This window comes from Aquila chrysaetos, chromosome 16 (assembly GCF_900496995.4).
Source record: "Aquila chrysaetos chrysaetos chromosome 16, bAquChr1.4, whole genome shotgun sequence".
NCBI lineage: Eukaryota > Metazoa > Chordata > Aves > Accipitriformes > Accipitridae > Aquila > Aquila chrysaetos.
The window spans coordinates 950,705-1,239,062 of NC_044019.1; the positions used below are offsets into that span (position 1 = coordinate 950,705).

The window sequence follows — 288,358 nt, forward strand, 5'->3', positions numbered from 1 at the left end:
CCATTGCAGGATCACCCAACAGGAGAACATGCACAGAGAGATGGCAGAAACTGAAAATTTCTTCCCATGCAGCAGCCATGCCAGGCCTTTTAGATCTATTTTACATGTAATTGGAGGCATCTATATTAACAAATATACCTGGACCTTGCTAGCAAACCACTGCTGTGGACCTTCTCTGCAACATGCCTGTTCACAGTGCAGCTCCAGGAGTGCCATCGCAAGACTGAACAGCTCAGACTCCCACAGCTGTGCCCCAGCTGCTGGGAGGTGGAGTCCTGTAAGGAGCAGAGACTCAATATCCCGCTGCATTACCCACTCGGGTGTGCAGTGAACACTCAGGTGTACCCAGCTAGTGAAGCTGTATGACTTTCTAAGTGCCTTATTAGATTTTATTAATTCTTGTCTAGAAAGTGCTGCCAAAATAGGTGTTGAGCAATTATCTGCCAACATAGGTGCCACCAGGAATAAACATCTGCAAAGAGACCTATTGAAAGAGCCCTCCTCCCTTTGAAAACGTTAAGTCGTGAGAATTTACAGCAAATGAAAGGAAACTAGTGAGAGGACTGCAGCAAGAGGGGCAGACCAGGGCTCTGCACTCAGAGCAAACTGGTATTATTTGGAGAAGGGAGGGTGTTACGTGAAGCCCTCTCCATCAACAGACCCCCCATCTCCAGCAACTGCACCACTGCGCACTGGAGCAGAATAAAAGGTGCTTCACCCCTAAACCTAAAATTACAGTGCTTCACCCCTAAACCTATAAAACCAAACAAATTCCATCTCTTCATACTCTATAGTTGGGGTTTCAACAGGCATTTCTGCAAAACAAGGCTGAGGTGGGATATGGCCCTGGGGCCAGTCATCTGCTAAAGAAAATACTTCACCCTGGCTGCTTTCTACCTGTCAACTCAAATGCTGACTCAGCTTTTCCCCTAATCCAGACGCTGCGAGGTTTTCAGATGGGAGGTGGCAGTTTCTGTATCCAGAAGCATGGAAGATAATTTGGCCGGACTGGCCCCTCAAGACCTGTCGGTGGCCTGGACCCAGGGCAGCAGCACCTGAGCAGGACTCCGGCCCTTCCTCGCTGCAGTTGCACAGCCTGCAGCTCCCTGCCTTTCCGATGTTGGAAATTGCCTCTGACGGCTCATGCACGCTGTAAGAGGCAGGGATGCTCAGGGTACGTGAGCTGGAGAACGTCCTTCTAGGGGCTGCAGCCTTCCCCCAGCCCACAAACCCGAGCCAAGCCCAAGCAGCAGTCTTGCCTTATCCGGGGGGGGGGGGGAATTTCTGTTGTGTGAACCTGAGAAGTAGAACAGCTCTGTCTCGCTGCAACGGGCATTATTCATTTATTGCTTAGCAGAGGTGCTCAAATTCTTCATCCCTAAAATTAATGCCTGGCTCTTTGAATCTTGCTCAAGGTGCCTTACCCCGTCTCCCTTTGCTCCTTGCAGTGTCTCTGCTCTGGAATATACCAGCCGAACATTTTTGCCTTAGGTCTTTAATAAGAGGAGTTTTGCCATAGCTTATTACTGCTAAAATTAAATGTCACCTTGGGTTTTCCTCGCTCACTTCAGCACACTCTGCTGCTGTCTTCTACATCTATAAAAGGAAACTTTATGTCTCTTTGCTCTCTGCTTCTTAAAAATTGCATGCAAAGAAAAAAATATCTCCTTTTCTTTCTTTTCTTTTTTTTTTTTTTTTTTTAAATACACAGAAATATTTCGTGTTGCGTGTTCATTCCACAGTGACCTTCTGGGAAAACTGCACAACTGTTTATGATTGATGCAAACTAGGTTTTACAGTTGCAAGAAAAATATTGGGAGAAATGAAGATTTTTCATCGACTTCTCAGACCTCTGGGGTTTTGCTCCACTACTTCATAAATGAAGGTAGTGTTAACCTATAAAGCACTTCATCCTGACCTGCTTTTACTGCCTTAACCCTGAAATTAAAGACACGTTTGTCTACAGTTAGTGGGGCAGAGGTATCTCAGAGGTACCTGCTTAGGCTTATAAGGATACGGGGATGCTGCTAGACAAGCATTTCGAAATGAGGAAATTCAAGCCCAAGTTCCTTAACTGTTTTCCAGTTAAAAGTGTCTCATCCCACAAGACTGTTGAATTAACCTGCCTGACATTCCTCTTCTCTCTTACTAAGGTACTGCTGGGGAAAGAAAAGCTACTACATAACAGCCCCTGCTCTTGCTTAAATCCAAGGGACACTCCAGGAAGAAAAACAAGCAAACAAAACCCCCAGAATATCGAAGGAATGCAGAGAATCACAGTATCGATAACCTAATACAAAAGTTAATTTTTTTGTTCTACGCATTAACTGTTCTTTCAAACCCAAAGAGAGATGGCTTTGACTGATACAACATGGACTCTCCATAGATACCACCAGGATTTCCCTGTCTCTAATCATTAGTGTCAGTTCCACAACCTTACTTTAAAAAGAAAAAAAAAAAAAAAAAAAAAAAAAATTGAGCTAAATCAGAGTCCTAGCACTCCTATTTGCAATAGTAGCTGAAGTAGATATATGGAGGGAGAGTAGAAGGTGTCATGTACAGAGTGACATTTCCCACTCTCTACCCTTCTAGCTTTGGCAAAGATTCAGGAATTTCCTGGTCGATTGGGTTGTCAATATTATCTGCCACCCATGGACCTATCCCCCATTTGTTTCACCTCTTTCCCTATCTGTTTATACTCCTAGCTCTACAGCATCCAGTAGCAAATATCTCCATACTCTGAAAACAAGTATTTCTCTTCCTTTTACACCAGCCGCCCAGTAACGTCAGTGGATGCCTCCTCGTGGGAGGACCACCGAATCCAAACTCTCTGCGCCAGAAAAGCATTGCATGGGATGCTGCCGCTCGGCTGCCTCCTTCCTAAGGGCAACACTCGGATCTGTGCAAGTTCAGGGGCTACACCCAGCAGTTATTTACAGGCTCTCCAAAACCTACAGTCAGATTTTTACTGATTCATTTCAGGGAGGATCCCTGGGCAGCCTTCCCTTCACCTGGGACCAATGCTGCCTTTAAACTATTCTCAAATGGATCCTTTCATCCTGAGAGGACACAGCTCCTTTCCCCCAGAATAACCAGGATATTTTTGAAGTTGTTTTGCCAGCATGCAGATCAAGCTGGGTTTGTTTTTAATGACAGCCTTATGCTCCTGTTGCACAGCTACAAAGATTGTTTTGATTCTTCAAGAATATTTGACTCGCTAGTCAAAATAAAGTACTATAAATTGAATAAAAACTACCCTTGAATACAGAAATCACTTATTAACATGAACTTGTTCTGTAGGATACGATCTGGACTGACTTCCCAATTAGCCGCGATACTGGAATGTGCTGTTGGAGCCAACCGCACAAGACACAGGGCTATTAATTAAGCTGAAGAAAGCGGCAGCAGTTTTGTCAGCTCCTAAATTGATTTTTCCCTAAGCAACAGGGCCCATGTATAACACAAGAGGCCAGCTGGGGAAAACAGGTAGCACTTCCTCGTCCCAGCACTGAAAGCATCACCACGGTCTTGTGTTCTCACAAAACAGCGCTGGGAATCACCTGCCCGTGGAGCGCCCTTCAGCTCGGGGCTGTTGTGCCATGCTCCATCCTTGTCCCAGTGTTAAGCATAAAGTCTTTCCGAGTTACTTGAAGACAAAGCCTGAGCAGCTGGTTTCAGGCTGATAAATTTTCCAAAAGATTTCATACAAAGTTACTCTGAGAAAGATGCACAGAAGTGCAGCCCTCTGATCCTGCAGATGTGGGGCTGTCACCAGCCTGGTGCATGAGTAAACAGGCACCCAAGAGGTGGAGAACACCCCACTCCTACCGCATCCCTGCACTGCTAAGCCAGCCTGTCTCATGCTATTTTTTATTATTACTATTATTGCTGAAATGCATATGAATTAGTTCTCTGGGGGCTTTACACAATTTTTTATTTTGCTAAGCTGCATTTTCTTTTCCAGAAACCTTATTTTGATGTAAATCTTGTAAACAGGGGACTAGTTCGTTCAAATGCTGAACACAAAAGCTCTTCCAAAGAAGTAGATCAAAAGTCTGCAGTTGGCTTAATGAAAGATAGACTGACAATTAGGTTGGGAAAGTCTGCATGGATTGTGGGGGGAAAAGACAGATTTAAGGGTTTATTAATTGCCTGGGAGTGCATGGAAGGAGAGATGCAAAACAGCAAGAAAGGGTGTGGAGGATGAACCTTTCTTCGTTTTTATTACTATAAATGCCCTCGATGTAAAAAGTCCATTGTTAAAGCTCGTATGAAATGGCTGCATAAATGCTAAGTGCTGAGGCAAATAGAAAATTTAGACCTTTAGAAAAATTGTTCAATATTTAAAGTGTTTTCTTTGCAATCAGGTGTACCCATTTTGATTTCTTTTCAAGTTGTGCGCCATTCCTGAAATGACTACTAGGGGATAATTACAGTACTTTTCACAAATGAAGTATAGACAATACAAGAAAAGCAGCCAAGCTGTCAATATCATGGCAATAACGCACAGACATTGTCTTGCTGTGACACTGAACGCATCGATCCTCCCTCCGCTGCCACCAGCAACATAAAAGAAAACGAGCAGGGAGGATGAGGCTGCACTGGAGCAGCCGCCTCGCTCCGGGAGAGGCTCGGTTTCATGCACAGGCGAGGTGGCAAGAGAATGCTCTTAGCTGAGGTTTGATCATCCCTGAAAGTTGTTTTTGCTTAGTTTTGAACTTTGAGGGGATTGGCCATTTCTTTTTAGGGGAAAACCAAACTAACAGCCACACCTTGTGCTCATTCTGCTGGACGCTGGCATTGCACTTGTACGCTCAAGTAAAACGCAGCTCCTCTTCGCCAAGCCTTGCTGCTGCAGGAGGCTGCCCAGCACACCGAGCCCGGCGGAGCGGTCAGAGGGGACTGCCAAAGGTACAGACTCATTAGACAGACTAATTTATTTGGACAAGATTTCTACCATAGGAATAGGATTAAAAAAAAATTTGCGTAAGACCTGAGTGCAAGTAAAGCCCAGCTAATCGTCACTCGAGAGCACCCTGCAGAAACTCAACAATGAATTATCGCCCCCCTCCACGTTCTCTGCGGTTTATGCTACAGCACGGAGGAGGCTACTGGTGTGGGAATAGACTCACCAGCACCATGAGCACTTTGCAGGAGCTCCTAAAGTAAGAAAGATTGCCACAATATTAGTAATAAAAATAGATTAAGTATGGGAGTATAGGAAAAGTGACACCAAGATCACGTCAGTTTTCTAGAAGCGGTTACTCCCTTTTGAGCCTGCGTAATAACAATCTGCAAACAATTAGAAGCCTGATGTTACAAACGGACTTTTAAAGATGCCTGTCATACTGCAAATAAGCTTTGGTAATGTTTGTGTGGAAGGCTCATTTGCATTAAATGTGAGTAAATAAAAAGTTTCAGGTAAAACCAAGCAAGAACTATGAAGCCAGACTGCCCTTGGTCAGCAGCTCTGTTTCTGAGCCCAGGAATGGGTTGGCACAGGCAGCAGGACCGTGACCACATGCACTGTTTGCCATGTACACGGTTCTGCCAAGGCACCTGCACCATCGCTCCCTTCCCAGCCCCCAGCAGCTGGGCCACCCCAAAAGGCCATGCCCATGATGCTCACACAGCTCTAACCATGAGCAGCACAGTGCAGGAAAAAAAAAAAACCAAACCCCTAAACCCGAAAGTTTTATTTGGAAGTGCAGTCTGAAGGCAAGAGGAGCATTCTGCATGCTTAGCTCTGTGACCTCATCTCTGGATAGAGAAGCAAAATAGTTAAATTTGGAAAGGAAAAATGATCCTGCTTTTGCTTTTATCTAATCTTAGCTGGACACAGCAGATTATGCAGAGTACCAAGGAAAGCAGCATAAGCAAGATCCTTTGGTACTTGAAATTATCCACATTATCTTAAAAATAAATCATGCCTATTGCCCCTTTGAAGTTCTGACACTATTTTTAATCATGGAGCTGGGGCTTGGCTTTTTAGGTGAATTCATCAGTAATTTATGCTAATAGATTTCTGCGCTAAGGCTGTATGCATATCTCCCTATCTGTCTAGATGCCAGTACCATGATAACCACAGGAATATCAGCACATTTACCATAAGCCCCTAAGTCGGCGAGCGGAGCACTGCTGCTCTGCCACGTCTGAGCGGGGCCGCGACGTACCTGCAGCGCGTACCCCGAGTCCTTCCATCCTCACACGTGCTGGCTCAAGTTCACACACATTCTTCCCAGAGCCAAATACACCGCGCAAGCGCTTGCAAAACCTCAAGATTTTTCTTTTCTTCCTGACAGGTCTGCAGGACCATGCCTATCTATACAGAGAGCATGGGGAAGGGAGCCGTCCCCGCGCCAGCTGAGGGACCCTGCTGTTCCTCGCCAAGTCTGCTCTGCCTAAACCTCCGGCAGCCCTGGAGCAGCTGCTGCCACGCTCTCCATCACGCTCACAGCCTTGTGTAACACCAGCACGGCTTTCTTTTTATTGACATACAAGAGAACTCCCTATAAAATGTATTAAAGTTATGGTGCCGAAAGAACACTTTGGCAAAAACCTCTGTGTAAAATAAAATAGTAAGAAAGAGCAAGCCACCAGCCAGCTGTATTTACACAGCTATTGCACAGCACTGCTTCCTGTGCTCTCGGGGGCAAAATGCATCCTCCCCCCTCCGAACCATGCAATTAAAAGACACAATTTAAATCTGAACATTTTGTCTTCTCCAAAAGAAACCCCATTTGAGGCCGAGGTTGCCTATTCCCAATCTAGGGAGTATTCAGACACCCGCACAGGCAGGTAATACACTGACCCACCGTGTGCTGTGTCCCATTCAGGTGATAACAATCACTCAAAGGAGTCACTCCTTCAGGTGAAATAATAGAGTTTCTTCCAATCACCTATAGATACTGTGCTGTGAACATGACTTTTGGGGTAAATCCCACCCGCACACCCATCTCTCTACAGAATGTGACAGACATCCTGAAGAACAAGGATTTCTTTTATCAACCCTGTCTCCTCCTGCTTCCTGGCAGCCATAAAAGCTGCCAGGAGCAGAGCACATCCAAGAGCTGCACTCAGTGCCCATTTCAAGGATGGTGACCAGCAAAGGCACTTTGCTCCCAGCTTTACTGCAGATTTATTCCTGTCCTCCTCTGTTCCAGCAGCCTTAGTTTCCCAGTCACCTCCATTTACTGGGAGGAGGCAATAACTCCACTACCTTTGCTGGTGTTGGGAGGTCTGCATCACCCCTTTATCTGAATCACTCCCTCACCCAAATCAAATCTATCCAAACCCAATATCTATGTATATAGAGGTATTTGACTGTAACACCTGTGACAGGCAATGCCAATGAAATGACATTCATCAAAAATCAACAAAAATGTTATTTATGTATTTTTAAAGGACAAATGAAGAGGCTTCAGGCCCACATCACATGCATCATCATTTATATTAGTCAAGCACAGAAGTACGTGCTTGACCTTAAAGCCTGTAAATGAGTAGCTCTTTACATTTGATATTGGCACATAGGGATCAAAAGCTGATTTGGTTTTGTTTGCATAAGTTGTGATAGGTGAACTTAGCCCTGTAACGGCTCTCGTACATCCATCCCTCCCCAAAGAGGTTCAGAGTCTGTGCCAGCAGACCCCAGCCGTCTGCTAACACTGGGCGAAGGGCAGCTGCAGTAAGAGCTGCTCGGTTGTCTTCTGCTGGCTCCTTAGGTCTGAAGTTAAATCAAAACCACAAGAACTTCTCTCTGCTTTTCTTTCCTTGGCCCATAAGACTCTAACATCTTGAATTTATTATTTTTTTAATATCTATAAAAGCAATACCTCCAGGTGTTTTTCTGCTTTCATTGTCACTTGAACGTCACTGGCAGCAAACATGGATTTTCCCCCCCCCTCTCGTAATCACCCTGGCATGAGGCCGTGTCTTATTCAAGGATCGTCTCATCAGAGGCATAACATGCTAATCTGTTTAGCTCAAATTATTTAGCCATATGATATATGTAAATCTGACCAACTTGCAGCAGCTTCAGGCCTTGATGTGTTTGTAAGTAATTTTGATCCCGCGATTATTTTGCTGTTTTGAATCTTTACTGTTAATTTAACAGGAAGATCTGAATAACAAATCCCTACAAATCAGTGCTTTAAGAGCAGCCTGCTCCTCTGGAGGGCTGAGCTGAAGCACATCTGGTATTTTGAGAAACTAGAAACACACAAGACATTATTCTAGATTTGCGTTAGTACTTGGAATTTGATACCCAAAGCCAGACCCCCTGAGGACTGGCCCTTGGACATGGCACCAGGTTATGGCCATCCTTGCCCCAATGTAAAATCTTTGATAACCAGCACGACGGCAGATGCAATTAGCTCCCCTTAAGTAGGGCCACATCACCCTGCAGGTGATGCCAGGAAAGCAGTTGGAAAAAAAAAAAAAAAAAAAAAAATCTGGTTTCACATCATATTTCTGTTGGCAGCAGATAAGTATTTTATAAGGAAAAATACACACACTTTCAAAGTTAGTCTAAAATAACTGGCACTTGTTTCTCATTTTTGGACCTAGGGCTTGTTTTCGTTTACCTCAAATGCCGTTGCTGTGCACTTCTCTCCAGCCTTATTGAGCATTTGCAGGAGGCTAAAAAAGGAGAAATGGGGAAGGGCCCAGGTTAACTCGTGTCCTGCACTGAGCAAACGCTGCCGAGCCCCAGCCCGGGAGCAGCGGCACGTGCAGGCAGAGCAGGAGCACGGCTGGCATCGCCCGGACCCGCAGCTCCCTCCGCCGCAGGGCAGCGGGTGGACCAGCTCACGCTGCCACAACCTCACCAGCTTCAGTACACGTCACCCGAATTTAGAGAGGGAGCATCAGCTAAAACGCACTAAGTCAGCAGAGTCTCCCCGTTAACAGAAGCAGGCTTCGAAAAGTCTCTGCAAAGCCCCTGTGTCTTTACTCTCCCTTGCTGACCTGCGCTCGAGCCATTTCTCACGCAAAGAGATTATACAAATGACTGGTTAGATCAATTTGCAAAAACTACTATTCATTTTTGTAGAGTTCTCTTCTATTTCCTCAGAGAAATAATTTCGGTACAGATAAAAGTGAGGAATCACTTCCATGGTGCAGGGAATGAGCGCCCCTGTGACAAGCAGGTCTGCAGGTACCCAGAGCAGCCCCACCACAGAGCGGGCAGCAAGCCTTGCCTCGTCCCACCTGCCTTCTCCTCCTTACAGCAGGCACTAAAAACTCACAGTGAACCCATTTAACGTAGAATAATGTGAAATGAATCCCCTCAGAATATCTCACCTGTGAAGGGTGATTACATCTCTTTCCCATGTCAGAAGGACCTTAAATAATATTAGGTCTTACAGGCTTTGCCTGTGGTTTTTGAGGAGGAAGAATAGATGTGTAACCTTCATGGATGAGGTGCTGTATATTTATTATCTAGCAATAGAGAAATGGAAGAGACAATACATCTGTTTAGAAGAAAGCATGGGAAATGAATCACACAAGTGGAAGCAGTAACATCATTATTTGGCACTGGGGAGGCAAAGCCAAGCGCACATGGAAACCCCCCCAGCTCAAACACTTCTCCTGAGTTTGTGCAAAGTACGAGTCTTCCCGGGAGAAACCCCCCCTCTGCCCCACACCCAGAGGGCCAGAGCAAGGACCGCAGGTCACGTGAAGTCCCACCACATTTACATTTCAAGACAGTGCTCAAGTGACACAGAAACGGTGTCCCACAACGTACTACCTGCCCTATTCACCCTAAGGGACTGTTGGGAGCAAGGACCTACTGACAGCACATCACAGCCCTGACACTCTCTCTGCAGCTCCAAGCACCTCCATGTCACACCACAGCGTCATTGGTTTGGGCATCTAGTGATTTTGCCATAAAACAAGACAGCCTTTGCAGGCACAGCATTATTCATTAGCCCGCCAGGCTGCAGAGCTTTAGGATGCTGGTAAAGCAAAACCTAAATATTATTAAACTTCTCACCCCTTTGTTGGGAAAGGGCATCGCCACTTTTCCCAGGACTTGAAAGCAAGCCTGAGAGTTTGTCGTCTTACTAAGGGGGCTGATCCTGAAACCATCCAGCCAGGGCCCAGCACCCCAGGGCCCGGAGCACCCAGAGCTCAGGGGAAGGGTGCCGGGATGCAGGCGGGCTGCGGTCCCAGCCTGTGCAGCCCCAGGTGCCGCGCTCCGCAGAGCCACGGCAGCACAAGTCCTCCTCTTCTCAGCCTGCGCACCTGCGGTCACCGCCGGTGACAAGTGACAGGCTACTGGGGATTTCGTCAGACCGCTGGAGAAGGAGCTGCCCCCGCAAGTTTAACTCTCCTCTGTGCATGATACCAGCAAAGAACGTAGGGACGCCGGCAAAGACGGAGAGCACCGGCACAGACGGGCACCGGTCCGGAGAGCTGCACGCCGCCGTCTTCCCTTGGGCTCCTAGGGAAGGTGTCCCGGTTTGCAGACTACTAAGGACTAACAAATCCCCTTGCTGCCAACACCTACAGAAACACGGTTCTGGTTAAAATAAGGGCATCCTTATGTAAAAGCCTAACGATCATTTGGGAACTATACATCTGAGCTAGGGAGTGCTCTGTTTGCAAATACGGGCCTAATATTTCACAGTTAAAAGGTTTAATGATAGTATCTTCGCCGCAGAGGAAGGACAGTGAGGAGGAATTGGCAATAATCTAAATATTTGGCAGAGGAACAGAAATTAATTGGGAAGCTGGTGGTAGCACACCCTGCATACCTGCCAAAAACCAGTAGTCTCTGGCCTGTAAGATTCATATTGGACTCTGGATTTATTTTTTTTCCCTTCTTTAGAGAATCTGAGAAATACCGGGTTTCAGTGGAGCTTGTGCCCTTTAGCATAACTTTTCCCCTAGTTTTAGTTCAGCTCCCATGCCTCCCAACCTCTCCTATAGTAACAGGGAAGTGGAAGAGAAGGAATAAGCATTAATAAATCCTAAATTAAAATCAAATCTCAATTTCTACTGGAATTTGCTCAAAAGGAAAGAGAATCAATTGCAGCCTGTTCTCAGTTCTTTAAGGCAGCCTTATATTGTTTCTAACGAAACAAAAATCAATAAGAAACGCTTCTTATGGTTCATTTTTTAAAGCTCAATACCAGCTATGCAATTTGGTTGACAATTATGAATGATCTGTTATGTCATCCAGCCCTTTTTCTGCTACCCAGCTTGCTAAAGCCTGCAATCATGTATTATTGCTTGCAGGTACATCTTTAAATATTGGTTTGCTTTCCACTTTTCTGAATGATCATTCAGAAATAAACTCAATTTACCGATCAATTCCATTGACTTGAAAGCAACAGTTATTAATGCCTTCGGTTTGTTGCTGGCTTCTAAACTTTTCTGATCCATTAGTTATGAGCCCCCATTGATTGAAAACACACATCCTCACAGCATCGGTTTTTCAAGGAAAAAACAAAGAGCTTTTTACAGTCACTCTTCCCCAGGAGGCACAGCGTGGTTTTTAAAACCAGCACGAGATGATAATGTAATTTCACCACAATAACTTCCTTTGTGAGTAAAAGTGACAAAGCTGGTTTTGAAGTGCTTCATTAAAGATGACTTCATTTTATTTCCAAATCATGCATTCTTCTCTTTCATCCCCTGCCTGCGTTTTCCTAGATCCATTCGCTCCAATCTTTAGGTGCTTGGCATTTCTCAGCTGTTCTCTGTAAAGCTTCCAGGAAGGCAAGAGGTTTGCCCGCCCCGGGCGTCCCAGCGAGGCTTCCCGGGCGCTGGGCGAGCGCGAGCAGCGGAGCACGCCGCAGGAAAGTGAGCTGGGCTTTATTGGACCCCGCTTTGGGCCGCGTCCCGGCAGCCCCCGGGCTGCGCACCCAAACTGCCCGCTACGCCGCAAGGGCGGGGGTCCCCTCGCCAGCGAGGCAGCACCCGGGTGGGGGGCTCAGCACACCCGCCGGCCCCCGGACGGCGGGTGGGGGGCTCAGCACACCCGCCGGCCCCCGGACGGCAGCCCGGGGAGACGAGCCTTGGAGCGAGCCGGTTTCCTCGCCTCGCACGGGGACCCCAGCTCAGCCACGGCATCTCTGGATCCAGCCCAACCGCAGCGGGAGCCGCTCAGCCCTCGCAGGAACGGCCTCGCCGCGTTCTGTAGTGAGATTTTGTTCTGAAAATGCATCGTGATCACTTTCACCTTCAACCACAGACACAGCTTGGTTTAAAAAGAAATTAGATTTGTTTTCCCCCCCAATCCCAACATCCTCCATCCCCCAATCCATCTCAGACAATCCTTCCACATCAATAGGAAAGAGAGAATATATTAATTTTGGAACAACACATAATCAAATGCTACGTGTCACCACTGGAAATCCTCAATGAGCACAGTCCTGGTTTTGTCCCTGGTCAGAGAGAGTTGTCTGTATCAGATGAGGAGGGTGAGAGAGGAAATTTCCTCCGCCTCATTCAGAAGAGAGCATGAATTAGGTGCCTGTCACTGTTAAAGATGCTTTTCCTGTGAATTTGCCCCAGTTACACAACACTGACTTCCACCCCCCCTCCCTTACAGGAAAATTACATTCAAATGGAAGTGTATGTATTTAGAAAGACACTGTTAATCAGCACAGAGCCACTGGACAGACTCACCCAGTCTCTGCTCTTAAGTAGGTCATAGCAACTGCCACACTATCCCTTCAAACCTGTTTGAAATCCAATAAACCTAAGGAAAAAAAAAACCCACGGAAATATATCTAATTTGAAAATCACATTGGCTGGGTTCAATTCTGCAAATCATTTAAACATGTTCTTAACTTGAAGCTAATGAATCAACTTACTGAAGTCAAAAGATACTTGAAGATCAAACCTAAAGTGCTCAGCAGCTTGCAAGATCAAATCCCACAAGAGGTCACGTTAGTCACACCGGCTCCTACAGACGTTAATGGAAATTACACAAGCATGCCACACAGACAGGATGCACACCCCCACAAGCCGTTTCAACAAACTATCTCAAAGTTTACTGTGGGCTAATTGAAAAATAACAATTTTGAAATCTCCAAATTACAAATTTCACCATTTTCAGTGCAATTTACAAATGCTGAAAGTGATCATTATGTCTCAATCTGTGAAGAAGAAAAAAAATATCACTTCATAATTCTCTGGCAGTTAGATGCCCTAAATATATCTAACCCTGCCAGGGAAACCTTATGCTTAGAGCAAGTCTAATATTAGCTGCTTTTCCTTTCAATTGAAGATATTCCTAAAAACGTCCTATCGATCCTGAGAGAAGAGGATCATTCGTTCTCCCCTGAAGGCTGCACTGAAGCGACCTTGCTGACGAAAGTGGAGAGCGTATGGCATTTGATCAGCACCAAGGAGAAGGTAAACCTGCATCCAGATCTCAGTGCCTGAGCGCCGCGTCCATCCCCGCGGCACCATGCCGAAAGCCAGGGTGATGGTTCCCTTCTGTTCCTGCTGACGTGCAACACAGCACGAGGAGGGACGTGCCACCCATGAGGCTGGGTTTCCTCAGGGCATGCAAAAAGAGACAAGAATTTGGAAAACCGGAGGTGGTGGTAGTTTGGACTGCTGCGAGATAGAGGGGAAACGCTGATTAAACTCTGCTTAAGTGGTTTGTAGTTTCAAATAATTGGCAAAGAGTGCAGAGGTTGTGCCTTGTCCTTCTTGTTTTACCAGGTGGAAAAAAAAAAAATTCTCGATCTGAATAAGGGAGGAAGAACCAAGCCCCTAAAGCTGTCTGCAGGCACACCTTGCACTGCAAGAAATAAAGTCAACAGGAAACACAGCATAAACAAGGAGGAGATTATTTCAAGTTACAGGAAGCATGAAAGATACCTCAAGTGAAGCAGAACACAGAAAATCATGACTCCTAAGAGAGGGAGAGCAGGGATGCTGCATTACAAGGCATTCTGCCAGCTGCCTGGGGACAGACGCTGCACCCGAATCCAGCCAACCCTCCACTTTTCGGTTGCGAGCCAGCCCCAGCACACACTGAGCAGCCTGTCTGTCCATCGTCTGGGGGCCTGCAACCTGTCCTGCCCAGCGCCTTCTCAAACATCAGAGATGATGAACTGTTTAGGAAAGCAAGTCAACCGTTTTTGGCAAAGGGGAGATGGAAACGTCAGTATTTTCCCTTATTAATTAATGGCTTATGATCTAGAGCATGTGATGTGTGCATTTGATGGTGGACTGAAGAAGAGAGAGAAATTCCCTGAAGCAATTTCTGCTTATTCTCCTTCTTGCTTTTGGAGCATCCTTGGGGATTGCCCTTCTCACAGAGGAGTATGGTTTTGAGGAGAAAGAGGGCAACACGTTCTCAAGGAGGTTATTTACAAGTCCTCTTTTCTAGAGATCAATGTGTTGAGTCTGGTGAAGAATGATTTCAATTTTGCCTTTAAAACTTGGATCAAACAATGCTGACAATGCAAACTTCCCTGCCATCCAGAGATTAAACTTGTTCTGCTGTTTTTAATAGGGGCCTGAGTGCATTGCTTGCCAGCGGGCTCTCAGACCTGCCTACGGCTCTTTGTCTTTTAGCAGGTGCCGAGAGCATGCTGCAGAAATAACCAATTTGTGTTTGCATATTGCTCAGGATGCTTCTAGTGCATCAGTGCTGTGTCAGACCTGGGAGCGCCCCGCAGGACAGAACAGAAAAAGCATTCTGAAAACTGGGTGCAAAGACAAAATTACGGTAGTCAAACAAACTGGATTTAATTTTGGATTACTACAGGCTCTTCTTTTGACCTTGAACAATTCACAGTGATTGAGGGCATGATGGCAGTGTGAGGACACAAGTGTCCTGTGCAGCGTTTGAGTTTATAAGAGGTCTATATTCAAACATCCAAAGCAATTTATAGCAAGAGGTACCCTTGGCATACAGCATCTCCTGGGAAATGACTGCCTAGCTGAGGTTGATCACCCTTGACTTCACCTAGAGCCGTTTACTCCCTGAGCCAGCAATTAATCCCACTGTCTCCCCACCCCTAAGACTCAGTTGTTAAAAGCTTACACGCAATAAAAGCAATTGGTTGCTGCTGAAGTGTATGACATCTTTTATCTAGTGGTAGCTGCACCTGGTTCTGTAACATCCATTTTCCCACTAGTGTAATGCAGAACAACGCAACAAACCAGTAAAAATCCCAAGGATCTGATATTTTAGTAATCACAGAACCCACTTCTGCTGGGTTATTTCCAAGGACTCCCCGACAGATATATATATATATATATATCTAGTTCATTGCCCAGGAAAGACCAGATCAAAACTCCAGCCTGTTCTATTAAGCACCTTCTGGCTGCATAGCTGTGGCACATGAACACAAGCCAAGTTCGCCAAAGCCTTTTCTTTTGGAAAAGTAAACGTGCTCCCGCTGTTACCCTGTGCCTGACGGACAGATCATAAGCCTCTGCTAGGATCATATTGTGATATTTTTGTTTCACTGTGAAAGTGATGCAAGCAGTGGGTTATGCTTTGATGTGAGTTAAGGAGCAAGCAGGCAGCATCTATGGACACTTCACTAAACACAGACAAGAACCTTCAGCCTTAGAAGCAGCACAGGCATCGCAGCAGCTTTCTCCCCAACAAATACTTCTCAAAGGCTTTGGTGGCTTATTAGTTACCTTCAACTAGCTAGTAAATTGCAGTAAATAGGATGAGGTGCATTTTGACTTTTTCCAGAAGAGCACAATTCCTGAAATACTTACTTTACTGGTTGCAGTAAAGGGCGAGTCTTTCCCAAGAAACTCCGGGAGCATTTGCTTCCCAAGCTTGTTCCCATTGGAGACCACAGCCAATTTGACATCACACTGTGCTTTTGTCTAGAGAGAGGAATGTCCCTTCATCCCTCTCTTGAAAGCCCAGCACTAAAAGGTAGTCTATGCCTCAAAAGAGTCCTCAGCCTAAGCAAACAAACTAAAGTTACAAAGGAAAATTAGGTATCCATCGTCTTACTCCCTTGCGCGTGGCTATAAGTTCCTCCGGCAGCGTACAGGCTGCTCAAGCACTGGTCTGTGACAGTGCCATAGCGTTACCACTCGTTACTGCAATACAAATAACAAGCAACCACATACAAGCAAAGCTCCAAGATTTACCCTTTAATCCTAGATGCCTACAGCATTTCTCTCCTTCACCCAGGAGGTCTTCAGCCCAAACTCAGTACCTATTTCATGGGGCATTCCCCTCACCGCTCTCCTTCCAGCTGGAAGGACTGAGGGGGAGCAAGCGCAACTGAGCAGAAGTCCCAGGGGTTCGGCCACCTCTCCCACCACCGGCTCTCCCTGCCAAGGCTTGTGCTCCTTTCCATGTCCCTTTTCATTGCCTTTACAGTTACTGGGTGTGCTGCTTTCCTTTTGCTTGCTCTTCATTTAGCCTCTGAATTGTAAAGTGTTATTAAACTTGTCCTTAGCCACTTCAGAGCAGCAGACAAGGCTGCCATGCTTTGCCAGCAGTTGATTTATTAGTCAGTTCTGCAAGACTTTAATCTACTTGGAGGGTTTTTTCTTCTTTTTTTCTAATTCATAAATGGGTATCTTTATATTTAATCTCTAGTCAAACTACTCCTTACTTGATCTTTAAACTGTTAACACAAGGGTATGTAATTGCATCTCTCCAGGGCCATATCCTCCCGCAGCAAGCACGAGCCCAGCGGGCGCTGGGAGGGTAGAGCTGGAATGTTTCGCTTCCGCCCACTTTCAGGCTGTATCTCACTGAAATATGTGAAAGTATTATAAGAGAATTGTGATTGCTTTCTGGGAAAGATATATATTCACTTCCAGTCAAAACATAAAGGCACCTGACTTCCCTGTTCCCTAAAGTATGACGTGCAGACAAGCACTAACTGATCTCTTGTGATTTTGGCCTTCAAAGCAATCACACAGTCCAGCATACAGTCAGCCTCCCACATCTTGGGACAAAGCAGGCATCACCACAGCCAGCAGAGTTTTATATTCACTGAAGTGCCTCAGGGATAAAAAAAAAAGTAGGACTTCAACCAAATAAAAATTGTGGAGAATGCATAATTCTGGCAAGACCTTGCTCTCCCTTCCCCCAGTGAATGCTTATAAAACAAAAATAGTTATGCATTCACTTTTTGCTTTTGTATTTTAAAAAAGCCAACACAAAATACTTCTCTATATACAAACACTTTAAATACCATAAGTTTACTGGACACAGTTCTGGGGTTTCTTTTACATTTGAAAAAAAGCAAATGCCTCCCATAGAAAATTATGGAAATAAACTATAAAGCGAGGTTCATTATTTTTCCTAGGTTTTTTTCACACCAGGTTTCAATACGCAAGTTGTGTTCCCATCGTGAAGTGGAAGGCCACACAGAGCACAGGTACAATCTAGTGAAGATTTTGCGTACACTGTCTAAAATAAAGCCACATCAGCTCTGTTTACTTGTACTAAGACCTGCTTAAAAATATTACTCTTCTGCCTCATCACCAAACAGAAACAATACACAGAAATAGCAGCAATGAAATCTAAACAAGGTCTCTCAGATCCAAATTTAGAACCACAAGAAGAAAATAACTAAGTCCTGTACGAGGCACCTCCTCAGCCGCTGCTGGGCATCGAAGCAAGGGACCAGGTGTCCCCAGCATGAAGTCAACCAAAAATTCACAGGTGGGTTCATAACTTACTTCTTCCCCACCTGCATTTGGGAGCCCTGTTGGCTGAACTGGGGGTAAATACCAAACCAGCAAGTGGTCACCCACAAGATGCCAGAGGCTGCTCCCTCTCTGCTACGCCAAGTAGGATGCACCTGAGAATTACTGGCAAATAAAGGAGATTGATTTTATATTCTTTCTAGATGCAAGAAAGTCTTGGAGATAAAACACTAACAAATTCAGAGAGTCACGCGCTTTGTGTTTGGTTTGTGCTGATGGACTAAATGGAAGAGCAGCCCTCTCCAGCTGGAAGACCACCTGGTTTTGGGTCTCTTGCTGCTTTTGTTCCCAGCCACAACATTTTCATCCCTCCAGCTCTTACAGTACGAACACAACTGAGTTATCTGGAAACCCTGGGTGAATTTTGAGCCCTGCATCTGCTGCATGGCCAAAGAAAGCCTCTAAAAATGGTTTAAAAAACAAAACAAAACAAAACACACTCAGCACAGCCTGAGGTGCATCAGCTTTCAACTTCTCTCCTATGGCAAGGTCAGCAGCTGCTGAAGTTGCTCAATAGCACCAGCCGCTGCTGGAAGGAAAGGTGGTGTCCCTGCAGCATCGGCCAGACACCAGCACAGCCGTCCCTGGCAGTGTGTCTGTCACCACAGTCACTGGGGCAACTTGCAAGAACCAGGAAAACCAGAGAGCAGCTTACAAGTCACATTTCAAAAATCAATTTGTTTTCTATCTTTTGAAATCCATTTTCTCTGTTTTCTTAACACCTTTAAAATACCAAATAAACATCAGATTAAAAAAAAAAAAAGATAATAAAAAGCAGCACTTCTCTCTTCCTGTGAATAGGACTGCAACATACGCAGAAAGCCTCCCACACTCCCCTTTCAATCCACAAATACAACATGCTGCACAACCCCCTTCCAACAGGATAGAACATGAAGCTGTTCATTGCTTGCTAAGCTGAAAAGCGCCAAAATTAACCGTATGCCCAGGCACCAACAGCCACGAATAACAAGTATTTAACCAGCGCAACGGCCTGATTTAGCACCGGTTTTAAAAGGAGTCTCACATCAGCTTAAAACAAGGCCACTGGAAATCCGCGCTACCAAGGCTCGGTGCAGGCAGGTCTCCTCGCACCTCACGCTCCAAGTTCGGAGGGAAGTGCTGGAGGTTTTCCCTCTCCGACTGCCTGTATCCGTGCAGACACGTTTGGAGACAGGCAGCATGGTTTTCACTGGAACACGGTCTGGCCACATGCAGAAGCTTTGAAAAAAACGGGCAGGAATATTTGCGAGCAGTTTCTCACCCACGTCACTGACACCAGCACCGCTGCCCACCCCCAGCCCCAGCCGAGCCCCCCCAGTCCCGCTGCCCTGCCGCAGCAAGGGGCAGGGTACACACAGGACCACGCATGGGCTCACGAATTACTAATTCATTATCCAGGCAGGATAGTGGGAAAAGTGTGTTTTGCAAGTGTTATAAAGCCTGTGGGCTTTAAGCTGAAATTGTAGAAGCGTTTGGGGGGGGGGGGGGCGGCAAGTAACAACGCAGAGTTCAGATGTGCAGGTGCCAGATAAACACACGGATCACCCCAGCCCCCCAGGTCTCCTTGGAGCACGACATGGCACCTCCTCCTTCTCCCCTCCTCTCTGCTCTCGTACACCCCTTCCCAACCGTGAGATCACACAGGAGCTCAGGGCCAGGACATTTTTTTTTCGCCTTTTTGCCTCCGCACATTTAACACACCTCAGCCTTTCACAGCCTCTTGCCTGTGGCCAATGCCCACTGCTATGGAAAAGCTCTTTCCTCCTGGACATTCCATGCCCTTCCCGAGGCAGGAACCTCCTTATCCCCAGTACATCAGGTCTTCCACTGACAAGCAATGCCTAGTCATGCCTTATTTTGTTCTGAATAGGTACGGCCAGATCCAGGCACAGCTTCCCCACCCAACATTTAAACTTTCTCGGTTGTTCCAGCACATTCAGAGAAATTTGCTGTGAATTGGAAACAGGCCAGAGTTTGCAAGGGGACTGGGAAAAAAGACTGGCTGCAGCTGGCCAAATTAATTCCCAGCATAATTCCACTGAAGTCCGATTTTAACAGGCATTTGATATAACGTGCTCTTTTCTTGCCCTTTGCATTTGTAGAGAAAAAAAAAAAAGGTATTAACAACTCATTCCAAATCTTTGCATGGGTAATTAGACATGTGGTTAGTAAAGTGCCCTGTGTACTCACAGGTTGGCAGGTGACCAACCTTCTGCTCAGACAGTTGGTATACTTGTACAGGAGAAAAAAGGAGATACCCTTCCTGGGTTTCATACAATGGACAACACTTTGAAGCTGACAGCTCAAAAATAAATCACATGAGATTTTATCAGAAAGCCAAGGAGCATACCAAATTTTTTTGTAAACTGGTTCCATGTAAAGATAATTGCAAGCAGAGTCTAATTCTGCAGTCTCTAATTTTCTTGTCTGACTAAGCAGGCATAATTTACACCCATCAGTTGCAAATGGCTTCTCCCACCAATCCTAAAGATAGAGGGCTTTTTTTTTTTTTAAAGGGGAAAAAAAAAAAAAAAAAAAAAAGGAAGATTATTTCCTACCTCTGCAGAAAGAGGACAAAAAGATACATGCAAAGGCTGTCTGACACAACTATGCATTTCCACTCAGCCTAGTTCAAAAGATTACATTGCAGCACAGAAAAGGGAGCACTTGACAAAGCTGACTGGCCAAAACAGCTTCTCCTGTCAGGGGATGAACATGTGGTGTGATAAAGATAATAATTTAAACTGGTCTTACTTATTCATTTGTTCCCTGTTGCCCTTTTCAGCCTATACGACATGCTACAATTGTACAAATCCGCCTGCTGCTGTGTAAGGCTGATGAGCAGCCGGGGGCACACACAGCTCCGCTCTGCACACCCAGCGGGATGCTTTCACCCTCCGGGCGCTGAGATCAGCTCGGTCCCTGCTCACCCACTGCCACTGCGTCACATCCAAAAAGGTCGGGCAGCTCTTCACGTTCTCCTAAGTTTCTGCTGCCTCGAGTGACTCTGCCAGCATGGATGCTGGGAAGCGCACAGCCTGGTCTCTCAGAGTACATACCAGCCCACCTCCAGGTTCAAACCTGAGATCCCTTCAAAAGAAGTGGCTGATCAAAGCAGTTCCTGCCAGGGAGGTGCCCAACGAGGGTCCTGCTGCGAGAGCTGGCACGGATGCGGCCACCCCAGCATCAGCACTGGGGCCGGGGTGGCTGAACCACCTCCCACCACCCAACGCCACCTGAGGGTCTCGTGTTTCTGTTGTCCCCTCCTGGGCAAAAGCAGCCAGACCTCCAAGAAGCAGGCATCCCTGTATGATGGCGGTTGGGTGCTGCTGCTGGTGCAAAGACCCAGCTGGGTGCCAGGTGCGTGACACTGCTGTGAGCCAGGAGGGGACCCTCAGACAGGGCAAATTGTGGCATAACCAAATAAAAATAAAAACAAGATTTCCCCCCCTTGTTATGTCCTCATGCGAAGAGTCTCCATTAGCCTTAGTTAAACCAGCTCCAGACAGGAAAGTCTGGCAAACTTCTGTGGTCATCATCGTTTCATTAAGGGCTGCGTGCTGGCTCTCCGAGCACTGTCACAGCCCTCGTCTCACCCCCCAGGTCTGCCCCGGCTGGAAAGGGGGTGGTGGAAGAAATTGGTGATGCAAATACCACCCGGGTGAAGAAAGAGCCAGTTCCCATCTCCTGCCAGGCTGGGGACACTGGGAACAAAACCTCCTACCTGCTCCCGCCAGCTCTGCTGGCAGAGACCAGCTGACAGCAGGGACCTGCCGGGTCCCAGCCCCAGCACTCGGCTCCTGTGCCGGCCGCTCACTGCGAGGAGGGAGTTTGCACAAAGGCAGGCGATGCCAACTGCTTCACAGACAGGAGTGAAGAAGCCTTTGATCTGTTGAGACGCTCAGGCCCTGCACATGGCTCTGATCAGAGTTTTCCCTGTAGCGTTGGCCCCTGCAAACATCCCCGTACAAGAACGCGAGAGCAGCAGTTGGTACCAACTCCCTTCTCATTTTCACAGTTTCTGCGGAGCGTTTCTGCTCTCTGGTTTGACAGGAGCTCGCATTCTCCCAGTGCATTTGCCTGACTTTCACGATAATATATTCAGCAGAACTGGATACATTTCAAACCAGCTATTACACCACAGTATGTTCCAACACAAATATATGCAGTGTAGTGCAGCAACAATTCTTCTAGCAGTATTACTCTGTAACACAGATTGCAGAAAAAAACACGTTTCCCTACCTGCTCCGATGCCCACCCCACCTGCCGCGCTGTGCGAGGACTTAGAGAGCAGAATGCACCACAAAACACCCTTCCCTGGCAAGCTTGCACGAAATTAGAGAGACTAAACCTGATACAAATTTCAGAAGTGGGAAATCTCCAGACATTCAAGTCATCTGTCCGGCAACACGTTGTGCACCATGCGAGCGGTTTCTGGCCTTTCCCTCAGCCCCTCGCGGGGGTGGCAGAACCGCCCGGTGCCTCCATCGCCGCCCCGAGCATCGCTGTGCTGCAGCAAGAGAAACCCCTGCTCGGGCCGCGGGCAAAGCATGGGGAAACACAGCGCTTTTCCCATTACAGATGAAACGCCGAGTGGGAAGTGGAAATTTTTCCTCTTTCCCCCCACAACAAGCAAAATCTAACACAAAATTACAGTAAGTTTGTGGGGGCAAATGTGGTTTCTTGCTTTTGCAAGAGCTCCTAGAGCATGGGTGGCACTGTCACCTCATCCCAGCTGCTCGCAAGGAGTCAATGCCTTTCACAGTAACAAAGCACTGAACAGACCCAAGCTCTTTGGGGCAAAGCCGGCTTCTCCCTGTGGGTGCTGCCGTGCCCAGCCTAATGCAGCCCTCGGCGCTCATCGGTGCAATTACAGCTCCCCAGGTGATTATTTCAGAAGGAATCCCTACTGTATCTAAACTTGCCATTTAAAAAAAAAAAGAAAATCTACTGTGGCATATGCAGAGCTGCAGGAGGAGTCAGAATTAAAACCAGAGTGTTAAAAGCTGGGAAGGGAGAAGAAATGAGCGCACAAGCAGACAGGAGAGGAAGGAAAGGAGGCATTCTTTATAACGGTGAACCCGTGAACCGCAGGCTTAAATTTAATTTAGCAACCCATCAATCAAGCTGCTGGGTGTCAAAGTTAAGGGCTAGCTGGGACTGTTTCAGTAGAGGGCACTCAAGTCCCAGAAATCTGCATTTCCCAGCGCCGATGTATTTACTCTGGTATTTGAGGAGACGACTTCAGCACATGAATCTCGGTAATGTGAGCACTGGGCCTCATAACTCACATTGATTGTAGTTATATTACACCTGATGCATATAAATCTAAACAAAATGCATGTGGATGTAGCTAATTCAAATGAACCAGTTTAGATACCATTAAAAAAAATAAAGAGAAGCCCCTTTTTCTTCATTAGTATGGAAAATTGCCACAGCTATAGAAATGCTTATGTCTCTTTCTGCAAGGTTCATACTTCTGCTGCTGCTCTGAAGCATGAATCTTATTTGAAAAGGTGCTTCGTCAATCAGCATTTTTCCCTAGATACTAATAATTTCAATGTTTTTTCCACTTTTGCAAGCAGTTCCTTTTCATACTTGAAAATAAAGGCTTACATCCATAGTCTTTAGAACATCCATAAATCTACAGCTTTATTTGTAGGTGAAAGAACTGAAATTTTTATGTATATAAAAAAAACTGTGAAATGTACGCAATTATCAGAGACCTACCTGTGTAATAAATGGAGCTCTAAATACCACATGTATTCACTGTAAAAAAGGCAGCACGAAAATCTAACACATCCAAATATCCTCATAACAAACTAGGAATAACCAAATGACTTCTTCTAAATGGTACGCTATGTTCCTAAGTAATAAATACAGCAGAGAGTTTGCACTAATTGATATAAATGAAATGATGAATTCCGGCATTAAAGCTATTTTCACAGCAGTTGTGAACTGGGCAAATATCTTATATTTTTAGCATCACTGTAACAAATCATAGAAGAATGCCAAAGCCCTTCTGCTAACTTTGATTGTCCTTCAGCAAGGCAACAGCCACAGATTCCTGAATAAGGCCCCAACTTCCCCCAGTAGAAATCCCCCTGCCCAGTCTCCCAAGGAAAGGCTGGCTGCCCACGCGCTAAGGCCAAGCACACGCTGGACACGCAGTTCAGGCCAGCATCCCACCAGGAGCAGAGCCAGGCAGCACTTACCCATGGTAGCACTGCAACAGAGCACTGGGCCCATAAGGTGCTCTGTTAGTCTTGCAGATACGTGTGGATTTTTCCCCCCCAGCCATTTTGTCTGTGCTATAATTATGTGCTAATGACCTAGCTCCACCACAGCTGATGGAGAGTTTGGTCTAATGGGTAAAGGTCATTGCTCGCAGGTGTGGACCCCAGTGCAGTGTATCCACAGTTAATATACAGAGTCAAATAGTCTTCCTGGGGAAAAAAGAAAAAAACTAAGGCAACTACGGTGTAACATCTAAGAGTAGTTTCAAAAATACCTTCTTTTTAATCATGACACAGAGCAGCCCTGGGATGCCCTTGGAGGGCAGCAGGAGGCTGCCAGGAGAGAGGAGCGCTGCCAAACCACATGCAAGGGATGGGTATGGGGGACAGTGTGGGAATTCGGGAATAGGAGGGAAGGGAAACCCAGCCATGATCTGCTGTTCTGCTGCACACTACTCGGATTGATTTGGGAAGAAGAGGCCGCACAAGGAGCCCTGCAGCTACAGAGCACATCTCTGCCTGGTGCCCAGGCACATTTGGTTTGGTTTGCTATCTGACTTCTGATAAATGATTGCTCCTGTCCTGCCTTCCTGAGCAGCGCAGACTTCCTTCTCTGACCTACATACACGACCAGGACTATTCATGACCTCCATACACCCACCAGATACTAATCAAATAAGATAAAAAGAAATAAACTATTTGTGCTGGTACTGCAGTAGGATCCAGAGGCTGAAGCAAAGGTTAGAGCCTTATTAGTGCCTGGTGCCAGCAAAAAGCAGCATCTTGACACTAATGAACTAACAGAATAGATCATCCTAGCTACATTTCCATTTAAACAGTCCACAAAATCTGAACCGCTTGTCCCAAGTTACTGAAAATCAAACTTCTCTACGTGCTGGAGTCTGCAAGAGTAAAGAACAGCCACAGCTGAAGCAACCCTCTCTACCCTCTCCCTCCCAATAGGTTTGTGGGGCTTTTTTTATCTCTAGGTGCAAAGATTCACCAGGTTGTGACATTTAACTTTATAACAGGTTCACAGAAACAGCTGTCCTTCATTTAAGCAATAAGTAAAGAAAATTTCTTCCATGGCCTTTTGCTAAATCTTGTCCTTTTTGGTGTCATGAGGGATAAAAATATCCTTCACATGAGACACCCTCTTCTATAACTGTCTTTGACACTGGCAAGAAGACTGCCTGCTGGAAGTTGGAGCCTCAGCCTGCCCACAATAAACAGTAATCTCCTCTGAGACCGAACTTCGGCACAGTGCTTTGAAGATGCTGAGTAGTGCCTTTGCCTCTCTGGCTTGACTCTTAGGTAGGAGTAAGGAAAAGTCTCCTCCACCATGACACAATGCTGAGAATGCAGGTCATGCTCTGGGGTACCTTCCCATCGCCCCAAACGAAGCACGAGTTAGACCAAGGCACCGGGTGCCCCGGGAGGCACCGCTGCAGGCTGTAGGAAGAGTTACGCCAGCATCTCCTGGAAGGGCTGGTCCCGCCATGGGCGTGCAGATCCCCCAGAGACTCTTCCAGCTTTTCCTTAAAATTCTGTGATGATGACAGCTATCAGATACCCTGGCCAATCCCCCACTGCTCCTGCTGTACAGAAACAGCCAGAGATCAGACACTGCGGTGGGCACGCAGGGGATCCCCCCCCCCCGGCGTGTCTGCCCCACTGCGGCAGTCAGTGTGCCCGCTCTCTGCTGTCAGATGCAACACCCAGGAACTTTTCCTTAAGTTTTAGACCCGTAATGATTTGTGTATGTCCCCTCCTCCACTTCATACATGCAGGCTAACGGCAGCTGGCCTGGGATGGGTCGCTCGAGTGCAGGACAGCGATCAGCTTTTCTCACAGCGCAGAGCACGCCGAGCTTGCTGCTGGGGAAGGCGACGGCCAAGGAAAATTAAAAAGATGAACAGATACGGAGTAATAGTATGTTTGTAAGAAAATTAAAGATTTGCTCTTCAGATGTTCCAGGCGATGTAGTTAGCAGACAGCTGGCAAATGGGAGCGATTGGAAGTGATGGAATAGATCAAATTATTTAAATGAGGAAAAATAAATTCGCCCTAGCCTAGCCCGGCAAGTTGACAAAGCAGCCTACTTATCTGCTGCATGTGCAGCCCTTTGTCTCTGTCACCGAGGTCATTAAACTCCGGGCTGCGGAGCCCCGGCTGGCCGCCCGCTCGCCGGTACCGCCACGCCAGCGGCCCCGGCCCCCCGCTACCCGCCCGCCGCCCCCGGGGGCGGCCGGGCCCCGGCCCGAGGGATGCTGCCCCGCCTCGCCCGGCGCCCGGCGGCGGGGCCATCCTAGGGGACGGCGGGACCCCCGGGGGCATCCTAGGGGACGGCGGGACCGCCGGGAGCTCGGAGGACACCGGGCACCCCGGGATCCGCGGGACAGGAGGCCGGCGGGGGCAGAGGGACGCCGGCACCCCCGGGGGCTGCCCCGGGGGCTGCCGGGACCCCCGGTGCCGCCTCCCGCCGCCCCTCCCGCGGTCCCCGCCCGAGGGTCGCCGGCCGCCTCCCGCCCCGCGCCCGCCGACGGGGCTGCCCTCGCCCCGGGGGGAGCGGGCGGGTGCCAGCGTGTCGGTGCCGGTGCGTGTCGGGGGGGGTGTGTGTGTGGGGGTGCGTGTGTCAGCGTGTGTCAGTGTGCGCGTGTGAGTGTGTGCACGCTCCACGCCGGGGCTTTGCGCGAGCCGCGCGCATCAGCGGTAGGAGGGGACAGAGCCGCTCCTGCGGGCGCACCGGCAGCCCCGGCTCCGCAGGTGCCGCCCGACCGGCACCGGCACCGGCACCGGCACCGGCACCGGCACCGACACCGGCTCGGAGCGGAACGGAACGGAACGGCACGGCACGGCACGGCACGGCTGGGCTCGGCGCGGAGCGGCTGCCGCGGGACGGGCCGGCGCGGCCGCACTAAGATGTGCCATGAGCGGTCCGGCCTCGGCGCCGACCGGCCGCTCCTCCGCCTGAGCCCCGGGCAGCAGCCGCCCGCTCCCCCGCTGCCCCTGGGGCCGTAGGGCCGCGCCGGCCCGCGCCCTCCCCAACGATGCCCCATCTCTGGCCGGCTCTCCGCGGCGTGCTCTGGGAATACTGGGCAGCGCTCCTGGTCGGCGGCTTCTGGGGCCAGTGCTCGCACGGGATGCCGCATGTCATCCGGATAGGTAAGGGCCGCCTCTCCCCGCGGGGACGGGCCGGCGGCCGCGGGGCGAAGTTCAGGGCGCGGTGCCGGGGCGGGGGATGCGCCGACCGGTGCCGGGCAGGACGGTGCCGGCGGGCGAGGGGCCGTGTCCCGGCACGGAGGGGTGCCGAGCCGAGCCGAGCCGGGCCGGGCCGGGCCGGGGGGGGGGGCAGCGCGGCCGGTGCGAGCAGCCGCCCTGGGCACGGGGCAGTGGGGGTGCTGGGCACGGTGCAAAGAGGAGACCGGGGGTGCTGAGCCCCCGGAGGGGCGGGGGGGTGCTCTGTCCCTGGAGCGGGGAGGTGCCGAGCCCCCGGAGATGGGGGGTGCCGAGCCTGCTCCGAGGAGGGCTGCGGTGCCCGGTGCGAGGAGAGGTGCTGTGCCGGTGTGAGGAGAGGTGCTGTGCCAGTGCAAGGAGCGTGCCGAGCCTGCCGCAATAGGGGTGCTGTGCAGGGGTGTTTGACCCAGGGCCAGAGGTGTCCGGCACAAGGGACAGGCAGCCCCGGGGCGGGGGGGGCCCGCGGCACCGAGCCCTGCTGCCCGGAGGGTGCCAGCGGCTGGCTACGCCGCAGCTGGTGCCGAGGGCCAGGCGTGTTTCATTAAATTGCTGAGGTTCTGGGGAAAATTAATTTTTAATAATGTTACATAAAGTAATTGCACAGATAACAGCTTGGGAAAGAGCCTACGATCTTTCTTTTTCTAATTAAACGAGATACTTGTTTTAAGCACGTCATGTAAAGAACGGCACTGATTGTCTGTTACATCCCATGTACTTCGCCATCAGTGCACATTCCCAGGGATTTGCTGTCTGCCCAGTAAAAATTATAAGGACAGGTTTACCTGTCTTTTCAGGGACCAAATTCTAAGCCAGAGAAACTAGTGAAAACTGAATAGATCTGTGAATATTTTGAAGTGGAAAAAATAGGTCTTATTTATCCCAGTGCAACTGCACAGCAGCAATGTGAAAGCCAGTAAGAGAAAAATGCTAGTCCTGAGGGACAGCCGCTTTCTGAAGTGAAACACTGTCACCTCCAGCACGGTTTCGAGCAACTGCATGGCCCAGATTGTTTCACGGACAAGGGCTTGATTCCTGCAGGGTGAACATCTGCTCTCCCCTGGACGTCTGTGAAGAAGGCACTCCAGGCAGACGTGGTCCTGCGCATGTTGTAGTGCCAGAAATGTTGGTGGAAAAGGTTAATGGACCTGCCTCTGGGGCCTGGGCCCTGGCGGCTGCTGAACTTTTGCTAGAGCCACGCTGCTTGATATGCTCAGCCACAGCCTGGAACAGCTGGAAATGTTTTGTGCGACAGAAACCCACTCCCAGGAAAGCTCCCGATGCTGCTGACGGGGCACGCCGGGCTTCAGGAGGAGGTGTCCCGCTGTGCGGTGGCAGAGCCCCCCCCTCCCGTCTATCCCCAGCCTGTCCCCACCGAGAGCACCACAGCGCGGCGGCGACGTTTCTCTTCCCAACGGGTCCCAGGGCGCAGATCCCCGTCGGGACCGTAAGCCGTGTGCCCGGGGGGGTTCTGTCGCAGCTGGGGTGCTGGGCTTGCAGCTCGTCCCGCTTTCGCCTTGGCAGCAGTGGGCCTGATTCTTGGTGGCCAGACCCGGCATGCCGCCAGGCTGACGCTCCGGAGGAGGCGTGCAAGGGGCTGCTGCTGCGCAAGAAGATGCTCGCAGGGGAACGGGCTGAAGTCGCTAGGGAGGGCGGGTGCGGAGACCCCTGGGAATGCCAGCGTGGGTCGTGGGAGACGTTCAGGCCCAGGAGCATCCCTGTGGCTCTGTGGAGATGTTTAGTCTCAAGTCCAGGCGCCTCGGTTGTCCTGAAAATGGATTTTCTAGACAGGGCTCAAAAGCAATTGCACAAAAGGATGGAGGAGCTTTCAACCCAGAAACTGCTGCCAGCCTTTCATCGAAATCCCTTGGGTTTTGCCGGAGCTCTGCTCCCCTTCGCCCAGAGCTCCCCGGCCCAGCTCAGAGGCCGCCCCAGGAGCAGGGCGAGGGGGGACACTCGCGCTGGGCTGGTGCAGACGCAGCAAGGCGGCGAGCAGGCAGGCAGGCAGGGCTGCCCGCCGTGGGAGCACTGCTGTGCACCACCTCTGCCACCACCGCCGTGCCTTCCGCAGGAACGGCCTTGCTTTAATTGCTGAGAAATACCCTAACGTTCAGCACCTCGTTTAGCCTTTTTCTTGATCAGTAAAATAAGAAACTTAATGATCAGAAAAAGGCTTTAAATGGGGCTGCGGGGAGATCTCCGCTTACCTTCGCTCTCAGCTAAAACTGGCATAATTTTTACCTCTTTTTCAGCCCACTGGAAAATTGCAGCCTCTTCCCCCTGCATTAATTTGTGCAAAGCTGCCCTGGCTTTCAAGTAATTCTTTTAATTATTAGGTTATGCCAAGAAGTGGAGAACACTTCAATAAGCATTGTTTTAGAATGAAAATCAGACCAGAGAGAAAACTGCTAACTTTTCAAGGCTCTCTTGTTTTCCTGTGAAGCTGACTATTAAAATAAATACAGGGAGAGATATTTAAGAAAGGGAAGGAAAAGCCAAAAGCGCTCTTTCTCTCATGAGTAAAATATAAATATTTAATCTACACATCTAAACATAATCTATACATATACACGTACAAAGAAAATCTGTGCCTCATTGCTGGATTTTTTTTATTAAGTAGGAATTTGTATCTGAAGCCTATTCGACAGCTGTTCAATTATTATGCAATCTGTTAAATATTTGAAAATGCTGTATCAGAAAACACCATCTAGACCTGCTGCATGCTCAAGGTGCTTGATTCAGCTCTGAGTTATTCTGCTATAAAGACAGATAACTGTAACAGCGTGAGTGGAGTTACTCCGTGTTTACACCACTGTGACTGAGAGGTAGTCTGTGATACTGCCAGCCCTGACTGCGGATGAGATCAGTGAGATTATACCTGTTATTAAGTGCTGCACTGAGCAGCTGAGTATTTGCAATATCATGCCCCTCATATAGTAAAAGCAGTAAGTGCAAGATGATTAAGCTACCGTAGATAGCCTATTTATCTAACCTTTCTCTTAGATTAAAAAGCAGTAGTAGCACCCCTTCAAAGTGACAGACGAGAGCTTGATGCCATTTTGTAGAGCCTGGTGGTACCGGCCCTAACAAAGCAATGTGGGATGACTGGAAACAGTGTCACACGTGGAGCCTGAAGGACTGGTGTTTCATAGCAGACTGGTTTCAATTGCCGTGCTTTGCTGAAGCATCATCAGAAATTACTCAGAGTTATTATTTTGATGGATGATGTGTTAGCAAGATATATGTGCAGATCGGATGGATGCCAACGGTTTGAGATTAATAAGTAATTGTAAAAAATAGACCACAGGAGCCGTCAATCCAATTTTAGCACTTGCATTTGTTGATTAGTGGTTTTGTTTGTATTCAAGTGCTGCTGAGGAGGTGACACCAAAACCGCGCGGCCCTGCTGCCGTCGCTTCCCTTGGCCACCCCTGCTCCCACGAGGAGAGCAGCAGAAGAGGCGTCTGCCACCCCCTCTGTCACCCCCTCCGCGGGCGGGTGGTGGCAGGCAGGGTCCCCAGCCTACCCTGCGCTTGGGTCCCCCCCAAACCCCGGCTGCAGGCTCGCCTTGCCCCTCCTCTGCAGGGGAAGTGCGCTGTGCCTGGGAGGGATTTCATTTTGCTTTCTACCTTTTAAAAGGAATCACTTTCACCTCTGGGTTCTTGCTTTGCTTCTGGGTTTTTTTACTAAGGTTCTATTCCCGATGATATTTGTGGCAATAATTAGACCTCAAGCATGTTTGACAGTCCCACTCTTGTGTCACTGAAGTCGCAGTGAACAGGATCGGGCTCCAGCTAAGCTTTTAAACAAACAGTCCTGCATGGAGGAATTTATCGGATTTTACTTCTTGTAGTCTCTTTCTAAGCCGTGTTTGCATAGAGAAGGGGTCAGGGCATTGATTGTTTGTATGATTTGCAAGTAACACAGAAAAGACAATCGAATTGGATTGGAGTCTGTGTGGAAAAAAAAAATCATTGATTATTTTATATAAATACATAGAAAACAAATTCTGTGGATAATTATCCTCCTCTATGCGATTGGCTTTTCTGAGGCTTATTATGCCTGTCTGGAATTTTATTTTGAAATCACCTTCCCACACTCTGCAAACGAAGTTTTATTTTTAAAAATAAAGGCAAAAGCAGGCTTTTCCAGGCTGAAAAAGGCAGTGCCCACAGGGCTGGGAGCTGCAGGGCTATGGGGTACGTGGATGCAGGAGAGGGAACCTGCAGAAAGGCAGCTCGAGTGTTTTTCTGTTCAGCCCGTGTTTGACGACGGGTTTGGCCCGTGTCCTTCGCGGAGGGGTGGCAGGACGGTCCAGCCCGGCTCGCCAGCCGGGGCTCCGGCGTTGGATGGCACCGGGGCCCCACCTGCACCCGCTGATCCCTGGGTGGGGGGTTCTCCCCCAGAACACGGGGCCGAGACTCGCCTTTTTACCCTTTTCCTCTAAACCGATGGCGGTGCGCGTTTGCCCGCTGCCCGACCCCCCCCGGCTGTCCGAGCCCCCCTGTCCTGGGCTGCGCGGGCCGGGCAGTGCCGGCCGGTGAGGGCACGGCGGCAGAGCCTGGCCGGCCCCAGCGCCTGCCCGGGGCCTGGCACCACCGGGTGCGAAGCAGCGAGGAATCTCTCTCCGTGGCTGGTGAGGCGATGAAACGTGGCGGGGTAGGAGCAGGCAGAAATTGAGCGAAGATCAATATGTTTCCCCCTTCCCGAAGCAAATGGCTTCAGAGAAGCAGCTTCACAGCACCTGAGACCAGCCCGCAGGCTCAGAAAACGTTAATTGGGGGAATCTTCCCTGCGGGCAGCCTGACTGCCCACACCCCTGCCGTTTGCTCCCCGCTTTGGAGGATAAGCACGCAGAAAGCAGAGCTGGGTTTCTCCTGGCCAAGAGGCACCTGGCCGAGCACCGGGACCCTGTGTGCTGCGGGTGTGAGTCGGCACCGGCACCCATGGGTCTCACGCGAGTGCCTGAGATGAGGATCTGGCCCCCGAACCTCCTGGGGCCAAGCACGCCGATGGGCTGCTTCAGGATTCTGCTTTCTGCGTGTTCACGGTTGCAACTAAAGCGCTATTTTTTTGTTTTGTTTTTCCTGTCTTTAAATCACTCTATTGCTGCCTTTGTGGCTTCTCCTGCATTTCTGTGTGTACTTCTGTGGCCACGCACCCATTGCTCAAGCCTTTAATGGTTGATGAAGTTATTTCAGGTCACGAGATGCTTTGTGTGTCAGATAACGTATTCTAGTAATTTCAGCAGGATATAAGGGTGGCAGTGTAAATTGTTTGGTGGTAAATTAATTCTGAATACATTTGAATAACAATGTTACCTCTTTATCGCAGAATAGTCTAATTATTTGATCTTGGCATCCTCTTGAGAACTTCATACAGGAAATTAAGATCAAACCACAAACCAGAATAAAATAGGCCCTCATTCATCATAGGGCAGGAGTACCGCCAAAATAAACAGACCTACTTAGTGCTGGGCTGCTTCCTCAGACCGGGCACGTTCCCCCGACCGCGTGCACCAGCACATCGACATCCCCATGGGCTGAAAGGCGGCAGATTTATGCAGAACTTGAGCAGTGAAGGAGCCTTGCGTGGACTTTGTGTGCACGGATGGATGTGGTTGCTCTGCCCTGCGCCTGGCACCTGCCTCTGCCCCGGGGGGGACACACTCGCCTTCGCAAGGAAATCTGCCTGCTCGTGCTGCGTTGCCACTTCTGGTTTTGTCGCCACCTCTTCAAACTTAGTCTCTCCATCTCTGGCTGTTTTTATTGATGCAACTAAACGGAGGTTGATGCTATGAAAAGATTTCTGTAACGCCTTCACGACGCAGTCATGCACAGAACAATATTAAAAGTAATTCAATCTCCAGAAAAGCTGGGTCTCTCTTGTCCTGGTAAATGAAGTGCTTCTTTGGTACAGATCAGCAGTTTCACTAAATTAGCAATCCTAAATGAAATCCAGCTTTTCCTTCCCTCGTCTGCCGTCAGTAGGGTGCCAGAAGTCAGTACAGGGCTGGCAGCTCAGCCTGCGGGCCCAGCATCAGCAGAGGGCACTGTGCCTCACCGCCGCTCACCCTGCCTGGGTGTTTCTGGCCACCTTCCTCCTTCCAGCTCCTGAGCGCTTCTTTCTTGTATTAGCTATCATCCCTAATTTCCAAGCATTTGCATGGAGTAGCTCTGCCAGAATAGTTATGATGCTGGAGTCTCTCGTGGAGACACAATAGCAAATAAAACCCGACACTGCACAGTCTGTTTGTAGCAAGCATTAAGCCTCGTAATCCAATGTATTGCGTTTCTCCACCGGTTATGCTGTGCGATCTCCTTTCCCTCATTTTGGCTACAGGTTTAATGTGATGCCGTCTAGACTTCTTTTTTCCTTTGCATACTTAGAAGACAGGCTGGTGGAAATCTCTGGGTAAGGCAGATAACGAGTTGAAAGCACTAGAACTCCATGGGCGAGGGAGGAGAGAGGCAAACATTGGAGAGGAGCTGAGGGCTGAACGCGAGGATAAAAACTGCACTATGGCGATGTTGCCAAAGGGAATAGATGTGAAACGAGAAGTGCTAGTTGTCTTAAAGCCATGAGAATTGAAGTTGCTGTGACCGCAGATGTTGCCGTTCGCAGTGACTGCATGGGGGATCCTGACACTCCACCAGCGAATACTATGGGCTTCTGTGCCCCTTAGAGACTCAAGCTTGTTTTTTTCAGGCTGGGATTTTCTCAGTTTGGGCTGATGTAGAGGCAACTCAGATGTGATGGGGCTTCACACATTACTAGTGTTGCTCATTAACAGTAAAAACAGGGATAATGTGCTAGTATTTATTACTCATAGTAAAGCCTAAAACCAATGCAGGTCCTTACCACAAGCAAGAGCTCTTAAAGCAGATGGAAGGCTCAGTTCACTGCTTTGTCTTTGCTCCAGCACCACTGCTTTGTCTTTGCTCCAGCACCAGCTTTTCTTTGCGGCTGCCTCTGTTAGCCCCTTTTGCTCTCGCCTCCTGCTGCCCCCCGCCCTTGCTGTGCTGCCCCGCAGGGAACCTTCCTCTGACGTTACAGCTTCATTTCTCAGGTTTGTACTACAAGATGCTCGCCATGGCGAGCGTTACCTGAGTGTTCAGCAGCATCAGTCCTTGTGCTTTAAATCTGCAGCAAGACATTGTGCATACATACGCAAATATGGATGCAACTGCTCCGTTATTCTGGGAGGGAAGATAATCAGGAAAATGCTATTCGGCTGCAAACACTGCTCAGGAGAGCCGTGGAGTAGCCATGCCTCAGAGGCAATCCCCAATGCTGCTCTGAACTTCCCCCTACACATACCAAATTGTTTAGCCTCTGCAGCAGTGTAAATAAGGAGAGGAAAGCAAACACTGGCCATTGGTGACAAAAGGCCACCTTGCTGTATCTGTACTATTTAATATTTTAGCCCAGGGACCTGGTCAGACTTTGGTTTTTGTTGCTGTGCCCCAGCCAACAACCAGCACCCCTCAGTGTGGGGTCAAATGCCTAGAATAAAAATCAGAATTGTGAAGTAGTAAGGGAGCAACCGGCACATTCGATATTACCTCCTTGGGCTTGGGATGTTCATGAAAGCATCGTGACCTGGAAAACAGCCAGAGGGACTGGGCTTCCAAAGACTTGGGCTGTGTGGCTATGGCCCCAGAGTGGTCTTGGCTAGGCACACACCTCTCCATCGCCCAAGGTCTCGGGCTATAGAACGCAGTCAGTGGTACTGCCAGAGCTGCACGATGTCTGAGAGCAGTGCTGCCGTGTGCAGCGTTACTGCAGGTCACCCTTCTCTGGCTGTCATAATACAGATTATTTGCTGCACGCAGTTTGGGGGGTTAGCAAACACCTCAATACCTTCAGTTTTTAAATAGCAAGCTGGGCTGTGCTAATTCACCTAGGAGAGTTTTTCTCCACTGTGTCTGATGTAGAAGACCCACCAGTTCTTTCAGTTTATGAGGCTGTTTTCTGTCACTATGCACTGCTGGTAAATACTCCACCGGCATGGAACCCATCTTGCTGGGGATGCAGGAAAGGAGGAAGGCAGAGCGGTCTCGGGAAGCCGGACAGCCCGAGCAGGGCAGAGCAGCGCGCTGTGTAGCCTCAGGTAATGAGGCACCAGCACAGGAAGAGAGGGTTCTCTTGGTGATCACGGAGTTTAAAATAATGAGATGAAAAGGATGCTGTAGGAGTGGTGGAATAAATGTGCCACAATGCTTAATAGCACAAAAGGAAAAGAGGAGGAAAAAGGAAATACAAGATTTCTGGCTTCTTGATTAGAGGTCCCCTAAAGGGCGAGACCGTGCAGTCTGGCATCAGGAGGAGAGAGACTGCACAGTAACTGCTCCCTTGAAAAGTCACTCTAGTGAGGCACAGGGTGCTGCACGATGGTGATAAACTGTAAAGATCTGGGCACAGGAGATTTTGGGAACAGGGCTCTGGTTTTCAGCTACAATTTGCTCCTTTGGATTTGCAGGTAAAGGCTCTCCCAGGCAGGCCAAAAGATGCTGTAACACATTTTGTCAGCTGCCTGGGCATGAGCATGACTTTGGTATGAGATGGCTCACTTGGGTATCGCACAGCGGGAGCAAATGGAGCCTCCCTGCCAGGCTCCCTGCCAGGCTCCCCAGGCAAGCCCACAGTCCAGGCAGTGGGAAAGTGCTCCTCCGCCTTGCACTGGACACCAGTGCTGCTGGTGAAAGTCTGGAGAGGCACTGGCTGGTGTCTGGCTCAGCCCTGCTGGGAACTGATTCACCAAAGATTCACCCACCTGGAGAAAAAGCCCCTGGGTTGCATTTTCTTCTTTGAAGTACAGCCTGGCCTTTTGCTCAAGTCACACTAAGTCTAAAGAGTACACCAAAATAAAGAGTATTTGCACCTTGGATTAGGAGTTTAGTCTGTGTAGTTACTGAGTCAGAAAAACATCCTTGCTCAAGAAAGTTTTTAAGCAGACAAATAAACCAGCTAATATCAAAGGAATAAAACAAAGACTTAAAAATACATAACTATTCAGATGAATTCTCGAATTTGGGCCTTGCACTTTGCTCATCACTCTGGAAACTGGGCACCCAGGGATCCCCACTAAAGGGTATCCAGATTCCCAGGTACCATAGCACTAAGTGCCTTACAAAGGCTTTTGAGACTGATTGATTTAAATTAGCCTTCCATCCTTGACATCTGCAAACAGTAGCTTCAGGAGCATTCATTAGTGCCACTGCAGCAGTTTGGCTTATAACAGTGGTTCCTATGTCCAATAAGGAGTGGGAAGAGGCCGTTGACTCCTCTTACATAGGCCACTGGATGCTCATTAGCTGGTAATGACATTTGATTGCTACAGCATGTCCTTTGTTCAAATTGGGGACTTAGAGGTGAACAGACCAGCTCTTTGAACTCGCTGGTACCCAGGTGAATAGGAATATAAGCTGTTCTTAAAATAACAGAACTGGTACTACAAAATCCAAATTCAATTAAAGATGTGGAAGTGTATGGTGAGAGAACCAGCGTTAGCTGTGGGCGGCTTTCCCCCACTTTAATGAATAGATGGCTGTCATCTCTTACTTATCTCCCAGGATGAAACAGTAAATAAAATCTGGTATAACCCACAAATTTAGCTGAGTTATGGCTGTCTATTGGGACTGAAGTGTTAGACTTGTTGGTTAGTTTTGCAGTGAATTCAAAGCACTCTGAAGGAAGTCACAGCAGTAATTTTAAATTCCACCCCCTGTGAGACACCGCGCCTGCCTGGGTACACGGGCTAGGGAATTTTTTCCGCGCTGCAGCAGAAGCTGTGTGTTAGAAACAGGGCTGATTTTGTTATGAATGGAGCAAATGGCTACAGCGCACACTTAGCAGAGGACCCGAGAACAGATTTTCACATGAAGGACAGACCCAGGCTTTGCTTTAGGAGCTGCACACACCACCCCTGCACCAACAGTTCTGGTCTCTGGGTACAACGCCGCTCTGCCTGCACGGGTGCTCCTCGGGGCGGCATGGCAAACGTGAAACGGTGTCTGCCAAAAGGGAGCTGCTCTGCTGGAAAGTTGGCCTTTAAGTCATCAGTGAAGAATAATGTGTGTGTCTGTATCGCTATGGTGTCTGGGAGTTTGAAAAAAAGATGGCTGTTTTCACTGCCATATAAATAAAGGTTTTCTTTAAGGCAAACAGGTGCTGCTTGGTCTGAATCTCTCTGATTCATGCCTCAGTGGAGGAGAATTATTAATCTCTCATATTCCGCACAAGGTGGCTGGCGTGTATTTTCTAGTAAAAATTAGAGCAGATCAAGACCGTTTCCAAACAGTTTCTATAACCATTTGCATTTTTATATACACAGAACAAGTTTTGACAGTGTCACAGGACTGCTGCTGTTTGGGTGACACATGACTGCAGCACGGGTAGCGAGAGGGTCTGGATCCTCCGTGTTGGAGAAGGAGAGACAAACTATCCTTGAAGAGCACAGTATTAGCTACTCTCTCATTGCCTTCCTTGGCTTCTACTTTAGAGTGCAGGCAGCAGAGTTTCTCGGGCAAGAAGGTGGTTTCCAGAGAATTCATGTATTAGCCTTCTGGGGCAGTGTCAGACCTGTAGGACACCCGGCAAATAACGTCTTGCAGCAGTTTTCAATCACTGCCAACACACAACTTGGAGCAGTTGCTCTGTTTTCTGTGTTGAGAGTCACAGGAACATTATGGCACCAGGATGTGACCTGGAGATTTGTAGAAATAACTCAGTTCGGCAATATCATAGTCATAACTTGTAGGAATATTTGTATTCTTTCCTCCAGATTCCTGTTACAGGAAGTTTATCACAGACCATTTCAAATGCTTCTCCCCAGAGAAGGCATCCAGCCATTAGGTATTTCCTTTCTAAAGCATGTCTGTTAGCTTAGCTGTTGCTGTTATTTATTAATACTGCTATAAGGCATTTCAATGACATGCTTTGCCTGGGTTTTTTAAAAGCCTCCGACTTCACCTAGTTCCTCCTCCTTTCCTTCGGAAGCAGAAGTAAGCTCACTACCCAGAAAGAAACATGAGACAACCCTGCCAAAGCTGGGCCCAGAAAACCTGCTGGCCAGGTCCCGAGTCCTAGATATTCCATTTTTTATCTCCAGCTTCCTTTGTTCTCTTTTTTTGCTCCGATTCTTGTGATGTTCCTGCTCCCTCTGCCCTGCTCCCACTCCACACCCTGGAGCTGGGCTGTCTGCCGGAGGCTCGTGGTGCACAGGCGGGTTTCTCCCCTCCATACGCCGACGGCGCAGGATGCTCCCCATTCCTGAGCCCAGCTCATGGCAGGCTGTGGTCACGCTTCATTCAGCGGGCTGTGAATCAGAGCCTCCCTGCAGCCTCCTGTCTGCCGCAGCATTTTGGGGCACTTTCTTCCTCTCCGGTGATCTTCTGTGGCTCCCCCAGCTCGGGGGCTGCCGGTGCTGTAGGGCGGCATCGCAGGTCAGGGCGCGGGCGCCGGCCCAGGGGTCTCTGCCGGGTTCCTCTGCCGGTCACCCTGCCCGCTGGCAGCATGCCGCTCTCCGCAGGAACGGCCGGAGCAGCCACGCAAGGAAGGTTCACTTCCTCGAGAGCTTTGGGAAGTAAAACCGGCCGTTTAGCACTGCAGAACTCCAAGGTGTTGTTCTTTCATTGGATGTGCAGCAAAAGGTACATCATGATTAACCTTAAAAGTATAAGCTTTTTCATTGCCTGTGCGAGACAGATTTATAATATTTTCTCTTTCTTTTTTAACACTGGATTCTTAGTGCGGACAGTGATTTATTGAATAATCAATTTCCTTATCTATGTAATACATTAAAGTGATCCATCAATGCCAGATAATCAATCCAGCTTGGGATTTTAAGTGTGTAAGAGTGTATGTATGTGTACTTGTATATATATTTTCCTCCTGTATTGTTGTCAAGCCAAATAATGTCTCCCTTTCTGTGCTCCTTTTTCAGTGACTTTTGTTTATGATGTGTAAAAGAAAACCATGACATTATATTACACCTTGTAAGTTTTACGGTACTTGAGAGGTTTATGCCGTATGAATGTAAAGGGCAATGCAATAATGCAAAGGGCAGTGAGACATTTTTAAGCACAGAAGGATACACACGGAGCTGCAGAGATAAATCTGGGTGGATAATCATCCCACAGTGTCTCTCCTATTTATGAGAGAAAAAGACATTCACTGCAAATCATGCTTCAGGTCACTTTTGCCCTGGTCTCTGGCTCTGCTTCGCATTATAGGCTGCTTAAATTGTTCTTAATCTAATTTGGGATCTCTGCCCTGGTACGCTGCCTGTGCTCTGCTGTGTCCTGTGCCCAGTGGAGGGGGGCTTACCCCTGGTGAAGGACAATGTAATTCCCCATCACTTAAGTGGTACGTTGGTCTTGTGCAGTTCGAGGACTTGAGTAAATGAAGATCCTTTGGCTGTCCTCTGTGAGTTCGGAAAGGGCTGATCTAGAGAATTTAACCATGGGAGGAAGCAAGAGGAATCAAAATTACCAAGCCTGAAGCTTAGAGGTAGTTTAGATGAGGAAGAAGAGCCTGGGTTCAGTCTCCCCACAGTTTGGGTGTTTGCTGCCGGAGTCTGCTCAGTTTGAGCTGGGCAGAAAACTGCCTCTGAGAACAGGTCTGGGAATTTTAGCAAACACCCTCTGTACAAAGAGAGAAACTTCATGGCATCTTGCTGTTGTTTGATTCTTAAACAATCAAGCAATGAGTCCTTCTCAAATGTGATTATTCAGAATGCAGCATTTGTAATTAGCAGTAGAATTGGAGACTTTCTGAGGTCAAGATAAGTTTTATACATAGGTCACTGTTCCATGTGCTTCATTCAAAATCCAATTTGTTTTGTGGGCTTACGATGGCAGAAACACTGATTATTATGCTATCTCCACATGTTCAGTACTTTCTGCTGCAGGAAAAGATTTTGCCTTAATTACTTTCAGTTTTAACTGTCTGGCACAGAGACAGGATTTTCCTGATTTGAACCATCTCATCCAAAGTTGAAAACTTAACTTGAGACTGGAATTCTCGAGAGCTGGCAAAGCCCCATGGAGTTCCCAAGGTGCAGAACCAGGCTGATGGTGGCATCTTGTTTCCCATCCGCAGCAATGGCAGCTCTCCCGCGAGGCGCTTTTAAAGCCTGCACTTGGCAGCTCAAACCACAATTTGCAAACCCAGGGCCAGGCTCCTCTTTTGGCAGGACGTCCCTGGGATGAGAGGAGGGGAGAGGAGAAGCTGCAGGGAAGTCCTCCGAATCCTTGTCCCTCTCCTCTGGACCCCAGTTCTGCAGAGCCAGCAGCTTCACTGGAGCTCGCTGCAGACACCTGCACCTCCTGCGGCTTGAGATGCCATCACGGTTCCTTTTTTTTTTTTTTTTTTTTGCAGTATTGCTATTACCATTTTAAGCTGAAACAGGGACCTGTAAAAAGGGGTTCTTAGTTCAAATTTTTGGTCTATAAAATCTTAAAGATCTGTTCTTCCTTTATAGGGAAAGAAAACCATTTTTTTCCTCATTTTATGTACTTTTCTTCTTACGAATTTTTATTTCTGCAAAATCAGTTTTTGTCATCTTTACTTATAAGAAATTCAAAATGAGTCCTTGGACGTTTAGCTTCAGGGTGATATCTAGACTTGACTCATAATATTTGAATGGAAATAGGATCTTTAGTTTCTTTTCCTATTCATCTACATCATGGGGAAAGGGTTATCCAGAAAGTGTGTTGTAAGATCATAGATGAAGCTGATAACATTTTTTAAAATGTAGAGCTTGTCTTTGCACAGATTATCAACTTCACCTCAGATTAAAGTTACAAATAAAAGTCTCTAATATAAACAGTCCTCTGTTCTTCTAGGAGCTACCTTCAATCCCAGTGGTGTGTTTCAATAGATAAGACTTAACTTTGTACATGTGCCCATCTATTTATAAACTGATCAGTAAAAAGATAGTTATATCCATATTTACTTAATTTGCTTATACATTATTGTGGTGGTGGTTATTTGAGGAAAAACATGAAATATTTTCTTGTCTGCAGTTTAACTTTTTATGTTAAGTGTGGCAATTTCAGTTGCTGGATCCATTTCCTCCAATTAGAGGGAAAGCAATGGCATACTAAAATCTGAAACCCAGCCTGATTTGCATATCCTTATCTTTACATTATGAATTTGCATTTAGTTTTAGTACTTTTTGGAGGCAATTCTAACCTAATTAATGTTCACCCTCTTTCCTTCTCTCTCTTACTCCGAGGAACCCCCCCATACACTTTGAGTGAAGCAACAACTCAACCACACAGATGAGCCACAAGAAAACCCCACGATCCTTGTTCAGGATTTAACCTTGGCAGATGCGACCTGCCACTTAGTCTTGCCTAAATAATAGCCTCAGCCCCCTTGCACGGCAGCTCCCCCCACGCTATCTTCATTTTGGATGCCGAACTCCACTCCTCACCCTCTGGCCTCAAAAGTGGCGGGAAGAAATTAATACAGTTTAAATCTTGAACAAACTGTACTTTCTCCTATTTTAAGAAAAAACTGCATTCACAGGCTTCCTCAGCAGCTGTTTGGGATTTTTGCTTAATGCCAGTGCTTGGAAACAAAACGCTTAATATGTTCCTTGTTTCCTAAAGATCCTGCAAGGTGCCACCAGCCTGGGTGACAGCACTGAGCACATCACTCCGACTGCACCGCAACACACCTGACTCCACTCAGATAAGTTTACCTGGGAGTTTTTCCCCTAACCTGGTGACCGTCTATATTTAGTACTGGCCCAGGAGTCAGATCTGTATTTTTTGACTGCATTATTAAGGTCATTCTATGTGGTTACGTGACTCTCTGTGCTTTGTGAGTGTTTGTGGGGAAACCTATTTCCATATGAATTATGAAAGTTTATGCCAACAGGACTGTAATTCGTAAATTGTTTTGACAGCAGCATTTTGAAAGAACACACAGAGAAACCAGGGTAATAAAACTTGCCATTGAGGGAGTGGACTTGTGAGTCCTGGAAAGAATTCTTGTCCAAGGATTATTTATGATCATTACACACCAAAATGTGTTTTTGCATTTTTATTGCTAGCAAATTACTTGTAAACCCCCTAGGGAGCTAATGATTTTTCCTTTGTGGCCATGCTACTTCGTTTTGGTTTTTTATGTATACATTTTTGTGACCAGTTAAGCCATCACTTTTGATTTATAATAACAATAATTATTTCTAAATAGCCTGGGTGTTAAAGGGTTAACCATCCTTTGATTTCAGCTACCAAAAACTAGGTGACAGCGATGGATTTCAAAGGGAGAATGGCTGGTGGTGCATGGTCAGGTTTTTCTCTGGATTTAGCTTTAATGGTGCTAACTACCTCTAATGGGGAGCACGGATTATTTATGTTCTTCAGTAGCTTCTCATTAATTTTACAGTGCACTTGGTTGAAGATTCCCTACATCTTGGCTTCTTCATTAGCGTTACCTGTTCAACAGTGCAGAGTAATGGAAGTGACTGACTTCAGAAGGGAACATTTGAATTCGGATTCCTTTACAGGAGGAGAAAAGGAGTAGGAAGCTCTGGGCAGCTCCAGTGAGAAGGCGGGAGCAGGGGCAAGATTCCGGAGACTTTTCAGTCTGCCCACCGGCGCCGGCCGGCACGGGTCGGTGGGGACTCGGTGCCCCGAGCAGCGAGCGGTCGGCTCTGCGCGTCCCACCCGCACCGCCTGCTCGCGTGCTCCGGTCGCTCAGCGCCGGTTGCTGGTGCTGAAGCGTCCTGGATGCGACCCCGGCAGTACAGCCGCGACCCCGTCCGGGACGCGTGGTGGCTTGTCCGGCCCAGCGCTAGCGAAGGGTCTCTGGGCACGGAGCCGGGGCTGCTCCTGCTCCCTGCCCGCCGCAGCCGGGCGCTGCTCCGAGGTGTGCCCTCTTTACGTCCTCTCCTCCAAATGCCGAGACGCTCGCTCTGTGCCACGGGTGCCGGTTTACAGAACAGCAGCAGTTTACCCAATTACTCCTCAGGACACGCTGATCATTCATTGTAAGAACACCGTGGCTGCAGAGAGCAGCAGGCAGCTCACGACCAACCTTAATACGAAGGTTAAGTGAGTCCTGAATTATTCACTGCCATGGTTAGGGGGGTGATTACACCTGTTGTTTCTGATGTGCCGTCTTAGAAGGACCCTCCTGGTGCAACATAGGTGAGAGCTGCCTGCCAGGGATCAAAGCTTGGTGGCAGGCCATCTACTGTTGTCCCTCCCGGAGCCCTTTACCCTGATCTGGTATTCCCTGGACACAAGGAGCAAATGGATGGAAACGTTCGTTAGATTTTGGGGACCGTGGGACATTTGTATGTTCATTACCAATGTCAGCGACAAAACCAGCATACGACTAATTGCATTTTTGATCGTAATATAGCAATTTGTTAGAGCCGCATTTCCTTTACAGATTTTCAAAGCCTTATTTTTAGAAAAGTATTTTTTGATCTTTCGTTAGCTCCTGTTCTGCTCTGTTACAGACTCCCCGCATGGCTTTGAACAAATGACTTTGCTCTTCTGTGCCTTAATTCTGTACTTGTAAAATAGGGCTAAGCGCACTCCCTGCTTCTCTGGGCTGTGGTAATGGTGAGGGTTTTAAAGACTGACATGAGGATGTAAATAGCTGAGATTGCCGCACCAAGGCAGGGTCTTTGAGGCAGAGCAAATAGATATGAGCAGGCGCAACCCTATTAAACCAGTGAAATACTGAGATTACAACCCGGGACTCTCTGACTGGAGTCATTCTGAAAAAAAATGACTATCCTAAATATGCTTAACTGCTTATTTAATGTAGATTTAAAAAGTTATTTATTGAAATTTAACAACTGTTTACTCAATATGGGACTGTAAAGTCTTAAAAACATACTCTTAATAATCCCTTGGTATTTAACTAATGTACAATAGTGTGTGCTATTACATCCCAATTAAATCCCTATTTGAGACACTTAATTAAAGAGGAGGCTATAATAAGCTCCCGATCATTTGGCTCCCCAGCCAGATCCATCCGATCAAGGATTCTGCACGTCAGTCGGTGCCAAACGCATCCTGGAGCAGACGTGCCTGCAGCGCAGGGCTGTGCTTCAGCGGGGCGTGCGCAGGGGCTGTCCCGGGGGCTCGAGGAGGCAGGGATGGGGTGCTGCTGCCTGCAAGATGGTGACCGCGCAGTGCTCAGGCCTTGGGAGTAGTCCCTGCCCCGTACACGACGGCTTCAATCCTGGGGTCGACAGAGCCAAGGTGCTGCAGGAGAGAGGTCGGGCTATGGATACTTCACGCTTCTGGACGCCAGAGCTCTCCAGGGACTGGAATGCTCACTGGGGTCCACTCGGGTCGAGGGTGCTCCTCAGAAGCAGCAGCCCATAATGGCAGCTTTGGCTTTATCACTGCCATGGTGAACAGCGTCAGGCCATTCCCCTGCAGGAGGCACCACCAGCTTCGTGGCCCCTTTTGGGCAGAAGTCCTGGTGTGAAGGAGCAATCTTGGAAGGTGCGGCCAAGTCCAAAATATTGCGTGATGTCTGTGGGAACCTTGGAAATCCTGCACTGCTGCCTCCCTGCTGGGTGTCTGAGCAGCACTCTGCCCTGGACTCTATTGCAGTTGGGAATCATAAAACTGGCAAACAGTGACATGCCTGTATCGTTATCCTGTCCTGTGCCAGGCTTTCACAGGCAGGCTGCATTAGAAAGAGCCCTCAGGACATCCGTCTGAAGACAGCTGCTTGCCATCCAGCCAAGTGACTTCTCTCTGCCTCTCTTTAAAAAAAAAAAAAAAATCCAAGCCCCCTATAATTCAAGCATGTTTGAAATAGGAAGTGACAATAGCTTTGTGCTAGCTCCACAGCATGTGATGTTAATTTGTATAAGTGATTTTTTTTGGTTTTAATTATCAGGCTGAGATTCAAAACTGAGGAATATGGGGACCCCACGAGGCATGCTTGACTGTTTCAAGGATGGAGTTTGTTTGTTTATTCAAGTGCTTAAATATAGCTCTTAATTATGTGGCTGATACTACAGTACAGTGTAAAAAAAAAAAAAGGCAGGATAAGAGATTGGCATCCAGGAGCCTCAGGTCAGGTCCCAGCTCTGACAGAGACCCTGTGTAGCCTTAGGCAAAATACTTAAGGAAAATACTGTTCCCATTTTGCATATGGTGGGCAGGATGCGAGAGGGAGTAAATGCTACTGAATTCCATGGAAAACATACTCTGAGTTTGGTGGACCTTGGGTCACCCGCCAATGGTCCCTGTTTCTTCTAAAGCCTGTCCTTTCTTTGCAGCCCCCGGAGGTAAGGGCTGGCTGCGCCTGCCTGCGCACGGTGCCCGGCGGAGGCCCCTGGGCAACACTGTGAGAGCAACGGATGACATGGGAGAAAAAAAGACATTTTCACCTGTATTTTTGCGTAAAGAGCTGCCCTTTGGTGTATAACTACCCTCTCCCCCAGAATCTAAATGCTTCCAGAGACTGGGGGGCTCGCAGGCTTCTATAGCATGTGTGCTGCATCAGCGGGGTCCTCGTCCCATCCTGCACGGCCGCTGACTGCTGCGGTGAGGTTGTGTAACTTCACCGGAGTAAGAGAGGAAAGGTGGGGACAAGCGGGTTCCGAAAGCAGCTCCGCTGGCAGCACCGAGACACCTCTGCTCTTCGGGTCACCGTCCAGGCCCTCGCAGTGTCGCTGGGTGCAGCAGCTCAGGGCTAGTGAACCACAGAGCAAACCAAATGGATTTACAACCGTAGTGTCATTTCTCCTAGAGAGAATTGATGCCCTTGTTTCCTTTTGTAGGCAGATAAAATAAGTACAGAGAGCTCTGTGATGTGGCAGCTCTTTGGACTTTGCTGAGGATTTTGAGGCAAGCCATGGTTTATGAGCAGCCCATTAACACAGTGCACACTGTGTCTCATAAAAAATCCCATTTTCCCCATTTCAGCTCTACAGTTGTATTTCATTTGCAGTCTAAATCTAATAAGAGGATGAGCAGAGGTTTTGGCAGGGAACCGTCTCTGTCCTGGGAGTGGCGACCGAGGCAGCCGCATCCCGGCAGTGCAGGCTTGAGGCTGGATGGATGCAGGAGGGAAACCCAGAACAACCTGCCCTCCTCTCCCAGGGCGGCACAGCTCCGCGGGGCTGGAGAAGTCTGTTCTCTGGGGACCTCTCGTAGGAGAGAAAAGACGCTTCAAAGTGAAAGGGAAACATGAACATCCACTCCTTTTTTTGTTGTTGTTGTTCCAACTCCTTTAAAATAATGTTTAGATTTCATGTATTGCTAATTACATACACTAGTGTTGCGTGGTATTTAATGCCAGCCAGTGATGGATGCTCTATAATCTTATATAAGAGACAGCACATTTGTTTTCTAAGGCTAACTGCACACAATCTGTTATTGTATAATGCTGAATACTTGGAGGGTTGGTGCCTTTCAGTGTTAAGCATAAAAGCCAGGCCACCCCGACAATAACGTTCATTAATCAGGCTTCCCTAGTCTGCAAGGATCGGAGACCACGATGTCTTCTTTGTACGTCAAAGCTTGCTAGGATTACACTTTGAAAAGCCTCCCACCGATCTTCCATTCTTTCATTTTTCTTTATTTAGTTTAAATGGGAAAATATCCTCCCAGTACAGCTACCATCATTTTAGTTGCATCTCCACACATGTCTTTTAAACTAACAGACAGCTTAAAGGAGGGGAGGGAGAAGCAGCTGCAACTTGCTGGGAGAGGAGCGAACTTCACTTAAAGAGGATTCAGCTTCTTTTGTTTTTCACAAGAGCTTTTGAGTGTTTGGAGCTTTAAAAAATACGGCCACTTATTCAGACTCCTGAAACATAGATTTAGGGGAGAGGTGTTTTGAGGGCTTTCAAGAGATTTAGAAGCACGAGTGAAGGTCACACAGAGCTCTGCTGGCTGGCATGCTCTGCAGCATTCTACAAACTCCTGCGGGAACCGCAATTTTGGTGCTTCAGCTCAAGTTTTCATAGCTGTCTGGAGTTTTAGATATAGCCCAAACTCCTTAACTCTCTGAGTGGATGAAAATTACAATACACAGTATCACTCCAAAATGAGCCTGCTTTTATTTAGGTGCCTAAATATGTCCAGGCTTTCAGAGCTGCTTCCCGAGTGGAATCGCCCCTGTGGCAGGGAGGGCAACGGTCTGAGCGAGGGTATCAACTGTCTGCTGAAAGAAATGGGAACGGTGGCTAAGAGGGAGTGTAACCGAGTGCCCGGGGAAGGATGCTTTACTCGCTAGGCTGAGAAACTGGGTTTGAGGAGACCCGGACTGTGTCCCCAGGGATACAGCCTCTGTCGGGGTGGTTCGTCCTTGGTTCTTGGGCAACTTCAGCGGGGACATGCGTGCAGTGCCCAGGCTTTGCAAATGCAGCGCACAGCTAAGCCATTGCTGGTCACCTAGTTTGCTCGTTTTCCTAGGGGTAGGAGAGGCTAACGTTTCATGGTGTTCCTTAGGGAGAAGGACTTGCTACAGTGATTTAAAGCACTTTGGAAAAAAACAAAACAAACAAGAAAAGCCAACCAAACTTGGACTGCAGCTGAACACTTTGGTGTTGAGCACTGTGTAACCTTGACATCATTCAAGCTGTATTTTTCTCCTGGAAGTCAGTCTCAGAGCTCCCTGTCTGTCCTTGAGGGGCAGTTTCTCAATGGAGACAGGACTCTTCCGAGCTGCTAGCCAAAATAAAACTAATTGTTAGATTGTGTCTGAGCAACTCCGAAAGTTGCTAGTAACAGCTATGTCAGGCCATTACAATCAACATAATTTTAGCTTTAATTGCCAAATACTGCTGTAGAAAGAACAGTTGTCTTCCTGCTCTGAGTCTGCACAGTTGCTCTCCCAGGTTTCAAGATGCAGTGAAAGTTTTTGGGTTGGTTTTTTTTTTGCACTGTACGTTTCAAATGCTTCATTGTCAAACTGGTTAAAAGCCCTTATTTATAAAATGTGTGCGTCTCTTTCAGCTTAACTGAAAAGGCATTAAAATAACTGCAGCTGTGGAAAGAATAATTACAGCGAGATTTTGTCAAGGACTCTCTTGTCTCATGTTGCCATCTGTGACATGGTGAATGCAAAGATCATTTTAAACATAGGCAGTTAATGTAGAGAATAATTTGAGAGCTTTAGATATTTATGGTAAATTATTTAACTTTATTGTTTGGTTTTATGGCCTCATTATTCCATGTAGTAAGGATCTCTGCATTTTGTGTTGTTCTGCACTTCGATTTTCACTTTGTGACGGAAAAGTACACTGCAGTAAAAGTAACACTTCACACATTTCAGAAGTGTTTCAAGGAGACATCATATTAATCAGATTATTTTCATGCTCTTCAGTATCATCCTTGATGCCTTTTAAAAAGATTTTAGAGAAAGATCTTATTATTGACCAGGTGTTAATAGTCAGTCCTTCAAGCATGGGCAGTGACAGGGGCTTGTAAACACCGCATTTTCGCATTAATTTTCTCCTGTCTCTTAGAATATTATTTTTGAGACCCCCACTAAGAGGACATTGCTGCATTATTTCCTTCAGCAACCCCCTAACTGCCAAATTAAGAACAGACTGTCGCACTGGAACTGAGTAATTGGCTGCTGGAGACACAGAAAAAGGGGACTTGGCTTTACTGATATTCGCTGCTCTGTAAATGGGGCTTACGGTGGAGCAAAGTTGGCTGTGCTTGTTAATCAAATTAGGGCATGAGCAGCCCATGGGGCTGGCTCCTGCACAGGGTGCTGGGCACTGCCGTGCTCCCGGGGCTCCTCCGTCTCTGTCTCCATCTCCATCTCCTGCTGCTGCGTGTGCGCCCGCTGCCGCCGGCCCGTCCTGCCCTGGTATCAAGATGGGGCAGCAGATGCTGTGCGAGCATTTCCCTCCTGACTGCTCCAGGTTGCAAGTCCTTCACTCGGCTCGCAATGAGGTTTGAGCAACTTTCTCTAAGGAGGTTGTCTCCAGGAGGAAACTGAGGTGGGGGTGAGGGCTCCCTGGGCACGGCGCTTGTGTCCTTGCAGCTGGCTGCATCTGCTCCTCGCTATAGATCCTTACTATAAAACACCCAAACAGCTTTTAACGAGCAATCTGGGGGATGGTTCTGCTTACAGAGGATGAGGTTTTCTCCTCTGGGAAATTTAATGTGGGTCCATCTGAAAAGTGCCTAACAGCTCTTCCCTCGGTGGTGCTGCACAGCACGTCCTTAACCCCACGGTGAAGTGCAGCAAGTGCCTCCACGCCTCCTTCCCTGCTCCTGCAGCGTTTCCACAAGCCCAAGGATACCCAAGACAGCCCAGCACAAGTATTTTGTCGGATGTGAACTTTTCAGTGGAATTGAGATCATCTTTCTGACAGCTGAAGGCCACAGCTCCGTTGCACGGCTGCAGTCCTTGGCAGCCACCTTTGGAGTATGCGAAACAGAAATAGGAAGGGACGAGCAACTGCCCGTTTGTTCTTGCAGAAGAGCCCTTTTCCCACCCAGCCTGCCCTCTGCACCCTGTGGCTGTGCGTGCCCTCTGCAGTGCCTCAACATCTGGATCTCTTTCTGGATCGCTAACAGGCTCTGTCCATGCTAACGAGGCGACCGCGCCGCAGCCCATCCACCCAGAAAGGCACCATGTTCTCCATCGACCACCGGCCTCGGCAGAGTCCCGGGGAAGGGGCACAGCCGCTCTAGCTCGGAGCACTGCCCTGCAGATAAACATTTGTCTCCGAGAGATGAGAGGTGGGCAGATCTGGAAACCATCCGAGAGAGCTGAAATGCTGGAGGAGGTGGGCAGGGGAACGTCAGGAGCACGCGGTGCTCGGACGTGTTGCAGCAAGCGTGCCAGAAACTCAGGCTTAGTGCAGCTAATGGCACAGAGGTGGCAAATCCAGTAGCCATGGACTTACTACAAGGTGAAGTAAATTGGGAACAAATGTGTGGGCTATGGACTAGTAGGGAAGACACCAGCTAACATTAATTTTCCTATCTATACTACAGCCCCAGGGTGATTCCCTGTTTGCCCTCAGCCATCCAGGTGACACAAGAAACCCTCAGGAAGTTCTGCCTGAGCCTCGCTTTCTACCCCAGGCTGTAAAGGAGGCTTTGCCACATTTGGCTCAGTCTTTCACATTTCAGCACCTAAAATTAGATCGCTAGCTCCATCCGTGCACAATTTGAGCACTTAGCTTTAGAGAGGCCAACTTGCAAACGTTTGAGAGCACCTGGAGAAATATTTGAAGAACAGCATTTGCAAACCCCTGGAAGTTAGAAGCTGCCAGGTGTTCCTTTGTTTAAAGGAAAATTGAGTTTGTGTATGCAGGTGTTTTGTACTATTTAGTAAATTTTGGTAATTTGTCTATCACTGGTAACTTGCATTGCAAAACAAAGCAGACTTGGCCAGCCGCTCCTCCCCTTGCAGCAGCGGGTAAATAAGCATGGCTTTAAGTAAGAACTCTCCCTGAGGCAGATCAGTTAGCCGCTCACATCCTAGTATTTTATTTCTTCCTCAGTCATCTGCACCACCCGTGCCGGGTGGGAGGAGGCAGCCGCTTTGCGTGTGTTACACGCGCGATCAGGGTGCTGCTCTCCCCTCTCTGCTCCGCCGGGCAGTTCTGGCAGCACCCAGGAAAGGTGGAGGCACCCAACTTCTTAGCTCTTTTTGGGAACAACTGAAGCAAATGGATTGAAGAGAATTGTGTGCAGCTGATAAAATAAGGGCTGTACTTGTGGACAAAACACTTGTCACCACTAGCAACTCTTTTTTTTCTCTGAGCAGTGATGGTTTCTAAGCAGTAGCATGTAAGACAGTAAGAATCCCATGTACAGCCCAGCCCCAGCTGGATAAAGAACATGGTCCTGCTTCGCTCAAGTCTCACCAGCCTACAGCGCTGACTGTGGAGTAGGAGCAGAAAAACACCAGTGGGGACAGCAAACCGCTGGAGCTCTGAGACAGCCTCAGACGATGAGAGCAGAAGCATCGTCTTTAGGATTCCTGGTTTCTCAAAGACTGACTGTTTTAGTGATGGGAATGTAAAGGCCACAGAAATATCTCTATGCAGTGAAATGTACTCATCACATATGTATTTCTCTTGCTTGGCATCTTTCAGTGCATGCAAGGCCAAAGAATTCACCCTTTGTCAGCAGTTATTTTGATAGATGGACATAGAAGCCGGGAGCCAGCAATAATTCCTCAGTTTGAAAAGCTATTTTCTGCAACCTCATAGTTTATGTGTATAAAGAAAAAAATCTATGCAGTGTTTGCTTTGGCCATGTGGAGGTGGAGCAAGAGGGCCTGATGATTAATGCAGGCATTAGGTAGAGAGCATGGTGAAATGGGTCAAGCTGACTCTGCCTGAGTCCTGTGCGTAGATGACAAGGTCAGAGATTTCTCTACTCCCTCGTTTTTGCATTCTGAATTGAGGTTTGTTTACAGCCACTGTCTCAGCCCGTGAAGATACCATTGGCTCTTTTTGACATGATGCTGTTTAAAGATCTGTCTTATAGGAAAAGCCTTTCTCTAAAGATCACAGAAGCCTGTCCCCATAGGTCTCTGCCAGCAGCATAGGCTCCCTTTGTCCATACGTTTCTCTTCTCTGTACAGAAAGGCACAGATGGCCAATCCCTGGAGGCAGGCATGCAGAGTTTGTGAGGGCATGTGTGTGTCTGGGTGTGCATGTGAATGCACACTTGTTTGAGAAAGAGCCTGAGCGTGCGCAGGGCTCCGAGTGCTGCACTTGCTGCTGCCTCTGCAGCAAGAGTAACAAAAATGCCAGAATTAGTGCTGGTTTTGGTGTTGTCCTAGACAGCAATTTTTCAGCTCGGTACAACTATAGTGCAAAGGTGTGTAAATAGATATTTGTGCCTGTAACAGCCAATACATATCTGACAGTTGCAAAGCTCATTCACCAAGGTCCTTGGACCCAAAGACCAGATACTACAAAAAAGCATTTGCTCTTCTATTTACAGGGGTGCACTGTGGCTGCACTGGGTCTGCCAACAAAGACGCTGAAGATACTTAAGAATTTAAGATACTTTTACCTTCTTTGAATGTGACTTTGTAGCTGGAAACAATGGGAAATGGTGTAGTATGATGGGATCAGACAGCTCTCAGGTACACATTGAAATACCACCTGGCCAAAGTGTAGGCTCTACACTACATCCATCTAAGACTGGACAATGGGAACAGGGAAGTGCGGGAGAACATCTGTACCACCAGTGGGCTCATGCTATGCTCGTGGACATTTACAGTACGAGCGCAAGCCATCAGCAGTGCAGTACTTGCTAATACAATGCTTGGACATCAGACTGTCCAAAGGCCATGCCACCTCTCACCCATCACCACCGTGCCTGCTGCACAGCCTCCATGTACAGACCCAGATTTTGCAGCACTATAGCAAAGTCACAGAATCGACGCCAGCAGAAACTCAGGCTCGCTGGCCCAGTTACTAGCAAAAACAGGCAGGAGAAGACCCTGCGCTTGCTCAGAAGCTGAAAGTCCTCATGCTCTTTGGTTCCCTTTCCTCTAGCTATCATACTTGTTAACTCAAATTAACATTCATAATGCAAAATCTATTGGAACATGCCTTCCAGACTCACAGACATTTCTGTTATGGTCAGGATTAATCACAAGGGATAATTAGAGTATTAAATGAAATAATTATAACATTATGACTCTAATAACCAAATTCATGGATATTAGCTTCTGAGAAGAGACAAATATGGGAACCAGAGAAGTTTTGATGGATGCCTCTAGCAGCATTTATTTTTCTTTGCATTTTCAATTCAAAATTCCCAAACATCTGCCACACTGAGACAACTCACCTTAATTTGAAAAGGCTAGGTAGCTTATGAGCCACGGGGCTGATAGCAAAACAGGCTGCTGCAGAAACACTCCACGACTGCTCATTGCTGCAGTAAGCCATGCGTCTAGGAATGGGCCAGCGATGAAGACCACGCTACACCAAGATTGCCCCTGGACCAAAAAGCCACCTTCACCATCCTGCTGGGCAGATTTCCAGGGAGGAGAGGTTTTGGCAGCCTGACAGCCCCAGGGCTGGGCACCTCGGAGCGGGGAGGCAGGGCTGGCTGTAATGGTGGAGCTGGTGCATTCAGAGAGGGTTTGCCTGTGTGGCAGACACTGTGCTCCTGCTCTGCTCTCCCCGTACACCACCTCCCTGCCAGCTAAGAACCGCTTGGCAGGTCCCGCTCGAGGCCAGGTCCAAGCTCAGCCAGCTCAGCTCCACAGGACGTCAGGCTCTGGCAGCATCTCGTGGCCCCGGGCGTTACCTCCTCTGAGAAAATGGAGATTTCCACTGCCTCTGAGGGCATGATTATCTTATCTGACAGAGCCCTGTGTGCAGCCAGGCTTGGCTTGTCCTACAGGACAGCCAGTGTCCTCCAGGGATCGGCAGCAAAGGGCTGGGGCTCGTAAGCCTGATTGTCAGGGCCCTCCTTGGAGCCGAGAAGTTTTTTGCACCGCTAATGTATGCATAGTCTCTCTCCAATATTCTGCGTCGTGCTACAGAAGAATAAATGAATTCATTAAAGTATTATGCAATTGCAAATGTTTAAAAATACCAAGTATGTACATTTATGTAAGCCTACATAACAGCGTATAGCAAAGTACTGTGAGTTGCCGTTACGTGGATCTGGCACACGTTCTCAGGCAAGGGAATGCAAAGCACTGCTGGGAAAGCAAATGCCGGCGCTGGTCGCTATTCTGCACACACCTCTCGGCACAGGCAGTGCGTTAAAAATGCAATGAAATTTAAAATACACAGACTAAGCAATTTCATCTTTTCTACAAGAGATATTAATTCTAGATAATAAATTGGGGGTTTTATCATAGCATTCCTCAGTGATTTAGAGTATGCCAAATTTATATTACTATTGAATATTTCCTCTATCAGGCAACAAAAGAGAGAGTTCCCTTTGGTACCTGGAAGCAGTTCCTAAGATCTGTGGAAGGAATCCTCTCAGTGTGAACTAGTAATATGCTGTACTCCATATATAACCTAGTACCTCCATTTGCAGTCTGCATATGCTAGTCTAAGTTTTAGTATCACTCAGTTCCAAAAAAGAGATATGACTTATGGAGCAGTTACACATCATAGCATGCATAGATATGTATTGGCTCCTACGGACATACAGTGCTCTTTCTGTGCTGCGTGCCGTAATGTTCATGCACAAGTTGGCTCAGTGCAAACCCATGCAACAGCTATCTACTTTGTATTTGTGTGCCATTCTTGAGTCCACTGCATGGAGAATACATTACACCACTTTAATTCCTGAATTTCTTCATAATATTAAATGATAAGAAATTTCTTGCATAGTTCTGACAAAGCAGTCAAAATCCAGTTGCAAATGCTATGCTGTTTATTGATAGCTCCACAATACAGGCGAGGTAGGTTGCCAGACAGCTGCATTTCCTGGCATTTAAAAAGAATTCACTGTAATGTATTGTAATACATTAGCATAATAATTGGTAAGCATTCGCAGATGAATAGTTTACTGACTGATAGATTTTGTACAGAAACTGTGAAGGTTACGTGGAGGGTGAAAACATTTCACTGTGTCAATGAACATACTTAATTTTTCTGGAAGTGCTATTTAAATTGTGCAGTACTGGGACATTAGCATAACAAAGACATAATGCATTAGTTTGTGCTGTAATGGGGAACACTGCCCTGCAGTTGCTTCTTCAGGTGACCCATAAAAGATGGGGTTCAGAGTCTTCCCATACCTGGCTACTGAAACGTGCAGAGACTCTCTCTCAAGCTGCAGCCGCGGCTCCCTCCTGTCCCTGCACGCTTTCTCCTCCCTCGCCGGCACGGGCCAGCTCCCCTTTTGCCTGCTTTGCTTTACCGGGTGACCGCGTTTGGATCCCTTTGGTCCGCACTGGTACGTGGAGCCAGGCTGGGCAGAGCTCGGAGCTCAGCCGGCAGCCCGCGGTCCCCGTCCCCATCCCCGTCGCTGCAGGCTCTCCCGCAGCGAGTCACTACAGCTCTCCTCTCCGTCCCTTTCTTCTCTAGTCACTTCCATTCTAAATCCTTCAGGGCACGCGCACCGTTTCCTACTGTGCGTTTTCACCACGAGTGACCCCGTGGGGAACTCCAGCCCCTCCTGTAACTCAGTGAGGGCCCTCAGCCGTAGTGGCTCTGTTGGAAGTCGCTGGGGTAAGTGAGCTCCCTCCTGCTCATGGAGCTTAGCTCCCCGCCGGCGGGGACTTTCCCTGGCCCGCATCCCCGGAGCCACCGACACTTTGCTCTCCACAGGCGAGCCACAGAGCCCTGCAGCTGGGGAAGGTGCAGGACTGAGCAGAGAGGGTGAAGGGGGACGGCACCCAAGTGGCTTTGGGCTCAGGGGAAGATGAGTGATGCAGAGAAGCAGCTTTTAAATATACATGAAGTGTCATGTGTGTCTGCGCCGTTTCAGTTAGGGCACGGGTATGAAGACCTGCTAATGGACAAAATGTCATCTCAGATTGGGACATCTTGGCGAGGCTTGAATTTACTCCCAAGTTTTCTCTGGGTCTTCTGAGTTCTTGGGCATGAACAGACGTCACCTGGGTCCCCTCGAGAAATGCATGACATCTCTGAATAATTTACACCCTTTGGCTCCTGCCTCAGTCCTTTCTTTCCCTCGTTTTACAGCAGACTGTCAGAATGACAACTTCGCAATTAACTTAGAGAAAACCTAAAAGCTAATTGAAAGGGACAGAGCTGAATCTTTTGGACAGAAATTTTTTGGAAAGCATTTTAAGTCAGATTTTTGTTTGCCATTATATATGTTAATTCCATTGTCATTTGGAATAAATTAGGGAAAACAGATGTGAGGAGGAATGAAATATTCCAGCATATGAGAAGACAAAGCTTTCATCTCCACTGTCACCAAATGGAAGGAGATCAGACACGCACAGATTTTGCGTGCTGAGGGATCCCAAATCATTTTACCACATGGTTACCATTCATCTCCACATCAGGAATATGTTTTTTAAAAAACAATCAAAGGAGCTTTTTGCCCAGGTGACAAACCAAAAATACATTCTTTCAGCACAACCATTTGACCTGCAGTTTCTACCAGAAACATACAGATTTTAAGTGTTTCAAGATTTCACCTGAAAGCCTTGTGAACAGCAAACTCTGGAGTATAGTTCAATGCATTTCTTCCAGGAATGATGGAAGGATGAATCAAACCTCATTTACAAAGATCTTTTAATCTTGACATTTGTGGCTCTCACTTTTCCTTCTCAGAAAGTTGCTATGGCATAAAGAGGGTAGGTGCAAACAGGATTTGTACTTAACTTCAAAATTTGTCATCAACAAGATGTTTTTCTGTGGATTTTTAAAACCACCCTATAACATGAAACACATGGGCTATAAATTATGGATTAAGAAAATCTTCCCAGAAGTAAGAATATTTAATTGCTGGAAAAGGTTCCCTATTTAAGAACGGGGATATTTAGGACTTTGGGGAAAGCAAGCCACTGATGAGGAGTCTACAGACAGACAAACATCCTGGCGATCTCCATCCCCGACCAGACCCTTCCCACTCACCATGCCTAAGCACCGACCCCTTCCCTCGAGAAAGGCAGAGTAAACAATTAAACAGCTCTTGCTCTTGTTATTTTAACTGTGAAAGCTTGTTCCTGACGAGCTGTATACAAATATGACCTGTTTGACTCTCTTAGTCTAATTGGTAATAAGGAAATCGAAACGCAATTTATAGTAACAGATTTCTTCCTACTTTACAGTTGCAACGTGTTTCATTAACACTTCTGCAGCAATTTGCACTATTAGGGACACATTTGGTTCCAGTAAGAAAAGAGAAAATCTAACAGTATGGAGTTTAATGATGGGGTCAGCACGCCATGGTGCAGTACTACTGCAACACATGGGCTTCCAGCCGGTAACTGGTTGGCTGGTGTGATGCGACGCCTCTTGTAAGAAAAGTTATTACTGGTACTTTTTATTTCTATTACTGTACTCACCAGGAGTCACCAAAAAGGGCAAGAACCCTGTTGAACAAAGGAGTGGGCTTGATGCACCCAGAGCTGGTGTGTAATGGGAGAGGTGATGGCAGGTCCAACAGGCAAACATCTCAGCACAGGTTGATTTTTGAAAATGGGCAACATTTCTAGAAGTGCATCAATAATTACACTGAGGAGGAAACATCATTTTTCTCATTCTTTCTTCCACAAACCCTTTTCTATATCTGTAGTACAGCACTGTCTTCCTTCATATTTCTTAATAATTTCACTACATTTTTTAATGTGAGGGAAGAAGAGAGAACACATTCCCCAAAACACTCTCTAGAGGAGGATCGTCCCGTGTCCCGTCTCTTGCCCCACAGCTCACACGGGACGACTCTGTCGTGCTTTACCAAAGCAGCATGAGAGAAACCTCAGGCTCCTTGTACTAAATAAAGATTTCTGAGGAGTTCAGAGCTGTTCAGACAACAGGAACAGGAACCGCGCCAGGACCTCAACAGTGCCATTCAGCATTACTACCACCTCTGCACCGGCTTTAGCTGCTGCATAAGGCTGTGTGATACAAACAAGTATACTTAATGCTACATGTTGTATTTTAAGAGCATAGTCCTCACCAAGACATCATATTGTGAGATGTTCTGTGAACTAAACGCTGCCGTTACTCCTGAGTGTACCTTCCAGTGAAAGTGTGAAATTAGCTCATAGAAGCAGCGAAACAATCAAGGTAACTGGAGCTCTTCCAGTTTGGGTTTGCTGAGGCTTTGGGAGAGACCAGGGCTTTCTCAAGGGACAGGCTGTCTCAGCATAGCTCTAGGTCTTGCAGTTTGCTTGAGAATAGCTATAAAAAACTGTATTTATTAGCTGAGGACTGGGATTGGAGAAGAGCTTGATGGCTAATGAGAGGGGACAAAAGCACATGGCTGCCAAAGCCAAGGCAGGGGCAGAAGGAGCTGTGAGGAGCCGGTCTGGGAGCAAGCGGTGCTGCTCTCTTCAGAGGTTTGCTGTGTGCTGACGGGGAGGGTGACGCCTGTGGCTTAGGATGCATTAAGGCTACTGCAGCTTCAAAGGGAAACACACACCCCAACACCAAACACTCATTACATTTCACTTCTGCTTCTTTAAAGGAAATCTATTATTTATTTCTGTTCAGATATATTTAATAATTAGCATGAAAGAGAAATCTAGCAGCAGATGGGAACATTCCTGGGGAAAATTTCAGTGCTGAATATTTCATTATGTACAAATGTAACTTTCAGCCCTTTGCTTCAGACAGAATGTGGTTTGCAGACAATGTGGGAGGCTGCAAATTTAAAAAAAAAAATATACTATTTGTTTAACAAATAAATTGTACTTTATTAAAAACACACGTTTTTAAGTAGTCCTGAGGAGTATGTTAACATTCATATTAACATCTTAATGTTTTACTCCAGATGAAAACAGATCACTCCTGCAAATGACAATGATGCTAATCCCTTGACAATGTAGACAAAATCCTGAGTATAGCTGCAGGTGGGTTTGCCCATGACAGCAGTACTTTCTCCTCTCATGAAATATCCCAGGGATTTCAGAAGTCAGCAAGTCTGCTAACTTTAAATACGAAGCTCATAATATTTTGCATTGAGATTAAGACCCCAGGTGGGGGTGTTCTCTGCTCAAGGGCCAATAGCATTGTTCCTTAACAGAAAATACAATTTTAGCAATTTTTATTAGAGGAAGGTAAACCTTGCATGATCGAATCTCAGTGAAGATGCAAGAATGGTCCCCGAACTTATAAAATACCATGATCTTCAGTCCGTTGCGTCAGAGTTACTGGGAAAGGCTTCCTGCGCACTCCCTGGGATGGTTTTTTGGGTTTAACTGAGTCTGGAGTGATGAGGAAATTCCCGGTGATAACTGTGATTTTACAAAGAAGAAAGGGAGATGTCTGCAGTGATGCTCATCCTGCTGCCTTTTCAAGGCCAGTGGGGCATGGGAGCTGTGCCTGGCTTCAGACAGGACCACAGATTACTGCACTTAATTAGTTTCTATCCCAAGGGAAGAAAATAGAAAAGTCTCATTCTTGCTTTTGTTGCTTTGGGTGAATCACTCCCTTGCTCAAATTGTCAACTGTCAGATTGTAATCAGAAAATGATAATGTGCCTGTCTGACAGCAGCTCTGCAGAGCTGTGCGTGGGACAAATGCTGACGACTTCTTGCTCCTGTTGGGACACGGGTTCCCTTTGTCACCGCAGAGCACGAGTGCACCGGACGGCACGGCCAGACCAGGCTGCAACCTGCTACAGACTCGCCCACCCCAGCAGCGCACAAGCACACTGATCCAGGGCCTAAAACATCCACTGAAAATTAGTCAAAGTTTGATCAGTTCTTTAATGTACTTTTTCATGAAAATGCGTGCTTTTGTCCCTCAAAATTTAACAGGCTTCTCTCCCTTGCATTATTAAAAATCCCTGCAAATTTGAATGTTTAAAAGTTAAATTCTATCTTAGTGTTGTTTTGCCAAAACCACTAATGGTCTGTAATTGCAAAGGGTACGAACGCTCCCCGGGCGCCCCGAGCCCTCCCGGGAGGTGCCGGGGCTGGGAGAGGAGAACGGGTCCAGGCTGTTCCCGAGGGCAGCGGCTGGCACTGGGAGCAGCACTAACGGCAGGCCGCGGGCCCCGGCTGCAGACAGACTCTCCGGATGGCACTGTCCCGTTCCCCATCGTGCGGTAACGCCGGCGAGCCTGCCCGGTGCCCGCCACCGCTGTGCTCCTGCCGCTGCCGGCTGGGGATGAATTAGTGCCCTCAGCTCTGAGAACATCCTAGAAATGAACAGCGTGGTGGTATGCTGTAAAGTTGTATCCTGATATTAGATGCTTTGTGTGCGCAACACACTAGGCTGCCCCCATATATATTGGGTAATAAATGCCCCTTTGGTAGGAGGAGACAGTATTTCATTGCAAAAGTAAAAAATAATAACAGGGGAAAGTGCTATCTCAGCTTGCTGCATAAACAGCTAAAATAAGCAATATGCAGGCATATCATTTGGAACACAGATTAATAATTTCTGTTCTGAGTAGTGGTAGCTAGCCTGATTTATTGTGGTGATGGTGTTATGGTCCCAGGCTTTATTGTCCTTTAAATTATACTGCAGTCTATACAGGAGGCAGACAGGGATCTAAATCAAGTATTATTGCCTGTAAATTTGGAAACAAATAGTAGTTTCCCCCCCTTTAAATCACTGAGTTTGTGTGTTTTAGAAGGTGAACGTTACGACTTTTTATGTGACCGAAGTTTTTGTTTCCCTGCTTTGCTTTTTCCAGCCCGCGGAGTCCACCTCCGCTTGCTCCCCCCATCCCCGGTGGTTTTGCAGCCGCTGCAGCTCTGCAACTGCCTCCATTTTCCTGTGTGGTGAGAGGGGCCGAGGAGTTCTGCTCCTTTGGGATTTGTCCATAAAGGAGATGTTTTTTATCTGACTCAATGCCACACAGCTACCTCTGGGTAGCCAGAGTTGGATGTTCACTGTGGCTCCCTTCCTGCACACAGGTGGCAAAGGAGCACCTTTGCATGCCGGTACATTAATACTAGTTTTGCATAAAGCAGCCGCCATCCACACCACCAGGAAAGCCCTTTCTCCGCTGGCAGGATGGGAATCCTGGGCTCCAGGTGCTTGGGGAAGGACACAGCCCCGTGGCACGGGGCACGCAGCCCCGCAGGAGCACCCGCTGGGGCGGGGGGACACGGGCACCATCTCCCTTGTGCAACAGGAGAGCAGTCGATACCGCTGGGGGATTGAATGAGGGCTTAGAAACCTTCTAAGCTGGTCTTTATTCCTCACCTCTTCCGAGGGAGGGGACAGCTGCTGATCCGTCAGCTGCTTTCTATAAGGGGCTGGTGACTTCTCTGCTTTCTGTGAGGTCCACTGTTCAGCAGGTAATTGAAAAGATGATGAGAGGAGCTGTCATTCCCCCTGTCAGCTCTGCTCGCCTGGCTGCTGAATTGCAATTCATTTACAGGCACTAGCGTGCTGTTTATGTTTTTGTCATCTTATACCTGAATGTCTGGATCAGACTCTTTATTTTTGTCTTGCCCTTTGTACTGCTCGGTGTATTTGCAGTCTCCCTGTCTGTTTGCTGCTTTGATTACACCACGCGTGCACCTCGCTCCCGCTGCCGCCTGTGCCGGGAGCATGGAGTAGAGGGAGGGATGGCTCTGAGAGCAGCCGAGATGAAAGAGCGGAGACCACCTGTGGCAGAGCAGTGCTCGGCACGTCTTGCTACAACAGAGATGCTCCCGACTCACAGCGTAGTGCTCCTGCCAGCACGGGGACAGGGACACTGAGGAGGCTCTAACATCAAAAGGGCCCTATCGTGAGAGGAGCTTTACAAACACAGGGCAAAAGGCAGTTGTGGCTGTGAAGAGCTTCTGATGTAAACAGCTGAGAAAAATAAAAGGGAGGGGAAGGAAAGGGAGGGCGGGAGCCTAACAATGCAGATGGAGGAAAGAGGGGCTGGAGCGTGGTTACAGGGAAGACAGCGTATGGCACATTACAAAGTCAGACCTGGAAAATGGGTGCAGGAATCCACCCCTTCTTTCAGACTTCCTAAGCACAGTATTTCAACTGTCAGTTCATCACAGAGGGAACCATGCAGATCCACTCCTTACCGGCCCAGGGACTGAGAAGGGATCACTTTGGTCCTCTGCTCCGTCCTGTGTGGCATAAGCCTTGGACAGCGGGTTACCGAGAACAGGCAGGGCAGTGACGACAGGAGTCCCCAGTCTGGTAGGAGGTACGGACAGAAGGATTCGTAGCATTTTCATACATTAGTTGATGGTTGTGATGCTTTGCAGACGCTGTGATGTATCAGCCTGGCCTCTTCTCAGGCAAGAAGAAAAACGGGGTAGGCGAAATGTTTCTGTATTTGTAGGCTTAGAACAAATTATGTTAAAAGAGCAGCTGTAACCATTAGGGAATCCTGGTAGCCTTAAAGAAGAGCTGCAAAAAGAAGCTTTCCCCTGAGCTCATGTGAAACCTCAGTGGAGATGCTGGGTTTGACCGCACGCTGTCCAGAGCTGGGATGCTGGCTGGGAGAGCTGCAGACCCCGTGGCCGTCCTGCAGAGCCACAGGTGCCCGTATCGCCAAAGCAACTGCCAGGCACCAGCACTTCTGGTACAGGAGATGAAGGGGAGATTCAACAAGCTGAGCAAGAAACGGGGTGGCACAATAGTTTGTTTGCTTACCGTCTGAGCTGGGCCATATTGCAGATCTGATATCTGCTTTCCCAGTCTATCAATACCGTGTTTGCCAAACAGCTCTTGGCAGAGCCGTCAGACACAGCCCTGCCAAACTCCTCCTTGGCACACGGGAGTAATCGCATTGTGGTAGCAAGTGAAGACATCCCTGTGCGGGGAAGGGTAGGAAGGAGGGACAGGACTCCTGTGCTAGATGCCTTGGGCCCGATCCTTCGCTCCCTGCCACTGGCGTGAAGTCGCCCAGGGTTGGGGGCTGCTGGAGGGACCGCAGAGGGAGGAAAATCAATCGCTGTGCATTATGCGCTTCCTTTCCCAGTGCACTGGTTTCAATCTAACAACAAGCTTTCTAGTAATGCTGTCTCCTATTCAACATAGTATAAACCACAGCCTTACATGCAAATAAACACAAGAAAAGACATACTATCACATATGCACATTTTAGTCGAGCAAAGGCCTGAGTTACATGCAGCATGAAATGGCCTTTAACTGCAACAAGTGGGCTAAAATCCTGATGGAGTAACCCTTTCCAGATCTCTTAAGTGCACAGTGCCCTCATAGAGGAGGAACAACTGTGTTACGTTAATACTTAAAGTTCATGAGACCTCCCTCCTAGCATTCATTGCTCCTCCCATGCTTTCAGGCAATTCAGCTTTCAGCAGTTTTCTAGCTTGTGCTGTGCTTTAGCCGAGGGGAAGCCCCACCATAGCCGAGCAGCGTGCAGAGGCAGTACAGGCAGCTGACCTGCTGTTCTGCTGTGCGCTGAAGTAGAGCTCTGTACTCAAGAGATGCAAAAAAGGTATAAGATACCGCCTGTCTGAGGTATAAGTGTCCTACACTGCCCTTGCACAGGTAAAAACGATGATAAGAGGCCCCAGGCCACGGACAACTGACTGTGTTTCGCCTACCCTCTTTTGCCTCTTTGTTCAGGCACTCCGAGTTACGACACAGACACTATCAAGGCTGAACTTCAGATGACTGAGCTGAGTTTTGAGCCCCTGCTTTTTGAGTGGGTTCATAAATTAAGCATCACATGATTTATTTTTTTTTCTTTTGTGATCTATAAAAAGCAGAGTGAACAGTGCTCCAGCAGGGCATCAACACCAGAATGTCACCATTGTGAGAGCAATTTCTCTCTGGCTCCTATTTTTAAACAACCTCCTGGAGTCCCTCCTGCCCATGTTCTGGTGAAAGCACTCCAAAGCTTAACAGGTTTGACATTTTCATTTCTGTTTTCCTTGAAATCCCTAACATCATCTGATTGAGCATTACAGCTTGTTTGCGTCCTATTGCCTGCAAATATGTATCACAAGCCCTAACACTAGAAACACAAGGCAGTGAGGCGGTGACAGAGACATCCTGATTAAGTGAATGATTGCAGATTAGCTGCTGCAGACCCCCCCCATCTTTGAGCTGTGCTCTCCTCACGCTCCTTTCTGTAGATGATTTGCTTTCTGGATAATGGCTTCTGCCATGTAGCGCAAGAGGCATGTTTTTATTTCATGAGCACTGCGGAAGCTGCTGCCCAGACTCCCGTGCTTCATTTTGCCGGTAACACAACTTTGCACTTTCCTTCCGTCAGCTGTTGCTGCAAGTGCATTACAGACTCTGTGCTATCTAGCATTACCCCTCAGTGTCCTGCTCATCTGGTACAAGCAGTTGGGGAGCGAAACGCAGCCTCCTGCAAGTCAGCGTTGCCCTTGACTGTATGACAGTGCTGCTGTGTCAGTAGATGGAGCTCATTCCAACCAGCTTCACTGCTGGGAGCTCTCTAAGTAAAGAGCTGTTGTTGGGAGCACTGTCGTGTTATTAATACCCCATATATCTACATATTCAGACATTAGCAACGTGCTCCTCACAACTCTTCTCAGTTCTTGTCCCACAACTCTGAAACATCATCTTCCATGCACCTGAGGCTCTTGATGTAACAGACCCTCTCTGTGGGGTAAGGGAAAGCGGCAGGGCGAGAGCACGGCTGCTTCGTGCAGCTGCAGCTGGTTCAGCTGGAGATCCACGCCGCAGACGCCGGCTGCAGCACGGCTCCCGTGCCTTCCCGACCCACGCTGCGCCACATTCAACACCTGCCTCCGAAGGGACCCCCAGGAGCAGGGGGAAGAAACAACACCCACGTAGCTTTGCAGCCTTCAGAGCTGCACCTCTTACTCCAGCCCTTATCTCCTCCATAAAGCCTGTTCTGCTTCCCCCTCCGCCCTTGGTTTCAGCAAATCCATCACAGACAAAGCGAGGGCTACAAAGGCCCGGGCAATCTAGAAGCTTTTCCAAGCCCCATCATGTTTTCAAAGGCTAATGCACTGGACATCATAGGAACCTCGTGTCCCTTTCATTGCATAGCAACTAATCCTGCCAAAATTATTATGACAAACGTCGTAATTTCAGCGCTTCAGGGGAGAAATCCACAGCAACAGCATGGCAGAAGAGTGAACAGACTGTAGTATGTCGCCAGGGACGTGTTGGTGTCCCCTTCACAGGACATATGTTCTGTGGGTTAACACATTCGAGGGATTCATTCACCTTTGATCTCTGTTTTTTTAAGCTTCTCATCTTGTGAGCAGAGATTAAAATCTGGGTATTAGGCCAGCCTTTGCCTAGATGACATGCTGTGCTCTCAGCGTAGGAGCTTTATACGTGAGCAGCTCCAGCAGAGATGACACCTATGCGGCTGTACTGACTTTTTCTTTCCTTTACTTGGGTGGCCCAAAGCATCGAAGGGTTCAAAGAACCCCTGGCAATATGGCAGCATGCTATCATCTCTGGGAGCATGATTATAGCTAGTACTGAAAATTGCACAAAATACCTCCCCAATGATGAAGATTGCAGGGAGGCTGGGAAAATTACCTTTTTCATTACGTCTTAAAAATACGGCAATCTCGGCCTGTGCCTGAGATTCTAGGAACCAATGCGTTATTCAGAATAGCACTGCTGGAGTGGGCTTGCAGAGAGCAAAGAAAATGGAGCCTTCTCTTAGCCAGATATATCAGGACCCCCGTGACCGCTGGTTTTAAATCCCAATGCTTTGAATTTACCATGGTTGTTGAAAAGCTTTCTGCAGCTCCCACTAAACAGCAGGAAATGCTGTAGGCATCCTGGAGGAGGTTTAAAAGAGGAGAAATTGGACCCCAACAGATGCTTTTGCGGGATCTCAGAGGGTGCTTCGCAGCCCTCCACTAACCCAGGACCGGGTCTGGAGAGGACCTGGGAAACAGGATCCCACTGGAGCCAGCGCAGGGAAGCATCTTGCTGCAGGCTGTCCTGGCAGCTCCTTGATGGGTGCGTGTCACCTCCTGGGCTGCAGAGCGGTGGGAATCATGCAGCAGTTCAATCGGCAGTGCAGATGAAAGCACTGGTAATTCCCATTAGCAAAAACCGGCTTATGCTAAGTGGCAGGAGGACATACGCTGAGGTGGGAGCGCTGCGGTTGCCAGCCGATGCTCTGCGCACCATCCTTGTTACCGTAAGTCAGGATCTGCCGGCAGCTCTGCCAGCCTCCTCCTCCCCATCCGCAGAGCCCGCGCCGCAGGGCTGCCTGCTCCGTGGGGACGGGGCAAACGTGCTCCGCACACTTCATCCCAGGCACACGCAGAACTTGGAGACAGCCTGGTCAGACAGCCACGGGGGTGGACGTGGGGCTGGCTTGGCTCGATTCCTATCTGACTAAAGGAAAAACCTGTTCAGAAGTGTCTGGACAAGGTGCTTCAGAGCCACAGAAGCAGCTACTTCTCTGTGTCAACCAAGGAGCATCTTTCTACTCCTCTGAGCTGTGTTTGGGCTCTGGAGCAAAGGAGGAGCACACCAGGAAAAGACCTTGCCCAAAAGGAGTTGAAAACCCCCTTCATTGCAGTGCAGTACTCGGGATTCTGCCAATTTAAAATATAGCTGTGTCACAGCTGACACTCTGAGGTGTTTGAGCTGCAACACATCAAGTCATTTAACCTTTCGAAGTAACTTTCTGGTTCTGGGCACCTGCTTACACAGCACTGGCACCAGAGTCCCAGCCAGTGGCTCCTAGGAAGCCCTCACCGACCCTCACACCAGTGGGAAGCGGACCAGGCAGCTTCGGAAAATTTACCAGAATATGGAGTTATATTTTCTTTGGCAAATCAGAGAAGAAGATAGCTTTGGCTAGGAGCCCATCCTGGTTTATTGCTGAACTGAAGCCAGTGATAAAATTAAAAGCCAGAAACAAAGCACAAAAAGTGTAAAGGAAAAATATGAAATTGGTAACAATAAAGATAAATTAGAAGTTATGCTAAGTAGAAAATTTATAAGAAAATCTAAAGACATCCTGGTAAAAAATCCATGGTTAGGAAGGTAGAGGAGAATAGATGAAATCCTACGAAATGCTAATAAATCAATAGGACATGATTAGATGAATATGATGTAATGGTTGTTAACAGTGCAAAAGTAATACACAGAAAGGATTCATACATATTTTCTGATCTTCACATGAAAAGAAAAGTGGTATCTAGTACCACTGAGGGATGCTGAAGTGTATTTCTTCCCATCGGTATTGGAGGGGTTGCCCAGACTGTGGTTGTAAGGAGACACTCAAAACCCAGAAAAGCTTCCCCGGGGCTCCCAGTACTGGCCGAGAGTAGCACTGGGTAATCACGGGCTGATTTTAACAAAATATGTAAGAGCTGGGAAGTTCCAGAAGTTGGGGAGACAGCAGTGTTAAAGAGAGGAAGGCAGGATGAACCAGTTAATGCAAGCTTGCCAGAGCTGACAGGAAAGTCAATTAATGAAGCATTTAGCAGTAGCACTAATGTAATGCCTCTCAACACATTTTCACGGAAAACAGTTATCAAATAAATCTGACTTCATTCTTTGATGAGGTTTGGGATTCGGGTGATACAGCCCTCTCTCTTACTCAGTGTTGGATTTTAGTGTCAGTGTGAATGGGGGTCAGACCTGTGTGGAGCCCAACTGGCAAAAATGAATACAAGAAGCCATTTGGGAGGATGGTGAAAAGGCACAGAAGCTGTGAGGTGCATCTGGAGGGGTGTGCATGACACAGGTCGTGGGTATTAAGGTGGAGTCTGACATTTCTTGCTTTCCTGTCAAATTTTAGGGGAAAAAGTATCTCTGTAAGACTAACTCTGAAGCCTCCCTAGAAAAGACATCACCTTGGAGGGTTACGTGTAATGAGTGGAGAGTTTGCACAATTCTAAGAGCAAGGGATGAAGGTCTCTATTTTGTACAGTGGATATCTGAAAATGTCAACGCCACCATGCTTTTGGACACCAGAATCAGAAATTTGATTGTGGAAGAAAAGGGACTTCAAGGGCTATTTCTTCGTCTTCACTTTATTTGGTTTAATCATCCTCCCCCCAACCCTTCCCATCACTGGGAAGTAACACATCCTACACATTCCTGAACCAAGAACTCTAAACAATGTGCCATCTTTAGCTAACCATGAATAAAACAGAAGCCAGCACATTTTTAAAGCAGTTAGTGCTTCTGCTATAAAAAGAAGTTTATATGAAATCTGCTAGTGTGGCACAGCTGCTCAGATTACTACTGTTGCTCCATACATACTTTCTCTGCCTGGATCAATTTTTTGTGTCATTTTTATCATCCAGTGAATCTTATTTCTTGAAACAGTGTAATAGGAGGGTGCTAAATAATTTCATTAGGGGAGGTGAGAACAGATGCATCTTGTTTTTGAAAACATTATTTCCAATTGAATAAGCCAGGCGAATTCACTCTCAGATAGTCTGTGCTATAGAGACACTTAATAAAGGTTCCTCTTCTTTACTTGCTTTTCTAGGGCACAAATCTAATATATGACTTCCAAACTCTGGTCCCTATTGAATTTGCACTGACTTTTTTCCTGGCTATCAAAAGCAACAAAAGTAGCCCCAGACTCAGGCGATTTGTGGCTGTTTGGAGGAGCCAAAGATTTCCCCCTCTGAGCCAGTTGGTCCCAGACACTCAGAAACCACCAGTTGCGCTCAGAGATAACTGCAGACCTGCACATCATTTAAAGTACTTCAGTTTGGTTTATAGAAGTCAAGCTCTTTCAGACCAAGGGCAGGAAGCAAAGGGGATGTTTGCTACAAGACCTCCTGAGGGATAAGGGTCCCCCTCGGATGCAGGAATGATCAGACAGCAACCGGAGGCTCGAAGGGGCTCTGCAAAGCACCCAGCGGCACTCCTGCGCCGGCAAGGCCATGGCCACAGGCACCACAACCGCTCTGACTGCGGCTGACCGATGCTGGGAGAGCTAATCCCATGCACAGGTAGTGGGAACGCCTGGAACACATTGAGACATGAGCGAGGTTTCCAAAGCACCTCACAGTTTTATCTGTGCAACCCTTTGTTCATCCCCACCTCACCTGCCCTTCCCTCCCCCTTGCTCACAGCATCCCACTCGCATAATGGATTCAAAGCATCTCAGGGCATGACCTTGTCTAACAAGGTGCCCTGCTGAGTGTCTGAAGCACACTTTAAAACAATGAATATAAATGCAATCATAAAGATGCACTAATGCAGAAAAAAAGAATAGCAAGTATACACAACCCAGCTGAGAAGTAAGGGCCAGGCTGACCCGAGGTGTAAGTTATCTGCTTCCCTGTGGTCGCCGACCTTTCTCTCGGCACCGACAAAACCAGCCTGTAACACAGGCGTCGAGATTTGCAAGATGAAAGATGGGAGGAAGATTGACAGGTTATTGATTGAAGGCTGGATTCGGGCTGCACGTATGTGATGCATGAACAAAGCAAGACATTAAAAATTAGTAATAATAGCCAAGTCTCAGCTACCGGGGGACATTATCGTCTTTTGCTTTCTGCTTATCAGGTTCCTGACGGCAGAACAGCTTCTGTGCCACTTCTTTATTTGAATGTTGTTACGCTCACGGCTGGGCAGAGCTAAGCTCTGCCTGCTGCTGCTCACCACGCTTCCCATTTGACTTTTGCTTGTTGGGACCAAGCTTAGTCCTTATGGGGCAAACCGATTTCTCCTTCTGTCAGAATTAACTAAATATCGTCCCCTTGGTGAAACGCACAAGTAAAAAAGCACGTATCAGACCAATATGCATAAAAAGCTTTTTTTAGCTGGGTTTCTGAAGACACTGCATTTGAAGTCTGTGTCTCCTATCTGTCCCATGGCAGTTGAATACCTGTGGTTGTGTACTCTCATTAGATTTTGGTGTTAATTGAAAATGCTGTTGAAAGCCATGTAGTGTTGTTGTGCCGTAGCCCAAGTAACCTCAGTGAGGTCTGAAAAAAGGAGCTTTTTCCTTTGAAGAACACAGGGAAGAGATGTCTGTCACCAAGATGCTTGGAAAATTTGCCCTATTATTATTTTAGAAGCAGAACAAACCTAGATTTGGCATCATCAGCATAGAGCGTCTGACCTAGGTCAGTTATTTCTTGCATGTGCTTTTTGCATTCAGATAGGTTCTTCTGCACGTGCGTCTCCTGGCACCGTGCACCACAGGAAAAACATTTGTCATTACTACACAGCATCAAAACTTTCAGGCAGTAATTATTACTGTCTTTCCATTAAACCCACTGGAAATGCAGGTGCACCAGCCAAGGAAGAGCCAGCACAGGGCGGCACTGCCATCTGCGGAGAGGCTCTAGGTATTTGGGAGAGGCACCGTGCAGCTGCCTCAGTTCGGGACGAGCTCTGACCGGAGCGAAAGGACTTCACAAAGGAGACGTTCTCCTGCATCTTCTCTGACTAGAGAGCTGAAGCAAGCCAAGCTTGCTGAGAATCAGTGATTCAAGGCTGGGTTTCACCCTTTCAAGCACCTGCATTTCCTTCTTACTTAGCAGGATACATACAAAAAGTACTTGACTAAGTCAGACACGGAGTTTCATGCAGAAATCAAGTAAAAGCTATCATACAATTTTGCTCTGATGGGAGGCAAATATAGAGTAATTTGGGCTGAGTTTTCCTTTAAGTTTCTTCAGAAATGAAACCTGAAATGACAAGGAGCATGAGGAAAATTGTTCCTATGTATCCCTGGGAGCTCAAATTGCTGAGTATTGCAGAGCTTCACCAAATCCCCTTATTCAGGACACACTCTTGCAATATTGGTAGACAGGACAGGGCTGAGATTTGAAAATGTCACAAACAGCACAGTGAACAGGCAGGGGTTCTTTCCTATCCAACAAGTGCATAACAACTATGGTAGGCATAATATTTCAAGATATTCCCTCTGTAAAATTGATTTTTTTTAATGAATCTGCTTGCCATGTATATACCATGTCTGCAAACAGACAAGGGACAGCATTTTACAGATAGGAGTGTTTGACACAAGCTAATTTTATCATCATGTGAGCTCATATATTCACAGGAGACCTGTATTTGAGCAAATTAAGTCTATATAGGAGCCAGAAGTACCTATTTGGTCACCCAGTAGAGCAGAGAACATGCACTGGGTGGCTTCTTAAAGAGCTCAGCTTTCAAGATGGGATAATCAGCGATTAATGACCATTACTTCAGCATATTTTCATATCATCTAGAAGAAAACTATCAGACTCTGAGCCGGGGGTCAGCTCCAGCACAAGAAAGTTTCTTCTTGCTTGAGATGAATCACTGAGCATCAGTGAGAGGAGACTGCAATATATACATACATGCTTTCTTTAGATCAAGGTTGTGGTGGGATCTGCTTTTCTGATAGGTTGGGAAACAAAGCTCTTCTGGCCTTGGGACACTGCTAAACACACTGTCCTCTGGGAGGTGGTCATGCTAACAGACAACATGCAAAATGCATCTGTCCAGCATTTTAAAGGCTGCACTTTAAAAATTAAGATACAAGAGTGCCTGCAAATCTAAAATACCATGTACATGTCAGTGGATTTAGAGAACAGGCTCAATAAACAATGGAGCATCTGTTTGCAAAAAGCAGACAAAGCCAATAATCAGGCCTGTGCTTATTTTTATATCATAATTCACTGCTGGAGTGTGAGTGTCTGTGGCTTGACTCCTGATAAGCAGCAGACAGACAGAAACGTGGTCACCAGCTGGTGCTGCTGGCACCGCTGCCTGCATTGCAGCAGGGCTGGAGCCCAGGCAGGATGGAGCAGGACAGGAGCTGCTAAAGAGCACAGAGAAAAAAAGACAGCAATTCTGTTAGAGAGGAAGGAAGGGGGCGGGGAGCTGAGTCATGTCCCTGGTGCACAAAGGCACTAGCTATCACCTCCTCGCTGTGACAGTCCAAGGGTGGTGGTGGACCCTCATGGCGCGATGGGGCTGCCTGCGCCTTGCTCTGCACTGTGTGACCTGCGCTGAGGTGCACAGCCCCTCTGCACTGAGCGCTGGTATTGGGAAGGGCACGAGAGACTCAAGAGCCAGAAGAACGAATTATTGGCAGAGAGAAGAAAAACAACCCAAATGTAAGTGACAAGTGGTGTTCGAATAGGAAACAGTGTCTCGCTGAACTCTGCACATAAAATGAGTGGAGAGAGTGGAAAACGTCTAAAGCAATTTGAGGAAGTTTATTGAATCCCCACAGGGAGCTCCAGATTGTTTGTGTGGCTAGCACGGCTTTTGCTGCTCATGTAAAAGCTGCCCTGAGCTTTCAGGAGCATTTGTGATAATAATGGTGTTTGCTTTTCTCTCTCCCTCCCTCCACGGATGCATGGATGTTCTCTTTCCCCACTGAAGCACTACCAGGGCCCCTCTCTCCTCCCCGGTGCCAACAGCAGCATCAGCCGAGAGGGAAATGCCCTCCCTGTGCAGCATGTTAGTGCTTCTCCCCCTTTTCCATGTTCTTTGGGAGTTAGAGACTCATCCTCAGATCTGCCCTTCTGGTTTATATGATGGTTAAAGATGTCTTTGTGGCCTCTATAATTAGACAATCTGTTGTCATTGAGCTGCGGGCTGTTTTATTAGGTTTGTAGCCACATTAATGCTATGACATTGCATTTCCTCTGGGGGATGAGAGCGATGGGGCTAGGCTGCTCCTGACTCCTGTCATGGCTTCCTCTGCTGATGCTACTCCAGGTACAAGCCTCCATCCTGTCCCCAGCTGCATCTCTCAGTAGCTTAAAAGTGTCAGGTTTAAATCACATCTACAAGATTCCCACATGGTTCTGTCACATACTGTACAGCCATCCCCTGAGCAAAGGCATAGTACAGGTGAGACCATCTCTTACCCAGGCTCCATTTTTCATGGTCTCTCAACCTCAGGCTGGAACACCAGAGCCAGATGTTTAACTGGTATAAAGCAAATGAATCAAAGTCGAGAGGAATCAGTAGTTCTGGAGCAGCCTGTGACTTTGCAGAGCATCTCAGAGGCACAGAGAAGTCTTTCATCAATTGCACATGCAAGCTATTGTTTTCTTGCAGTTTCCAATTGTCTCTCCCCCCCCCCCCATATGCTGTGTTCTCACTGTATTCTACCTAAAGTAAGAAGAAAAGTATTTGAGGTTTTCTTTTTTTAGTCGTGCATTTTTAATTGGACTATAAATTCCACTTTGTTGTGTTCTAGAATGTTGTTTTTATTTTCCAATAGAACTGTCTCTTCTTTGATGAGGGCAGAGATTTATTACCCAATTTCCAGCTTTATGTTTCCCTTTTGGTCTGTTGTTTTAGCTGTTTCCTAGTTATACAGACAACCCCTTTTTCCCATCTTTTTATAGTTGCATTTCCTCAAGTCCTTATTTCTGTGCTACTCATTAATGCCCATTTCCTGTACCCGGTCTCCTCAGGATTCATCTTGGATCCATCCATAGACCTACATTTCCACTTTATATCTTCTTGAGGACGTCTTTGAGTCTTCTATAATTAGACAATATATTGTCATTGAGCTGTGTGATGTTACAATGATTTTATGGCCATGTTTATGCTCTGGGCCCCCTGTACAATGCCTGCACAGAAGTACTGAAAGGACATCTTACGTGTTTATTTTTATACACCCATGGAGAACATAACACCGCGACCTTCAATCCAGCTTGCGGTTATTAATCAGTAGATAAACTCACAGCCACTTCCTAGAGAACCTGTTAGAAGTCTGCACTATTAAGTGGTGTTTTAACTAAGTTTGTGTAACGGGAGAAGAACAGAGCCAGAGTTAGTTTAAGCACAAACACCTTGTAGCCTGGTAATTAAACCAACTCCCTAGTGCTCTGCCCTAAAACGCCTTCTCATTAATTGGCGCAGGCAGAACATGGGCAGCAGTGGCACAAGTAAGACAAAGCTGTGCCGTGGTGGAGGGGTGTCCCAGCGTGGTCAATCCCCCCCAGGCTGCAGGGCAGGCACCCAGCAGAGATTCATGGAGACCTTGAGTATTTGTTCGAGGTGAGCTGACCTCCCCAAGTGCTGCGAGCAGAGATTTGCCTTGGTCCGGAAGAGCTGGGGCAAAACGTGACCTAGGGCAGCTTCTCCCCAGAGGGCAAAGCCCAGGAGATGCCGTGTGGTGGCCACGTTGCAGCCAAAATATAGACCAGGGCTGGCCCCTGTTTGGTAGGGTAACTTTGAGGGGGCAATTTGGGCCTGGTGGAGATCCCACTCCCCCCACTGCAAGTAAATACTTGCATCCTTTCTCTGTGGCTGGGGAAGAAGGGCTCTGATCGAGATACTCAGGCTCACGTGGACTTTGGCAGAGCTCCCAGTGCTATTTCCCCACAGACCTTCTCCCTGCAGAAACCTCTCCTCCTTCTGGGAGGACTGGCCCCAGAGAGCAGGGCTGAGACGTTCAGAGGAGCACACAGGCTGACAGGAACAACCAGAGCAAGAACGGGGCGTTTTCAGGCCTCCCATGGCATTCATCCCTGCTGTGCCGTGCCTGGCAGAGCACCCGGGAGCAGGGGACATGCAGGGACTGCTCTGCAGGAACTGCTCGGCAAGGCACCGGACAGATCGACCGCGGGTGGATCCAGAGGCAGAACCAGCATCTCCGAGACCAGACTGAAGAGATCCACAGGCACCACCAGAGCAAAGCACTTGTCCTGCCAGAAGCTGCAAAGCCTGCAACCGCCGTTCTCCTTCCCGACACCTGGCTTCCCAGAGATGATCAGGTCCTTGCAGGCACAGAAACATGGACAAACTCCCCATGGATGCACCTGGGGACACTGCCAAAGGGATTACACCCATCATGGTGCTCAGCTTTGAAACCTGTTGGGTTTTAAATACCAGCCTCTGCACTGGCTACGGGACTGCATTTGCTGACCTTTCTGCACATGCTTGCCATATTTATTTAAGGAAAGCCTTTTTTGCTTCTAAACTGAAGAAACAACCATCATCCTTCGATATTATTTTAGTCTGTTTATACAAAGTGTATCTCAGTGCAGACTTCAAAAGGTCACAGGAAAACTCTGGGAGTTAATTGGCCCCATCGTTTCTAATATTGCCTTGACATCGGGAAGATTCCTTGTTATTAACCAGGAAAAGGCTTAGTTACTAGTATCTGAAATGAAAACTTGCAGGAAGAGATTCAGCACATGTAGCTCTTCACCACAGCTAAGATGCCTTTCCCCCCCCTCCTCTCCCGCAGAAAAGGCTGCATTGTTTCCACTGGTGGTAGGTGAACGTCAAGAGGATGATAGAAGTTAAGGAAGGCATTTGTGTTTATCCCTTTAGCTCCATAGGCTAGCCTCATATGTTCTCCCTGTGACCTTTAACTTATGTTCCTCCTGCAGAACTAGACCTTTATGTATATTTGTTTCTGCACTTAACAAGCAAGGATTATTTGAAGAACTCTTAAGGAAAAAATAAGTTTCTTCTATTCATGCAATATACTCTATAAGAATGTTTCAAATTTGCTAGCAAGATATATTTGAGAGAAATAAAAAAATACACACTTGTTTGAGTTCTGGAAGAGGAAGCTAAAAATAGCATGATTAACAGTGAATTCTGCATAGAAGGAAAAAGCAACATCTAAGCACACACATGGCTGCACACATCTCCATAGCACTTTCTTAGCTCACACCCCATCACTGTAACTGCTTCTCCGCAGCAGAGCTGGGCCACCAGCCGACAGGACACGTCCTCGTGGTCCCCAGCGGAGCAGCCGCCCAGGGACACGCGTGAAACAGGAGCTGCTGCATCCTCAGCAGCCAAAGCCGGCTGCCCCCAAACTGCTGTGCCATTAGCAAGGTGATCCTCAAAATGAGAGTGCTGGTGAGCCATCCCTTCATTCAGGGATAAAGAAAATAAGGACTGGGTTATCTCTGCCGCCCAATCCAATATGTTCACCCTTCCATTAGATTCTATTGACCAGCTTCAATTGCCAAAGAGATTAACCTGGCTGCTCCTAGGATTTGTGTTTGGATTACACTACAGGAGGAAATAAATAGTTGTATGCTTGCTTAGGTGAGGGAAAAATAGAAAGACCAAACTTACATTTCAAACCCATTCACTTGTTTTAGGAATACATTAATGAATGAAGTTCAGACAAACTCTTGTGAGCAAAGAAAGCCCAGCTGGAATAAACAGTTCAGCATGCTAATCCAGTTAGGGGTTCTATATTCATCTCAGAGGGTATTGCAATATCATTACTACATTAAGGCTCAGCTACACAAAGCAGAAGGAGCAGAGGTTGAACCAGTGGGATTTTTGGTTTCATCAAGCCTGACATCTGAGATAACACATCATTTTCATCTCCATTTGAACACATTAATAAAAATTTGTTAGTTCAACGTGAATGCTTCAAGAAGAGCCTCCCAAATCCAGAAAACTGAACACAGTGTTCACATGCACCAAAATTAACTCCTGTTTATTGGGGAAGCAAGCACTTTATTACTCCAACATGGAAAAGGATTATGGCAATTAAAATCTCTGAAGTGAGCACAGTAGGGTACCGTTAGGGTTATGCCATAGGTTTTGCAGAGGAGGATTTGCAAGTTGCTTTTTGTGCTGAAGCCTGGGTGAGGAGCAAGGGCAGCAGCTCTCCCGGAGGCTCAGAACCTGCAGACTGCTCCTCCAGACCTGCAGGACAGCCAGGGAGGGACGGGGACAGGGAACCGCTCCACCGAGCTCAGGTTGGGCAAGGCTCACCTGGGCTAAGCGGAGATGGACAAACACAGCATCAGACTGCAAACCCTTGCTCTGGTTTTCTGTGTTCTCAAAAGACCGGTTGCTCCTGCTAAGGAGCAGACAAGAAGGGACAAGAAAATCTGGTTTCTACTATTCTGTGTATTTCCCCAGATTTCAGCACTTCAGTTTGGATTAAGTTCCAGAAGTTCTGATGCATTTCCCAACACTTTCAGTACAAAACCAGGCCCTTTCCAGCTCATCATGCTGCCATCCAGTTACCTGTCCATGTGTACAAAGCCTCTATCATTACTGGACCCTCTCAGAAAGCACGCACATCTGAAAGGATTGCGCCAGCATGTGAAAGCATTGTTTGAAAATGGAAAGCTGCAAACGAGCTTAGTATCAGAGCCCTGCAGTACTGAGCAAGACCGCTATTTTGCTAGTTTGGTCAATAGCTTCCCCTTCTGTCATTTGCTCAATACTGTTAATAATTTTTCCACAGGAAATACCCCTGAAGTGGGGGCATTTAATGTCAAGCACAGCTTCTCCTTCCACATTTGCCTCTCCTCAAGGGTAAGAAACACCCATGGATCACCAGGCCACTGGTAAAAGCTCTTGTCTAAAAATAAAAGCATTTGCGAGCGAGCAGGAGGCCAGGCAGAGCCTCCCTTGGCAACCACTCTCCCCGGGGACACCTCACCTCTGAACGCTTCTCCCACACAGCCGGGGGAAGCCCCTTGCAGTGTCTCTTGGTGTATTTCACAAGCACAAAGGGATCTCCCCCCCAGCTGCAAATATGCTAACATGGCACCGATTTTATTCCCAGTTCCCATTGCAGTTTCATCTGAGAAAAGCAATTATAGCTCAGAAAAATCTCCACATCATTGCATTGTGCCTGTCATCCCGGGGAAAGCTTTCACTGCCTCCATCCCCCAGCTGCATTGCTGCAACCTGCTAACACAAGCGCTTCATCTCCAGCCAAACTAGAGCAAAACCCTTGCTGAGAGCCCACCTCCAGCAAGCAGGACTTTACCTGGCTGATGGGGACATGGATGCTACCTTGAATTTTTAGTCACTGCTGGCAGGTCACAGGTCACGCAAGGAAGGGAACAATAAATTTACTAATATGGCAAAGTGGAGCAAATTTCCACCCTGGGAATGTTTGTCCTTTCTTCAGCCAAGTGGAGCTTTCAGTGTCCTAAAGCTCCTCATGCTAACTCAAAAGCAGCATAAAACCCAGGGTTCCTGCAGAGTAAACTAAGATTTTTTTTCCTCCCAGTGATTTTCCAAGTGCTTTCCTGGGTGGCAAAGCATCACAAGTCATTACAGCACGTCTTCCAGACCCTTTCTTCCATTTGCTCTACAACATACCAGGAGAGCATTTAACAGCAGAGTTTCTTTCCCTTTAAAATGTAAAAGTGAGGGTTTCTTTCACTGTGAAGTGACAGATTATTTTTTAAATTAGGCACCCCTCCCCAAACAGCCCTCTTGGTCGCCATCCCCCCCGCAAAGGGCTAAAAAGCTGCAGGGATAGGAAGGAGAGCGAGGTGTTGGGAGAGGGGAAGCAGCCGGCCGCCTGGCACTAAAGAAAAGCCGAGGATGGAGGTCAGCAGGACAAGCTGCTGGTCTGCCCATGCCATCCGTCTGGCAGGATCTGTCTGCGGCCTCCATAATTACCAGGGAGTTTTCAGCTGGGGGTGATACAGGAGATGAAGAACAAGGGGAGCAGGCAGCATGTCAGCGCAGGAGTTGGGGAGATGCTGTGCAGCCGGCGCTGGCAGGAGATGCCCCTCCTGCCTGCAGGCGCAGACCATCAAACTGGAACATGACACTGGTCATAGGTGGCTCGAAAACGTGGGGGGAGAAAGAGGAAAGATCTGAGCTGGATCTCTGCAGGAGGACAGGATGCTGAGGAGGAGGTGGCAATTCTTAGAGCTCACAACCATCCCCCTAGTTCGCGACTGAGTTCTCAGCGTGGCCAGCCTGGCTCTTGGGTTAATCCTCTCTCACGGTCGGTTTAGAGAGGCAACTGGGAAAGCTGGTTTATTTAATAGTTGTGAAGCACCTGGTGCATCTGAAGCAATTTCTCCAGAAGCCCAGGACGCTGCCTGGTCTACAGGGAAGAAGCAGGACTCTGCTGCCCTGCGGGTTTCTTATTCCATCGCCCTCCCTGTGCAGCTCTGCCAAAGCGAGTCTCTAAATTAAAGCATTGCTTCTGATCGTGTCACAAGCATTGCAGCACACCTACTGCTGTTTGGGGTTGTCTGTCAACTGAAAACAGTTTTTCCTGGCTGTAGCAGTTCCAAGGAGCCTGATTTAGCCTGCAAGGTCTCTGGCAGGCCACTCCAGAGGACACAGGCCAGGAGAAAGCAGAAGTGGGAGGACAGCAGTAGGAGATTATCTGCAGCATCAGGAATATTTCCATCCTAAGAGGCTGTGCCTTCAGTCTGTTGGCTTCGCAGCAAGGAAGCTCTTTTGGAAGCCCAACCTAAAATTTCCATCTGATATTCACTATCTCCGCTTACCCTCCTGGGACCTGTGCAAATGAGAGCTGATGCCTTCTAAACACTTACAGACAGTTGTCACACCTCACCATAGTCCTCATCTGGCTGAGCTCGGTCCTGTCCTCCACGGGGAGGCGGGTGGGCCTGTGGGGTAAAGCTTAAAGCAGCTGCCACATGCTGTTACATGGTGCTGGTTTGCTCCCTGCGATTAGAGCACGTCTCTCACACCACGTTTTGGGCGCTGAAAGGGCCCAGGGTCTAGGAGGGGAAAGGCAGGTGTTGCATGGCCCAGAGCTCCAGCCAGCGAGTCCCCAAAACCTGCCGGCAAGGTGGGAGGGAGAGCGTTCACACTGCAGTTTGGGTACCCAGGACTCTGTGCCAAACTCACTGCTGATCTTGAGCAAAGAATCACCTTTCTGTGCCTTAATCCTACCGTCTGCAAGTTTTAAAAATCATGTCTTTTTTTTCCCCCCTTGCCTTCTACTGGGTATCTCATTTTTCTCTTTACACTATAAAGCTATAGTATTCTCTTTATACTACAAAGCTGAGCAAAACACTAAGCAGTAGGGTTATTCCAACTCATTTTCTGGTGAGATGTGACTTAGGTCAGGCCTTAAAGTATTTATTTAAGAAGTAAAACAATTCATATTGCATTTCTTGCAAGTAGTTCTCCGAGAGGGACCTGAGCAATGCCTGGAGGTCTACAATGCTCCCCACTCAGGAGAAGGCAAGGGCATCTCAATGGCTGGGGACATCTTAGTAGCTGCCCCTCTCCTGCTCCAAAGAGGAAGGCTCTGCTGGGGCACCAGGGAAGGGGGGCAAGGACTGCACTCCCCCCCCGCCCCACACTTGCACAGGAATGGGAAAGAAAGGGAAGAGCACAACAGCATGAAGGAGCCTTATCCCTCACTTTATGTTTTAATTTCTGATCTTTTCTGCATTGTTTCTATATTTCAACAGCAAGGTCCACAGCATGACTAGAAATAATGCTATTGATTTCCAATGCTAACTCATGTATTTTCATTATTATAGCCCCAATACATTACTAGTTGATTTTAATTAAGGGAATCCCACGAAGCACACGGACTGTGCACACTCACCCTGGCAGAGCAGCAGAGTTGTGATACCAGGTTTAAAAGAGCACAGCACAGAGCAGGACGCATGCAATGCCAAAACCCTGCACTACCCAGTCCAGCCATCTTGCTGGGCATCAGCTTTGCTTGTAAAGTGGCACTGGTGCTTACACAGCTCTGCAGTGTCGGCAGGCTCATGAGTCACCACCGGCCCTGCAGCTCCTGCTGTGGCACAGATCCCCTCGCGCTCAGCACAGCCGTACTCAGCAGCTGCACACACAAAACTGTACCGGGCAGCGCAGGGCAAAGGGTACATTTGCAAGCGACATACGATTTCTAGATCTAGATCGGCACCCTGTAGGTTCCCCCAGCCACCCTCAGGACGTTACTGGGACCAATGCATTTGCAGTAGCTTAATTGAGGACTTTACACAGGGTGCGTGGCAGTGACCCAACACTTCAGTTCATCAGATTCATGTGCTTCTACCCAGCAGAGTCCCACTTACTGCTGGGCTAGAAGATGCTAGAAACATCTTTTCCAAATAGCCTTTAAATATATTACACGCATCAAGAAGAAAGCAATGCATAAACCAGATGCTCAGCACTACAGTAGGCTATATCTCTGCAGCATCCTCTCCAAATTTGCTTTCAGATAGACTATTCTACTTATTAATCTTGTTTTTTCTCACTTAGCTCTTGAAACTGAAGATATTACTTGAGTTCTGCACCAGTCATCTGTAAGTCAGGGTCACTGTCCCCGATTCAGATCTATGGCCCAGGCATGGCAGTAGTAACCACCATGGGGCTGCTCGTCCCACACGCAGGAAGAAGAGGGGGAGGATTGTTTTGCCCAGCTTCATGTGGTTTCCCCACAGACAATCTGCTTACTGTAGACCCACTGTGGAGAGGAGGAATGCCAGCTCGTGTTCACTGATTTATAAATAGGGTGGGAAATAGGAAGCCTTCACTCCTCTCAGCTTTCCTGTCAGAAATCTCTTCCTTGAATATGCTTCTTAATTAAAGTCAAATTCAACTCAGCTGCATTTTAAGCTCCTTTTGCATCTCCCACTCACAAGTATCCCTTCCTCCCGAGCTTGCTTAACTTCTGTCAAATCATGGTTTCCATTGAATTCGTGCTACTCTCAGTTTATGGCTCCCAGTTTACTTTATACCATACAACCATTACACAGGAGATACCGACTCATCTAAAATGAAAGAAATAGCAGGAAAAAACACCAAAAACCAACAGTTCGGGGGGGAGGAGAGGTAAGAAAGTAAGGGGTTATTTAACATCCCATGGGAAGCCAGTCAGTTTATCTTTCACAGTACTATCCCAACAGACCTAGAACTAAGATAGTGACACAGAGGTACAGAGATTGTGGTCTGAGCAGTCCCCGCTGTGCTCTGACCACAGCAAGGCTCTGGTCCTGGCAGTAAAGAAAGCTCCCAGACTTGAGCTACCTTCCCAGTCTTTACCAACTGCCTAGCCAAAACCTGATTCCTACAGAGACCTCTTCAGCTATGCCATGCTCCAGAGCTGGCAGAACGTGCTAATTCCTGTATCACCTACAGGAGAGGCTCCAGATAACAAAAAAGACATTTTTATCTAAATAAAGTTCAACAAACATACCTTAGATCTACAGGTCTGCTTTATGCTCTGATCACTCCCCCAGCTTCTCCCACTGCTCTGAAAGAGGCTCCAGCTGCCCGAGAGGCAGAAATACCCACCCCAAGGCCAGGGCAATTAGAAGGCAGCAATAGCCCAGCAGCAGTGCATATCCTGCAGGCAGGTGCTGCTTTTCACTGTCTACTTCAGAGTTTATAAAAGAGTTTTACTTCAATCAGTAGATATTACCCCAATAACCCCTCCAGAGACCTGACCCCACCCTCCATGCTCTCTGTAACAGTTTGCTCATTTGTGCTAACGAGGCATGTGTTATCGCTCATGGTTATGATTGGGTGATGTAGCTCATTAATTAGCTCTGCATGAATCAATAGGGGCTACTCAACACATAATCCTTGATAATTCATAATGCTGTAGTTGAGGAAACAGTGTCCTTAGCATTAAATAAACAGTGATCACTATGATAAATCTTAGAATTATCATAAAACATCAAAGCTTTGGGGTTTGGTGTGAACAATTAAGTGGTTAGGTCACTGCTGAGCAGACAAGTGGTACGGTTACATCCATTGTCATTGATGACAAAGGTGTGAAGCACTATACAATGACTAACATGCATTTTTAATTGGATTTGAATCTATTCATAAAGTTTTCCTATTCCACCTCCTCTATAATTGGAATGGTCTTCAAATTTCCCCTTTTCTGAGCTACCAAACTAATAATTTACCCACTTAATTTGTGATTCACTTAGTTTGTTTAGTCATAATAATGAATATTCAGCTTCATTAGCACATATTTGGTTCAATTCATACTGAAATGCATTCAGCTCTGTCAATGTGACAGTTGGATCACTCTGCAGAGCGGCAGCTCCCAGCTCTGGGTAGCGCGATGGTGTAAAATGGCACTTGCTGCACTTGTCACCTCAGCAGGAGCAGAGACATAAGCAGGGCCTCGCAGGGTGCCGTGCCCTTCCCCGAGCTCGGCGTGGAGCAGCTTGAGCCCCAAGACAGCGCTTGGGTCTGGTCCCGTCTCCCGGCACGATCCAAACCCCTTTTCCCACAGAAGCAGAGCCCAGCATGGACGGGAACGGGCCCCTGCTCCGGTGTGAACAGCCTGCTCCACTTGCACCACGGGCCAGACCCTGGCCGTGGGTAGAGGGGCCAGAAGCAATATAAAACCATCCTGGGCAGCCTGGCAGCGCAGCTGGGCGCAGGCAGGGTGCCCATCACCGCATCCCTGCGCTACAGCCACGCTCACCGAGCCCCGGAGCGAGCGGTGCGTTCAGCCAAAGGCACCGATCACAGCTCCACACAAGCTGCTCTTTCATGTGCATCGTTCTCTTTTATGAGATGGAAAAGATTTTTAATAGCTGATTTTGATCGTTTAGGGGAATGTAAAATTCCTTTGCAGTCATGCTGGCGGGCAGTTCCAGTGCATCCCTTTGCATCCCTGGCTCTGTGTGTAGCTGTTTGTAAATTGATAGTACAGATGACAGGAAAATAATGAGAGCATTTTTCAGAGCAGATCCTTTTGTCATTCCCTTTTTTTCTTTCATTCCCTGGAATAAAGTGCTGCTTTTAAGTCAGCAAATCTTTCAGCTGTAATTACCCTGGGTATTCAGAATTGACAATTAAGAAATTAAAAATAAAAAAAAAAAGGAAGGAAAAATAACCATTCATAAAAAATTTTGACCATCGCACATTTACAAAATGCCTACCCTAGGCAGATCTTTCCCACTGTGGAAGATGTTAGTCAAGGTAGACTGTGAAGGAATTTCTAAAAAATCCTGAGCTTTGTTTCCTCACAAAATAGCGGACCATGCAGACGCAGTGGCCGCCCTCCCCCCGGGATGCTCCGGGGCTGGGGGCTCCCTGCTGCTGCGCAGTCAGCGGGGTCTGCCCGCGCTGCCAGAAGCGCTCCTCGTTCCTCCCTCCCCACCACCTAGAAATAGAGAGGGAAAACCCCATCTCACCAAAAATGGGCTCTGAAGTTCTTTTCCCGAGCACGGCGCGGAGCAGCACGGGCACTGCCCCCCAAGCTCCCTGCCTCGGAGCAGCCCCCCGTGCTCCCCACCACCTCCCGCTCCCAGCACGCACAACAAGCACCATATCCTGGCAAAGTCTGGGGTTCTCTCTGTCTAATGACATTAAAATAGGAAGATAAAAAGGCTAAAATAGGTGTCTAGCTCTCCCAATTACATCTTTGGCTGCCCCTGAGCACCAGCAGCACAGGGCAGTTCAATCACTCGAGCCTTGAACTCCTTTCTGCACCAGGCACCTCTTGGAAACCTGTTGAAATCTATTACAGACCTTTGATCTTTTCCTGCGTAAAGGTTTTTCTGTGGAGAGTACATGGGATTAAGCAGAAACAATTTTTCCAGGGAACTCTGTGGGGTGGGTTTTTTCCCTCTCTCTGCTTTCTTTTAAAAAGAGGGGAAAAAAACAGAAGATGCTAACAGCAAAGACCCTGACAAGGGTTTGGGATTGTCAGGTCCTGAATGGAATCCATTTCATCAATCAAATTCAGCATCTATCAGGAGCAAGTTCTCAGCATGTGGCATAAAAATCTTGTAAAACTGAACTGTTAAATATTTAGGGCAGATGACAAACAATATGTCATAATATTTGCAGAACTGCATTTGCTATTCAATGCATCATCTTACTTAAAGCCCTGATTTTTGGAAGCATCAACACAAGAATGAGAAACAATCAGTTGACTGCCGGTATTTGGTTACATTGTAAATGAAGTATAGGATTTAATTTAGATTTCTTAAGTCTAATATTATATGCTACATGCCAGGTGGGTATTAACATTTATTAGCTGGGGCTTAGCAATGAATATTTAAGAAGAAATCAATTAACATGCAATAATTGTAATTTTAATTGGGTTGAATTTTTATGCGAGACTTGATTTCATTTCAGGGCGCCTTCTATTTCATATTTATGCCAGGTATATTTCTATTTCCAGGTATAACAGGAGCTAGTAACTGGTAGGGAAAGAAAATGGACAGAGAACTTAAAAAACCACAGCCAGCCAAACTGCGTAGTCTTGAGGTTGAGCACTTGTTGGGAAGAGCGTAAGCCCGGTCAGTGTTACTGCTCCTCCTCTGCAAGGTTCATTCCTACATACAAGTTTCATTCTTAGGAATGAATTCTTATAGTCATTCTTACACATGATGTTTCAGACTGGCCGTGCTCTGCTGGCTGGGCACCCTTTCAGGAGTCTGCAGGCGGCCTGAAGGCGGTACCCGTTGCAGAGACCACCCCTGGTTTCAGGGGGTTTGTGCAGGTCCGAGCAGCCCCAAAGCCAGGGCTCCCTTAATGCAGAGCCCAGAGATTTGCAAATTCCAGTTTAACTGAGAAGGCAATTTTTTTCCTCAAAAACGTGTTCTCAGTTTTCAACACCCTGTATTCAGTTTACAGTGAATTTTCACAAATTAACCAGTCGGACCCAGTTTGCACTGGGATAAGAAAAGCATTTTGCCCGCTCGGGTGGAGGCTGTGGTGTAGCACCCCTAATTAATCACCTGCGAGGGCAGAGTGCAGTGGTGGCAGGGGGGTCCAAAACTGGAGAGCGTGTGCAGGGAGACACGGTGCCAGCGCTGAGCTCCGCAGCACATAATAAAGACAAATCTGAAGTATTTTATCATCCTGCAGGTTTTGTTACAAGCCCGGTCAATCACAGGCATGAGCCTGGATTTATTTCAGTTGTGGCCTTGCTTCTCTGCTTCGTATTTCGCTCGAGCTGTGCGCCAGATGGACATCATATCTAACACTAGATTACACTGCAAGCCAATAAAACACAATAGAAAAATATACTTACAGCTGTGTTGCCTAAACCCTGTATTATAGATCCTTAATAATTTTAAGCTTTCAAACATTTTTTTCTCCCATATATTACAGTTTAAAACGTGCTTATAGCCCAAAGCACAACCATAAAAATGACATCGGAGCATGCCTGATTTATTCGGTCATCGGCGATTTCCAGGATGCGTTTGCCGAGTTTACACCGTCTCAGTAAGGTCTTGGGGAGGGAGCTGCTCATGGCTCAGAGCAGGCGAGGGCTCACCTCCTCCAGCGCGCCTCTGCTGTGGGGCAGGTCTGGGCATCGGACTTGACCGGCGCTGGTGGGCATGGTCCAGCCCAGATGTTCCTCCCCAGCAGCAGGTTGTCAGAGGCACGAATAAATGCTGCGGTTTAATTCTGTACTTGTGGCAGCCTACGCACAAAAAATCTGAATTGCTAATTAATCAAAGTGAGCCCAAGTATTTGGTGAGGTATCTGATAGCGAGAACAATTTGAATGTGAGTAGCCCAAAGCTTGCAAGATCTACCTTTTCCAGAGAAATACGCCCGCTTAAAGTAAAACTGTAGAGCCTGTGGGGGCCTTTCCCTCAGCCACTGCTGAGGGAAACTCGTGGGACTGGGTGTCACCGGGCTCATTCTGGCAGCTCTGCCCCTCGGGGGTTTCTTGGGCTGCAACTCACTGGTCACTTGTGGAGTTCTGCATTGTGCTGTGAGCTGTATAGTGGGTAAATTCAAAGTTTCTTGGCATTTTCATTGCTCTTATCTTGATGGGAATCTATTCCTAGGAGATTATGACGCTGCTTTTTTATTTTTTTAATTAATTGAGCCTGCTTAAAAAATAAAAATGCCCATTTCATTTTAATCATGTATTATGCAAATTAAAAATTTAAATATCATTAGGAAATCTGTTGCTAGCTTAATTTATTTCTGCTGTAGCACTGCTGAAGGCCTTTGATCTCAGATTAGTGCTTTGATCCGCTCCCTTGGTCAGGGTTACGCACTGCTGCTGTGGTAAATGCTCTTTCTCAGATGTAAAACATGCAACACCAGAACAGCTTGTTCAAAGAAATGGCAGAGGAAACATTGCCAATTAGGCCAAGCAAGTAGGAGTTGCAAAGGAGAAGTTTGTTTGTAGGAGCTGCAACCCACTCAGGCGTGCGCCCAGCCGTGCCCCAGCCCCGCGGGGACGAGCGGTGCCTGCGCCCGCACACGCTGCCGACGGTGCAAATGGCTGTGCTCAACAAACCAAACCTGCGCGGCCCATGGACCGAACAGGTAACTTCTACTGGAGGTGGCATACCTTTCCGGACCATCCCTATCTACTTTTCCTTAAAAAAACACGCCGCCATATTCCATTAATTTCTCATTTAGTGCGAGTAAAGTGCTGATACATACATTTTAGCTACAGTGGGTTTAATCAGTTAATTTAACCAGAAGCATTAATAATGTATTTCTTTGCCACTTGACTGCTCATCTGTTAAACAGCTTATACATAGGAGAAGAATGTCACCCCCTGTGACATGAAGTACCTAATACAGTGCAAATGAAATAGGATTTTGCATATTCAATATCAAAATGAGAAAAGAGGGAGACACCATCTCCTGGGAATGGACCGACCCGCTGTCACAGGCTTTCTGTCCTGGCAGGCGGGAAAATCCCTCCTGATGGGGGACACACATTTTGCATATCTGATTTTCTGGTTGAATTAATTTTCTTGGCATTACTCAGCAAGTACCTGGCCTTTCATTATGCTGCAAAATGTGGAATTTGAGGTCCTGGGAATGTTGCTCAGTCCATCAGCTCCTCCCGTCAGCTGCTGTGGGGTCCCCAGGACACCCCCAGAGAGGCGAGCAGTGCTGGGGAGCCAGGCTGCAGGCAGGTAGCTGAGAGCCGGACTGTCCCCCTCTCCGATTCAGCCCCACGCTGAAGTCCCACGGCAGCGGCCATGCGGCAGTGCCGGCGGAGGCTGCCGGTGCCTTGGCGCTGTCGTTAGGGTTAGAAATCTGAATTTTCGTGTTCGCTTTTGACGGTGTTGGGGGGACGGGGAGCTCCCGGCCACCTCGGGGACCAGCAGTTCCACTGTGTCTGTCCCTCCTCTGAGCTCACAGGGGGTTCAAATCAGAGCGAGAGCTGTATTCCCTGCACCACACCTTGCCTCTTCGGAAGGGTGTTAGGGAGCAAATTCGGCAATAGTAGCTGGGGCACTCACGACTCCCCCCAGCCAGGCTCTTTGAGCGGGCAGACGGACCATGGGGAGGCTGGGCTGAGCCCCCGCTGGGCTCCATCTCGCTGTTGGGTATCATGGGCACGGGGGAAGCTTCCAGCTCGGCAGGTACATCATGGGCTTCATCAGTCCGTGGAGGCAGCGCGAACCCGGGGCCCTCAGAAAATACAGCTGGAAATATGCTGGACGTGAGAGCCAGAGAAACTGCCAGGGGAGTAACGTTTGTCTGCTCGGGGACAGACCCGATTCCTTTTTAATTCTTATAAAAGAGATGCATAATGAATACAGGCAGCGTGTGAGTGTAAGCAATCCAGACACACCGGCTCTGAGGTTAATCCTCCTCCTGCGTTCGGAGTCAGATCCTCCTCCTGGGTTTTAAGCAATTAGCATCCAGAGAGAGAGCAACCTCCATGGGCAGGGGACAGCTTGCGCCTGTGAGCAGCAGCAGCAGCAGCAGATTCCTGCACAGGGTCTCTCTTGCGTGATGCATGTTTATGAAGTCTGAAATTGCTTTGGATATGTGGCTGTGCTGCATCACATTAAGCAGTGCCACACTGAAGTGACAGGCCTGATGCATGATCAGCAGCAGTTTAAGGGGACAGGAACTCAGATCCTGCCGTGCCATTGTTCTGTCAAAATCAGAAACCCATTGACAGACCTAAGAGATTATTTTCAGCTCCTTCCCAGAAGGTTTGTTTCAGTAAGTTTGCAAGTTCCGTTTACTGCCTTTGCGTTGAGCCCGTCCCGTCCACGGTCCTGCCACAGGGAGTACATCCCGGGCTCCTGCCATCTGACACGTACGGTCCGATGGGAGCCTGTGGAGGACCAGGGCAGAGGGCTCCAGTGCATGTCTCCGGGGTGCAAGGACTTCCCAGGCAGTAAAAAGCGCTCTCGACTGAAGAGGTGCTGAAGGGTGGGAGCCCCCAACATTGCTCGGCACTGCCTCACTCATCCATTTATAGGATGATTTTGTTTCTGTTTGGAGAACACCAGCTGGCATTGACATCAGATACAGGGACTCCACTCAATGCCTGGCTGTACGAGGGACCAACTCCAGCTTCAGCTGCATTTACTTGGGAGCATTTTATAGTAGCAGCTCCTTGGGGGAAAGTGCAAGGAGAGATTTCTTGTGAACAAATCTGTCATTGCTTTTCCTTTTTTTTTTTTTGCTGATATTTATTGCCTTCTGGATTTTGCTGCTTTCACTGCATTCAGTATTATTGCATCTGAGACTGTTACAGTCCCACGCTGACGGGCAGTCTCTGGGAATTTTAGCTCCATTCCCAGTGCACAGTCTCGTGCGCCTGAGAACTTTCTTTTACTTCCCACCAGTGTTGTCTCATTTCTCTTTGTCGGTATAAACACCGGCCCTGGAGGGACCTGGACCATGACAGTGAAATTCTCTCCACTGGACTGGTCAGATGAGCAGAAGCAGCAGTTCTCAAAGCCTTCCCAGGGGAGGCACATCTTGTGAGGAAGGGCTCTCCCATCCTCCTGCCTCAGGGACCTGCTGAGCAGCATCCTGGAGGAACATGATGTGTACAGATCCTGATCGGCCTGTTTGCTAATATTGTACCCAAAACAGAGCCCATCAGAAGAGGACAAATTGCCATGCCACAGCCAGCCCTGCTGTTCAACAAGAAAGGTGTTTTGTGACCTCAGATTATAAATACATAAAATACAGATCCCTGGGCACGAGAGGTCTGTGAGACAGAGGCAGGAGCTCTCGCGTCCCTGGAGGAGCTTAGGCTGGCTCCATCCTCAGTAAGAGCTATTTCAAAACAAGTATTTCTTCCAGGATGTCACATGGAAAAAGACTGTCAGAAAGCTGTCTAAATGTGTTAACAACACTGTCAGTGGGGGAGAGAAAAGTGTTATCAGAAATAGTTGTTCTTCAAAGCTAAGTAACTCAGTGATTTTATAAGGAGTAAAAGATAAGAGATCACACCACACGCTGAGGGCTGTTGGAATTTTCTTTCCAAGAATGAAGCTGTTTATTTTGTTAAAAAGGGGAAGAGGGGAGAAAGTGAAAACCTAAAATACTTTGACTTTCTTGACTTAGCTTTCGACAAGGCTAAAAATAACTCCAATTGCATTCAGCCTGCACAGGCGCAGCTCAGGATAAGCTAGAGCACTGGAAAAGGATTCCCATCCCATTGACCAGGCTTCTTTCTGGCTCCCTCGTGGGGCCATTCCAAAAGTCTTCCAGCATCATCACCTGGGGATGGGAGGAATGCAGCACATCTTTGCTCGATGCAGACAGACTTGGGCCCGTTCTGATCAGCATCAGTGGGATTTTGGGTGTTTTGTGGGATCCAGATTTTACCCTGAACAGAGAGACTGATTTTCCACTATTCACAGTGAGATTCTCTGTGTTTTGCAGCTAAACCTCCCTTCACATGCAGTGCCAGCCTCCTTCCCGTGGGTTGGCCCTAACTCTGGTCTAGATCTAAAGGGCAGTTTCATGTGTTTGCTTTGGATTCTCATTTTGAATTTTTAAAACTCCCCACCTCAGCAGCACATCAGTGGTCATCAAATAAAATAACATAAAATAACAAGACATGAAGTTGATTCTAATTAGCGTGTTTTCCCATATGCTGATTGACATTCTCCGGGGAGCAATTAGCCTGCTTTAAAGGCAGAAGACAACTGAATGATTATTTAACCTGCCTAGTGACTGATATTTAAAATCCAAGAAGTCAAATGTAATAACGGATGACTCCATCAAAAAATATGTAAATGATAACAGTTGATAGCATTTGATCCTGTCCTGCCTGAGAAGGTATCAACAGTTTGTGCTGAGGCATATCCTACAAGGCTGACTCCCAGACCTGGACCCCATTGCACTAAAGGCCATACAAACATGGCATAAAAAGAAGGTTTTCAGGGAAAAACATATATGCAAACAAACTCAGCCTGAAGTTGGTAAACCTCAGTGTGTGTTGAACAACACATGGCGTTGCAGTAGGGAGTCTATGGGCTGTATTGACTGGTCAAGGAAACAGCACAGTACCTTCCTGGATAAATTAAGCAGCAAATGCACTCATGAACATCAGGAGGACATTACAAAGCATGACAGACCTCAGCATGGCCATCTTTTATCTGTCTGCAAAGCCATGGGAGGTAAAGAAGGAAGGAAGGGGAAGCTGGGACCTTAACAAACAGAGGCAATACTGGGAAAAGGTCGTTAGCACCAGGTCAAGTGAGCAGCATCCATTAATCTCCAAGACATTTGAACTTCAAAAATAGGGAGGAGGCAGAAATGGTTTAGAGAGAGACAGCAACACTAAAGGACCTGTAGTTTTACTATCTCAGATGAAACTTGTTTATAGCTAGCATATAAAAGTAGAAACTGTTTTGTTGTTGACTTTTTATAGCCCATTGACTTTCTATACTTTGATAAGAGTAAAGTCACAGTGAGGTTACTGTTGCAAGACCCACATGCAATCACTCTCTCTGGGGAGCACAGGGAGAACTGACCAAGTTTGTTTGTTTTAACACTTTGCAGCAGATTGCTCAGCTTTGCATTGCTTCATCTTTCTTGTTGAGGGTTGCAGGGGATGCATGGGGTCCCCCCCCCGCCTGGCGATCAGCCAGCTGATGTCACATCCCTCATTCTTTCAATAGCACAAGCTGATACTCTCCATTTTGCTCAAATGGAAAAGCTGCAACAATTATTTTCATAATTAGCTGGCTTTTCAAATTAATGCCAGTTATGCTATGTAATCATGATGAAGATTATGTATTAATCAGCTGTTTCAAGCCGGTTATTAGGCTCTTTAAATAATGATCAGAATGAACATCTCTGAAGGAGAGGCGCACAAGCCAAGAGGGATGGCAGCACACGATCTCCAGGAGCAGGGAGCTGCTACCGAAGGGACAGGGCTGTGCTCAGCGCACCCAGCTGCAGTGCAGATCTGCTGTCAGGCACTCTCCGTCCCCCAGGTTTCTGAGAAAAGAGCAGGCTGTTGCATGTGGTGGCTGCTCTTCAACACCTTAGCAACTGCAGTAGATTTCACATTGTCCCAATATATTCAGCACCCAGCAGTATAACCAGAAATACATTACTTCTGCCTGTCTGCTTTCTCATTGCCAGGCACTAAATTCAAGGTATTGGGTGGCTGCACAGAAAATTCTTTTCTGTCAAAAAGCCTGTTATATCCAGTTGGATGTCTGGAACATGAATTTATTTGGGACCAAACACCAATAATCCACATACCCAGCCCTTCTATATTCTATCATAATAAGACATGCTCCAAAGCAACCCTGAAAGCTCTGAGCTAGGAGAAAGCTTAATGTCAGCTAGTTGATAATCAATGTAACATGAACCCCGTTATCACTTCAGGATGATACTAGAAAACAAAAAAACCCTTGCTAAAATGTTCTGGACAGTAAAGCTTTGAACAGAAAGACAGGGATGAATCTCATGCTCACTTTAGTTTTGTTTATTGTTTCTGCTGTAATATTGTGTATGAAGTTTCTCAGCCCTAAGAATCTTAGATTGAGCTACCAGCATGTGCAAACTTTGATATGAATGAATAATTTTCCATGCACCGGTCAATAACTAAATGTTTTGGCATGATCCAGTGAGAATGAGGCAATTGGGCAATTTTGCTAGGCTCCTGCCTACACTGCTAGGCATTCTAGATTGAAAACCTGGTCAAAAGTGACTTGCTGAAGATCGCATGGGATGAAATGGGTCTCCAGAATGAGCATTCAGCCTCTTTTTCTTTATTCTTCCCCCTATTACCAAAGTTAGTACTGAAATCAGTACTATTTTTTTCTGCCAGAGACATGCAGTGAACAGCTCAAATGTTTTTGGATGTTTATGAATGTAAATTAATTACCACATTCACTTTACAATTGGGGACACAGATGCACAAAGGCTGCAGGGGAAGAGGATGGAAGTGACTTGTCATGATTCTGGGGAGCAGAAAAGTCAGAAGCCTTCTGCAGCTCCCTTTGCACCCTTGCTGTGAAAATCTCCAAGCATTTGTACTGTGGTTTGCTCAGCCCATGGCTTTGGTCAGGTTCCTGGAAGGATGCACAGAGTGTGGCTGTCAACAGAAATGTCAGCTTGGCTCTTGCAAAACTGGCACTCTTGGCTAACACCAAATTGCCACAAAAACTATAGATAATGTGTTCTGGCTCCTGGAGGAAGATTCACGCAGTTGCTTGAAAGCTAGGAGGGCTGAGTAGACATCTGTTGTCTATAACAAAACATTTTAGGACTACCTTAAATTGAAGAGGAAGATTTTCCTTCTGCTAATGAACCCAGAGACCATCTGTTACCAATTGCACTTGCTTATCTTGCTCATCCATTAATTATTTTGGTTTACTTTTTAATAAGATAGAGCAAGGTTTATGTGTCTTTCCATGGTTCTGCAAGGGGCACAGGACGGCACCTACATCTCAGAGACAAGGACATGCAATTACATAATTTACGCCTGCACTGAGTCACTTCAATTAGACTGGCTGTCAGTGGGGAACTGAGGACAAGACTCACAGATACAGAGCCAAGAAACCCAGCGATACTGTGACATGAGCTTGTTGCCCTTGGGGATGTGTAATGGCATTAACAACTTTTGAACAAGGGAAAGCATGCATTCAAGATGTGCATTATTGAGCAGATAAGCTGTAGGGTAGGCAAATTCAGAAGTCTCTGCTGGTCTGAATTGAGAACTTGGATAACTAAACATGAGGAACAATAAAAGATGAGAAGGGCACTAAAAATGGCACTAAAAATAGAAAGCAGCAGAGCTGCACTGCCTGCCTCCTGCGTAAGGACTTGGAGATGGGTCGACAAGGCAGGGAGGGGTCCAGCGTGGCACCGAAGGGCAGTGCCAGGTTCGTACCGCAGTAACTCCTCAGAGCACGAACCTGGAGCATCTCTGCAGCTGAGCAATAGGCCTGTCTGCACTTCCCAAGGTCTGGCCCTGAGGTTTTATGGGAAGACACTCATCTGTCTCAAAAATATTCCAAGACTTTAAATTTGTCCCCTATTGCCCTGCAAAGCTGGCATTCTGAACGCTGTCGTGGACCAGCATATAACAAAACCCCACATGTTTTCATGTCTTTATTTCAGTCCAGGAAATGTCCTGGGAGCAAGCCTTGTTCAGCCTGCAAATGTAACAGCTCTGTCCAAGAGTTTTCTCATCCTTGCTACATAAGATTATGAATCAAACTTTATGTGGCTTGATGCTGGTTTTCTCTTGTCTTGCAGGAGGAATCTTTGAGTATGCAGATGGCCCCAATACCCAGGTTATGAGTGCTGAGGAGCAAGCCTTCAGATTTTCTGCCAATATTATTAATAGAAACAGAACTTTGTTGCCTAACACAACACTAACCTACGACATTCAGAGGATACACTTCCACGACAGCTTTGAAGCAACTAAGAAAGGTAAGAGCAGAGCACACTTCTTAGCAACTTTGTGGCCATTTATTCAGCAAAAACAGAGCATGGTTTCACTTGAGACCCAGCGGCTCATTTTGTCCTGCTCTAGTCAGTGATGTAGATGAGAAGTCCTACAGGAGCTGACCTTCCAGAGGCATTTTAATATAAGAGGAACAACTATTCTTTTTTCCCTCTGCAAACCTCACAAAACTCCTGTCAGTGTTTGCTTCTAATCCTGAGCGAAGGTCTGTAGGCCATCCCTTTGTTTATTTTACTGTATCCCTCGCAGTTTTAACACCCATAGCATAGATATTCTGTTCTCTTCCTAACAGTAATTTTTCATTATCGGATAACAGCAGCCCACTTGAATTGCTGAAAGGGAGGGAAGAAATGGGACTATGCAGCAAAGGCTGTGGGGCTGATGACCTGAGAGCTTACTGAGTTTGCTTCTGTTTTGGGAGAAATGAAACCTGCTGCCTGAGCCCACAGTTATAAGAGAGGCATCCCTGGAGAGAGGGGATATCTGCTCACAGTCGAGTTCACTGACCCCCGCTGTCCCTTTTTAAGATTGTTTTGTCATGGAGGTTTCCTCAGAGCCCTGCCTGGCAGTCCTCTGTGCCAGGCTCCTGGGAGCACGTGGGTTGGCTGCACCAAGTGTTGGGACAGGACCAGAATGCGCAGGACCCACTCCAGGGACATGTGCCTGTCCGGGGGGACCCGCATGCCTTAGCTGCTGTCTGTGTTCATGCCCCTCTCGGGCTGGGAGCAGTTGCTTTCCTAAAATCTTTTAACGAAATGTAGCCGTCACAAAGCTCCTGCTGACAGTGCGAAGCATTAGCGTTCAGTTTGGAAGGACCTGCAGAGGCAGTTGAGAAACAATCTGTTCCTGTTCCCCTGAAAAACTTTTCCTTTTTTTTCCCCCCTAAACATGCAGCCCCAAATGCAGTTGTTCTAATTTCTCAGTGAAAGCTTAAACAAAGGTATGAAAAGCTTTATTTTGCAGAAAAAAAAAATCTATTAAAATTGATGGAAAAACACATTTGTCAGGGCGATTCTGATCATCTCTGGGTATTCCTTTCACAACTCTGGAGGCTCAGCCATTTCTAACCTGCTGTAGCTGTTATTCCCTCCTCTGGAAACATGTCTGTGCCTCTAACCACTGGTCCAGACCCCCATTTGCCATAATTCCTCCTCTCTCTCTGTGTCTCTCGTCACTGTTGTAATTACCTAATATCTCTGCTGCTGTTAGTGCCCAGAAGCTTGTCTGTCCGTCCACTGCTCCATGGTCCAGGTCAGGAAGAAACTGTTTGTGCCCCCACAGCTATCCCAATGCTCACCCCTCCCGCAGAGGTGCCCCGTACTCTACTGACAGCATCCCTCCCTTCCCTTCCTTTTCCAGCCTGTGACCAGCTCGCTCTGGGGGTCGTAGCAATATTCGGACCTTCCCAAGGCTCCTGTACCAATGCCGTCCAGTCTATTTGCAATGCCCTGGAAGTCCCCCACATACAGCTTCGATGGAAGCATCACCCTTTGGATAACAAGGACACTTTCTATGTCAACCTGTATCCTGACTATGCTTCCCTTAGCCATGCCATTCTGGACCTTGTGCAGTATTTGAAATGGAGGTCAGCCACTGTGGTTTACGATGACAGTACAGGTAGGTAAAGGAGGGGCTTTAAAGGAGGAATCCAGGAGATTTTTTGTTGTGGGTCTCATTTAGGAACTTTTCTAATGAACCCTTTTAGGAGCAAAATGACACCCCATGCAGTGATCAGTGCATGGGGACACACCAGTTCCCCAGCATTCAGGCGAGCGCTGTGGAAGGCCCTGGGATCCTTTCTGAAGCATTTAATTCACAAAGTGCTTAGAAAGCGGGTAACCCTCAGCACCACCCCAGCTGACAAAGGGTCAAGGGGAGGATTAATTGTCCGCTGGTGTGCTCTGGCTCAGCACGGCTGTATTTGGCACAGTGGTGCCCATCTACACAAGCAAAGACCTTGGTCTGCGGCTGCCATTGAGGATGCAGTTTCCCAGCTAAAAGCAAAAGCAGTTCTGGGAAGTTTTTTGTTTTTCTGGCTAATTCTCTAAAACATAGCTGACAAAGTTTTTCACATAAAGCAAGCTGTTGACGGTTAAACAAAGCAAAGCACTGCACAGCACTATAGATAAACCCCCCCCAAAACAAAAGACACATTGGATAGCCTGTCCAACCTAATTCCACTAAACCAAATGGTTTCTTTAGGGGAGGGCTGATGAGAACACAGTTTGACATTCCTGTTTTGCAAATGTGGGTCACAGTATGTTCCCTTCGTTGTGTATTCTAATGTATTTCTTCCACTATGCAGAGGGACATGCTTCTCTTTTCCTCCTTGCAATAGGCATCTGCTGAATTTCTTCTTGCAACATTAGATACCAATAATTCCTGCTCAGCTGCATTCAGCATGGCTTTGTACCTTCTGCCTAAATAAGAACTGAATTCTAAGGGTAGTAAGAAAGTTACAAGCTGTCATTAAGTGACTATTATGAACTATACGATTCATAAATCTAAGTGCACATTCATTTTTTTCTTTTGCTGTTGTGCACGGTAAATACTGCAGATTTTAATTTGTTGTATAGCTGATTATCACATTCTGTCCTCTCTCAAGGGCTTATTTGCTTAAGAAAAAACGTTGTGATCCCAGAGACGTCGAAGGTTAGGACCAATCTGCTATTTTCCTCTTCCTACCTAGCGCAGGGACCCCAGCTCTACCATAGCTGGATGCAGGGGCAGCAGGGAAACACCAGGAAAGGCCATTCTGCCTTAGAACAACTGCTCTGGAAATATCTGGGGGTTTAATGATTGACACATGACACCTTGGCTTTACCAATGGCCATTTGAGGGAGGGAGGAAGGTCTTGACTTCATTCCATAAAGTGATATAGGAAGAAATAACTTGCTGTGATACCCAGCCTGCAGGGCAAAGGCAGACTTTCCTGTAACACTGTCGGTTTGTCTTTGTGCAATGCTTGAAGGCCTTATACGGCTGCAAGAGCTCATCATGGCCCCATCAAGGTACAATATCCGGCTGAAAATCCGCCAGCTCCCGCTGGACACCGACGATGCCCGGCCGCTGCTGAAGGAGATGAAGCGGGGCAGGGAATTCCGCATCATCTTTGACTGCAGCCACCTGATGGCAGCTCAGATCCTCAAGCAGGTGAGTGGGGGGCGATGGGGGGCAAAGCAGAAGTGGCCACCGAGGGACTCGTGCATACAGGGTGGCCGTACTGCAGGGAGAGCCCCGCAGATAGGGGTGCAGACCTGCAGCTTTCCCTCTGTCCCCAGTCCACAGCTACACTAAAAGCTACAGCATGTACATTCTTCAGGGATACTATTGCATTTTCTACAGAAAATGTAGTTGCGCTGAAAAACTGGAAGTATCAAAAAATGGCTGTTGGTAAGAACGAACAAATGTTACGGGAGCAGAAAGTGCCAAGCAGCTGTGTCGAATGCAGCGCTGAGACCAGGCTGTTGTCCCGCTCACCTCTGCGGCTGCGCAGCCCCAGCCCTCTGCCCTCCACCCGCAGCCGTCTGGAGCAGCGTCCGCTTCTCTCTCAGCCAGGGCATCAGGCAGGACTGTGCTCTGGGCCACTTCTGTCACTGTTCATTTAGCCCTGTACGAGCTCTTCATGCTTGCCGATTTTAAATATCTTCTTTCCCTTCTGTGTTGCTTCATGCCCCCAGGTTTGTGAATACATGCCCAGACAGAGGGGCAGGGTATAAAATGCTTCGTTTTGGTTAGCTATTTTCCGAGTTGTGCACGCAGTTCTGCGTCTCGCTGCAAGCAGCCAGGACTGGGCCAGCCGGGGAGGGACGGCATCCTCTGTCCCTTCATGAGCACCATGTGCAATTCTTGGACTTTAAGCCAGATGTCAGTGATTTTCCATTCATTTGGTCTCTCTCCTTTCTCCCTGAGTTCCTCCACTGGCATTTTTCGCAGACCAGAAGGTTTGCTGCTCACTGCAGCTCCACCTCATTTCAAGTGCCTTTAGGTTTCAGGGTCAATATAAGGCAGAGGAAAACGCTCTCACAAAGAATTCTAAAAACCAGCCGGTGGAAGTGTTGCTCGTATCAGCCCAGCAAGACACTACCACATAGATTAAATAAATCCCCTGAAGGGCTGAGAAAGCAAGCACGTGGAAAGAGACTTCTCTTGCAGCCTGCTTGATGCAAAATGAAGGGAAGTGCTCAGAGAAATCAGAAAGCCTGGGAGGGATTATTAAAGAAAGCAATATAAGGGACTCATTGTCTCCTGCCTATTATTTTAACATGCTGGCTGTGTTTGGTGCTGTTCACTTATTATGCAGTTTATTATAGTTTATTGTGCCATCTGCTCTGCTCATCACTGTGAGTGCAGAGTGAGGAAGATGGAGGAGAGGGGGGACTAGGGGGAAAGAAGTCTTTCTAAGTCCTTCTGGCTGGTTTTGTGTGTTGTTTTTTTTCAGGACCCAAAGCCATGGATTTCAGCTTAGCAACATTATGTAGTGTATTTTTACTCAGGAAAAAGCTGTTAAATATTTTCAGAGTTTGGGAAGGTGCACAAAGCCAAACCACATCCTGACTGGCCTCTGCACACTTGTACACTTCAGTGTATAACACCAGGGAGGCTCTGAGCAGTGCACACCATGACCCTCGTGTCTCTCCCGCTGTTGGCACTCACATTTGCTGAAGAATTAGGAAGCTCAGAAACCTCGTCTTTTCCTAACTTTTCTACCGGTATCAAGAAATGCACATCTAGAGGTGCCACCTTCACTTGTGAAACAGCTTTTTTCTTTTCCATAGGATGGGATAGAAAAACAGGCTTCCCGACCCCTACTCTACACTACCCTCCTCATGCTCTGCTTTGCACATTCACCAAAAGTACGAGCTGGGTAAAGCCAGAACGGTCTCGTGGAAGAGGGGAGTCTGCTTTTGCCTTGCAGTGTTATAAAAACAACACATAGAAAAAAAACTGGACTGCAAAAAAAAGTCATGAAAGAATGGCTCAGCCTTCTGTTTGTCCCGGAAACAATAACGTTCATATATTATTGCTATTATTTGCCTTTTGTAATGTTTTGGCAACTACACCAGTCAGCTTTGCATATGTTTGGCCTCTGGTGTTTGCTCTGACCAGACAAGGTCCCTGGAGCCTCTTGGCTGCACTGCCCGCCCCAGTGCAGCGCCGATGGATGGCAAAAAGGTTCTCTCAAGACTTGTGCTAAAATTTCCACCTCTTGGTACTGATTTTAACTGTGCATCTTTAGGTAACATGGAATGGTTTGAGCAACTCCAGCCTACATTTGCTAAGGTAGCTCTGACTAAGCACACACCATCATGCCAGTCCAGGTCTTGCTCCCAAGTCATTTAAGGTAACATGCTCCCACAGCACACGAGTAGCAAGGCACTTCACTGATAATCTGGGTAGTATTTTTAAACTGGAGTAGCAAAAAATCCCCATGGAATAACAACACAAGAGCTGGCACAAAGACGTACAGATGACATTGCTACATACTGCTCCAGTCTGGGTTCCTTCGAGTGACTGAGACATCAAACCATTCATTATTCTACCCTCTTGGACAAACAAATCATTGTAGAAACCTATCACAGAGCTAGGCCTGCTTGTGAGGCCTTCCCATCCTGCCCCAGCTCCTCTGGCCTCACTCATTTTTGGTCACTTGTAATGCTTTACATCTGTTCTCTGGCTTCCCAGCTTCTCTCTTCTCCTTGGCAGCTGTCTCTGAACAGTTGCTGCACTCTGCAGCGCACAGATGTGCCTGTCTTAACTTTAATGGAGCTCCCGTTCTCATCCTGGCGATTGCCTGTAGCTTATCCACCAGGTTTATCATTTATTCATTTTCCCACAAACCCAGATGTATCCTGCACACAGGCTGCCAGTACTGGAAAGCTGGAGCTTGCTTCTTACAGCAGGTCTGGACTCTTCATCTACCATTGAAATGATCCAGCTGTAGAATCTGAACAGGAATCTCATGATTCACTCTCGACTGGTTTCACATCATCTAACTGATGCTTCACATACTGAGGCATCGTTCTCTGCTCCAGCTCCTTGCACCCGGGTGTGCAGGTCAGGAGAGAGCTATGACACAGCCCTGCAGATCCACTGACCAGGCAGGGAGGAGGGGGACGGGACGGTGCACTGCTGCACAGAGACGGCTGCCAGGCTTTCTACAAGGTATTTCCAGGCCAGGAAACGCGGGGTAAAGTCACACTCCAGGATTACAATATTTAGGCTTGTAATCTAGATCCTTTCCCTTTCCCTTGTTCTTTGACATCTCACTTCTTTTCAAACTGTCACTTCCTTCCTCAAAGGAAATTCTGCCCTAGTAATTTTAGCAAAAACCAAGGGAAGCAAATGTTTCCTGGAGGGACTTGAAGTCGCTTTCCCATCCGTGGAGATTTTAAAGTGCTCTTGCATGTGTTTTCTCCAGAAAACACGCTCACAGAGTCAGCATCACAGTCAAAACCACAGGTATCTCTTTCCTTTAGCCACCCACCAACTTCAGGGTGACTCTTCTCGTAGACAGAAATGCATTCCCCTCGTGTTGTGTAGGGCCTGGACAAGGTCATCCAGGCAAGGTCCCTTCAGCCCACAGCCATTTTCTGACAAACCTCACAGAACAGCATGTTCTCTCCACTGCTCAGTTATGCAAATCCCAGCAATCTGCATGAACCATCCTTTGTGTCGGGGCTGGCACACCTAGAGCCTGGGCTCGCCAAGAGCCCTTGGGTCCGGACCACAATCTCCAAGGGCTGAGAGACGGGAGATGTCCCTGCTCCCCATCCCTGTGCCTCTACTTTCACTGACTCGTTTCTAAACCCGGCACTATGTTAGAATCTAGCTATTGCATGCAGGAAGGAGGGACTCGCAGACAAGAGCTCCAGGTACACATTATACAAACCGACACTGAAGGGGAGGGGATGCAGAGCACCAGAAATACATGTATAAGGAATAAAAAGCCTTTTCCTTGGCGTCTTAGCCAGTACGTGGACTTGTAACCATAAGAATAGGCTGCTTTGTGGTCATTCTGCACAGGTTTATGTAAGGTTGCTCGTTGTTTGGTATCTGAGAAGGAAAGGCAACCTCCTGTCTCCCAGCTGTGCCGACAGAAGCAAGCCTGCATCCCTGGAAGATTTTGCACCATGCGTGACCCATGAGCACAGCAGTGTGCCGCAGTCGGTGTCCTGGCCTTCTGTTGCACAGCAACACCCAGAAATGCCACCGGCCTCTGCAGGAGCTGGACACTGAGGCTTTGTCACCATTTCAGAAAGGTTCAAGGACCACAGTTCAGCTCACTTAAGCACATGCCTCTTGCTGGCTAAGCACATGCTTAACTGCTTCATGGGTGTCGTGGTTTCAGCCCAGCCGGTAACAAAGGACCACGCAGCCGCTCGCTCACTCCTCCCGCCCCCTCCGGTGGGATAGGGGGGAGACGGAGGAGAGAAAAGAAAAAAAACCTGGAACCTCGAGGGTTGGGATAAGGGCAGTTTACTGGGACAGTGCAAAAAAAAGTTACAACAACAACGACGGTACTAATGAAAGAGTATACAGAAAAGAGTGATGCACAGTGCAACTGCTCACCACCCGGGACCCGACACTCCGTCACTTCCCCCACCGAAAGTCGAGAGCAGCAGAACCCTCCCCCCGGCCCACTCCCCATTTATATACTGGGCATGATGTCACATGGTATGGAATAGCTCCTTGGCTAGTTCAGGTCAGCTGCCCCGGCTATGCCCCCCCACCTCCCAGGTTCCTGCAAAAATTAACTCTATCCCAGCTGAACCCAGGACAACGGGATTGATCCAGAAGCCAGCTTCTGTGTTTCTGGGTCTGCCTCCTGCCACGTTTACCAGATCAGCTCTTTAGAGGTTTATGTTGCATGACTGTTGTTATATTCTTGTATCCACTCTTACTAACCTCCTTTCCCTACTCTCCTCAAGGCCATGGCAATGGGAATGATGACAGAATACTACCACTTCATCTTCACTACTCTGGTAAAGTATCTAATCTGTGCAAACACCTTTTACACTCACTGCTGAGATGGAATGGAAAGTGAGGAGGTAGTCTAAGCGGCAGGAGAGCGGGCTGGGTGTCCTGGCCTGGGCGTGCATTGCATGGCTGCAGGATACCAAAGCAGTGGGGTGGGAAAAGCAAGGGAAAGGGAGGTCTGGTACCCTAACAGAAGGTGAGAGCGGGGCTAGACTGAGCTTCAGGTTAGAATCAGACCACAATGATTTGGTTGTAACATCTCTGCAGCAATCGCAGCATTGCCCAGGTGCTCATTCTGAGAGACGTCAGTCTTTTCTTTCACTGCTTTTGGACTGGCTCACTCCTCTGGAGCTGTTCCGGCTTTGCACAGATGTAGGTTCTGGTTTTATTGCCCCTCCCAGTCATTTTGATTTCAGTGCAGCTACCCACGCACTGAAAGATGAGCATATGTGTGAATTTGCGAGGCTGTAGTCCCACAGACAGGATTTGATGGGACCAAGTTTCAGCCAGAACTGGGTATGTGTTTCTGTGTGTTCATCTAGGTCTCCCTTAAGAGCCAGGAGCAGCCCTGCTATGGTCAATAGTTCAGTACTGCAGGTTTATTTTGCATGAGAAGAACTCAGCTTGAAATTAACTCCACTCTCATTAAACACGGGCCAGTTCTTCTCTGACTCCAGGAGGCATTTTGGTTTGGGTTTTTTGGCATGCCACTTTTGTTTCCATTTAGGATGCTATTGTCTAGTATACTGTTGAATTTTGTGTGATTTTGAAAATCCTATTTATCTTTTTTCCTTTAGGAAAGAAACAGACTAAACTAACCCTTAAAAACTGCAAAATTTATTTTTCAAATGCAAAAGACATTTTAATTACCCCTGCTGCCATTATCTATTCCAGGCAGCTTTAAGCATTTCCCAGATAACCTCCTATTAATCAGCCCCAGCTGAGCCTAGAGTACATTTCATGTGTAGGTACAGCCTGGAGGTGGGAGAAGAAGAATTATAATAAATTAATAGATAAGCAATCACAATTAATGCCACTTTCCTGAAATAACAGTTATATCATGGGAAAGATATTTTAATCTGTCATTCCTTAAGGCAATGTTTTCCTAGCTTGCAATGCATGTGCTTCAGCTTCTACAGTACTAGACCCATGGGGTGCTAATGAATTAGTCTATTATGTTATACTGAATGTTTCTAAAAGGTCCCTAGTCAATACTGAGTACAGTGTATCAACACTTGGCATGAAATGCTTCAACATTTTGCTAGGCAGCAAGACTACAGTTCACTGACTTCTGCATGAAGAGCCCCATCAGCCTTTTCTACCAGAGGAGGAGGAACTCTTCTGAGCCTTTGTCTAATGCATGCACAGCATTTACATCCTGCGAAGTCCCAAAGCAGTGACAACCCCCTTAAACTCAACACTTCTAGGAATTTCTCAGCAGCTTGTAAAAATGAGTCCTTGCAAACATAGAAGCTTCCTCACTGCCTGCTGTCACTTCTGGGGTTGTTTAGCCCAGAGAAAAGGAGGCTCAGGGGAGACCTTATTATTCTCTACAACTACCTGAAAGGAGGTTGTACTGAGGCGGGGGGTCAGTCTCTTTTCCCAAGCATCAAGTGATAGGATGAGAGGAAACGGCCTCAAGTTGCGCCAGGGGAGGTTTAGATTGGATAGCAGGAAAAATTTCTTCACCGAAAGGGTTGTCAAGTATTGGAACAGGCTGCCCAGGGAAGTGGTTGAGTCACCATCCCTGGAGGTATTTAAAAGACGTGTAGATGTGGTGCTTAGGGACATGGTTTAGTGGTGGACTTGGCAGTGCTAGGTTAACGGTTGGACTCGATGATCTTAAAGGTCTTTTCCAACCTAAATGATTCTATGATTCTGCTGCTTACAGCAGTTACAGACAGGCAGAAGCAGCAATCTCTTCCCATCCTTTGAGTCGACATAAACAAAAATTACACACCCAACCTGCCTTCTCCCAATTAGGCACTAAACCAAACTAGTCCAGTTTTCCACTGGTGTTGATAATCAGGTACTCTTGTTAAACTCGTGTACCTGAGGCTCACGACATGACACAAATGTACTCATGACTGAGTACATGGCAGTTTATTATTCAAACAGCACTGTACATGCATGCCTCCCATTACGGCCATGGCCACTCCTCCCAGTGACAGCTGCCCAAGCAAATCCGTGCCCAGACAGGGATCCTCAGTGATCCGTTGCAGGCACGCTATCCATGAGCTGTTTTGCACAATAGCAGACGGAGGATGCCCTTCCTGGACACCTGCCTTTGCAGCTTCCTACTGTGGATGCTAGATGTGGTGAGGATTAGACCTCAGCATTGCCGCCTACGACTGATGAACCAAAGCTGGGGATATTAACAGGGGAGGTGGGAGAGCGTGGGTAAGAAAGGGGAAGAGCCACACAGAAACAATGAGAATAAAATTTCCTTAAAGGTAGTAGGACGGAGGGGAGAATTAATCTGCAGTACAGAAAATAATGAGTGAAAGGGAATGTAGATGAGGTGGAAAACAGACCCAGATGTTTCAATTTGTGGCTGTGCAGGAGCAGAAAATCCAGAAGAAACTCTTATGGCAATTCCCCCCCGACACCTCTCCACGTTCTGACACTCAGCTTGTATTCTTAATTATCCTCTAATTCCAGGAAACGATAAATCAGGTTGCAGCTGAGATTTAACCTGGAACCAAGAAAGGATCTGATGGGAGGTTGGCTTCTATAGGAACTTGGTGAGATGAAGGGCCAACGGAGAGCAGCAGGATGGGGAGGGCACCCAAAATATCAGTAGGATCTGAAGGGTGGCCAGGGCTGGCGGCCTGACAGCTGCGCGATGGAGACCATGAGGTCTGGAGCTCAGTGGATCAGATTTGTCACATACGGTCACATTCTGAGGGGGAAATGATCTGCTTTTGCAACCAAAAGTTATTTCCCCACAGCAATTTCCAGAATACAAACCAAAGTGTCTGACAAAAAGTTATGAACCTTGAAAAAGTAAATCTATTCCAGTGGGTCAGGCACAAGACCACTGTACACCCTCATATCCAGATGATATAAGCATCTGTCTGAGGTTAAACAACTGTATTTGCCCTTAGTAAGTCATTTGAAAGTCAACATTATGGCCTAGTTTTCACAATGCCCTTTAACAAAACATGGAGGTTGGTACTTGCGATTTTTCAGGAAAAAAAAACCAAACAAACAACAAAGACCCTGAACTCTGTTGTGGGTGTGATTAATGACTCGGTCCCTGGCTGCACCTGCAGATTAAAACATGGCATCCATCAGCAGTATGCCTTGGGGGTGCAAAGTCAGAGGCCAGTGCTTAAGGAAAAGATCAAACCCCCAAAGCTTATTAAAGCAAAACAGCTGTAAGAATTCCTTGCTCTCCCACTGAGAATGAAGTCTCAGTTGCTGGCAAGTGCTGATTTTGTTATGCTTTGCTTAGGGCAGTGTGTTTTAGGGCCAGTGCTTTTCCAGCTCCCCAATGCACGCCACATCTGAGTGAACCCACAGCGTGGCTGTGTCCTACCAGTATAGCTACATTATACAAAACAGCAACAGCCACGTAATCTCATGCTGTATTTAAACTCTTTTTTATAATCCCTTGTGAGAGCAATGAACATCGTTCCCATATTCACCCTCCACCCTCTATCACAGAAGACAGTGCTGTTGCCTTTCCACCTCCCCGCATTTTTACTATCATTGAACACTTGCAGAAATTGTTCAGGATAAACTCTGATTAAATATGTCCCATGCAACAAATGATTCCCATTAACAAAGCCCCCTCCCGACTGCCATTCTCCTCTACATTCAGTCACGATCCCCCTCAGGTCAGCTGCCCCGGGTTTTTGCTGAGCAGATCAGCTGTGGTACACTCTTGCCATGCTGCCTAGCCCCAAACTACTCAGACTAGTTACTGAGCATTGAAGTTAATCCCTGAATGGAACTTAATATTTAGATGTGCAGCGGAGCCAAGAGATGCATTAAAGAAGTGCACTGGCAGAGGCCTCCAAATGCCCCTCGCTCACTGCCTGCCAAGTGATGCTTGTGGGCTGGCTGCCAGCAGAGCTGAGGACTGCCTGGCTGTGGTTTTTTTAATTCATATAAAGGGCACTCTCATTCATTTGCAGACTGTGTAGGCTGGTCGTAATGTCAAGAAATGCGTCTTAGTTCCTCTTTGATAGCCGTCTGCAAATTGGCGTTCTGCATTCAGAGTTACTCTGTCATCTGCAGCACCCTGTGGGCTTCAGCACTCACAGCAAATCCTCCATGGAAAGGCCCCAGGGAGCTTTGGATACAGGAACTCTGCCTTGTCCCCTCCCCCTTGGTCGCAAGCCTCTTTTTTCACAGTTACAGATAGTGATTCTGGTTTTCTCCCCACAATTCACTTGCCTCTTTTATACAGAGTGAGTTCTTTGGCAGGAGTTTCCCTCTGCTGCGCGTGGGTGAACCTGCACATATGACACCCGAATACCACTAACACCTACAAGTCTCTGCAAGCAGACACTGATGGCAACAGACAGTACAATCCACCAAATTCATGAGGGCATCATCCCACCTCCCGCCTTCTGTGGGCTCTGCCTTCTCACTTCAAACACAGACATGAATCAATGCAGAAAAGACAAACAAAACAAAGCTAAACAAAATGTTTAAACTGGTTTCTCTCTTTTAAGGATCTTTATGCATTAGACCTAGAACCATACCGCTACTCTGGAGTGAACCTGACCGGTTTCCGGATCCTCAACGTGGAGAACCCGCACGTGTCCTCCATCATTGAGAAGTGGTCCATGGAGCGGCTGCAGTCCACGCCCAAGGCAGAGCTGGGACTGCTCGATGGCGTGATGATGGTATGAGAAGTTTAAACAAAGCACGGGTGAAGTCTGGGTAGCAGACCAGAGTGGCAGGGAAGTCAGGAACAGTCATTAAGGCCTAAATGTTATTTTTATTGGTGCTTGTACTAGTAACAACTCATCCAAGGTATCTTCCCCAAGGTAGTTACTTGCATTCTTTAATAACTGTCCCTCAAATGCAGTGAGTTTGGCTGGTGAATCCCCTGCAGCCCACCGCTGTGTTAACACTCTCCTTTTGCAGGCCCAGCTGCCAACAGATTTGCCAATTTTGAGAGACTCTGCTCCTCCCCTCCCTTCTTGCCAGTAAAAAGCTGCCCCCAGGACTGGCAAAATTCAAAGCTTTCAGTTCCAGAAAGGGCTGAGCACGGTGGGGAAGTGCCCTGGCTATTTCATGCTGGGAACAAGAAGAGAGGGAGCTGCAATCAGCTGGGTATTGTACCCCTTGTTCAGGCACAGCAGGATTTCTCCGTGCTTGCCTGACGTCCAGATGCAACGCGTGCTTGCTGACCTGGAAAGGGATGGGCTGTGTGCGCCGCAAACCCCGGAGCACCCAGGAAAGGGCATCCTCTCTCTTGGGTTGCTCTCCACAAGTCCTGTTTCAGCTCAGGGCAGGACGATCGGCTCGCAAGTCCCTCCGCCCAGCCCTGGGAGCAGCAATGGGGAGCAGAAACGCTCCCGTCCCACCGGACGAGCCAGGTAGCCGGGGCCTCTCCCACAGGGGCTTGCAGGGCTCCAGCTGCCATCATCTCCCCACAGAGTCCCCAAGAGCAGCCGAACGCCCAGCTCCCAGGGGCTGGAGCACAGCACACGGCTGGACTGGGCCAGGCAATTCGCTGAGATTGATGCGGGGAGAAAGAGCCAAAGCTATACTCGGAGATGGGCTTTGCTGCAGCTTTGATGACTCCTTTTAGGGTCTGATGGCAGCTCTGCTCCGCTGAGTTACTGCTCGGAAGGTACAGCACCTGCTCGCCCATCTGTCTTCCCTGCGAGGCTGTCTCTGACCCCCGTAATTGCTGACTGGCTCTCTCCTTCCCTCTCCCTTTAGACCTGCCAGAACCAACCCCACAAGTGGCAAAGCCTCCCAGACTTTCACCTTGAAATGGCTCCTTGTATCCCTCCTGTTCTTTTTTTTTCTTAGAGGAGAGCCCCACCATTCTCCTTTAGCCTTTTACGTTTATGCAGCATTGCCCACAACTGCAGCGTCATATTGCCTGCAACCATGCTGGGTTCCCCCCGCTGCCGCTGGCTCCTCTCCCATTCCCTGTCTGTTTGCTTCTTCAGAGGGGATCCTGCCTTTTATTTGTGTTTGTCTGGTGTCTGTCCCAGTGGGGCCCTGATCTCAGCTGGGCATTATAGTATGTAATTCACCATGAAATTGCTTGGACATATTCTTGTACTCACTCTCCTCTAGCCCCAAACTTAGAAAACCTGTCCCTGCTGCTGCACATACAAGCCCGTGGGATGCAGGTCGGGTGCCTGCTCTTCATGCTCGGGTGCTGTGGGAAGGGAAGGTCACGGGGACGGCTGCCAATGTTAAGGATTTTCTCCATGGCCATGTCCTGTTAGATATTTGCCCAGTTATTTGCTGTATTATTTTGTTTTATTGTGTTTTATTACACTGCTGCTACGCTCACATCTGTTTTGTACCTTTGTGAAGCCAGCAAATAATGTATTTTCACTAGGAGGACTTACCACATCAGAGTGAAAAATAAATCCAATTCTCTTGATCAGTGTTTGGAGGTGAGATGGGGCATCTCAAATTGAATCTAAAACCATCACATTATATGGAAGAAAAAAAAAGTTCTCCCTAGTTCAAATCACTGAAACGTGGGAAGATGTTATAAATCTGTGAGGTCCTGATTTTGGTGACAGTTTGGGTCATTTTGGAAAATTCCATGCCCACGGACAAGCTATTTAACTTCTCTGTTTCTTATTTCCCCATGTATAAAATAGTGTGGATAATATGTTCTCATATGGGGTTTTCTTACACTCAGACAAAACAGACTAAAGAAGAAAATTCTGTTACTATCGTCTACCTTTAGAAATTGCTAGCTTCCTTGTGTGACAATACAGTAGTAAATGCACTAGAAATAACCAGAACAGATACACACAGACAAATGACATTTTCACAATCTCTGATTTTAAGACAGAACTATATCTTGTAGTCTAAAGAGCCATGTAACAGAAAAACATGCTGATGAGGCTTTGTCATGTGCAGAGCTACATGTTCTGAGGACGTGCTTTGCATGACAGGTCAGCTTAGAGGTTTATACAAGTCTTGTGTTAAAGCATACGCATTTATGGCAATGTCTTGAGATCCCAGTGAATATCTTGAGAGCCCAGCCCTGCCCTCGGAGTGCTGTTTGCAGGGTTGCACACCCAGGAGGTGGGATGGTCGGCAGTGGACCAGGACAGAGGAACCCTCAGGTCCGCCAGGTGTTGGGCAGGGGTTAACGCAGAGGGGGTTCTTGCAGCTTCTCCTGCGACACTTTACGGATTCCCCACTGCTTTGCTGTCTGAATGCTTCCTTGCTCTGGAACCGCTATCAACACAAATGCTGTTCCCCTTTACTTTAGACAGACGCTGCCCTGTTGTACGATGCGGTGCACGTGGTCTCCGTCTGCTACCAGCGCGCCCCTCAGATGACCGTGAACTCCCTGCAGTGCCATCGGCATAAAGCCTGGAGGTTTGGTGGCCGCTTCATGAATTTTATAAAAGAGGTAAAAGCATGATTTGCAACCATAATTGCTTCCCACTAACGCAAAACTTCCCCGGCAGGAGCAGTGCAGCTACTCAGCACGCAGGTACAGAGGCACGTGGCAGGGAGGCTTGGCAGGTATAGGGTTATAAAAAATCCCCCCGCCTGGGCACAGGTACAACTGGATGGAAGCACAGATATACACCAGGCTGCTGAGTGCAGCCAGAAAGGAAAAATCCTGTCTTTGCCTTCAAAATAACATCCGTGCAGCCACGCCAAAACATCCAAAACAAGCTGAAATCTCCCATGCTGTCACTGAGACTTGCCCTGGCCTCTTCTTGCGTCAAGAGCAGCTGGACCACTCTCTGTCCGAGGCTGTTTCTTAGCAGAGCAATAGCCATTTGCCTTTTACAGGAACATTTGCTTGGGGTCCACAAAGGGCATTCAGTGCTGCTAAATCCCAGTGGCAAAGCTGGCAGCGCTGTGCATCTCTGCCTGCGTGCTGATGAACGGCTTTGGCAGAGCGGTGGATTTAGCAAGTAGGGAGCCCGGGGAGCGAGGAGGAAGCTTCATTCTCTGTTTTCAGTCATTATGATTTCTTTCTGTTCAGCCCACGTAATTGTTTGTTTGCATCTGGCTTAAGCACGCAAGCAGACTCAAAGCACGGGTGTTCATGAGCAGTGAGCTCACCAAGGGAGCGCAGCACAGGGAAGCTGCAGTGAGAGGTGGTCGGCCCTCACAAAAGAGCCCCCGTGCATGCACCCCTGCACTCACACCCTGGGTTTTGCTCTGTCTGCAAAAAGGAGCCCTCACACAAGAAAAAAATGAAAGCAGAGCTGCCAGGAGGTACTGCAAACCCTACCAGATACATCTTTGTGATAAAACCCCCTTATTTACTCTAAGGCCTTTTTAAACTTCTACACCTGTGGCTCTTCACATGGGAAGTTCTGAAACTGGCTGCATATCAGATACGTGATTGGGCCACATTTAAAAAGCTGAGTATAAAATCCCCTGAAGTTTTTAAACAGAAGAGTAGAAGTACATTGTTAACCGTTACTATGATTTGTGCTGCAAATCACCTACAGACCCCAGCGGACCCTGAACACATAAGTGCAGCGAGAGCGTGCCTACCCCAGGTGCTGCCTGAGCTGCACGAGCGCACAGATGTAGGGGAGGAAAAAGGAAGAATGATTCCCATTGCAGAGAGAGAATGAACTTTTTTCTTAATAGGCACTGAAGATGGTCCCTCTCCTCTCTCTGCCTCTCTCTCTCCTTTTTCGTGTTTTGTTCCCTTCTGCAGAAACCTTCTCCAGCTGGCTGCCAAAAGAGAGTGTAAATAATTTGTTTGGTTGGCTCCTTTTGCAAATTACCCTGAGCCTCACACTCCAGTGCCTGCTTGTTGTTTCCCTTTCTGGCACCGCGTCAGCTCGTTGCAGGGATAAGCTTCCTCCCCATTGCAATCAGAACACACTGTAATTGCTCTCTCTAAACTCCTGTAAAGACAAAGCAGCGCGCAGAGGGTTGCCTCGCTGCAGACACCCGCTCCCCCGGCCCTGGGCTCCCCACAGATACCGGCACCGCTCGCTCTTCGTGCATGCACAGGCCGTGGCCCTCACCGTACCGGGTCGCTGCAGAGCTGTCACTCCCGGGGCGAAGCCCTGCTTGGTCCCATTTGCTGAGGTGCAAAGGGGCCGGGACGGGGCCGTCAGGTCTCCCCGGGAAGTGGGGGGACAGGGCCACGCGTGGGGGCAGGAGGCAAGAGGACACGCTCCTGTGCAGCCGCTGCTGGCCTGGAGGCCAGGACAGCGGGTGCTCGGAGTTTGCTTGCAGAGACAGGGCCGACCCGAGCGGGATCAGAGCCCACTGGGGGCTGTGGCGATGCCGTGTACCCCCAGCCCGGTCCCCAGAGCCGTGCAGCCCATCGGTGCTCTCGCTCCAGCCCTGCAGGAGCTGCATGGCTCAGCACACAGCTGTGTTTGCTCCGGTTGGGTATGTTAAACACTCCGTGTTTTCCCTGGCTCCCGGGGGGCTCCGCAGGCTGCACGTCCCACAGGCAAACCACCTGCACGCCAAAATGAGCAAACTGAGCGCAGCCTTCCCCAAAACTCAAGGGTGGCGAGGCTGGGAGGAGGCTGTCATTATTCCTCGGGAATTAATGAGGAAGAGCCGGAGGAGCATATTTACTGGGAAATATGCCAGTCATTCCCCCCTGAGAATACATTATGCCACCTTCATCACACTGGGATATTTCAAGCTCTCCCACCCATAAAGGAAACACATTCATCAGCAAGGAACGCACACTGAACTGCTCAGAGGAAAGAGCCCGAGTCCCAGCTCTCCACTGCTGAGATGCGATTGTAAAGCAGTAAACCATGTCAGCAGCCTGGCACTCTTACGGGAGCATCCTCCGTAGGACAGATGCTTATAGTACATCCTAGCACTGTCCCTGGGCAAAGCAGGCATCATATACCATGCTGTCCCTTAGCACCTGCTCTGCTAGCACAGCTAGCATCTGGTATTTGGGGGTCTCTCACCTCCTAAATCAGAAGAGATTAATTCTGGTGGTGCTGCAAAGTGTACAGTGGAAAAGAAACGGAATCATAGAATAATATTGACTGAACTGAATCTAGATATTTTTACCCCAAGCTCCTGCTCACAGCAGGACTAGCTCCCAAGTCAGACCAGGCTGTGCAGGACCTCGTCCAGTCAAGCGATGAAAATCTCCAGCAACGGAGTTTCCCCAGCTCCTTTGGGCACCTGCCCCCTGCTTATACTGCCAAAAACTGAACCAGGGGTACCGATGCAGCATGCGCCCACCAGATTCCCGTGCCTGTTTCAAAACAACAGAACCTGCTAGCATGGACAAGCTCTTGGCCTCTTCTGCTCCACTTTCCATCTGAAAGGAAGGGAGGGAAGTGTTCAGGACATTTTAGCTTCCACATACCTTGGAAGCATCAGCAGGTTCATGCAGAAAAGGATTATTTATGAACTTGACTGGAGTTGTCCCAAACCCAGGCTCCCTGCAGCCCAGCATTTATCAGTACTACAAGGATAAATGCAGCACACAAGGATACCATGATAAATGCAAGCAGTTTTCTACTGAGTCATCATGTCCTGCAACAGCTGGCGAACACAAAAGGTGCGAACAAAATTTGTAGCAAGGACTGCAAGAGAGTTAAGAAAATCTCTAGCTCCGTCTGTAGTCTGAACGGACGTGATTATTAATTAATCATGCTCTTTGGGGAGAAAGAACCTGTATAAGGACTAATTAAAAGAACATACAGTGGAGGGCAAAAGATTATTTATGATACCAAGTAACAGCCCTGCTACTTTTTCTCCCTTCCACAGGCCCAGTGGGAAGGATTAACAGGACGAATTGTCTTTAATAAAACTAGCGGTTTACGGACAGATTTTGATCTGGATATCATCAGCCTCAAAGAAGATGGTCTCGAAAAGGTAGGCAGGGTTTGTCTTATCTGCATATGGCTTAGTCTAAGTCTGATACTCAGGCAATAGAGGAAATGCTTGGTGGTTGTATTGTTTCCAGGTTTTCTGTTTTTTATATAAAAGGATATTTACTTTGTGGGATTTCTCAGATCCTTTTCCATGCCTCAACCATGACTCACTAGCCCCGAAGCGACATGTGTGGGATTACAGTTACTAGCTGCAGAAGTGCTTGTGGCACTTTCCTGAGATAGTAGAAGCAGAAGAAACTTTCTGAGCAGCCATTAACCTCTCCCTGCCCAGGCTAAAGGTGGAAGGAATAAAGGCTGTCCCACCCCATCTTGCTGGGCTTGCTTACAAAATGTTGATTTTTCCCTGAGGAGGCAACAGCTCTTGAAAGCATCATCTTGGTGTGATTTCCCACAATGAAAATTGCCTAAGGCTTGGAAATGGCACCAGCTTATTACAGCCTAGATTTTGCAGGAGAATGCAGTGTGTACTTTTGTTTATTTCTTCTATGTGTTATCTAAGGGACAATGAGGAAAAAAAGCAAAGTGCATTTTTGCCTGGCTGGCTAGAGGGATCTCATTCGGTGGCCATGCTTGCCCAGCCACCCAGAGGCAACACAGCACAAAGGCTGCAGCCTCAGATCCTCCTAATTAGTGCAACTCTCCTCTGGGCACAGAAATATGATACTGATGTGCAAATCTGTTTCTCAGGTGTTCATGGGGATTTCATTTCCTTTTCTACAATTACTTTTCAAAAAAAAAAAGGCAACATGCAAAGCATTAAACACCCCTAGAACGTCCCTTTCAAGGTGAGATCAGTTCATTTAAGACAAAAGAGAGCAGCAAGTGGCCTGAAAGGAAGAAAGTACTGCACTGGGGACAGCTGATACCAGCGAGCAATGCCCAGGGGCTGTGCTCTAATCAGGCTCCAGATAACAGCATGCAAGGGCTCCTGGAGCCTGACCCCTTTTGTGAGTAATTCTGAGTCCCCGTTGTGCTAAAGGTGTCTTGCAGATTTACAGAAGAAAGTTGGCGAATGGGCAGCAAATCCCTTTCTAGAGCAGAGTCTGCTTTTTGACACCCACAAGGTGCCTACTGGCAGCTAGGGAGGAGTGCTGAGTCCTGTAACCTTTGGGCATGGAGACAGGTTATGCTACCGCGGGAAATGCCAGCCGGGAGCAGAGAGAGGGAGTTTTCAATTAACCATGCAGCAAGCGGCCCAACATGCACAGATGACTTTTCCAGGGAATTAATCACACAGTGCAGGTAGGCAGCCCCCGGAGGCTGGAGGGCAGCAGTTTGATCAACCCTCCTGTTTGGAGGGGACGGATCCTGTGCAGTGAAGCTCCCTGGGACCAAACAGCTTGACTTCCCCACTCCTCTTTTTTACAGTTTGTTTTTCCTTCGCTTTGAAATAAATTGTTGCCACACTTTCACACCACAGCAGTAGTTCTTTGCTTCATGTAAAAAACCTCAAGGTCACCACAGCACTCTCCTAGTGGGTATTTTTTGGTGTCACATACAGAATAAAGAAAACATTTCAAATAAACCCAATGACCTTCAGTCTCAGCTGCAACCAGCCAAGCCTGTGCAGGAAGGAGGCGGGAGAGGAGCAGGGGAAGATGCCACCTTCTCACAAGAACTGAGCAGGAGATGATCTTTGTAGCTTGACTTCTTTTTTACAAAATATTTTGTTTATAGTCTAAACCAAAAAAAACAACATGTCTTTTTGGAGTACAGTGGCACCGACAGACCACCGGAGAGCTGTGTTGGTAGAATAATAGAAAAACGTGCGAGTATTTGGATACGATGTGAATCTAAATGTTTAAGTACAACCGCAATATCTATCTGTCAAACTAATACTCCTCAGGTGTACTGGAGAATAGCTGGCACCAGCTGTATTTATTGCTATTGTGTGTCACATAAAGCCCATAGGAAGCCGCCAAACCTTGATGCATACTCTGTACAGCCATTCAACTTTTGTCTCCAACAATTCAGAGATTTCACAGTTCCCACTATTATTTTTTTGAAAGCTTCTTGTCAGCTCTAGAGGGGTTTTAAAGTATTGATGTCAAATCTCTGCTGAAGCTAGGGTTCTGTCAATAGTTAATCTGAAATAACAAAACACCAAACTACAAACAAATCCCATACGGATTGTGCATTATGTATAATAGCTTATGTTTGTTGAGCTTTAAGATTGAACTCCTGATCCTTATACCTCCTCGATGTTCCAGGGATTACAGGAGTATTAACTAAATTACATGTATTACTAATTACATGTAGTTTGACTATCTGACTTGCACAGTTCTCTTAATGCATTTTTTTCCTTTCTCTCTCCTTTTTAAATATTTTAAACTGATTAATTCAGTCTTAAGTGCCATGTATTTAATTTTCTTAAAGAAAACTTAGCAAGGCATAGTTAACTGAGTCTGCAGTGCTGCTAGCAGGGGCCTCTTAGACTTGCTTCTCTTTTCCCATGCACAATAATAATCTTTTGACATTGCAGCTGTTGTGTGATTGAAGGGAGATATGGGGGATTGCTTAGGTTTTACCTGAAATATTTAGAGCCTTTCACAAAGTTCATGGAAACTCTTCTAGAATTTGTGATATTTTTTTGCCAGGCAGCATTGCTCATTACAAAGTGTCTTTTTGGGGATGCAGTAAAACCAAGTTCTCCCCTTAGACTGCTGAAGAGTTTGAAGAATCTTAAAAATAGCAATAAATAAAATATTGGAATTTCCTGGCTCCCCAGTGGGTTTGAGCTGTCTGCCTTTGGTTTCTTTCTGAGTCCCATCTCACAGTTTCACCCTACAGATGGATTGTTCTGTTCCTATTTCCTTGTGGGCTTTTGTTTTTTCTCACTGTCAGGCTGGCTATATAGCCACCCTGCTCTGTTTGCTGGCAGCAATCCTGGATGCCTCCACCTTTCCTGACATTTTATCTCACTATCACAGTCCTTTAGCCAGTCCTGCCTTCCAGGTTTGTTCTAAAGCCTCCCCTGCACTGCGGAGATCAGGGTAACATGCTTAGATTTGCCCAGATGACTTCTCTTAAAGAGAGACATGTTTTGCTATTTCTGGATCAATAGACTTTTTCAAAGTCTAATAATTTATTAAAATTGACAGCTTGAGAAAAACAGAGCACCTCAAATTGATGAGGAACATAGCTGCACGTGCCTGTGCCCATGCAAGCCTGCAAGCCTGCTGCCATTCCCTCCTCCAGGTTTGCTGCCAGGACCAAGATCTCCCCTTGCAGTGGACTTTCCTGAAGGGATGACCAGGCCCTTTCCAAGGGGATGTGTTAGAAATCTCTGTCTAGTTTACCACAACACAGAGGATAGGAATGGTCCCTACCAGGGATTTGCAGAGCTGGTCAAGTCATTTTTAATTCTCCCCACCAAAGAAAATTGGTGTGGAAATAAAAAAAAAAAAAAAAAAAAAAAGGCCTCATTATGTGTGGGGTTTTTCATTTGTTCTGCTTTATCCTTGCCCAGAGTTGACTCTTCAGCATGGCTTGATTGCTCTACATAGTACCTTTGCAAATTGTTCATTCAGCCCCTAAATTCCAGTCATTGTGGTCTTCTTTCATGTACCTGCATCAGACGACAGTGCAGGGGTTGTTTATTATACAGGTGCAGCTGGAGTGACCTGCAACTGAAGGGTTAATGCAAATCTTCCATTTAGGTGATACAAGATGATAATTTCAGCTTTGTTTCTGTTTACTGTAGAGGAAAGAAGCAAGCTCCATTTTCCAGGCCAGTAGGATGCTGAGAGCAAGTGAGGAATGTAAGGCGGGTATTCATGCGTTTGCTTGCTTGCTTCGTTTCAGGTTGGAGCATGGAGCCCTTCTGATGGTTTGAACATCACAGAAATTTCCAAAGGACGAGGGCCTAATGTCACAGACTCGCTGAGCAACAGATCTCTAATTGTCACCACTGTCCTGGTAGGAGATTGCAAGCCTGTCTTTTTCCTCCACCCATAAATCTCAGGGATATCTGGTATTTCTGAAAATTCACAGCATCCCAGTACAGATCTGCTAGTCCCTCTGGAAAGCCGAGCAAGGACAAAGAGGTCCCCCGCATGCGGGCTGTGCTCAGCAGGGCAGCGCTATGCCCATGCACCTGCACCGAGGTGGCCTGCGGCATCCTCCGATGCCACCGCTCCCGAGCAGGCTGCCAGCCAACACGCGGCGGATGGTGAGGCTGGCACGGGCCAGCTGGAACCACGCATGTTCCCTGTGCCCAGGAAGCTGCTGCTCGTCCCAGCTGAGCTCCCCCCGCTTCAGCCGCCCGGCCAGGTCCCCTGTCCCCCCTTGCTCCCCGTGTGCTGGAGGGCACGGGAGGTTTGCACGTGCTGAGCTCCAGAAAAGCTCCGAATCGCCCGTTTATCACCAGCGCCCGGGCAGGCAGCAGCGGGCACTGTCAGAAGGCCGGCACTGCCTACCTCAGATAGGAGTGTTCTTGTTACAGAAGGAAATACTAGGAATGACCAGAGACCCTGGCTTAGCTGCGACAATTGTGTTTCTTTCCCCCTCTTATGTACATATTTGATAAACTAGCTAAGAGTAATGTTGTTATCCAGCAAACCACAGTTGCTTAACAGGTCTCCTCCGGTTCCAACTGTTGTGCTGCATTTTGTTCTCACATTTGCTATTGGATTTGACGGCAGGCATCAGATCAGAATGAATTTTTATTTACTATCTAATGAATTATGACTAGTGGCATTGGTTTCTATATGGCTGTATTACACAGCGCAGGCTCACGGAATGTCACCAGGAAGCAACAAAAAATATCAGCCCTTGGACAGCCTACCCATGATTAGGCCTGAATTATGGTTTTGCTTATGGAAATTTTCTGGCCCTTTTGTGTGCCGTATTTTCAGGGAGCATAAAGGTACAGATGGTAAAGAGCCAGCTGGGGATGCGTTCCCCAGTCTGGAGCAGTGTGATCCCTCATGATGTCCCTGCCTTCCCAAAAGGACGTGACCTGACAGTGAGGTTTTGTATCATAGAAGGAAAGGGACCGAGAAAGTGCCCAGAGGAGAACAGAGAAAGGAAACACTTGGTCCAGGGCAGAAGAAGAGCTGGAACCAAAGGTCTTGCATCCCTCAGCAAGAGGTTAGCAGATTGGAAGCAGGCAGAATATGAGCCAAATACAGACACTGCTGCAGCTTTCCTTGCAAATTAGCCACTCCTTCTAAAGGACTTCCCATTCACCACATAATATTTGTTCCAATGAAACACTTTCATGAAAGTCTCTCTCTCCAAGAGTCAAGTGCAGCCTTAGCTCATTGACTACACTTAGTAACACACCGCTTTCATGCCTCAGCATGCAGGGGAGACTGGAAAAGTTCCTTCCCTTCCCAGTCCAAAAGTTTTCTACTCTGCCAGTCCCATGAGATCACAATGGGTCGTGCTTACAGGAGAGTCTGCACGGGGCGGTGTTCCTGTGCCATGTGCATTAGCAGAATCGGTGGCAGCAATGGTCCCCCACTGGCTACGGTTATTGAAATGAATCGTCACATCAGGAGTTACTGCAGAAGCAGCAGAGAAATGACAGAGCGAAAGGCACTTTAACAATTCAACATGCATCAGATTGTAAGACTGCTTCTGTTGAGACCCTTGCAGCAGTGCACGTGCACTCAGGCACGATACGCACACAGTTTGGGTGGTTTGGGGTTGGGGGATTTTTTGCATTTAAGCACTCTTGGTGTGTTCAGAAAGCAGAAGTTTAGGCAGTATTTTTCTAACAGGCCAAATGGAGAGACCTGCCATACCAGGTTTAGTTAATTTTAGCAAGGTAACCTAAAGTGCTGCCAGTACCTGTACACAGGAGATGCAAATTTTTAGGGCAACATGAATAACACATCACATCAAGTCACTCCCAGGGGGAGGCTCAGGATCAGCTCTAAGGGAATTGTTCAGCCCATACTGTGGCTGGATAAAACTCACCAGAAGTTATATAACAACTCCTCTTCCCCCCCATTCTCTTTAATCACAACTGTGCACAGCGCATTGGGGAAAATTCTTGGGGTGGGACGGTTGGTAGCACTGGGGAGGTGGTTTGAGAGACGGCAGCAGAGCTGCCTGCACTGAGAGCTGGAGGAGCACCCGACTGCGGGGCGAAGCCAAAGGACAGCAGTTCAGGACTGGAATATCAGTGAGAGCTGTATAGACAGGACTGAGGGAAACCAGAAAAGATGCATCTTGTCAGGGGTAAGATGCATGGCCAGAGTTGTAGAAATGTCTGGGTCTAGGGTGCAATAATCACTGTACCTCAAAGACCACAGCATAATGCAAAATGATGGAGCCAGGAGGAGACCTGTCAGCCATCTGCCTTTGACATGCTTTTTTCAGGCAGCATTTTCATCTCATACTCCACAAGCATGTACAAATTACATAATGTACAAGGGTGATATCAGTTCCTATTAACTGTGCCATTCCTTGGGCCTGCACATGTGCCACGGGGTATCTACCTCGAAACCACAGCTGTCCTGCAATGCCCTTGCCTGCAGGAGAAGAAAATGTGCTTAGACCCGAGTTCTGCAATAATTGCATTTTCATATACTGGATTCTAAAAAAGAAAATACAACCCTAAATTTTATTTGCATTTGCAACACCTCTTTGTACTTTTGCACTGGTGTGAATGATTGTAGAAAAGCCATAGGAGGAACCTTTAAAAGGAAAAGCATGAAAGGTTTTTTTTCCCCCTTTTGATCATATTGCAGTGACTTGTTGGAAGAGAAATATTACCCCAGCAGCCAGCGCCACTCTCCCCAAGCAATATGGGAACTGTGAAGTTATGAAATTGAGGGCACCTTCACTGAGAAATCGATTAGCAAACTGAGAGAGCTTGTGAATTGGATGTCTGGCCATTTTCAGTAATAAATTGTGAAATAGTCCGTGAATAAGTGGTTCACAGAGTTCAGAATTACCCCCTAGGAAATGTTTGAGACCTGGAGATACATTACTGAAGCGAGTGGCGTCCTAATGTTCAGTGCTTCGGCTGTTAAATATGTATGTAATCCCTACAGCGCTTCCCAAAATTAATAGTGCTTTACGGCTGCTCTGGAGCCAGTGTATTTATATCAAGATCCATAGATTCAGCTGATCCACAAACAAAGCACTAATTCCAGAGAAGAAAGCCGAGGAGGCGGCCAGGGAGAGCAGGATTTAACTGAGCTGTGCGTGCCAAGCTAAACTCTATAGGCGTGATGTTATCAGTTTTGCTTTATCATACTGCAAATCGAGCTTCGCCTGCTCTCGTCCCCTCCCTACCCCACTTTCAGGCCCAGCAGGCACCTCCTGCCCACTTGCCTGCCCGCACCGCAGATGGCAGAGGTGGGGGCTGGCAGATTGTGCTGGGAGACAAAAGCCACCAACCCCCAGGCTGGCACAGCCCAGCTCTGGGTCCCGAACCCCCTCCTCGGCATACCCACCTGAGGCAGGGCGCCTGCGCTCCACCAAACTGGGCATCTCGGTAGTACCCGAACTGGGACTCCAGACCTTCCCTCCCGCGACTTTAAGCCCCCTCGTCCCCGCGCAATACTGCGGGGACTCCAGCAACACGGTTCGCTCACCAGAGCAAAATGTGAGCCCTCCCCTCGCTGACCACCCCGCGGGCAAGGACAGTAACCTTGCAGATACCTTCAATTTGAGCCATGTATTAGCTGCTGTTGGTATTTCATCCTCTCCTTACCTTCTAGCTTTTGCCTGCTGCCTACCATCTTTTGCCATTTCCATCTGTCCCCTACACATTTTCTCCCTCAGGCTCCCCAGTCTCCCTCGTCCTTGGTGACTGCCCAAGCCTGATATTCACCACAGGGCTGTGCAGTTTGCTGTGCGTTTGCTAACTTCACCTGCCAGCCTCCGCTAAAGAGGCAGGGATCCATAGGGCAAAGCCTGCTGTAAAGCAGTTTATTAGTTATTTTTTGCTTGTGCTGGTGCTTGGCACTGCTGTGATTAAAGATGCCTCCCAAGCATCCCACAGCAGCCATAACTGGAGCAGACAGCAGAAATTCTCTCTGGGTAGCAGTTGGGCCCTGTATCCCATCAGCCAGTGCCGGCAAAGGGAAAAGCGAGCTGAACTGGGGAACGTTTTGGGCTGGGCACCAGCCACGCACGGCTCCCTTGCCCTGTATTTAACCCACCAGCCTCTTGCTCGCTGCAGCTGCAGCAAGCGACAGGTACTGTGGTGTGGGTCAGCGGCATTTCTGCTGTGCAGGACTTGGGGTTCAATTTTTCCTCCCCCCTTTTATAGTTTCTCAACACTTTTCATTTTCAGAGCATGAAATGGTTATTTTTCTCCCTGAAATCCTACCAAATGGAAAACAGTTGGCTGCTCAGAAGAGACAAAATTAAATTTTGTGGGGTAAACAAGGTTGCTAATTAGCTGATGTGCTGTGCAAAGTTAATTTATTCCCAACATGTCACGGTGCCAGCCCTGCCTGAAGATCCTGCGCCTCGTGGCTCAGGTTGACCAGCAGGGATGGCCCTGCCTCCGGTGGGAGCTGGGCCCGCAGCTGACCCATAACGGGGACTTTTTGCCTTCCCATGTGCAGGAAGAGCCCTTTGTCATGTTCCGTAAGTCCGACACCGCCCTGTTCGGGAACGACCGCTTTGAGGGTTACTGCATCGACCTCCTAAAGGAGCTGGCCATCATCCTGGGCTTCACCTATGAGATCCGGCTGGTGGAGGATGGGAAATATGGGGCGCAGGATGAGAAGGGGCAGTGGAACGGCATGATCAAGGAGCTCATCGACCACGTGAGTGAGGCCCATCTGCGGCTGCCGAGGGGTGGCTGTGCCCGGGCTGTCCCCGAGGCTCTCTGCCTGGGGTGGGATGGGTGCCCACTGCTCGCTGGGTCGGGGTACCCGCAGCGAGCTCCTAACACAGAGCCTGGGCTCTGTGTTGCATGATCTGTCAGAAGACTATCTCTTTGCCTGACTCCTCCAAACATTCATTTGGAGTCTCTGAAAATGGACATTCTCGCCGGACAGCAACAGGTTCTGTGGCTTCAGCCACAGACCCTCCCCGGCACGCGGGCTGGGCACGCAGAGAGGAGGGAAGAGGTTTCTCTGAGGCCCGGCTGCACACCGGCTCTCCTGAGCCGGCAGCGTGGCTGCCCGGGCAGGAGCAGCATGAGCCTGCTCTCATCCCCCGAGGACGCTGCTGCTCTGCCCCTGACAACTGTGGGCCAGGGCACAACACCGAGGTGGCTCGGGGACCCCAGACGTGTCCCAGACACAGCTCGGCTGAATCCAGATGATGTATCCAGACTGCAAGAGCAGGTGTGCAGGGGACAGTTTAATATTATTTTTTTTTATAAACGCAGCTTATTTTCTAAAATCTCCTGGGATGTGGAGCTCCCCCTGCAACAGAGCAGCTGTGCTTTTCCTTCCGCAGGCACTTCTAAAAGCCCATTAAACACTAGTGAAACTGTCGTGGCAGCTTTACTCTCGCAGCCGCCAAAAAGTCACCTAGTCTGAAACCTCAACTCGCAGCCAGAGGTTGCTCAGTTTCCTAATTAGATATTTTGCCTCCAGCACGTCCTGTGATCCCAGAAGCCGAGTTAGGGAGGTGAGGAAGACTGGTAGTTTTATGAATCTCCGATTCCCAGAAAAAGTCTCTGGAAGAAAAGATCAGGACAAAATTAATCTATGATCTCCACTGCGCAGGCAGCAGTATAAGCAGTCCTAGAGCTGTAACACAGCTCTCTTCTCCTGAATACCCTGCTCAAGTGGTGCAGCCCTTGGACCACCTCTCAAGTTCCTGGCTACATTTTGAAAACATTGCCTAAGCAGAAAAGAGACAAAAATAATCCCACATACGTAGCAGCTGTGATGCTCTCACAGTTCATGTGAGAAGAATGTATTTGCTGGGTGAGTCACTTCAGTAAATGAGCTTCGCTGTGAACAGATAACAGAGCATTGTCTGGCGGTGAGACTGCGGAGCTGGGGCTCAGGGATCTAGGTTGTGTTTCCGGATTTGGCGTGTCTGCCCTAAATGACATTGGACAAGTTGCTTCTGTGCAATACTTCCTCCATCTGTAAAATGCAGATGATAATGATTACGTCCCTTATAGGGACAAAGTGATGCTTAATCAGTTTGTGAAGAGTGCTGGAGCCCTTAGATGGCTCACCCTGGAGAAGCGGGAAGTGCGGCAAGGGCATGCAAGGACAGCCCTTGGAGGAACAGGATGCTGTGTCTCACAGGGGAATATGCCACAGGCTGTGCAAACCTACCTTTGTATTTCGGCTTCCAGAAAACTCCATACAGCTCAAAATACAGATTTTATAGTCTCTTACGCAACACCCTTGCTAAGTTAGACAAGTGACAGCGTCCCAGCAGAAGAGATTGGTGCTTTGCCGTTCCGAGTGATGTGTGTGACATAGATATGAACAGACGCAGAGCACAGACTGCGATCCTCGGCAGCGCACTCCGGGAAACAGCCTCCTGCGGTCCCGCACCCGCTGCCGGGAGCAGAGTCTGTGGCTCTCACCGTGGAGTATCTGTAGTGCAGGGCTCTGAAGAAGTCAATCACTCCAAAGCAGGAAATAAGATATAGGGAATAGAAACCAGACCGTCATTTAGTCCGAGCCATGTCACTTCCAATGTCCTGCAAGATGTTGTAGGGCTCTCAGGAGGCTTTCAGCCATTCCCAAAGCTGTGGTCAGCTAAAAGAGACAGACTGAGAAGAAGGTATGGGGAACAACCTCATTAAGTAACATGAAATTCATAGTCAGCCTGCATTAAAGTATTTCTTGGCTAACTGTTTCAAAAGCAAATTAACATACAGCAACAGGAAAGGACTAAATCCCCTCTTCTTGCAAGTTTTACTATAGCATTAAGTTTGAACTCTGCTTTCTAACAGGTGTGGTTAGGTGCATGCCTTGGAGTGATTTATAACCCTTGCCCAAACTCCATATGAAGCCATTATTTTCTTTATCTGCATGTCATTGCTTTTTATAGCAGTGTTTATGTAAAGCATTAAAAAGTGAAACTGCAGCCAGATGGGGCCCTTCCTCAGCAGCAAAGCATCTTCAAATCGTGTGGGGAAAGGAACAACTGATTGGCACTTTGCAATGGGAAAGTTCAAACTTATTTCACACCTAGTAGGAAAAGTGTTGGAGACAGCATTCAAACAAAGTTGTAGTGATGAAAACAGGGCTGCCCACACTGTGAGTTTGATATCTGGGCTGGCTTTCCTCCATATTCAGTGTCTCCTTCTCATAAAAGAATTGGGATCATTCAGGTGGGAGCATAAAGCAGGTAGGATTTTGTGAGGTCCAAACACCCGGGCCAGGATTAACTCTATGCAGAAAGTCTGTGTATTGCTGAAGACCCCCTTAACTCATCTGCATCTGAGACTGAGCCCCCCAAGACTGCTGTGATGCACCAGCTCTGGTGGGCCAAGCTGATGTGCAGGCTGGATTGAATGTCCCATGCATAGGAGAGGGTGCTCCCGAGGTGAAATAAGAGGCTAAAATGGTGATTGTTATCACTCGGAAGGTCTGAGAGGTGTGGGAGCGGGAGATGCTGTGTGCCAGGAATAGCCTGATCCAAGGCTGAAATTCAGTGAAAAGGAGATGGGAAAAGCAGGGGGCAGCCAGGCCATCACTCAGGCCTTCTGCTGGGCTGGGAGACATAGCCAGAGAGGAGCCGGGCGTAGGCAGCAGGCAGGGTAGCCCAGGTAGGTATATAATTATAGTGTTTCAGGGATGATGGTGCCTACCACGCAAAGGTGTAAATCACGGCGCACATGACAGAGGATGGGCTGTTTACGCGGTGAGCTCTCATGGCTTGTTTTGGAGTCTTGCATCATACTGCTTCCCCTGTCCTCTCTGATCCAGACATGCCTGGCCATAGGCAGTAATGCCTTAGGCTATGATCCTTTGTAAAATTGCTTTGTTTCTAGTCTGGCCTTAAGCATAAACAGGAAAAGCAACAGCAGTCAGAGCAGCTCACAGCATGACCCTGTCTTCCAGGTCCCCAGTAGCAGATCTGGAGAAGACAGCCTCGTGCCGTTAGATGTGAAAAGCCCTGCCCTCTGCTGCCTTTCATCTGCTGCTCGTCCTTCATCACAAAAAAATCCCTGTTTTGAGGGAGTTCAGTCCATTCCCTGGAGAACTAGACTCTTTACTCACTGCAGTTGTTTATTGTCACTCTCCCTGGCCACTCCCGCAGAGGAGTCTCAATGAGATGGGCCGTGAAAGCTGAACTCGCTTGCAACACTGGCATTAGGGGACGTTTGGGGCACCCAGGTGATACAGAGAGGCTCCTGTGCCCTGCACATCCATAATAAGTGGGGAACCTGGCACCTGTCAGATCTCATCCTTTCATCACTAGTGAACTGTTATTGATGTTTATTCATAGAAATTATTATTGATACAAGAAAAACTACACTGTGCATTGTGGCCCATCCATTCTGATTTATAAATTCTAGTTGTCTGGCAAAATAACGCCTGCAAATCTTCCCTATTGTTTGTGGGCAGAATCACATAAAACCAGCAGAATGAGTTGTTCTGGACATTTTGCACAAACTTGTTCACAAATAAAACTTGTCTTCTGCTGAGACAGTGCATATCAAATTTCCATTCAATCTGAAACTTCATGTGGGAATAAAAAAGGTATGAAAAATAATAGGTTTTCTAATGGAAATCCCTGCCAATGGTAACTATAGAGAAGATGTAATATCTATCCTTAGGGATGATTTATGACAGTTGATTTAACACTTTCACAATAAATGGGCATTTATTGACAGTAAATTCTGGCAGAAATACATATTGTACCACATTGCCACATTCCCATTAATGTCCCTGCACTGGTGGATGTTTATTTCAAGTGTCGTTAACTGGGGATTCATTTGGAAGCCACCGGGCCAGGAATAGGGAAAAAACAATTTAATTGGATGAAGTGTCTTCTATTTCTTGTTTAGACACTGTAGGAACTCAGCATTAGGGAGGAGAAGGAAATAAGCCAAAACACCTGGTTGCACTTTCTCCTTTTGTGCTCAGCATCGTTAATTGGGTGAATTTGTATTTATCATATTCAGTGATCCAGGTGGTTGAAGCACACTGAAGTGTACGTTGCGAGCCCCAAGTTCTCTGCTTGCTTCTGCAGTTCTCTCTGGACCTGCCTTTCCCTCCCCTGGCTTGCTCACCTGCCAGTAATTCATAGGGTAGGCCTTGTCTCTAAAAATACGGCCATTCTCACCAGGATCTTACAGCCTTTGACATCCCCGCGGTAGAATTAATGGCAGTTCCCTCTCTGAAGAACTTCCTTAAAGAAAAGATTACAAGAGGCCCAACAGGGCTTCATGGTCCTCATTTCTCCTCTTTGGCTTACAGCTAGGTTTTCCCTGCTGACATCTGTTCTTAATTCACCACTGATATTAAATAAATTCATTGACAAAAATTATGTCTAAATTAGGTCTGAAACTGTAAGAGCAGCCATTAAGAGCTGTAGTCAGACAATTAACGCTGACCCCCTGCGCAAGGTGCGGGCCGAGGCACATCTGGGATGCTGCCGGGCATGACCTCGCTCTCCTCAAGCATCACTTCTCACGCTGAGTGTTTTCCTATCCCTGGCCAGCAAGAGGGGAGGGCTGCGGGCACAGGGCTCTCGGCAGAGCGCTCCGACGCCTGCTAAAGCAGGAGCCCCTCTGCCTCCAAGCCTCGGGCTGCAAGAGAGACCGGCTGCCTCGGCTGTGCCTTGCCGTCCCCCAGTGCTCCAGGATGTCTGTGCCCAAGGACGCCCGGGCGCTGGCTCCGCTGCAGGGGAAGATGCAGAAAGATGCAGGAGCGAGGCCAGCGTGCAGCAGACCCATGGGGGGACAGGGTGCAGGAGCACGGCACAGCAGCCGAGCAAGCAAAGCAGGGATGGGGGCAGAGATGGGACCTGAAGCAGGGCGGTGGGAGCAGAAAAGCGCTGCAGCCCCAGCACTGGCAGTGGTGCTGGCAAAAGAGACTGATGGATGAAAGTGTCGATGCTGCCAGACAGACACCTGAATAACAATTAAATAAGTAAAATATGCACTATTTACCTGTCTCTCAGGCAACACACACATAATTAGTTTATGTAAATACCTAACTCAGATTGGCAAAATAAGCACAGAAGCAGCTTATTTTCTTGAATAAATATTTATCTTGGTGCTTATGCTATTTGTGGGCTCTGCTGTCACTGGCCATCACACACAGCTTTCCTCCGGCGGAGGTCGGATGCTGCAGGATTTCCACAGTGACCGTGGCTGTGCAAGAGCTGTTCTGACCCACAGGCCACATTCCCATGATAACTGAGAACTTGAAGATAAGACTTAGCATTTTCTGATAAAAGCCAAATATCTCTGCAGAGAATACGATCCTCCATCCACTGAACGCTTGGTGAACTCACATCAGTTCCACCCAAGTAAAAATGCTGTAACACTGGGTGGATAAGGAGATCCAAATCCTTCAAGGTGTGTTAGAGAAGTGTCTGCATTTGGTGTGCAGCTGCCTTGGCAAAATTCATCTTTTTGGCCTCAATTCAGCAGAACACTTAAGAACATACATAAGACTTGGAAGGCATGCAAGCTCCAGTAAAACAGAAGCGTGTGCTTAAGTGGTTTTTCTGGACAAGGGCCTTTCAGCCACTGGCACTTGCTATAATTCCTCGTTTTTAATAAAACCCATCTTACTGTGCAACAGCATAAAAGTTGGAGCTGAGTGAAGGAAGCAGTCAGGGCCTGATAATTGACTTCCCGGTTTGTAATGTCAGAGCACGACAAATGAAAGCTTCACCCTTGGTAGGTTTTGATTTAGATTCTCTCAGTCAGCAAACCCTTAATTAGAGGCCACCTTCAGAAAAATCTGCATTGATAAAAAGGATATCGAAGTACAGCCCCGCACTGCCTTTAATAGCTCAGGACACCACACCGACTGGGCTCCCTAATACGTGCTCCATTCTGCCTGTGTGTGACATTTACTGCCAAGGACGTGGGGCTGTGATCAAATCACAGGAGCTGCTAAAATGACACAGTAAAATTTTATTTCTGCACTAAAAGCATTTTGATCCTTGGGCATCCATGCAGATTTCTCTCCATTTTCTGTGGTAAAGCATAAACTGCTAGCTGTTATTTAGCTTGCTATATCATTTTGACAAATTTGGCTTAGGATCTTTCAGACAGGTAGTTGCTAGTGAGCACTGACCACAGAACTGCTCATTTGTTTCCTCCTTCAGAAAAATCCATAGCCAAATCCTTCAATATCTCCTTCGGTTTTCCCTGTTGAGTCAGGACACCCACACAGAAGTGATGGAGGAGGTAAAGTGCTGCATTTCTTTTGCCACTTCTGCCTTGTGACTTTGGAGACCAGTAAGCCAAAATTCTCAAGTATGCTGTAATGTGGGGAGAGCAGCCAAGCTACAAACCTGCCAGGCATCCTCCACCAGGACAGTACCAAGGATGCAGACTCTGCTCCTCAGATGCAGAAGTTCACCACCTCAAGCTGGGCAGCCAGCATTGCCAGTCCACTTTTAAAAACCACTGTCCTTCAGTTTTCGTCAATGCCACCATAGCCACAGCTAGCACAAAAGGGGTCATTGGGAAAATATGGTTTCCATTTTCTCTAAGTTTTGACAAACGCCAGTAATTGAAATGAACACTTTCTGTATCAAGCTGATTTAAAAATATATTTCCATTTGGAAAGTGAGAAGGAAAGGGAACCAACCAGGGCTCAGCTGAAGAACCATGTTAGAAAAAAAACACCATCATTTTTACCCTTGTTACAGAATTCCTGAAACTCTTCTGTTCAGGACCTCTAAAGCTATGTTCTTTGGAGAGGAGACATCTTTCATACAGACACACACATGTATGTAATGGCTAAAAGCTTATGCAGAAACTCTTCTTATAGAAAAAGGCCCAGATTCCTGTATTTAAAAATATTTCACTGACTTTCATCACAGATTTGCAAGGTCAAACGAGATTATTAGTCTGACCTTCCTCCACAACTCAGGTGAGAGATCTTCACCAATTTCTACAGTGAAACCATAGTTTCTCTTGGAGTAAAGCATGTTCTAGCAAGACAGCTAATATTGATTTAAAGTTTGCAAGTAATGGCAAATCCACTACATCCTAGGTAATTATCACTCATGGTTAATTTAGAATTTTAATCTTCAGAACCAGATGTTAAATAAATCTTGCACGGGTATGCTAGGCGCCTGGCACGGGGGGAGGTACTGCTCAACTTCAGAAATGTAATTTATGTGCCTGCATTTCCTCTGAAGTCAATGATACCAAAAGAGTGATTTGCAAACCCCAAGCAAGGCAGCTGACATTGAGGTAGCCTTGGATGTATTTACTTAAGGTTTTTTTAAGAACCTGAATGAATGTTTAGTGAGAGGAATAAACACAGCTCTCGGCCAACGGGTTGTATGTAGTTGCTCACTGAATCTAGCATAGAAATTATTCAATAACAGAAATAATAGAAAGAAACACAATTCATACAAGAAGTCAGGATGAAGAATATGCTCAGCTGAAATTCCTCATGCAGCTCAGACAGTTCCAGCATGACTGGCTGTGAAGTCCACCATTAATTAGCAGAAACGTTTCCTCAGTGGGACTTGCAGCCATACGCACGGAAGAAGATGTAAGGGGAACTGTGTGAGGTTTTGCTCACTCCCACCAGCCGGGGAAGCTTGTGAGCATTCCCAAACGGCAGCGCTCCTGCCCTATGCCACAGCTTCCTTAGAATGAGCCTTTCAAGTTGCATCGTGAAGGCAACTGAGGGGAAAGAAATTGAACCTTTTACCTCATGCTGCTACAATATTACTTCCTGCAACTTCATTCTGGAGTGGCCTCCCTCTGTGACTTTCTCTTCTTGCAGCAACATTGAAAGGAAGGCCAACAAAAACAAATCATCTCTGCAAACGGTGGGATTTGCACACAGCAAACACTCTGTTGTAAAGAGTTCTGCGGCAAGAAGCGAGCACAGCAAGGATCACAGACATTTTATACCATTGTAAAATACAATTTTTCTGACCATTTTAGAAGAGCCTATCAAAATGAGCCCATTGCATCTGGGCAAAAGCTGCAGAAACGGTAACATGTCTCTGTTGTCTGCACTGTATTTCGCCAGCTAACATCAACCAAAAATCTATACAATGAAAGTCATAGAGTACAATTAGCAAACAGCAGACCACTTTTGCTCTCCAGCCCACTGATTTAAATCTGGAACAACTTTCTTAAAGATGGTAAACACATCCACAACAGCACCTCCAGAATCTCGCCTAGCGTGTTTTGGAGACCCTGCATCTGTGTTGGGGTTTTGTTTAGGTGATAAGAAGTATTCGTAATAACTGGACCACATTATCTCAGGTGTTCTCGTGTCTGATGCACACAGACCAGTCCCTGGTCCCTTTACCTGGAGGGCTTTGGAGAAGAGCTAGTGAGCTGAGCACTGCCCAAACACCGTTCAGGGGAAACGCGGTGCAGCTCTGACGACAGCTTTGCGTTCGCCTGTACAGCAAGATTGCAGGTCTGAAGGGAAGCAGTTGCATGTGTGAGTCCAGCCTGTGCCAGGCACAGAGGGCCCTGCCTGCGCCAGGAAGGGGGCAGGAGGTCCAGCCTGGCTCTGGCAGAGGCACAGAGCAGATGTACCCCATGTGCAAAGGGAGGGGGGAACCCCAGGGCTGTGCTTTGGGGGGTGTTTTTTGGCCCATTACTGCAGTGTGACTGCTGTGGGTGTCCCTGAGGGGATGGAACGACCTCGGTTTCTAATGCCTTCTTTTGTCTCCCTCGGTGCCTCGCTCCCTCGGCGCTGCACACAGAAAGCTGACCTGGCCGTCGCTCCTCTCACCATCACCCACGTTCGGGAGAAAGCGATAGACTTCTCCAAGCCCTTCATGACCCTGGGGGTCAGCATCTTGTACCGGAAGCCCAACGGGACCAACCCCAGCGTGTTCTCCTTCCTCAACCCCCTGTCTCCTGACATTTGGATGTACATCCTCCTCGCCTACCTGGGGGTCAGCTGCGTGCTGTTTGTCATAGCCAGGTAAGGGGACGCCGGTGCCACCCCGCCCGACTGCCATCACGCCACATCTGCTGCCGTGCGACAAGACACCCTCCCCACGCTCCGATCCGTATTGCTGCCTGGTGTGTCGCGGGGATCCAACCACCCAGGGGGAGCCGCAGCATTAAACCCGTGTCGTTAATGAAATTACTTTTGGTCCATTACCCAAAGGCAGGCTGGTCTCTTGGCGTGGGGCTGCTCCCAACTGCCAGACTCCTGTGCCCTGTTCTCTTTTGGGCCTGTATCTCAGAGTGGTTGTAGAGGTAATGCAAACCCCATAGTGAAAATCAAAGAGTTATCCACAGGGGAAATTTGTTTCCTTCTTCGCTAGCTAGAGTCTGCATTATATCCTTTGTACTGCTTTACCATACTAAATGTGCTTGTGTTTGTTTGCTTTATTAACACAAACCTGCAAGCCTCTTCTGCCATATCAGGGCAGGCAGTTCCACAGATTTAATAGACTTCCAGTACAAAAGAATTTTAAAATGCACTTTTATGACTTTAGAAATTTTGTTGCCTTTCCATTTCATTAGCACCTCCCTGGTATAACGAAGGGTAATCTTCCTGCTCTGTATCATTCGCTGTTCATGCTCCTGTTAGGTCACTTCTCACCCACCTTCTCCAGGAAGCCCAGCCTCTCCACTGTGTCCTGGACCATTTTCAGTTCCTGTCTCTGAACTCTCCACCAGCAAAGCTCCCACAAACCCCTCCCTATATCAAAAGAATGGAGAACCCGTTGCTACGGATGAGACAATGTGTCTGTTTACAAAATTAATATGCATCTAATTAGCATGTTTAAACCCTCTATATTTAAAAGCAGTGGAATTTGCATATATTTGCATGTGTTATTAATTTCACAGAGTCTTTGATGAGACGCACAGTCCAGGGCTGTTCTCAATACATGATTCCACCTTTTCAAACCAAAACAAAGCACTTGCCTCCCTCCTGCCAGGCAGCCGCCCTCCCTGGCCACACACAGACCTTGCCGGATGTTTAAATATTTTGTGTAAACACCATGCCCAGGGAAGAAGCACAATCTGCAATTAGACATTCATTTCTTATTTCTTCCAGTTCAAGCTATGCCAGTGGTGCCTTCAGAAACCTCCCTGCTAACCCCACACCTTGGACTGGGGCTCTGTGCAGACCCCCTTCCCCCAAGGGCTGCTGTACTGTACTTTCCTCAGAGCATCCTTCAGAAACCAGCTTCTATCTAATCCACTGACATCAATCAGACAGTCAAAGTAAAGATTAAATATGAAACTGCAGCAACCAGAATCCATTAACCCTCCTGTTACAACAAATCTGCAATTTTCAACATCCCTCAGGTCCATGGAGGCATTTAGAGATGATTTCTTGAGTTTACAATGTAATATCCTAATTACACATAACAGCAGTTGTCAAAGTAAACTCAGCTTAGCAGACAGCATTAGTGCTCCAAACCATCTGGGATGGTGAAGCAGCTACATAGTCTGATCCTTCCTCTGCAGAGGTGCAGAGCTGGAGAGGTTGCACTTCATTCTCAGAGGACACAGAAGGCCCTCCATGTTCAAGATTTTAACTGCAATCGTTCTCCTCCCTAGTCTTTGTAATGCACCTCAACCAAATGGCCATGCGCCGGGTTTCCAGGCACTTTCCTGAGATCCCACAGAAGCTGTCTGAGCACGGACGTCTTTGCAGGCTGTTTGCACAGTGCCTGCTGGAAGCGCAGGCCTGGGCTCTTATAGCACTGCAGTACAAGCAGCAACTCATAAAAACAACCTAACAGTTCACTTCAGCAAGAAGGTGGTGTAACGCACAGAAATGGTAGCACTTGTTATTACTACACTATTTTATAAGAGGACAAGAGTCACGTTGCCATTAACACATCACTCCACGCTCTGCCCTGCAGACCCCCCCAGCCAGAGGCAGGCAGCGGCCGGGGCCACACACAGCGCAGGACAGTCCGGCAAAACACTGCTGCCGGCTTCGTGCTGCCCAGCTGAGGCCCCTGGAGAGGCTGTCGGGGACTCCAGCGGGGCAGGATGAGGTCCTCAGCGGTTTTGCTTTGTGTCAGAGAGAGAAGAACCAGATGCTCTCAGCAGGAAAAGATGCTCATCTGGGAAAATGAACCCAAGGTAATTATGAAAAGGAAAAATATTGCGATGACTGATAGAACTCCTTCACTTTATGTCTCTGTTAGCCATGCAGAACATAGCTAGATGGGCTCTGCTGCCATAACGTCTTTGGCTTTAATGCCATAAAGTATTAGACTATTTGTGCAGCTTGGAATGACAATTCAAATACAATTTACGTTTATGAGCTTATTTTTCCCAACTCCTATGATGGCCCGGTACCCAAACAGGTACCAGCCCGATAACCCCCCTGCCCTGCCCGGCGCTTGGAGGGCTCTCGCTGCCCGGAGAGGTGTGGGCCTCAGCTAACTCAGACCCCAGTGTGTGCCCAAACACGCGGCAGTCGCACTCAGTAACCGAGTGCCTGTTTTGACATCCCTCTGGTGACCGCCCTGGCACAACGAACGCAAGAGGGTCCGAACCACTTGCTGTGCTGGGCTTTGTGGTTGGCGTTGAGGAATGAAAACCTGAAGAACTGTGGTTTAGTGTCTGTTTCGGTTCTGAAATGAGCCTCATAATCTCTCTGCATCATAGCAGTTATGATGTAATACAACAGTTTTTCCCTATCAGGCTATTCTTTGGCTGAAATTGAACCTATAAAATATTGCAATTACAGTTTCTTTTTCACATGTTTTGCTCCTGACATTTCTTCTGTCTTCCTATTCTCTTTCAAAGAACACCAAGTATTCGGTGTAATTAAGGTTCTGCAGGAATGATCTTTTAACACATAGAGATGGAAAGCAAGAGTTTTCATGGGGAAAATATTTACTGCATTCAGAAGTAATGGAAACAATATCTGCTTTTGACCCCAGCAAGGCCTCTAAAATTCAATTCTCAGGAGAAAACCACAGTCAAAATAGCAAAGCCTTAATTCAGAGACATGAGTCTCCCGAACTAGGCACCAGAGTCCTCTGCTGATGCTATAATCATAGGTCAATGCCACTTAAAACCAACTTAGGGACTATTTAGAGGCAGGCAAAGGATGTATTTGATCCATCTCCCCTTTTAATCAGTCTTAGTTATTGATGGAGCCTCTGCTCCTAACCACCCCAGCCCCCAAAGAGCCATAAACACTAGCAATTTATAAGGCTTCATGGGGGTAATTTGTCTGGTGACTCTGGTGCAAGGTTGCAAGTGGGTCGTGCAGCTGGCTGATTTGAATTGTCACCCATCCTCAGACTCACATGGCCTTCAAATTACAGCTAATCACCTTTGGGTGCACAATGGGGCGGGTGGGTTTAATATTCATCTTAATTGCAATGAGGACTGGGTCATCCATAAGAAATTTCTCTGGAGATGCAATTTAGGCTGAAAAGTATTTTGTGTTAGATCTTTAAAACTTCTTTGAAATGCTCCCACTTCCCTGCCAAAAAGGCCAAGAAGAGACAAGAAAATAATCATAGTTTTTGATGAAATATTTCTCAGACCCCGTTCTGCACCTGAGGAAGAGGGAAGCCAGCCCACAGTGAATTCTGAGCAGCCCCCATTTATTATGGCTCCAGCTGCATGGGGTCAATGAGCTCCACTCGCTCCTTCCTTCATTACCCCTCTGTTTCCACTAATGGTCCCACTCGCTTTTTAAGCACTGAAGATTCTGTTGCTGCTTTGCAGTTTTCTGAATATTTCTCTGTAATTTGAGCAGCACCAGTAGGTTTTCACTCAGAGACCTTGAAGTTCTTCGGTGTGTCATCTTGTCAGGCTCATTTGATCTTACCAATTCCTTTTCTGTTTCATGTTCTTTCAATGGCAGCCCAAGAAAGTTTTCATCTAATTCTTGAACTCTGGCTTTATTCGACAGAAAGGGCTTAGGCGCCATCCTTTATACACCTCTGGCATAAATTTACAGCAAGTTTCAAGGAATAGGCAGCATGTAAAGCCAGGTCTGAATTCAGCCTGATTCTTGTTTTCCTTTCTGATTTTCTCTTATTTAAAAAAGCAGAGGGAGGTGGGCAGTAAGAATGGCCCGGCTGTTACCTGGACGAATGAGCAGGATTGGCAGGGTGCAGCCTGAGCAAGGCCGCTGGGTCTGCACTCTGCAAACCCAGAGCGAGTGATGGTCCCTGCTGCAGAAAGGCAAGATAGAAGGAAGGCGAAGGAGAGGTTGTTAAACTGTATCTTGCATATGGAAAATAGAAGCAAAAAGTGGGACAGATGTACCCAGGATGAACTTTTCTAAAACCACAAGAAGTCCTGTGCATTGCACCTAGTCAATCCCCCGTGATGGGGTCTTCCCCACAGACACCCTCCTGTGCTTTGCCCTGCTCGGTTCACGTGCCCACGGACCGCAGCTCCGTGTTCACGGAACGTTCCCGTGTGACAGGCTCCAAGGGGAGTCTCACGGCACGACTGTGCAGAGCAGAGGCTGGGGTAGGTGTTTTCTTGGGGGAGTTTTTTGTGCCAGGAGGGGCACAGAGGAGCTGTGGCTCTTCTCTCCAAATATATCCAACTGTCTGACTGAGGGGGACCATGAAATTAAGCAACAAGACACCTCCTTGGGTAGCAGTGCGTCTGGCAGAGAATTACACAGAGAAATATCCCCTAATACAAACTGTGGGCTGGGCTTTGAGAACGGGCTGTTGTGAAGCTACAGGGATTTCAGAAGGAAGTGGAGATGATAATTAATGCCTGGTTCAAAAGCAGTTAGACCAATTATGTTTTTAATTTAATCTCTGCAAAATTTGGGACTCTTAGAAAATGTAAATAAACAGCTCTAAAAATATTAATGTCTCTCCTGTTAAGCATCCTCCACAGATCCTGGCTAAAAGAGCTACACTCACGGTGGTGCTTGCCTGCAAATCCTAGGCAGGATTTGCAGAGAGATGATCATAGAAAATTCCCTCGGTGTTGCTCAAGAACTACAGGGCTGTCCATAGAAATATGCCCCCCACAGGGAACAAGTGTTCTCCCACTACCTGCAATGGGGCCGAGCATCACAACAGTCCACAGCGAACCTACACCAATTTCCACTGTTGTGCTGGTGCCCTTACAGTGCAGGATTCCTGCTTGTTAGCACAGTGGAAAGTTCTGCTTCTCACTTAGCTAAATCCCGCCCCGATTCCCATGTGCACTAAAAGCAAGAGTTCCCTGAAATACCACGGTTTGTCCCAGCTACCACTGCAGAATTCCTGCAGCATCTCTCCTCAGTCAATCCAGAAACGCCATTTTTCTCCACATTTTGGAACTGTTACATACTAGAGGTCATGTGTCTGCACTGCATCCCATCCCATAGTCGTGTGCTCCAGTTGCTGTCGTGTGATGTATTATTGCAAAGATGATCCGAAGTGACCAAAGGCTTTGGGGAAGCAACCTGAGATACCTTGGAAGGACCTGGATTCCCAGGTTTCCTTGCTCTCTGCAATGCAGGACACGGGGCTTACAGCCATGATGGTCACTTCGGAAAATCTTGGCTGAATTTGTCCTTTTCTTCAATAAGCCGTACAACCAAAGGCGTCAGCAGGCCCTGCACAGCACCACAAGATATATTAAGGCTCTTTTTTTCCTGTTCCTTTAGGGTCTTGTCATGCCACATCCCGACTAACGAGCTCTCGCTTTCCATGTGCCGCCATAGGTTCAGCCCATACGAGTGGTACGATGCTCATCCCTGCAACCCAGGATCGGACATCGTGGAGAATAACTTCACCCTATTGAACAGCTTCTGGTTTGGGATGGGAGCACTGATGCAGCAAGGTACGGCAGTGCCTCCCGGACCACACACCCTCCCGCCGGTTCTCCAGCATGGGCCTTTTGTCATGGCTTTTTAAATTTAAAATTTATTTTGTTTGCAACAGGAACAAGATAAAACATCTGAACAGGCACAGAAGCACTCGTCAGCACCGGCTCCCAGCTCCCCGCTGAAAGGCGGTGAGGTGTGGGAGAGGGGACACAGCTCTCCTCCGGCACCTCCTGGGACCCTCTGTGCTGGGAAGTGCTCGGCGCCTGCTGCTCCTGATGGAGATGTGCCGTACGGCACCGGCACCGCAGCGCCTAAGGGAGCTGCTCCCTGGGGAGCTGTGTGCATGGCAGGCAGCCTCTGGCTGGGGCCAAGGCCAGCAAAGGACTAATGAGACAATAATCTCATCAGGGGAACCGGCTGTGCTCTGCAGTTCAGGAGCTCTTGGCAACTGCGTTTGTTGTTATTCACTCACTTTGAACTTCATCTCCACACAGACACCCCCTGAGCCGTGCCGGTTCACCTGCACGGCAGGGATGGAGAAACAGAGGGGGACACGTGCCAGGGCCGAGCCCTGTCTGGGGCACCAGGAAAAGGTCCAAGGCTCTTACGCCAAGAAAGCCATCCAATTTCTTCTGCGTCAGAGCAGGCCAGAGCTTTTCAGTCTTTTTTTTTTTTTTTGACACCTGCCTCTATTTGTACTTTACACGTTTTGCGGGTCAAAGCCCCCATCCCAGCAGCTCACCTTGCAGCTCTGGGGACAGACTCATTGCTCGGCCCATGAGGCAGAGCCCCACGAGCTGCAGCTGGCTGCCGGCACACACGTGCCACTGCATAACAATAATTACTATTAATGAAGCATGAACATTCTGGCAGGTGTCAGAAGGAGCAGCTCCTGAGTCTGCCATCTGGAAGCACACAGCTCGATGATGGAGCGGTGGCGTGTTCGCCCGTGTGCTGCTGCTGCTGCTGCTGCGCACAGAGGAGCACCCACCCACCGTGCCCCAAGGAGGAACACTGCCTTGGTCTCCCTCGGCTGTTTAATTCACCAAACTCAGCAGCATCCCACAGATTCTGTAAATTCTTACTTCTGTTAATTCAAGCAATTTGTTTAATTTCAGGATCTCTGTCCTGGCTCACTCTGTTTTAAATCAACTTCTACAGACGACAAGGCATCTTGGCCTCTGGTCTGTCTCCATTGTCATCCTCATCTGGTCATTCTGCACATTGTGAAATGGCCTGAAACTCCCTCTAACACAGGGCAAAAGTTTCTGGGGCAAAGAGGATGGTGAGGAGATCCTCCAAGCAGCTCTGCCTGGCACCCACTGCGTGTGAGACTGAACGTTTTCAGTGTTACTGGTGTAAAATACCACAATGGCAGGGACCTTAGAAATGGGATATGGATAGGATTACATTCATATATGTGGATGGAATAGAGCAAATAGAATATTTACAGATGGAATGAATAGAGTAAATCTGTTAGGAAGACAGCAGAAGGGGAGCTTGTGAGCAGCTCTGAATAAGGAACGAAATTCAGCTGTGATCTAATTGCAGAAAATCCAGGAATAGAAATAAGTGGAAAACGTCAAACATTTGTCACACTTTAATTTACCGTATATCAGTAGTTATACCCAGAGAGCAAAAGAACCACAGCACTGGCTTGGTGGCATGCACAGTGCTACTGCTCCATGCTCCTCCTGCTGCCACTGCTGCAGTGTGTAATATTCTTCCCAGATCTCGGCTGTCCTGATGGACAGTGACAGTTCCCAGCAAGACGGTTTAGCAGGATGAATCATCCTCTTATCAGATCCTGATAAATGAAAAGAGCTGTATTCTTTTTAACTCTATTCTGCATCTAAGAAGAAAAATATTTCAAAGCTAGACTGATGTCACACCACCCAATGTATCAAAGGGCAAGAGATGGAATGGGAAAGAAGCAGGATCTTGAGAAGAACCGAAGCAGTCCTCAATATCCAAGGCTCCTCTGCTTCCTGGTGCCTCCTTGCTGCACTCAGATAGGAGAAAAGCTACACTCCATGCTATGCTTTGATGCCACTGCTTAAAATTGCTTTGCAAAGCCCAATCTTTGTTGCAAATTCCAGGCTGGATATATCCCCCGAACGCAGTTGTTTCAAACCCAAAGCTCTTTCCTGGCTTTAAAAGGTGTCTTGGGCAATTACAAAAATAGCACTACCCATTTAGTCCTTCATGTCTGCTAATAAAAGTCATTCCAGGCCTGTTACACCTTTTATGCTGTAACATCTCCTGCTTCCCTACTTCTAACTGGTATTCAAAGTACTGGACCCTGATAGTTCCTTTCTCTCGCTGTTTGATATTTTTTTTAAACCTTGTGTATTTGAACACACTCCCTAGAGTGAGTCCTTTGGAAAGTAATCCATATAAAAGCAAAGCACTTTTTAAATGGCAGAACAAAACACTCATAAAAGTTCATAAATAGCTTGCTATTTAAATCTCATAAAAGCAGCCTAGTTAATTACTTCAGTTTGAATGTTTCCTGTAAATTGTGCACTGTACCCAAGGTCAGCAATAAAGGGAGAGGGTTTTTCTGCAAATGCTACAAAAACCCCACTGATTTCCTTGCATGCAAGATGTCTGGATAATTTGCCTCAAAACCAGTTGGCTTTAATTACGTAGCTGTTACAGTTTTGCCAGTGAAACCTAACCCTTTTTATATATATACATATACAATGTGTATATGTATATATAAAATGGGTCCTTTCTCTCTCTTTGTTTCCCCTTCCCTCCTTCTCCCTCTCCCACCCCAGGTTCTGAGCTGATGCCCAAAGCACTGTCTACACGGATCATTGGTGGCATATGGTGGTTCTTCACCCTAATTATCATCTCGTCCTACACGGCCAACCTTGCCGCCTTCCTGACGGTGGAGAGGATGGAATCCCCCATCGACTCAGCAGATGACTTGGCAAAGCAGACAAAAATAGAGTATGGAGCAGTGAAGGATGGAGCTACTATGACCTTCTTCAAGGTGAGACCAGGCAGAGGCTTTCTACCTTCCAGGCAGAGATGCAACGCTCTCAGGCAAACAGGAGTGAGAACAAAGAACCAAGGACAAAAAACCTCCTAAGCCACCACTGCTTCTCCTTATAAGCAGGTTGTTTCAGTCTCACATCCTTGTCAAGACTTTGACCCCTGTCAGTTTAGGTTACCTAGATTCACATCATGGCTAATTTCCCCTCTCTCCATTGCTAATTGAAGTCACAATTATAAAATTATATTGATTTTACAGCTTCAGAGACTGTACCCAATATTGGCTCCAACCCCCTAAAATGAACCACATACTGGGCTTCATACAACAGGACAGGTGTATCTTATATTAAAGCCCTACAGAAAAATCTTATGTTCCCTAAAGTATCTTCCCTATTTCCACATCTTAGCCATTGCAGCTGCTTCTTTCTCTCTGCAAGAACAGCTCCACAGAGCCCTCAGGGCTGACCCAGCCAGCCTTCAGGGACAAAGAGAACAAATGATGCCTAAAGCTGGACAGATGTTGCAAAGGGCCCTCCCTGACCAGTATTTTTTACAGCTGAAATATCTTTCTCCTCCTTCAGGTATTCACATTAATGTAGTCAAGTTTTATTAACCTCTGAAACCCAGTGCAAGGTAACACCGCCAATGCATCAGAATCAAATTACATTAATTTCTTCTCTTTAAAGCATAATTAATTTCAGAAGTTAGCCAACACTGCAGAGAAGGGTGCTAAGAGCAATCATATTTCACTATTGCCTCAAAAATGGAAAGAAACTGAGAGACTTAAAAAGACCCTTAAAACCACAGCTGGCCTGTAAAAACACACTCTAAAAAAAAGAGTGAGAGAATAAAGGAATAGAAATGAGGGGCTATTAATCTCAGGAACGATCACCCTGGCTTGGAGAAGAATTTAAATTCAAGGATGAACTCAAAAAGCTGTCTTTCAAGGAAAGGTTTGGAGTTACCTCCGCATGTGGTGCAGGGCCCTGGCCCCGCTCCCCTGGGAGCACCGGTCAGAGCTCAGACCTGGCTGCCGCACGCTCGGGGTCCAGCGCTGATGCCGAGGCTCTCTGAGCACCGGCAGATCAGAGCCTTTGGCTGCAGGGACGGGGCTGCCTCCCCCCACAGTGCTGGGGAATAGTCCTTCCCCATCCGGTCACCCGAATTCAGCAGGAAACACATGGGCCAAAGTTTGACAAACATAGTTCACGCTTTAAAAAGCAGGTTGTGCCTGGAATACTGCAATAATTTGAATAGGCACGGTGTAAAGGCAGATAGACTAGGCCATCAGCAGTTTAATTGCCAAGACTCATTAAAGGAAGCCAATATGCTGAATTTTAATAACAAGAAACAGCAGCACTCTCCTGCAACTTTTCTTGGCTAGGACTTGGTTAAGGAGCCACTATACTTTCCAAATCTCCATGCTTACTTTGACAGGCAGCAACACAGATTGGTAAAGAAACATGGAGGATTTGGTTTGGTTTGATCTTGAATTAATTCTGGGAAATGAAAATGTTGCATAGAATAGCAGGTTGCTGCTGGTTAGTTTGCCTTCTGCAGTGGAGCTGGTGCATGCAGTTTTGCCTTTGGCACGGTCAGATGCATTGCGTTACCTTCCAAAAGCAATATAAACCTGGAACAGCTATCAGGAAAAGACAGACTTTTACTGTTGTGTTTTAACTACTCTTTCCAATAAGAGTTTTATATGGGAATAAAAGGAAATGGTCTTTATAAAAATCATCAAGGACACGGTATATTTATTGTTTCATATCATTATCCATCAGAATCATTCTTCAGGCTTCTAACAGGCATTTGGCAGGGTTTATTGATGCAGTGTATTTTCCTTTTTCTTTTTTATTATTATTGTGTTTGGAGATGAATTCTCCAGGATGTCCCTTCTGACAAGTGTTTCAATTCCTGGAGCAGTGAGAGCGCTCGTGTGGGATGCTATGTTCACTTGTCCTTCATGTACAGAGAAACACAGAAGAGCCAGAATTTCTCCCACCCCTCAACGTGGTCTTTGTCAAATGACCAGCCAAATCCCGCGGTGGTTTCAGTGCGGCTGCTCTGCCAGCACCACCTTCACGGGGACATCTGTCAAACAGCACAAGGGTCCGGGGGACAGAGCAACGGGCACCTCCGGCGTCTGCTGAGGATCTGCACTCCCTCCAGATGGGTGGGACTGAAGGAACAGCGAAGTGCACAAGGCTTCACCTCACCTTCCTCTGCTCTGCTGAAAAGGGGGGGTTACCAGCAGAGACACGGCCCCACGCAGGCTGTACGCTGCTGTGCGACCGCTGCTCTTGAAAAGCTCCTGGAGATCCGGAGGTCAAGCAGTTCTGCAGTTTTGCTGAACAGACTGTCACTGCTGGGACAAAAGGCTGACGGCAGCATCCTAACTAGGATCTCACCTATTTTGTGGATTATGCACTAGGACTTAGCCCAAATCGCTACCTTGAACCTTGTATGACCGTTCCCCAAAGTCGTTCCCCTCACATTTGGAACTCACTCCTCCACATCTCCATGTTAAAGAAGCTGCAAACCACATACACTGACCCCCCAAGCCCTGGCCTGGGCCCCACGACCCCCTTCGTCTGTGACTGGCGGCTGTGGCCATCGTTGTTCTTCGCTGAACCTTGTCTGGGTCTGCAGCCCTCCTGACACCTGGCAGGTCTGACAGAGCGGGAACTAGGGCCGCAGGAGGAGAGCACGATCCCGGAGCTGAGCTTAGGGAGCAATGTGAAATGGGAGGAAGAGGAAGGCAAACACCTTGCACGCTGTTCCCTGAGATGGTTTCCAAAGTGCTAACCAGTTTTCTGCTCGCGGTCAGGCTGACTGAGGGTTCATGCAGAGCTCACCGAAGACACTGCAGAAGTTCCCTGTTGAACCAAGCCAAAACGTATCTCTGGGGCAGACCCACAGTAAGCGGTCTTGCTCCCACAAAAGTTTTTGCCTGTGCAGCTGAGCTAACCAGCTATGGCAAATGGGAAGCAGAAGAGAGAGTTTTACCAACCGTACTGGCAGATTTTGACTTAATGAAAAGAACTTTTGAGAAGCTATTTATTCCCTGGCAATGCAGATCGAGTTACAGGAATAAACACAGATCAATTAATTTAGGAACAGCAGCTAGTATTCATTATAAATCATGCCAGAAATCCTTCATATCTTGCAAAGGATGCTGTGTCTCTCTGAAAAATGCCGGGTTTAATGTGCAGTTTGGAGTACGAGTGTGAGAGTGTGTGTATGTGTGTACACATATATTCACTTGTACAGAAACGTTAAATCCTCAAGAGTAAGTATCTTCAGTTGGTGAAAATCAATTTATTTTTTCATACAGGCTGGAATTGAAAATCTTAAGCCTGAAAGTTACTTTCTTGCCAATTTCACTGATAAAAAAGCATATATGTCTTGGCAAGATGCCTTGTAGTGGCTCCTCTAAACTATTCCATTAATTTATTTGGGTGACTGGTCTTGAAGCATTGGTTATTAAAGGTAGCTTCTGAGCTGTGACTCTAAAGAATGAATTTAGAGACGTTCTCAGTGTTGTTGCAATTGCTGCATTCAGAGGGGCTGGTACTCAGCTTTTCATACATGCATCTCATTTAGCACTAACGTAGGGTTTTATTAAGATGCAGAGGACAGTGGACCAGATTCTGATGTTATTTATCCCGACCAAACAAGGAGAAGGTCCACTCACATGAACCAGTGGGAAAGGTGTCAGCGGGAGAGACACACAATTGCCCTGGTGTGAACCATGGTTGCACTGATCAGCAGCGTTAAAATACCACCTTTGTTTATTAGCAATAATCGCCATCATTCCTAAACGTTCTGGAGTTCCTGACTCTGGAATTTCTCTGCCAGGATGAAGTCAGTATCGGGCCATTTATCTTAATGCTTCAGAGCAACCAAGCAGTTCCTCTTCACCTACCCTTGGCAGAAAAACAAAGCTGTAATTGAGGGGGACCTGGGGACCCCATGGAGGATGCAGGGGCACAGGAGGGTCCCTCTGCCTGCCACCAACTCAGATTTCTTTTAGGCAGCCCATAAAAGTAAATGGTGATTCCATAGAGAAGAAATTTCCACCTAGCCACAGCACAGCAAATATCAGTTCAAACCAGTAACTAATCCCAGTAAGGATTTTTTAAGGTAAATTACTTAAGCTGTAAAATCAGAGGTCCAGCAAAACAAAATGTACACACATACAAAAAAAAAAAAGTCCATCAAAATAAATACAATTTATGTGCATTCTTTACTGACTATTAAATTACTACTAGATGTTTTTGCTTATTTGAATGGTATGTTCTCAGGTAACATCACCCAAATTCCCATAAATAAGCAACCACCTTTGCAGTATGGCTGAACTATTCTGAGAGGAGGAATGGGAGGAAGGAACAACTTTTCCCCTAATAGGAAAAAATGTATAGTGGTGGAAGGTCTCTGGAATTAGGTGGAGCACTGTACGCTCCTCACCATGGTTGCTCCTGCAATTTTTGATTGATGACTGCTCTCACAATGACTGACAATTGTTAAACATCCATTTTAGAAGCAAATAGCCCGGTCTATCAAACTGCTTGTGCTGCGCTGAGAATTACAGTTGGTGAATTTTCACTCGGAAAAGGAGTGTTCTTATCTCACTTTAGTGAAGTTAAAGAAACTAATAGGAAATAAATTCCCAGTGAGGAGGTGGCAGGTTTTAGACTATGGGGAGAGCCTGAGATTGCCTTGACCAGAGACGCGCGTCGAGCTGCCCTGCCTGCACCGAGGGCCTGACCCGCCCTCCCTGAAGGAGCTGCCACAGCCTTATCTTTGGGGAAGATGAGGCCATTGCAACTAGCGGCATTTTGCTGCGGGGAGACAGCCGTTCTCTACTGAAGGGCTCAGCCCTGTGTTGCCGGGTCTCTGCTGTTCAATTAGGCACAAGCAAGCAGCAACAGGTAGCTCTGGCCTCACGGTGAGCTCCAGCCAGAGAGGGTGCTCGCCCCACCACGGGTGCCCCCACTCAGGACACCCGGAGCAGGGCTCGAAGAAGCACAGCCGGAGCTGAGAAAGCTGGGCTCCTCCTGGCATTTCAAAACACAATTAAGTCCTTTCAGCTGGTCAGAAGCGGTGATTTAAGAAGAGAAGAGAAAAGTGTTTTTTCTCTTCCAGGGAGCCCTGTCTCATGTAATTTAAGTTGCCTGAAGAGCTACAATGCCTCATGCAAGTCCTATTAGCTTCACTAAATGCAGCCTATTGATTTTTTGCCAGTTTATTTTGCTCTATGCTTTAAACTGGGAGAACACTGATGTTGTTTAAGAGCTCTGTGTCAACACCCAAGGAGCATTAAATGCAGGAAGAGAAGGAGAGAAAGGGAGAGCCAGTGAACCCAGAGGCCTCTGATGTGAACTATATAAATGTTAAACAAGTCCTTATCAGCAAGCCAAGTATGCTATTCATTTCAATTACCCATTGTAATGCACAGATATTTAATAATCCTTTTGGAGGCTACATTTCTTGCTGCTCTTTGAGGTTTGATAGGTGCCACAAATCTACCTTACAGGCACTGGTCCAGATTTTCAAGTGAGGGAGATTATCCTGCCTCTTGAATGAAGTTTTCTCCAGCACATCCACTACTGCACATTCATCAAGTGGATTATAACAAGCACGAGCTTTAACTGAGAAGAAATGAGTCCATGGATATTTCAGTCAGGAGAATGATCCCACAGGGTTAAAGACAGAGAAACAGCCTTTGCCACTGTGCTACACTAACCAACTTTGGGATGTCAAGCTTTTGTTTAACTTTTGTTAAACATGCTGAAAAAACGAGGTAGACAGGCAAAGCATTTGAAATATAAAGCATTATGAGGGACTTTTTTTCTTAGCTAATTTACCCTTATTTATAGTGGATTTATCAGAAGAACCTATGCTGGCACATTTTTGGGTGATACTGAAAAAATGACGGGGGAGATGTGATAGCAGCAGTTGGGATGGGCTGGGGCTCCATCTCCTGCTTTCTTACGGAAGGACAGAGACCTGAAACGGAGATAAACGACAGCAAAACCAGAAAGTGCAGCTTCTGCTGCAGCGACTCCTCGTGCAGCTGCAGGTGAGCAGTTACCCTTATTCAAGGCAAAGCACAAAGACTTATCAGCCCCTCCAACTTATCAGCCAGCTTCAGGCTTTGGCTAAGTAGTGTTGTGAAGGAGGTGGTTTTGGCTGACTAAGCTGCCTCTTATAAAATAAGAAGGCAAAAAGATATCTAGGAAAAACAAGAAATTAAGCAGAAAAGAAGAATGGCACATAAAGGAGCAGGCAGCAGCATGAACACAAGCCTCAATATCCAAGTGCTTTTCCAGAGCTCAACTGGATGCATAGAGTTGGTTTGATGAGAGCTACATTTGCCGACGGGAACACAGTGACCAACGAAGGGGGTATTTCAAGAGAAAGCTGATGTGCCTTTCCTGGGGAGTTTTTCTAGACTAAAGCCAGTTACGTCTTTTGTGACAACCTACACAGAGGCAATTCAGAAGGTGCTTGTAGATAAATGGTATATTTAAAATGTTATGGAAAAACATAAAATAACCATATTTCTTCTCACCCAATACATTTTCTAGAAGAAGAAAAAAACATTCACATGAATAGTAAGCTAGAAAACATATTCCTCCTTTTTTAACAGAATATCTGCTGATAGTGAAAGAATATCCATGTTTATTTTTAGCCATAAGACAACATTCTTGAATATTTCTATGCCTCTGTTTATGTGGATACATTAAATTTGTTTGGCAGTTGGACATATCTCAGAGGAGACATGTTTCCTTGTGATGCTTGAGGAAAGAAAAAAGTGTAATAGAGTGTGTGCAAAAGAGAAAAACATGCCCTCTGAAATGTTCTCTGTCCTCTCTCATTGTGCAGAAACATTACAATATAAACAAAATTCTGGTTAGGGAACCAATACATTTAAATAGATATGCTGATAGCCTGTCACACTAGCAAGTTCAGCAGGGCACCAAGGCGGGGTCTCACTGTACCTCACTGAAGCGAATGAACTGTTCAGTTCCACTACAGGGTAAGGTCTCTGGAGCAGTGAATCTTTTTGCTGAGCATCTGCACAACGTGAAGTGTGCTGGAACCTTTGTCACTTGTTACAGCAACATGAAACCAAACAATGCTGGGCAGTGAAAGTAGAGAGACATTTAAGACAAGGTCAAATTGGTAATAGTTCCATTGTGTGATCTGTTCTCAAACTGGTATTATTATTATTTACTGAAAAGGTACCAGGTTTCAGCAAATAGAAGATTAATTCTTATTTTGGGGGTGGGGGGTATCATTTTTCCAGAAATCCAAAATTTCCACATTTGAAAAAATGTGGGCTTTCATGAGCAGCAAACCCACAGCACTTGTTAAAAACAACGAGGAAGGAATACAGCGAACCCTCACAGCTGATTACGCCCTGCTGATGGAGTCAACCACCATCGAATACATCACCCAGAGGAACTGCAACCTGACTCAGATCGGGGGGCTCATTGATTCCAAAGGCTACGGGATTGGGACTCCCATGGGTAAGTGACAGTGGTGGGGTTTCCGTAGGTACCCCAGAGGGGAGCTAGTTACCACAAATACAACAGATGGGATTAAGATAATCCACTCCCAACAGCAAATTTCCAAATACCAAAGCTTACGCTGTCTGCCTGTTGAAGAGAGGTCTGAACAGCCCTGCTTGATGCAGACACATTCCCTATTTTGTGTGATTTTTGTCCTACTTTCCCTCTGTGTGTAATGGTGTTCCCCCTCCCCAGGGTCACCGTACAGGGACAAGATCACCATTGCCATCCTCCAGCTCCAGGAGGAGGACAAGCTCCACGTAATGAAGGAGAAGTGGTGGCGGGGGAATGGCTGCCCTGAGGATGAGAACAAGGAGGCCAGTGCTCTGGGCATTCAAAACATCGGGGGGATTTTCATCGTTTTGGCAGCAGGCTTGGTGCTGTCCGTCTTCGTGGCTATGGTGGAGTTCATCTACAAGCTGCGCAAAACGGCAGAGCGTGAGCAGGTACTGATTTCCTCCGTTTCCCTGCACCACCACTAGCCGAGCCGTTGAGGATTTTGCACCTGACCCCAGAGACAGGCAGGGAGACGGGCAAAGGGATTCAGCCCTGCCTCTGCTGCCTGGAGGTCCAAGCACCCACAGCCCAAGGGCTGAAATGCAGCACCCCCAAAATGCCATCCCCTAAGGCTCATCGCTCTGTCCCGCTCTGACAGCCTCGTGTCAGAGGGCAAATCACGTCTACTCTGATCAGGGTCATTTGCTGCTGCAGTAACTAGACTAGTAAACATTTGTAGGGTAATTTTAGGCAAGCTGACACATAAGTCATGAAAATATGGACAGAGGTCTGTGGGAGGGACCTTTCTGAGCTGTTATATCCACTCGCCACTATCACATGCAATTGTGTTGCATATTCCAGGCATAATGTATACACACATGAAGTCTCCAACTCTTCTCCCCACTCCTGTTTAAAGAGCCTCAAGGAACTGGTCAGGGTCCACCAGGAAGCCTCATACCATTTTATCAACGTTTCACAACACTTATACGAACAGCACCTCTCACCCGCAGTGGCTGATTAGTGCTCATGAAACGAGGACTGCTTTTATGTTTTTCCCTCTTCCTTGCGTGTCATGGTACAGTAAGTGGAACGTGCATTTGCGTGCATGACCAGAAATCAAAGCAAGCTGCCCACGTGATGGACTAGATAGATGAAGGAAAACTGCCCACTAGCAAGCCCAGCAGGATTCGATAGCCCTCTGATTCCCAGCACATAAATCTACCAGACCCCCAGCAGGGATCACACAAAGCACCAGCACTCCAACAGCCGCCTATAGAGCCTATAGCTCTGCCTTTTTGCAGGATTTAGTGGGTCAAAGGTACAATTCTTGCCAAAGGAGAAAGGGGTCAACCAGACGCCCGTGCATCACTGAAGTCCCACTAAGCACAGCTGATGCCTTAAATGCAGCCTAAACCTCGTGCTTACCCTCTGCAGAGCCTAGTTTAAGCATCCTCCTGCTCATGGAGAGGTTAGCAGAACATTTTGCCAGGAGTAACGGTGCTTTTTGTCCCTGCTCTCCCCAGCGCTCCTTCTGCAGCGCCATGGCAGATGAGATCCGGCTGTCGCTCACCTGCCAGCGACGGGTCAAACACAAGCCCCAGCCACCCGTCATGGTGAAGACGGACGCCGTGATCAACATGCACACGTTCAACGACCGACGGCTGCCAGGGAAGGACAACATGACCTGCAACACTGGATTGACACCTGTGTTTCCCTAGGGAATGGGAATGGGGGGGGCGGGAGGGAAGGAATTGCGGCAGACAAGGCTGGATGCACTCTTAACTAGGGAAGAAAGGATTAAAAAACAAGAAAAAAAAAGAGGAAAAAAAAAAAAGCCTGGTTTGGTTCATTTCAAGAACAAGGCCTTTACAACACAGCTGCATCGATCACCGGCGTAGAAGAACTTCAAAGCACGGACTGTAACATGGGTCTTGGGGCTTTTCTGTTTTGTTTTTGTTATTTTTCGTTGCTTTTTTTTTAAATGCTTAGTTCCTACAGGCCTCATGGAGTCCAAACACACTACCATCCAGGAGTCTGATGTTTACATACTGAAAACACACGGAGGCGAAACAGAATTGAGCCAAACTGACCCTTGGCGGCTAAGGAGGAGCCCCCGAGCAAGGCTTCTTTAGCATGGCAATAAAAAGAAACACTGTCAGGGGCAGCGTGAGCAGCCATCTGTGCAAGCATCTATTCCACACTGACATACACAGCACATTTAGGATACGTTGTCCGGGAAAGGGAAAGGTATCTGTGAAGCACCGTCACGATCAAGGCTGCGCCTTCTCTCGAAGCAGCTCACGGTGGCCCTTTACCTCACGGCTGTGCTGGCCGTGGCCATCCGCAGCTGGAAGTCCACGTGGGGGTGTGGTGGGAGAAGGCAACACACACATTCATCAGTAGACCCAAGACAGCTGATGACAAAGGGGCAAGTAAGCCTGAATGGAGCCGAACTCCTGGCCAGGGATGGGACAGCGCGGCGTGCACAGGAGCTACTGCCATCTCCGAGTGACCACCCACATGCCCTGTGCCAAACTCCAGCCCGGCCCAGGGTGACACCGTGATCTCCAGGTTCTCAGCTCCTTCACTCTTTCTGCAAAGCTCAGTCTCTCCTGCAAAGAAGCACGGAAAGCAGCTGAGTCCACAGGCTTCAGCAGCGGCAGGAGCAGAGCTGTTTCCAAGAGCCGAACAATACCAATTTCCATGAAATTCAGCAGCACTGAACTGCAGCTCTGCTGCGTTCGCACTCAGACCAGGAGAGGACTGTATGTCTGGTTTAGGACTAAACAGTCTCCATTGTGTCAGAGACCTGAAAGATGAAGTCTCAGCCTGCGGGGCCAGGGCTGGCCTGGGACAAGCAGCACTGTGCGAGCCAAACCTGACACCCCTCTCGCTCTGCCTGGTGAAGCGCAGCCCCTCAGGCAGCATCTCCATGTGATTTAAGCAAACACACACTAAAATGATTTTAAGAAATCTTCCATGAACTGTGTTCTTATTTTCAGGTTGCTTAACCCAGAAGGCTGGTCCTGCAGATGAATTTAGTCAGAATTACCAAAGATCCCTCTGCTGACCTAAAGTAACACTCAAGTAACATCACTGAGCTCCATCCCTCCACAGGGAACCACATGGGTGGCCAGTGAGACACTCTGCGGATTAATTTGCAAAATGAAACAAATAGAAATGGCTCTGACCATTGTAACCCAGAACATCACACAGAGTATTGCAAAGGTGCTTAAAAGCTCTGATTTAAACACTGGTGTTGAAGAAAAAGCAACCTCCTTCCCTTGCACACGTTAGGGCTGACAGTGACCTGCCGCAGACCATGCTGCTGCTGGAAACCCTTTCTGCACCCACCACCTAAATCCTGGTTTGGAGGGCAGGCAGGGTAGTACAGCACAGTGATGGAGCAGCCAGTGCCCGAGCTCTGCATCCCAAAACTTTGCCTTCTGTGTCGTGAGCGTAGCGAGGTGCCATGGCCACCGCAGGAACCAGCAGCTGAACTGACCCAGTTTGCCCTCCCCTAGCTGCAAGGCCTTTCTGGAAAGTTTATCCTCGCCCAAAGGAACAAACCTGTTTGTAGCTGATTTCAGATTTTTTTTCCCACCTGTTTCTTTCTGACGCTCAGTTAGGAAGGTTATCTTTGGAGCTTATCAGTATTAGCAAATTAGCTCAAGGGGAGATAGCTGTTCCCCCCCAACACAGAACACAATTTGTCCTTATTTTGTTTTTTCCATGATGTAAAGAAGCAACAGAGTGACTCAAAACAAAAAAAGGTAATTTTAACTCAAGTAAAGATATGCAAAGAATTCATGTTAATTTTCACAGAAACCATGAAAAATTAGGGTTGAAAGCTGCCAGCTCAATAGGCATCATATTCTTAATAGTTTGCTGACCAAATACCTACAGCAGAAGATAGATTGGAAGTATGGGTCTGCTTCCCAAACCTAATGACATTCTTTCTGTATTTCTTTGCAAATCCTTAGGCTTGTCAGAATAGTAGATTTTATGTTTTCTTTGCAGATTTCTAAGCTCTTAGAGATTTTTACAATTAAGGCAGAGATCAAAACACAGCCTGAAAATGGCTTTAAATGTCCAGAGAGTAAAACACCACAGAAAATAGCATTAATTTTGCTTCTTGGCAGATTTTTTTAAAATAAATAAATATTACTAATACCATAAACACCATTTATTCATCTTTGACACCAGTTTGATTTGATTTTACTCACAAACGTCCCAGAGTGACAGGTGAGCATCTGGAACTACTGGTGCTATCCGCCAGCAAGACCAAACCCTGCAGATTAACCTTTTCCCTTCCCTCTCTGCACTGACCGTGAAATAGTATCTACCTTATGGTTTTACGGTTAAATCTTGATCATTAAAACATTTGACATTTAACAACAAGGAAATGTTCTGCACCGCTCAAAACAACGTAGGAGCTGGGCAGCTGCCTGGGACCCCGGCCCGGCGGGGACCGCTGACTCCCCCCTTCCCCGCTGGCTCCTGCTCACTGTGAACTGAGGGAGGTGAGATGGTTTCAGACCTCAGCCTTCCTGCTGTAAACCAAGGGCAGCTCCACCCCGAAGGAGCGTTATTTCAGCCTGCTGCTATACTGCTTAGCAGACACTGGAGTCTCTCCTGTCATTCCCATTTACCCTGTGTGCTCCTTGCCTTCAACCTGGGGAGCGCAGGAGCCTGTAAAGCCATGCGGTGTTTAATCGCAGAGGAGAAGCAACGAGCCTGACGCTTAGCAGTGATGTGTTCAGAGACTTCAGAAGGGACAGACCTGATGACAAAGCCTCAAAGCCTTCTGTGAGGTATTCTGTGACCTGTTTGTGACTGTCAGCGACTCGTGTCTTAGAAATCATCCGACTTCCAACTTTGTTTAAATCAGTTCCTTTCTGCACTTGGTAGGCAGAGGGGCTGAAAAAGTGAGGAGGAAATAAAGAAAAAACAGGTTTGGGCTATTAAACTGTACCTAAACTGTTGTCACCTCAGCTCACTGTCCCTTTATCACTTGCTTTTTCCTTCCAGCTCTCCTGTGAAACAGAGCAGGGGCACAGCGGGTAGCTTTGTTTGGGGTTGCTTTTCTGTTTGGAGTTACCCAGCAGTGTGTGTTGGGTATGATGTCAAGACAACAGACTCGCAAAGAGACGGAATATGCAAAGGGGAACCAGCTCCAGCTCTGGGCAACCACTGCTCCCATCTCGGTGGGTGCTCCTGCGGAGCACGATTGGGCCGGGTGCCAGCACGGGTGGTCTTTGGGAAGGTTGCCGCAAAGGGACCCCGTAGATCCTGGCAGCTGGTGGCAGCGGTGGCAGCACTGGCAGCTGTCACCCAGTGCTCACTAACCCGAGCCACGTGCGGCCAGACTGCGTGGAGACCCCGAGCCCCAACACCCAGCGACTGTGGGGTGCGACAGCACGTCCTTGCGTGGGTATCACCAGGGTTGTGTGGGGCTGGCCGGGCAGGAGCATTCCTGGGCATCAGCCTCACAAGCCCTCTGCTGTCTGTACCTTACTTTGACATGTTTCTCAAAAAAAGACAAAAAAAAAGAAAAAGGAAAAAAAAAAACAGAAAAGAGTGGAAAAAAGGAAAAAAATGGTCTCCGTGACATTCAGGGGATTTTCCTTTGTGGACATGCAGAATTTCTATGAATATAGTTTTTTGTAAACATTTTGTAACAATTTTGGTTTCATAGTAACTGTGTTACTTGCTGATCATTCTAGGCTGATGTAAATAAAATTTCCAAAAAAAAAAAAAAAGAAAAAATTCTGATTATTTTCCTTTTTAAGACACTGTGATATATCAAAGTGCACAGTTTGCTGTATGAAGTAATATGGTTTTAAATTTTAAATAAAAAATAATTTCTAGAAAATAATGAAGTTTATGCCTGTTTATACTGAACAACTCCCTTCTTCCTTGTTGAAATTTTATACCTAAAACCAAGCTGTTTAATGACATCCTCCATCTCTCCTGATAATCAGCCATAAAAAGCCAGTGATAAAAAAAACAATTCACAACTAAACCCAAACATCTTAGAAGAGCTGCTACTGCTGCTTGCCAGAGGGCATTTGTGTGTGTTTAGGAGTGGTGATGATGGGCTTGACCACAAGCCACGGAGATGAAGGAAAGATGCCCATTTGCTTCACCTTCAGTCAGGGGGAGGTAAGACAGACGATGAGGCTCAGAGAGCATAAGTCTCCCTGTCCTCATATACCTGCGGAAAGTTTGGTATCAGACAAATAATTAAGTCCAGATACTCCACGAAGAGCCATCTGCAGAAACGCTCTCCCAACGTGGTTTGCCCGGAGGCTGCGTGTGCTTTTCATTACAAAAAGGTGCCTGAGCCCGAGCCCCTCCGACAAGACTGCAGGTCCCCAGCGGGCTTCAAGGTTCATAAAACCTCTGTTTACTTGCTTTCCCTTTCGATGTAAGTCAAAAATCTTATTAGCCTGATAAAAGCTGAAAGCACCCTAAAGGCCAATGTTTATTAGTCTGAAATCTTTATGACTCTACTTTATTATATTGAGGCAGGGAGAAAATGTCTGCGGTTTCTGGGATGGGAGCAATGAGAGCGATTGGGGCTGTACCATTCGAGGCTACAATAAACTCTAAAAGCAGGGGACCAGCCCCAGGGACAGCTAGCCCAGCTCCGGGCTCCTGCAGCATGATGAGCCTCACTCTCCAAAGCCCTCTTCTGCAAGAGGCCCTGGAAATGTGTTTGGGGTGGAAGGGTGGCATTTTAGGCACTGTGGTTTTGCATTGATTAAATAACCCCCAGAAGTTGCCATTTCCTGTACACTGAGATTTAAAAGACAGTTCCTTCCCATTTTAATTACTTTTAAGGGTCACCCTCATAAATCTTTCTCATCTCTATTCACCCAGGCCCCCCGGAAAACCACAGCTTTGACGGTCCTGCCGATGAGGGACTTCCAGAGCAGAGCCGAGTCTCGCTTTCATATTCTGAACCCCAATCAATATGCAGAGAACATGTCAAAAAGAAAAAGGGGAAAAAAAGGTAAAAGCAACTGATGCCTTTACAAAGCTGCTTCTACATTGCTTAGCATGTGAGACCTGCTTCTGGGAATGAATTCCCTTCCCACGTGCCAAGCATTGCAGCGAGGGAACGGCTGCTCCTGTCTGCCGAGGAAAGCACAGGGCAGGACAGGGCAGCGCTGGCTGACCCTGCACGGCAAACCTCCATCTGCACTAGAAATACGAGGAATTGTCAACATAAATCGTTATCACCAATAACGTGAGGCAGCAATTAACCTTGTCAGTCAACAGATCACCCTTTACTGACTGTGAACCCATCACCTCAAAGCTGCCAATCATGCTACAAATGAATAATTAATCAGACAACAGATTTCACTGGTAAAAAAGGAGATTGGTTCCCTTTGAGCACCAATTAGTCCCTCTGGGCAAAAGAGGGAGAAAATCAGGAAACGGTGAGAGAAGCATCTCTGCCCAGTCTCCCACCTCCCTGTTCCATCCAGGCACCTTTAGACATTTTAGATTTTCAGCTCAGCAGAGAACAATTTTTAACCTGTATTTCTTTCAGCAAAATCTCATTTTAAAGTGGTATGTACATCTGCAAGCAGGTGTTTTCCTGACCCTGGATGTCAGAGCTCTGACGCATCCCTGTGCCTGCTCACAGGGAAGGACAGCTGACATGAACCACCACGTCTCCTCCCTTGCACTCTTGCTCTCTACCCGGCAGCTACAAACACCAACTCTCTCCTACTCCCTCAAACCAAACCAAAACTTTGTTACTCAGGAAGGACTCAGGCAAGTTTGAACCTAAATGTTTTCATAAGCAAAATACACCTGATTTCCTTAACAAAAATTTGGGGATCGAATAGAGAGAACGAGGGCAGCAGGAATCCAGCTTCTCCTCTAATGCACTGTGTGGTGGGTTTAGCAGACTGAGAGACAGTCATTGCATGTCAGAAGAATTGCCTACGCATCGTTAACGTACAGGCCCATAACAACCATGGAAACAGGGAGCTGTAACTACATATAATAAAATAACTTTCCACTTGAAAAAGCCGTTGCCTTTCAGGCATCGAGAGCCTTTCAGGATCCTGATGCGATTTTCAGAAGTGGCATTATCGTCATCCCTAGCGAGCTTGCTGAGCATGCCAGGGGTGAGCACAGCTCGCACCACCTCCATCTCTTTCTCCACATATGAGAAACTGCAGTGACTTGCACCACAGGGGAAGTCAGCAGGGAGCGACAGAGCTTCCTCCAGAGACCCCTCCGTTATCCACCCCCACTTCCAGGAGGAACGAAGTGGGAACGGGGCAGGCTGGAACCAGAGGGTAATATCAACAAGAGGTGAAACCCAGCAGAAAAGTGAGCTCGCCAGCTCGTGGCAAAGCAGCCAGCACAAAACGTAAACCTGCCCTGAGCCTTTGCTGGACACTCGGCCTGAATCCAAACCTGCTTGTGACATTTGGAAGAATTTGGTGACCCTTGCCTTCAAGAATTTCTGTGCAACATCTGCATCTGATACTTTCAGCCAGGAACTGAAATATCAAACCAGCCATGGGGCCAGTGTTGTACAATAACGTTCTGCTTTCAACTAGAAAAATCTGGGATTGTGGCTTGGACAGCTGTGCATCTCACAGGAGCTCAGGTAAACAGAGGAAAAGAAACAAAGCAGAAGACACCAGAAAACTGAAAGATATGTCCTACCCAGGGGAGCAAGGAAGGGGAGGAGAGCAGGAGCCCGGCTCTGTCAGCAGAAGGGTGGGTTGAGGGTCACATCAGCCCCAGGACAGCAGACCAGGACAGCACTGGGGATGTCCTGGGAATGCAACTGCACTCCCCGCTGGGCCTGGTGACAGAGACAGGCTCTGTGCCTGCTCTTCACACCCCAGCAGAAGCTGCTTTTCTGCCGCATGTTTACAGCATCAGCAGCTATGGACATACGGCTTTGGCTTTTCTTGCATTTGCAGACATTAAAATCATTAAGATAATAAAGAAGTGCAACACCTTGCCCCAACCTAAGAACGGCTTTCCTAACGCTGCTGTTGCCTGGTGCACCCCCCGTGGTGCCTGAGAACTCACGTTCACAGGGAGATGGGGGAGCGCACAAGGATGGTCTTTACAACGCGAGAGAGCACCAAGGATGGGTCAGGACTGGGGTGGAATCAGGCCCTGCTGCCAGACTGAGCGAGCGGGATCAGCTCAGCTGGAGGCGTTAGTGCACAGGGACATTTTCAGAGCTGGAAGTGCCGAGCAATTTGCTGGGGCAGACAGGGTGCCGACACCTTTTATTTTAAGTAGTATCAATGGTGCTATTTAGTACACTCCGAACACCGACTGAAAGCATGATCTTAGTAAACAAGAACTGTTTTGGCAGCACTGAAGTAACATATGGGCTCTGCATATAATGCGCCTTGAAATGGTTTTCGTAGATTAGCAAAGTGACTGTGATACAGCCAATACTTCACAACCCCAAAGATACTCTGCGCTGGCTGAAAGGAGGACCAGGACTGGAGTGGCTTCTTTCTGTGGGCATTAAAGGGAAGCAGGCGGAACCAGAAAACAATCTCCAGCAGAAGGCAAAGGGGGATCATTACGGGAAGAAAGGGGGCACATGGCAGAGTAGAGGGTTAGATGAATCATTGCAGAAAAGACTGAAAGTGTGCTGCAGAAAGGCATCAGGCACAGACCATCCCATCCTTTTAGGGCTTTTTACCCTTCAGCACTAGTTAGCTTATTTTCATCCTCCCCTGCTGCCCAGAATTTCTTTCTATTTTCTACATGCATGCTGTTTACTCACATTATGGCTCTTTCTCCATTAATGTGTTTATCTTTCTCCCTATGCTTTGTTGGACGCACCATTCACTGCTTCTTTATAGCAAAGTGTCTGCTACACTTCGACAGCGAATTTTGCTCAGGGAAGTTTAGGCTGCTGCTAACACTGTTGTTATTGCAGGTATCATTAACCATGGAGATTTGCACCATTTTTACAGAGTCGGTGGCAGCCCCCTGTGCTCCTCAGTGCCGGGAAGCAGAGGGGCTGTGGGTGCCGTGGGGAACCAGCCCACAGGGGTATCCCCATGGTTCGCTCTCCTGCAGTGAGAGCCTGCAGGGCTGGGAAGCAGGATCAGGGCACTCGCCCCTCTGGGACTGCAGCAAGCAGTACACCCATGGGAGAGCCCGGCTGCTCCCAGCTGCCTCTGAAAATTCAAGCAGGACAGCACAAGAAGTCATATTCCCCCAGTGCTCTGGTGTCTGCAGTCCACACACACCTGCCCAGGCTGTTGTCCCTCCTGCTCTTGCTCAGAGCTGGAACAAATGCTGTGCCACCTACCCAGTGATGGCCAGGTCAGTGTCTGGGATCTCAGTGCCTGCAACCCATGTCATCCCACCTCTGTGGGGGTTATCTGCCTGTGAGGACTCCTCTGTCCTCTCTCAGGACCCGTAACAGGCATGCCCTGAGCCAGAAAAGCATTCGAGCAAAGGAGAAAAGTTTTGGTTTGGAGGAGACTTCAAGTTGTGGAAAGGGAATGGGGTTTATTCCAAGTATTTCAGCAATATTGCTCTCACTTTTTGTGGCCTAGTTAAAACTGCTCTGAGAGACATAATTAAAGTGTTTAAGAAGCATCTGTCATTATTAAAACAAAGTTGATTTGCAATTTTACTATTTTGCTGCAGTTTCATTATCTTATGTAAATGAGCTGTCTATTCCCTTCTGCAGCATGGGGTGCAGAGGGATAGAAGCCTCAGTGAGAAAATTTATTACCAGCCTCTCACTCTTGAGATTATCAATTGCAAATGAAGGAGCATAAATACATCTTCTTTAGCTGCTTATGCCACATTAACGAATATGCTCCAAGCTAATGGCTTTGCCACTCTTGTCTGCTCAGACAGGAACAGAGCATGGCACGGGAGGACTCCTTTAGTTCACAGAAGCATTAGAGAGGCTTGAGTATCCGGGTGTTAAGCAGCAGGTTGTTCCTACAATGCTAATCCCAATCTATCCTGCAGACGATCGCTCAGCTACAATAGGTAATACAATTGGAATAATTTGTCTTTTAGCATGAATTCTGGTCCTCTTGTTGCACTGCAACATAACCACACCCCAAAGCCCTGCTTGCATTTCTAGCTTTATAGCTTGCTTATACACGCACGTCTAAATTTCCAGTTTGCCTTGCTGCCCTGGTGTTTCCACAGCACAAAACACACTTTGTCTCTAACCCCAAACCTCCTTGAGGGCTCTGAGCCTGCCAGGATCAGCTGTCCCTGGCTGCTCCTGGATGGGGAGAGACTCCCAAGCCCACAGAGCAAGCCCGTGGGGAGTCCCCATGGCTGGACTGCTGGGGCAAGGGGCCACGGCCACCAGAGAGGCCCTGCTCCCCTTCTGGCTGGAAATCAGCGTGAGCATAAGCAGGGTCACCTGCACATGTGGGGCTGGCAGGGCTAAAGCACAAGAGCTCATCACCCAAGTTGCTTCTGGGCTGAACAACCCTTGGGAAACTGGAAAAATTAGATGTAACTGCTGTAGTTTTTCCTCCACACAGAGCTATACAAGAACACAAATGATCTATGTTATAGATCCTTAACCATCAACAGGGCAGGATTTGGCTCAGATACGATATGGCTCGGCTATCACCTACACTCGTATTTATAAGCTATGGCCACTACTTGACATCTGTCTCCCCAGCCTCACCCTGAACAACCAAGCCGGGGAACAGCCTTTAAGGTGCTTTGCAAGCCATTACAGGTGCCCTTGTTTCTGTCACCAAACATCCGGCAGTGTCTGACTTTAGTAATCACCAAAGAACATTAGAAAAGAGGCAATTAGCTAAGTAGACTGGCCACAGACATTCAGGCTGAACGCTGTAATCACTACATGGTTTGACAGGCTGCCAATGCACAGGCTTACCGCTTGCTTTAGCAGGGATGCCAGGGTGCCCGCTTCCCCAGCATCCGCTAGTGCTGCGGGTCTCCTCCACGTGCCTGACATCCCCAGCAAAGGTGGAGGTACATTTTCTTTAGAGCATTTCTAGCAGACAGAAATGGCGGCTAATACTGTGCAATCCAAACCTGGCAGCCAGCAAGCAAACATCCATCAGAAGCGGGTAATTGATGCTATCTAGGGCCAGTTTATTCCAATCAATACAGCATTCTGTACATTGGTATTCACCACAGCCCTCTTCTGTTCCAGAGGGTTAGAAAATGTTATTATCCAGACAAACCCCTAATTCCAACAAATTCGATTACCCAGGCAAATGAAAATAACACAAACAAAACCGTCTGAGATTCTGAGGGCTGAATCGCTTGTTGGTGGTTTTATTTATTTATTTCTAACAGGATTTACAGTGCACACCATCGGCGTGTTGGGTTTAAAAGCAGTTTGGAAAGAGCAGCCCTCTGGCACCCACTTACACAAACACAAACCCACGATTATCTTAAAGACTGCACTCCAAACCGCTTCTCGGAGGACCTGGCCCTTCCAGACTAATTGAGTGAGGTTTTTTCTCTCCCTCATCTCTTTCAGCCTCATCTGCAAAAGGCAGGCCTGTTCAGTGAGGTCCGAGTGCTCCAACTTGGACCTAAGATCTATTTAAATGACCATGTTAAATATGAGATTTGGAAACCTTCTGAATTTGTTCTTACTCCCTTTAGGCTTTTTTCCAGTAGATGCCGATAGCTAGAAAGGTCTGGTAAACAAATTTGCAACCCCGAATGTTTTCTAACGCAGTGCAATTGAGGTAGATGCTGCAGAATGGTCCCAGAAAATAAAGCTGGAATTTTTATTCCCCTCAGAATCAAGGTCTGATGAGAGAGTCTGGACTAACTTGCCGATGGACTTCTGTATGCAAGCATGAGAACTGCAATTTCAATTTTCACACCCAAGAAAGCTGTCATGGCACTCCTTTGAAATGAGCTACGAAGCAAGGATGATTGATGAAGTAAACAACAAAGCTGGGTGGAAAGGGCAATGTTACTGTTTGTCGGGGGGGGGGGAATAATTTTCATTACAAAGCCTCCAATGAAAATTTAAAAACAATCTAAAATTATTTAGTTTTTCTCAAAACATAGTAGTGAGAGAAATGCCACTTTCCCTGCCAGGGCTGCAGGGACCCATGGACCTCGGCCTCTCTATGCAGTCCCTCACCCCAAAAAGACAAAAATTTTGCATGAAGCCGTTCAGAAGTATTTCTGCCAGGCTAGCTGATGTCTCGGCATGCTCCCCTTGCAGAAGTCAGGACCTTGCCTGTCAGCTGTTGCAATGGCTTTCCCTGCGCTCGCCATTTTGTTCTCCCCAGGTTCCACGTCTGCGCTGTTGCAATCCAAACCATAGGTGCTCCCTCCTTTTAAGCAAGATCATTTGAAAACGCTTTGTTCTGTTATACACTGGAATATGTAAAAAAAGTCTTTCCTAGGCTGGTGGCAGGCCTAAGGCAGCACTCTAATTAGGCCATCAATAACCCAGAGCAGCTGCTCAGAAAGAATTCAGCTGTTCAAAGATGGAAAAGTCCATTAAGTTTATTGCATGAAATGTTGGACATGGTTTAGACAGAGGATCACTGCCAAATTATATAAACTACCAAAAATCTGCCAAATGAAGGAAGTGGAGGCAGGACAGGGCATTTTTAAACTGTCATTACCCCTGGAGGGAAGGGAAGATCCATTTATCTAGTGCTGCTATCAAGAAGCAACAAGTGTGATGACATTTGCAGAGCCAGTGCTGCTATTCCATGGCTGATTTAGAAGAGCAGAGCTTTTGGGGGAGGAGGGCTGGACTAAAAGACTTAAAAGCTTTTTTTCCTTGGAAGCAGGCAGCAAGTTAAGGTCATAAAATGCTAAAGAAAATAACATGTATACCCTCTATTTACTAACAACAAGACGACCTCAGAGCTCAGCTTTGTTTCAGGAGCTCCAAAAATCTAACTGTAATACCAGCGCTGACGTCTGGACTCGGAAGAGGCTTTTACTCATCAGATTCCTGGCACCAGCAGTTCTTTCCCAGCCACAGCACAGATGTGCACAAGCAGGCACAAAACTCTGGTTAGCTTTATTTTATCCAATCTTTTCAGAGTGTAAAAGAGATTCTGCTTGGAATTAGCTACAAAGATGAGCAGAGACACCTCCAGGCAAAGATGTACAATTAACAGTAACAAACAGTATAGTCTACAACTGTCGGCTAACATAGTATGGCTGTAGCCTGCTAGGGAGCCGACCCAGTTCTCACCACAGAAAAAGCCAGGGTAGTCTCAGGGACCTTGAAAGCCTGGGAACTCCTACAGTGCAATGTGGAGTAGTTGGCCACCACCTGCCAGTCCTCTTTGCATGCTGTACGGTGGAGCAGGTTGCGGCAGCAGCTTCACGCTCACCAGAAAGCTGCTTGGGAGCATGCACAAGCACGCACACGTGCACAGACAAGGAAACGTCACCCCAGGTGAGCAGAGACACCGCAGACACCAGCCTTATAGGGACCATGATTCTGAAAGTGTTCAGAGAAAAATCTAGAAATTAAAATGGAATTAATTTGCCATACGACATGAAAATGCATGGAGTAATACAGGAGTAGAAAAAAATCCCATAGAGTTATCAAATATCACAGGGATATAAGCTAATTACTAGTATTTCAGGAACCGTGGGGTTTGATATGTGACAATACAACAAGCCACACAAAAGGCTTAAATGTTCTCAAGTTGTCGAGGAGGGGAAGAAAGTTATACTTCATCTGCTCATAAACATGATAAACTATACACGGGATTAATTAGCAGCAATTAGCAATTAGTGAGTTTCTCCGTTAATGCTTCAGGGAAGGAACCCATGCATTTAAAGGATCTCAGACCACAGCTGTGTTGGAGTGGCACACAGCCCAAACTGCTATCCCAAGAATAATTTCTATGATCTGCATCAAAGCCTCAATCCTTCAGGAGACCAGCGAACAGGAGACATTTTGATAGCTACTTCGGTAAATAAAGCACAAGTGGAAAACTAGCGGGCAAGTTGACGCACCTTCTCAAGACGGCAGGTAGAGCCCAGCAGGGAGCTGGCCGGCAGCCACGGGGAGCACACAGACAGCTCCCCAGTACAGCCCTGACCCGGAGCAGGCACCCAGCACGTGCTGGACCAGCCCAGCTGGACCGTGCCTGCTCACGCATTCGGGCTCCCCGACCGCGCCGAGGCACGGATGCAAACTCCTAGAGACTGCTGGCCCTTTGAAATCGCACATTACACAGAGCAGCTTGCAGTAAAGTCACAAGAGCATGTCAGGGCAAGGAGCACGGCCAGTGCAAAGGCAGCAGTCGGGGATGTGAGGAGGAGGAGGTAATTCCAGCTTTTGGGGCACATCATCTGGCTGCTTCTCTATGAACAGCCACCTCTGCAGGGACTGACTGGATGGCATGAATGAGCAGAAAGGTGCAGCAGGGATCTGAAGGCACTGTATCGTCAATCAAAAGGCAGCCTACAGGGAGGTATTAGCGTATAATACATGGCTGGCCCCAGTGACTGCTAAAGGATGGCATGAAGAGAGGAATAAAGGAAGAAACTTGAAACACCTCAAAGAGGTCTATTTTTAGGAAAAGCTGAGCACTTGCCTTTGGAACTGCCTGCCTCACAATGCTGGTGGCTGGGCACTCAAATCACCAGGCGTTTCTGAAGACATATGCCTGCAACTCGAGAAAAGCTTTTCTGTGCCTGGGGAACCGGGCCACATGCCGCAAGCTTCAGCTACGTCACCTCTGCAGGAAAGAGTCGGGCATTTTCAGTAACTACTTTTTGTAACTAGCAAGATTAATCTGTGGGGTAAAGATTCCCATCAAAACTAATAAATAAAAATCAAGCCTACATCTTATCAAAAAATCCTTTTCTTTCCACTCTGGGGGCCGTAAATTCCCACAAAGCTAAGAAAATAGAGAGCAATTTTTAAATGCTGGTCTGGCAATAAAATACTGATCTCTCGCAAATGGAATTCGGAACATAGAACAACGGGCTATACATTATCCTGCCTGAAAACTCCCTCAGGGGAAATAAGGTTATCAAAACTTTGGAGAACATAATGCAAACGCTGATCCTTCTCCAGTCCAAATGAACAGTATGGGGAAGTATTGATACAGCATTTTCCTCTGCTGCAAAGAGGTTGGCTGGAATTTGAACTTGCTGAAATAGCCCTATCACCTCTGATTTTTCATTCATGCTGCAGGTGCTCCCCTGTGTTCAGCACTTATATATGGAAAGGTTATTTTCGTGCTACCCTTCACATTATGATACAAGCTGCTGCAGAGTTCACAGACAAGGTTCACATAAACAGTAAGCTTAAATTTGACAAATCATTCATAATACTGTCGGGAGTTGGGGGGAAAACAATCCAAAATCCGAATGAGTGCAAACTGAAATTCCCTCTCAAGCTGCTTCAGTATCTGATGGGAGTCAGTTACAACCTGTTTCATCTCTGGCCATCCCATGAGTGGAAGAGCAGCAGAAGCTCCTTGCTAGCCGTGGCGAGGTGTGAGGGTTTGGTGTGTGTTCAGGAGCACCGGATGAGCGTGAGCACTGCAGTATGGGTGAGCATGGGTTAACACCGGCTCACTGAGGAGCCCAGCTGGGGAGACACTGCCCACAGCAGGGCCGGAGCCATTAGAAGTGTTCTCATAACATGTCTTGCTGGACATCTACAAAGCCTAACACATTTTCTTGGTAAATGCCATGTACTTGTATCCAACCGAGGACGATCTGGGATTGCGTGGGCAGGGTGTTTTCAAGACCCACGTCCAGTCCAGGAAACACTAACAAGGTAAAAACTTCATAAATTTTAGAATTACAATTTAGAGTTATGCTTCTCCTGCAAGTTTTTATCAGGTTTCCCAGCTGGAGAGTGACCTTTGTCTCACCAGAAGAGGACTGGAGTGTCTCCAGCGGGCACTGGCACAAGCCCTGTCATGTGCCATCACTTCTGTATCTGTCTACACTCTGCTCACGCAACTGCCTACCCACCAGATTTCAGTTTGCCGTGTCTCCGGTAGCTGCCAGAACCACATCAGAACTCTCTTTATCCAGCTGTATTTTTAATTAGGGTATATTTTGTTTCTACCTGTTCAGATGTCTGCTCTAAATACCACATCTCTCTCTGGGGTGCCACAAGAGACTGATATACAGCATACAGCGCTGGAGTATTTGTTTTCTTCCGCTAAGACACAGTTTTACCACATTTAGCAAGAGGAGACCCTGAGAAACATAATTGAATTAGAAGAAACCAAGTTGTATTTCCAAGAAGGAGGTTTTGCCTAGCTGACTCGCTGGATGCATGCCAAGGTTTCGCTGCTCTGCGAGAGGAGGGGAACGGAGTGAGCTGTTTTATTTGTACACATAACTGCTCAGAACCTCTCTGCAATGGATTGCCTTGTCTAAAGTGAAAGATACAGTAATCAGAGGTACTTATTCAGTGATAATCATCATGTAAGTCATCAATTTTAAAACACTCAAATGATTTTTCTTTTTCCACTGAAAAATACCACGTAGAAAAGTTGAGCATATTGGAAACTCTAGAAAAATGAGAAAGAAAGAAAAATACTAATCGAAGTAAGTTACTAAATCCTTGTGTTCTGCAGCAAAAGCAGACCCAAGAATTGTCTGTCTTAGGATAGATATGACGTTTCTAGACTGAAACATTATCAAGAAGTTTCCTAGCTTCAAAGACAGATTTTAGCATTAAGCCTGTCTGGATCTAATTAGAGAAAATTTAGAAATCCCCATAAACAAAGGTTCCCTGTAAGCAAAGAAGTTCAGTAATAAGGAGCATAGTGAAGACCCTCTGAAGGTGGAGACCTCGACACACTCCTGGTACAGATGTCATTCCAGATTTGGTCATTCTTTTTCTTTTCACTAAAACAAAGCAAACCTGCAGGGAAGGCCCCTCTTAAGGTCCCAAAGCAGCAAATACACCTGGGTTTAGAAGGGAACGGGGCATTTTTATGGCAAGAAATAGAGGGAGAGGAATAGATAGAGAATTTAAGGATGAAGTGGTAAAGACTGAGGTGCGGGTTGGGATTAACTTGGAAAGAACAGCATCCCCAAGAACTGAACGGCTGTTTCAAGCACAGTAGTTACAGGCAGTTGGGCCTCTGTCATGTAAAGCTACGGTAACAGAAATGCCCAGTTCTGTAGAAGGTGTTTGAGAGGAAGACTTGTGCCTCCCTGGCAGTAGGCAATGGGACAGAGGGACCATTGTGTAACAGCCTGTTCTTCCCCTGTGATGCTTTATACTCATCAGCACTGAATGCGTGTTTGGCAATTTAACACAAAAGAGAAATCCCACAGCAAATACCTCCGATGCACATCTCGGTGCCATCTGAATACACACCACAAATTTACATTGAAATCTGCCTCTGCAGGACACAGACCAGGACATCCCCTGCACAGACGTCAATCAGGACTAGGGAAAACACACTCCAACCCTGGGTACACAAAGGGCTGCATCCCCTCTGCTGCTCCGCATTGCCCCGAAGCACCACATTCACACGATAGTGCCTGCTGGAACCCAGCACCCTGTCCTCCACCGCCAGGAACAACTTATTTTTTAGTTGACCTGTCAACAATTTGTAACCCAACCAAAAGCCAGAAGAATATTTATACTGCTTTCCTTTCCCAGTACATTGTGAAGGAGATTTTATAGATGTACTAAATATTTGCTTTAAATTATTATGAAGTGTTGTAAAGCGCCATAAAGCCATCTGTCACCTGTGGGAAATGAACTAAATTAAAGCTGGTTACAATTTACAGTCCAAGTTCTTGTCCACCTGTTTAGGGTTTGTTGTATCCCAAAATTAACTATAGAGGAAAGCCAGATTTCAGATGTAGGAGAAGCGATACCAGTGGCAGCAATACCAGTAGCACTGATTTCTTGAGCAACACAAACAGCACTAGTGAGTCCTGACAATACTGCCGGGGGGGGGGGAAGGCAGTGAAGCAAGCACCAGTTTTATTCCATCTTTGTCTCAGTCTGTGAGCTGGGCAGAGGAGAAGGTGACCAAATTGCTGTCACTGCGGAGTGTCCCCGAGGTCAGTGTGGCACTGTCTCCTGCAGGAGGGTCACCAGCACCTTCCCCTTCCTTCTCCTAACGCCTCTGACTACGGGCTGGAGGCGAAGCTGGTGGGGGTGCAGCCCCTGCTCCAGGACCCATGCAGCCAAGGAGCCCCAGCTCCTTCGGTTCCCACGGATGCCTTTCTGCAGGCTGCACGCTCTTTTCTACCCATGAATTTCCACCTGTTCTCCCATGTGGCAATACAATGCCATTTTGTATAGCTCCTTTTCTGCCATCAAATACCATTTGCTCAGCCTTACCTGCGATAAAAATCCCTCCCCATTGAAGCTGCTTCCCAGCTGTCCTCAGATGAAGGAGGTTTTTAAGGATCTTGGTTAAAATGCCAGCCAATCCATTTCTAAACCTTTCTTTAGTTTCCTTTTAGCCAGGCAACGTAGACAGGTTTTTGTATGAGCCTCATGAAGAAAACACTAGTCAAAAATCTGTGTTTCCAAAGAAATTTATAGCAAAATAACGTTTGTCAGTTTTTTACTTTTTCTTGTTGTTCACAATTAATGAGGCCTCATATTCTCCCTAAAATGTGGAATGATTTCTTTTGAGATCCCATGAGACACATTAAACTTTTGGAATATCAATCCAATTCATGCCTTCATGAGATTTTAAATTAATCACACTGATTACAGCTTTATTTACTCACTGAGGTCTACTTAGTCCTTCCTTTGTTGCTGTAAAAAGCCTGTTATTCTCTTTAATTGAACTGCTTTTGTAAACTGCATGCATTCTCACTAATTATTTTCCTTGATGAGAGTAGAGTTCCTAATTACTAATGCTCTCCTGAAATCTGTCATCTGACAAGGAACATTAAAGTGGCCTGTGGGCCAATTCTGGGCTAAGCAGGACACGGATCAGAGTACAGGGAAGGGAACGAAGACGTTGTGGGGAAGCGGGGGGGTCTCTGCCCCTTCTCTGCTTTCTCCAAGCCATGCTGTGGCTCGCCCTGAGCCCCCACAGCAGAGTGCTCCCGTGGCCACAGCAGGTGGGGGAGCCAGCCCGGAGCCACATGGAAGCAGGAGCCACAAACTACACCAAACTCTGCCTTTCTAGAATATATGATGACTGGGGGGAAATTATGATTATGAATTTTATGATATTTATAATCTTCAAATGGAAGATTAATTTGATAAAGTGTTTCATGTATATCAAAATTATTCAAACACTTGTGCTGCTTTGTTGAAGACATTTGCCTTTTAAATTTATTTTTAGAGTCAAAACACAGACTTTTTAAATTAACATTTTTTATTTCAATAAGATACTTTTGAGTTAATTTCCCTCAATCTAATTCTAAGGCAGCATTAAAAAAAAATCAGAAACATTTGTATCAACTAACAGAAACTAAATGTGCCATTTGATCAAAAAGTCTGTGTTGTCATTTTTCATTTTGGCTAGAAATAAGCTTTTGCAGTGGAACATTCCAAGAGGATACACGTAGTTCTTAAGTTCAGCCTGTAAAGCATAAACACTTATTTGCAAGAAAATAACTATATTAATCAAACACAGAATAAAAACACGTGTTTCCTATTGGACATCCCACAACCTAAGAAGGCAGCAGACAGACAGGAGGATGCCAGAAACGAGCCTGGCCACGGCACACGGGCACGACACTGGCAGCCCCAGCGCTCCCGCAGGCATCACGGGCATCGTCCTGTCCAGGGCAGGTTTGAACAGAGAATTCAGAGGAAAACAATGAAATTACTTTATAGCTGTTTACACCAAGCTCTCGTCAACCATGAGGCACAGTACCAGGAAAAACTCTATGTTATAGTTTGCAAATCAAACAAGTAACCAACTAAATCCAGCATCTTGAGCCAAATGGAAGCAGGGGATGACCTAACCGTGAGCAAAGAGCTACAGGTGGAGCGGAGACAAGAGCAGGCATCCGAAGCCAATACACTGAACTCAGTGCAAGGGGAAATGGGGGAGCAGAGGAAAGATGCAATGGGCCATAAAATAATGGCTATAGCAGGGCAAGATTGCCTTGACCAGTAACTGTGAATAAGCAGTTTCAGGCAATGAAAACCTGAACAAATTCAGCTATGCAAATGGAGAAAAATAGCTTAAAGATGCTAAGCAGAAGTGTACAGCACTTTAGCACAGTCTGGATGTGACTCCCTGGTGAGAAACTCCACTCTAAAGTTTGGAAACTAGTATCAGGGTCAGAATTTAGTGGGCTGTGCTGTCGGCTGGGCTCCAGAGGTTTCTGGAGATCAGGATGGATTTGCTCAGGAAGGGAAGAGCACTGCCATCTACAGAGTCACCACTGATTGTTCCTATGAGTTTCTCATCCAGGTACAGACTCAACCCAGCCTTGCTTAATTCACGAGAATAGGTGAGTTCACAGTTTGCAGTGACTCTGATGCAGACACTGTCAGGAGCTGTAAATATGTTGTACATACTCGCTCAGGTTTATTTGTGTGTTTGTTCTTCTTCCTGGCAGTTACATGGGTTTCAGGTCAGTAAGCGTGTTGTAATGCTTGGTGAATGGGGTAAAACAGCCCTGTCTCTAGTCGCATGCATAAAATACCAATCTCTCATCTTTAGCTGAATGCGTTACACAGGTCTCTTGCAGAATGGATCTACTAACCAGATTAGATGCCATTCGAAATCTCTGGAGAGCACTTATAAATACATTACGGGATTTGCATAACAACAGGCAGTTTAAGTGGCACACAGAAGGAACAGATGATGATCCACAAAACAAATCTGCATGTCTGAAAACTCCCTACTCAGTTGGTATTTGTCCTGTATGGCATCAACCCACATCTCAGCAAGCAAACAGCAAATCCTCTGACTTGATCTTAGTGATGCAACGATAATCTTAAATAATGTGCCCTACTGATTAACCAGCAGGGATGGAACCCCACACCTCTTCTCCATAGCCCAGGCTCACACCACCATCACGTGCAGCATTTGGTGATGGACAATGAAGTGGGATCCTGTCTGCATGGCATACTCTCCAGTGCTTTATGGAGAGGGCAGGAGTACAAACAATAACAAGAGCAAAACAACCCAGCCTGATGGGTGACTGTCAAAGACCTGATGCCTTTGAAAGATCAAAGGACATATGGTATGCCCAGGCTGTAACAGACTGGTGATGGAGACCATGGAGGAACTTACTCTGCCTTATGCAAGAGATGCAGAGAGGCATCAGGAAGAAAGTTTCAATCAGCTGCCTTCTGTTTTGCATCTTCTCTTGGTTTTAAATGTTTTTAAGAGACTACACGGGAAGGTTCATTTTCTTGGTTCAAAGAAGGTTGTGATCCTCTGACAGTCACTTAAGTAAAACAGGACATAGTTTCTAGAAGCTGAAGTGAGCATTAGGCCATGAACAAATGTCAAGGTGCAGAAGCATCCCAAGCCAGCAGCAGACACAAGCTCAGAGTAGCAGGGTGAGCAGCAGAGCTGGGCGCAGGCACAGCTGGAAAATGCGTGGGGAAACCAGAGTCAGGCATGAGGCACTAGTGAGGTGCCCCAGAAAAATTGTATGGGTATGCTAGCAAGGCTAAAAGTGAGCAGAATTGGAACAGAGATGGGAAAAGAGTCTGAGATTGTATCTGACTTTGTTGCTCAGTTCCACAAACACTAGAATTATCTCCTCTCACCCAAATGTATACTATTTTTTTTTTTAGTCAAGAAAATCCTACAGGAAAAGACATTCTTCACTGTGACAGATGACCATTTGCATCCAATTACATATCTCCCCCTTTCCAGATGTGGCTGAAAAATTATATATCCGTCTCAGGGACACTGCTGCATGCCATCCCCAGCCTCACCTCTTCCAAGACTAATGAAACGCTATGAAGAGTGAGGCTTTGATAGCTCAGCACATTACAACAAAGAATCTCAGGTCATGCCTACAGCTGGGAACATTTAAATGAGACGACCCCAGTTTTAGTACAGGGCTCTCTAAGTGGAGAGTTTGCTATTTTGGGTAGACACAGAGGAGTCCCTGGTGTATTTAGCGCCTTAAGAGGACTGTCGTGATGGGCAGTTCTAATGAAACCTCAGCTGCAGAGCTATTTACACAGATGTTTTACCAGCACATAGTGCAGCAGGCTCTGCATCAAGACCTTCTGATGGACCCAGGCCCAATTATCTGCCAAATGTTCTTCAGCTTTCCTCTGACCGGCACTAATGGAGCCACTTAGAGCTACAAATAAAAATTGCTCAGCTTTAAATTGGAAAAAATACTTCTCTGTGCATTCATGTGGGGGGCAGGGTTGGACTGGAATAGCAGAGGGACAAAGAGGAGCAGCAGGACTCAGCTGGATTGGCAGAGCATAAAGGAATGAAATGTGAGAATTACTGCAAAAGCCCCACTTGAAGTGACTATCAAATCGTGTTTACCAAGGAAAGCTGTGCAACAGCTCTGGAACGCCCTTCTTCTGACAAGCACCCACGCAGTACTGCAAGCGAACAAAGCAAAGATAGAAAACAGATGGAGAAAATAGCAACGAAAGGAAAGTTTTCCATCTATACTGTATGTTTCCTCCCAGTCTGAATAAGCATGTACATGGACAGAGCTCTTTGTGTGAAGCAACTCAAACTGAAGCGAACACTTGCTAGTGCTCTCTGTGGTTATTTTAACACTGCCTGAGGCTAGAACAGCAAGCAAGCACTGTTGCAATGACATGGGATGCATTCACAACCCTCCGGGTGAAGTTTCCTCCTGGCAGCTTGGATCTAATTGCTTACAGGTATTTTCACTAATCTTTAGGGGCTGGCGTGGAACATGCCACATTTGCCCACACATCAGAGTCCAGAGTGTAGACCCCTTTCTGAATCTTTCTTTTCCTTTCTCTGAATTTTGTTTGGGATCTTGTTCTTTGCTTGGATATATTATTCAGTTCTGATCTTGCATAAATCTTTTCATTGTTTTTTCTTCCACCCCTCTATTTCCCGCCCCCCCCCCCACCTAGGCATGGGCTCTGCCATTCCCTCCCTGGTGCTGCACCTCTTTTCATGCAACTCTTTGCTCTCACACAATCTTCTGAAGTTTCAAATTTCCCCATTTGATTCCTCATTCACATCCACTGGAACACTTCCATGACAGTATGTCAAACTCTACAAAATCCATTACACTTCCCAACCCCTTAAAAACTGCATTCAGCTCAACAGTAGGGACTTGGCTTGGTACATGTGTCATAGAAAGGCAGGCAGACATTTGTCCCAGTATGAAGCAAACATTTTCCAGCATGGCAGCCTAGCTCTGAGCTGCAGCTCCCCTCTCGGGCTTGCACACGGGGAATCAGTCCTTGCCTCCATCCATGGATTTAAACCTCTGACACGTTGAAGGGGCATCTGCTTTCAACTGGCCTGAGTGGAGTCACCTAGCTACACCCAAAGGCAACCACCGAGCTCCCATCTACCTCAGGGACATCAGGATTTTGTGCACGTTGTTTCTCTAGTGCCTGGCTCAAAGGGGCCAATTTAGTAACAACCCCGGTAGGAGCTGTAATAGGGAGGAAAGAGTCTGCTAAAAAGAAAGTGCTTGTTCTGACAGTGCTTTAGACAACTGCCTCTCGCCAAATAATCCTACATTGGTTTTCCTGAAGGGCTTTTAAAACTGAAATAACATTGAGTTAGAAAGCTCACAAATAGTATTTGAGGTGTAAGGGGATGAAAATTAGCAGCTGATACAAATTTTCTGTGAGTGGTTCACAGAATCAGATTTGACAGAACTTCTAATTCGAAAGATAAGTGTGTTCATGAACATTTCATCTGTCACGTCAGGTCACAGCAGAGAAATGGAAATGCAGCAGGGTTTGAAACAAGTTAACTTTTGTTCAGGAGTCCGGGCGAGTGCACTAAACAGCCAGAGCTGAGTGAACAATGAATCATTTATTCAAGAACTGTCAGCTTGCTTTCTTCATTGAATTGTCCTGGCTTCCTCCAGTTTATTCTTTAGCCAACTAATGCGTGTGATGAAATATCAGCTGTAATTCATTTGAGAAGTTCCCTGACATTACAAACAGCTGCAACTGGGCCCAGAGGCCACAAGATACATCATGTCTCTGGCTGAATGAACACAACCTTGTGGCCCTTGGTTTCAAGCCCAAGAGACATGCTCTGTTCTGGGTGGAAAGGAGGATCTGGCTTGTTGGACCCCCCATCGCACACCTCTGGAGCCCCACTCACTGGGGGCAGGGGGAGAAGAGGGGCCCACTGAGCCACCCCCCTCACAAAGTGAATTTACCACCACTTTCCCACCACTCTTAAATACAAAGGGTGGGACAGGGAAACGATCTTCCCAGACATCTGGCGATGGAAACCAGCTGTGGGCATCCAGACTGAGCCCTCATGTTCCTAGCACCGGTACATACCCACAGAGCTCCCAGGGATGGGGAGTTTCTGCATTGCCTGCTGCTGCCCCTCTGCAAGATCTCCACCTGAGCCCTACTGGCCTGACAGGTCAAAGCTCACAGCCAGGGACACCCAGCTGTTACAGGAACCGGTCATCCTAATGGAAAGCCATTTTTTGGTTGAGTTAACCGCTCCGTCAGAAGAGCTGAGCAGGGAGGCGATTCCATACACCACACACAGGCAGGTTCCCTCAACACCTGCCTGGAGAGCCATGAGCATCAGGACCGCAAGCACGCCAATCATTTCTAGCAGTAACGGCCTCAGTCCAGCACTCAACTACGGCTTAGAGAGAGTCAATGGGAACTGAACCACTGCAACTGACCTCACATTAACGGTGAAAGCTTTATCTCACTACTACTGATGTACTTTAGGTGTTCACTGATCTGATCACTTTATTATCTCTGGTTGCCCTAAGAGTGCAATGTTGTATTCAAAACCATGTATTTATAGCTGGCTAATCACAGCTTAATTACAGAAGCTCAGCAGGCTCCTGTATGAACACTGAGTCTGAGGCAGTTCCACTAGGAAACTTTTTATGAGATAAGCAGAAGCATCAAATTATTCAAGATGTGTGAGAAAAACCTATTTAGTGTTAATTGGGACAATTACCTTTTTTCCTAATTTGCATGTGTCATGAATATTAAAAGCATAATAAAAAGAAAACACTTTCACTGGCTAACTGCTGCCCAAAGAAACAGTCTGCAGGGAAGAAGGAAAGGTGTCAAGCTCGAGGGGAGGACGGAGCCGGCAGCAGTGATGCATGCCCTTGCTGCAGCTGCCAGTAGCTTGCATCAGCCTCAGTGCATCACTGCAGGTCAGAGATAAAGGGAATCCCGTGAAAACAAAGCAAAACAGACAACAAGACCAGCAGCTCCGCCCCTCCATAGATGTTGACAGGAACCAGAGGACCTCTATTCTGTACTTCTTTAGTGCCTCCCAGAGCTGCATGAGTCCCAGCAGCTTGTACAGAAAGGTGACAGATGAGGCTGACTCAAGAAGTTGCTGCTAATGCATGACACAGCAGCAGTGAATCAGTCCCGTGTGTCAGTGACAGGCACGTCCCCCGACATTCAGCTTGCTCTTACCAGCACAGCCCCAGTAAGCCAATCTATGTTTGCATCCCAGTCGGTTGGGGTGTATCGGAGATGGAGTCACTCACATAGCCCTTGCCTGTGAGCAACAAGAGCTGTGGCTCTTTCCCACCATCTAAGAAGCAGGGAGGCCCCACAACTTTATGGCTTCTCAGCTGAGAAATCCCTTTCCCACAGAAATCGGGCAGTGCACTGGTACAGTTGCTGGAACTTTGCTGACATTAGGCAGATATTAAGTTCTGTTAAGCCAAACATCAAGCTGTATTGACCCAGAGCTAAATATTGACAGAGGCGATGCAGGCGCTATCCAACTGGCTGCAGTGGTACTTCAGGGAAAACTCTTATCAGCTTTCGTGAGCCCTTCAGACGTCGGAGTTTGCACATGTGATTGGACTGACTAATGCCGCTCGCAGAGTGAGCCTGTCTGACCTTCAAGGAGCTATGCAAAGCAGGATTTCCTAATTCCTTGTGACTTTCAAGCAAGGCATCCTAGAATACTATTTTTTTCTCATCTGTAGTGATTATTGTTGCTGGTGGAAACACAGCTGGGTTATGACAGTAACATACTTGGCTTTCCAAGAATGTGGGGGAAATGCCAGTGTTTTCCAAAGTACCTAAATATATTCTGGAAAGAACTTCTACTGGACATAATTACATTCAATGACATAGAAATAAACCATTAAAAATGATAGGTATTTAAAACCTTTTAAAAGCTTCATTTATAAGCCTCAACGACGTTTCTAAAAGCATGCCTTAAAAAGGAGAAAGTGAGAAGAAATGGGAGATGAAATTCTTTCCCAGGGCTGTGCTGCCCCCCAGGAAAGTGAAAACCCTGCGAAGCAGGTGCTGGGAGCCAGTTGCCGGCACGGCAGGACATGCTGTGCCCTCTGCTCTGGCAGGGTCCGGAGAGAAGAGCACAGCGATGAGACACGGCTGGCACCAGCAGCATCCCCGCAGGAGGGAACTGGCTTAGCTCCTCCAGCAGCAAGGAAGTGCCAATAAGCAGAGCAAAACACTGCGAGAGCCCATCCTCCTCTCCATTTTCTCACATGAGTGATGGCAAACCCATGAACTAAGATATCTCAAACTTCTGTCAGCTAATGCCTAACAGGGCAAGGTAAGCTAGATGGGCTTGCTAGGGTGGGGGCTGCAAACATGTACGTTCAGCTGACCTCTCTTGTGCTTTCATAATTTACCTCTACTAAAGAATCATAACAGAGCTATTTACAGCAGCCATTAAATGAGGCAATATTTCAGCATTGATTTTGTCTTTCCCACTAGTGCACACAGCTTTTGATAACTCAAACCTTATGGATTTTTCTATAAACAAAAAATTAATATCTGCAGCAGAAGGGAGTGTACAACTGGTTACAGCAGTGACAATCCAGGGCCTTGTGGGTGCTGGCTGCAGCAGGGGAAAGAGGGAGGGAGAGCTAATGCACTTGTGGCTTGTTTCTCTGGGGATTAACAAGCAGCCAGAAAAGGCTGTTTGAAGAACAGCAAATGATATGGCATGATCTGTGCTGACCTTTCAATTGCCCATGAAGCACTCCTCATTTACTTTATTTCTATTAAATTCCAATGCTCCTCAGGAGACAGTGGCTCCGTCTCCAAGGGCCCAGGCACACCAAAGGACTGCTCAAGAGCAGGAGGAGCCCGAGGATGAAGAAGGAAGCAGAGATCCTCCTTCAAAGGGAATGGGAAATGTTCTTCCTCCCTCCCAGCCCCAGCCTCCTGTCACTGCTGTTAGCCGTGATATGCCAACACCTATTTAAATAGTGTGCAAGCATTGCACAAGCCTTGTTCTGACTTCCTACACAAAGCACGCTGGAAGTCCCCACAAATATGCAACCGGAGCATGAGAAAAGAGTTTGTAAAATGAAGAACTCAAGTACACACAGAGTGGGGGATGCTCTGGTTTGTCAGGGCGGGCTTTTTTTTCCTCTTATCAAGTGAGAAAGAAGGGAACTTTGATCAGGGTTGCGTTTTTGCTAAGGAAGCAAGAGCTTGTTAGAGATTCACAAAAGAAAAAGCAATCAGTTCAGAGCCAGCTTGTAAACAAACTTTAAAGTCAGAAGTCTGTATCAGTGATTCACAAGAAAAAAATCCTAGAGTCACCACTGCAGCTTGGAAGCAAAGCGCTCTTCTCATGTCTGATTTTGTTTGGGATTTGGCCAAGTCCTTTTGTCTCTGTTTTTCTGCAAACACTAAACAAACTAGGAGTGAAAACTGGAGACAGAATGAAACTACCATCTTCAGGAAACCTGCAGCCTGCAGGAATTGCTGAAGGACAAGGAGTGTCCAAGGACAGCAGTCAGGCACTTGGAGAAAAGAAAGCAGTGCTGAAGCAGGGAAGGAAGACGACAAGGAAGCCTCAACTAACAGCCTGGGGTTTGGGAGGATTCAAGTACCCTTAGGCTTCACAGCTTTCATCTGCTGCAATAAAATAGTGACAACAGCAGTAAATTGGGACTGAAAGTCTTCATTTACACAGTTGAGCAGAGCAGACCCCAAGGCAGTTTGGAGACACATTACTGACATGCAGGAGCACCCTGCAGCCAGCTCTGGCAGGGACAGGCATTAACTGGCTATTCTCTTTTCTGATACCTGCTCTCCAGGGCTCTGCTTTGCTGTGTCTCCACGTGGTTGCGGACCAAAATGGTGATGGCATCTGAAGGTATTCTCCAGCCCTCTGCATCAATCTACAATCCCACATCTTATTGCTGCATTATACTGAGAACATACATGAGAAAATGCACTTTTTCGTGCCTAGCTGGAATCTGACCATTTTAATCACCTGAGCTTGTGAACAGCACCATTGACTCCATGGGTGGCAGAAACCAGCTCCCAGTCCATGGGCACTGGTGCAGGAAATTAAGATGAATTCAGTGACTGCACACAGGGAGTGGAAAGAAAATGATACAGCCTGGTCTCATCTCATATGTCTATGGAATATTAAAAAAAATAAATGTGCTAAATCTTTAAAATCCCCAGCCAGAAATGTTAGAAAAATACTCAACTCAGAGGCAAGGATTGCCAGGAGAGGCAGTACTTTTGTTAACCAGACAGCAGGGCTCCTTCCCCTGCTCTTCACCCGAAGGCAGTATTCCCTAACCATTTCTTCGAGACCCTTTATGTATTACTCACAGTAAATCAGAGGCTCTGCTGCTGCCGAGATATAAGCTGGCAGGGCGTACGCTGCCTGCAGTGCATTTCTTCCTCAGTGCTATTAGCTAGCACTCAGCAATGCCTGGGCCACGTAGCAAGCCCTCGAAGATGAGCCTCCTTCCTTAATGCTGAGAGATCAGTGCCTCCTTCGGGCAGCAGCCCCAGCTCCTGCAGCTAATGTTAAGTGCCTGTGAACATCTGTAATCAGTGCTGCCTGGCACGGCATCCCGCATGAAACTCCTGCAGCAAGGCATGATTTCAAACCTCTGTCAGCAATTGGCCGCGGCTTGCAGCTGCTTTGCGCTGCCTGCTCGGGCAGGCAGCTGAGCCGCAAAAGGTCAAGGCACAGCTGAGCCATCCTGCTGCCCAAACAGCCCTGAGGTGCAGCTCCCTTCACCTCTGCACCGCTGAGCTCAGCTCCCTGCTCAGATTCCAGCTCTGGCTATGGCAGTGCTGCTCGCCGTGGGGTGACTCAGCTGCAGGACTCCTACCAGCACGCGTGGGTACCTCACCCCCAAACTGCAGGGCTGGTAAGAGCAGCAGACACACTGAGACTGTGCATACATGCATTACGTTTTTGCTTATTAGTGTTTCTGTTAGGTTGTTTGCAAACTGATTTTGGTATTTGGCTGGCTGGTTTAAATCACAAATCCCCTTTTTTGATAGGAATGATTGCTGGAAGAACAGTGAGATTAAATTAATAAAACAATAGTAAATCATAAGGCAGCCATGCCATGTGTTTTTCATAAAGACGAAGGGATCAGGTAAGCTATTGCAGTAATCATAGCAAATATTTTTGTGTGTCATGACATTTGTATACTGAATTCATTGCAAAACAAAAATTACTTATTTTCTTAAGCAAAAGAAACCAGTTCATGGGATCAGTCACTGAACGAACAAATCTTTCAACTGATTCAGACTTCACATCCCTTAACAAGGCCAAGTAGGGGCAATACAGGCTTTTACAGCTCCCCCAATTTTGGTGTCATTTTTTCTGATTCTTTGTCATTTTGTATTAGTCTGATTCCATTAGAAGGAGTTACAGGAGAAGTAATGGGCAGATAAAGGGATCCAACCAAAACCTAATGGAGAAAACAGGGTTTCCTTCCATTAGCCAAGTAGTATGACAGACAGTAATGGATTTCATACCTGACTGATGTGAAGCTTGTATTAGACTGAGGATAATTTAGTGATAACAGTTTATCGACATATTGATGGAAGATAATGGGTAACCATCAGACACGGCCCAGGCTATGTGCATGCCCTCCTCCAGCATTTCACTTGTTACCTATTCCAGGCCCATACCGCACCAGTCTCTCTCCCTTACTTTGATTCCCATTTGCACTATCTGCCGCAGGCAAAAGTCATGATACTGTATTAGCATAACACCTTTTTATTGTTCTATAAGCAGAAGCCATCTGTAATCCATATCCCAAGAAACCGAAGGACACGTTAGCTCATCTGCTATGGCTTTCTATTTTAGGAAGCAACTTAGAAGTAAGATTTCATACTAGCTCTCCCAGGAAACCTCTCTGTCAGAGGTAGCAAAGAGTCACCGCCAATTTAAACTGCACTCTTGATACAAATAATACAAATTTCATTTTAAACATGAAAACTAATCTTGGTAGCTGCTCAAACAGCAGCAAGCCCAGTGCAGGACTTGGATTAGCAGTTCATGCCTTTGTAAAAGGATTAGTGGGACTCCACTGAGCTGAGGGTTAATTTGAAAATAAATTTGCATCTATAAAGATGCATAATGCAGAGTGCATGATGCTCTCCCAGGCCCATACATCCCACATCTTCATGACTCCCTTGATTACACATGTGCTGCAAACAATGCAAAACATCAGGGATTACACTCTATCAGTGCTTTGTTCCAACAATACAGATTTCTCAAAATTACAGATTTCAATCTTCACAGTGCTGTGGCCTTCAGGAAAACAAAGAGATCCATCCCAGAAAGCATCAGCTAGAAAAAGTCTCCTATGATCTCTTTCAGACCTGCCATATAACCCTGACATGTAACATATAAAGTGAAGATACACTTGATAATTGCTGATGCTTTTTTTTTACTCCCCTGTATTTCTTTTGGAAGGCTGTTTCAGGTTCTGTCTCCTCTGACAGACTGATTTTTCATTCTCATTTTTCATCTAAAATTATTCTTGGCCCATTTACACCCATTTGTTCTGCATTAATATTATCTGGGAGTTCAAATAGCTTTATTTCCATTTTATTTCAATTTCTTCATTGACAGCGATGATATTGGCTCTAAGTTTCCTATTTTGCTTGACCAAGGGAAGCTGAGAATTTTCAGACACTGCATGGGACCTTATATATCTACACATGTAACTGAGCGACAAAGAGACTAAGGAGAGTTAGGGTGCAAATATTTTCATTACATTTTAGAGAAGGTACAAATTTTCATGGGAAACCATCTATTATACTATGTTTTCCATCCAAATAAGTGTGACTTTAAAAAGTTATTTCAAATTGCAAATTCAACAAAATAAGGATTATTATTGTTTGCTCTCATTTAGTTTGATGGATAGGTGATTTTTTTTGTTGTTGTTGTTGGAATAATTAAAGATCTGCCTAGCATTCCCCAGGCAGGCTGTGGCTGCACTGGCATTTTACATCAGTTCTTTAGTTTCTCTCCAGAGTCTCAGCTCGCTCCTGCTCACAGTCTGTGCCAATGCATTCAGGCTGCCCATCCTGAAATGCCATGCACAGACCTGGTTTCAGCCTGTGGGACTTGTCCGGGACTCCCTCACCAAACAGGAGCAAAAACCAATCCCGAAAGCAGTGCTTGCCGAAGGGAGCTCAGCCAGGAGCATCATGTCCCTCCGGATACGATGGCGCTAACACCAGAGCTGTGATGCCACTGTACCACTGCTCAGACTCAGCATGCTCAGTGGGCAGCGGGTCACGCATGGTCCCACGGGGACCAGAGCAGGAGATTATCAACACTGCCACTAAAAGAGCAGTGACTTACAAGTGAAAACAGAGTGCCACCAACAGTTAAAATGCTTCAAGCGCTACAGGCAGCGCATGCTGCCAGCTCTTCGAGGTGGTGGCCCAGCCAAGCAAGCGCGGGAGCACCTCGGTGCTCATAAGGCAGCCGTTCGCAAGGCAGCCGTGATCGACAGATTCAGATCAGAGCCCTGGAAGGGTGAAGTGGTCTGGAGTGACTGATGGCTCCTTCCATCTGCAAAGGCAGGCGTCCACTGTGACACCTGCAGGGCAGTTCCAGGAATCACCTGGCATGACAGACTGAAACCTGGGCAGGGGCAAACAGATCAGCATGCATGGGGTTGGCTGGCCTTTGACAACGCTGATTGGGGAGGATGCAGTTTAAGTGCCAGATGCTCCAGACAAGGTAAGGAACACGTCCTGTGAGCATCACCTCTGCAGGACACATGCCCTCTGACATGGCCCAGCCACAGCTCATTTGTTGTGGGTGCTGGTCTCTGAAGCTGGCTGCACCGTTCCAGCATGGGAAGAGCACAGAGTCTGGCCATGCTCATGGGCTACAAGGAGACCCTGCAGCTGAGGAGCATGGCTAACCCCAGCCTAGCAGAGCTGATGCTGCAGAGAGGACACTAGCACATCAGGTTCATCAGTCGTCCTGACGCTGCCACAGGACTGACAAAGCTCTAACACTGCCATTGTAGCAGATAAAACGTTTCATAATGCTATGGGCCCAGTTTTCAAAACTTGTCACCATCCAGTGCAGACATTCGTTTTTAATGGGTGCTTATACTCTAGCTAGCCAGCTGCTGAAAACAATCAGGATATGAGACAAGTGTTATTTGCATCTACAATTCTTTCAGAGATAGTAATCTGCAGAAAAGGAGCCTCTCGTTGCTCAAATGTGAGATATCAGGAGTTTAACTCTATCAATTTATTTCTGATGAGAGCACAGCTCCAGCACAACTATGAGGCTTTTTTTTTTTCCCCTAATCAACTCCCTCTACTTAGAAGTATTTTTATAACGCATCCCAGCCAGTCTCAGCAGAGAGCTTGTCCTGTGTCACATACCACAGCACAGCACAAGACTGAAAATGTAATCCCAGCCAAAGCACACACAGCTCAGCCATCAACCCTCCACCTCATTTCTGGGATGCTCAGCTCCTCTAACAGTCACACTGCTCTTCCCCTGAGCCTGCCCCCAGCAGAAACACTTGCTTGTTCTGTGTCCAGAAATCCCCTCCTGACACATGCAAGTACAGTATCCATTCAAAAAGAGCTTCTCCCACCCACTCATTTCCACATATAACTGATGTATTAGGCCACAAGGCAGAGTATCTGTGAGCTGGAAAATGTCAAATTCTGTTTGTCAGTGCAAACATTTTGCAAAAACATTTTTAAGTGCCACAGGCTAAGACCAGGTTTGTGCATGGCAGTTCAGGATGGGCAGCCTGAATGCATTGGCACAGACTGTGAGCAGGAAAGAGCTGAGACTCTGGAGAGGAACTTAATGTTTGCAAACATTATCTTTCCCCCATCCAGGGACCAGTTAATTGCAAACCAATAGAAAGAAATGTGAATGCAAGCTGATTAAAGAAAAAGCAACATTTCTACAATTCGCCACCCCTTTTTCACCCACTGCATGTTTTTCAAAGACAGGGGACTGGCCCATCCCCTGCTTTTAGGTTTTCTTGTAAAAAATAAGTTTGTAACTTCCCCCAACAGTTGTGTGCTCCATCCTCATAGGGGGCACAGAGCTGCTGTGCTGCCCCACTGACCAGCACAAGGTTCCCCTAAGGGACCGAAAACATCACCGCAGCTATGGGGCTCGTTTCCAGCCATTGCCCTCCCTCACCCACTAATGAGAAATTTGCCATCTGAAGCTTTCTGTGGAGACAAGTCATTGACTGTTTTGACCATGCAGAGCAATAACCACCCAAAACATCCTTACAAAAGCCCTTTGTAGCACAGAGTTACATATGTGACATAATGCTCTTTCTCCTGCTCGTACCCATATGCATATCCAGCAAAGTGTATAAATAAATAGCCAGTGTCACACAATTTATCTTCATTTGTCAGGAGTGACAGGATAACTCACTTGTGACTCCGCTACTCCATCCTCTCCTCACTCATGAAGATTGATGCTCTTACAGATATTCCCCACCATGTATTTTTATAGCCGCCTAGATGCAGGAGTTTCTTGTTTGCTGGGGACCCAGGGCAGCCACAGGAGCAGCACCCACAGGGTCGCAGCCCACGGCTGCAGAGGCACCTGCCCTGCCTACCCCTTCCAGGTCATGGTTGTTTTATTTTCCCTCCGCATTACAAGCTATTACCACAGCTTTGCTCTAGCAATTTGTCCCACACATCAGCATGTGTCCTTCATCACACTGCCAAGCCTTGCCTCAGCCCAGCACCTCCGATTACTAAGCTGGGACAAAACCGTCAGCTGTGACAAAGGCAGGGGCAGACAGACAGGCACCCACCTCCAGTGCCGCCCTGGCTCCTGCCAGGCAGGTGGCTTCCACCCCAACAGAGGAGCAAACAGCTGCCCAGCCACGCTCCTACTCCCTTGGACTATGCTTTTTGGTGGCCACGAGGGAGGGTAGAGGAAGGGGATTGGGCTCGGACAACGGGCCACAGCAGAGCCGGAGCACAGGGCCCGTGTTGGGGAGCAGCTGCCCTTCCACCCCACTGCTCAAACATTTGCCTCAGGCTGACAGAAGCACTCGGCCTTCGACAATGTTTTGGCCCCGAAGGAGGAAGGTTTTACTCGTATCTGTGGGCTGGGCCCTAGGACAGGGGCTCGGTCGGCTCCTCCCAGCCTGTCTCCCTGCACACCTGGTCCCCGCACCCCTGCTCCTGCCTGCGAGGAGTTTTCAGTGCCAGGAAGGTCCTTTTACAAAGCATCTCCTTTTTCAGTCATCTCTAACACTACAACAACCCGTTCTGCTTAACAAAAACCTTTCCTCGTGCAGGGCCCACAATCCCCAGTCTCTGAAGACCAAAGGGAACAGGCCTGGCTTTCAGCCCCCCAACAGGGACCCTGAACCAGCCTCTCCAGTTAAATACGCACTGCTTTACTGGATCAAGGCCAAAAGAACAAAAGTTTCCAATGCGTTTCTCAAGCTTTGCCTGTTCTGCAGGCTGAGGGGTCTCACCATTTGGCTGTTTGGTCCAATGGGTTTGGAAATTACTCACAAAAGCTGCTTATTTCAAACACAGCTGGTGGTGAGGAAGTGCATTTTGATACTTTCTTATGGCCTGCTAGTATCCCAGGAGCTTTCTGTGCCTGTAGTTATGATTACCAGAGAAATGCATAATGGAATGAGCAAACAGTTTAATACACACCTGTATAACAACAACATTAGCAGTTGCCATGTGGCATAACAAGCACAGCACCTTCCCTGGTTATACAGGTGCTCCCTGGGTTTTTAAATGAGATTGTATGTCCCCTGCAATTATCATACAGTGCTCAGTGTGCTGATATGTAACATATTTCTAGCATTGCTACCTGGCAAGAAATATTTGAAACTCCCCAGAGAATAGAATTATCTTAAGGATGGCATAAAGGATAATGACAAGATTACAATTCACATAGTGAAAATAATAATGAATTAAGGTGACGGTATTTCTCAATCTTATTTCCAGCCTGAATGAATTGAATTTGTGCCCATTTCTTTTCTTGCTGCTGGCTTGTTAGATGGGATTCTGCTAGAGATGGATAGTGCTGCCTGCAACTTTGAAATGTTAAAAGACGGCAATTTTTATATTATTAATTTGGCTACAGTATCCTTGAAAATATAAATAAAAGTTCAAGTGCCAATGTTGTAAATACCACCAGAAAACTTACCTAAATATTGATTTATTCATTTAATTTTAAAAAAACAGAACTAACTTTCTCTCCCATGAAAATTTGCTGCAGGCTTCAAAACATAGCATCATCTTTTATTATGTTATTTTTTAAGGAAATAGATATTTTTAATGCCACATAAATGCAGCTTGGCATAGTCATCTGACTCTTGCCAAGGCTTGTTCATTAGCTGCTTCCACTAGTCAATCTGGCATTTTACCCACTCTCTGCTTCACTTTTACCCCCACTGCTCAAAATTTTAGCTTTTCTCTCTTCCTTGATCCGGACTTAAAGCATGCTTACTCTTTTTCTGATACGATAGATTTGGAAGAAAGGTGTGGGTGTGTGGTCAGAACAACCCCCTCCAAAGAGAAAACCCAGAGTCAGAGGAAAGGTTTGGGTAAAATCACACTTACAATAAGATTACTGCAGCTGACCCAGCTAATAAACATTCTGACTGCAAATGTTCACTGTTAATTTGTCTGCAAGAATCAATGTATATTAACACAGCCTAAAGAACATGCTGTGAACATTTAGAGCTGGAGCTGTCACACTGTGAGGCTGACTGAAAACCAGGCCTGATTTCATGCTTATTCTTGCCAACGTATGCTAATAGCAAAATATTTTAAAGTTATTTTTAAGACCACTGTGGACCAGTTCAGAATTAAACCAGAATTAAACTCATGTAACAAAACACAGATAAAAAGGGGTGTCCTGGTTTCAGCTGGGATAGAGTTAACTGTCTTCCTAGTAGCTGGTATGGTGCTGTGTTTTGAGTTCAGTATGTGAAGAATGTTGATAACACTGATGTTTTCAGCTGTTGCTAAGTAATGTTTAGACTAATGTCAAGGATTTTTCAGCTTCTCGTGCCCAGCCAGTGAGAAAGCTGGAGGGGCACAAGAAGTTGGCACAGGACACAGCCAGGGCACCTGACCCAAACTGGCCAACGGGGTATTCCATACCATGGGACGTCCCATCTAGTATAGGAACTGGGAAGGGGGGACGGAGAATCGCCACTCAGGGGACTAGCTGGGTGTCGATCAGCGGGTGGTGAGCAATTGCACTGCGCATCATTTGTACATTCCAATCCTTTCATTATTGCTGTTGTCATTTTATTAGTGTTATCATTATCATTATTAGTTTCTTCTTTTCTGTTCTATTAAACTGTTCTTATCTCAACCCGTGGGTTTTGCTTCTTTTTCCTGATTTTCTCCCCCATCCCACTGGGTGGGGGGGAGTGAGTGGCTGCGTGGTGTTTAGTTGCTGGCTGGGGTTAAACCACGACAAGGAGCTTGCCCTTAACAATTTATGTATCTTTACTGCAAAACTAGGAGACACATTTCAATCCAGAAAAATAATGCGGTCCAGGACATGGGATCACCTGTGCAGTTAAAGTTTAGCATGAACACTATGATCAACTGGGGCCAGGAATAGGTATCAGATCTCTCCGCAGCACCACAGACAACCAGTCTCAAATTACTGAACTATTTTTTTCACCTCTGACCCAGGGTTTTGATCCAGCAGGTACCACAGCAGGATCCGAGCTTCCATGCCCATAATGTCAAACAGGACAAGCATGGCTCCCCCGCACTGGTCTCCTGAGCCCTTCATGCAGCCTCCCTTCATACAGTACATGATGGCTTCTTAGTGTGATTCTTTTGCAAATTACATAATTCTCTGAACAACCATGTAATAACATTATTCTTTATTGCTAATAGCCAACCACAAAATGGAAAAGACCTTGAGATGCAGTAGGTGGGAGGCAATGATAGGTCCCTTCTAAAGAAAGACATTTACCTTATAAATATAAAATGATCAAATAAAGCAATTAGTGCAGAATTGCACATATAGAGCGTGATTCACCTCTAATTGGGTTGTTCTGAAAGCAAATTAACTTTGAAATGAGGAATGCTAAGAAGATTTAAAAAAAATATGGAATCCTAATTACTGCAGAGGAAGGAGCTTGGCAAAATTTAGCCAAACACCAGTACAAGCATGCATGGAAACCATGATACAAAAGGTCCAGACCTTAGTTGCTTTATTTTTTAACACAGATGCTTTCTGAAGGACTAAAAAATAGAAGCTTCTTTTTCCTCCATGAAAAGGTGACTCACTTCCAGCTAACAAGTCTCAAGTAATTTCAGGTATGCAGGAAAGTAAGCTATAAGCTGGACACCACTCCTGTTCTACAGCCTCTGCTCCAAGCTCTGCTCTGCAATGCGTGCTAGACATTACCTAGTCTGGCAGTGATGCTGTAGTAGTCTCTGCCCCCTTTTACAGCTGAACCAGAGCAGATCCTTAGCAGGTCCATCAACAGGCATGGAGGTGGCGAGGCCACAGCTGAGCCCTCCTGGCATGGTGTGCCATGTGGCACAGGCACCCGTGTTGCTCTCAGAATGGTGCCGTGCTTCTAAGGAGGCTTCCAAACCTCCACTGGTCTTCTCCAGAGCAGCCCAAGCCCCACATTCATTCACATTCTTCAGCACCAGTGCCATGTATTAGATTCAGATTCATACCTACAGCCATTTTGCTCCTTGAGTGTTTTGATTGCAGTTTATACAACTACTTGCAGCTGAAATTACATTGCCTACAGCCTTTTATTGATGGACTGGCAAGGTAATTAAAAAGTAGGCTTTTCAAAGAAACCTTGTATAAACATTGGGAGAATAAATCCACACGATTACTCTTTCATTTCTAAGGACAGAGAAGAACATCATCACAGTTACGATGATGTTCTAAAAAAAAAAAATCTATTAAAACTGATAGTGCCACATATCTTATGTATTATGAATGTATTAATATGTAATAGTTTTTTATAAATATTAATAAGAGCTCATATCTAAAGGAGGAGCCTGGAATGTACATTCTTAATTAATCCAAAATTCGCATCATCTCTAAAAATACATATGCATTTCATTATTTTAGACCAATGCCTAGAAGCATATAGTTGCAAAAACATCTACCAGAAGTGAATGCAAACACAGTCCACCCTGCCCCCCTTCACAGCCCCTGTCTGAACCTTTGCAACGGTCCAGAGATCATCTCTCACAATGGAGACCCAGGCAGGTATGGCTCCACAGAGGAACAATTCTCAGATTAAAACAGGGCACTCCCCAGCTGCGTGCCATGTGTACAAGAGAAGAGACAATGCCTTGCTCTCCCTGCAAAACCGACAGACTAAACTGAAAAAACACTATGGTGGTATCAGGCACTAGCTGCTATCAGGTGGTGTAGGTGTGATAGAGAAAAAGCAATCAAGAGATCACTACTAAAAGAAACCTGTCATTTCAGAAAGTCTGGCATTGCCATGTGCTAGGGAGACAAATGGAGCATCTGCCCATGGACTGGCTAATACAGGACAGATGGTTTTGTTTGGAAAGGTGCAAATGAGAGACTGTTTGCATGCAAAATTGCTTGAAATTTTTCACAAAAATTACTCCACTTTTGTTTAAAACATTCTCCTGATTCTTGTTCCATTCCTCCCCTGCTGAAGGATTTCTTCAGATCTCTCTTTTGCCAGCCACTAACAAATCTTGGTGAGGGTTCAAATCTCTCTTTTCAAACGTTTTCCAGACATAAAACATTTTACTGCTAGTTGAATTCCTTTCACTAAAATTTGTGCTCATCTCTCAAGGATGCTTTTAAAAAACTCGTGAGAATGAGTTGGTCTGGATAATGCAGAAGACTAAGCACATTAGCAAGAATTTCACCTTTAGTCACTGGCTGCAATTTAGAATTCAACAGCTTGGAAGAGCTATTCCGATTAAATTGGTGCATAGCTTTATGTGGACATTTTATATTCTGCTTAAGAGGGGATGATGTAGGCTTAACTCAGCTCAGCTTGGGACCAAAAAATAACAAGATACATCATTCTGCAGACAAAAAGAAGAGCATCCTCCATTTAGTGCACTTAGTTTTAAAACAGTGCACCTTGACAAATGGACACCAGGGTGTTCTCCTCTGGACTCGTGTGGACAATAACTTCCCTTCCCTGCCTGTTTGCTTCTAGGGCATTTGTTGCCCATGTCTTCAGACTGAGGGGCTGTTTCAGACTCTCTGCTAACTAGCAGATATAAAAATTAAAATAATACTACAGAAAAAGTTTGCTCTATGAAAAAAGTTCCAGGCATGAAAATTGGATGATATTTTTCCACTAACAAAATTGTGTAGCAGATGAAAGAAAACAGTGGGGCTAGACATCATATATTAGTGGTTTATCATCATTATTAAGCACTTCCTTCCATGACTGAACCCTTAGGTGCAAACAGCTCAGCTGTTCAGGTTAGGGACTACCAGAAGTGCAGACTGTGGCTGAACAGATCCACAATGAATTTCCTTCCCATTAACATAAATCCAGTGTTGACATCTGAGAAGGAAGAATAAGTTTTGTGTCATTATTAAAAATATTACAAAGACACTATTATTACACAGTGGTTTATTGCTAAATGATTTTAAGATATGCCTTATAGATCTTTCTCCATTAATCAATAAGATAAAATACTAATTATAACCACAGAAAGATTTTAACTGGGGTTCAAGTGAACACAGACCTGTTCTTGGAGATAAAGCAATGCATTAAAATATTGACTGTTCATATATAATAAATACATTAGGAAAGCATTGATCTGCATTATGTCACCTTAGCTATACTTTGTACATCCTTTAAACTGCGTACAGGATATACCAACTAAATTGATAGGGCTGCCACTTTTTCTGGCAATACATCAATGGTTTTATATATCATGCTTTTCATATACACACATTTTTATATTACAACTATGAATAGGTAGGACACAAAGAGCTTGAATCTATCAACCTCACATAACTATATGAAGCAGAGAAATGAGCGTTGTGGCATTCATTCAGCCAGCAGAAACAAAGCCAAGCTGTATGACAGAGGGCCAGCTAGACAAGCTTTTTCACACTTGCATGACACCTGGGAAGGGCAGCAGCTGCATACAACACAGACCATTCTCCCAGAAATTTTAGTCCAGCATCCAAAGAATGATACAGACCAATACTAGCAGAAAAACAATGCATCTCCTCTCAGGGCCAAACATTTGCTCCCACACTAAGCAATTTAAATTGGAAGACTGTGTATCACTGCACCACCTGGAACAACTACCATTGGTCAAGTAGCTACTGGTTCATGTGAACCATGAGCTGGGTATGTAGAAACAACAGCAACACAAAGAATTCATATATAATCAAGACTTAAATGTTAAAAGTTAAAGCACTGTATAAGTAAATGTAATAAAAACCACAAGCAGTAGAATTAAATAATGCAAACAAAATATTTTTATCTTATTTGACCAGCTGCTAAATTTATATATACGTTTTATTTCAAGCAAACTCAGGATTTGGTGTTTAAAAATTAAATTCTCCCTCTCTGCATGAGTCACTGTCTTGTTAACTGGTGACCTACTTAGCTGGTAGGCTTTACCATTGTTTCGCTTTCTGTTCTCGATTGATCAGATTTTTGCTGCAAGCACAATCTTCAAGACCTTCCTCCTGGGTTCACATTTAACTCATCTCTTGCATTTTCCATGGGTTATTCTAAGAGGCACTTTCACACTGTCATCCCATACAGAAACTGATGCCTTTTAGATGCCAATTGAAACATTCTCCTTTTTGCTGTACCTATCCTATTATACCTAATACAGTCCCTTGTTACATGTGCAAAGCCATTTATAAAGGCATGAATACATAAAGATCAGTTCATTGAACCCATATGCTATGAATATACAGACACTTAAATGTTGTACTTTCTATCAAAACCTGTCAAATAATTAAACATACACATCACAAGGTGAAACAAGCTTCATGGCAGTAATTTAATTCATTATTTCAGTAGATACTGGCACTTCCTAAGCTCTGAAGGTGCATTTGTCTTCATACCAGATCTGCCCGCATCCAATAGGGGTAGTAAGGAGAGCTGGAGGAACTCAGGAAAAATCCTCTTAACAAGCTTTCCTCTCAGCCAGTCAGCACATTAGCACCAGGGAATAATCCCATATGGGAATATTTCTCCCTTGATAGAGAGCCTTGACTGGGGGGGGGGCAGGGTTTACACTAAAATACTATTTTTTAAAAAAACCTAAATTTCTTTTAATACCTGTTTGTTTTCTTTCCAAAAAACACCCATCCCCCAAGTTCAGCAGTAAGATTATTCTGAAAGCAAACAAACAAAACCCAAGAACAACCAGATCTCTGCTATAGGCAACTTCAAGCTTTTCGCTGTTTCAGAAGAAGGTTAGGAGCACAACAGGAGGACCCCAGCCCCCTTAGGGAGATGGAGTCCTGACTCGACACAGCCCTCGTCTCAGCACACCTTCGGCATCAGCTGGGGTAAGCTGCTGTTCCCCAGGAGCTGCTAATTAAGATGTCCCTTCATAACACACAGATCTGCAAGTCAGCAAATTCCACTGGTCCTGCAAGAAGGCACTCAGCAACAGCACCGAGCAACAGAGGTTTGTCAGGGAAATCCCTCCACTTCTGTGCTTCTGGAAACACCACACACAATCACTAAATGAAGAAAATTCTTCTTTCTCCAGAGGTTTCTTCCTATGGGCACTTCTGGCAAATAAGTCAAGAGATACTACCTATTAGTGTTTGCAATTCCTATTATAATTTGAAGGAATTCATGTACTCCAGTCATCTTGCAATGTAGGAGGGATGTGTTGCATCCCGTGTTTTACTCAATGAAGAGTCCCCTAGTAGTCTGTTGACAAATGCGAATTGCAACATTTCACCGAGGTGTCCTCTAAAAAACATTTCTGGCGATCTTTACACACAACAATTAGTGTAAAGGCTAGCATTTCATCTGACGCAAGTCCATTACACTTGCAAAATGCCACTTCCTTAAATTTTTCTAGTATCTTTTTATGTCTTTCTACTTTTCTCTCCTTGGTATTTCAACAAGATGCCTAGAGTCTCTCGGGAGAAAAAGAGAATTGAATACTTACTCTGTGGCAATTCTCTGAAGTGGTCTCCAAAAACCCTAACCTCTACCACCTTTGGAGACATAACTAAATGTCACCAAGGAATTTCTCATCTCTTGAGGCAAATTAAACAGAGATTGGTCTCAGTTGCACATTTGACAGCTGCCACTCAAACTTCCAAGACATCTTTTTTCCCCACCTTTGTGTGGCAATTCATACTCTGCCGAGTTCCCAGTAGGTTGATGCCACCTGCTGCTGTGGCACCAATAGACTTAGAGAAAAAAGGTCCCAAATCCTGAATAAATATTACAGTCACACTGAGACCAGGCACCGCATTAGCAAGATGGTGAGGGAAGGATGCATGGCATCTGCTTCTGCCTAGTTCATCAAGGTTACAGGTACTGTAGTGCTGTCTTCTGTATAAAATTTTGTTTCCATTACTACACAGTAAGTTTTATTTCTCTTTAAATGTTCGTTTCCAAATAAATCATTTTCAAATGCCACAGTAAAAACCATCCTTTTTAAGTTATAATTGCTATTTACCATTTCTTAACTTTGCAGGTGTTAAGACTATTATTTAACTCTTATTGAGCTTTTTTCCTTCTTTTTTGCATGTAATGACTGCAAGGCAAAACAGGGGAGATAATCTCCCCACACTGAATGTATGCTGTTTAGTCTGTACTATGACTATTCTTACTCAAGGAGGTTACTCTATACTTAGGGCTGATTAAAGTCTTGAAATTCAGTAGATTAGATTCCTAACCAGATACTGGAGCTAACAGTAGCTGCTTTCCACATTTGGGGGAAGGAGCAATAGCATAAAGCTTGAGGGGGACAGAACTGATTCTCTGAAGAAAAAAAACTGCAGATAAATTTGCTCTGGTTGGTACCCAGCATTGTGCACAACACAAAGCACGCTGCCCCAAATATGCCACATGGCACAACCGTGGCATGGGAAATTCCACATGAATTGCTTTATTTGCAAAGCCAATTCATATTTTGCTAATTCCCTCTTTAGGCAAAAATGTAATCTCACACAGTTGTGGACTCAGTGCTCTTCAGTTCAGCTGCCACTGCCAGCCAGGAACACATGCCACACAGCCGCAGCAAGCCCTGTGCTCAGGCTCCTCGCCTCTCCGCTGCCTGGGAGGGGAAATGCAATGGGCTTACCCTGACTTTACTTTTGCACAAGAGAGCACTTTCCCTAAGCACTGAGAACATGGAGCTCCTTTAGCAGCTCTTCCAGAAAACACTTAAGGAAGAAGCAGCATCAGGGTATCTCCCAACATCATCTCTTGCCCACATCTATTCTGGAAGGAACAGCTGCACAGGACAAGCTATACTTAACACCTTATTGGGACTAATTGATAGGGCTTTGCTCCCCTGCCTACTTTCATTAGGCATTATCACTCTCCTGAATAAAATGAATGAGTGAATATGCCATGCTCTGTGCTACTTCTGCAATGTATCTTTATCATTTTTGCATTCACTTTCAAAAATTTAAGGAAAAGCTACAAGGTCCTACCATATTCCTCATGTATTTGCTGCATGTCCTTACAGATCTGTTGAAATAATATTAGCAGAGGTTTTTAAATCAGCTGATTCATAACACCTCTTAAAAGTTAATACACATGGAAGAGAAGATGCTAAGTGACATGACTCAGGTTGCAAGCTGCAAGAGTATTTCCTCTGTGCTCTGTGGTTGTCCTTGAAAACAATTTCTGTTATGGACATTCTGTGCTTATTAGTACACAAACCAAATTCATATATTTGCAAATGATGCAAAGGTTTCTATTGGTGATTGCTCCATCCTAGGAGTGTCCTTGGTAATCTCATACTTGATCATCTCCCCTTGCAGAGCATATAGCTCTGCCTGCAAGTGCCGGGGTGACAAAGCTGAAGCTTGCACTAATGTAGCAGATCAATCACTTGACTGAAAGATACACAGAAAACATGTTTTATACCTGTCATATTCAAGGGTAAACTTCCAGCACTTGAGAAAGCTGCTCAGATAACTCTGAAAAGCAGACAGTTGTGCTAGCCTTGGTGTCTAATCAAAAGAAAAATATGTTGTCTGTTTAACAATACCAACAATTTTGAGACTCCTCAAAGCAGTTAACCCACGGGCAGAGATCAAAGGCATCTGAAGTTTGGCTAAGAACTAACTCATATGATTGAAAACCCATGATGTAAATTTTAGTCATTGAAAAGTCAAGCTGAGCCATCAAACAAAAAATAGTGTCTATATCCTGACATATCAGGGAATAGACATTGTACTTTTCAGGTGATAAACAAGTGGAGAGCACAAGCTTCAGATCATGAGAAACCTTTATGCTTTATACTACAGCCTGGTTACATCAATTGGAAGCTCAGACAAACTTTATTTTAGGGTGTTAAGAGTTGAAGGTCATGCTGCATATCACCAGAATGAAAAATTCTTATTTCTCGTAGAAAGTCCTAGAATAATACCTTTTGACTGATACTGCAATTGTCTACACTGGATTAAAAGACACAACATACGGTGTGAAATGGCTGATGAGATCTTTTGAGCATCCACCTCTGCTAGCAAGGACTAAGAATTTGTTGAATAGTAACCAGTGGAAATCGCTCTGTCAACATCTTTCTTTCAAACAAAAGATGTTTCAAATAGTAGCATTAATGAAAATTCTATTTGTAGGTATATTTCCATTTTTCCTCCAAATTTAGTGCTCCAGGCTTTCCCACAATCTCCCCATCATATCCTTGGTCTTGTCACCGTCCTCCTTTGTCTCATTGTGCTAAGGGGGTGGCAGCATTCTGCTACTCTGAGAGAACCTCCTGGACTAACCTGAATTCCTGCCAGCACCGGGGAGAGATGCCATGGAAAGAAGAGAGGAGGGAGATGTGTCCGAGATGGCTGCACAGATGCTCCTTTCACCCAGGGTCTCCTGTGCCAGTGATGATGTACACTCATTCATGCACAAATTCATGCCACAGCACATCATTATTCATGTTATGCTTTTAAACATGAGACCAGATCCACCCTCTGCACTTCCACCCCAGACAGCACGTTAGTATGGACCTCCTGTGCATCCTGTCTTCTCTAAATGATGCTACAGAGATCAGCAGCACAGCCATGAAACCAAGCATCCTCATGAACACAGGTCCCTTTCACGTGTCTAATCCAACCAAGAATTTACTCCAACACATAGGAAAGGTGCAATGTAAACATCTCAGCCTCATGCATTTGCGGTGTCAGCAGCAGAGACTTGCAAGATGGTCAGGCTGCACAGGGAACAGTGGCTCCTTACACCTGTACCCAGGGGCACACTCAGGTCTTCTGTGCTATTTTTTTCTGCTAGGGAAATAAGGCAATGCAACTCTGTTTTATGGGAGTCTGTTTTCATTCCCTCCTCCCCCTGTAACCCTTTAATTCACTAGCCTGTTTCAGCCACATCTGGCACAGAGTAGAGATATCAAACCTCTGTTGCAACTGACTTAATGAGAAGAGGTGTTTGCATACAGGAGAGAGACCTAACAGCAGTACTATGGAAAGAAAGCCTTTAGCTTGTGCTCCAAGCTTTTATCAAACACCAGAGAACCTTTTGGGGCGAAGGACAGAGTAAGGAGGGATGCTTTGAATGCTCTGGGCTGCAAGTCAGAGCTCATGCCTCATTAGACAGCAGAGAATCCAAATACAAGATGTACATCTGTAAACAAGAATCAATACGCAGGCCTTGTTAATTCAGCTGGTCATGGAACAACATGTTTTCATTATGGTCATGAATTAGGATTTTCTTCTGTTATACGCCAACCCACTGAGGGTAAAAGGGGAGCTTTCAAAATACAATTATGCCAAAGCTGAAGTCAAGGCTCAAGGAACATTGTCAATAAAATGAAGGTTTGAGTCTGCTTTGAAAAACAGTGTTGACATCTGGCCAATGTGCACAGGATGGCTCATGCTCCTCTGTTCATTAAAGCTCTTTTAGACCACTCCGCATTATAAAGAAGCATTAAAGAGACTAAGTGCTGAGAGAATCAGGCCCCTTCTTGGTTTACTGCATACTACAAAAGGAAGACAATTAGCAGCTGTTAAATTACACTGCAATTTGTCAGCACCTCTTCACTTTATTAAGAAGGACCAATTGATACTTCAGTGGCTAACACTATGTATTGGAGATGTGATTAGGTGCTACCTTGAGTTAATTTGCCTTAAGACTTTTCCCATTTAAAACTATGTCTCTTAAACCAGTGTTGCACCTCTGGCATCAGTGTAAAAAGCACTAAATAAAATTATATCAAAGCCTCACTGTCCAGGGAAAGAGCTTTTAGAGGTTTCACGCTGATTAGCATATATTAAACCATTAAGTGCCAGGTTAGATCTTCCATTTCTGACCAGTGGGAAAACCTTCAAACTGGGCAGGTGCAGTAGGCAATGATTGCTGTAGTTAATGAGAAGGATGGACTGAAGGATCAAGAACTTTCCATGCAGAAATTAATTAAAACATCTGCATGAATTGATCAGATTTCACACATGCATGTGCTGTAACCCAGAAAATAACTTAGAGAGCAAACAGCCAAATAAAAACCTTAAAACAATTTCCAGTATCTGCATTTTTGTCTTTGTTATAGTGACCTCCAGAGGTACTAGGTAACAACTGAAGTTCCCAAGTAGGAAACAAAAGAGTTCACTCCCACAAGATCATAAATGCAGCTCAGTGCTGTACAAGTTACTGGGTTTTATGAGAAGTGCAAGATGGAAATTCCATTGAAACAAGTTTATTGGAATAGAAACCACATCCCCATCCATGCAGCCTGCCTACAAAAAAGCAAGCTAATTAAATATGCTATTTGTTTGAACAGTGCTTCCTTCCATGCCTGCCACTATCTCTAACAGCTCTGAAACAGTGTCCTAATGATCTGACTGCTGGACAGCAGATAAAAAAAGCAAAATAATACACAATGCTCTAGTCTCCCTCTTAATAAATAACTGGTATGTTTGCTGGAGGAATAGAATAAGGAACATAATTCTTACAATTTAAGTTGCACCAGGAACAAATTTACAGTGACACTATGCAGAGTCTTCTTTAGGGAACTCAGTATTCCCAGCAGAGGGGTTTTGCAGCCCAGCACACAGCACCAGCTCAGGGGAGCCAGGCAGCTGGATCATTGCCTTGTAAGCCATTTTCTCTTTTCCTTGGATAAATCTGTGCTATCACCTTTCATTCCAACCCAAATCCTCACCAGCTTCACTGTCATGTAATAAGCAGGCTGCCAGCAGTTTTACAATTAACATACAATCTTTAATTCTGGTAAACAGACTTCTACAAGACAACAAAAACCTGGCTTCTATCTTTCTATCAGCCTCTCAGCTGACAGATCAATAGTTTTCTGACAATTCTGCACAGAAGTTGCAGTGTTTTAGGACAAACTCTCTAGACACCGTAAGAGAACATGTTATCTGCAAGGATTTTCTCTGAAAGCCACATGAACACAGAGCTGAAGGAGCCAGCCGTGACCCTGCAGTGGATGTCCGAGCTGGTGCCTCGGCCGCCTGTCCCAGAGCCATGCTGCTGTGTGACAGCCAGCTATGGGAGTGATGCTCCAGCTAACACAGAGACAAGATAATAAGCATGAGGGATTTTCACTCCAGCTCCTCTGACAACTACTGCAGACACACAATTCCCATTCAGATTAACTGAATGGCATTAACAACGAATTACAGCCGCTGTAAGCAAGAGAATATGGAAGGCTGGATTTGGCTGCATTTACTAACGTAGTTTTTATTTCCTAATACAATTTCCCATCTAGGATGGTGTTTATAAAGAACATTACAGAACAACTCATTAAATTCTTCATAACTGCAGTACTTTATTCCAGTTTAAATTGCAGACATAGCCTATTTTTATGCAAACAAATACTTTCTGAACAACTTTGAGCTCCCGTGTACACTAATTAAATCTGTCACATGCACAGTGGAACCTTAAATTATATTTGCTCAATCCTTCAGTAGTAAATGATGCTTTGAACTGAGTACATGATGAATGAAATCGCATTCCTTGGCCTGCTTAGGGGAAAGGAAGTGGGAATTCCTCCAAAGTGTCTTAAATTCAATTCTCCGTCATTTTCTGTTGAATCAAAAAATCAGCCTGCTGGACAAGCATCACACCAGGCTCAGCATTTACATAGGATATTCTGCTTCCTATGGGTATTTCAGAGCGTATTAGGAACAGATCAAGGCTGGAAAGGACAGAAGTTGTGCAGGAGGACACGCACTGTCTTCTCCTGCACAAGGCAGGCAGAGAATTCATGCAAGTATTTCTGCAGCAATCCCAGCATTTCTATTTCAGAGATGGCACCTCTCAAAAATCCATGCAGACCTGATTCACACACTTCAGCTGACAGAAAATCCACTTCATGGTGTATTTTGTCTTGGAGGCTACAAAAACAAGAGATGCAAAATGGAGGCAGAGAAGACTGATGTAGCCCATAACCTCACCCTGCCTGGGTTGTGGCATCTGCCCTGCAGCAGCCAGCACCTGGGACATGCATGGGTCCTCTTCTGGAGAGAGATCCTCACGTTATCTGCCTGGCTGAGTGTGGGGGACTCAGGGGTCAGGGATTTCCTTGGCTGCAGAGTTCATCAGCTATATCGGTGACCTTTCTGCAGAGGAGTTCACCAGGGAAACCCTGCAAGGCATCTGTACTGGCTCCAAACATTTCAGCCATAGGAATAACCCATCCCACAGTCAGATCGTGCATCCTCTCCTCTATGTGCAAAAGCTCTCGCTCACTCTAAACACTTTATTAGTGTACGGGGAATAGCAAAGCATTAGAGTTAAAGTGGTGGCTGACTGGGAAAACACATTGCACATTTCTTAGCTTTAAATAGTAAGAGTCAATGGGAATGGTCTTTAAGCTCTATTACAGTAATGTGCACTGTGTTTGTCATGGACACAGTATATTTCTGATTACCCTGTGTTTGAGAGACCAGCATGCATTATTCATAGGGGGAGATTGAGTTAGAACAAAAATATCCCTTCAGTTTGTATCACTGAGCTGCAAAAGACTTTTCCCTCCCAGTGCTTGCACTGCTTTTTAAACACCTAGCATGCCTAGATGTGTATTCTCTGCAAAGCACTTTTAGCGCATTTTGCTCAAAATTAATAATAAATACAAGTACTCATGTTGGACAGGACCTCCCTCCTCCCTAGCTCACCTTTATCCTTCCCCACCATGTATTACCTCCACAGGGAAGGGAACAGCAGGGGCCATGCTCAAACCACCTTTCCCCCAGCCTCCTCCCCAGCTTGAGCATAAGGGCAGGCCTCACCCTGGAGATGGGGCTGCACGAGAGATGTGAAACAGCATTCGGGCAGACATGCAAGGTTTAGTCTTCTTCAAGTCCTCAAAGAGGGCACAACAGGCAGAACCAGGTATTTCCTTCCTCAGAATCCCATTGCCTGCATTCACCAAAACCACGGTAGCTGCAGAATCTGGGCCAGGGCTGCGGTCGGGTGCAAACTGCTCCGCTCTCTGTACAGCCATGGGACCTCGAGGCAGCCCACAGCTCCTGTTTCTTCTCCGGGGGGGCGTGTGGAATCTACTTCTTTGCTGAGAAGCTGACTGATCTCTGCAAGGACCAGTTTCCTTCAATGCATTATCAAAGGAGCTGAAGGATGCACTTGTACGTAGAACAGACCCTGCCAGGCACCTCGCTCCCCTGAGCAGCACAGCTCAGCCCTGCACACACACGGACTCTCCGAGAAACCCATTCATGTTGGAAATGGCACACATGTCTGGGAGCTGCCTCACCAGGAAGCAATCCCAATGAACTGATGATGCTCAAACACAGCTCTCCCCCCCCCCAGGCCTTATACCTCTGCCATCCCATATCCAAATAATCCTTTCAGCTCATAACATATTTTTAGACATCCCATTAATATTTAACGAGACAGCCCACAGCAAGTTAGATAGCATAGCAATTAATTTTTAAATGCTGACATTTATTACAGCATGTAACTGCTACCTAACTTGCTGTGGGCTATCTGGATAAATGTCAGTTAAATATCTAATAATTCCTTACAATTTAATATGAACATTAAAAAAGAAAAAAGCCCTGTAATTATCCATTATTTGTAAAATTTAATCGAGATTTTAATTTTGGCATTTAGGTTTCTCTCTCACACATCCCTGTTTCAGCCTCTGAGGCTAAGTCATTTTTGGTAATTAATTTATACATTGATTAATTTAGTTTCATCTAATGTTTAAAACCATGCTTGTAAGGCCAAAGATACAGCAGAAAAAAAACCTGATTAATGTTGCAACAGCCTGGCATTACACCCAGCAGCCCGAGCGACAGACCTGCAATAACCAAAGGGAATGAACACAGACTCAACCTACAGCGGGACCGAGGTGTTGAGAAACACTTGGGTCAGATTCAGGCCCAGCAGAGGCAAGTGAAGCCTCTCTGATGAGAATGCAAAGCAAATACAAACAACTCAGCCATCCTCCAAGCAGACATCCCAAGGGTTTGGCTACCATCTGCTGACCCAGTGTCCCAAGTCCTATCAGTCACCCACAGTCCACAAGATTATTATGATCCAAAACAGTACTAGAAAATTCCTATCCCGTGCTTCCACACTTCCAAGTAACCAGCTGACCTGCCCCCAACAGAACCTGCTCCTGTTGCTAACTAACAGATTATTTTTTTTTTGGCAAGAGGTGAAGTGTGTTGAGCATCCTGGCTGATTAACATCCAGCTCTGAAAAAAGATAGATTCATTTAGAAAAGAATAATCTGATGAAAACAAGCTGAAAAATAAAAGAATGAATTAACATTAGCAAGGTGCAGGTTTAAAAGCTCATCAGTTTAACCATCTGATTTTGCTGTTTTACAAACCCAATATTAAGCCTAACTAATTTTTTTTTTTTCATCTCTGAGACTGCATTTTGCATAGTGAATGAGACTACACTGTGGTCAGAATACATTAATAGGTTGTTTCTCTCTGAGGTAATGTACTCTTTATGCAATATTCTGATTCAAAAACATATTAATGGAACAGAATGACTTAGCAATTTTGAAAGATGTAAGTCCATGGAATTTTTTTTCCTCATCACAAGCCTCAAGCTGTACATACACACAACTTCATGACAGCCCAAGTTTGAATTAGGGGTTTCATATGGATAGCCATGCAAGTTCCCATCTCTCATGACCTCAGCTTTCTGAGAAATTTTCCTTTCTGGCTTAATTTTCCCGTGCTTTGGTCCTATTGCAGAGGTGGATATCCTTGGAAAAATCTGAATAAGCCTGTTTCTTGATGCAGTCTCAGAACTTTTGAAATTTATAATCTGAGATTTTTTTGGTACAAAAGTGCTCGAGTTGAACTTCTACATTCCCCACATCAAGCAGAAAGATGAATGATGACAGCTTTTTCCAAAATGAATAGATTCAGTGCAATATTGCTGACAAAAAGAATCTTATGGTGCAATTCACTATCTGCAAGGTGAAATATCTAACATATTTCAATGCTGAATTGGTCACAGTGCTCACTTTAAAGACTGGAGGAACACTCACCCCTGGAGGAGAGGTCATCTGACTTATTTTAGATACCTATCTTAGCATCACAACAGGCTAAACATTGTGCTTTGGATGTACCCTGTTTCCTCCTTTTGTCTATAGAAAATTTGGAGGAACTAGCTCAGACTTCCTTATCTACCACCCAAGGCTTTAGAGCCAGGACAGATCAACCCTGCCCCATGTGCCTCCAGCTGGTTGCCATTCCAAGGAAGTTCTTCACACCTCGATCTCAGTGAATAAAGGAATTAGGAATTCATTAACAGCTTTGAAAATTAGAAAGTAATTCTGAACAAAAGATTTTTGCTTTGACATAATGTTTTAAAATTATTTTCATACAAGGAAGAAAAGCTTCCAATTTATAGCTATCGAAAACTTTCCACTTTGCAAAAGTTAGGGCAAACTTTTTTATAAAACCTAAATGAAGTGGTTCTATTTATTCAAGCAAGCAAAGCAGGAATATCAACACCAAAAAATAACTACTTTTTTCCCCCCAGAAATAAAATTGTGTGCAAAAGAACTACTCATTTGGGGTGCATCCCTATTAGAAAAGGATCTTAAATCTATTCAATTGAAAGTTTGACTCTGAGCACGAGATAGCAGCAAAACCATAAAACATACAGGTTGGAGACAACTGTGAACTGGCCCAGTTTCAGGTAGGCTCATTCCTGATGGAAGCGGCAAAGAGATGAGCACAATTATTGCATGTCTGTTATAGCAGTGCCACAGGAACTCTAATCAAAGGGTTTCATTGCACAGCAATGAACAAAGGAAAGAAACCAAGCAGCAGCAATCCTTGTTCTGCTCACATCCCAGGTGATGCAGCCATGCTTCAGGCTTCAGAAATCCCTACCTCATCAGCTAGCCAGAGGAGTGGCCTTTGAAGCTTTCCTCAGCTCCAACAAGGTTTATTAGCCCCAGATTACCCAAACAGTTTGAAATATACCAGCAACTTAAACACATCTTCCACTGAAACAAAACCAAACCTACAACAGTATCTATTCATCTTCCCTACAATAAAAATGATATATGCCCACAGCACTTGGTAAGATGGAGTTTACTGTGATTATTCCCCTTCTCCCGCAGCACACCACCTCCCACAGCCCCCCCCCCCCCCGATACATATGCCATTTGGAAAGCAATCATTAGCTCAGGCAGCAGGGAATGCTTCACACTCCAGCCATTTATCAGCTGCCTAGAGAGAAGTGAACGGCCTTCAACGGATCATCTTGAAACACTGAGGGTGTTTTCCCCCCAGTATAAAGAGGCAATAAAGATTGCTGAACATGGATTGCATTCCTGTCATTTGCAGCTGTGTATATTCGTATATTCTTTAATATGTATAAAATGGAAAAAATAAGGGAGAGGGGTAATGTCCTGGCCTTGAAATCCTGCTGGCACATATCTGGGGCTGCGATGGTGAGACAGAGTTGTAGTCCTTCTCACTAATTGCTGCTGACAAAGGATAGTCCAAGTCAGTGCTAAATATGTACGATACACACAAGCTATTTTCCTCTTCGTGGTCCTAAGTAATAGGGTCGAGCTGTGTGAAGTAGAGCCTACGCCCGCACTTGTACTGCAGCCCCAAAGGGCAACTGTAAGTGAATCTCAAATACTTTGGATTTGGAAAACACTCAAAACCAGGATCAGTGCTTTTGGCCTCCTTCCAGGCACTCCCCAAGAGCCATTCTCTCCTCCTACCTTGCATAAGGGGAAGACTCTTCCTTGTCTCAATACCTGACTGGAGAAGACCATTTCTGCACAGAAATTGCAGTTAAAAAGCAGCGTGAGCACCAGGATCAGTTGCTTTCTCCATCCCGCTGCTCATGCAAAGCCTGATCTTGCACTACACATTGTTGCTAACATTGTCTACAGTATAAAGAGCTATTGAGGCTTCATGGAAAATACACTGCTTTGGAAACAATTCTGCTTGTACATCATACATTTTCCTGTCATTTTTATTCCCTGGGTATTTTATTACTGAGGGATATTTGCATGAAAATAGAATCTTTGTTTCATGAGAATTCATCTGTTTCTGTAACGCAGTCCTGGAGGAATTTACGGTGAATGAACACTCTGTATTTCTCATGTTCTCACATACACAAAAAATTTGCCAATTATTTAAATTATTGTATCTTCTGGAGGCTTAATTTCCCTCCATGAATCTCCTGTTCAATCAATGCCATAGTAATCTTGAGACCTGAATGGGAAGGAAGCTACAAAGCAGTGGTTGTATGAACCTGACAGTCGATTTTTCTAGAGGGCTCTGGGGCTACAGAAGTGCTGTGTTCACATTCTGCAAGGCAATCGTCACGGGACAGGGGCTGACAGGAGACATCAGGAGCTTTAAGATGGGACATAAGGAAGGGAAATTTGGGGTTAGAGTCTGTTGTCTGTCTGTCAAAAACAGTGGCAACATCCTTCCCCCCAGGAGAGGTCTATGCCCCAGAGGGCAATAGGTGTAAATGAACACATTCACATTTTTCATAAAAATAGATTACTTTGGGGAGACTGCCTGTAACAGCACACTTTTCACATATTTCAGTTCTTAGAGCTTTAATCAAAATTTGCTTTGTGATACTTTCCAGAACCTTCACAGAAATATTGTGTTTTCCAAAGGCTGCAGGAAGAACACTTATAATTGGAAAAAAGGCAATACCAGCTTTGGAAGCTACCCTGATAAAACTTCCAATTAAAATTTTGGTTTAAAAACTAAACAAAACTTCACACAGAGGAAGCCAAACCTCATAGGAAATTGGAAGGTTTAGATTCACAGAAAAACAACTGTATTGGAAGGGTGAGGTTTTCGTGCCACTTTGGTTTGCTATCCCTTCCCTTCTCCTGGACACAGTGACAATACTGGAGGGTGGCTGTAACCAGCACATTGGGGTTTTGCAGCCACAGGATCATTCCCTGTAACACCTGGATTTGCTTCAGATACAGGTGCTGGGTACTCAGGCCCTCCAAACTCTGCATCTGAGCTGAACCAAAGGTCACTTCAAAGCTGGACTTCTGACACCAGCCCATCTGGAAAACACAGCTAATGCGAGATCTACATTAAAATGCCTTAAAATGCATCACCACCAAGTGAGCTAGCTCCACAGCTGGCACTCTTGAGCCCACATCTACAGAATACCAACTGGTCAGAGTCTCTTATTCTGGCTCCCAATGAGCTACTCTGCCCTTGCTGTTTTGGGTGGGCTCCCCCATAACAGAAAGAAAATTCTTAATCCCCAAATGCAGAAACATTAATTCTTAGCCCAAGAATCAGCGTAAATAAGATGGAAACCTCAGTGCATGATGCTTCTAAATAGGCATTTGGTTCCCTCCTCTTTATTTAATTGAAACAAATGTATCCATTTAAATCTACATATCTTCCAAATTTCTAATGCCTCCTGTAATTCATGCCAATCTTTTATCACTTGAAAAACAATCAGGTTCTTTACTTGCCTAATTCTGTTTTGCTTGCTCCCAGGCAATTTAGCTCCTGAACCATCAAGCTTGTGCACATGTTCATTAGCCTCATCCATTTAGCTGCTTGGGCAGCTGTGCTATTTAATGGAGCTGAAAAAACTGCATGAATGCTCCCTTCCAACACAAGCTGTAGAGAAGGAACCTGCAGAATTTCTTATTGCAGAATCAGCTCACCTAGGGGCAGGGAATACAAGTGACAGAGCCCAGCTCATCTTCCATTTATGAGGCTGCAAATTCTTGGCTTTCCTGTCTAGATTTCCCCTTCACTTGTGTCAGCTTATAGCGAGTGTCTCAGTTCTCTTGGTTAGAAGGAAAACCAAGTACAAATTCACTGCACAGAAACAGGAACAAATAAAAGAAATTCAAAAGTACTTACTAAAAACAGTTTCATAATTCTGGCATAACTGAGGCACTCAGGGCTAGCAATAATGAAAATATTAAGAAGGTCAAATGTGATAAATATAATCTGCAAAGTAAACCTTTGTCTAACCATAAAGCAGCAGGTTGCGAGTTCCACCCTTTTGGATTTAGTGTGAGAAAAATGTTGATAACACACTAATGTTTTAGTTGTTGCTAAGTAGCACTTATCCTAAGTAAAGGATTTTTCAGTTTCCCATGCTTTGCCAGCAAGCAGGTGTACAAGAAGCTGGGAGGAAGCATGGCTAGGACAGCTGACCCAAACTAGCCAAAGGGATATTCCATACCATAGAACATCATGCTCAGTATATAAACTTGGGGGAGTTGGCCAGGAGGGGCAGATCACTGCTCAGGCATCGGTCAGCAGGTGCTGAGCAATTGCATTGTGCATCACTTGTCTTTTCATGGTGGTTTTTTTAATTCCTTTTCATTAGTATTATTATTATATTTTATTATTGTTATTGTTAGTATTACATTTTATTTTACTTTAGTTATTAAATCATTCTTATCTCAACCCACAAGTTTTACTTTTTTTCCCTGATTCTCCTCCCCATCCCACTGGGAGAGGGGAAGTGAGCAAGCAGCTGTGTGGTGCCTAGTTGCTGTCTGGGCTTAAACCACAACATGCTCTTTAAAGTGAAACTCATTGCTGAGCAGCACAGTGCAGGGGCAAGGAAGGAGAGCCCATGCGCTTCACACTCCCCTCTCTACAAGGCTTTCACCAGGGGCACTTCCCACTGTCCAGGGGCTTCCTCTGCACTGTGGCTGGTAGTAGCAAAAAAATATTTTGCCAACTTCTGTCCTATAATGAAGAATGAGCCAGAAAACTTGTGGCACTGTCTGCAACATCTTGCTGACAGAATCAAAGAACCAAGCAGTGCCAAAAGGCTGCTTCCCCATCCCCACCTGAAGGAGCTCGCACAAACAAAATGGCTAACAAACCCCAATTAAGTAGCACCTCCCTGCAAGGCAGAGCACACACACAGGAGTTTGTGTTTACAATGGCATAAACTATTAATAGTTAAAAATCAGCTTCTGTTCTCATTCTTTCCAGTTGTCCAGACTATGGTTGTGTCCCATTTTCCCTTCCAAATACAGAATTATGCACATTGCAGAAAAAAAAAAACCATGAAACTGAGCATAGCATTTAGCTCGTTATTCACTAATAGGCCACAACTAAAATAAATACAAAACCCATTTTGTTAGAAGGGCTGGAGAAGTTTCTACCGCAACATCACAGGAGGGGACTTTGCATCATCACACCAAGTGACTAATAAGGAGCTAAAATGAACCGGTGGCATCCACAGCCCAGGCTGCTCCAGCAGAGCCGGATGGCCAGCCTGCCTCTGCAGACAGGGCTCATCCTAATTCTGCACATACATCTCCCCATGTCACAGGCAAATGCAGGCCAGCAAGGCTCACACTAATCAGCAGAGCACTCCTTCCCTCTGATTTCCCACCGGCCCTCTTCCCTGCTTGCAGGGCTGTGTGATAAACTGGCAGCAGGCTTAACCTTTTCCAAAGGGCATTCCCTCATCATGCACCATTTCCACCATTTCACATAGCACATCCCAGAGGACTGGGAGACGAGGCTGTGTGAGCAATAACCTTTGAAAGCTTCCGAGTCTGCTGGGCCCACAAGCTACTAAATTAATGGTTCGCTTTACCTTTGGAAAAGGCAAATACACTGAGTAAACAAGGAACCTGAGCAGCCAACTTAAAGGGAGTGAGAGCTATTTCCTGCATCCCTTCTGTTGCTGGACTGTTTAAGCAAAGGATTCACTGAACTCTAGAGAGAGCCAGCTGCCTTGGGATTCACAAGATGGATCTGATGCACCAGGAAAACATGCTTCCTGCCTTAATCTGGATCAACCACCCCATCCGTGTGTGAAGTCTCCTCTGTAATTTGGTGACAAAGACACCACAGATCTGTAGCTGCTGCCTACCTGGCTCCTGGGAGAGCCTCCCCCTTACCCCAGAGGGGACCAGTAACAACCAGTAGCTGCTAGTATGAAGTGAGAGCATTAGTAATGAAACTCTAACCTTAAACTAATGCTTGTGCTATCACACTCTGCATGGGTATGGGCTCGCCCACTGCCTTTGGGAAACACTGAACACATGAGATGGGAAGAGGTGACAGACTGGAGTGTAACTTACACAGCAGAGTGTAACCAGGAAAAACTTCCTCCCACCTTGATGACCCAGACAAGGAAAAACCCCTTGCTAGACAGCAGGGAATCCCAGTGGACAGTGACCTCCAGGCCAGCAATGCTTCAGCAGAGCCAGGGCTCCAGGTTGTAAGAGAATAAGTACAGTTCAAGGTATTTCTCATTGTTTTCAAGTTGTTCTATTGTTCTTTTCAGAAATTCTGAAGGCTGCACACATCACCTTGTTTAAAGTAAATCTGTCCCTTTCCATTGCTTGCGATGCTAATTTATCAGTACATTTCTCCAAAGGAAATGCAGTGCCATGGGAATGTATAAATACATGAACATCTGAAAAAGTGTACATTGGTAATTCACCAATAGATACAAAAAAATTGCTAGGAGCCTATCAATTCTGACAGTGATTTCCCCAAGGCTATCCAATTATAATACAAGGAACTAGAACTACTAAAATCCTAAGCATGACTGTGAGTGACTTTAAAAACTACACATGCAATGAGTAGCTACAGGATGAATTAGGAAGGAGAGGACTGAACAGAAAGCTCCAGTACTTACTACAGAGCTACACGAGGACTGTCACATTAACCTGGCACTGAAGTGATGTGTACAACCAGCTTCTTTAGGGTTGTTCAGAACTACTACCGGGAATTCATCCACATAAAATATTCACTACCAGTGTTAGAGTCCTCCTAGTCAAACAGCAGGCAGTTGAAAGCCAATATAAACAGCAAAATAAGAAAAGTATCTTTAAAGAACACATTTTTAGGAAGTATTTTGGGACTTGTGGAACTTTCTGTGGTTTCCCCATGGGTATGTGCAAACACATACTTGCGAGTAGCTCACATGAGTCACTTGGCCATTTCAGACTCCAAAAGTGATGGACCTGGTTTCGTATTTGGGATCTTTTCTACAGATCCCTTTATTCTAACCTCATCCCCTGCACTGGGACAGCCCACAGCAGCTCAGCCAAGCAGCTTTGTTGCAGCATACTGAGCACATGATGCTGAGTCTGTTTTCACACCTAGGAACAGGAAACAGTTGGTTTTCAAACAAAAGTTTTTCTGCCTGAATTCAACATCAATCCTTCCCTGCACCTGATTAATTGTGCTAATCACTTCACCTGGTGCTAATCAGACCAATGAAATGTTCCTCATTGTTAAACTGAGTGATTAATTACAAGGATTGCCATGGAAGTCTGCCACCAGCATCATAAATTCACAGAACACATTTAGAACCATTTGCCAATGGCAGAGCCTGAAGAGTAAAATATTGCCTCATTATTTATCTTTCCCCATCACATGGCAAGAGCACTGAGCACTGGAGAGGTAGCTAAGGCCTTTGTTGATTTAAATTATGGTGAAACTAGCAGTCTAAACACAAGAATTTATTTTTATAGATTTTATTAATGAGAACATGCCAAAAGCAAAGATGTAGCCTGTCCCTGAGGCCATCGTGTCCTACAGTGCCTCCTAGGGCACAGCACTGTGTAATTGGCCATTATAGCACAGTCAGGCGCCAGTATTTCCACTCCGGGCAGCCAAATATACAAAAGACTTGAAATACAAGTAAGGGTCAAAGCATAACTCGGAGGACAGCTATAACACGTTCCCCAGTAGGGAAAATTGCTGTAAAAGCTGAGGTTTGAGCTCACTTTTGTGACCCAATTTGGGACCAAGCAAATTGAATTACTGCAGAAATTATTGTTCCAAATATCTACTTTACAGAAATATTTCCTTAAATCAGAATTTTGTTCTTTTATTTGAAGTGGCAGGTTTGTCTTTGCTCAACCTTGGTTATTTTTTACATATATATATACAAGCAAAAGGGTAAAACCCTTGTTCATCATGAAAATACATCATAAGGGAAGGATGAGGTGTCTGCTGGCAGCTGTCAGAGCATCCGGCCATTTTTAATCAACTGGTACTCTTCTCATTCAATTAGATGGTAGAGGTAAGGACATACATCTCTAGCTGTTTCCTCTGTGAACTTTTGCACAAAACCATCAAAACAATTTTCTTATTTACACCTAGAATAGGCAGTGTAAGGTCTTCCAGCCATGCTCACATCTTTACTTGTTTCCTACCTCAAATCCAAAGCATCCCAACCACCAGAGGTGACTTCGTCCTTCACAATCACTTAGAATTGAGGACAGACTGACATATTTTAAATGCCTGTATTTTGATGGAGCCCAAAAGCCTGTCATCACCAGTGCCCACTATACCAGTCATTGGGGAAAGTAGCAAAGCTGAGCCACAACAGTGACTTTCTCAGAAGTACCAAACAATCACTAGATGGTATTTCCATAAGACCCCTAAAAACTCCAATGTCAGTAAGGACTAATCCTGCTTGCAAGCATAGGTTCACACTTCACTAACAAAAGCTCAATTCTATTCCAGCATATTCCCTGGGGGGACAGTGTCCAGAAAACACATTGTTTCTAAAACTGAGTATGCTGCTAAACAAACAGGGATCTGCACCACATATAGCTGTCCACTTACTGCTGAAATGATTCACTTCTGCTTGCACACTTGAAGAAACACTGTTCATCGATCAGCTGCCTGTCCTCACCAGCACTGCGTTCTGCTCAAAAAAAAAAAAAAATCCAGCAGGCTCTGTAAGCCTTTCTTGGGGGAATGACAGGTCCCACAGGCTGGGAGAAACCAGCCGAGGTTGTTTTGCAGTCTGTGTCAGGAAAATTATGGAAAGCACTGCAATCTGAACAGCTGGAGCCCAGCAGATCTGCCAAGCATCCAACTAGGTAGTAGTAACAGGTTTATTAGAAGTCATGCAGAATAGCTTTAGTCCAGAAACTGAAAAAAAAGCCTACAAAAACTTCCTGGGACACCACCATAAAGATATCTTTGGGTCTGGGCTGGAAACAGAAGTTGACATCTGGATTTGATACTCACTATAGCCATTTGAGAACCCTTGCTTGCCCCAGGAATGCACTGCAATCAATCAATTCAAGTTTATTCAATTCATGAACCCAATGCCAAATTTTCTATTAAACTGCAGCTGGGGTCAGAAAAATCAGGATATATGCTTTCTACATCTTCTATCATCAGCAACAGAGATGCTACTCTGATGTTAGTCAAGAATTACACTGCTGTTTAAGCAGAACAGGATGCCACTCATTTTTCCCAAGGTGCACTAACTTTAGTGTAAAAAGAATTAAAGCTTTCAGAGTAATGGTGGTCAGTACCATCAGTATTAAATGTCATAATCTGACACAGATGGAACAAGTTTTAGATGATATTTGCATCTTTCTTTTGCTTGTGACAGCAAAAGGAGGTCCTGCTGTCAAACAGAATTTCAAGTCATTTAAATCCACAGAAGAATTGAGGATTAAAAGATAAAAGTTGTCAACCTAGTGTTTTAAGCTTGTCCTGCCTACCCACTTCAGAAGCCTCCAGTACAGCGTGTGAAATGCCTTAAGTGATTATGTTTTGTAAGCATGGAAGACACGGCAAAAAAAAAATCGATTACACAGTGATAATAGGAATATGCTAGATGTTTAGGTGTCAAATGAAACATAATTCTGAAGAATATTTTTGCCTTTGGAATAATACATCATCTTTCCAAACTGCCACAAGCTCCCCTGTTATTAATACTCTTCAGAATGACTACAATTGAAATGATAATGTGTTTCTAAATTAATATTGCATCTTCCCATTTCAGTATCTGATGAGCTGTATCAAAACTTCATTAAATCACTCCCTGTTTTGCCAGCTACAGCTTATAATCAGGCCTGAGATACACATCTGTCTTCACATCATAGTCCATGCTCTAAGCTACATGCTAACTCTGCAATGACTGGCAAACTCCAATGCATGATGAACTATGTTATGGGACAAAAAAGAGCTAATGATGTGGTTTTCAAAATGGGACAAAAACATCTTAGGCTGCTAAATAAATATTGGATGCAAAATTGGCAGGCTTAACATACAACTTCACGATCAGCTGAGAGAGTTCTTTTCTTCAGGAAATTCTGTTGTGTTTCTCCAAAACGAAATTGTTCTTATGACTTTTTCACTACCGGTATAATCTTCATCCCTTTCATTTAGGGATACAGTACATTTAAAAGCCTGTACAATATTCCAATACACTTACTTTTATGCGGACTCCCACTATCCCAGTCACTCTACCCAACCCAACAGCCATTCCCAGGCACTCCGGGCACCATCAGACCCAGACTCCATCCAGCCATCCTGCCTAGCGCTCTGCTCCCGACAGCACTGCCTTCCCAGGCAGCCTGCCGCCTCTCACCATAGGAAAAGCCAAGCTGCACACCCCAGAAATGGCAACAGGACAGCCTCCTCAAGAGCAGCGAGCTCTGCATCCTCACAGGCTGAGCTCTTATTGCATGTCTCAAATTTAAATGTTAAATGACACAATTCAGCTAAGGAATCAAGCTAACCAACTTCCTTCAACAGGCATACCATTAGGTCAGAGTAAATTAATTAGAAAGCAATTTCAATACTCGTAAAAAATTTTAAATCCCAGAGCTGCCTAGGTCAGGCTCTGCTCTCCCCTTGTGTTTTTGTTTATTGTTAAAACTGACTGTAATTAAGCTGTATGTGCCAAGCCAGGATTATACCTAGCTTTTAAATTAAAATAGCCCCTTCAGCGCCTGCTGATAGATGCGGCTAATTCATTTAAATTCTCATTTCAAGAAAGACATTTCATTTCAAGTTTGAAACGTAATTACTTGGTCAGAGCCCAGGAGACCATGCCATTTTAAAGTGAAGTGATTATGATTTCCAGCCCCCCCTTTAGTATTCTTGTCCCCGAGATAACCACGAGGCATCAGGGACCAGGGAAGTCAGAAGCCATCACTCTGCCAAGGCTTTCCGTGTGTAGAAGTTCATCCCCTCTGCTCTCATGTCACCAGCTTCAGCACACTTCCGCAGCTACACCTCGAAAGGGAGACAAATCAAGCAAAATCTCACCATGATATTCAATAATCTTTAGATTTTAAGAGCAGAAGCCCTTGCTAACACCAACCTCAACCCAAGCTACAGCCCAACCAGAGCTCACTCAGGCTAGCAGCTTTCATAGTGTCCTGCAGTCAGCACTCACATACACCTCATCTGCCTGCACATTAAGAGAGCTGCTGAGATTCACCTGTTGTCAGCAGCAGGATGGCTGAACCAAGCAGATGCTGAATGTTCTGGGGTCTCTCAGTGCCTGCCCCAACAAGGGGAGGAAGGTCAGGTACAGACAAAATTTCTTCTTATATGCCCATGACACCTCTCCTTACCTACCTCAGATACAGAGGCAAGTATACTCTCTATTTGACTGCCAGATCTACATCCCTGCCCTCTCCCATCATCACCTTCAGCTCTAGCACTCACCACAGGTAGAAACCTTTAATTGAGCCCTTCAGCCCTGCCACACACCCTGGGGCAGCCCCTCAACAGCAGTCAACAGGCAATGCTGGGACATAACCAAGTGACTCACTAGTGTGCACATTTTTACTGTAACACTTCAAAAAAGGGAATGCAAAGCACTCAGAAATGGTGACTACAAATACTTAACTTCTTTCTGTACATAAGACTTTACACATCTTTTTCAGAAAAAAAATCTCAAGACTGATTCCCACCCCCCCCCCGAGACATGTTCCTAATGTCAGAGTTTCACCTTCTGTCCCAGCAGTGGACACAGCAGCAAGGAGGGGCGTGCAACTTGGCTGTTCAGGGCTGAGTGGGCCCCATCAGCTCCAAGCAGAAAAAGCCATAAATCAATTTGTAGTAAGGACTAAAAATTGATTTTTCTAAAGTTGCTGTATAATGTAAGTTTATGTGATGGGACTGAGACTCTGGAAAAATAGATCATCTGTTAATTTGCATTAATGAGGCTTAACAGTGTTTGCCAGAAAGTGATTAAGAGACTGTGTACTAGTCCCAACCTCCATCAATAGCACAGAGGCGCTATCAGAGGTGTTCAAAGGCAGCAGAACTGCCCTTGCTGGCCATACTGGCAGCAGAGCAAGTCGGTGTCCAACATTGCTCCCACTCCACCTCCAGCCTTTTGGGGGGCATCATGCAGTAATACCAAGTTGGTACAACTGATGCTTTCAAAATCCCTCCTAAGAGCTACAACCATAGGTTTCCCATGCAGTAGTCCAAAGCAAAACACATTAGTTTTCAACAAACAGGCTGTGGCTGCTTTTATTGACTTACTGAGGAATTTTGTGCTGAATGTTTTTGTTTTGACAGTGCTCCTTATTGCTCAGGTTCTCAAAGCTAGGAACAAACAGTATTTTTTCTTTCCAGGATGAAATTGCACTGCTAAAACATGAAACACCAGAGCTAGTCTTCAGAAGAAATGAGATATTTCAGTTGCCCCTTATTAAGCTGTTTAGGTTGTTGAACCATGATTTTTCTTTTTTAAATTGAAAGGACAAAAAGAATTATTAAAATACGTGAAAACATCAACTGTAATGCACAATGAGGAAAGCCTTTGGAAAGTGTGGCTGCAGCAATGTTACATAAAAAGGTTTAATGAGCTGTGTGGGAACAACATCAGACAAAGTCAGCAATTCAGCTGCAATGTATTTTAGCTCACTTGCTCATTAAATGGGTTGCACTGGGACTTAAACTTATTTTGTTAGTTGTTATGAATTGTAGCCCTACATTCTCTGGGTTTTTTTCCTCTCCATTTCATACACGCTCCTTGACTCCCGGGTCAGATATTTTGGTGGTTGCTGAGACCTATTAGTTAACATTATGACAAAGCATCTATCAAGAAGTTCAAGGAGGGTTGGTCTTTAAACATTTTCAAGTGTTATTCACATTTTGATTCAAGCACCCCAGAGAGCTCCAACATTTCTTACACTACCAAATTTGATGTTCAGAAATTGATAACAGGTAAATGATGGATGTTTTGAAAAGTGGAGCTAAAAAATTTGGAAATCAACTGGACTGACATTAAGCAGAATTTTATTTTTTAAACATTAATTTTTAAGTGCCACTGGAATTAAAAGGAAAATACAGAAATATTAAAATATATCCATTTCTGAAATGGAAAATCTTGTTATAAAAATGCCAAAATTAAATTACTGGTTAAAAATTAATTTTTCAACCAAAGCAAAATAGTTTGACTTTTAAGAAATCACACAGATTTGAGGTCAACTTTCAGCCAAATCCAACTTGATTTTGTTTTTTCCTGGAAAGTTAGCCCATCTAATATTAATTGAAAGCCAAATATATTGCTCAGCTCCAAACAGGGTTTAGAAGATTCATTTTCACTACTCTATGAATAAGCAGAGCTGTTTACTGCTTTTGATCATATAATGTTCTGCTGAGATAACTCAAAATTTTCACTTGGATAAAAATCTACATTTAATCATTGTCCCTGACCATTTCACTTCATCTCTTTTGGCCACATATGTATGAAGCAAAACCAGCAACAATCCCCCATGCATGCCCAGCTCCTTTGTGCAGGCTCACGTGTGTAAGCCCCGTGTGCATGCAGGACTGGCACCCGGAGGCTCGCCACCTGCCCACCCACTGGCTCATGGCCCTGCGTGTCATCCCAGCAACTACCAGCAGGCAAGTTTGGGGCTTCTGCTCCCCTCACATTGCCAGATGATCAGCCTAACCTGGAGCCACAGGTCAGACCTCTGCTGGAGTGAGAAAAGGAGTTCTTAATATGAGTCTTAACCACTTCTAAGAGTGTTGGGAGCAGAATCAAGAAAGAAAGAGGGACAAACAAACATGGGGGCCAGTCAGTGTTTAACTTTACTGAGGTACAGTTGTCAGCAGACCCACTGAGGCTGTGATTTGAGGACAAGCAGATGGTAATTTTCCTCCAAGGTATCCAGATTATAGTTCTTACACATCTAGGATAATATTACCCAGCTGCACACAGTCTGGTCAGCAGGCTGCCAGAGAAACCCTCTATTTGCATGTTTAATATATCTGGGTTTTTACACTGAACTATTGCTGTGGTATGCGAAGCCCAGCACACAGTTCAGGTCTGCCTCTTATTTGCCAAACGACTGCTTCTCACACATCCCTCCTGCCTGCCTCCCAGGAGGACATCTGTATTTCACAGTCAGTGAAGGAGCCTGGGAAGGCAGTTTGACTCCCCAGGGCACAGGAGGGGCAGCAGGGGACCCTGCAGTGAAGGCTTCCCCCTGCTCCTTCCTTGTCCATCTTGTCATCACACCTCTAAGCCCCCAAGAAAGATTCCTGGTAATATTCTGTACAGGGCCAGGCCTTTCATGCCAGAGCTTGGGTTTAGGCACTAATTCTAAACTGAGTTCATGAGAAGTACACCTACAGAAATTTTAAATTATCACAATTAAGATATGATCCTGGTAGCACAGAGTACTACATTCTTAAAGCCCAGTGTCATAAACATTTCCTTCTGCACATTTCCTCTTAGACTTTCGAAGATGGGCACAACTGTTTTCACTCTGCAGAACAGCAATGGGGACAGAGGGCCAGATCCATGACAGACTGAAATCAGCACAGCTCTATCAAAAGTAATTTATACCAGTTAAAGCACCTTGTATTGCTCACTGCTACAAGTTTAGCAGTAGAGAAAGAGCTTTTTTAGGTATGATCCCTTTTGCTGCTCCTCTGGGAGATGTCGCAGCTCCACATTTTGTGGAGAAGAGCAGACTGAGCCCTGAGTTATGTGCAGTGAGGTGGAAAGCGCTGGTCATGCAACCACAAGAAATGGCCAGAAAGACAGTTCCCCAGGATCACAGCTCTGGCAAAGTCACACACTAAGCTGCAGTGCTCCCACGCAGGGAACATTGGCCAGGTTTGCTGCACCAGGCAGCCGAGGACTAGAGCTGCGTAATGCCAGGCTTTGTTCAATGATTCATTATTCTGAACTGCTGAATAATTCAGCATACAGGATTAATGGCATATGCCACTGAAACACATTCCATATGGAACCTGGCTCCCTCAGGAGCAGCTCTCTCCAAAGGCAACAGCACATCTCCCCATCCACCAAGCTTGTGCTGTGGACAGAGGCTTCTCTGGAGCATGACAACCAAGAAACTGTTGGCTTTCTGGGGTCCTTTGCCATCCCAGGTTGGGTCTAGAAACACAGAAATGGAGGGGGCCAAGGGGATAAAGAGCTCTCCTCTCCTAACCGCTGTGCACAAAACACCAGAGAGCCATATGTCAACCAGTAGCAGCAGCAAAGCTCTAGCCTCATCATCCCAAAACACTTAACAGAGTAGCACACAAAGCCTAGCAGAAGACATGCTCAGACCAATTCTTCTCTTCATTACTTAAGTTTTCCACAGCCTTTTAGTGGAGGCAACTTTATTCACTTCTGTAGGCAGATTTCCAGTCCACATACCAGAAAATTTAGTCAAATATGAAGAGAGGCATGTCCTTATACAATATTCTCACAATCGTACAAATGCACAACTGTACATCAGTAATACACTCATTCACCACAGTATAAGAACATATACATGGGCAGTTCCTATGAAAATCTGAGGATCTGAACATCGCATTAGGCCTTCCTTTTCCTGGAGTTTTTGCCATCAGTGAAGAGGCAGGGACTCTGCCCTGGAAGACAGAAAACAGCACATGCTAGATCCTCACAGGCATGCTGATCAGCCAGTGATACAGCATGAAGGATGCACTGACCTATCAACTCAGAAACAGAACTAGTACTGGCATCCTCCCATATCCTAATCAATAATTGAACAGAAGGTGATAACCAATTCAGAAGATAAAGATCTCACTAAATTAAATTAACATGTACAGTGTAATCAACATTCATTACGGTAATTTAGTCAAGTGATGACCTCAGCAGCTTTTACTTAATCATATACTTAAATGTCAAATCAATATGCAGATTTTGTATAAGTCCTTACCAGTTGTATCTCATTAAAAACTTTGAATAAATAAATGTAACTGGAGTCACCTATGTCCAATGCAGATAAATACAAAGACTTACACCAGTTAGCTATTGGTGTCAGTGCCCACACACCTAACTACATGGAGTAGTTACATGTACTTATGTACCCAGCTCACGAACACATAAGGCTTGTTCCTCACCTCTGGTCTCACACAGAAGTGGTTGCAAGGATTCTCCATGCCCTGCTGCCTAGTTGCCTCCATAACTTCAACTGTCACATGTCTGCCAGCTATCTCCAGTGACATTTGTCATTGTGGTTGATATTACACCATTTTTGTTCCTTCTGCATTTGCTGTTATGTTACCTGTGAATCTCACCCATGAGGCTGTGAGAACTTCTCGTAAAAATAAAATTTCTAAGTATATTTCCTATGTAATAAACATGGCTTTGAACTGCGTGAGGCCCACTGCAGCTAGAAATACTCCATGGGTTTTCTCTGTACAAGCTGTATGCCCACACAGAGCATTTCCACAACAAAGGTCTGCCCTGCCATCGCTCTGGTCAGCACAGCGGGCATGGCAGCCTTCCTCCAGGCATGTGTGTCAGCACAGATAACAGAAAACAGCCACCTTTTTCTTCCTGTCCTATTATTTAGGGTGATTGCAGGCCTGAGCAGTCTGACAGGTAAACACTAGCGATGTCTCAATAATATCACACCAGAGATGAGGGATGTGCTGCACAGGCAGCAGATACAGCGGTAATGGACTTGCCCTGACACCAGACTGTCAGACACTGACCCTTTCCATGAACCTCCACATCCCCAGGGCTGAGGCCAGCTCTCTGCAGCAGGGCTGCCAGGGAACTCATCTGTACACACCAGGGGAGGTGAATCTGGGGAAGAGAAGAAGAGTCCCAGAAGACAAAGAAAGGTTTCTGTTACAAAAGAGAAAATTTGTAATAAAGGCAAGGGAAAGAGGAAAACCAAAATGGTGGAATCCAAAAAGCACAATGATTTTTAGAAAGATGAACAGAAATTCACTGATGTCACTAAATCTATATCCTGCCCAAAAGCATACAAGCTCATCTCCTCTGGGTTTGGGGCTGCCCCATCATGTGTCCGTCCTGGTGCCAAGCATACCCGGCAGTCACAGCGGGGAAGGGGCTCTTGCACACGCTGCTGCAGCACCAAGCAGCACGTAGTGGGGTCTGGCAGCAGGGTCTACATCTCCATACATGACAGCACATCAGCCAACACTGCACCAAAACACTCACTGCAGCTTCAGAGGAAAGTCACACCTGTTCCTTGCACCACAGCTTAGTTTTGTGGTATACCTGGCACACTTCACCTCCCTGCACAGGCTGGATTCCTGGGAAGGCAGGTGCAGGTTTGCAGAAGCACTGAGGACCCAGAATGAATTGCACAACCAGTGCCAAGAAGCCCAGCCTCAGCAGATGTTCCTGGTGTCACAGCAAGATGCTCCAGACCCAATTTCTATCCCTGGAATGAATACCATGAACAAATCATTGCAGTTTCACCTTCTTACAACCTCCCAAGTCTTCAAGAAGAAATTCCCTGGCCTTTCCACTGTAGAAAAGTATACATATACATTGTGGATAATTTTATTTGTGGAGCACTCAAACACAGCAGGCAGATGAAAAAGTGAAATGAGGATAGTGGGTCAGCAGGCAGGCTGTGCTCTGTACCAGAAATCATTGTGGTTAATTTATCAGATTTCTCATCAAAATCTCCCTCATGTGGGGAGTAAATCTGCTTTAATGTATCATACCTATTGCTAACTCACAGAACTGAGAATCTCATTTCATGGACTCCAGGTTTACCAGATTACAATTCTACTGTGGAGAGTTTCTTAAAGTAATACAAGCTAATAATAAAATACTTGCTGGTAAAGCAGCATTCTTGTAATTGCCCCCAGCAGTGGGCAATGTAAGGTGAAAGCAACCACAATCCTGCCCCACTGGCACTGCAGAGCCCTGCTATTCAGGCACACATGCAGGAGGCAGCTACCTTCCCATAGTTCTCTAACAAGGAACTTTTCATTTGTGTGCTTATCTAAAGGGAAAAGCATTTCCTTCAACAATAGCTGTGAATTTATGATCAAGTTGAGATGTCAAGATTGCTGAGAGACACCCTCTTTAAAGCAGCTGTAAATTGTTTAGACAATAGGAAATGACAGCTTCTTTTATAGCTTACAGTGGGAAATCCAGGATGGAGTACAGATTTATTATTTTGCAGGTAGACCACTGAATGAATATTCTTCATGGGGAAGTAAGCATCTCTAAAACCATATATTTGGTTATTCTTTGTTTGTACTCATACTTCAATTCACTTAAAAGCAGGAGTTTAATTCTCTCCTGTATAGCTCTTGCTTCAGGGCTGCTCAGAGGCACACTCAGCCCGAGCTACCCACTGTGCATGGCCAGCAGAGACTCCTCTGAGTGAGGGACCCAGCCCATCTGCATCAATGGACCCTGCAGCACCTTCCCTCACTCACCACATATTTCTCTGGCAACCCACTTGCTCTCCATCTTCTCCTTTATTGCATGAGGCTTGTGGAGGGCATTTTCTGTGTGGAACATGACATGCGAAGTCCTGCACTCATGGGTGTTGGCACAGCAGTGAGACAGTGTTCTGTACAGGAGTTCTCCATAGAACTAGGTGAGAGCACTGCATTCTTACTGCAGGACTGAAGTTGGTTTCTGATGTATTTTATAGTTTGTGGATGTTACCTAGGCCAGGGAAGCTTTACCCACTTGGAAATACAGGATCCAACTTTCCAAAGTTAAATCCCCCCAAACTCAGCTGAAATAAGTGGAAAATACAAAGGCACAGTATTTCTGAAAACACAACACTTTCTGAAATCCAACTGGGTTGTCTAAAAATCCCCGTGGAATTTTGCTCACAGCCCAATGTTTCCATCTCTACTCACATGCAAAAACTGAAGCCTCTGGCTTGTCTTTCCCCTAAACTTGCTTGCTTTATTCATAGCCAGGCAACCAAAAAAGAATCAAATTTATCAAGCATTTCATCATGTGGAAAGCACAGTGATGAAGCCTAAATTGCAATTGACTGAATTTTGAATTAAGCAATCAACTGATTAATTACTTGACTTTTGTCTAATAAAGCAAAATGTAAATGACACTGGCAAAATAGTTACCTTCCATTGGTGTAGCTTAGCTTTCCTCTGCTGCGCGGCATGGAAATAGGCACTTCACTGGAATTACCAGATGACTAAAGAGAAGTATGAGACTGTCAAAAAATGCCCAGTTATCCTAGTCTGCCATTATTTTTTCTTGCCATACAACATGTTGCAAAAGAGGGAAGAGATGTTTATATATACAAACAAGTATTCTGTTTCCCTATGCAATAAATAGCAAGTGCCAGGTTATTCTATCAATTCTGGCACGCTCCATCAACATTGAAGTAGATGCAACCCATTGTACCTTTCAGATTGATTTCACACTGATGAATGCGAGATTGTCAGATTGGTCAGTCCTCCCAAATACATTAATCCAGTCTGAGGTCATCCTGGACTCATTTGAAATAGCTTTTAATGTCTTTTTCTGTCCTGTGATACCTCTGATAAATGGCCAGTGGAAGATAGAGTCTACCCTGCAGCATGTCAAGGCCAAACATGAAGGATGTCAAAAAATCAGCATTAAAACCTGCTCCATGTGCCATTTTCCTGAAATTCTTTAAATGGCACACTCTGCTTTCTGACATTAATCAAGGATGACATTCTTTGGAGGGCTGAGTGTGCATGTCGAAAGAAACTTCTCAAGATCCTGAAGACATGAATCACCTGGAAAGCAACCCAGGCACATTGCTCTGACAGGCAAGGTTCTTTCCCAGTCAGTTACTGCATGGCATCTAACTGGAAAGCAGCAGGGCAAGACAGCACTAGTCAGTCTGGGGTATGAGGAGAAAAGCCCAGCTGCCCTCCTGCTGGGGACTGGGCAAGCCTCCCCACTTCCAAGTCCCTGTTCCTACAGTATGTCCTCTGCAGCTGGGACAGCAGCTCTTCTGCAAGCATCTGTCTCCCTGGGTTTTTAAGCCATCTCTAGCAGATAGGATTCTGATCCTGCTGGCACTTCAGTTGCTTTTATAACAAAAAAAATACCCCCTCTCCACATTAAGCACTGGTGGCTAGAATGCTGTACCTGCACTGCTGTCCTCCTATGGCAGTCAACACATTGGGGTTGTTTTTTTCCTGTAATTAATCTCAAGCAGGTAGGTAGAGCAAAGATCCAAAACCTCAGAAAAGGACACACTTGAAGCTCTGATTTCTGCAGAGATGTGATTTATGTTCTAATACTGTTTGCCTCATGACATGTTGTATTTATTCACATACTACTTTTTGCCATTAACCTGTGCATAAAAAGTCAGTATCACATCAGCAACTTTTTGGACCACAATGACTACCAACTGCTTCATGTTCATTTTTAAACCAAATTTAATTGTGGTTTTGATGACAAGAAACAGGACACAAAATGAAGTTACTGAGTTCAAAATCAGCAATGCTCCACTAGCCTCCACTCACTCCTACTCATCAACCCTTCCCACATGTGACCCAGATTTCATTAACCACACAACAAGGTCCAAACAAAGCAGGAGCCTACAAGCTTGCAACACAGAAAACAGCATCACTTGCTCCTGTTCTTATCTGCATTTTCTCCTCTAACCTTTGTGTTGCTGAAAGGCACCTTGACTTGTTTAGCCAAGACTGCCTCTATGCCTACGGTGTTTTTTCAGTTCCAGCCCCTAGAGGGACAGAAGACATTGTTTTTGTTTTTCCTTTTTTCCACTCCTTAACTAGAAAACAACATATGTGTATTTATTTTTAGCTGCTAAAACCATCACTTCTGTGCCTTTTACTGACTCATAGCCCCTCAATCCTTCTCCACTTTTCCCCCCTTCAATGACCTGGGAGAGTGAACACTAGCAATACATTTCCAAGTGCTCCAATAATGCCCACTGCTAGAAAATGTCCTAAGAGCAGCCCCTGCCATGGCTAGCAGCTACAGCTGAAGGGGAAAATACATGATAGCATTCCCATAATAAAAAGGAGTTCTAATTTTAGAAAATGAAAAAATAAACTGCTGCAGGCCTATATAATCTACACATCAGCACAACAAGATGCTTAGTCAATAAAATAGTTCAACTAAGTGATCTCAGCATGTAATTCCATAAGGATTTTTTTTCGGGGGAAATGCTATCATTTTCCATTTCTGTTTAATGAATCATGTGAATTATAGTAACATTACAAATGGTTCTCTTTGCAGCCTATTAGTTTGCTTCTGTAGGGTTCTAATGGAAGACATGCTTCATTTAGATCTTAGCTTGCCCCCAAGCCATAAAGAATAAATTGTATTATCATAAGCAGTTACCTTTTAAAATGATCTTATCAAAAGAAAGTATTTTGCATTGTTGAGGATGGTTATTACCATTTTAGGCAAAATGCTGCAGGCACTTCACTTTTGTTATAAATATAAATAGCTGCAGCAAAGAGACCAAGGGGCTGGAACTGTCTAGGCATCCTCTAGGCATGAGGATGAAGATCATCTTCAGAACACTATTGTTCCCATCAGCAGTAAATTGAATCATTCGCAGGTTCACAGAGTTTAAGGCCATAGGAGACAGTACAATCATTTAGTCTAAACTCCTGTGCATCACAGGCTGCTGCATTTCACCCACTTGCCCCTTTATTGAAACAAATAGCTAGTGCATTTGACTACAACATAGCTAGTGTGTAGCTGAAGTGTATCTCCTTGAAGAGCATCCTGTCTGGATTCAAATGCTATTGGGAGAAGTGGGATTCACCCCTTCCAGAAGGTGTTCATCCAAGCAAGGGATCACCCTCACTGCTTTTCAGATTTTTTCTTGACATAGCTCTGAAGCATCACAAGTATTTCTATTTTTACTGACTACTGTCAGAATTTCACAGTAGGACAGACATTATGACTATAAATAACTGCACAGCTATATATATTCATGTAGGAAAGCATTCAAGATAAATGAGAAGACACCTTTAAAAAGTGTCCAGACAGTGCAATGCTTTTGATCAGTCACCACACACTTAAAATATTGTAGTGTGGGGCACCCGATGGCATTGCCCCCCAGCCAGGAACTCCATGTGGCTGAAACAGCCTTGCAAAAGCAGATCAGAGACATGACAGCCCAAGCCAGAGGGGACCCCCAGGAGCAATCAGGCATCTGTCACCCAAGGCTGGATCAGTTCATCTCACAAGCAGATTCCTGTCCAAACTTCTTAAAAAGCTTCCAGTGGCAGAGAACCACAACTTCCTAGACACAGTAATCCCATGTGTCACTAGTTTAATCAGTGGAGTTTTTCATAATATTTAAAGCTCCTTTTTTGCTATTTAACTCCATTTCTTCTAGACCTGTCCAGAGTGGACAAGAGCTATCTTCCTCTGCAGTTTGTGCATTTTTTTGATGGTTTTTTTGTTTGGTTGGTTTGGGTTGTGGGCTTGGTTTTTTTTTTTTAATACATTTGAAGGACAACATTCTGCTCAGTCTTTTCTAGACTAAGCAATTCCAATTTCCTCAACATTTTCATATGAATAGCATTATGTCCCTAGTTAGGAATTAGATCAGAAGGCATGAAGTATCTTAGTAACTTTTTTACATTAATGTAAGCTAACTAAAAAGTAAAAATAAAATCCATGAGTTTTCTGAAGCTCACCAGGATCACTTAGCTGAAGAATGCCATATCTTGCTATTTTTCAAAGTTACAGCATCTTTGATTTGAATAACCCATACCACTACAAGTCTGTAGTTCTTCTACCTAGCCTAATATGTATGCTCTGAATCAGAAGATATTATGGTTCGGGCAAGAATTTGGACAACAGAAGAATCACTTCTAGGTGATAATGTGTATGTGTTGATGGAGTGTTCCACTTCAAGACACTTCATTTCACAAGCCACTATCCAGGTCACTAACTGCAGGAAGCCTCCATTTATTCAGCATCCTATGCCAAAAGTTTGTCATATGAATAAAGTGATACATATTCATAGTCCAGCTGCTCTTTGGACCATCGTAGTCTGAATAGATGAGCAGCAGTGACATAAAACCACCAGGTAACTCAGTCACCATGCTTCTCAGTAATAAAAATGCAAATAAAATAGGAAATAAGAATTCTTGCTACTACCAAGAAAAATTAAAGTGCTGTCAATTTAATGCAGTTTTGCTTTCTTAGTAAAATAGCATCTGTTCTATCACACTGAACAGTAATAATACCCTGTAAAGCACAAGGTCAAAAGCCTTCTAATGACACATTATGAAGCCCACTTTTGCTGTGCCCACCTTGTGAATTACATTCTTTTAAAAGTGAAAAAAAACCAACATCTGGAAAAGAAATGTATTAATTACACAGCTATCTACTGTAGTTCTGACAGTGTATGGGATGACAGACATTACAGGGTTATTTTTCTCCAATGTGCAGAAAATGGATTTTAATTTCTAACAAATTGTATGTGTACATATGCACATGTCTACACATAAACAAGCATGCCTTGGAAGTGATAGGTCTGGAATGAAGACTGCCTCCATAAGCACTCAAAAGGTTAACATTGCCAAGCAACAGGCCAAGAATACATCGTGAACTTCCCAGCCTTATACATCCCAATACAAAAACATGCAAAACAAATTGTATAGTGACAGCTCACTAAAGCCATAAATAACTCTGGACACCTGCCATGCTCAGAAAAATAGGGGCATAAGGCTTACTTGTTGTCAGAGTATCAAACTGCCTTCAGGCTTGCAGGATTTGTGATACTAACTCAGAAGAGCAGCCCATCTGGTCCGATATCCTGCACACTGCCAGGAACCATTCGTCTGTCCTTCTAGTTATCCCACCCAAGCAAGGGTCCATTGACCACCTCTTGGTGAGGCTCAAAAAGCAGCACAAGTAACAGATTAGTGACTGAGTCCTGGGAGAGAAGGGACATCACTCATTCCTTGGGATGTACTCTGGGCTGGGTGACCACAGTGCTCCCATCACCTGCCAGCCCAGGGCATTTCTGCTTGAGGCACCTTCCCAAAAACAAGCACTCTCCCCACCCCAAGCAACTTCCCAGTAAGCAGCTCTGAGCCTTAGTGCGCAAGGGCCAGGAATATTCCTTCTACCAGTACTTCAATAGCTCACTTTGTGCAGTCAGTTACAGAAACTGGTGCTTGAGGCCAGCAGGAGAGGCTGACAGTCTCCACAGCTTCTGCTTTGCAGATCACTGCGGTGTCAGCAGCTCCCTATCCCTTTCTTTGCTGCATGCTGCTGAACTCCCACCTGCAAAGAAGCCCTGCCCCACCGAGTTTCCCAGGTACACAATATGGAGAAAGGCAGTATTTCTGTCTGCCCATGCCTCATGCCCACACTCCTTGCCATCTCCCAGACTGCCCAGGTTTCCCTCTGCCTCACTGGCACACAGCTTCAGTCTCACCTGAGCACACTGTAAGTTCCATGATGCTGGAAATCATCTGACCAAAGGCAACCCTACACAGCAAGTGTATGCCTGCCCTCAGTGTAAACATTTCTGTGTTTGTGTTTTGATACTGATGATGTACAAACATGTCCCTGATCAGACACAACTTGAGATACTAATTGTAATAATTTGCAAGTTAAAGGCATAACAATTGCTTCAACCTGAAGTTGTCAGAGGGTACGATAAGACACAGGGACTCTGTAAATTAAATGATGCTGGCAACCACTTAAAAGTGGTCCTAATAGGTTTGGCTGTAGCAGCTTATTAACTGACTTGAGAAGTCCTGCCATGGGGAAAGGGGCTTCCTTTTATGAGCTACAGAAAATAAATTAGATTTTTTCCTTCACTCTTTGTAGGTAGAAAAAGCTCTTTGATATCCAGAAACATGGAACAATTGCCACAAAAACCAGACAACCAATTTAATTAAAAAAATAGAACCTGTTTCGCTATTTCACACTTCTGGCTCTCATCAGCAACATGAAGTTAAAATGCTGGATTTCTGTATAAATATACATGTATATATGTGTATATACACACACACACTTTTGGGGATGGCTTTTTTTGTTAGTGGTTGGGCTTTGCTTCTCGTAAACAATAGCTGGAGAGTGACAAGATTTCAAAGTACACAGTTCACTGCCCTGAGCCTGGCTCTCCTCTCCTTTACTTCAAGGGTTTGGGGTAGCAAACAGACCAAGAGTACAGCATTTGGGCTGGGGTACTGCTCACACAGCAAAATACCAGGCAATGTGCCTGCAGTTGTCCTGCAGCTGAAATGAGCAGCTCACTGCCCTTTGGCAGGCTGAGCCAGGCTGTGCACGGGTGCAGGCTCCTGCACCAGAGAAGAGCCAATGTCTCTGTTGAAGACTGGGGAAAGGCAAGAAAGGGGCCGGGGAGGGGGATGAGCACTTTGAGCTCCAGAGATGGGGAGAAAATCCCAGGAGAGGGGAGCTCACAGGGGCAGTAATCTGTTAAGGAAAGAGTGTGCACATGGGAAACAGGGCAGAAAGACCCTAGGAGCCAAGGGAGCAGGGCAGTATGGTGACATTCATAATGCAGAGCTCTCTGGGCCCTCAGCACACTCCTGTAGCCCATGGGAAGCCAATTCCATGCAGGATTTTGCTATTTATACAGACTACTTCACAAGGGGACATGTAAGTAAACTGTCACCTACAGCATGGGAGCAGGCAGCTCAGGGTCCCACATCCCAGACTCTTCTCCTACCATGGGCTCTTCCAAGATTTTTTGCAGCAGCAAACACAACCCTGTGCCTTGCCCAAACTCTTAAGGGAAAGTTTTCAAATTTGGGCTGGAATTTCTCTGCAGAGAAAAACTGAGATTAACCAACAGCCTCTTCTCTCTGAGCATGCTTGGTCAGACAGGTAGCTCCGTCAGGAATTGACCTGTCCTAGTCTTCACTCCCCTGGCCAAAAGCTAATCCATGAAGTGCAAAGCACACAATGAGATAAATTAAGTGATAGTAAATAAACAAACAGCAACTCAAGGTTTGAATTTGGACCACAGTCGAGCAAAGAAATATTCCTGTCCTTATCTCTACACACAGCTCTCCTCCACTGATGCCAGAGGCATGAGTCTTTACAGGACCCAAACATGATCAGTTCATAATTGCAAAAATCTCCCAAGCACCAGGCTTTTAATTGTTTCTGTAAGTTTTGCCTAAGAGCTATTTTAATTCCAAGCAGCTGTCTTAAAGAACAACAAGAAAACAACTTAATATGTAGGGCTTTACTGTGATGGCTCATTATTGATTGAGAAGACATAAAATAATTAAGTTGCTGAAAAATACTTTTTGTGAATACTTTGTGAAAAGTTTCAGAGATTAGTTTGTGCATTTCAGCACAGCACAGGAGAATTGCACAACACCTGCCCTGGGAGTAGGTACTTTGAGGCAGTTGAGATCTTTCTCTTCAGGGTGATTTGAGACAAACTGCAAAGGGTAAATAACAAATGAAAGCAGCAAGCCTGTCATCCTGGTCTATACAAACACCACCTTGAGAGTACATATAGGTCTAACTCAGGCAGTCCAGCCCAGCACCACAGGCCACCACAGAACCAACCTCAGGTCCATGCAGGTCTAGCAGGGCCACCACAAGGCACATGTACAGGTCTGGCCCTTTCAGTAGCACAGACCTGGCTGCTGGCTCCTGCATGGGCACAGCTTATAACAAGCCAAATTCAGTGTTCACCCAGCCCACTGTACACTGCCAGGCACATGGGGCTGTGCAGCTGCAGTCTCTGCCTCCCCATACCAACTCAGAGCATCAAGGTCTAGGAAAGATATCTCCTGGCCTTAAAAAAAAACATTTCCCCCCTCTCTCCCTGTAAGATATGTAGAACTTCTCCTACTTTGAGGCACTTTTCATCAATTATTTCAACCCATCTGGCTTCTTCTCCAAGTTGCATTGATTATGAGCATCCTGTGCCCTAGAGATAAAAAACACCAGCCCCATTTCCCCCCTGTGCCTTCTCCATACTGGCTCGTAACATGATGAGACTGGTGATGAATAGCCTGCTGGGAAATCAATAAGAGCACAGACATGTCACAGCCCCAAGATTAATGGAACTGACTTGGCACAGAAAACTTCCCTTCGTTTGCACAGCCAGCCCACAATGCTTGTCAGTTCAAGTTTCCTTAACCATGGGCATATATTTGACTTGCATTGCCACCCTCTAAATTGGAGTTCACCGACTTCCACAATCCTAGCTGCAGAGTCACCAGTAAAAAAGCCTACACCGAGCTAAATCAGAAGAGACCATAAAGACTGAAAAAAGTATCTTTCTTCCTAAGTAGTCATGAGCAGAATAAAAAAACAGCCAAACAAAAAGCCCCAAACACTGTCTTCACAGATTGGTTCTGGCAGGTTAGCAGCTGTATTTTGTAAATGATAATCATTTTTGGGAAGGCCAATTAACTTTTCTATTAATCCATCAAATGAGTCCCACACCTTTAGTTTTAAATCTGATACAGCTTAGAATCACTCTTCTCCACTGTGACTGCTACAACTACAGCCCATGAAGGAGGTGACTGCTAGATCACCTCTTCTACATTCCTCTGGAGCCTAAGCATCCAGACTTCAGTTAGCACAACCCTGACAAGCAGGTCTCCCATTGCAGAAGTCCCTCTTCAATCCGTAATGGAAAACCCTCACATAGTCTCTATAAAATGTAGAGGAAAATAAAATGGACTTCCCTAAGCAAAAACTGTATTGGTGGGTGAATCCAGTAGCAAGTATTCCAGAAATCAAGAAAAAGCAGAAGGGCAGAGACAACAGGGTACCACAAGTCTTACTACTTATAAAATCTATAATATGCACCCAACAGGTGTATAATTTAAAGTGCTTTTGATTAGCTACTAAGTAGCAAGTAATAGCTGCCATTAACTCCAGAACAGCAAGGTCATGCAAACTCCAAGAATCTGTTCTGCTCAGTATTTTCAGCTCAGCATTTTTACCCCAGATCCTGTGAAACAGTGCAGTCCAAGATTGCATTCCCAACATGACACAAAGTAAACAGGTGTATCTACACTTTGGCACTGCTTAATACAGAGAAAATGTTTCTTAAACTGGACACTGCAAGGCAAAATTTCAGTTTCTTCTCACCCTTAGTGTCCACCCACCAGTTACCATGTAATAAGCTGAAATGGGGCAGGGTGTGGACAGCACTTCTGTTCATTCCCAACTCTTGATGATACCTTATTTTAATAACATGAATTATTCATTGATCACTTGAGAGCATGCATAACTGTACATAACTCCACCTGGAGGATGGGGTAGATAAAAGATTTCATGGCTTTAGGGCCATACTACAACTGTTTAATGGATTTTCCCACCTCTGTGCTGAAAATCTGTTAGTTTCTGATCCTTAAACATAGAATTGAGCACTTGATTTACCTGTAGTAAAGTCAAAAATCATTACACATTGAATTCCCCAGAACTGGATCCTCCATCCACAGCCCAGGAAAGGACCTCTGGTGACATTTCTAGGACCAACAGTCCTCTGCAGGCAGAGCTTCATCCTGAATGTTGCCAATTACAAAGCACAAGAATTAAATAATTTAATTTCCAACCTGTATCTATGGGGCTTAGAATTTGCACAGTACAAAGCTGCCCCATTGTATGCAAACTAAACAGCAGCTCTGAAAAGCCAACCTGGATCCTAGAAACAGAGTGGAGTGGGAGGGAAATGAAAGAGCATGTGTGTAAAATACAGATAAGAAAGCAAATCCCAGCTGTCTTCCTTATCAGCCCTTCCTATTTCTCTGGCAAGAACATGTAATTTTGTGCCGTAATAGCAAAGGTTGGAGTGACTGCTGTCACATTTGAATGATACTGCTATAGCTTCCCTCTTTATATGTATCTGAAATGGGAATCTTGGAATCCGTTCTCTAGGTACCATTTGTTTTTTCCAACACTTGTCTTAGTCCCTCCTTTTCTACAAAATGCACCTTTCTGAAGCATGGATCTGAGATAAGTAACAATACTGCGCCTTGCATGTTCGGAGACTTTCAGAAATGTCCTATCGTTTATCCTTTCAGTGGGCAATAATTTGTGCTCACATAAACCTAAGGTAAAACTGACACCAAGAATAAGATTTACCCAGGCCCAGAGCAAATCGCTGTTGAAACAAAGTTCCCTCTGCCTAAGACTGAAATGTATACTTAATTCCTTCCTTGAAAGGGCCAAAGAATATGCTCACCTTAGAGAACAAAGGGAACAGTCCAATTTTACTGCATCGATGAAGAAGCACAAATGACTTCAAAGAAGCAACTCTAGGTCTAAATGGTTGGTTGGATGGGAACAGGACCAGTCAACTTCTCAGGGAGGCACCAGACCCAGGGACCCAGCTTAAAATATCAACTGAGAGCAAGCAAATCACACAGGCTGCCAACAGCTGGTCTCAGTCCACAAGTTTCCTCTGAAAACTTTGTGAAGAATCTGTTCAACACTTACATGTTTTAGCCTTAAGCACACACTTCATTCCCATTCAGCTCAAGAATTTTACTTTTCTAATCATAAGTGTTAGCATTATACATAGATAGTATTATACATGATCAAATTTATATGAACGAGAAACATGAATTTCTAGATTATTAACAACTTTGCAATGCAACTGTAAGCAAGAGTTGAATTAATCTTATTTCAAACCTTAAATCTTTTCTTAATGTGTACCTAAGGACATAGCTTAAATTCCGCATATGCACACTTGTCAGGTTTTTTACTAAATTAATGTGGTAAATAGCTGTAGAAAAAAGATTAGGTGAAATAAATTCAGAGACTCGTGAAATTACAAAGGCACTCATTTTTTCTATCCAGAATTACAGCATGAAACTATAGCTTCACATTCCAGGACCCTAGAATATAGCCTTTAAGAATTCATATCAGCCTCCCTCGTTCTGCAGGGAGAAACAATGCAGTGATATTTTTTTTTTTTTTTAATGCACTGATATTTAATTAAACAGGGACCCAAGCCATGGTCCCCATCTCACACTGCCCTGGCAATGGCAGCACTGCCTCGTTACTGCACGCTCCATTTCCCACATGAAAAACACCTTTCAGCCCCACTTCCTGAGCTCTGCCACTTTTGACTGATAGCACAAAATTGAACTGCACTAAGCACACATTAGAAAATCTGATAAATATTGTTTGGAAATATAATTGAGGTTTAACTGGAGCATGAATTTTTCACTTTGAAGCAAAGATTTCTCCACATATTTATGAGAAAGATTTAGTGTTACAAACAACGATGACAGTTAAGATAAATGTTAACCTAAGTCATGCTTTTCCTCATAACCTGCAGAGCCTTTTTTGAAAAGTGCTTTATGTCACCACTGCACACATCACTACACAGAGCTGCAAAAACCTCAAGATACTCCCATCCCCCGCTTTTTTCAGGTTCAGCACTGGCTGCAAAAGACATCAGAAGCTTCTAACACATTTGGGGTTCAAAATCCTGAGGAAAGTTTGAGCTACACATCAAGACTGAGGCTTGGTTTACCCTTGGATCAGGTTTTGTGTCAACATGACTTCTGACACATCAGTTGATAGCTTTGCCATGAATATTTAAGAGCAAAGTGTTCACCAAAGTTGTTCTATCATACAAGAACACTCACCCTCACATGACAATTATTTTGCTCTCAGCCTGTATAACACTACTACAAATTGGTAAAGAGAAATCAGATCAAGATGGCCATTATCTAGGTACCTAGAGATAACAGGAAAAGGCTATCAGTTTTTAATCTAAACCTTTGTATTTTAATATTCTAGGAAATTTCTTACCTATGGTGCTGACAGACTGGTGATGAGAACTGCAGAAGCTATTGTTTGCCAGAGCACTCAGCCACGTCCTACATGTTGTGCCAAGCACTATGCAAACACACAAAACAAACTTACAGCCCCCAAAAAACTTACAATCCTGGTACATTAAATAGAACACGTTTTGATAGATGGTGAAAAAGATAATTCCATTTTAATATTATCAGAGTAGTTGATATTAAACAATATTCTTACTTTCATCTGTTTTCACAGGTTTAATTCTGCATTTGAATGCAATGAGCATTCACACTTAAACTGCAACATGTGCTGCTCTAATCAGAGCTTCACTAACAAGGAACCACTGGTATCAAACAATGTTATATTAAATCAAGGATGAACATTAAAAATTCCTATATAGCATCAGGTCAGAGCAGGCACTGGACTTGAATGCTAACAGCTTAGCCCTCCTGCTCTATCTTTCTATTAACACTAGTTTTCAACTGTGCAAACAAGATAGTAACAACACTTCACTACGCAGCAAATGCTAAATTCAGATCCCAGCTCCATGCCTCATAAATTTTCATCCTGGCATCACTTCTTGTTCTTTTTACAGCATTTTAAAAATGTAGGTTATCCTTTGCATTTTAAGCAGACACGATTGTATCAAATGCCTGGATTTTACAGCAGCCAAGATGTTCCTAAGTTTGATGAACTGATCTCAAGTGAGATAAATTATGTCAGTTGTCTGCTTTGTCAGTAAATCAAGAGTTGACATTTCCCTGATTTGTAAAGGTATAATGTTACAGTGAAGAAAAGTATGCTCTTGGAAATCTGTATGGCAAGGTTAGATTAATAAGCAGTTTAAAGAAAATGTCCCAATGTAATGGGCTTGGAACATCCAAACTCAATTCCAATTCATTTGATATTTCTCAGGTTTTCTTTTTTAGGAATTCAAAAAATGCTGTATAAAACATTTTATGGAATATTCCATCTATGTGCTCCTTTGCTTTACAATAATTGACAACATTTACATATATTTCCATGTCATATTATGCCATAAATTTGCATAGATCCAGGTAAAATTGTTCAGATTTAGACATGCTGCTTCAGTGAATTTCAGGAGCTGAATCACATCTCAAATCTGAATTGCATTGCTCCCAGAATTCCCTCTTCTGTAAAGTACTGCAGAATACATCCCCAATTAATAACCCTGATGGTACTTCTGCACTGTCCTGCTAAGCTGCACAGGTTTGTGTCAGTAGCCATGCCCTACATCAGTGCAATTCTTCAAACTAGATGCTGCAGAGATGAAACCACACCATGTGGCTCAGCTCCCCAGCCCACTGGCTCCGCAAAGGGTCTTTCACCTTTCCTGTAATCATTAACTCTCCCTGGTCTCTTCTCTCTGTATGCTTCATTGAAGGAAACACGGGGTTTGGGTGGTGACCCAGCATTGTTCAGGGTGGCAACACATTCCAATTTAAGGCAGAATTGAAGAGAGGGATTCTACCAATTTTCATATTGTGAAGCTAATTTAACCCATTTTGTTCATTCATACTGCTTTCTGGAGTTATTTTTATTGCTTTGAAGCATACTTTAAAAGCACAGATGGTTCCTGAAATGAACAAAACCAAACCCTACTTGAGCCGGACTGGGAACAGTTATATTAAAGTGTTAATTTTTTATTTTTTTTTTTTTTTTAAAGTAATTTGGGGTTGTGTTTTGATTTACACTAAAATGTACTGGTTAGCAGCAGAGATGCCATGAATTTATATGTGACATTTGGCAAATGTACTAACCATCTGGCCCCTGTAAAGTGCATACAGGGCATCACAGCCTCATGGGGGATATGTTTACTGAACTACACTTTGATCACCATCAGTAATTCTTTTTTTTATAGGACCAGTCCATCACCAAATCTCATTCAGTAGAGGCTTTTACATTGGATAGTAAAACATATAGTAAAAAACATAACTAGTAAAACAATGGAAGGTTACACATGCTATTTCTAATATCCTTCTGAACACAACCAAGAGATCTGATGAACCACCACTTATGCAATGAACTCTTAATGCTTTGCCTTCAGGGAGTAAAGCCAGAATCCGACCATGATGCCCAGGCTCCATCAACAATGCAAACATAGTAAGGCAGTCCCTTGCCATTGAAGTAGATGACGGATCAGCAGATGACAGATAAGCAGACACTGACAGCTTTATAAGAGAAGCCTCCCAAGATCTCTGAGCAGGTCACTAACAATGATGCAAGTAGCACACAATCCCAAACATCTAGTTCTTCCCATTCAACAGATAAAGCTGTCTCCAAAGGCCTGAAATCTTCAGTGAGTTCAAGGCAACAGATGCACTGAAAAGCAGCTTTTGAGAAAACGGGGACTTTGCCCCAGTAAGGAGCTGCCCAGATTAATTCCAGGAAGCAGAGTTCTGCTCTGAACATATGTTATTTTTAATTAATAAAAGGCAATAAAGCGGGAGGAGGAAAATGAACTCAAAGTATTGATTGCAGAGCCTGTACCACTGAGCACATTTAGCTCTTGCTAACTCCAGCACCCAATTTTTCCTGAAGTACCACCATATAGCCATGAAATCTTCAAACTGAAGACCAAATTCTTCCCCCTAGCAATAACCCAAACCCTCAATCATACAATGTAAAATATATTTTACCTCTGCAACTACCAACCTGTGTCCAAGATTTGCAAGTGTAAAAAAATCCTCTTCAACTCTGCTCCTGATTATAACCAAAATGAGCAGTCAGACAACATCAAGAGCAATTAGGAAATTTTTGCCTCTGACAAAAACAACCCCAATCCCTCTCCAGGTAAAAGATGCAATGATAAATTCAGCTCAGTAACCTCCCCTTGCCAGACCTTCTCCCTCATCTTCCACTTCTGCCCACTCTGTCCACCCTGTTGCTCTCCCAGCTGTAGCCAGTCCAGCAGTGACAGCCTCTGCTCTGCCTTCCCTGGGGAAGCAATCCCCAAAGCAGCCTGAGCATCCTGCCTGAGCCGGGCCTGTCACAAACAAAGAATTAACATAGCACTTGAGGGCAGAGCCATGAAGGACAGTTCTAGACAACAGATACTCTTTCCATAGACACACTTTTTGGGACCTCATTTAGTTGCTTCTTTTAAGGTAGAATTCTTCTGAAAGTAGATGCTACTACTTCGCAGTGGGGAGAAAGAGGATGAAAATAATTACATTATTACATTAAGTCAAATATTATTAAAAGCAAGACCTGAAACTTAAGGATTCTAAAGACCAACCCCTCATGCAAATACTTTTAGTAGTGTATAAAAAGAAATTGAGAAATAGTGAAAATGTGTCACAGCCTTGCAAGATTATCTTGCAGAAACAAAATGCATCTAAGCTTGCTAGATGGTACCAACAGCTCTTTACCGTGATCTTCCTTTGTATTATTAATATTTGCATCACAATAGTACTGAGAGACTGCAACAGCAGTCAGCATACCATTGTGCTTAGCATTTTACAAGTAGCAGGAATAGATAATTCCTGCCCTGAAAGCCTTGGAGTTCACACTTACAATAAGAGGAAAGATAATTAACTTTTTACCGGAGAAACACTTGAGCCGTGCTTGGAGACTGAGCTCAAATCAACCAATGTCCTGTTCAGTGCTGGCACCAGGTTTCCTCTCCAGTCTGCAAGACTATGTTTGACCCTGTCCTCCTGAAGCTGGGGGTAAAGGTTTGGTTCTTTGCAGTCCTGTGGAAGGCAGGGGTGGCCACAAATGAGACTCACTGTTGGTAGTGTTGCTGCAAGCTTTTGCTTTCATTTCATAGAGACTTAAAGGCAAGAACCCAAATTCTGTTTCATTGCGCAGCCTCACGGGATCCAATGGTGCAAGCCAAGCCCAATACCAAGCAGCCGCAGGAAGCTGCCCCTCTTCCATCCCAGGGCTTAAGCATAGGGGCTGGCACAAACCTCAGCTTGCTGGCTGGTGAGTAGCCAGCATTCATTTGATGCTTTTCTGCTCCTCTCCCAACTATTCCCCAACCAGGAGGGCTGGGAACCCAGGCATCCCACCTGGGTGGCCAACACATGGTAGTTACATGCCCAGAGCTGCCCAGGGAGAAAGTGAGTGGGGATCCTTTTTGCATCAGCTGCTTTCAAAGTAACAGGGAATGGCATTGCTCATCTTTCGGACTAGATTTGAGACCAAGCTGAACTCTGCTGACTTAATTAGCTAACCATAAATAAACATCGTTTAGAAGACCTAAACATTTAAAACACCCTGTTAAGCATCTGAAACATAAATGCTTTAATTATAGACTAGCTCAAGATTTAAGTAACACTGGGATAAATGCTATAGAGCAGCTGTCTATGAATATTTTACAATGAGATTGCTCTGTTCTCCAGGTCCACAGAGACTATCAGGTTGGGAAGATTAAAATGCCTATTCTTTCCCTGCAGGGTGCAACTGCCCAGCTATCACCACCAGCTCTGCTAGTTTGCTGAAAGTTTTGTCCTCTGTGAAGTACCCATAGTGAGCCCAGATATTCAGGGTTCCTCTGCTGCTGTGCTAAATTCTGTTCTTTTCTACTGTGGCTCTACTCCCTATCCAGCTAAATCACTAGAAGGATTCCCTTGATTGCAGTGTGCTCTGGACCAGACCCCAAAATCCACATGACCATCTTTAAAATCTACAGAGAAAGTCTGGTTTTCATTTTCTCTTGAAAATCCATTTGCATTAACAGAGTGGTATAAAGGGACTAACACCCTTGAAAATAAGGCCACAAGTGACCAAGCAAGACAGTTTCAAATTACAAAGATGACTAAAAGTCACTGGTAAACCATTTATCCATCTGCCTCAACTCCAGCACATTATTGCACTGGTCACTGCACTTGTGCCAACTCCAGCTGGGACTCTCACTGCTTTGCAAATGCAGCCCTGAAGGTTTGACTGAGTAGGGAAAGATCAGTATTTTCCTGGCTTTGTCCAGGTGATTGAGATTTGCATTTCAGAGCATTCTGGTTTCTTATGAGTTACATACTGGTGTAAGAGCAGCTCATGAAAGTCCAGCCAAGATTGCAGCTGATGGTGTACCAATACAATATGAAAAATATTTCTTACTCCAAACAGATGCAACAGAAAAGCCATTGGTGCTTTATCCACCATCAAGTCTATCCCCTGAGTTCCAACTTAGTGCTGGATCTCAGACTTTGATATCTAGAAAGTGGCAAAAAGGATGTACACTGCTGACGGTCCTATTTCATCAGAAAAATTCAAACTTTCTCTAGTTTGAGTCAGTGTAATTTACTCTAAAGATAAAAGTACTCAAGGGCTTTTGTCTTAAGTATTAATGTGATGGTCACAGGTCTCTAACAAAATATGAGCAAACAGACAAACTGAATAAGCCTTCAAAGAGCAGAAGTAAGACAGCCAATTCTACCTTCAGACAAGAAACACTCCATCCACTGAATCTGTTGAACACCTGCAATATATTGATTGCACTTAAACAGCTACCTTTAGATGCTAATTTCATCTCTGCCTCCAAAATACAGCATTTCTTTACACACAAAGCGCTAGCTGTTCAGGGTTTTTTTGCTATATGAAGTAAATAGAGCAAGTGTTGGTTGTTTTTTTAACTACAGACTGGAAACTTCATTCCTATTACAGTGACAGTAATATATTAGTTAAGGAAATCAAGTTTTTACTCACTACAGGAAGGGAAAGAGATACTTAAGCTTTATGTCAGTTCATTCTCTATTAATGATAAACATCGGAAGCCTGGCAGGAATAGATCATCTTGCATTCATTGCTATGAGTATATTAGGAATTAACAGCGGGCAGAGCAGTAATTAAACACCAAATGCCTTTACCCACTCTGTTGCGAGACCACTTCACTGTACAACTGGGCTGACCAGAAGTATGTACCAAAGAGGAATCTTAGTGCAACAAGAGCTCCTGCTAAAGGCATGGCAGACCACAACTTTCAGGCCCTGCCTCAAGAAGTTGCAGGAAGGTGCCAAACAGACAAGCTGGGAACCCTGCAGAAGACTCCTACAACACCCTGCAGCAGCAGGTGCCTTACCCCTGATCCCTGTGGGAAGGTCACCAGCATCCCAGGGATCAGCCTCACAGACAAAATTGCTTACTCTTGTATTACTGTTACTAGTGCTGGAATTAAAGTTTATTTTATTTTTTCTATTCTTATAGTACTGCAAGTTTTTTTCCTACTGGTTTGTTTTACTGGTTATTACATCAAATTGAGGCTCCCATATTCCAAACAGTTTATTTATGCTGTCACAATAAATTTTAAGTGTATTCTGTTTGCATTATGTTTTCCCTTTTCTCCCTTATTCAATGCTTCCAGATTTAATACAAGTGCCCTAATACCTGCCAGCCTTATTATCCTTTTGGAAGACCTCAAGGCATATTTCTTTTATTAACCATCTTAGATCAAAGCAGTTAATTTATATTAATGTAAATACACAGATTACCTTAATGAGAATCTAAAGCTTCATTTGATTCTTTGTATAATATATCATCTGAAGACACATACATATGTTTTCACAGCCTGTATTTTCTACTCGGGTTCAACCATGTATATGCATTCCCTTATAATGAAAAATACTCAGAAGTCCACAAAGAATTTTCAAAAAAATGAAGTGCATATTTTTATTCTGTTTTAAGATTACTGTTCCCCCAATCCCCCAAAAGAGCTTTTCTAAGCAACTTTTCACAGCTTAAAGTTCTGTTCAATTTAAATAAGTGTCCACACATTCTGATTATTATCTGAAGTTCCTCAGAACTGCTTTGGGAAAAAAAATCAGATTGAGTTGCATTGTGTCTCTCAAAAGATCCAGCTCCCAAGGCCCTGGGAGAAGAGCTTAAAAGCCTAGAGCTTTGCAAAATACAAATTCTTTTGCCAAAATCCAGCCAACAAATGGTGCTTTGATCCACATTACTGCACACCACCCACCTCTGGAGTTTCAGCCTGACTGTTCACAGCAATTCAAAATCCCTACACAAAGTCCCAGCCAAAAATTCTACTTAGTTTGATGCCAGAGCCAGTTTAGAATTTTATTTTGTCACACATTTAGTAGGGAGAACTTCAATGCATTTTCCCCCCTTCACAAAAATCTGTTGTTTCCAGAACACATATTTCTTTAGAAAGCCTCTCAAGTGGTTAGGACCTGCAGCATATTCCAGACAGCTGATGAGAAGCCCTTGGGGTAAGGTACCATGTGCTACAGAGCATGTTATACATACAATCTAATTTCAGAAATTTTCATAAAATGGGTAAAAATTTAAGACCTCTAACAAAATATAAGGCTGCCTACAGCAGCCAGATACTCCAGTGCAAGCATGCTGCCCAGCTCACAATATGGTGAAACAAATATACCACACCACACCACACAAACGCCAGGTTTGCAATCTGAAAAAAAGCTTCCTGAATGCCTGTGTGCACAGTACAATAAATCACTGCTCCTGCCTTTCCCAGGTAATGCTGCCAGCTGAATGGCCTGAAGAGCTTTTTTCCCCCCACTGTTTCTTATACTGACAATTAAGCAGATTTATGCACAGAACAAAGTATTAAGGAAAGATGCAAGTGAATTTTCTGTAAGTGAAAAGGACTCTGCCTTTGCTACATAGAAAAATTCCAGCTGTCCTCAGTGCACTCCACAGGAGAAGCCCAAGTAACCACCTCTTCTTAGAAGAACAGCATCAGCAAAATTATGGTAGTTTCAAAAACCAAACTGTCTTAAGAAAATATAATCATTTTACTGATGCTCCTGCTCTCACAGGCCTCAAGCCTGCAGGATCTCTTACCTAAGAGATCTGGACTCTGATCAGAACGTGTCTGGGGGTGAAAAGGAACAGAGGAATTTTCATCTGGTTGCCACTCTCAAATAGGTATTCTTGAAAATTCCAGCCTGATCTTCACATAATTTGCTTTATGAAACAATCTGAAAGAAACCAGAACTTTGGAAGGACTTCTATCAAATGTACATATTAGCAATTTTTGCTATGACCTATTTCTCAGGCATTCTCATGTAAAAGTATTTATAGCAGTGCTGCAGAAAGAACTGAAATTAGAAAAACTCCATGAATAGAGCAGAATGCACATTGCAGTTCATTTTATTATTTAAATGTGTTCTTTTCACTCTAAACAGCAAAATTAAATAAAGAAGGAAAAGAAATATTCTAGCATTCAGAGTATTTCGAGAGTGACTTGCATTCATATCTATGTCTACATCTCTATATTCATGCATATAGGGGATAAGAATGCATCAATTCTATCTAGCAAATGGAGTTAACTCTGATACATAAAATGTGCCATTTTAATTCCAGAAGGGATAATGAACAGCACAGGAGAAAAGACCACAAGAAAAAACATGATAAGCAATTGAAAAATAGCTTTCAATGACTACAATGTATTTTTCTTTCAAAATCTGCTATGCAGTATTTCATTTGCTGAAGATATGGACACTTGCCCAGTTTGCTGGAGTAGGTAAGTCAGTGTAACCTATCAGCCATCTGTTCTAATTGGACATGCAGCCCAAAGAAACATTATAAATATGCAAAGAACTACAAAAACACCCCGATGGAATAGCTGGATAACAATAGCTTTAATTTTTCATTTGTTTATTTGATTTGCTGTAATGAATGAGTTACTGGAGCAACATCTGAAATAAGCTAAATGAGACAAATGAAACTATAGGGCAAAATAAGTCTGTTAGAAGCAAATCTGCACTATTATTTTTGATATTCATTTGGTTTTTTTGAGTTAACACTTTGCTCAGTCATCTGCACCACTTTGTCATGAATAGATGAATGGAGATCCTGGTTTTGTTTATGTATTAACTGCTATCTTTGAGGGACTCCAGTTGATCTGGTAAACTAGACAATTTCATGGCTCTGTCACTCACAATCAAAACATCTGATTTAACGCTTGGAGCAAACCAGAGTCATCACTGCCCCAAATGAACTGAATGATGTATCACATTTTGCTATCAAAGATGTTGAAAGCATTTTCCCCAGATCTTTGCAATTCAATGGCATCAAAAAGTATAATTGCAACTGGAGGGCAAGGATGGATGGACTGATGCAAAATCACTTTAACAAAAACTGTCATAATTATAAGTGACAGGAAGCTCAGGGTAGCCAAACCTACACTGCAGCTTTGCCACAGAGAAGAGAACAAACAGCACAAGGCCTTCAAAACAACTGTAAAAACCTAACTGCTTTCATAGAAACAAGGGACAGAAAAGAGCCACCAGAACCCCACACCAGCTCCTAACAATTGCAAAAAACCAGCATGCATTTGCCCAGAAAATTTCGTCCATACAACTACACATAGAGCAGGCCACAGTAGTCTCCTGGCAAGACCAAACCCAGCAAAATACAAGGTGAGGGAGAACACAAGAGATACCCAAGACAAACAGCCTTGAGCCCTGCAGTGTTGGGCCAAGGTGTCCAGGTGATCCTCTTACATCACTGATGCAGGACACTGCAGTTAGATGTGACTTATATTTTAATTTTGCTTGTATTTTGGTTTGGGGAAGCTGCCTTTGAAGAACAGAGCAGTGACAGGATCCACATGTTGGTAGGAGACTCACGGTAGTAAGATAGAAACCACCTCTGAACAACACCTACTCCCAACACCAATTCAGAAAGATCTTTAATGCATCTTACTTCAAGCAGCAATTCTGAAGAGGAAATAGCAATCTTCATTAAGGATTAGGTGAACAATTAACTTATTATGTTCAATCTTTTTAATGTGTGTCTGGGTACACAGAAATAAAAACACAAACACACAGCTTAAGCACATTACAAGGGGAAAAAAATTATGTTGGTTTTCTCATCTAAAATGAGCTCTTCGTAAGTTTTGCCTTTCATGTGTCGAACTTAGTGCTCCAAAATCAAGTCATCGGAAACAGGATGGTTAATTGTGAAATTATACAAGGCACAAGTCTTCATGTCTTTCCCAGTAAGTTTAAGGAGGCCAGGATTTAGTCCTGCATCACTATCCTGCAGTCTACACATGCTCAGAATACTTACTGCCCTCAACTTGAAGCCATGTATGGGCCTGACACAGCCTAGAACAGTTGTTTTAATAGTGCTTAGGTTATTAACATTTTTATATTCCACCACAAAAACACTGGGAATCTGGTTTCCAAGGCATAGGTATCATGCTGCAATGCTAGTTATGAGGCATTAACTTGAGCATAAAACACAGGAGCCACCCCCAAGCAACCTATTCCTCCTCATTCATTTCTTCACCACTGTAAGAAAAGGCAATAGATCAGCAGCAAGATGCCTGATGTTTTCAAGGAAATCTTTGTCACATTCTGCTCTAAGCTTTTTTATTTCTTTGTTTTATTTTATGGGACTTTTAATGGGAGGTTTCAACAACCCCATCATTAAAAGAAAAAGAAAGAGAAATAGGAAAAAGAAAAAGAATAATTAAATTTTTAAAGGTTCTTTCTGAAGGAAAATGATCTTACATCATTTTAAATGTTTAAAATCTAGCTGACTCCAGCATTTCTGCTGATGACTTCAGCAACTTACAGCACAATTTAAAGAAATGGAGAGCTGGGAAATACAGTCTATAGTAAAACTACATAGATTATCCCATTTGAGGGAAGAAACAGCAGAACAGATGTTCTTGACTTCTGAGGAGACTTCCATAAATAACACATTTGTATGGGGCCTGACAACACCAATCCCCACTGCTGCAGGTCTGGGCAGTCAGCAGACTGTAAGGAAACACTGATACCTGGGACTCAGCTGCCCATGGGAACCAGCCACCAGAGGGAAGAGGAATGAGTCTTTCACTGCAACAAATCCACCCGACACAGGTGCAGCACATACTGAAAAGCTGCAGGTTCTGTAAATACCAGAACCCCAAAGTGCTTAGTTCTTAACTTACTGTCTGACCCACTTAATTGCATACTTAGGCATGTTGCTGATCCCTCAGCCTGTGCACCCATGCAGCCAGGACAGAAAAAGGGATGTCATTAGCCTGTTTATCACAGTACTAAATATCTTTAAATACATGCTTATGAGGAGTGTATGTTCTTAGTGTCTGGGTGTTAATCTCCCAATAGCATGGAGAGTACCAAACCCACATGAACTCAAGCCATAAATCCATGCCTCTTCCCATGAACTTAGTCACTTACTACCCATCTTTCTCACAAATTCCCAGGCCAAACAGCTGTTGCTTCCCCCATCAAAGCCTAATCATCTTCTCAGCAGAACTCGGGACCACCACTGAAATTGGTATCTTTAGAAAGGACAAGCAGAGATCATTAACACCTGACTATATACAGTGTGCATACATACCAGCAGTTACGGTAAGTTTTTTGTCACTGGCTGATTGCAAAAGGTATTAGAATTACACAGTTCTCCCTCAGCACCTGAAACAGGCAATCACCTTGTACTACCCAGCACTCAGCAAGAAGAGAGCTTGGTCTTAGGCCAACCTTGCCAACATAAAAGTCACCAGCCTGTTCCTTGTATGTTTGTCCACTCAGGTCATTTGCAACAACACACCACTTCTTATTTCACATTTTATATGCACAGAGACTATGTTAAAAGCCAAGCAGTATCTACCAGTAAATATTCCATCAAACAGCAGTTTGCTTAGCTGCTTTTATAAAGTCTCTGGCTACTGCCAGGGGCATCCCACCAATGCACCACTTTCCTCCAGTCCTGCCAGCACACACTACAACAGAAACCAAACCACACACCGCCTCGCTCAGGCACAGCATTTCAGAAGACATGCAGCCATGAATTCAAAGTCCCCAGCCAGCGGAGTTTAACACATCCCCAGGGAAGCCGCTCTGCAGCTCTCCCTATTGAAAACCACCACCTTCCTTCAAGCACAAGCTTTGCTGCTTTCGGTTCCGAGTCACCAGACCACCGCGCATCATCTGCTAAATTGGCACCTCGACGAGTGGGCACTGAGCCGCGCAATGTCCTACCTTTCGGAGACAGGCGACGCGTCCCAGCGTTCTCCTCCGGCGGTGGGGGCCAGCGCATGGTGGCCTCCTCCCTGGCAGGGGCTCCAGCAGCATCTCCTCACGGCGGTGTCTCCTGGCAGCAGGCAGCCCGGGCCCGGTCAGTCCGGCAATGGCTGCCACAGAGAGCTTGGCTTCAGGCCACAGCCCTTCAGGGAAGAGCCGGCTCATCCCACCATCAGCTGGGCCAGTCAGGGTGCAGCAGGGATGGTGGTTCCCTCACAGAAAGGGCACCAAGGGGACCCCGCTGCCGGCAGGCCCAGCACCTCAATGCCAGGGCCTGCCCCACCATCGCTAGTGAGGCCCTGCAGCAACAGGTCAGCACCAGCGTCAGCCCAGAGCGTGAGGCACCGCAGCGGCGGGGTGGCAGCCATGGTCAGCCCAGAGCACAAGGCCAGCCTAGGCAACGCAGCCTAGACAATTTCAAGCCTAGAGCACGAGCCAGCAAGTCAGTGCAGGATCCATCCCAGAGAAGACAAACAGCATCAGGCAGAGCCCCAGGGTGGCTGGATGAGGCCGTGGTAGAGGCAGAGCTGGAGACCAACATCCTGTAGCGCAGTGCTGCAGGGCAGGACTGAGGAGGTGGCTGCATGGAGATGGGCTCCAGCTGTAGGCAGAAAGGGGCAGGTAACAGCTAATTAAAACCATTAACACCCTCAGGGCAGCCCACCTGCTGTGCTCTGCTCTATCCATCCCATAAGTGCCTCCAAGCAGGCTCTAGCCTACTTGGGAAAGGTGCCTCGGGCCTCACAGTGCTCTTCTGCTGCAGACAACCACCTCTGCCATCTCACAGGTCCTTCCCACCTGCGGTGGAGAACAGTCACACCTCACAGCCCGGCCCCACGCTACCACAGGTCAGGATGGGGGGGCAGGAACCCATTTATTGCCTCCGGGGGGGCTGGGCCGTGCTGGGGCTGCCTATAAATGCCGGTGTGCTGCCCATCCCTGCTTATACACCAGGAGGCAGCTATGGTGGGAGCTGGGGGTGGTACCTTGTGAGCTCCTGTTTGTGGGAGAAGCTGTTGGGCTGCTTTAACAAGTATTTCAGAATGAACAATTAGTAGCTTAAATGGGAAGGTACTGTAAAAATTTCCCCTAGGTGCTGTGGTGAGGGGAGACCTGTTAGTGCTGTGTTTAGTCTTTAAGTCCTTTTGCATGTATTTGAAATTCTTGGGCTTGTTTCTGCTTAACTGAAGCCATACAGGCTTGGAGGAGAGTGCTGGGAGAAAGAAAATGGTGTTGTCAAGCTTGTTTTAACAACAAAAAACAGTGGGCATGGTTGCAAAACAAAACTTTTTCTATGAATTGTTGACTCTTGAAAATTGTTGATGTATCAGTATAAACATTGCTGTCTAAGGAATGCTTCCAATCCCAATTTTTTTCCCTTCATTGTTGAAGGATTTTCTGCAGAAAAATGTCTGTAAAGTAGCCTCATTTAATAGCATATTACAAATGTGATACACCACTAGGAAATGTGACAAAAGCTTGAGTTTGCTTCAGAAGGGACTCTGGGAAGAGATCCTAATGCTTGTTCATCCTGCAGTGATCATTTGTTTTGTTTCTTTCTCTTACTAAAGGTCCTGGAGCTGATACAGCCCTGCTGCACTCCTGGGGACAGCTGTGACAAAGGAGGCCAGGTACAGGTGGGTTAATGGGGCAGACACAGCTGCTTGTGATGTTATCAGTGATGGAGGGCTGCTGCAGACACTGTGAGCTCCCCCAGGCTTATCCTGCTCTGTTAGAAGGGAGCAACAAAGCCTTTTCTACTCTAATTCTCTCAATTAGAGCTGAGATTTGTTATTTGTAGATATTGCTAAGCCAGTTTTTTAACTTGCTATAGAAGGCATAAGAAAGCTCATAAACCCAAATTACATGGAGACTATGAGTAGGATCAGGTGGGGAGAGATGAGATTGTATCTGTTTGGGTTTTTCCCACCTGATTTTGTTTAAGGTTGCCCTGCTTGCTTTGATGCTGGCTTCAATAGATGTCCTTTTCTGATGTTCCTAGCCTGCTACTGGGACTGTGCTGCTGACATTTATTTCCATCAACCCTGCAGAACTGTTGTAGAAAGTTCTGGCAAATTTTAACACAATAAAGCATTTTCCCTTTTTTCCTTCTGAGCTTTTAGGGCACTCAGCCACACTTTATTTATGATTCTAAGGGCTAGAAAAGTAGAAACACTGCCAGTTGCTGGTGATGGAAATGGAGACCCTCATGTAGTCACAAGACTCCCAGGTGTTTCAAGCAAACATCAAACCAAAGTCAAGAGTCAGATGATAAAGTTGAGTGTTGGCACCTGGGCAGCCCTGGTTTCACCTGCCAGAAAAGAGGGGAGGGGGAAAAGGGGGGCAGCTTTCTTACAAGAGGAGAATTGGAAAAGAAAGTAGCAATTAAGTTGTACTTGGTTGAAGCTATGAGAGAGAGCTGAAGCAATGTGTTCAGCCTTGACCCTATTTGTGCTCTGATGTTTTTAAATGAAGAAAGAAGGTTGGGCTGGGGGAGAGAGGGGGGAGGAGCAGAAAGAAGGCAAAATAAAAGAAATGTGGAAGCTAATCCCTAGTGCTGTGAAAAGGTCATGTGCTTCGATATGAGTAATTAATTTTCTTAGAGCAATGTTGAAAAGGTTAACCTGATTTATGGAATGCAATTTAATTTAAAATGTGTTGTGTACCTTGTTAAAAGGGTCCAATTATAGCTGCTAATTCTGTGGACTGACACATGGGCTATGGTCTGATAATACACCAGTGTGAGGAGGAATATGTGCCAGTCAATAATTAGACATGGCCTATTGAAATTTGAGGGGGAAGGAAAAGGGATAGAAATGCTGCAAGAACAACTGTTCTTTTTGTATCTGGATCCCATAGTGTCCTCTTTTAATTACCTGCACTGTAAAGTACTCAGTGATTCATTTCGAGTCACGTTTGTATTCAGAGTGGTTTATCATGGTGCTTTGAGACAGGAGTAAAAATGCCAGATACTTACAGATCAGCCCACCTTGCTCCTTGACCTTCATTCTGTTAATTCTTGTGGCAAAAACTAAAATAAAACCCACCATCCTCCCTCTGTGAGTTGGTAAACAGTGAGCAATGGGATGACAAAGTTGCACTAGTGGTGCTTGTATGTAGATCTTAGTAATAATCTAAATACCACAGGCTGTGTGGAGTGGGGATCCTCATCTAGAAGGACTTGTGATCTGAATTTCCAATCTGAAAATTTTTGTCCTCATTCTCTTGTTCAACTGCTCATCCTTCCTGGACTCTGCAGTATCCCCATTATTCCCAGCCCCTGGGGAGCATGTGCCTGGCGTCCCCCAGGGACCTGCTGCTGTGCCCACTGGAGCAGCCTTGCTACTCTGCTCCTCAACAGTGGGTAGCATGAAAACATCCCACACTGGCGCAGCCCTGAAGCTACTCACTATGCAAGCTGCAGTGAAATATGTTTAGTTTCCTATACTACCTTCTTGCTTTCTGTCAGTCTCCAACATCAGCAGCCAATTGTAACCCAAAGAACTGGTTGACAGGATACATATTCCTACAAGGAACAGAATAAATTGGTTAATGTAGGAACAAGAGGTAGTTTGGAGCTGAAGTGTGTTGATAAATGGCTGCCAAAATTGTGTGGCTACAAATGGTAGCTTTGGAAGTGGCAGCCCCAGCTGCATGGAACAAGGAGCCATGTTGTCTTATTTGGAGGGCTGTGTCTGGCCCCAAGTGCAGCAGTGTCCTGGTGAGCAGGAGGGAGGAGATCTGCAGCTGAAATATGCTTGTGGTTGCACTTTATCATGAAGCCAGAAAATATGCCCTGTATTTAAAATGGAGTTTGCCATCAAAAGCTACAGGTATTTCCAATGTCAAATACAGTTAGTGAGATGTGTGCAGATGGATTTCCAAATTATTGTCAACTGTAAGTTCTGAGCAATTGCTACATGACAGGCACTGTATCTGCTTCCTTCTTGGTACCCTCTCATGCATCATTTGTCAACAGTGTTTGAGGAAAATAAGCTGAGATGTACTCAGGAAGGGTTATTTGATGATGAGCACAGCATTCTTACTCCTTTGGTATTACTTCTGCTGAGAAAAAAGAACATGTGTGTATTAGGCTTTCTTAAGAAACTGTTTTGAAGTGCTATGCTACTGGAGAAATGAAGCAAGATTTTCTGTTGAACAGCATTGAGAGGTCAGAGGCAAGAGCAGCCTATATTTATATTAACCTTTCAGATTCCTATTGCTGTGGCATTGAGTATTGGAACTTTTTTGACATTTTTAGCAATCAAAGGATGAAAAAATCTTGTCTGAAAGGGCAAGGATGGTGGAAGAAACTACTACCTGTCTTGAATAACCCCAACTATCCTCATGTTCACTTCTGCAAACAAAGCTGTCTTCCCAACCTTTACCCAGAACTGGTTTATATTATCATCACCAAATTAGCTCAGCAAGCTTCATCTTGTGATAACTTCATTATGTTATATTGACTTCTCGGGGAGCTGAAAGGAATATAATGGCAATTTAACATAATGAATAACTGGATGGGGAAGCCAGGCCAGTGAAATGGCCATTCCCTCCTCTACCCTTACCCAGTCAAATCACTATCATACATTTCATTTCCTGATGTGCATGTTACTCTTTCAAGCCCTTTTCACCCAGAGAGGATTCCTCCTCAGAGGAGCACAGAATGATTAGCATCAGATGAAAAAAAAATGTTGTTTGTATTATAGAATATTAAAAGGGCAATTGTAATTTCTCAGTTGCAAGGAACACTTAAAGCAAATTACCTCGATTAAGAGAATAAGAATAGGGGAACTGCTTTAAATTTGATGTGTTGAAAAAACATTCAGATAGGATGCTTGGTATCTGTTTGTCATTGGGGGCCTAATATTTACTTCTGTTGATGAGACTTTGTCATGCTCTATTACAATTCATAGACTTGTGTTCCCAAATTTTATGCACCAAAATGCTTTGATTTATAGGGTATAAGTTCTTTTTATCTGTGAATTCTTTTTATATTGTCATAAATGTGGTCAGTGATGCTTATCTCATGATATTAATGTGCCTCATTTAATTATATTGTCTTGCTCAAGAAGTGCACTTAGTTTGAAGGAAACTACAAATTGTTAACTTTTGGTAAATGCACATTTCTTGTTAGACAACTGTGATGGTTCCTTCTGCAGACAGCAGTAGGATAGACATCTGGGAAAGATCGTGTGTTACTGTTGGGTCAGTAACAACTTGAGGTCCTTTCAATCTGTTTCATGTGGAGTCCCAACTTCAGATCTTCTGGCCATCAGTTTCTGTGCTTGCTTTCTCATTCCCTGTTCTGTAGCTTCTCCTTCCCACCATAGGCACCCACTGAAAATATGTAACATCCTGCTCTGAGTATACCTGAGTCAGCAGCCTTGCATGGTGCGGGCACTGCTGTGGAGCGATGGTGCTGCCCTGCCTTCCTGCCTGGTGCCCAAGGAACTCTGAGGTGTGCTCATGAGTTTTTACTTCCCTTTTTTTTAGGGTCAGGGTGGTATCATTCAAGCATTTGACACTGTCCCACATGACATCCTTGTCTCTAAATTGGAGAGACATGGATTTGATGGATGGACCACTCAGTGGATAAGGAATTGGCTGGATGGTTGCACTCAGAATTATGGTCAATGGCTTGATGTCCAAGTGGAGGCCAGTGACAAGTGGCATTCCTCAGGGGTTGGTATTGGGACTGGTGCTGTTTCACATCTTTGTCAGTGACGTGGACAGTGGGATTGAGTGCACCCTCAGCAAGTTTGCCAACAACACCAAGCTGTGTGGTGCGGTCGACATGCTGGAGGGAAGGGATGTCATCCAGAGGGACTTTGACAAGCTTGAGAGGTGGGCCCATGCAAACCTCATGAAGTTCAACAAGGGTAAGTGCAAGGTCCTGCACATGGGTCAGGGCAATCCCAAGCACAAATACAGGCTAGGCGATGAGTGGATTGAGAACAGCCTTGAGCAGGAGGACTTGGGGGTGTTAGTTGATGAGAAGCTCAACATGACCTGGCAATGTGCATTTGCAGCCCAGAAAGCCAACCGTATCCTGGGCTGCATCAAAAGAAGTGTGGCCAGCAGGTCGAGGGAGGTGATTCTGCCCTGCTACTCTGCTCTGGGGAGGCCCCACCCAGAGTACTGCATTCAGCTCTGGGGCCCCCAACATAAGAAGGACATGGACCTCTTGGAGCAAGTCTAGAGGAGGGCGATGAAGGTGATAAGAGGGCTGGAGCACCTCTCCTGTGAAGACACGCTGTGAGAGAGTTGGGGTTGTTCAGCCTGGAGAAGAGAAGGCTCTGGGGAGACCTTATGGCAGCCTTCCAGTACCTAAAGGGGTCCTACAAGAAAGCTGGAGATGGACTTTTTATGAGGGTGTGTAGTGATAGGACAAGGGGTAATGGCTTTAAACTGAAAGAGGGTAGAAGATTTAGATTAGATGTAAGGAAGAAGTTCCTCGCTGTGAGGGTGGCGAGACACTGGAGCAGGCTGCCCAGAGAGGCTGTGGATGCCCCATCCCTGGCAGTGTTCAAGGCCAGGTTGGATGGAGCTTTGAGCAACCTGATCTAGTGGAAGGTGTCCCTACCCATGGCAGGGGGGTTGGAACTAGATGATATTTAAGGTCCTTTCCAACCCAAACCATTCTATGATTCCCTATTGATTACTTGATCTGTGTAATTATAATAAAAGCTACAGGGATTTCAAGCCTGATTGACTGCAAATTAGAAATCTATTGGCTTGGCTGGACTCCTAATGACCAGGATTAGGAGAGAACTTGGGTTGGGTCTGCTTTTTCTCTGCAGGCTTCATTTTAGGTAACTGAAGATTTGAGAGGAGAGGTTTGCAAAGGGAGGCATTGATCCACTCAGAGCAGGCTGGTGAGGGGTTTACCTCCTTCATCCCTGACAGCAGCTGTGCCTGTATCAGTGTGCACAACTGGCATCTTGGTTTTGTGACCCCTCTACAGTAGCGTGGTGTCTATGGGAGTCAGAGGAACACAGGCTGGGAGAAACTGCAGGAGGAGCCAAGGAGCTGCACCAAGGAGGTATCTGGCCGAAAGCCCCTTTCCCAGCCCGTCTCTTGATCTGGGGGTCTTTGGCCTCAATCCTCCTCAATGGATGTCCCCTTAGGCAGTGCATGAGCTCCCCTGGTCCATGAGTAGGCAGCAAATTTCCCCTCCCATCACTGTGCCTGGCATGGCAGGACCTGTCAAGGCAGAGCCCCTGCCTTGCCTGGGGAAGTCAGAAGTGCTGGGATGAGGAGAGAGAGGAATTGAGCTCACCCATACTGCCTGCCCAGGAGGCCCAAGGGCTGACCAGCAGCGGGTGCTTGCTCCCCAAAAAAGTCTAGAGCCTGGAGTTTGTCTCCCCCTTTGGAAGCTGAGCGAAGGAGCATCAGCAGGCAGGGAAAGGACCTTTTTCTTTTTTTTTTTTTTTAAATAGGTTTTCATTTAAAAGATGCCAGAGCCAGCAGATTAGTGTCTTGACTATATAGGTTTCCTAAAGATAAGGCAGAGAAATTGATTTCAATTACCAAAGTGGATAGACAGGCTGCTCTGCACTCTCCAGAGGATTGTTAACCCTCAAGAGGCAAGAAGTAAAAACCAGGAGGGAGTTTTTGAACCTCAAGCCATTTCCTTAGGAGCAGCTGTGCCTCTCACAGAGCATAAATCCTCACAAAGGGAGAGAGCTAAAGAAAGGAGGTTTATTTAAGGATGTACAATGATCCTTGTGATACTTTGGGATTTCAGCAAGCTTTCAGATCCTTCAACAGGGCTCAGGAGGCCAAGGGTTAAAGTGGCTGCAGGGATTAAAGGATTTGGTGCCTTTCAAGCACCAGGTTCACCTTTTCCAAGAGCAGCCTGGCTGCTGGGAAGTTTCCCTGTGAGGCTCCAGGGCTGAGGTAGCACCAGGCTGAGCAGTGCTAGACTGTGGTGATGGTGAGCTCCAGCTGGGGCAGCCCTCAGCATGCCCTGCTGCTGGGCATCTCCATCACCTGGGGCACAGCCCCAGACTGCAGAGATTGCAGCCTGCTTGTAATAAGCTGGGGGCCATGAGGGTTGCAACCCTGGGCCCAGCTGATCCAGGAACCATGTGCAAGGTGCTGCATCTGTGCAGCTGTGGGAAAGCCCAGCTTTTTGTGTGAGGCTTAGCCTGGAATGAGTTAACTCAGCCGAGAGAACAGAGGCTGGTACCTACAGTGATCAGCCCCTTTGAAAATACACACCCAAGACATGCAAGGGGCATTGGGCTTTGTTGTTGTACTGTCCCTGACCTGCAAAGCATTTATGGCATAGGGTGAGGGCTGTGACATGGGCTGTGGGAGCAAAGGAGCAATTCTATCTGCATGACTGAGAACCCAAGGGGTTCTGTGTCACGATGGAGGTGACCCAAGGGTCATAGACAAAGGAGAGGCCATGCAGGGAGAGAACACCAGCCATGAGGCCCCAGGCAATAGGAAACGGGGTCCTCCATGTGCTGCTGGGAGGGAGGGAATGGCCTTTGCCAGCAGAGTTGGGGTACGGAGGGGACAGAACTACCAGGGTGTGGAGCATGGCAAATGCAGGAGGGGCTGTGCATGTGCTGATGGGACTGGGCAGTGTGTGTGTGTGTGAGGGAGCTGGCCCCGGCAGGCAGGGGCAGAGGCAGGCAGCTGGCTGTTTCCTTGGCACATGCGGGGAGACCACTTCTACCCTTTCATCCTCAGACCTCTCCCATCTGTTGTTCCTGCATTTACACACCCAGCAATTTCTGAAAAGGCTCTGTAATTGTGTCCACAGGGTGCCTGCTTCCCTTCCTTCCTCAAATTCAATTCTCTATTTTTTGCAGCTTCGCTGCTGCTTGATAATGGGTACCTTGCAATAGATTTTTTCCGCTATTCACTTGCTGGGTCTCTTTTGTCCTACCATAGAGAAATTTGCCCCTGTAGGTCTCTCAGTAGGCTTCTCAGCTGGATTTCACATAGGCTTTTATTGCCAGCAGCATCTGCTCTCCTCTCCGATTACTCCAGCACATTTCTTTGATAATATGCTTTACTGGGTTCACCAGCAACTTCTGCCTCTCGCTAAGTGCCCATGCAGGCTCTCCCCTGCTGCCTCTGGGTATTCGGGTGAGGGGTTTCACTGTGGTCAGAAATCTTATGTTGCACATTGTCATTTCTGAACAGAAGGAATTCAGTGGTGCTGCAGTGTGAGAAGACCAATGTGATAAGCATATTTAAGCAATCACAGAAAACCACAGCATATAAATAAGACTTTGTTTCAGGCCATGGAATACATTTTGTTCCTGGAAACAGCTCAGCAACTGCAGCTTTTGTGTCCTTTCAAATACAATTACATATTTCAGAGAAACATCCTGTGATTTGTACTTTGCATTAGTGGTAATGTGGATGGGGCCTGTCCTCGGTGTGCACAGCATCCTTTTTAACTCCCTTTTGCATTTCTCAAAGCTCAGCATGCTCCCAGGACAGAGGATGCTCCTGCCATGCCTGTGTGGCACATTGGTCCTGGGGCAGGCTCCCAGGGAAGCTGCAAAATGGCAAACAATATTTCTGGAGATGCTTCCCCCCCCCCCCCCCCCCCCCCCCCCCAAGTGAAAAATGTTTTCTGACATACTGGAAAAGTTAGCAAAAATACATCTAGATACAGAAATATTTAGGTTTTATTGTCTTAAACTCAAAACAAGAATGTTTTCCATTCCCAGCAGTGTTTTCTGCAAGGAAAACCTAATCATTTCTTCCCCAGCAGCTCAGTTATTTTTCCATCTTACTCTGTGGACAGTCCCTGGCTGTTCAGATAAAGATTTCCAGCTTGATTGCTGAGGGAGGGGGTGTCAAAGAATGTAACAATGGCATTATAGCCTTATACTTGCCCAGCCTTGTCCTCCTCTGCTCTTTGGTGGGGAATGTGCTAGGACCTTAGTGATACTGTAACAGACTTTCTGGAAGTGCCAGAGGTAGATATTACCAAGATAGAGATGCTTTGAGAGTGCTAATTGGGTAAAACTGGATTTCATTCATAACCCAGGATTTCCAATGCACTTGCAGATTTTTTTTCTCCTTTCCTCTTAGCTGCTGGCATCATTAATGCCTGGATTTAAGATGACGGAGCTTTAATTGTACAGGACAAAGGCGCCTGGTTCCCTGCTTCACTGATCAATTCCAGTTCATAAATTATAGTAGAAACAAAACTCTTTAGCAATGCTGACAATTAAGTAACATCCTGATAAACATCCCCTTTTGTTTTATTTAAATGAAAATGCCTTTATTTCCACAGAGTTGTATCTTGTAACAATAAGATTCACTGTCCCTGAAGCTTGGTTAATTAAACACAGTATTTGCAATCTACCAAAACAAGCTGTTTTATGCAAGCTGATAACAGGGTTTCTATTTCATAATGTGAACAATTGGGTTATGCAAATGCCAGGATTTTAAGCCCCTGTGATCTGTTTTTGTTGCCTTATTATCTGTTTCTGTCTGCAAACTCCAAATATAGACATCCCAATTAAAGCAGCTAAATGCCATTAAATCCAACTAAAGATGTTTTCATCAGTTAAAAACTTCCCCAATTTAATTAAAAATATGGTTTGAAATTGGCCTTTCTTTGCCCAAACTCTACTCCCACACTTCCATCTGTTTAATTTAATTCTTCCTCTAGCTCCACCACAGTTTTCATTCCTTGACGTAGCTTTTGAGCCCTTAAGAGATACAGTGAGAGACCATTACTCAGCCAAGATTATGCCCACCCATTGGCATGTGCATTTACACAGAACTTCTTCCTCCAACTGATTGTGAGCCTCGCTGGGTGATTTGGTGAAGGAGCAGGACTTGAATGTGATAAACAACCTGTCCAGGCTCCTAGAAGTGATGCTACTCCTGGAAACTCATCCTGCAGAGCTGGTCTGATTTCCATTGTAGTGCATGTCATGTATTTGCTGTGTCACACCATGTGTTGAGCCCATCTCATACCTGCAGATCAGATGCAAGAAGAAAATGTTACCATGGAATAGAAGGGAATAAACACAGGTCTCTTCTCCAGAGGCATCCTGATACAGGCATTGGCTTCTGGTGTGCCCTCAGATGTATGCACTCACTGAAGATCCTGCAGCTCAGCTCACTCTCCAGGAGGGAGCTGATGTGCTAGCCTGTCTAAACACATCTGTAAGCTCTCTGTGGACCTGTATTGTGGACACTAGGGCAAAATGTAGGAGTCTTTTTGTTCCTTCATGGACCAACTGTTGCTAAGAGAGATCTTCCCCTCCTCTTTGGTTGTTGTCTGCCACGCAGTCCCCACAGAAGGGATGGAGGAGGCCCTTTCTTCTCTGCCTTGTGACTTTGAGCTTCTTAGCACAAAGATGAGATAAAAAGCCAGTCCCTTTTTATAGCCTCCCTTGGAGATGAGGTGTATATGATGCTTTCTGAGCACTCTTGTGATGAAATTGGTGGATGCCTCTCAACTCCCAGCTTTCCCCAGGAGGATGTAACAGATCACCCCAGCTACATTCAAAGCTTTTGCACTGCTTCCAAAGTGCAGTAATTTAACTTTATATCAGCCATATTTGCAGCAGCTGTCAGTCACCACGGCAACAATATTAACACTCTTGATATCTTTGTTATGAGCAACAGAGAATGTAATATTCTTGAGGGAAGAAGCAGCAATTGCTTGAGCAGTTGCTTACAACCAAAGTGACTCTATTGAACTGGGAGAGGCTCAAACTGTATTTTAAACATACAAGAAAAGACTTGCTTTTAGAGTATAAAATGACTTGAATTAACTTTAGGCTGAGAGAGGAAGCAAAGGGAATCACTGGAATAAATATGTGAAGATTAGAAGGACACATTCTGAAATCTCATACAAATGCAAACTCTTTTTCAAGGCACTGACTTTGTAATGGCAGATTTACAGTTCTTTAAACTTGGGGGAAGGGGAAGGAGGGTGATTAAAACGGGGTTTGCTAGCCTTGTGGTTCTTGTTGTCTTAGTTAAATATAAACTGGTTAGTCAGAGAATACTAAGGGTTGTTCCTAGTCTGTTTTTTCTCTAAGAAGTAAAACAGGGGAAATAAGCATACTGGGTTTCAAACATTGGAATTTGTCTCTTCATCCGTTTCCTCTTTTAGGGAAAAACAAACTAGCAGTCTCTCTCTCAATATTTAGTTTCTTTAATTGTTTCCAACCTCCCTCCTTCCCCTCTAGAGATACACCTACGTTAAGATAAGGCATTGATTGTCTACAATGGGAGAACGCATCCTAGTTAATTAGTTCATTATTCCTTTTTTGCACAAGATTGATGACTTATTAAGCTATGGTTAATTACAGTGTTTATTACTTTGAAAATAAAATTAAAGAAAAACTCCACATCTTCAGCTGATTCTGCTCTCGGCTAATCTGAAATTTCTGGCATTGCTATGTACCAGAGATCTGTATGTTTTTCTTTTGCACCCTGTTCTTCATTTAAACCCAGGTTCAGGGTGTGCAGCTTTACACCTCTGTGGCCTGACTGAGAAGATGTGCTAGTGACCTTGCAGCTGCTGTTTTTTCATGCAGGTCCAGAGCTGGAGATCCCCCAAAACTTTAGCAGTCTACCTTAGAAGCCATTGCACTTATAGGGCCTCACTGAGTACCAAAGCTGCAGCACCACCTCTGGCCAGAGGCACAGGGGAGGCTCAACCAGGAGCCCCAGCCTGATCTATTGGACCAAGGAGAAGAGTTTGTAAGAGGAGAGAGTACCAGGCACCAGCTAAGTAAGCAAAGGTATCTTGTGCATACTGGATACACCCCTTACATACGGCTCCCTGCTCCCAAAAACCTAACCTGCCAGCACAGTGGACTGAACACCTTGTGCTCTTTGACAGCATACAGTAGAGATGAATAATGGAGACACGGGAATAGCTTGCAGGCTCATCCATCACATAAGAGCTGATATTATCAGTGGCAAAAATACCCTAGCCTTTGTCTAATAAGCCAGTCAGATCAGCATTGAGTGCAGGGTGGTGGTGGTGACCAGCGCTTCTGCAGCACCAACCACATTTTTGGGGAGGAGCTGTGAGACTGAAACCTGGAAGTGCAGCTGAAGGCAATATGCTAGCGAGGATGCTAGTGCCTCGCTGCCAAGGCAGACCACGGCAACAGTTGTTAACCATGTTATCAGCTGCGTTTTCAGCTCTAAAATAGAAGGTTTAGATGCTAAAATTAACACCAAGCAGGCTGAAATGAAAGAAAGTGCGATGTGGATCTTATAACTCTGAAGTGTGAGAGAATAGAAATCAGGCTGCTTTATTGCTGTTTCACTTTCTGCTTGCACAGCTCCTGCAATTGCCTGTTACGTGACATTTGCACAAGAGCAGTGCCAGTTTAGTGGAAAATTAAAAAATAATCAAACACTTGTAACCCAAACTGTTTGCATGGGAGCGTCTGCAGACCAGCAGGGCTGGCTGTCAGCAGACCAGAGGAGAGGGGCAGAGCAAAAAGTCAAGATTTGGTGGCTGATTTCTCTCCCAACATGGCATTTTTGAAGCAGTGATGTTCTCTCCAGGTTGTGTGCAGGGCTGAGACAAAGGACAGGCTGTAAAGCCATCAGTTTTCAAGCCACGTATAAAGCAAGCCAAGGGGCCAAAGTTGTAGTGAACCCATATTTTTCTCATTGTAAGTATTCCAGGTGGTGGAGAAGCTATGAAGGAGACGCTGCAGCCTACAAAGCTTTCCTTTGGATCCCCTGCTTTGTTTCATCATCAGGACCACATTTAGCCATGAATCCCACTTCTCCTGCCTTGTGAAAATGTCAGCTTCCCTGATATTCCTAAGAGAAAACGTTTTCAAGAAAAACACAGATGTTAAATCAATTCTTCCATCTTTTCCCCCTTCCATTTTTTCAAGCTACTAACATTGTCCTTTTGGGAATGTACTTATGAACCATAAACATCTGTCAGTTTGCTGCAAACAATTCCCAACATTTAGCTGAATGGCCTCTTCTCTATTTCTTTTATTTTTTCCCAGCAGCCTTCCTGGTTGCACTGGGTATAGTTTAAAATGACTGGCACCAGCACAGGTGCCCACAGGCAGAAGCTGACTGACATTTTGCCTTGATACATGAAAAGTGCTCATGGCTTGTTTTCCACCTCCAGAGGCAGCAATTTAGAGAAAAAGAAATTAAAAGGCATTGGGATAGGAGCAGAAATAGCTCCAACAGCAACTCATGAGAATGAATTACAGAATACAAAAGTTATAGAAAAGTCAGTAAGTGAGTGTCGTAGTAAAAGTTTTAGAGTTTGTCCACTTACTGTGTCCTGCTCCAGCACAGAGGTGGTTGTGTGGATTACCACCGCACATGTCCCTTTCTGTGTTCCGGAGGGAGCTACAGTGCCTGCCAGGGGAAAAAAACCCACCCAAGAGCTATGCCAGCCACCAGCACTGATGCAGTTGCAGTCACACCAGCTGTAAAGGGCATTGCTTTTCTTGGGTCAGCACAGGGTGAGTGCTTCCTATGTGTGTGGGCACCTAGTGTCAGTTAACCTCGCTGGGCATATTGGAATGTCCCAATGAGCCTCTGGCTTCATCTTTAGATGGGTATAATTTGAAATTTCCATCCCCAGGCTCCAAAATCAATTTAAATTTTTATCTTGTAGGGGCCAGGAACCACCTTTTCTGCCTGTGTTGCATCACGTAGTTCAGTGTGACCCAGCAGGGCTCTGTGTCCTTCAGGGAGGCAATGGGAGGTAGCAGGGAGCTATCTTCAACCATCCCCTCTAGCTTGGAAATTCAAAGGAGCGCCATGTTCAAGCAAAGGATATCAGGTCCTGGTTCCCAGCTGTGAAGCAAGAAGCCTCTGGGGGTTTTTGGATGCTTTCCAGCTGCCACCTGCTTTCCGTCCATTGTGTATCATTTGTCCCTACTGAAAAATAGCTCAGCTGTGTGGCTTTTATTCTTAGTTTTATGAAGAGTATTGTTGTTGTTTTATTTTATTTTATTTTCCAGCAACATTCACATTCAGGGATAAAGTGCCATTCACACAGGAAGATTTAGTCCCTCTTCATAAAGTTATATATTACAAGTGAAAGGGGAACAAGCATGGGCTGGCAGCAGAAAATTTAATTAGCTCAGCAGCACACAACACAAAATAAGATAAATATTGTACAGAAATATAATTGAAGCTGTATTATTTATCCTCCTTTTGGGGGTTATTTGTCAAAGTGAGCTGCAAGTTGCAAATTAAAATAGCTATTGATTCTAAAGTTGTTTTAAAGTATTTTCTACATTCAAATCCTTTGAAACAATTATCTCAAAGTGGCACCAAGCAGCCAAATCCTTATTTGTATCGGGTTCAGGGAGATAATGCATTTCCAGTTTCTCTCCATGGTTTGTGGACATTCAAATGACAGTTTTTAACTGAGATTTGTTCCTCTGGGAAGAAATGGGAGTAAAGATGGGATCAGAAGGGCAGTAGGTTTGTGCTGTTGTGTTGTTGACTTGAGCATCCCGGTTAGTGCAGGGAGCACTGTAAGCGGTGGTCTGCAGTGCTGGTGGCACAGCCCAGCTGGGGACACGGGGCCCTGGGCCATGCCGCACGGCCGCTGTGTCAGGATGAGGAGGTAGATGGGAGCCCAGGTCTCCGTGCAGCAGCACTGTGCTCTGCACCCTCCCAGCAGGGATCTGCCCCCCGGGAAGGAGCTGGGCTCTCCTCTGAATTATTTGTGCTGAAACAGAAGGGAAATTCCTCCTGCTGCTTGCACTCAGAGGAGCGTCTTTGACCAAAATTCTCCCCATCATCCTTTGATTAGCCTACACCTGCTGGATTATTGCTCTAATTTAAACCTGAGGTCAAGGCAGGAGAGCGCTAAGTCACCATTGAACTTTTACCAACGTGACGCTACCTGCAGTTTACTTGCTTCTGCTCCCCAGTGATTAGATTGAGCTGTGAATAGAAAATGCATCATGGGGTTTGAAATTAATTTTTAGAGTGTAGTACAGCAGTGGTAGGACAAGCCTTGCAGCCACGTGCTATCAAGCTGAAAGGAATAGAGTTCAAATGGCAGTGTCATGATGGAACAGGAAAGGAGCGATGGACAGGTGGCAGAAAGAGCCCAGACCCTTCTGGATGGGGGCATTGCAGCCCATGCGGTGTGGAAGCCATTGCTCTGATTTGACCTGTGCTGTTGCTCATATTTACTTTTAAACACTGATTTAAAACCAGAAAAACCTTCCTGGACCAAACTTGCCAGCAGCCTTGGGAATACATTGCTGCATCACAGAGTTTAACTCCTCAGTAAAAGACCCTTTCAGCTCTTCAGATTTACACTGTTAAGTTTCCTTCTCCCTAATGCAGACCTTTGAGGCCCAGTTCATCAAGCATGAGTTTGGATTTTCTCACTCCATGGAGAAAAATCATAATCTTCAACCAAACCCAATGTGCATCCCTGGCCCAGGACCCCTACCACCTTTGGCCCTCAGTTCCATGCACATCCTCCAAGCCTTTTGAAATCATCTACTCCTGTGATTAACCAGGATTCACTGGAGCATTCATCCAAGTCCTGATCAGCTAAGGACTAATGAACTCATTAAAGAGATTTCATTGTCTCAACAAGGTAGATCAATACCTTATTATTGTTTTCATGAGAAAAACACAGGAAGAAAGTTGAGGCCAGAAACTGTTTCTGTAGAACTGTTCTTTGAAACTGGGGGACACAGAGGCAGATGTGGTGTGCACCAACCTCAAACCAAAGTGATGGAGAGGAGGAGGCACATTGTGAGCCCTGTCCCTCCTGTGCTCGTGGGAAGAGGCTGGGGAGTGGAGTGAGGGGACTTTGACCATGACATTGATACAGACTTGATAGCTTTCTAATTATTGTCAAGCTTCCTCTACAGACAGGAATAGGCAAGGAATGGTAGATGTGGGTGGAAGGAATTTACCAGACCAGTAGAGACCACTGGCCCAGGTTTTCTGTTTTGTTTTTTTTTTTCTTGCAACAGTGACCAAATCCAAAGCAAACATAAAACAAACTCCTCCTGTGCCGAAACAACTGGGTGACGCACTTCTCATTAGTGTGGAGGAGTAAAGCGATAATTTTGTTTTGACTCCCACTGCTCAGCTCGATAACCTGTAATACAAGTTGCCATCTGCCTGGCAGCCAACGGCAAACAGCATCCGCATGAAAAGCACTAGCTGGCTGGAAACGTAGCCCAGAGAGAGTGTCTGCTCCCTGCCGTAGCACTGGCCAGCGCGGCCCCCGGCAAGTCTCATCTCCTCTGTCCCCCTCGGTCACTCTCAGCCCTGTGCACCACAGCGTCCATTCCCTGTTCCCTCCAGCAGTACCAGCACCATGCAGCAGCTGAGGAAGCCATCCCCACCACTTCTACAGTTGTACAGCGTCTAATTCTGATCTCAGCCACACCAGTACACGTCAAGTCCATCATCAGTCCACACACATCTTCAGGCCAGACTACCTGCAATCTAAGCAGAGCAGCCCTGCTTTTCCAAAGGAAAGGCTTTCACCCCAGCATCAAGCATTTTTTCCACAGTGGAATTACACTTCTACATTCCTGCTAAACTTTACCACTGTAGCAAGAGGGCAAATATACCATCAAATAATGTTGACCATTCTTTTTACAAATCCCCACTGAGGACAAATACCTGGAAAGGTCACCCAGCTGTCTTCCTGTGCAGTGTGCAGCCCATCCAAGTCTGGATGGATTACAATGTGCTGGCACAATGTTCCTGCCTCGCCTGTGTTTGTGGCAGAGGAGACTTGGGGAGACTGCTTTTGTTTTGCAAAATAAACAGAAAACAGCCCTTGTGACTACAAAAGAAAAAACAAAATGCATAAAAAAATCCATCCACTGCAGCATTTGAGCCATTCTGCATGGGTCCTCAGAGTCTCTTACTGTTTGAGTTAAGGCTCCTTATATAAAGTTTATGGGTCCCATCGGGGTGTTTTTAGTAGATTACATTCAAACCAACTCATGCAATGCGGGTATGAAGCAGTCAGTAAATCAGCTAGCTTAGCTCGTAAGCTTGTACATGGCTTTCACAATGGGTCTCAGTGCTGGTATAATACCTCTTATTATTAGCTGACATCTGGTAAACAAAGATCCTGCTTCTGATACACATTGTTGGTGCTTTTATAGCTTCAGCATACGCACAGTGCTTGGGAAAATTGCCACTTTAATAAGGAGCTGAAGATTTGTCTGCAAAATGGTCAAAGCATACCTAACAGTAGTAAAGACATGCTGTCTTTTCACTGGCCACTTGGATAACTTGACCATGCTTCCTTCTGATGTTCAGAGAGGTCAAACTCAGAGGGAGACAGCATCAGGATATCTCAGATCTACAGCATCTCTTGAAACCATATGGCAGGTATTGTGGTTAGGGAAATTTATACTTCCGGATTATATGTTTTAAGATCTCCGCAGCTTTCCTAGCTCTATGAATTGCACCAATCTAGATTATTTGGTTCATGGGGAGGATAGGCTTATGTAGATTCCATAAACTCTGGACTGGGACAGCTGATGTGTGTCACAGGCCCCTGAAGAGTACCTGGTCCTCCTGGCCAGAAATAAGACAGAGACTTCACTTTCTGGGTATTATGGAGACATCTATCTCTGCCAGTCACTTAGACAACAGTCCCTTCTTGTTTTCAAACAGATGCCTCCAATCTGAATTTCACTCTCATACATGCGTTTATTATTCTCAGCAGCGTGCTTTGATTTGAGCACCAGCACTCCAAGCAACTTATGTCTTACACATCACTCTAACAATGCTCCTATTCCTGTCCAAGAACAAGCAGGAATGGGAACCTGCCATCTGTATGAAATGCATTTAATTTGAAGAAACAAGAATAATTTCTCTGATATGTGGCAACAGTAGATATGTGAGTTGCAAAGAAAGTCATCAGCAAATAATTCTTCTAGTGGCAGTTTATTTAAATCAACTGCATACTGATTTATTTGCTGTGCTTTAATTACTGAGGGAAAAATGACTGAAAGTCTGGTATTAGCAAAATCCCTTGACTTAAAATTACCACCATTCATGTGGTTTGTGTTTCACAGTGCACCGCAACACAATCTCTGCCACTACACATGAGAACTTCAGCATTTAATTAAGGGTAGATAAAACTGGTATCTTTGCCATTTTCCATTCCAGTTCTCACACAAAGCTGGCTTAGGAGAGGCAGGAGAGTCTGTGTGCTGAATATGTCCTCTGAAAAGCTGAGAAGACCTAACACAAAGCTATTCCCTTTTTTCTTTTTTCCCCCACTTTATACGGGAAGAACTGTATTTGCTTGGTAAATCCAGCATGTCAGGTGAAGATGTCAGCACATCAGGGCTGGCAAGAGCTCTCTCAAACAAAGCATCACCGGCCATGTGCTGGCGGCAGCAGGAGGAGCTGGGGCTGGCACCCACCCAGCACCCCTGGGGTGGTGGGTCCCTGGGGGGTGAGGGGACTGCGTGGGGAGCCCAGGGCCAGAGCCCTGTCCCCCGCCGCCCCGGGACCCCCAGAGGTTCCTTCCCTGCAGCACTCTGAGGAAAACGAAATACTCTTTATTGTTCTTGAGCCTGAAACATCTTTCCTTTCTTAAGAAGTTAGTAATTTGAAAGCTGCAGCTTAGGCCTCTGGAACATAAAAAGCTGAATATTTCTACATTTAAAAATGTTTTTGAAGTTCTGAATTTTCAGAAGTAAAACCCTGAAATGTTCAGCAAAAAGCCTTTTTGGTGGGGAAAATATGTCTGAATAGACAGTTCTGAGCAACCCTGTAATTGCCATGAAGTAAATAAACAGGTCTGATTTATCAGTATCTGCAATAAACTTTGAGAAAAATAACATTTTAAGATACAGAAGCATATCTCTTTTCTGATAAACACCTCTACAAGTGTCACATTCCCCCTCCCTCAGGGTCTGTCCTTCCCTGCTCATTATGTTCTGTATTCATCATCAGAGAGTCACATCTCCTCATAATTTAGATAGTGCAGCTGATAGTGTTATGTATGGCATAGTTGCAAATGGACGTTCTGCTTTGATTTCCATTATGCCTTACCATCTCTGACTCCCTTTTATTGTGCAGCGGCGTAAATGACCTCCCAGATATTCAGGTTCAGATGTGGATGTGATGGTAAATTTAAGTCCTGAAATTTCCATCCAGTGATAAAATAGTATAATAAAAAAATCACTTTCTTCTGCTAATATCTGAGCTCCTTTTGGCTGTCACATCAGCATTATGACTAGATTGTATTTTGTAATATATAAGCATGGAATTCAAACGATGTATGCTGGTTTCTCTTGTTGCAAAATAATACAGCATAGGCAAGAAAAAAATCAGTATGGGTTGTTCCGCTTTTATTACTATCAGTTTTACATGAACTTGACAGATGATTGTTGGTATCAAATTTGTCGAGTATAGCATTTAATTAAATATCCTTCCTCTTAGCAGTATTGAACATCACCTTGAATAAAATTACTTGCCTCAGATTCAGGCTTGGAAAGGTATTATCAGAAAGGAACAGGTCCTTAATTGTGTAGAGTCACATTGGTGTGAAGGCTGCTCCCGCTCTCTTATCTGAACACTATTGATTTGCAGCCAGAGATGGCTGCTCTAAGGCCATGATTAGTCTTATTGCTATGTAGTCCAGAACATTAACAGTCATGTTTGTCAGAACACACGTAAATGGAGAAAACTCATCTCCCATCCTGGACCCAAATGCCCAGAAGACCCATCAGTGCCTGACTGACTCCAGAGCGTTTGTGGTCCTCTGGCCGGTTGTGGCTGGGGAAGCACTGGCAGTGGCACATGAGTGCAGGAGCAGCCGCACCGAGTCAGACTGTCAGCTGCCATCTACCACGTTGTCTTGTCCATCCCAGCGGCTGGAGTCAATGGTTTGGGGGTGCAGAGGAGCACGATGCGCTGCGGTGCAGCTCTCCCAGGAGCGGGGCTGGAGCCTGGGGCTGTGCAGGGAGCAGGAGAGCTCAGCAGGGCTGCGGAGCAGGGCAGTAGCTCATGGGGCTCGCAGGCCAGCTGTCTTCACTGTGCCTTTGTGAATTCATCAGTGTATATGGCATTTCTCAATGTCGTTTGAGGGTTAATTAATTAATGGACCTGATGCCTGAGCTTTGTATAAACTGCATATAAACTGCTCTGTGAATGCTGCCTGAGAACCCTTGATGCTACATTAGAGAGCCCAGCATTTTGTTATTACATTGGATAAATGTTATCATGTTCATCTATTGTAGAAATTTATCCGGTTTACACTGCAACCGAGAAACATTAGTTCTTTAAACTCAAGTAATCTTTCTTTAGAAAACAACTACCCAATTACTAACATTACTTACTGGATTGGTTGCTTTCTCTATTAAATGGGACACAGTGCCAATCAAATCAGATAATTCAGCCACAAAATCAATGGCACCACATTTACTCAATCAAATACATTGCTTAGTAAATTATATCCATATGAAATTAAATAGATGAATGTACTAGCTGCACACTGGAATTGGGCTTCATAACTTTGGCACATGCAGGTTAAAAATAAGGAAATCGATGAGCAAGAGAGAATGTATTTGACATCAGTCACTGCTTTTAATACATTAATTTCTTCACTAGATTAATCAACTATTGATCATCCTTCAGCTTTCTGAGAAGCCAAGCATGTGATCACTGTGTGCTGAGCTCTCCCTACCAAAAACCTCTGGGCATAGAGATTAAAAATCCTGCCCAGCGTCTCCCAGAAGGTTTGAGTGCCATATGGACCAAAGATGAGACTCTGAAGTAGTGTAGCCTGATCCCAACTGCCCCATGTCCTGGAGCTGTGCCTGGGTTAAGCCTGGTTTATTTGACCAAATATTTGCTTGGCCTCTCAGGTGGACCTGGCAACCTGTGCAGAGCTCTCTGCAGCAAGTAGGTATGTGTTTAATGGCAACAATACTAGTTTCCCTGTCCTGCTGGGTTTCCCATCCCTAGGCTTCACTCAGCACCCGCCTGGAGACTTTTGATAGCCGACATAGAGCCAGTGGGCCAGATCTGCTGCTTAAATCTGCTCTTTGCATCTGTGGTGGCATCACAGCAGGAGTTTTCCATATGGTGTGCATGTACTGAGAACAGAATCAGGTTCACTCCTTCCACAGTGTGAATGGAGACTTGATCCTTGCCTTTTCCACTCCAAAGAGAAGTGTTCAGAAACCATTTGAATGGAAAATTAAAGTGCCTTGCACATACGGGCAGGGCAAGAAATCATCGTTTATTGACAATTTCTAATCTCAGCTTTGTGAAGGATCTGATTTACACCAGAACTGCTTATCTTTATGCTATTGCTAACCTCTAGCTTCCCTTTCTCAGCACTGTGCCAATAACACAGCTGTTGTTTGTCTCCGATAAAAGAAAAAAAGAGGGGAGGAGGAGGAAAAAAAAACATTATAAAAATACATTGTAAGATACCAAAATAGAAGTCGTCCAAGTGCTGTGTCCTACTTTAGAACACGCTGATGCAAGTAAGCGGAGGGCAAGTGCTTCAGATTTGTAACTGGAGTTGGCTTGTAAGAAGCATATATCCCTCCTTTGCCCTGAAATCAATTCTACAAGGCTTAGGATTGCCTAGGTTTGAGTAGAAGATGACAAGGGTGATAAAATTAATTAGCAAAGCAGGAAACAATCCTCAAGCTGGTTTGACTGGCCCAGTATATTACACATCAACAATGGCTTTATCTGCCCAACAAAGAGGGACATGCTTCCTGCTGGAGGTTATCACAGGTGATGTGACAGGCACAATTGTTTCCATTTTGAGATTCTGCATGACAGAGCCAGACAGGTTATTGAAACAGCGATTTTCGTGCTAACACATGCCTGCCAGTCAAGTGAATTAGTAAATACAGGGCTCTGGTCGCATCCTGAACTTGTATTAAAACCATAGATGAACTGGAGCAGTTTCCTGCAGCCACCTTGCTCTCTCCCCTAGCTCCCCATCCATCCATGCTCCACACTGACCCAGATTCCTGGGGCAAAAATTTGTGTCCGAGGAGATGTTACCCATCTCCAGCTCAGCCAAACAGAGCTGTTTTAAAACCAGTTGAGGGAAGTGACCTGGCAAAGGGCACTGTCCCTCTGCGTTTTTACAGACAGCACCACGAGTCATGCCATGACCAGTACTTGTCAGTAAGACTCATGCTGGCTTGTAGGATACCAGCAAGTGCTTGCAGATGAAGACTTAACTCTCTGGCATTTTCCAAAGGTTCAGGCTCATGGGCAAACCAGCATGGCTCTCTAGGTCTCAAGTTAGTGAAATGATTCAATGGAGAATCTGCAGAAATGAAGCAGTGCAGAGGCCCTGCCTGTGATTCTCATTCATTAGTCTCAGCACTCTGACACAGCAGCCTCACATTGATTTGCTATCAGACCATTCATCAATAACCTGGTCACACCGGAGCCCATGTAAGAAGACCATTAAAATTAACACAGGCAGATCTCTAATAATCACAGCTACTCTTGGAAGAAACAAAGCATCTTTCTTTCCAAATGCAGAGACAATAAACTAGAAGAACCAGTTTCTTGATGTCAATTTTCCCATAGATGTGTTTTGACTCTGAGAAAAGCTTCCCATGTGGAGATACAGGACAGGTAGATTCTGTGTAAGTGAACTCAGCCCTTTTCTATGACCTAGAGGTGGGCTGTCAGGAGGTGAGGTGACTCTATAAACATATTTCTCATAATGAAAAGATGAGGTTGAAATTGCACACTGGAGTCAATCTGAGATATCCACGCAATGGGAACTTCTCTGCAAAATATAATCCTTACTTGACTAGGTAAATCACCTTTTGTTTTCTCTGTGTATGTAAGAATCACCAAAATATGTGGATGGGAAGTCAGAGGAGACCCCATACCAGTGGGGCTGAGGCTGACCCAGAGGTTTGTTCAGATGCCGTGGCTCGCCCTGGCAGTGGCAGCCTAGCCATGTGCCCTGCACAGGGACCCATCCCAGCGCATGTCACTACAGCCAAGAGAACTTGTTTCAAAAAATGAAGCAGGCTCATTCCCTCTTTCCCCTATGGCAGCTTTCTTCGGTATATCTCCCTGTTCATTGACTAACTGTCCCCTTGTGTTAGGTATAAGTAGCCTCCCCTACTTTCCAGATCGCATTTTATCTTTCAAGATTGTTTGCTCGTTTGTGCTTTATTGACATATAAGTAATAAACTTTAATGGTCAAAGAGACTACATCTAAAACCAAAAACTACAGAACAGAGCTGCAGATATTCAGCCAGAGGAGAGCTGTGGAGAAGCCCTGGGTTTGTGTTGCAGTCAGCCTGAGCCGTGGGGCAGTGGTACCCATGAGTCAGCCAGTGTTGTTCAGAAAATCCCCCGATGCCAAATGCTTCTGCTGCAGAGCTGCTGAAGGAGAAACTTGTGAAACCTGGGGGAAGGCTGGAGCCTGAGACACAAACATTTGAAGTTGCGAGGATTTATCCTCCATTTGACAAAGAGAAAGGCCCAAATTCACAGCAGGATTGCGAGGGAGGTAGAGGACAGGACAGGGGAGGAGTGCAGGTATCTGTTTCCAAAGCCCCTGTGTCTCAGGAAGTGGCATCAGGAACATATGAGTAATTAATCAGTGATTAAACTTGATGTGAAAGCTTCCAGTGTGGCTTGAATCCCAATTTCAGTCACATAGCTTTGCATGGGATGCATGCGTGCAGCCAGCTGGCATGGTGGGGGTGGCACACGGTGGGTAGCAGTGACAGTGACCATTCCTGCAGCAGCTCTGGTGGGAGTGACGGACGTCACACAAGGATTTCTCTCCACAAGAAGGTGCAGTAAGAGAAAGTCCTCTCAGTCAAGCCAGAGGTCTCCTCCACTTTAGAGGATCTCCTTTATCTCAACCCCAAATCGCAGGAAGCTAACTGAGACAATAGTGTGAGGACAAGGGCTGCTCTCCAAGGGCTTCAGTGGCCTTTCAGTTAGGTCCTTGGGGTCCTGACATGGTGGAAACTTGAGCCTTTCATTAGCTGCAGATCTAGGGAGCAGATGTAATTAATGCTCAGGGCCATGTGCCCTGCTCCTCAGAGCTCCATACCTGCCACCAGTTTGCTGTTACACCATTTCTCCATAGTGTGATTTCATTTTTCCAAAGAGGAATGCAGAAAGGCTTCTCCAGAGCACAGAGTACTTCGCAAAGCACACAGCATTTGTGCACAGCAGTGCTGAGACTGAACTGGGCCAGGCGTGCAGGTGTGTGTGTGTACAGAGGGATTAGTATGTACATCCTCACTTAAGCAATCTCATTTGTAAATCTGAATAGAGCTTAAGGAGCACAATTCTGCAGAGAGAACTTCATAGCTAATTGCCACAGTTTTGTTCAATTGAGTCTTTGGCAAAATGCCCTGTGCTTATCAAAACAATTAAAAGCCCAAATACCCTCTGTTGGTATGTAGATTTATTACATGAAGTGGGGTAACAATGTCACCAGACAGATCTGGTGGCTTTCTCTGAATGTTCCCCCTACTTCCCTGGTGTGAAGCCTGAAGTAGGCTTGAAATAAGACAATCTGTAGACCAATTTTTAGCATCACTTTTGGAAATTAAAAAAACCAGACATGCTAATGTACAATGGTCCTCAAGGGACAAAGACATAGGTGTTCCATTTGGTTTAACCAGTCCTGTTGCCATAAGCAATGTGCAAGTTGTGCTCTGGTTAATACAATTCAAATTATTCTAGTTCAGTTATTTAAAATAAAACTTTTTTCTGCAAATTTAAGGGAATGAATAAAAGTGTCTTGGTTTCCAGAGTTGAGGATCGCATCAGCTCCAACAAGAATTGCAGTTGCTCAAGTTACATCAGGCAGTTACGCTAGGAGCCTGTCTCTGGATTTAAGCACTATCCTCAGGCACAGGGGTTGCAAAATGTGAGCCACTATCTTTTGGTCAAACTTAACTATTTGCTATAAATTGCAAGCACTAGGGAAAGACAAAGAGGAAGAGTACCAGAACAGATCCAGGATTGCTTGAAGGGATAAGAGCTTCTTACACGCAGAACAAAGATTGTTCTCTTAAAATGCAGCTGTGGTCTCTTGCTGATATTAGGCTTATATTACAAAGGATTTGGTAAAAATTGACTTTTTTACTTTTGCTGCTTTCATCTGTGCTGTGTAGAGTACATTGCTTCATTCTGCTGCCTCTAATTATTGAACTGTCATGCTTTTAAATAAAAAATAGCCAAGGAGCAATAATCATTCTGCCTTTGGGCAGGATGCTTCAGGACTGCAGAAGGGTTTGGCAGAGACTGCTTGCCCACTGGTTGCAGGAGATGCATCCCTGGCCCTGGGTGGGTTTGGTGGCTCTCAGTGGCTGGGGCAGGCACAGCAATGCCAGCAGAGGAGCTGTGCGGGCTCCGGCACATGTCCTGGTGGGAAAGGCCGGCTGGCGGTGACTGCCACCCCTCTGTTCCATGCCTTGTGGCTTTGCTGATTATGAGTGGGGACCCCGGTGCTGTCATCCCCCAGTGTGCAGGGCTCTGGAGTGCCAATGCCGAGTCCCCTGGTCCCCGGGGAGCCTCCTGCTTCGCCTGTGCAGTAATCCAGTAGCATGAAGCAATAACCGGTGATGGATAACCTCCAAGGTGCTTCGCCAGCAGCTTTTACAATGCTTAATGAGGTAAACTAATTGTAAATTGTGGCAAAATGGGAAACTTAATGACACTTCAGCTCTTGAAAGGAATTTAAATAGTGGGGAATTCGCTAATATTTCTAGGTGTTGGGAAGTAGCGGGGAAGCCCTGGCATTCACGCAGATGGGCTTCCCGGTCTCCCATGAGCCTTGCTGTGCTCCTACTGCACATGCCTGATTGCCTCACACACAGACTCAGTCCCTGCTGGAAATTAGATGCAAAAAAAACATTTGCTCTTTATTTTGGCAACTCCAAAAGCTCTGGGGCTCTAGAACAGGAGCAAGCAAACAGCAGCCTGTGATGGGGTCACAGGGAGCCCCCTGCCCAGCCCTGTTTGTAAACCCTCCTGCCTGGCTGGTTCGTAACCCTGCTTGTCCTGGTGCACGGTCCTGACATGCAACCAGAAGTGCAATCAAAATGGGAAGCATCTTGGCATCTGGCCGATTCCAAGAAATAGGAGCCTTTTCTCGCTTTATCTCTTATGTGGAAATTTAACTGGCTGCCTGTCAAATTGCTGAATGAGAATAAAATTACAGCTAAGAATCCTGAAATCCTGGAACAAATTCAGGTCATATGTTCCTGCTGAAACACTACTACCCCTCAGTTACACATCATCACGCTACCAAGTCTGTGAGACATGTGCAAACTTTTCATATTGTATAATATGAAATATTCATACTAGCTTTACAGCAGATGTCAATGGCTGCACCAGCTCCTCTGCTTGAGGTTCATTCCTCTGCTCCAGTGAAATTTCTTTCTCTTTCCACAAAAGCCATGAAAGCTGCAGATGCTGCGATCCTGCAAACAAGCAATAACATTCCCTGGCATTTCGATTCAGAGCTGAGTTTGCTTTCTAGCTTTACTTCACCTGTCTGCAGTTTGGTAGAGATAGTTCTGAGATGTGACCTGGCCAGTACAAATAGTCAGCACTAGGAAAGGGCTTCCCAGCCTGGCCAGACTGGGAATGCTTCTCCCTTTCCACTGGGAATGTCCTGGCTCTTCAGAAGGCTGCAGCAGCTCACATCAGCCCCCAATAGGAACTTGCCCTGTTAAGCTATGGACCCTGACAAAAAGAAGAGGGATTGCAGGGATCTTGGGTACACTGAGGCAGGACTCTGTTTTCGCCTGTTCCTTTATGCACCTTGACGAGACCTCTGCGTGCCAGCTGAGGACGGATATTTATGGAGCTGTGTGTGCGCAGCTGACCAGAGCCAACATCAATGGAGCCACGTAGAGTTTTTCCAGCTGCTCTCCTACTTGAGTGGAAATTTAGGCCGACTTTTCAGTGAGCTGATGCAGAATCTCTCCCCATCCTCTGACAGACTTAGTAAGTTTTGCACATTCAAATATTGACCTTTCATAAATCCTTCTCAGCCTCCCACGGAGGCTGCTGCTGCTGGGAGTGAAAGCAAGAGTTGGCAGGACATGAGCAAGCTGAATATCATTCTCCTTAAACAGCTCTGAGATGTTCAGGGGCATAAAACCTTTAAGAGCTCCAAATGGCATTTTTCAACACGCTGCCTCCCTCTCGAAAGGTCAGATGGGAGTTAAACTGGAGGCTCCTCTTCTCTCCATCTTAATCAGCCATTGCACAAGCTTATCAAATTCCACTCGTCTCCCAACTCTGATGAAATTGATAACCTGATCTGAATTCTCCCAGAGCTTCACTGATGGAAGATCAACGTGAGACAGAGCAGGGTGATGCTAGGCAGGGGACATGGCGTGGGAGAGCCGGTACGTGCAGTGCCAGCTCTCCAGCTGCCTCTGACCCTGCCTGGCGGAGCAGTCAGGGCCAAGCTGCAGTTCCTTTCTATTCTGAGAACAGCTCTGCCTTTGTGTTCCTCTAAGCATCTGTATGCCTTCCTCCCTTCCCATCCGATAACAGCTCAGCCTTGCGGCTTCTTCCCTTATCACAGAGCCCTGGGGGTGCAGGATGGTCAGTCTTTCAGGGGAGAGCAGGGATGGGTTATGCCGTGAGACAGAAAGCGCAGGGCTTATAGGAACAGGAAAAGCAAGAGTGGTAGATGAAATGGGAACAGGAAGACATTGATGAAAATGTGGGGGAGGCTCTGAACACAAGGAGTTTGGCACCAGAGAGAAGGAAGATTTTGGAGATGGAGTGTGAAGCCCATTGAAGCAAGGGGAGATGTCCTGACAGAAAGCAGCTGCAGGTCCACAGCATTGCTATGGCTCAACTTCCAGAGGGCAAGAGGTGGATTCACACACCATCCTTCTGCAAGAAATGCTGCTAATGCCTCTTTGCTCACGGAAGTCCTTCATTCCAGAAGGCTGACAGTCACAGCCTTGACATTCAACTCACAGCTCGCTTTCCACCCCAAACACAGCATCTCTCCCAGCATGTAAAATGAAAGCACCTTTAAAAAAAAAAAAAAAAGAAAAGAAAAAAAGCATGAATTAATGAAACCTTTAAATTAAAAATAAAGCACATCACAAAGCCAGCATGTGACTGAGCTGTGACAAAGTGAGAGAGGTACAAGAGACTCCACAAAGTTCATGCTTCACTCTTACCAGTTTTGCAAAAGGAGAGATCACAAGAAGGAAGGCAGTGGGATTCGTTTGAACTGTGTGTCACCCTGTTTCCCTCAAGCCATGGGCCGCATCTAGAAGCAAGGGCAATAGCTCCAGCGGCCAGACGCCTGCACAGGAAGTCAAGTCATTGCAAGAGCCATGCGAAATTTGGATGCTTCAGCTGGTTTAGTGCTCAGAAGTCTCTGCCTTTGCTTTATTTGCCTCCTGTACCTGCTCTGATCCTATCCCATTCCACCTAGGGTTTTCCCAAATCCTCACAAATCTGCAGGCAGTGCAAAGCTGAACCCGCTGCCCTTCTCTGAACTGTCACAGGCCCTTGGGACAGTGCACAGGGAATCAGCCATGGTCTGCCTCTGCTCCCCACTTAACATGGCTAAGCTGAGCGCTTCATTAACATTCTGCTAATGAGTCATTTCCAAAGCTTCCTCCTTGCATCCCTCCGCCTTTCTCCTAATTACTCACAGGCGGTATCACCAGTGACAATGATGAACCAGATATTTAGATAATCGCTTTTCAGGAGGGACTTTTCCTGCCACCCTGCCTGACTTAAAAATGTGAGTGAGCATAAGGGGAGGAGGAGTGAGGGTGAGACTCTCTGCAGCTCTCCTGGCAGCTCAGCTCCAAACGCTGGGCATACACTACTGCAGGCACTGAGCAGTCAGCTCTGCAGGCAGCCTAGGAGCACAGCTACCTGATTTTGCCTTGACTGTGATCTTACCAGCCTCCCCAGGGAGAGAAATACCCATTCCGTGAGCTAGCTGCACATCCAGCTTCTCCACTGCTGTTGCAGGAGGTCCCTGCAAGCAGCATGAGCCAGAGGCTGCTTCTTGTCCAGCTTGCCTAGAGTTGTCCTTGGGGATGTCCAGGGGCTTGTACCATGGCAAAGCAGCTGCGAGGAGGAAGGGAGGCAGGAGGGAGGCTCTCCCTGTGAAAACACAACTTGGACATTTCTTCTGTGCTGGCTGGAAGAAGCCAATTTGAGTGGAAGGCTTAGACTGTTCCCAAGAAAAGAATCATTGCCTTCCTCCTCCCCTGAGTTTCCCCTACCTCCTTTTTATTCATCTTCCCTAGATATTTTGCAGGCATGAGGTTGAACTTGTGTGTTCCACTTGCAGACTGCAAGTCTTCCCCATGAACCTGCCCTGTCTCCTGTCCCTACCACCCAGGACAGTCCTGACACTGTCAATGCTGCCGACTGAGCCTGAAAACATCCTGAACCCAGATCACCCACCTACCAGCTGCACTTGTACCTGTCTTTACGGCTGTGGATGCTGAGGTCCAGCAAGCTTCAGGCAAAGCTGGGGCAGGATTCTGAGAAACATTGCCCTGGTTTTTAAAGGAATTTTAAAATCTATCACATTTGGGGCCATAAATATCCAGAACCCTGTAAGCTGCGTTATAGCGGCAAGTATTGGCTGAAAAACTCTGTTAAACAAAAACCTAATTTTCCAGTGAAGTAGCCACAGAAATGTGCTAGCCAGCCCAAACCGTGAGCCTCTGAGAAAGAACAGCAGGATGGAAGTCAGCAGGGGACGGGTTGGGGTGACCGTTCCTGGCCATATGTGCATAGTCATGAAGGATATGCAGGAAAGGATGGATTTGTTTGGTTAGCTGCATGTTCCTGCCTTGCCAGGTGGGGAAAGCATTTGTTATGCCTCCTAAAGCTCCCACCTTTGCCGAAAAGTCTTTCCAATCCATGAGCATGTTGGGCAGAGGGTGAAAGTCCTGTCTCTATTTCTGGGGCAGGATCTGTCATGCTGCTACCCCCGGTTGGTGCCAATCTGCTCAGCTCCTTGGATGCAGCTCCACTTGCTGAAAGCAGATGCCATGCCCAGATTTCTTCTGCTGTTGAATCTCAGCTGTAGTTTGGCAGTTGCATATTGATTTAGTGTTTTTTTCTCTCTCTCTGTCATGCCATCCCTCCTCTAAGGTGAGCTGGCCACATTTTCCACCAGCTGTTAATTCACCCTGATGTTTGCATTCCTATCTCCTTCCAAAGCACCACAAATCATGCTGCTTCTCCCTCATGCAAATATCGGCCTCCCAAGGGGAGAGGAAAGGCTGCAGAAAAACATCCTGGGAAAGGAGTTTTAGTTCTCTGCCTGCTTCAAAAGGAAATAATTTTAAAATGGGAAAAATCTCTCATGATGTTAATTGGTTATTTAAATATTTGCTGTACTTGAAGCACTGACTTGCTTCTCAAATTCTAGAGGGCAGGAAATATCACAAGGATTTTGACTGAGGAAAGTACATACACGCACACACACACCCCACACACACACACCCAGCTACCAGCACGTCCCAGCACTGATGCTGGCAGTGCTCTGAGCATCCTGCACGCCAGGGCTTGCAGCCTTCTGGAGGAATCCTTACCCTGGCAAATGACTGCAATATTTTAAAAGTCAGGGAGTTTCATTATGTGTCAGAAGTGGTCAAATTAAGTTAATTTGACCTTTAAACTCCATTTTTTAATCCCTTGCTTTGGCATCCAGTATGATTTGCATTCCGCTATACTGACACTCAGCCTAACAAATGACTTTCTTTCCAAACTGCCTTTGAAGTATCTGAACTTAATGGACTATAACATTTATGAACATCTGAGTTCTTCTCTCAGCAGCTGCACTAGGTTATTGATGATCTAATTGAAATGCTGGCAAATATATCCCAGCAGTACATGGGGAGCAACAGACTACTCGGCAAGACCCAAGAGTCTTGGAAGCGTATGTTTTTCATGCTATTCATTAGAAACAGGCAGTATATTTTCAGCTATGTAAAAACAACAACAAAGAGCAGAGTAAAGACACCAGAAGAAAAAAAAAAATCCACATGCAAGAAAAAGGCTAAGATTTGTTGATCCTCTGTGGATCCCTTGGCAGCTCAGCTGCACAGGGCGGGTGGAGGCCAGCCTTTACAAATTGGATGCCTCTTGGAACCTGTAATTTATTTACAGCAAGTAGCCAAGGGCAGTTCAAGTTATTCAGGGTACATTCACCTTCCTGCCTACCCAGTGTAAAAATACGTGGACAAACTGAAAACAAGACAGCTGGGTACCAAAAAGTGGGTTTTCTCGTTATTATGTCCGAAAAACATCACCCTCTCTTCTAAGCCCCGTCAGGGGGGTTATCTGAGCTGGAAGTGTCCTAATTGGACATGGGAAGCCATAAGCTACCTCCATTGCTCCACAGAAACACAGCTGGCACACATTTCCACCGAGAGTTAAATAACTTGAAGTTTGGAAATGCCCATTTACTTAGTAATGTCTGCAATTTCATTGCACTCAATATTTATCCAGCAACTAGCTGATAGCATGCTTTGCTCTACACTGATTGGCACGTAATTAAGCAAAGGAAAGAAAGTCATAATGTTTAGCAGCAGCATCACTTGAGTATTGAACAATACCAGGAAAGATATGAACGGTATGCTGCTAAAAATAAATAGGGAATATCTTATTAGGAGGTGTATTTAGTTCCCATGAAGTGAATAGCTTCAGGCAGTCCATTCCCTTCCATTTCATTTCATTTGATAGTATCCGATTTACATCAGGGATAAAAGAGGAAGAAAAAAGGATATTGAAAAAGAGGAGAAAATTTTTGACATGAAAATAAAGATGAGGGGAAATCAAATTTGTATCTTAGAGCAGATGGAGGCTGAGCCGTTCCTGGCATCATCCACACAGCTGGATTCACTCTCCTGGTCCAGGCTGGCTAAAAGACGCCGATAAAAATGAAAAATGCAAATGAATTCTCTACACCTTACTGGACATACAGAAATGGAGGGTGCCACTCAAAAGGCAATCTCTCCAAAACATTTAAAAACATTTTGCAATTTATATCTTGTGCTTGACAGAGCATCCAAAAGTAATTTCAACACTGTGTACCAGTGCCACAGCTCTCTGCCGAGGGTGCCAGTCACTGCGCTGCGACTGCGGCGCTGCTGTATAATTTCCCTTTCCTCTCCAAGCTGCAGTGCTTTAAAATGTAATACGAGTTGGCTGCTGGCCTCTCATTTCTGCTGGAAAATCTGGCTGTGCCAGCATGTGTAAGGTCAACAGCACAAAGCCTGCTTATTAACTGGAAATTTGGAGGATCTGATGCCAGAAAATAGCTTTCAGCCTTTGTGAAAATGAATAAAGAGGTTTCAGGGCAATGGCTTGCTACAGAGAAAATCAGGTTTGAGCATATTTCATTGACCGCCCATTGCATATATTTGCCTCTCTTCCAGACTATCAGGAACTATGTCTTATCCTACTAGGGTACTCAATTAGGCCTTTTTAATCTAAGCATAAAGCTCTTCCAAATCACATTACACTACCCATGACACTACTGTCGCACAGACCACCTGGGGACAGTGTCCCATGACCCCCCCAGGCACGCTGGGAGCTGCAGTGTTCCCCCCGCACCCTGCTGTGGTCTGACTCCTGGCAATCTTAACTCCAGATGTTTTGTTATTTAGGGATCAATACCATTTGGGGCTGAGTTACACAAGAGAAATTCCTAGCTTCTTTCAAGAAAAATTCTGGTTTGGGCTGTGCTAGCATGGACATCCAGTCTTTCCCACCAACACTGCGTGGTCCTGGTTTGCTAAGCAGAGATTTACTGTTGAGAAGGAATCGTCTGAGCAGGGAGAATCACGGGTTTATTTCCCATTTTTTCCATTAAGTGGAAATTTACAGTGAGATTTTTGAGTGTGAGAAATCTTAGCAACTGGGCTGCAATCCAGTAAGGTATTTAACTGCGTCCTAAACACAGGAACATGCTTAGCTCTGCTGAATTTCATAATGATACTCATGTGCTCACGTTTACACATGGATCCTGGTAGTTTGCTTTTGGGCCAGTGGAGTTAAAAGCAACAAGGTTTTTAATGTGAGAGATGGGAGAAAATATTTCCACTCATTTACCATTTTCGTTTGAAACTTGATTTCAGAAAAAGGTACTCCGTGGGTGCTAACAAGCTGTTGTGCTCTGATGCACCAAAAAAATCTTACTTTGTCCATTACTAGATCTGACACTGGTTTTGGGTACAAGCAGAGTCAGAGAGAGTCAAACGTCAGATTTCTCTGCACTCAAGTACCAGATGCAGGTGGAGTAGGCGGCAAGATAAAGCAACCAGTTGTTTATCAGACACATACTTTATGAGCACTTCGCTAAGACTAAAAATGCCTCTTTTTTTTTGCAACTTTTAGCCTTTTTGACCTTGAAGTCTCTCCCCGCTCTTGTTGTAGTGATGTTTTGGGAAATGGACAATAATTCACAATATTAATTTCTCCAGTTCCCAGCAGAGGTGAAAGGATTTACACTTCTGATGACAAGAAAAGGGCATTAAAGCAACAGTATTCCACTAATTTTGCAAATAGATTTTGGATAGAAAGATTAACATTTCTACTCCTGGCTAATGTATCATGTAAATTCTAATGATAACGCAGCTCCCCTCTCTCTTGAGCTGTTAAATGATTTCCTGAGGCTCCTCACAGAATATATGCTTCATTTAAATCCCCTCTCTTCTCTCTTGCAAATAATGAATACCAGATTCATTCCGTGGATTTGTCACTTAAAATTTCTATTAGGAAAGGGAGTTTTATGTTAAAAACATAAGAGTTTTGGACCAGTTAGCACAAGCTTTGACAGTGCTTCATCGGTTCTGTTGTCATACTAAACAGTTACTGAGACTTTCAACGTAATTAGCTTTCCTTTGTAAGAATAGACAGAGACTGGAAACAATAGTACTCTCTGATCTGGGATTTGGATGCATTTGGGCTAGGAAATGAGCACAGTGAAGAGATAAGGCAGATTAATAATACAGAAGGGATTTCTGCAGACCATTCTGTCAATCTCACTTTGCATGTTTTTGTGGACTGAAATTTTATTCTGATTTGAAGTTATACAAAAAATGCATGGTATAAATCATGGTATAAATCAACCGATGGAGCTCTGTCTAGGTCAAAGCCAGAGGGAGCCTGGGAGCCTGGTTTCCTTCCAAACATATAAATCATCCTAAAGTGATTCCAAACTCGCTGGAATGCTTCGTGAAACTTGGGAATGTTTCCAGCAGAACTGGCATTACTCCTGGTGTAGAATAAAAGTTCCTTAAAACTAGGTAGATTTCACCTGAAATTTCACCTGTTTTCAAGGTTTTAGCTCCAAACGTGTTGACCACTTCTGAGTGTGACACAGCATTCAAATAGAAGAGGCAGAAATACTCAACACGGATTTCAGGTTTCTGTTTAGGAGAAAGCGTACCAGCGTAGGCATTTCATATCAGGATGCTGATAGACCTCCATTCCAACAGGAACTCAGGGGAATGTTAAACAGCAATTATTAATGCTAAAAATAATGTTAAATTCTACAGATTTGGAGAGCTTACTATCCAAGAGCTGCTGAAGAGCTGGCCAAAGTGTTCTCTAGATCATCAATATTGATTTTTTTTTTTCATGAATCTTAAAACATTGGATAAATTTCAGAGGCTTGGAATCAGGTGAGTGCTGTGTTTGTGCTGAAGAAGGGAAGGTGTGGTGGTATAGTAGCGGTGCATCTGTTAATGCAACATCCAACCAGTGCAAAGAATGGAAAGTCTTGATTGGTGGAAAATTAAGAAGTGATTGACACGATTTTGGGGAACCCAGGGGTGGGCTGGAGCAGCCTCTGCCCACGGTTATCTGTTGCATTGACCACGGGAACACCTCACGGGGAGGTGCATGTGTAGATGGTGTTTCTGGGGACGAGTCCCCGCAGGGAGATGTGCTCAGGGTTGGCCACGCAGGCAGTGGCGGAGGCAGGATTGCACCCAGGGCGCTGTGCTGCTGTTGGCCGGGGAAGCTCAGGGCAGCCCTGCTGCCCTCGCGCCCTTCCTCCGACAAGGCGCTCGGAGAAGCTTTGTAAAAACATCAGAACCTTTGGCAGCGTCTCCAAACCAAATGTCAGCTGCTTCTGAGGTTCCCCCATCGCTGCTGTGGGGGTTTACGTTATAGTTTCATGTACTGGAATATCAGACAATTATTTTTTTTCACAACGTTCTTTCGTTCCTAAGTGAACACAGCATGTTTTCTGATCTGCATTTCCCCGCTTTGATCATCTGTTCTGCAGATCAGTTTTCATGTTTAGAGGTACAGCAGGATATGTAATGAATGCAAATGTAATGCATTCAGAGATAAATGTCTAGACTTCAGAGCCTAATCCTCACAAATCTTACACCCCGATACAATGTTTTCATATTTAATACATTCTGAGGGATTTTACTTTTATAAATAATGAACTAATCTCATCTTCAAGGCATTGCTTTGCAGTTTAGGTGTAAAAAAAAAGCAATACTCTGTGCTCAAAAAAACCTATTTTAACCAATATTAACTGATACCTCCCCTCAGATAAAGGCTTTTGCAGGTTTGGCGGGTGATTCCTTTTTGACTAAAAGTGTACTGGAAAATTACATTGCAGGGGGCAGGGCAAGAACTGGGATAAGGAGACACCAAGGAAGCAGGGGAAAACATGATCTCTGCAGGCAAGGATCCCATCTCTCAGCCCCAGACTTTGGGCAAACCCCGTGGCCAAGGGTCTTCTGCTCTGCTTATTTCCTGCGCAGGCAGCCACAGTGCCAGTAAAGGAATTTGAAGAAAAGGAACACAGGTAGGCAGGAACCATGATTTGGTTATTTGTCCAAAGCATCAGATGCCTAGACAAGATTACGTTCTTCATTAGAGTGAACGTGTACGGTCATGCTCTGGAAGCAATAGTGACACTGATGCAAAGCACTCGGTCATAGGGATGAGCTTGCACACTTCATGGGAGAAGCGCTATGGAACAGCATGTGTTGGTGTCCTGACAGGGAGGAAAGCACAGAAATGCACAGACTCCCAAGCATATCCATATTTCATCAGTGACTACAGCTGCATCCACTGCATGACCTGCCATCTGAGCAAACATGGAGGAACTGTCCTGAATTATTACAAAATAATATGCTGTCTGCCATATTGCAATGGATAATAATTAGCAGCTCTAAACTTAATGCTGGAATCACTATGCAAGTTGCAAAAGAAATGAGGCAGAAAGTAGCCTTGATTGCTCAAGACCATATGGCTCCACACAGAACGGCTTCACATAGCAAAACAAGGAGAAGGTGCAGAAAGCAGGATGGATGTTGTGGGAAACCACCTTAGCTCCTGTGCAGCGAGCCACATAGGAAACAACACTGAAATAATAACTGAAATAACTGCAGAAAGTGTACATGTGAGCTCTGCCCTGGACCTGCCTCACATCCCTTAGGGAGCCCATTTATTTCCACTGGATAACACGAAATGGATTTTCCTGCTATCTGTTGAAACCTGCAAGAGGAAGAAAATTTTCTGGAAGGTGTGCAAAGGTGCTTCCCTGAGATCTACCCTTGTTCTGTCTTTTTAAAAGCAAACCTAAAATGACTATTTAGAAGTGGAGCTCTGGTGTTTTCCCATGGTAAAACAGAGCGCTAAACCACAGTGCCTTACAAAACTCCCCATTATTTATCTTTCTCTCATTTGCTACAGCAGTGCCGGCATTCTCTGTATCCGTGTGAATGCTGTCTGTCCCTAAATCTCACCATTGTGGCTGCGGGGTGTCCGGCAGCAGGGAGTTCTACCACTTCTGCTCTTGTTAAAAAGTCTCGCCTCCTCCCTATTTCCACTTACTTACCCATCCATGAATCCTCCTAGTTCTCCGGGCTGCCAGCCTGCCACTTTCCATCGGCACAAACATTCAAATACCTGAAAAGTTAAAAATGAACTAATTGAAATACTCTTTGTTCAATGAGGAAAGAATAACATTAATATTGTTTAGAAGACTTCTTTGCATAATTAATATTTTAAATTTATGAATATCTTATAATTAGTTTTGCCAGGGAGCTTGAATCCCAGGGCTTGAGTTTTTGTTCCTAGTAAAACCAGGTAGAAGAGATAATTTGCTCTGAATACCATATTAGCGTAGTTCTGTTTCTTTGAATGCCAGCAGAGGTTTTTACATTTCCTCTCAGCTTAATGGCATTTTAGTGACTCAAAATAAATGGAAGGCAGTGAGCCTGCATTGCAATAAGCATGAAAACTCCCTGAAGTTGGGATGTCACTGCTCGGCGTGGGGCACGGGGCACATCAGAACCCGGATGCAATCCAGACAGCGGAGAGCGAGCTGGCTGGGAGGGCACGTGGGATGCTGTGCAGCTGACAGCCTGTAGCAAACACAGAAGCAAAAAGAAAAAAAAATTTATCTTTTGGAGCAAAAATGTCTCATTTAATATTTGTCATCTAAGTGGCAGGAACACAAGCCTCCCTTTAATACAGTGAGCCCCAAAATCTATCTACAAGGGTGGAGAGGAGTGTCGGCTGTGTGAATGTTCGTGGAGAAAACTGCTGACAGCAGAATTACTGCATTTCCATCCCTGCACATAGATCCCACCTAATGGCATCCCCAGAGAGGAGCAGGAGCCTGTCGCTCCCAGTTTCCCTGTGCAGATACAGACACGCGGCTCCTGCTCTTGCCAGCTGCTTGAGCACAGCACAGTCCATGGAGAGGATTTAAAATAATTGACCGTGGCAAGAGAATGTTTTTAAATTGGGAGCAGAAGCAAATCTGGATTGTTTCCAGGTCAGAGAGAAAAACAGGTTTCTCCCAAGCGTGGATCTGACTGTCTTGCAAGATTTTCTCCCGCTGCCTCGCGAGGGGACCAGCTCTGCCACCCCGTCGTCAGTCCTCAGCCACACGGGGCGATGGGAACAGGGCTTGCATCTCCTTCCTGCCCATGGCCACCCGCAGGGAAAACGACGTCCCTCATGAAGCAAAGCCCAGGCTCGGGCTCAGGGAAGATGGCATCCCTCTGTGCCCGGCACTCGCTGTTCTCCCACAGCAGATTTAAAGTGGCTCCCGCCTGCCATCACCAACCCACGGAGCCTGGGAACAACAAACACAGCTCGGGGTGGCACTGAGCACTGGGACCTCACCCAGGAGTCTGCTGAAAGGCCTGGGGAATTTGCCTCTGCAAAATGCCATTACGGACTGTTTCCAGTCACTGTGGGTTGTTCTCTTCCCTGCAGAGAGTGGGTAATTTGCCAGCGATCATCTGATACAGTCCTGGTTATTTGGGGACTGCTCAGCTCCTGGTTTAGCAAAGGGCGAAGCATGGCGTGGTGCTCCTGCGGCATGGGCCAGCCGTGAGCAGTTCCAGACCCCGTGGGAGCCTGATCTGATCGCTCCTTCCAACAGGAGCAAAGCGGAACGAAGCAGCGTAAGGCACGAACGTGGGCTCGGCTGACACCAAGGCACAGGGTATTGCTCCAGCAGTACAGAATATGGTACTACCTGTTTTACCATCTCATCAGAAGAAGGCATCTTGTCCTGGTCTTACTCCAAAGCTCTTTGGTGGCAAGACAACAGAAGAAACCAGCTCCTGAAAATGTGTGCCTCTTGCAGAGCTTCATGGATCTCTTGGCAGCCAACCATGATCCCCTCAAGTGCAAACCTCCCCAGCATCCACCCATCCCCAGAAATCCAAGCATTCTCTTTTCCGGGCTTCCATATGCTCTTAAGCAGCATTCAACAAACTGAGTTCAAAGGGACCGAGGCTCCTGTTTAAGCGTGTTCCTGGGTGGAACTGTGCTAACTCACACGTTACTCATGTGAGTAGCCCCCTGCACTTTGCCAGGCTGCTCCCAGGAGTCACTGTTTGCACAGTTAAGCCGTAATTACTTTCTCCTCTTTCTACAGTCAGCCTCCAAGCACTTCTTTGAGAGGGGAATTGCTATTCCCTTGTCAGGAGATGGGATGCCAGTGTAATTGAGAGAAGCAGCAGCCTGTGTTTCTGACCGAGAGTCCTTCATCCCTCCCTCCCTCCCACTCGCTATTGTATGGGAAGGAGAAGCCCTCAAGATACGCTGGACAGACTCTTGGAAATAACCTTTTTCATCTCAAAGATCCTCCTGAATTTTAGATTAAAAAGGAAGCTTTTCTTTCAATAATGTATTCTCCCCTTGGCTCCCTGGCTATCAAGTAACTTTCCCCGAACAGAAAGCTCAAAAGATGAAGCTTCCGCAAATTCAGATTCATGAACCGAATCTCTTACCTCCCAGAAGCCTGGCTGGAGAGAGCAAAGGCAATCAGGGCATGAATTTCATATTAAGAAGAATAAATAAAGCAGAACCTCTTTTATTTTATTCCTTCTGCCCATGCAGGTGAGATGGGGTTATTAACCATCATTTTAAATTAGCACATCTGGAAGGAGAGGGTCACCCAGTCCTGTCTCTTCACACACCCTGAGCTGTTCCAGCTTCCAGCAAACAGGACAGTTAAGCCCCCAGAATTGAGCGTGTTTGGCCTTGGAGGGGAGCTTAAAATATGGCATTGCATTGTGGGTCCAAAGAAGAGAAAATAATTTGTATAATCCTTCCCTTTGGCAGTGCCCTCTCCAGATCTTTAAATCTTTGAAGAGCATTGGTTTGAGCAATCGGGGCCAGCCAAGCAAGCCCACACCAGATTGTACCAAGTGTTTTGATCCAAACATCTCTCCTGCAGCGCACTGGCCATTGCACAGACATGAGGGAGACCCAACGCACCATCAAACATGCAGACGATTGAGCGCAAGCTTATTCTCAGAATCTGTGGCAGATCTTGAGGAAATATGAAACTGTGCAGAAGTTTTCCAAAAGCTGCTCTTCACAGACATCACTTTAGAGAAGAAATTGCAGGCTTTTCTGGGGAATCCCAGGCAGTGACCCCACTTGTGGGAGCTGAGCTAAGATCCCAGGAAAGGTAGGAGTAAAACGGTCCTTCAGGTCACCTTGGCAACTGCAAAAATACTGCCCAAAGCCCACTCCAGACCTTTTCTGAGACAAACTGCAGTTTTGTTTGTGATATTTCCCAGGTTGAGTATCACACAAGCACATTTAAAACATCCTGTGCAACTGCTGTTATACTGAAGCTACATCTGAAAGTCTGTAGCCAAATAATACATGCAGGTTTGTGTGTGTGTGTGCACACATGGGCATCTGGGCACACATCTCCCATGGTGCAACTGCACCATGTGAAATGTATAATAAAATAGAAAGTAAACCTCCATAGAATAAATGGATTGCTCAAAGCTGCCTCTTGGTGAATGATTTAACATGCTAAACATAGCCTGTTGTGTTACTTGGCCCCCTCATGACTAAGTATATTCAGTGCGGGCTGAACTAAATTAGAATTGAAGCCTTTAATGAGTGAAGTACTATGCTCGTTGTGACAGGGACCTTTCCTGCGTGAACAGATTTATCCCAGCTAAAGTGTGCAGCTTCCTAGCAGGTGCTGAAGATATTTTTTTTTTATTAGGGCACATACTTCTATGGGATTACATTAGTGTTTATAATTCTTTTTAACCATGAAGACAACTCCCTGCCGCTGCTCAGAGGGCAAACCCCCCGGCAGTGCTCGTCCCCCGCAGACTGCCCAGCCAGGGGGAGCCGAGTGGGGGGAGCTGCACCGGCGGACTCTGCCCTCCCAGCCGCATCCCCGCAGCCTCTGTCCTGAGCCGTGCTGTCGTCACCCCACACCCTCTCCAGTCACTTTCCACACAACAGTCCTGCACCCCTGTGACAGCAGGTATGTGACTTATTTCTGCTCTGGCCATACCCCTCCCTGGCCATATACCCAGGCTGCCGTGGCACAAAGCCGTCTGCGAGCCAGCAGCAGAGTCCCCCGCACCAGGACGATCCCTGGTTGTTCATTGGAAAAGCTTCCTGAGCCTTTGGTCCCAAGGGAGCTGAGGGTTGGGGCCGAGGGCAGGATCTGACCCTGTGGCCCCGTCCAGCACAGCCCACGCCTGAGCAGCATCTCGTGCCCACTGCAGAGAGCAACACACAGCCTGGGTGCTGGGGAAACCCAGCTCCAACCCGGGATATCTCCAGATGCCTTCTCCCTCCCAGCTGGCAGAAATCATCTCCTCAGGATTAGATTCAGTCTTTGGGCTTTATTAATTGCTAAATGAAAGTGCAGTAACACCTTCCAGATACCCGTCAAAGCCTCTGAACAGTGTGCTCTGACAGCCTCCCCGTTTCCCCTGACAGCTTAATGAGACGTTGCTCCGCTCATGCCGACGGCTTTGGGGATCACGCCAAACATCGCCAGGGCCCGGCACTCCCAACCAAAACCGCCGGGCACTGTGCCCCTCAAACCGCGACAGCACCCTCCAGTGCAGGGGACAGCTGAGGGGTGGTGGCTGCCATGCTTTCGCCTGGCTTTGTGCATCTGATGCCCAGGACAGGTTTTTTTGTTGAGAGAGGTGAACATCGTCCCGCAGGGTGCAGGCTGGCCGGGCACATTGCACCACACTGGGGTTTGCCTGGGATCTGCTGTTGATCTCAGTGAGCCTGGAAATCCCACCCAGGCTAAAGCCTCAGCTCAGGCTGCAAAAAAGCAAGCCTTATTGGGGCTAATGATGTCAATACTTAGCTGAACTGATTCCTGCTGTAATTCCCCCAAGACCTATTGTTTTTCTATCATTATAGCTGTATAATGATTACCTGTGAACCACAAGTAACACTACAGCCTTTTATTTCCCCGTTAACAGCATATATATAGCAGTGGCAGTATCAAGCCGAAACGGCAGTACTCCCTCTTTTTTTACTAAGAAATAATGGAAAGCTCCTAGGGTGGTGATCCAACCTGCAATAAGGAGCTCCAGCAGCATGTACACCCAGGGAGAATATTGATGGCTTGATCTCATTTCAAGGGCTGTATTCCTGCACTTGGACAGAGATAACAAAATGACTATGATCGATAGATGCTACGGAAGTTAGTTTTCAGGGCACTAATAGAGTATTCATTACATGTCTTCAGACTATGTTAACATGCAAGCATGCCGATTGCTTTGTTTTTACAAGCAGCAAAAAAAAAAAATAGAGAAAGGGCTTGAATTCCTCTTGCTTTTCATACTGCCTAACCCTAAAGTGTCTGGACTTCATCTGCTGAGGGCAGACAATGCAGACAATAATCATGTTTCATTCTTGGCACAGCGTATTTTTGACATAATGGCAGCAGCCGACAATTTGCAACTCCATAAACTGAATGCATGATTCTAATTTATGTATAGAGCTAATGGATCGTTGCTCCTGTAATAAACTGCTCAGAGTGGGTAGGATTTATCAGCAAGTGGGTTGCCCTTTACACATTTTTATTTAATTTTGCTTTATTTCGTGAGGTGCCAAGTCAACAAATGATTAAATATGAGCAAATATTTCTCCACTGGAGTTTTATCAAGTTACCTAATCCAGTTAAGAGATGGAATGTAATTGCTTCTGGAAGCAAAGCTTGTTTTCCACCAGGGTTCTCAATTAAAATAAATAAATAAATAAATAAATAAAGGTTTTTCCCTTCTGAGTAAAACAGGAGGCTACGAAGTGTATTGTGTCTGGAAAATAAATAGGAAACTTGTTGAGATAATGGAGGCTTTGGATGGGATCTTATAGACCTTTATTCTTACAGTCGGTGTCCTAAGCAGGCATTTTCTTCCCTTACCCATCACGGGAAGCTGCCCCTGCCTGTTGCCGCTCAACAGCCTTCCCCTGTGGGGCAGGGATTAGAGACACTGGTCCCCAGTTAGCATCCCCTCTGCCCCCTTTTCCATCCCAAGAAGTGCATGGGGCTGGGAGCCTCCCCTCGCCTCCCTGCAGCACAGACCCCACACCGGGGCAGGATCTGCTCCATGCTGGGGCACGTCCCGGCTCTGCCATAACTGCAGAAAAGTAGCACTTAACAAGTCCATTGCCTGCCCAGCTGCTCTTCTCTGTAGTTTTCCCCAGCAGAAGGGCAGCAATTACAAGAAAACCTTACAGAAAGCATGGGAAAAGGTGCAAGGGACTTTCACAGGAGGGACACAAAACATTAGAAAGTCTGTTGGCAGCATCAGGCAGTTCATTAAACTGCTCCCAGGAGCCTGGAGACGTACTCTGTTTACGGCAGCGAGGGCAGAAGGCTAAAGTACTTCACTTGGCAGACTTGTGTGATTTAGGGCTTCAGGTTCATCAGGTTGAATCACAAACCGTGTTTGAGTTACCATCAGTCACTATAAACATTGGAGATGTGAGAGCTTGGAAAAATCTATCCACGAGGGCTCTCCATCCCTGCCTCATCTCTCCCTCCATGCAGCACTTCCAAACCACCTGTGGAAGCAGCACCTCATCTAGAGCTACCTCTTGGCAGGACTTTGGGTGATAAAACCTCCCTGAGGAGCAGACCCCACACGGGAAGGCGACAGTGACCCAAACCTCAGGGTGGAGGAGATGGACGGTCCCAGGAGCCTGGCCTGGCGCAGTCAATGGCTCTCGGCCGCTCCTGATGGAGACCCCAGCCTTGGAGGGCAGCTCTGCTCCCAGAGCTCTGAGATACAGCTACAGCAAGGGAAGAGTTTGTGCTCAGGATTACCTATATCGTCTTTTCTGTTGTATTTTGTATATTAATTATCTCAATAAACCCAGCTGAGGAGCTGGAGCCTCTGGCTCGTCAATGCTGCCATCTATAGCGGGCTCTGCAGCAATACAAACTGCTTTTTGGTCTGGTCCAGAGCCACGCAGCGGTGCCCACATGCAGGGGCGAAGCAGCAATTTCTCCATCAAAGAGCAGAGGCACTTGCAGAGCCTCTAGAGAGGATGTCCCAGGAAGCACAGAGGAGTGACCCTGAGGCTTTGCTCCTTCTCCTCCCCAGCCGCCCCTTTAGCACTGAATGCAGAACTCGCCCTTCCCCACCTCCCTGGCCCAGCCTGCCCCGTGCCAGCTCCTGCAAGCGCTGAGATGCACGCAAGACCTCTTGCAGGAAGCCTTAGAAATAAGAGCTCAGCCCCCCGCAGAGAGGCTAAAGGATATAACAGGAAAACTCATCTTGAGAAAGGAGTGGGCAGCTCTGAGGTGAGCAGATTTAAAGGGAAGCAAGAGAAGGAGGAGCAGGTGGGGGTGAGGAGAGTGGCTGTGCCGGGACAGAAAAGGGCTGGCATCGGCTGCTTCCCCTGAGTTTGGGATTAATTCAGCGATAGAGGGAAAGCTAGGTGAGGGCTGTCTGTGCTGCTACTTCTTCCTCCCTGCTCCATTTCTGGCTGCACGCTGTGCTGGATAGGGCATGGCAGGGTAGGGACCATCACCCACTGAGGTCTCCAGGGAACAAGGGCACTCACGA

At 45.9% G+C, this 288,358-nt stretch overlaps 1 protein-coding gene across 3 annotated transcripts; it reads left to right on the forward strand.

Annotated features, from left to right (window-relative positions):
• The first annotated feature begins 26,553 nt into the window (after positions 1–26,553).
• On the forward strand, positions 26,554–153,213 carry GRIK3 (glutamate ionotropic receptor kainate type subunit 3). Of its 3 annotated transcripts, XM_030039498.2 has the most exons (16): positions 26,559–27,074; positions 93,731–93,907; positions 95,301–95,558; positions 96,913–97,094; positions 101,873–101,926; positions 106,607–106,780; positions 109,360–109,503; positions 112,830–112,937; positions 116,762–116,875; positions 121,492–121,695; positions 130,733–130,956; positions 136,654–136,772; positions 139,542–139,759; positions 147,077–147,299; positions 147,537–147,787; positions 148,862–153,213. In XM_030039498.2, exons 1-16 carry the CDS (start codon positions 26,960–26,962, stop codon positions 149,054–149,056), a joined length of 2,760 nt encoding a protein of 919 aa, XP_029895358.1. In that variant the 5' UTR covers positions 26,559–26,959; the 3' UTR covers positions 149,057–153,213. The 3 variants fall into 3 exon arrangements, with proteins under 3 accessions (XP_029895361.1, XP_029895360.1, XP_029895358.1); XM_030039500.2 differs by lacking the exons at positions 147,077–147,299; positions 147,537–147,787; positions 148,862–153,213 and adding an exon at positions 141,637–144,003 and having other exon boundaries at positions 26,557–27,074; XM_030039501.1 differs by lacking the exons at positions 130,733–130,956; positions 136,654–136,772; positions 139,542–139,759; ... (1 more) ...; positions 147,537–147,787; positions 148,862–153,213 and adding an exon at positions 124,918–125,698 and having other exon boundaries at positions 26,554–27,074.
• The last annotated feature ends 135,145 nt before the right edge of the window (positions 153,214–288,358 follow it).

Excerpts from the sequence above, each read along its gene's own strand:
- GRIK3 (XM_030039498.2), top strand. The coding sequence starts at position 26,960 with ATGCCCCATCTCTGGCCGGCTCTCCGCGGCGTGCTCTGGGAATACTGG. Across the intron at positions 27,075-93,730 it reads GCCGCATGTCATCCGGATAG|GAGGAATCTTTGAGTATGCA; the intron begins GTAAGGGCCGCC and ends CTTGTCTTGCAG. Across the intron at positions 147,788-148,861 it reads AAACGGCAGAGCGTGAGCAG|CGCTCCTTCTGCAGCGCCAT; the intron begins GTACTGATTTCC and ends TGCTCTCCCCAG.